General features: G+C 36.2%; 1 protein-coding gene across 1 annotated transcript; it reads left to right on the forward strand.

Moving 5' to 3' along the window:
- The first annotated feature begins 36,603 nt into the window (after nucleotides 1-36,603).
- On the forward strand, nucleotides 36,604-239,120 carry LOC150101176 (uncharacterized). Its single transcript, XM_090402185.1, has 10 exons — nucleotides 36,604-36,927; nucleotides 49,189-49,446; nucleotides 63,433-63,623; nucleotides 84,084-84,243; nucleotides 122,100-122,210; nucleotides 144,035-144,182; nucleotides 167,342-167,434; nucleotides 205,805-205,891; nucleotides 221,280-221,356; nucleotides 234,732-239,120. The coding sequence occupies exons 1-10, from the start codon at nucleotides 36,739-36,741 to the stop codon at nucleotides 239,070-239,072; spliced, it is 5,655 nt and encodes a 1,884-aa protein (XP_090258311.1). The 5' UTR covers nucleotides 36,604-36,738; the 3' UTR covers nucleotides 239,073-239,120.
- Nucleotides 239,121-243,793: the final 4,673 nt, after the last annotated feature.

Here is a 243,793-nt window from a genome sequence, read left to right on the forward strand (position 1 = left end):
CCCCCCACCCCCCCCCCCCCCCACCCCCCCCCCCCCCCACCCCCCCCCCCCCCCACCCCCCCCCCCCCCCACCCCCCCCCCCCCCCACCCCCCCCCCCCCCCACCCCCCCCCAATCCACCTCCTCACCATATTGAAGATAGAAATAGTGAAAAAGGCTACATATCCTTACCATATATTAGTTCTATTTCGCCAAAATTCTCAAATAATATAGCATCCAGACTTCTTTCTCTCCTCTACTTAAACTCTGTTCCTTGTTCAGGTCACCCAAGCAAAAACACAACATCCTGAAATATCCTGGCATTTATCGTATTTGGTGCAGCTGCAACATGCTTTATTTTAGCGAGATCGTAAAATCCATCGAATTATGTCTAGAGGAACATAAAAGAGACGTCACATATGGCTGAACAACAGTAAGTGCTCTATCGAACCACGTCCTGAATTCTGCTGATGCTAATGACAAAAACTCTACCATTCATCCATTTGTATGGGACAAATTGGAAAATATCTTTCAATGCTATGATGAACTGGAAAGAAGAACTGTCGAATCTAAAGAAATAGTCCTCCATTTAGTACATTGCAATGCTGACCTCAGCTATAATCTCTCAGACTGTCATTGTGCTGCTATGACAGTCTGAGAACTTTGAGAGTCATGAACTTTGCTGTTCATGAGACCTTGAATGCATGCACATGCCCGACAATGAAGAGATACACAGAATGGTTTCAAATGTTATTACTTTAATGTATAGATTTTCTCTCACAATGTTTGTTGGTAGTTCTATCGTGCTATGCACCAGAAGAAGGCTTCTGAGAAGATGAAACTAGTTGTGCAGTTTATTTAAATTAAAATAGTGTTTCTATTTTTTATCTCTCAGCTTATAGACATTTAATCTGTTTCAAATATATATACAGGGTGTTCGGGATAAATTTGACAGTTTCGTAAGGAAAAAGAAAATCTTTGTATCTATTAAATTTAATGAATTGACAAAAAAACATTACAGGCAGAGTTAATTACAATACTATCAACAAGATTTACTCAAAATAACCACCATTAGCATCGATCACAGCTTCAATTCTGCTTCGGAACCTCGAACAAGCTGATGCTACAGTCTCCCTGGGAAGGGCCGCAAAAACTGTTTTAATTTTATCCATTAACTGGGCTTTTGTATTACTGGAAGTGCGATTGGTGTCTTTTTCAACTGCGCCCCATACAAAATAATCCATGGGGTTAAGGTCTGGGGAGTTTGGAGGCCAAACATTTGGACTGGTGAAGTCGTAGAAATTTTCAGACAACCATTTTTGACTTTTCCCAGAGGTGTGGCAAGGGGCCGAATCCTGCTGCCATACATACGGCCTACCATTGGCTACCCTTGTTATCCAGGGCTTGACTACAGTTAGCAACTCCACGAACAAAGCCCGAATTCCAATGCCAGGGTTCTTCAACACCTGTTCCTGCAGATTTGCGAGGAATTCTGCTGTACGAACGCAATCAGATCGTCTGCTAGGGATCTTTCTTCTTGCTACATCCTCGTAGTCACCATTGCAAGTCTCTAGTTCATGCCTGATTGTTTTTACTGTATTCAGGGAGCATTGGGCAGCAGTCGTAATATCCTTATTTTGATGGCGGGCACGAATCATCATGATACAAGTTATTCTCTTCCATGATTCAGGTGGGTTCCAGCTATCCATCCTTTCTGACATCTTGTATATGAATGAAGAAGGGTCCAAACTTTTAAATGAAGAGAAGTGTGTGTTAATACATGTAACTTACGGAAAAATATAATTAATTATAAATATGTCAAATTTATCCCGAACACCCTGTATATATATATATATGTAATAATAATAATAAATCTTTTAGCCCATAGTTTACAAACTTTTGTAGATGGAGATCTTATAAAACTGATATACTGTATACTTGCAAGGGGAGTATAGAATAATTAAGTTTACATTATTGCTGTATTCATATCGACAATTTTCTTTCAAATTAATCTACTGTTTCACAGGACTCCAATGTTTCAGATCTTACATTTCAGTCTTCTGACAAGCTTCTAACTGCATCACTCCACCTCAGTCTTGGTCTTTCACTAGCTCTGTTTATGAAACCATGCTGCTTTGGATTACCTCTTCTCTCACAGTTTTCAAATGTTGATGATGTCATTCCTTTCTAATATTTTAGTTTTTGTTATTATTATTTCATGACATCTCCAAGGACTATTGCAGGAGGGTACTCTACTCCACTCTCATACACACACACCTAACCATGTCCCTTGCTACCTCTTACAAATACCCTCAACACCATCACCACCAATAACAGTATTTTTTATCTGTAAATTGCACGTGTTCTGAAGACGGCCGATTTGCCTGTATACAGGTTGAAAAACCTCAGTTTCTGGGAGAAAAAAGCCCTTCTACCTCTGTATGAGATCAGCTAACTGTCATTGTTGCCATCTCTCTTCACTTCCCTAATTTTTCTTGGAACTTTTGTCTGTAATCTCTGGTCTTTGATCAACACTTTTCTCTTCATTTCCATTAGAATACTAGTGTCACATTTGGAATGATGCACCAAAATCCTCTCCAAAAATGCTTGGTGCCATCCAGAAAAGGGCATCCTGGACTTGGGTCATGTTCTCAGTTTTCTTTCTGTTAAGTCTTTTCTATAGCTGTTTTTTCTGGGCATACTGCCTACTGTTATTCCACCACTCTCCTTTAAGTCTGGAAAAACACACAAGCATCTGCTGGGCAACATCATACACAGTATCATGGAATCAAATCTGGAACAAGGTTCCATCCTTCCTTTCTTTCATTCTGATCTACGATGTGGAGCCTATTATAAGAGTTTTTGAGTTAGCCATTCTCTGAGAAGGCCAAAGGTCTCTACCCTTTAGCCTTTCTTAAACTTTTTCATCTGTTTAATCAATGCAGCTCTCAGATCCATAAGTTAAAATTGGTTTGAATACTGTCTTGTTTACTTTGAATATTGAAGTAAAGTGCTAGTTTAGTGCTTTACTCTGTATATATTTATTTTGCTAGCTTCCCACTTTACCAGATTTGTACATTCTGTCATTTATTTTCCAAATTTAATTTACTGTGTTCACTAAAAATTGTACCTAAACAGCTGAAATTGTTGTCTTGTTTTGTAGGTTCTCCATTGAGAATGCAGTTGATGTTTGCCATGTTCCTGCTTAGTTTCATAGTTCTTGTCTTTTGTTGCTGATTTTCATGCAATATGTTTTACTGCATTTATTCTAAATTGAATTTGTTTGGGAGTATAATAATCAGGGCCAGCGGAAGCGGGCATGCGGGCACCACCGCTGGGTTCATGTCCATTTTTAAGAAACAAAATTTTTATCATTAAAACAAAAAAATCTTAGAATGATCAGTATTAAAATAAATATTGGCCGGATACACCGAATAAAAATTTTAAAAAATATATTTCCGCCTCTTTGATCAGCTAGTTGTTTACAATTTTGCAGCGAGAGCAGGCTAAATGCTTGCCTAAAGAATGTTGTGTCTACTGCAGTCTATCTAAAGTGAAATGGCGAACGGTTTTTATGTGCAGAAACGAATTTTCGTACAAAACATTTGTTGCTAGTTAACCAGTCATATGGTACGCATCTCAGTAGGCTACTGACAGTAGCGCAGTGCAGACTATTGTTTCGTATCTGTGTCGTGTTGTGTAATAATTTCTTATGGGTATAAAATAGAAATGGAATCAAAAATTAAAAAAAAGTTATCTGGTGCACAAAATCGTAAGCGTCATGCTGCGAAAGAAGCAGATGTTAAGAAACAAACTGGGGCTCTTAATAAATTTGTTAAAATATTAAAATATTCTGATGCAGATTATAACCAACACGATACATCAGAAATCAGAGTTGAAGAACCGTGTACATTATCCAGTTTGCATAAAAGTACTATTGCAACTATTGAACAAGATAACAAGATGCATGATTTAAGTGAAAAATAGTTAGGAGAAGATTTAGTTGTAGTTGACCATGAAACTAACACATTGTTAGTCTCTGTAAATTTAGAAGATCCTGGTGAATGGGGAAATATTGATGAAAAATTCCGAGTTTTAATTGAAATGAGGTCTGTTCAAAAGAAAATTATAATATATCCCAGAGATACATATGGTCATAAATTTGGTGACACGTATTATAATTGAAAAATGGAAAACGGTGACCTTGTGCCAAGAACATGGCTCATTTATTCCGAAACTTTAAATTCTGTTTTTTGCTTTTGTTGCAAACCTTTCACACCTACCGAATCAAGTAGTCTTGTAGAAGGCTATAAAGATTGGAGAAATATAAGTACAACTTTGCATATACATGAGACTAGTTTAACTCACATGAAAAATTTCTTAAAATGGAAGGAAGTTGATAAAAATTTAAAAAACAAAACTACTATTGATTGAGAGACTGAATGGAAAAGAAACATTAGAACGCTTGATTGAAATTATAAAATTCCATGGTAGCCAAAATTTAACTTTTCGCAGATCATCTGATAAATTATATGAAAGGAATAACGGCAATTTTTTAAAATTAGTTGAATTGTTTGCGAAGTTTAATCCCATTATGGAAAATCATGTTGAAAGGACTACACGAAACAATAGAGTACACTATTTGAGTAAAGACAGTCAAAATGAAATATTGGAAACTAACGCAATCAGGGATACAATTTTATTATCAATTCGAAAATCTAAATATTATTCCATAATTTTAGACTGCACACTTGATGTAAGTAAAACAGAACAAATGACCATTATTATTCGCTTTGTTTCCTGTGACAATGGAATTGTTAAGATCAGGGAAAACTTTTTAGGTTTTGCAGATATATCAGATTCCACAGGAACGATTTATGCGCAACAATAATGGAACAACTGGAAAAATGGAATATTCCCATTGAAGACATGCGAGGTCTAGGGTATGACAATCAGGCAAATATGAAAGGGAAAAAATATGGGCTCCAAAATTTGCTTTTAAACAAAAATCCTCGAGCTTTTTACGTGCCATGTGCTGCTCATACTCTAAATTTAATCATTAACAATTCAGCCTAAGTGAATGCAGATACAATTAGTTTCTTTGCAATTATTCAAGAAATATAAAATTTCTTTTCATTCTCTTACAGACATTGGGCAATCCTTTTAAAGTTCGTAAAATAATTGACATTGAAACAGCCATCAGATACACGATGGGAAAGTAAAATTAATGCAATCTGCCCTCTACAATATCAGTTACGAGAAATTTACGATGCACTTTTTGAAATTTTAAATAATGAAGATTTTAATAAAGAAACTCAGCATGAAGCACAAACATTATGTGCTAAAATAAAGGACTACAAATTTATTTGCTATCTTATAACTGGGCATGATTTACTTAACAGAATAAACCCTGTGATTAAAATGCTTCAAGATAAAAATATGAACATTACACTTGCTTTAGAATCTATCGAAAATTTAAAAATATTCTTACAAGAGTATCGATCAGATACAAATTTTAAAGAAGTTCTAAAACGGCAAAAGAACTGAGTGAAGAGGTGGACGGAGAACAAGAATTTAAAACTGGTACGGAAGTCCAGCAACGCAAGCAGACACGGCAGTTTGATTACAAGCATCTTGATGAAACGTTACAATCGCCAGAAGATAAATTTAGAGTGAGTGTGTTTTATACACTTCTAGACGTTGCAATGTGTTCGTTAATAGAACGTTTTGAACAACTGAAAGATATGATAATTTCAATTTCTTGTATAGATTACTACAAATTAATAACAAAGATTTACGAAAAATTTGTGACAATTTAGAGATTCTCTTTGAAGGACTTCGACAATAAAAAAGTAAATGCAATAGAACTATATGACGAGTTATGTGTGTTTCCCGGGATATTTTTCGGATGGATAATTTAAATATTCAAAACCCTTTCAATATTCTTAATTTTATTGTGTCCAATAATTTATCTTTTCCTAACTTTTCAATTGCTTTAAGAATACTGTTAACCTTAACTGTTAGTGTAGTGAGCGGTGAACGTTCATTTTCCAAGTTGAAATTGATTAAAACCTACTTAAGAACAAGTATGTCACAAAAAAGGCTTGTTAGTTTGGCATTAATAACTATTGAAAATGATATATGTGCGGAATTAGATGTTAAGACCATTATTTCTAATTTTGTGAATATGAAATCAAAAACCTTAAAATTTTAATAAAAAAAATTTCAAGTATATTTATGTAATTTAATTTAGTTTCTGTTATTCTGTAATGATATTATTTTTTGAATACTTATATTAAATGTTCTAATTATCTCTGAATTCTTTTATTATTTTCTCATCTATCTTGAGTTTCTTCTAATTTCCTAAAAGATAGTTCCACTTATAAAAATTATTACAAGTTACTAAGAATTTAGTAACTTGTAAAATGCAAGAATTTTTTAAACTACTTTAGTTCAAATAAATTTTAACTTTAATTAAAATTCATTTTAATTTTGTTAGCGATTCGGGTCGGTGAGATGGCTATAATCCCTGTATCATTATATTCAACGATTAAAGTGAAGTGGCTTTATCAAAATTTGCTTTAACTTTTGAGAATTTTTTGAATATTCGGGTTTTTAATGATTATCCTGCTTTGTCAACACCCGCGGTTCATTACATTTAGCAAACCAACGCGTGGCTGTTCTGTCAAAATTTATTTAAGAAATTTAAATTTTTATTATCGCAAAAGAACCACACAAGCCCGGATCATTACAGGGGCGCTTAGATAGACATTGCATGCGGGTGGCAAAGACCCTAGCGTCGGCTCTGATAATAATCTTCATGAAGAGTTAAGTGGAACATCTCTGATTTTAATATCTGATTTAACCTCCCAACTAGTCATGGTGGATAAAATATATCAACCATCTTAGGCTTCATATCCATGGTATTTCAGTGGTACACTTCTCATCTATGTTTTGAGTGATACAAATTCACATCAGGACAATTAATGCCATTTTGTAATGGGATTGATATAGATGATGAATAAGTAGTGGAGATGGTATTCATCCTTATCTTGTATCTGATTTTATTACAAAGGGAGGTTAACAATCATCATGTGCTAAAGTGTTTAATCCTCTATCATCCTTTTAATCTTATAATAGCTCTTGGTACCCATTCATTTCTTTGAATCATCAAGAAGTTCTTAGTCCATCAGGAGATCTTCACTCTAATTTTCCCTCCATTATTTCCAGAGATGTTTTCTCTGCTGGTCATCTTAATATGTGCCTTGCCATCTTGTACTTTCTAAGGTCTTCTATGAGCACACTTTTGGTTCCCAGTAATTTTAATACCTCTTCATTAGTTTTTTCCTTCTTCTGAGAAATCTTCAGTGCTTGCCTATAGCATCACATCCCAAAGGCTTGCAGTTTCTTGCTTATTGGATTTTGTATACGTTTATGTCTCATATTCATAATTCATTGTTGACCAAACATAAATTTTATTATTCCAGAATGCTTCTTTTGCCCAAGCTATTCTTGATTTCATTTCCATAGCTGTTGTTCCATCTTCTGTAATCATTATTTCTAAACAAATATAAGCCTTTAAATTTTGAATAAATCCTTTTGATACTCTTAAATGTGTGTGTTCTGTTGCTACTTTTTGCTTTCTATTACTTGATTTTAGCTGTATTTAATACTAAGCCATCTTCCTATACCTTCTTCAATTATAACTGCTAGTTTATTAAGCTGGCCCATTTAGACCATAGTCTAAATGGGCCAGCTCTAGTTATGAACTGCTCTTGGTACTTTATCATATGCCTTTTCATATTTACAAAACTTACATTTTGTACAGTTGCTCTCACCTCTATTCTCTCTAAAACTATGGAGAAGGTCATCAGCAACCTACAAACTAATCAATCACCAGCAGTACAGATTCTTCCACTCATAATCTACAGCTGATCTTCTAGCTTTCACTACCCACTTCTGGATTCAAGCCATGGAAAAATTCTGAGAACATTTCAAAAGCATTTGATCATGTTTGGCACAGGGCCTACTTAGCACACTGCCATCCCTGTGGTTTGCCTTCCACAATCTGCAACTGGATTGCCATCTTTCTCGCTAGTCACTCACTACGTGTCATGGTGGATGGTTTCCTCTCTTCAGATTTCCCCCAGTGCTGGAGTACCTAGGATTCTCTACTGGAATGCCCTCTTCTGCCCACTCTCTTCCTCTTGTGTGTAAATGACTTGTTCTCACAGAATTCAAGTCTTATCCATAGCTTTGCTAATGACAGTACATTCCCTGCTTAGAATCCTCAAGATCCACCATGACCATGGCCTGAACTATCTCTGAGCCGTATCCCAATGGGGCAAGGACAACCTTGTAGACTTCAGTGCCACTAAAACTCAGTCCTGTCTGATCTCTTGCAGGAAGAATTCACCTCCCTCCACCTTACCTTCAATAATACTGAGATGTCCAAACAGATTTGATTTCCCTTTTTAGGCTGACCTACACCTCTAATCTTTCCTGGCACAAACACATTTCAACTATAGATTTTGCAGCTGCCAAAAAAGTTGGTGTGCTTTTTCACACAAGACTTTACTTCACACCTTCACAGTTGCTATCTCTAAAATCTCAAATCCACCCAACCATGGAATATTGTTCCCATATTTAGGGTGGTGCACCAAAGTCCTCTCTAAGATTGTTCGATTCTATCCAGAAGAGATCATTCCAGCTAATTAATGATCACTCTCTCTCTCTCTCTCACTTATCCAATTCAGTCCTCTCACAGACATTCACTTTCTGACTTGTGTCTCTTCCACAGATACTTTCCTATTATTTCTCCACTTTCCTCAAAAATCATTAGAACAAGAGCCACTGCTAACTAACACTCTTTTGCAGTCCATCTTGAAACTCACCGAACCAACTTCACTGTCTCCTTTTTTTATCCATCTAATTATGTTTTTTTGAACAGCCTTCTCCCCCAAAGAATACAACTTTCAGCTGTTCATACAAAATGAATGGATTATTTCTTTCTTCTTATCCTCTTGCCCTTACATGTCACTAATCTGCTGTAGGTCTTGGGAGATTTTTGTGTGTGGGTGAGATGTAAAACAAAAATAAAAAAGTTATATCCTTATGCAAGAAGTCGTGACATTTTTTCTATGAGTTCTTGCATTGTTCTTCTATGTCTAAACCTTGAAGTATAAAACTCTGATGAAATTAATGTTCTAGCCACTATAATAGTAAATATGTTGAACTCCAGAGTCTGGCCATTCTACAGCAGTGTTTCCGAAACTGTGTTCCATGAGATGTGAACTTCCGTGCAAAACTCTAAAATTAAAAAGTATTTTTATGTATAATAAATTTTATGTATAAAAAATATAAAATATTTTTATGTATAATTAGGCATAATGCTTTCCAGCATTATATCTAATATTAAAGATATTTGTGATTCGAGGAACATAGAAACACCAATCCCATTAAAATGCAATTAATTTTTACTTTTAAAAATCAGAGTTCATTCTGTTTTGGTATATATGTATATAACTTTTCTTCTTCTTTTGCTTTCAAAAATAATATGCATTTGGCTATTATAAGTGTTCTGTAGTTTTTGGGCTATGTAGTCTTGTAGGTAAAAATGTTTGGGAAATGCTGGTCTATAGCAACCAAATTATCTGTGCCTATTAGAAGTAGCACACTCAGTGTTTAATCTGAGGGGGGGGGGGGGGGTTGAATAGGTGATTTGAGAATACACACTATGCATTGCATAACAACCTATGACTGAGCATCTGCAATGATCGCTAATTCATAAGTAGTATAGAAATAGAAGACACGACAACATAAAAAAAATGAATTTTATTAATTAGGAAAAGATATTTGGAAAATTTTTTAGTGTTTTTTTTTTCCTTTTTCTTTGGGGAGGCATGGCCCCTTCACCTCCCCCCCTCTGGGTGCACCACTGCCTATTTGTCACTTTGTATATATCCTTCAGCCAGCAGGCACTGATTATCTAGTCTGATTAAACCAAACTCGAAGAAACCATCTAGGAATGAATAGCTCAAGTTAGTAGGGTCCAGGTGTGACATTACTTGGATGAGTAGAAAGGCTTACATGTTTGCAGTTCATGTCACTTTATTTAATGATGTTAATTCACAACACAAGAAACTCATCGCAGTGTTAACTAAATTGTAGGTATTTGTGCACTGTGACACTGTTTTTGTGCTCTGAAGATGCTGGATATAATATCAGATAATAAGTGAAATATTAATTATTTTCTTATTATTGCTGTATTGAGAATTAATACCATTAAATAAATTAACAAGTTACTTATTGGGCAGTGCTAAGTGGCAGATGAATTTCATTGCCTCATGTAATAAGAGTACTTCACTTATTGAAATCTTATAGTGGCCAAAAACCATGTTTAAACCGAAAAATAACATGGTTTATTTTTCTCTCATTTCTTCCAGCATAATCTGCTGTATATTGATGAATGTCTTTAGGTGGTAGGTGAATATCATTACTTGGTGCCAAACCACCAGCATGTTCAAGTACATGAAAAAGTTATGTGTTTTTCTAGAACAAGGTTTCTGGGGGTGCTTAAGGGTCAAAGCTGTATAACAGAGGAGACCTCCACATAGCCTTTAAAGGAATGTGGAGAACCGACCAGGGCTTCTGACCTAATGTCCAATCCACACCTTCTCGTGGTGCACCCTGTTGGGTATCCACCTGGATACTGAACGGACGAGGATGGGCTGGCAATTTGGGATTTAGCCGACCAAATTGTATTCTTATTGGCTTAAACCCAAATACAAAATGATGGTACAACATGACAAAATTTCATGCCAGCTGGGGGCGTCACCCGGTTAAACAAGGTCCCTGTTGTTTTTGCCAGGGAACCAGGGCAAACAGCAAAAAGTCAGCTACTGGAACAAATCTGAAAACACACCACAACTCAACATCACCAGAGTTAAAGATTGGTACTATCAACATAAGAAGCCTGAATGGCAAAGAAATAGAGATAGCTGAGGAATTAGATTCTTGTAGAAAGGCTTATATGTTGGTTAAACATGATTGTTAATATTTAAGGAATTGACAGCATACACTAGAAATATAAATTAAATCAACTTTAATATATACTTTCCAATATTTTGGCAATGTCACATTGCCACCTTCATGGGAACTTAAGATAAATTAATACACTGCAGCAAGTTCAAATATGAAAGCCTATTCATGGAATCAGTCTCAGCCCTTAGGAACATGCCAAACCTCAACAAATTTGGATACATGAGACTGCCCCAAATTTGTGAAACATATTTGGGGCCATACATCAGAAGAACTTCAGCCCAAAGGCCAAGAAAACCTAATATAGCCCACCAGGGGGCACCATCAGGACTTTAGGAAAATGGTAGCTTCCTCGCTTTGTTTCTCATTTGCTGTTATGTAGTACTTGCGTGCACGTGACTTTATCTTAAGGTCCCATGAAGATGGCAACGTGATGTTTCCGAAATATTGGAAAGTATATATTAAAGTTGATTTAATTTATATTTCTAGTGTACGCTGTCAATTCCTTAAGTATTAATTATCATGAGGAATTAGATAAGTACCAGACCGACATAATAGGGGTGACTGAAACAAAAAAGACAAAAACTGTTGAGATCTTTCTGAGCAATAAATACAAAATGTTATATTCAGGCAATGACAATCAAGGAAAGGGAGTAGCCATAGTATTCAACTAAATACGAAGCTAATCTTCTTAAATGGCAGGCAGTCTCAAGTAGAGTGATGTGGGCAAATATGAGAATGGGGGAACTGGACAATGAGACTTATTTGTGCCTATGGTCCCACAGAAGGTTCTACTAAGGTAAAAGTGGAGGAATTTTTTAAGGCTTTAGAGAAAGCAACTGACACAATGAAAAAGGAAAATTTCGTCCTTGTTGGGGAATAGGAAATGATTGTCAGACATGCAAAAATATTTTTGGAAAATTTGGAGAAAAGAGCAAAGCTAATAATAATAATGCAAATACTTGTTGCATTTCAGCTCAGGATATGGACTGGTTATTACTCACACCATGTTTCAGCATAAAAATGTGCACAAATTCACATGGAGAGAAGAGGCAAGGAATAAGAAAAGTCTCATTGACTATGTTATTGTTGATAGTGATGTTTTCTCCCCGGTGCAGGACACCAGAGTGTACAGAGGATTTGAAATTGGAAGTGATCACTATTTAGTCTTGAGAAGGATAAAATTAAATTTCATATTGAAAATTCTCGTAGACAGGCTTATACGTTGGTTATGCATTATTAAAACACTTAAGGAATAGAACAACGTAGTTAGGAATATAAATTAAATTAAACTTTAATAAATATTTTCCGATATTTCGGCAATGTCACATTGCCATTTTCTAAAGGAACTTACAAAAAAGTTACGTGCAACGTAGGCACTACAACACAAACTGGGAATGAAAAGATGAAGCTATTGTTCTCCTAATAGTCCTGATGGTGCCCTCTAGTGGGCTAAGTAGATGTTCTTGGCCGTTGGGCTGAAGGTCTGCAGATGTAGGTCTCCCAAATTTGGGGCAGTCGCATACACCCAAATTTGTTGAGGTTTGGAATCAGCCTGAGCCCTGAGAAATTCTCCAAACCTCAACAAATTTGGGTGTATGCGACTGCCCCAAATTTGGGAGACCTACATCTGCAGACCTTCAGCCCAACGGCCAAGAACACCTACATAGCCCGCTAGAGGCCACCATCAGGACTGTTAGGAGAACAATAGCTTCATCTTTTCATTCCCAGTTTCTGTGTTGTAGTGCCTACGTTGCACGTAACTTTTTTGTAAGTTCCTTTAGAAAATGGCAATGTGACATTGCCGAAATATCGGAAAATATTTATTGAAGTTTAATTTAATTTATATTCCTAACTACATTGTTCTATTCCTTAAGTGTTTTAATAATTCATATTGAAAAGAATGACATGTAAGAAAGTTTTAAAGCGAATAAAAGTTGAGTAGCTCTCAGATGTCAACTGTTGACTAAAATACACAAAGATTATTGAAGGAAAAATGAAAGAGTTTGAGAACAGGAACCAAACCTTGGAGATTCAATGTCAAGCCTTGAAGAAAACTGATTGATTCAGCTAGATAGGCATATGGTGAAGTTGTCTGTAAGGATAGAAAAATTAAACTCCATGGTGGACACAGGAAGTTAAAGAGGCAGTGAAAGAAAAGAAGAAAGCATATCAAAAGTTCCTGGCAAATAAGTCAGCTTGTGCTCTTAGAGAATACGGAGACAAATGTAAGAAAGCTAAACACTGTGTAAAAGTGGCTAAACAAAAGTCATGGGAGGACTTTGGTAAGAACATAGAAAATAAATATCAAGAAGGTGGCAAAATATTCTGGAAGTTGTTGAAGAAGCTTAGAAATGGAGGAAAGAGTGCTCAAAAAAGACTTAGAGATGATAAAGGTGACATGAAAACAGGAGAAAAAGAAATGAAACAAGCAGTGATAGCACAGTGGTAAAAAACACTGACCAGGCATGCAGTCAGGAATATATATCCATACTTGAAGTACAAAAAGCCATCAAAGGCTTGAAATGCAAAAAGGCACTAGGAGTAGATGATATTCGACCAGAAATTCTGAAGTATGGTGGTATAAGAGTCTTACAGTGGCTGCACTGCATAGTTCAGAATGACTGGACAGAGGGACGAATTCCCGATGATTGGAGTAGAGCTCTCATAGTACCCATATATAAAAAGGGAAATAAAACTGAACGTGAGAATTACAGAGGTATTTCCCAACTGAGCGTTCCTGGTAAGATATATGCAAGTATACTTGAGAAACGGTTGAGAAGAATTGTGGAAGAACAAGCTGGATTCAGGCCAAATTGAGGCTGTCAGGATCGGATCTTCACTTTACGACAAATAGTCGAGAAAGCATGGGAATATAACAGAGATCTGTATTTAAGTTTTGTCGATTTGGAAAAGGCATATGACAAGGTGCCAAGAGAGATGCTATTCAATACGCTACAGTTATATGGTGTCGTTGGGGCATTATATCAAGCAGTACATAGTCTTTATTTGAGTTGTAAGTCAACAGTTAGAATTGAAGGAAGTACAGGAAGATGGTTTAATGTTAAATCTGGTGTGAGACAAGGATGTACATTATCCTCTCTGTTATTCATTATCTATATGGATCACATTATGAAGGAAAGTGATATTAAACCTGATATCAAAATTGGAGATTTTAATGTCAGCTCTTTGCTTTATGCGGATGATGTTATACTTCTAAATAAATCCGCTACAAGTCTGCAAGATTCCCTGACTAAATTGAATAACTGTTGTAATAAATATGGTATGCAGGTCAGCAATAACAAGACAGAGACAATGAAAATAGGCAGAATCGTAGAAAATGTCAACTGCGTTGTGAATTGAGAACCTGTGGAACAAATAAGACATTTCAGCTATTTAGGCACTATTTTTCACGAAGGTGGTAAATTAAATATGGAAATAGACAACAGAATCAACAAAAGCTGGTATGGTAGGAAGTCAATTGAATAATTCATATGTAATAAGAGAGAAATTAGTCGGAACACTAAATTAGCTGTATACAAGACTTCAAACCAGTTTTACCTTATCTGTGAACGGGGTCAGAAGTAAAACACTTGACCAAAGACTAGAGACCGTAGATATGAGAGTCCTGAGAAAGATTAGAGGCGTGAACAGATGGCATGAATGGCAATATCATATTAAAAATGAGGATATATATATTAGGAAAGAACTTGATATTATCAACATTCAGGAATGCGTTAGCAGAGCTAATCTCAGGTGATATGGTCACCTAAACAATGGGCAAGGAAAGATTAGCAAAACAAGTGTTCTCTGCCAGTTTGGCAGGAAAATGACCCAGAGGAAGACGAAGATATAGGTGGATTGATATTCTAAGTTAAAAAGTGCCTTAGAAGATAGAAATATAAGATCTGATAATGTTGGAGTCTTGACAAGTAACAGGCTGATTTGGAGGAAAATTGTAGATAGGAAGTTAGGAAAGATGTAAATTTTTCATGTAGTACTATCATATCCTATACATCCCTTGAAGGTATATGGCAGGAATTTGATGATGGGTGTCCGAATTCCTTAGCCCAGCGTTTCTCAACCATTCTAATGCGAAGGACCGGTAAAATGCTGAAAACAGTTCTATGGACCACTAAGTTACGGAAGCGTAGCAGGGGGAGTGGGGGGGGGGTCCGCTCCTGGTGACACTTTTTTTGGCGTTTAAGAAATCTTGCCTTACTGTATAAAACAGCAACTGAGTGATGAAATAGACTTCGACAATGTCATCGACGATTTTACGAACAGAAAAGTAACCTTTAGAATATTGGAATTAAAGTTTTACTTCAAAAATAAAAATAGTTTTTTCCCTATACGTCATTTTGACTTTTCGTAATTTTTTTAAAAACCTAAGTAGGAATTACCAACATTTCGGAAAAACTGTGCTATTTAGAACATAATAAATCTAAAAGCATGTTTTGAATACATATGGAAACATAATTAATTAAATTCGAAGTAAACGATTAAAAGTGTATCATCATTGAACAAAGTTTTAATTTTATTTAAACAGATAAATAATATGATCTAATTATGTTACTATTACAGTGGCGTCTGGTTAAAATTTTAACTGGGGTGCTGCATAAAAAAAAAAAAAAAAAAAAAAAAAAAAAAAAAAAAAAAAATTCTAATCAGTAACGAATTTATTAATAAATAAATGTACGTATTAAAAATTTCTTTATTAAAAATGTTTCATCCTCACCACGAACAAATACCAATAATAAAAGTTTCGTATCAATAGCAATGACAAGCGCAAACGAATATCGGTGTATGCTGCTTAAAAACTTCGATTGTACGAAAAATATTTTCAAATTGTTTCTGTGAAATCTCTTTTGGCTGATTATCAGATCGCAGTGCATTTGTTTCGTAACGATAATTGAAAAAATATAATTCTCTTCATATTTTCAACAGTGACACTCATCATAATTCAGCCTTCAATCTATAATAAATAAATAATTATATGTTATTTTAACAAAATAAAATAAGATTTACAGAAAATAGTTCACCACGGACACGCGCAAATAATAAACGTGTGATATCTCACAGAAATAACGAGCGCAGGCATAAAATACACTGCCCAAACGTCAGTGTATCTAATGACGTAACGTGCAACGACAAGCGCAAACGAATATCGGCATTAGATCGCAATGTATTTGTTTCGTGTAACGATAATTGAAAAAATATTATTTTCATATTTTCAACAGTGACACTCGTCATAATTCAGCCTTGTATCTGTAATAAATAAATAATTATATGTTATTTTAACAAAATAAAATAAGATTTACAAAAAAGTTCACCAATAATAAATGTTTCATATCTCACAAAAATAAGCCCGTCTGGTTGGCCGAGTGATTAGCATATCCGCTCTCCAGCCAAAAGGCTGCGGGTTCGAATCCCGCCGTGGGCGTGGATGTTTGTGATTGTATGTGTAAGTACTAGAGGTAGTGCGGCAGATGGCGTTGGTGTTAGGTGATGAAGGTTGGTGGAGCAGTGAGGCGCAGAGTTGTAGAGTAGATGTCCTCCTTCGATGAGTCTGGACTCCCTGGAGGTGTGATGTAATAATAATAAGGCACATAAGCATACTAAAGATACACTGACGTTTGAGCAGTGTGGGAATGACAAGTGCAAATAAATATCGGCGTTAGATCGCAGTGCATTTGTTTCGTAATCTAAAGCATTAATCGAACAATTCCAGTTATTAACTAGTTCAATGTCAAAACATAAACTGTAACCTTTAACATGTACTGCATTTATATAATGTAAGCACTATTATTTATTTATAAACACAAACAAAATTTAATTTTTTCCTCCGGGGTGCTGCAGTGTCGCGGTGCTTATGTATGGGCCGCCACTGTTTACTACTTTTAATGAGAAGGTTGAGCTTCTCGGCACTTGCAGAGTTGCTGGATATCTGGATGAAATTCAGCCGAAAATCGGCACTGACACACGAAGACATTTCTGTATTTTTTTATTTGAAAGAGCAATGAAAATCCTTTCTCACAAAGATAGGTTGTAGAGAACTGCATGAGATTTTCGATGCTTCAGATAATTCGGGAAATTCATTTCTCACTGAAGGGAGATCCAAAATCGAGCCAAGCCAAGATCACGGGATTGCATTTTAAGTCCACTGCCACTAGAAAACTCAGTTAACCGTTCTTTTTTCGATAACGAAAGATCGTTCTCGTGACTGCAAGCCTGAAATGGATCGCGAACCCACAGAAATTTCTTATAAAATATGTTTCAAAATTCCGTTTCGGATTTTTGAGGGGGTCACAAACCCTTTCCAGAAACTCAGAATCAACAAAAATATTTTCCATTAACAAGGATTCCAATGTTGGAAAAGATGCAAATTGTCTGTCTTTTACATAATCCATAAAACTAGTTTTTTCTCAAATGCCTTTATTTTGTCGTAGGCGTCAAGAACAGTTAAAGAATTTCCCTGAAGGGAGATATTTATTTCATTTAATTTCGAAAAATGTCTTAACAATAGGATAGTGTTGATAACCATGCTTCGTCAACAAGGAGGAATGCAAAATCAGAATTACGTTCATTTACAAATGAAACTTCGTGCCTTAATTGAAATAACATTGTTAGGACTTTTCCCCTGGAAAGCCAGTGAATTTCAGAATGAAGCAAAAGTTGTGTATATTCACTGCCCATTTCATTACAGAGTACTGAAAATAACCTGTTATTTAACAGTCGAGCTTGAATAAAATTAACTAGCTTTACAGCGTTATTTAGCACATTTTTAAATTCTGGTGGCAGTCCTTTGGAGGCTAACGCTTCCCTATGTAAGAAACAATGTACCCAATTCATATCCGGAGCTACTTACTTGCCCATAGAAACAACCCCACTATGGCTGCCAGTAAGGGTGCGAGCCCCATCCGAAAAGAAGCCTATTATCACTGGATCCCATTGTGTGTTATGTAATTATTGAGAGTGTGAAAAATGTTTCTTCTCCAGTTGTTTGGGATGGAAAGTTCTACAAAACAATATCACCATGAATGTTGTTTTCATGCACATATCTTACGTAGCATATTAACTGCGTATCACTTGTAACATCAGTACTCTCGTCTATTTGTAATGCTTATTAAGGGCTCTTCTTAACTCTCAATTAACTGGGATTCTACGTCATTAATTCTGCGACCGACTGTCAGTTGAAAGAGGAATCAAATCAATATATTTTAGTAACTTGTTGCAAGACATCGTTTTTACCACATCTTTTATAGCTGAAAGTAGCAAATTTTCCCAGGATAGAATGAGGTGTCCCTGTTTTCACTATGCGCAAACTTAAGAGAGATACGATGCTTCCAGTGCCTTACTATTAATGAAACCCAGGCCGAAACTATATCTTTCCCATGATTTAATGACCCTAAGCGTCGCTGAAAAAATTCAATTGGCTTATTTTTCACATCACAGTGTTTAGTTTCTAAATGTCGGAGTTTCGCAAGTTTCATGCATTCATTCGACAACACTTCATAACACAAAACACATTGAGGTTTCTGTTCACTTTCATCTCTACACCAAGTAAACCCGAATTCCAAATATCAACTGTTATATTTCCTACTGTATTTTTTCTTTGAACTGCTTGTTTCTTCTTTAATAGTATCAGATTTGTTTCATTTGCCCTTCTTTTCAAAGTCCTAGTTGGTAAGCCTCGAACTGTGTAGCTCAGTGGATGTGGTATTTGCACACCACGGCGCTTGACCGCAAAAGGAAGAGTTTGTTTCGAATCTAGTCGTCGACTAGAGGAAATTTTTCTAAGCCTTTTTTCGAACGGTTCCCGAGTTAGTCGATCTCTGGCATGTGCAACTGGGTTTTTTCCTCCCAGAAACTCGGGTTTTTCGTCCCACAAACTCAAGAAAATCGACCGTAGAACCCTCATTATTTCATACACGAAATATATTGTGTTAATGTTAGGGACCACGTGATGGCGGCACTGGTTGAGCAGTCTCTCTTCACTGTGTGCCATTTAATTAGTGATAGCCTTGGGCCAGCTATCTCTGATTGGATGCCAGTGGAGATTGAACTGCCCACTCAGTCTCCAAAAGTTAGATGGGGCTAAACGGCCTTGCCTACTCCCTATACAGGAATTAAAAGGCGTTAGCTGATTTTTTTTATAAGTTCTAAGCCACTTTTCCATTATTAAAAAACGTTTCCGAAAAATATATAATACTGGGGTTAACTCAGGACTCACTTTGTGCAAGTAACACTTAACACTTCTCAAGATATACTGAGCCTTGGTTGAAAGAGGGACACCTTCAATAATAAAAATCAATAAACAACAAGCCATTGGTTGAAATGTGGATAACATGTTCACTTCAAATATGACAAAATAGCAAGGGATGGCAGAAGTAATAAAACTATTATTGTTCACTTCACCCCTCTTTTATTGATGTCATTCTACTGCTGCTGCAAATTTAGTGGCAGAATGACGAATAACAAAAAGGGTGAGGTGAACAACGATATAGTTTTATTGCTCCTGCCTTGGAACATTCTGACTTAAGTCTCCATTTGATTTCAACAATTTTCACTTATTCAATTTTAATTTCTTTAGATAATTAAAAAAAAATATATTTAATTAATTTAAGTCTGCCTGTGGACCACAGGTTGAGAAGCACTGTCTTAGCCGATCCAAAGTACTAATGCTAATATACTCTGTGTTTACAACCTCTTGTGTGTGAAATACACGCCTATGTAGCTCAGTAGAAGTGGCGTTTGCACTCTACAGCGCTTGACCGCACGAAGAAAGGGTTTGGTGGTTCAAATCTAGTCGCCGACTAGAGGAAATTTTTCTAAGCCTTTTTTCGACCGGTTCCCGAGTTAGTCGATCTCTGGCACGGGCAAGCGGGTTTTTCGTCCCGTGAACTCAAGAAAATCGACCGCAGAACCCACATTATTTTCAGACATTAAATATATTGTGTTAAGGTTAGGGAGCACGAGATGGCGGCACATTTGAGCCGTCTCTCTTCACTGTGTACCGCTTAATTAGTGATAGCCTTGGGCCATCTATCTCCGATTGGTACCAGTGGAGATTGAACTGCCCACTCAGTCTCCAAAAGTTAGATAGGGCTAAATGGCCTCGCCTACTCCCGTATACGGGAATAAAAAGGCGTTAGCTGATTTTTTTTTTTTTAATAATACACAAAATGAGTGATATTTTCAGGATTGCATCATGGAAAAACCTAACATTTCTTCATTTGGAGGATACAGCTTTCTAACAGTATTCTGCAGGCTGTTTGCGAGTTATATGAAGGTTCAAAGAATGTTTTTAGGATTCATCAGCTGGTGTATAATCACCCTGTTGCTATTCTGCCTAAAAGTATGGAGAATGCTGTTGAAGCTATGATTTACAGAGAAGTTCAGTGAAATTCTCCATGTCTATCCTAATTTCAACTCAAACAATTGAAATATCAAGCGATGAAAAAGGTCAGACATTCCAAAACCTTGCAGCTTCACTTCATAAATCAATATGTGTGGTCTTGATTCCAACTTCAGCAATGTACTTTTCCATTGCTAGAAAACCATACCTACTTTTCGTTATAGAAATTAATCTTCAGTTTCTTAGAGTGCTGCTCAACTCGGTATACCTAGTTTACATTCCTTCACTATTGTATCACATTTGCTTTACATATTTTCACTCTGATCTATAATATTGATTGGAAAGAAGTAAGTAGATAGACACGATAGTGTGAGGTAATAGTTTGCTCATGAGCACACTGATTACCTTTTTAAGAATATATATCTTGACATCTTTTTCTAGAATTCCTGCTTGATGATGCCATGCATCCACGTAACATGTAGATGATTTATCCTGATATTGCTTTCTTCAAGCACACCTGCACTACCATCACAAACTTATCCCATCTTATTACTGAAAAATTCGCCTCGGTTTGTCATAATTAGTTTTGCCTGTAACTTCATATAAACTCGTAAATAAAAATTTTAAAAAATCTGCTAATACCTTTTATTACCTTATAGGAAGAAGGTGAGACTGTTTTAGCCCTGTTACTTTTGGAGACAGCAGGCTCAATCACCAACAACAGCCAGTCAGAGATAGTTGATCCAAGACTATCACCAGTGTTAAGTGGTAACCAATGAAGAGAATGAAAAACAAGTGCTGTTGTCTCGTTCCTTATCCTAACATCAGTAAACTGCAGCACATGGGGATGGTATAGGGTTGGTGAGATGGATAGGAGGGTGGTTGATGGAGAGAGATCAGCGAGTAGTTTATTCAGGACTGGAGTCGAAAAGAAGGCCTGTTACTATTGGTGTGCTGCAGTGTTCTGTTCTTTGACCACTGCTGTTTAATATTTAATTTGTTTGTTAATTATATGGAAAAGGATTTGAGAGGAACTGTTCATTTATTTGCTGAAGGTGCAAATTTGGGTGGAACAAGAGTAGTAGTAGTAATAATCGTATGATGATACATGGCCGTGAGTCCCCTTTACGGAGAGGTACGGCACATCTCAGTCCCCCCAAATTTATCCGGTCTCCGGAACCGGCATAGCTGACAAATCAGACATATGGCTGGGTCAGTTGTTCCTGGCTGTATTCCGTGTGTGTTCACTGGACCGGTTTGTCTGCTTGCAGGATGAAAACCCCCAGATAAACTGGTGGAAAAAGCCCTGCTGTCCATGCCCAAGACCGGCTAACTTGGCTATGGGTGAGGAAGATCTTGAAGCTCTTTGCAAAGTCGACGGGAATCGAACCCAGGACACTCCTTCCCCAGACATATGGTTGCAAAGCGCACAGCCACTAGGCTGACCGCGCAGACTAGAACAATAGGGAATATGCATGATATCAAAATTTTGCAGGATGATTTGGATAGATTGGCCGTTTGGGATAATGAGAATGGATGTCAGTTTAATGTAGCAAAGTATAAGGTTATGCATTTTCGGGTGAAAAAATTACCAGCAGTATATCACATTGATGGAACTTTACTCCAGGAGTTTGACATAGCCAGAGATTTCAATGTGTTGGTGGATAGTGAATTGAAGTTTAGGAGGCACATAGCAAAAGTGGCTAAATCAACTCATCAGATCACTTGTTATGAAGAATACTTTGACGAGCAGAGATAAGCAAGTTATTGTTCTTCTTTATTGAGCTTTGATAAGACCATATCTTGACTTCTGGGCCCCTGGGTTTTTTCTTGATGGAGGAGATAGAGAGGATTCAGAAGCGAGTGACCAAGATGATCGCTGGTCTATCGAATGAACCTTACGATAACCGGTTGAAGATCTGTGGGTTACAGAAATTGGTTGATAGGTGGAAAAGGGTTATATGATTGAGACATTCAAATTACTGAAGGGTTTACAGGATTAATGGAGAATAAATTTTTCAGAACAGGTCTGGTAATGGGAGAACTTGGGGCCATCCATGGAAACAGCAAGAGTATAGTTAGCAAGGTTGTTAGAACTAGGTTTTTTTCTTGGAGACTGGTGAATGAGTGGAATAAGCTGCCAGAGTTTGTTGTGGGTGCCATGACTGTAAATGAGTTCAAAGCAAAGTATGATTGATACTGTGCGAATGCCGAATAGTTTTTCTTTATATGATGTTTGGAGCCTCCATCGATAAGTCTAAGGACTCCTTGGAGTTGCCCGTAATAATAATAATAATAATGCCAAACTTGCAACAACACAAACACTACCGACGAACTAAACGAAGCTGCGGTATAATAATATTTAGCAAACATAAATTTAAAGTAATACAAATAAACTATAAATTAGAATTTGCGGAAAATATGTGCATTGAAGTTAAAAATAACAAACAAAAGAACTTGATATTAAAAGCAATACACAGACCACCAATTTAAGCACCACAAAATTTCTAGATCAATTAAACAGGTGGCTTTCTACCATGGAGGAAGGCACCTCAAAATATCTGATAATAATGATAATAATAGGTAACATAAATAACAACACAGCACAATACCTAGACTTCCAATCAGCATATAACAAAACCATCCTTACAATCCTTTACACGAGAAGAGGTACTCTAAAATAGAATCACCTCATCCTATATTGACCACATAAATATGATGGGCCCTCCAAACAGCTATACAGCAGTCGTAATAACTGTAAACTGATAGACCATTATCTCAAGTCATCAGTAAATCAGATCACTTGTTATGAAGAATACTTTAACGAGCAGAGATAAGCAAGTGATTGTTCCCCTTTATTGAGCCTTGATAAGACTCCATCTTATTGAGGCTCAATAAAGAAATCAATGCAAAAGTCATACAGTTGCTTACTGAACCAGAAGCCTTAAAATTCACTGAGACTACAAAACAGTATATCATCATAAACAAAACTATAGTAAATGACGAAATCAGAAAAACAAACTGAATGCAGATGGCATCTTCAGATTCTGCTGATGCTCTAAAATACATTCCCAAACTAGACGGAATTCATGGATAATAGACATACAAAGAAACGATGCCCTATGGAAACAACTTAAAAGATCACCTAACAATACAGTTTTACAAGCTGAATAGAAAAGAAAACGGAATATGCTAACAACACAGATTAGAACTGCAAAAATAAACTATTTTATAGAAACAAATTAACAGCTCAGAACGACATAAAGGAAACCGCACCTAACCAATGAAATGCAAAACAACACACAAACCCACTGCTTCGGGAACAAAACAGCTTTGCTTGCGGGCCCAAGTTCCTCAAATAGTTGGAAAACAACTTTAATCAGCACTTCGTGAACTCTGTCCAAAAACTGCAGGAAACATTCACTCCTTACACAAAGAAACATTTTTCACTCACAGTCCATAAGCAACCCAGTCAATGTGGTTCCCCACAGTAAAACAAGAACTGTTACTTGCAATTCATCAAATTAATCCTAACAAAGGACAAGGAATAGACGGAATCAGACCAAACGACATCAAAAAAAAAAAAAAAGCTCTCAACTAACCTATCCCCAGTTATACTAAAACTGTTAAATAAAATAGTCGAAACGAGGCACATACCTGAAACCAAGGTCGTCGCCAGGTGAGATCGTGCCCTGAGGCAAAAAATTAAATATCGATGTGATGGATTATAAGACAAAAATAAATATATAAAATTCTCCAACTGCTAATTTGTTTTGATTACAAGCGAAACATTAATGCAAAACGATTATATAATAATATTATTTTAATGTTTGCTCTACTGGCATATCGCACAATAAAACTGTTCATAATGATGGTGTGTAAAGGATGTGAATAGCTCCTGAACAAATAAGTGATATTCTGAGTAATAATTGATGAGTTTGCATAGTATTTACACAGTATTGTTTACTTTTAGCATTTTAGCGTGTCTGGGTGGTTTTTGTGTGTGTTTTGAGTATTTTAATAGTAAATTAATCCATAAGCTTATCTGTGCACGTGGCTCCCATAAAGAGGAATACAAAGATGGCGTCCCGGTCGCCATATTTGTCTACAAATTTAAAGGATTTGATTCTGTGTACTTTTTGCTAAATGATTGCATTGAGGAGAGCGGTTTGGGGTGTGATTAAACAACGATAGTGGAGTGAATGTGTGCAAAAAAGTGTAAAGAACAAGAATGTGAGGATTTAAAGTGTGAGTGATATCGTTGTTGAAAGTGAGAATCTAGATATCAGTAATATGTGAGGTATGAATGGTGATATTTGCGAAGTAGTACCTGATAGCTGTGAGAGTGGCGTTGAAAGTGAGAATGAAGGTAAACATACAGAACGATTAAAGGAATCATCGGAGAATAAAAATGATGACACTCACGCAATGAGTGAGATCGCTCTATTACGCGGAGCGACACATTTTTTGGGGAAAATCGGCAGCTGGGGCGTTGGCAAAAATGTTTACCAAGCGTACCGACTAATAATCGGCAAAAGTATGATAGAAAAAATAAGGGTATGATAGTGAGTGTAAACAGAATGAAAGAGCGAGTATTGTATGGAGATTCCTTAGTAAGAGGTGTGTTAGTTAAGAGTTTAACGAAATCGTACCAAGGTGGTGCGAACGTTAAGAACGTAAGAGAGTCGATTAGAATGCAAAAGCAATGGGTGAAAGAAATGATAGCGGTAGCACGTACAAATGATTTAAAAGGAAACAAAATGGCTATGAGTGAGGATGTGAAGGAATTGCTTGTGGTAGCAAAAGAGAAGATGGTGAGTCTGTTTCCGCATTATGACAGTGAAGAATATAGAAGGAGGCCATAATTGCTAATAACTTTATGCGTAAATTATGTTTGATGAGTGGTGTGGAATGAGTTCGATGGGCGAAAGGATTTATATATTATGAATTTGGTGTACAGAGACTTGAAAAGGTGTCGAACGTAGTGGAAGTGAATGTGCAGAATCAGGGAAACCAGAGTTATTAAGCGGGGAGGAGTAGATATGCAGACTTTAGGGAGACAGTTGAGTGTGTGAATGGGTGTAATATGCCCAAGCAAGTAGAAAAGACCACGAATCAGAATGGGATAGTCAGTATAAGGCATCAAAATAGGGATGGGAAAAATCGGCTTCTGCAATTCATGTATACTAATGCCACAAGTATTAGGAACAAGAAGGAAGAATTTTTGGCTTGTTTGGCACTTCCAGACCACAGGTTATTGGCATTAGTGAAATATGGCTGTGTCATATTTCAATTCAATATTCAATCCCACTAGCTGTGTCACAGAAGATGACACAGCTAGTGGGATTGAATGTGAGGGGTATGGGGTGTTCAGGAGTGATAGGGAGAACAAAAAGAGAAGTGTTATTGACGATAGCTGATGAGCTACAGCCAAGGTGAATAGAAGTTGAATTGCAGGATAGAGAAAAGAGCACATTTGAGGCTATTTGGTGTGAGAATGAAACTAGCAGAAAAAATTATGCAGTTGGGTGCTGCTATAGACCAGGTGATGGAATAGATGGTGGAGGTAGTATGCGTAAGCAAATAGAAGAAATGATTGGAAGGAGGGTAATTGTTATGGGAGATTTCAACTGTGGTAACATTGATTGGAAGGAGGAGAGGACACATGGGAGGAAGGATTGGATTTTATGCGGTTATTAAGGGATAACTATCTGTGACAGCATGTAATGGAAAATAGTAGGGGTCAGATTGCTTGACCTAGTAATTGCATCTGAGAATTTGGCTGTAATGAATATGACCACGTTGCCACCAATTGGTGAGAGTGATCAAAGGGTCTTGACTTGGGAGGTGGCTAAAGGTGCGGAATTTACAATTAAGACAGGATACATGTGGAATTATCGGGCTGGTAAGTATGACAAGCTTAGGAGTTTGATTGGTTCAGTACCATGGCATGTACAACTGCAAGGGCTAGAAGTTGAAAGTGCATGGAAGGCAGTTAAGAAGTGTTTGCATGAAGCAATGGCTGACTGCATACCTAGAGTCCAAATAATAAATCAAGGAGGAGTTAAATGGATGAATAACACCATTAAGCTTGAGTTGCAAAAAAAGAAACAACTATGGAGGGAATTTAAGGAGAAAGGTGACTATCAGGAACATGAACGGTATAATGTGCAGGCCTGAAGGGTAACGAATGTGGTAAGGAAAGCAAAAAAGGATTATTATTATTATTATTATTATTATTATTATTATTATTACGGGCAACTCCAGGGAGTCATTAGACTCATCGAGGGAGGCCCCAAATCATTTTCATCACAACTATTCGACATTCATACAGTATCTATCATACCTCGCCTTAAACTCATTCACTGTCACAGCATCCACCACAGACTCAGGGAGCGCATTCCACTCATTCACTACTCTAAAAGTAAAGAACCCAGCTCTAACACCTTTACTAACCACACTTTTGCCCAGTTTCCATGGATGTCCCCTAGTCCTCCCACAACCAGCCCTGTTCTCAAAAATATCTTCTGAATTAATTTTATAGAAACCCTTCAGTAATTTGAATGTCTCAATCATATCTCCCCTCCTCCGCCTATCAACCAATTTTTGCAACCCACAAATCCTCAACCTGTTCTCATACGGTTCATTCCACAGACCTGCTATCATCTTGGTCACTCGCCTCTGGATCCTCTCCACCTCCTCCCCATCAAGAAGAAACCTAGGTGACCAAATCTGAGCACAGTAGTCGAGATGAGGTCTTATCAAGGCTCGATACAGAGGAACAATAACCTGCTTGTCTCTGCTTGTCAACGTATTCTTCAGCAACCAAGTGATTTGATGAGCTGATTATAAAAGAACATTGGCCATGCAGGCTAAAGAGAATCCCAAACAGTTTTTTCGATACGTTGCAAGTAAAAGGAAAAATGTATATGGCAGAATGATTTTAAAGAATGCTGATGATAGGGAGGTAACCGAAGCAGATGATGTAGTTGAATTACTGAGTGAGCACTGTGCAGGAATATATCATTCAGGTGGTGACATTGCAGAAATGAATGAACTAATAGATTACACAGGAATTGTGGTGAATAAAGTGGAGATGAGTAGTCTATTGCAAAATACATCTGTGGGATTGGATGGTATACCAGCTCGTGTCGTACGAGAAGCAGCTAAAGAATTGTCAGTACCCTTGACCATTCTGTTTAATTTGAGTCTCGGGTCTGGGTTAGTCCCGAGGGGGTGGAAAGAGGGGAAAATAGTTCCACTGCATAAAGGAGGTTCCAAGACTGCTGTTGTAAATTACCGACCGATTAGCATATCAGGAATCGTTTTCAAGGTCTTGGAGAAATTATCAAGAGAAGGATACAGGATTGGATAGATGAAAATGGGATACACTATGGGGGACAACATGGTTTTGTGAAGGGTAGATCATACCTCAGTCACTTGCTCACGTTTTATAACACAGTGATGGCTGAACTGCATAAGGGTAATGGGTTTACAGTGATTCTACTGGACCTCGCTAAGGCCTTTGACAGAATACCACATTGAACTCTAATCAGTAAACTGGAGTAGATTGGGATGGATATAGGGTTGGCGAGATGGATAGGAGAGTGGTTGAGGGAAAGATACCAGAGAGTGGTTTATTCAGGAATTGAGTTGAAAAGACGGCTTGTGACTAGTGTTGAGGGTTTTGTTCTTGGACCACTACTTTTCAATTTGTTCATTAACGATATAGGAAAGGATCCGAGAGGAAGTGTTCACTTGTTTTCTGATGATGCAAAGTTGGATAGAGCAATAGTCAGTGCACAGGATGTCAAAATTTTGCAAGATGATTTGGATAGTTTGGAGGACTGGGCTAAGGAAATTAGATGTCGATTTAATGTGGCAATGTGTAAGGTTATGCATTTTGGGGTGAAAAGATTAGCAGCAGTATATCACATTGGTGGAACCGTACTCCAGGAGATTGATGATTTACGGATTTGGGAGTGTTGGTGGATAGGGAGTTGAAGTTTAGGGCACACATCGCAAAAGTGGCTAAATCAGATCATCAAATCACTTTGTTGCTTAAAAATACTTTAACAAGCAGAGACAAACAAGTTATTGTTCCTTTGTATCGAGCCTTGATTAGACCCCATCTAGACTACCGTGCCCAGATATGGGCGCCAGGGTTTCTTGATGGGGAGGGGGTGGAGAGGATCCAGAGACGAGTGATCAAGATAATAGCAGGTCTGTGGAATGAACCTTATGAGAACAGATTGAAGATTTGTGGGTTGCAAAAATTGGTTGATAGGCGGAAAATGTGTGATATGATTGAGACATTCAAATTACTGAAGGGTTACTATAAGATTAATCCAGAAGTTATTTTTGAGAATAGGACTGGTGTTGGGAGGACTAGGGGGCATAAATGGAAACTGGGCAATAATGTGGTTAGCAGGGGTGTTAGAGCTAGGTTTTTTACTTGGAGAGTGGTGAATGAGTGGAATACGCTGCCAGAGTCTGTTGTGGGTGCTATGACCGTGAATGAGTTCAAAGCGAGGTAAGACAGATACTGTGTGAATGTCGAATAGTTGTTCTTGACATGAATGTTAGGGCCTCCCTCGATGAATCTGTCGGCTCCTTGGAGTTGCCCGAAATAATAATAATAATAATAATAATAATAAGCTCTTCTAAATTAAAATTGTAAACTATGTTCGCCTCTAACGATATAGTTGCTAGACCAACCAATTTTTCTTCTTTCTTGGGTCGTTGCTGTTCGCAAATAATTTTTAATCAGTTTCAGCTTTAAAAAAATTCTTTCCGTCGCTACGCTAACAGGAATGGTTAGCTAGCGATGGCGCCTACCTCAATATGGCTGAACGAGCGCCCTTATTAAGCCTACGCTGTGAGTTGGTCTGCCTCTGTGCTACACCCTATCGATGGTACTGCCTGAAATACTAAAGACTGCATTAATCACTTCCACACATAAACATGGAAAAAGGAACAAGTTATTACAGACCCATCGCGACATTATCTGTAATCAACGAAATCATGGAGCGCATTGTGTATCGCAAACTCTCCACTTACACTAAAATATTCCAGATCATCCCAAACGCAATATAGTTTTCAAAAAAAATAAAGGAATAATGACACTTCTATAAGATTTCACAGACCTAATAAACGCTGTGTTAGATAAAAACAGATAAGTATTAGTCGTTTTTATTTACCTACCAAAAGTGTTTGACACAGAAACACAAAACCTTGTTGAACAAAGTAACAAAAATCGCAATCAGAAATCGTCTACTCCAGTGATTCAAAGCACACATGAAAAACATAAAGCACATCACAGGTATAGGATCAGCTCAGAGCAAGGAGGGGGGGGTACCGGTAAACTATGGAGTACCTCAAGAGGCTGTTATTCTGTTTAACATACCCACACGATATATATATTCTTTTGACTCTATATATATAGAGTCAAAAGAATCATTGACATACTAACTACCCGTTATTCACAAAATACCTGTCATATTTCCCCTTAAACTCATTCACAGACGAAGCATTCACAACCACTTCTGGGAACGTATTCCACCGATTTACAACTCCAAGCAAAAAATCTAGTCCTAACCCCCATCTTAACCATACTCTTACACAATCTCCATGGATGACCCCTCCTTCTCTCTCCCTTCCTGCACTGGTCTTAAAAAGGTTATCCATATCAATCCTATAAAACCCTTGTAATAATTTATGTGACTCTCTCATATCTCCTCTCCTCCGTCTATCAACTAGTTTATGAAGCCCACAGACCTTCAATCTATCCTCGTAGGAAACATCCCACAGGCCTGCATCAATTTTCGTAACCTGCCTCTGATTCCTCTCCACAATTTCACATCACCAAGAAATCCATGTGACCATATCTTTCCACAGTAGTTCAGATGAGGTCTTATTAATGCTTTTTAAAGTGGGACAATCACTTCGTTATCCCTGTTTGTCAGTGTGTTCCTCAATAACCATGCAATCTGATGTGAAATTTTGGCAACCTTTGCAATATGCCCTCGAAAATTAAGTTCTCTTTCCACAATAACTCCCTAGTCTCATCAACCTCCTGCAGTTCAGTTCCATCAATATAGTAAACAGCATGTGATCTCATCCTTCCGAAGTCCATCACCTTACACTTGGCCACATTAAACTGGCAGCGATTTAGTTTAGCCCAAACCATCAGCCTATTTGAGTCATCCTCCGAGATATCCACCTCATATGAATTAAATATCTGTCTTCCCAGTTTTGCATCATCAGCAAACAAGTGGATATCTCCTTTTAAAGTATTCCCAATATCATTGATGTACAAATAAATAATAGAGGACCAAGCACTGAGTACTAAGGCACACCACTAGTCACCTGCCTTCTGCTGGACTCCGCTAACATAAACCACTCTTTGATATCTATCCACTAGCCACCCTCTAATCCAAATCACTAGTCGTTTCACTGTTTTTCACTTTCCCCAAATCACTGTCTTTTATACTAGATCTGTTGATGTAATTTGATCATGTCTCTGTCATTTTTTATATAATTCTTTGCCTGTGATACCTGAAGAAGTTGAATCATTCAACGAAACTAGTTGTATCTTAATATTAAACCTTGTTGTTTTTTTTTCATTCTCGATATATAGTCATTAAAACTAATTTTTTATTTTTTACACATAAATATATATATTAATATTATGTTCTAGGTAAGACGTGTGTTGAGGCTTAAGTGCTGTGAAGAATTCATGTTATAGATTTAATGGAATATTAACAGCACTGAGAAAAAATTAAAACTAATTTTAATACTTCCAATATTTCGTCTCTGTCACAGAGACATCTTCGGGGATTACAAAAACTTTTTGTAACAACACACACACAAATACAATACGAAGTGAAACTAAAGTCCTGTCTAGGTGGTGTGCCCTCTATGGGCATTTGCAATTGGCCTGGGATGTAAAGAGAGATCTCTGATAATTAAAGTTACCCAAATTTTGGGAAGTTTAATGCAACCGTATTTGTTTAAATTAGGTTGATTCCTGAGTGCAGATTCAAAGAATAGTCTTTCTTTTTTGAATTCACTATGGTGGAACATGGTAGTTTGTTTTCCAGGAGATTCTGTGGGATGTATCCAAAACATGGTCTGCAAGACCAGCTGACCACAATCATGTTTGCAGATGTAAGAACTGTGTTCTTCCAACTGGATGGATGCTGACCTGCCTGTTTTTCCGAAGTAGGCAAGTTTACAGGAACAAGGTACTCTATATACACCAGGTACTGAAAGAGGATGGAGCTGGTTTTTAGTGGTCTTCTGCTTTTGCATTCAGGAATCAATCTAATGTATACAAATACGGTAGCATTAAAATTCCTAAAATTTGGGAAACTTTATTTATCAGAGATCCCTCTTTACATCCCGGGCCACCTGCAAATTGCCATAGAGGCCGCACCACCTGGATAGGACTTTAGTTTCACTTTGTATTGCATTTGTGTGTGTGTTGTTACAAAAAGTTTTTGTAATCCCCGAAGATGTCTCTGTGACGTTGCGAAATATTGGAAGTATTAAAATTGGTTTTAATCCTTTCACAGTGCTGTTAATATTCCATTAAACCTCTAACATGAATTCTAGGTAAGACATAAATATGGTTTGGTTTCTTTCTTTTTCTTTTTCTTTTTTTTTTTTTTGTGCCAGAAAGTCACTCAGGGGTCAGTTTGACAATACTCAGTATCATGCTGTATTATGATGTAATTTCCATTTTCATGCCCATGCATTCACATTAGGTAATGGGTTAATATGTGGGTTGTTAAAGGCTCGGAAACCTTTCCTTATGAGAAAGAGATTTTTCAATGAAACTCTTCCCGAGAGTAGGGTAGGATCCTTAAGATATACAGGAAAACCTCGCTTAACGCGATTAATTAATTAATCGCTTTATGCGAGGTTTAATACACACTTATGCAGCTAAGCGAATGCGATAAACAATAGGAATAATTATAATTCATCCGTCAGTTAGTGTAAATTTGAAAAAAAATTACAGTATAAGCTATATTAGAGAATATAGTCAAAAAAAAAACCAGCCAACGCCTTTTTGTTCCCGTATAGGATGTAGGCTAGGCAGAGGTAGGGGAGAGCAGAAGGGGAGGAAAGGTTCAAAGTGCCGCCACGGGCGGCACTTTGAACCTTTTTGAAATTTTTGCAGTTAATTCTAAAATACAGTCTCGAGAACTCATTTCCAAATATTGTAATACTATTGCTAATTTTCCTCAATTGCTGTAAGTGTTGCTAGTTCTAAGAGGAGTTTTTCTAAATAATAAATTGATTAAGAATTGCCTGTATTACTATAAAATAGACCTATAATGTCATCGACGATTTTGCTTACAAAGAAAAGCAAGAGAAATAATATTTTAGAAAGTTGAAATTAAAGTTTTAATTTAAAAATAAACATAATGTTTTCATTTATTTCCATATACGTCGTTTTGACTTTTTGTAGTATTTTTGGTGTGTATTGAGAGGGGCGCCGAACTCAGAGACCGTCCCGGGCGAAAAAAGCTCTAGCTACACCACTGAGGCTAGGCCGTTTAAGCCCTATCTAACTTTGGAGATGGAGTGGGCAGTTCAATCTCCACTAGTAGCCAATCTGAGATAGCGGGCCCAAGGCTATTACTAATTAAGCGGTAAGCAGTGAAGAGGGGACTCAACAACTTCCGCCTTCTTGTGGTCTCCAACCTAACATAATATATTCAATGTCTGAAATAGTGTGGATTCTACGGTCGATATTCTTGAGTTTATGGGACAAAAAACCCAAGTTTCCTGGATAAAAGAAAAACCCTTACCTGTGTCAGAGATCGACTAACTCGGGAATCGGTCGAAAAAAGCTTTCCTCTAGTCGCCGACTAGATTCGAAAGAGGTCTTTCTTCGCTCTGTCAATCGCCATGGTGTGCAAACGCCACATCCACTGAGCATTAAAGTTAAAAAAAAAAATTAATTGCTTATATTTTTATTTAATGTTAATTAAATATTTAATTAATTTTTATTTAATTTTATTTTATTCAAACATTTGATTGAGTTACTTTTTTACAAAAAAAAATAACTAAAGATATTTGAATCGTGCTTGACTTTTTTCATGTTGTGTTTCAATTTGCGATAGCTGGCAATCGCTTTGTCAAGATTTCGGTGGACTTCGTTCCATATCAGGATCAGCATTAAACAAATTTTCCTTAGCATACTCAATGTGATTGAAAACTAGCTCAAGTTCTTTTGCAGTTAGCTTTCTTAGTAGTATTATTCTCTTGCTGTTCACACACCTTATCTTCTTTTTCTTCATATGCACGCTGTTCCTCTAGTTGAAGGAGATCATTCTCACTTAACTGTTCTGAATGGGAATCAAGTAAGTTTCTCACATCTTCATTATCCACTTCATTAAATCCAAGTTCTTTTCTAGAGGGTGTCCCAAAATTCACGCAAGATTTAAATTTAGCACCATTTGTGAGGTAAAGTGTTGCCAACGAGAAAAAAAAGACAGCGTGACAGCTGACAGTTCAGGGTTATTAAAAATGGAGCGCTAAACGAAAGAACAACGCATTTTCATTGTTGAGCAATATTTTAAAAATAATGAAGATTTGGCAGCTACAGTTCGCAATTTTCGTACAAAATATGGTCGGAATAGTGATTTAACTTCATCAACTGTGAAAAGATTAATTAAAAAATTCAAGGAAACTGGATCAATTAGTGATCTTATACACTCTGGCCGTCCGTCAACAAGTCGTTCAACAGAAAACATCGAAGCAGTTCGTGAGAGTGTTGCTGAGAGTCCAGGAACATCAATTCCGCACCGTGGTCTTGAATTGGGCATTTCGAGAAGCTCTCTACAGCGTATTCTCACGAAAGATTTGCATCTTTATGCTTACAAAGTTCAATTGACTTAAGAACTGAAGCCTTCTGACCACACACAGCGAAGAGAGTTCGTTGAATGGATTATGGATCAACAACAAGTGGAAGTGGATGCTTATTTTTCGAACATCTTCAGCGATGAGGCTCATTTTCATCTTGATGGCTTCGTTAATCGACAAAATTGTCGCATTTGGGGTTCAGAAAATCAACGAGTGATTGTTGAGAAACAAATGCATCCACAACATGTCATTGTTTAATGCGGATTTTGGGCTGGAGGCATCATCGGTCCATTCTTCTTCGAAAATGCGGCTGGTAAGGCAATAACAGTTAATGGTGCTCGCTATCGCGACATCATAATCCAGTTTTTTTTTGTACCTAAATTGCAAGATATGGATGAGGACGACATGTGGTTTCAACAAGACGGTGCCACATGCCATACAGCCCGAGAAACAATTCAATTACTGTATGAGTCATTTCCTGGTCGTGTACTTTCCCGTTTTGGTGATCAGAATTGGTAGCCCAGATCATGTGACTTAACGCCGTTGGACTTTTTTTTTTGAATTTTTTTGAAGTTTTGAAGGTTTATGCCAACAAGCCCATGACCACCCACGCCTTGTAGGAGGAAATTGAGCGCTGTATCAACGTAATTCAGCCACATTTATGCAAAACGGTCATGGAAAATTTCGACAAAAGAGTGCGTTTGTGCCAGCAAAGCCGTGGAGGCCATTTACCCGATATGCTATTCCATGCATAACCCTATACTGTATACTTTATGAATCAATAAGAATTTACATTTTTTAATTAAAAACCTGTGTTTTCTATCAAAATTAGGTTCTTGCGTGAATTTTGGGACACCCTATAATTGTGCTGATTTCTTCAGTAATGTTAGAACTTGTATTTTGCGCACAATAAACTAACATAGGCTTGAGTTTAAAGAAACCTTCTGCATTGCCTCTTAATAAAAGTGTAAGACGATCTTTAGATGCTTTGTATCCTTTGTAAACTGAGATGCTTCAGTTTTACCTAGGAAAGTTTTCGTTGGCATACGCTTCCAAAAGAGACCAATTTCGTCGATGTTCAATATTTGTCGATCGTCATAATCACCCTTTTGAATTATGCTTTGCAATTCTTCAGGAAACTTGCTGCGGAATCTTTATCAGCACTAGCAGATTCCGCAGTTATTCTTACGTTATGCAGTCCAGTTCGATTTTTAAAACGGTCAAACCATCCTTAACTCGCAGCAAAGCTTTCACATTCTTCTTGAAATTTGGTCTCTTTCAATGAGGTAAAACTATTGAGAGCTTTTGCCTGAATATTCCCTGTACTAAGAGGTATTGTTTTTTGGTCATAATTCTCAATTCAGAGTGATTGAAAGCACTCTATCTTGATCATTAAATGGTTTCTATTTTGGGTGATCTCTATGCTTAATGAAGCAACAGCAACTTTTCCTTGTTCTTTGTATTCTTTGCTCTTATTTAAAATAGTCCAAACTGTAGACTCGCTGTATCACAGGTCTCACACAATCGTTGTATTACTAGCGCTACTTTCATGTCTCTAAATGACTTCCAGCTTTTCCTCTCGCTGCAGATTGGCGACAAAAAATTTCGCATAACATAAAAATTCGCGTTAACTGATTAACTATTCGCTTAAAGCGGAAACAGTACATTTTACTGAATCGCGCATATCGACGCGTTAAGCGAGGTTTTCCTGTACAAATATTATTAGTATACATTACTTCGTTTGGGTTTATGGGAAGGAAGAATACGAGGTTAGTACACATTAGCGTCGTTATTGTTGTTAGACTGGTTATCTTACCGTGATAAGAAAAGCAATATAAGCTTTAAGTAAGGTGAACACAAAAAAGGGTAATAAAAGATAAATTATGCAAGACAGGGTCAAATAAAAGTATATTTAAGATATAATGAAAAACAAAAGTAATAATGAGAATTTAGAAAAAAAAATTAAGATGAAGATAAAATAAATGTGAAGAAAAAAAAAAAAATCAGCTAACGCCTTTTTATTCCCGTATACGGGAGTAGGCGATGGGAAATAAAATTGGAATACAAAATAATGATAAAAATGAAATGAGATGTAAAAAAAAAATTATAAAAAAATGAAATAAGATATAAAAATAAACTGTTAACAGTTTATCGGACACGTGGGTTTGATAAGCGTGGATATTTGATTTATATATTGGCTTTCAATTGTTGCCTTGGAATATTCCTAATATTATTATAGTAGTTTTACAGTGCATGAACTTTTTTTTTTTTTATAACTCTTGTTTGTTTTGATATGGGATGAATGTATACATGTAATCGCAAATTATATCAGAGTTAGATTAGTTATTTTAATCACATAATAAAGGTAATTAATATGAGGTTTGCTTGCGACTTCGCGTAATCTTCATTGATATAAGAGGGGCATCTACTGACATATTTTTACTCTTTTGGTTTTCAAGATTAAGCAGTATATTTTAAATTGCCGTAATGGAATGGAACTCTCTTTGTTTACCTAAGAGACCGGTTACTGACAAAATACCTCTACCAAGGCCGGAGGGTTCGTTACCATTAGGTGCTTTACCTTACTGGACGAGAATGCCGTATGATGCAAAAATGCCTCTGCCGTGGGCCCCGAAAGGTGCAGTAACATTGCATTTGCCTCATATTGGTGAAAAGGTAAAATTGTAGTATGTTATTAGTGAAATTACCAACTGCAATTATCCAGAACAACTGCAGTTTGTTCTGGATAATTTTGCCACTGTAAGGTTACAAAGAATGATAAAATTTAGAATTACTAATAAAACTTTGCGTTTCAGCTGAAGCATATCATTCTGAATGAGCTAAACACACACACACACAGAAATTACATTACATTTAAAACACTATGACAGAGTATTACTAGATTGGTCAACCCTTACTCATACTGGACTTGGATTAGGGAGAAAAAAAACCCTGCAACAAAGGTACACCCATGGCCAGATATCAAAATCATATTAATTATTATTATTATTATTATTATTATTATTAAGGCCTCCATGGAGTCAAAAGATTCAACGAGGGAGGTCCCTCCTAGGAAACACAAAGTCTATTATACCACTCCTTAAATGCATTGACCGTTCTCGCTCTCACCACTCCATCAGGCAATGCATTCCATGGTTCAACCACCCGCTATGCAGAAGCCACTCCTCACCCTTCTCACAGTTTCCTTTCGTAACTTCCAGGGATGGCCCCTTGTCATGACTCCTTCCTGCTGTTCAACCAAACGAAAGAACTCCCCAGTGTCAACCCTGTAACCACCTCTCAATCATTAATCATTACAGCAATAGTGGTAGCCTATTAAGTAATTTAAGATGAGGGTTGAGGTTTCACAAATTATGACTAAGATCCTGGCCATCAACATAAAATGAATGTTGATCGCCATGTAACATTAAAAGAAAAGGCTTGAAAAGATGTGAGTTAGCATCTTTTTAAGCTGCAACACAACACAAAACAAGAAGACATTATGAATGTGGTGAAAAAGAACCAAGTCCCAATCCCACATTATAACAGTGTAGGATTGGGACATTGATTTTCAATGGGTAGTTTGTTATCGGGCAGAACATTGCACGATCATCAATTTTCTGAAAAGTACTCTCAAGGGATGTTCAGCCTTTCACGATAGGTCTACAAGTTTACATTATTACTCTTCTTTTAACAATTTGCCTCCAAATTAGTCTGTTACTTGTTAGCACTCCAGTATACTTATTATGTAATATTTTGTCTTTCTTGAGTACTTTTTCCTATCATTCTAGCGTTAAACACATTTACTAACATTCCTCTCCCATTCTGTTTAAGTGGCCACCACACTTCAGATTACTTCAGATTGGATCTGATCACGCATTTTTGAATGCTAATAATGTCAGGTTCCTTCCTAACAATTTCATTTTTCATATGATTCTGCCACTGATTTCATCTGTTTACTCCACTAATTTTTTTCATAGTGCTTATCTGTTGTGGTCTTTAGTTTTTGATCAAGTGCATTATTTCTATCCCTACTCTCAGATATATAAGTTAAAACTGGTTTGAATGCTTGATATATATATATACAATTGTCTATAAGTTTCGCCAGCTTAAGTCTGTCTGGCTTCTTCAGGACAAGAAATGGGTACACTAACATTAAATGCTAAAAAGGAATGCAGTAACGACAGTAAAATTAATGAAAATTGAAATGACGCATGACATTAAGAGCATGGATCGTGGAGACTTAGTCACTGTTTGTAGATTGCACTTTATAGTTTTTCGCAAAATTGAGTTCTGCTATACATAGTGAATTTATTAGGCTTTTCCAAATGTCTTTTAATATCATGCTTTGATTTCTGTTGAGATGGCATGGAGCTGTTGTCCCGATCGATGGAGTGGTTCGAAATCTCAAAACGATGGGCCAATCCTGAGGTGTCTATTCTGTTGTTGTTGACATCTCCTATGTGTTCTTTTTTTCGGATTTTTAGGCTTCGTGATGTTTGGCCTATATAATTCAGTCCACAGGAACATGGGATGTTATATACACCTGCATACTTGTAGAAGGCAATGCTATCCTTCGGAGATCTTAACATGTGTCGTGTAGTTAAAATAGGTTTGAAGGCAACTCTGATGTTGAAAGACTTAATGATTTTTGCTATTTTCAACGAAAATAGCAAACGTATGTCATGAACATACCAGTTGAAGAAGTGATTAAGATCATAGAATATCTCTTTCCAAATGACATTGCTTAGCTTTTCCGCCATTGTCCAAAATCAAACTATTTTAAAGTAAATAACATATTGTATGAACAACTTGATGGCTTAGCCATGGGCAGTCCCCTGTCACCACCATGCGCAGACCTGTTCATGGAAAAACTAGAAGCTGCAATCCTATCCGAAACCATTAGTCTGGTGGAGATATGTGGACGATGTCTTCATCATTTGGAAAGACACAAAAAAAAAAAATGCCTTACACTAGTTGAATGTTTGATGTTGAATGCTATTGCTACTCCTTTCTTTCCTTCATTGTTATTGCCTAAATATAATATTCAATACTTATTATTTAGTAGGTGCTTACCTCTTTTAATCTTCTTCGTCTCAATAGCATTGATTATGCCCAGGTACTTTTCCAGTTCTTCTGCAAGTTTGGTTTCTTTTCCATTGATACTCCTTTTGTTGGTGGTTCCTATGTTCAGTTTTTCTGATGTTTGATTTGTTCTTCTTCATCTTCTTCTAAGTGTTGAGTTGGAGTTTGTTGTAGTTGCTGACTTCTTACTGTTTGTCCTGTTTTCCTGATGAAAACAGTGGAGGGCTTGTTTAACAGGACAATGCCTTGGCTAGTATATATATTTGATTGACCAAGATGGAGGTCCCCTCCATGTTGCCTTTAAGGAATGGAGAGAGCTGACCTACATAATATTTTTGGTTGCTTTTGTAAAGCATTTCAATCTGATTTCATGTTTCTTTTATTTCACGTTTCTTTTATCATGAGTACTAAACTAGAAATAAGCTAACCAACTAAGCTGGTTAGTTTATTTCTAGTTTAGTACTCATGATAAAAGAAACGTGAAATGGTTTCACAGAGCTCTCAATGTCCAATGCCTTTCATTGAGGTATAATTTTTTTTATCAAACATGACAAATGAAATGTGGACATAGATAACTGAATAAGAAAAGCTGGTATAGTGAGTAAATAGCTTACTCAGTTTATCCCAAATACTGAACTAGCATTATATAAGGTAGTGTTGTTCAGACCTCTTTTAACATTTGGATCTGAAAGTGTGGTTAGAAATAAAACATTTAATCAAAGATCATAAACTGATATGAGTTCATGAAAATTAGCATAATGAAGGTAGGGTGTTCAAGCAGTGTAAGGTGCTGATTTAAGGCACCAGTCCTTATTCCTCCGCCACCAAACTTTACTCTGGGCACAATACACTGTAGTATTAAGCGTTCACCAGGCTGCTTCCACACTCTGCCATCAGACTGGAAACAGGTGAACCTTGATTCATTGCTCTATAGTACTGTTTTCCACTGGTCAGTGTCCAGTTCACATGCTCTGTGCACCAGGCCAGACAAACCGCCTTGGTCATTGTTGCAGTGTTCGGCTTGTGTACCGCTGCTCTTCTATGGAAACCCAGTAAATGGAGTTCTTTTTATACAGTATTAGTGCTCACCGTGATGTTACTGGCACTCTGGAACTCATCACAGATTATCTGTGGAGGGAATTTAAAGAAAGGGGTGACCTGCAGGCACACGAACGGTATAAAGTGCAGGCCAGAAAGGTAACGAGTGTGGTAAAAAAAGCAAAAGCGGATTATGAAAGGAAACTAGCTTTGCAAGCAAAAGAGAATCCAAAACAGTTCTTTCAACATGCTGCAAGCAAGAAAAAAACTGTACACGGTAAAATGATTTTAAGGAATGACGATGGTAAGGAGGTCACTGAATCAGTCGATATAGTGGAGTTACTGAGCGCACACTTTGCAAAAGCATATCATCCAGGTAGTGACATTGAAAAAATGAAGGAACCATTAGTTTATATGGAAATAGTGATGAATGAAGCGGAGGTGACTAGTCTATTACAGAACCTTAATGTGAACACATCTGTGGGATTGGATGGTATACCGGCACTGGTCTTGCGTGAAGCGGCTAAAGAATTATCAGTGCCCTTGACCATGTTGTTTAATCTGAGTCTCAGATCTGGCTTAGTCCCGAAGGTGTGGAAAGAGGGGAATATAGTTTCGCTGCATAAAGGAGGATCCAAGACTACGGTTGCAAATTACCGACCGATCAGCATATCAGGAGTCGTTGTCAAGGTCTTAGAGAAAGTAGTCAAGGGCAGGAATGGATTGATGAAAACGAGATACTGTACAGGGGACAGCACGGCTTTGTGAAGGGTAAATCATGCCTCAGTAACTTGCTCAAGTTTTATAACAAGGTGACGGCTGAACTGGATAAGGGAAATGGGTTTATAGTGATACTGCTGGACCTGGCAAAGACGTTTGACAGGATACCACATGGAATACTAATCCGTAAACTACAACATATGGGAATGATATAGGGTTGGTGAGGTGGATAGGTGGTTGGTTGATGGAGAGATATCAAAGAGTAGTTTATTCAGGAGTAGAGTCCAAAAGACGGCCTGTGACTAGTGGTGTGCCACAGGGTTCTGTTCTTGGACCACTGCTGTTTAATCTGTTCATTAACAATATAGGGAAGGATCTAAGTGAACAATTCATTTGTTCGCTGATGATGCAAAGTTGGGTAGGGCAATAGTGAATGCAGAAGATGTCAAAGTCTTGCAGGATGACTTAGATAGATTGGAGTTCTGGGCTAAGGAGAATGGATGTCAATTTAATGTGACAAAATGTAAGGTTATGCATTTTGGGGTGAAAAGATTAGCAGCAGTATACCACATTGGTGGAACTGTACTCCAAGAGATTGATGAGGCCAGGGACTTGGGAGCGTTGGTGGATAGGGAGATGAAGTTTAGGGGGCACATTGCAAAAGTAGCTAAATCAGCTCATCAACTCACTTGGTTGTTGAAAAATACCTTGACGAGCAGAGACAAGCAAGTTATTGTATTTCTGTACCGAGCCTTGATAAGACCTCATCTCGACTACTGTGCCCAGATTTGGTCACCTCGATTCCTTCTTGATGGAGAGGAGGTGGAGAGGATCCAGAGGCGAGTGACTAAGATGATAACAGGTCTATGGAATGAACCATATGAGAACAGGTTGAAGATTTGTGGGTTGCAGAAACTAGTTGATAGGCGGAAAAGGGGAGATATGATTGAGACATTCAAATTGCTAAAGGGATTCTATAGGATTAATTCAGAGGATATTTTTGATATCAGGACTGGTGGTGGGAGAACTAGGGGACACCTATGGAAGTTGGGCAAGAGTGTGGTTAGCAGGGGTGTTAGAGCTGGGTTCTTTACTTTTAGAGTGGTAAATGAGTGGAATAAGCTACCAGAGTCTGTTGTGGGTGCTATGATGGTGAACGAGTTCAAGGCAAGGTATGATAGATACTGTGAGAATGTAATCGCATAGTTGTGTGGACATGATGTTAGGGCCTCCCTCGATGAGTCTAAGGACTCCTGGAGTTGCCCGAAATAATAATAACAATAATAATCTGTGCCAATTGTAGCCAGTTTTTGCATGTCACTCATTTTAACACCTTCCTGTCTCTGTCAGTCATTTTCATCAGCTGCCCTGGGTGTTTTCCTGCACTAGTGATACTAGAACGTCTCCATTTGTTGATCACATTGCCAACCGTTGATTTTGGATGCTCCAGTTTTTGTTATTATTATTCCTGATGCCTCCAAGGAGTCCGAAGATTCATTGCGGGAGGACCCCTACAACTGTCTCAACCACTACACTGAACCTCTACTACGAATTATCTCCATCAACGCCATCTACTTCCTACCTCCACCATCACTACAACTAGTATTTTTGTCTGTAAATTGCGTGTGTTCTGAAGGGCTGATTTGTCTGTATGCAGGATGAAAAACCCCAGTTTCTGGGAGAAAAAAACCCTGCTACCACCGTATGAGATCAGCTAACTCACCTTCGATTGAAATCGTCCAGATAAAGATTCCTCCTGTCGCGACAAGAATTGAACTTAGGCCTATTCCAATCGAAGTGTGCAATTACCATTGTTCTTCCAATTGCGCTAGCAGCAGTTGCACATATGAACATGCCACAAATGTGACAGTCCACGATGACACCTCTCTCAAAGTCACTGAGTTCACATTGTGTTGCCATACCAACTGTATTCAACTGTGATGAAATACTGCTTCTGGTTTTTATATTATTAACAAACCTGGAGTGGTCAACAACTTCAAATAACAGGGGTGTCTGGACAATTATTGATAAATAGTGAATTGACAGTATAATTTAAAGTGTGAGTGTAGGTATTAGATTTGCTGATGCTAAAATGGGTAGAGTATTGTCAGGGAGCTTTGATGTAATGATGTTACAAGAGAGGATTTGCATAGGTTGGTGCTTGGACAGATGAATGGAGGATGTCATTTCAGTGTTGCCACATGACTAAAGTTGTGCTATGACCAGAGAAGATGGAATGAGTTATATTGATAGAACTTCAGATCTCGTTGAGATGTATTGAGGAGGCAGAGAAGAAGGGATCTGAGGGGTATTGGCAGATAGGGAGCTGTAGTTTATGTGGGTAAATAGCAAAAGTTGTAAAGGTCACCTAGAAAATTGTTTCCATAATGCAAAAAACACTGACAAGTAGGAATAAGCAGGTGATATCACCACTGTATAGGCCACATTTTGATTTCTGGATATCACCCAGATATCCAGTGACCAAATCAGGAAGCATTAGAGAGAGTACAGAGGTTAGTGATTAAAACTGTCTTAGGGCTCTGGAATATTGATTATGAAGACAAACTAACAGACCATGTTCTGCATAGTTTTGTGGATAGGGGGAAGAGGTGATGTCATTGAGACATGTAAGTTAGTGAAAGGAGCCTCTCCTATAGATATAGGAGAAATATTGCATAGGATAACAGGTGGCAGGAGAATAACAGGTCGTCCCTGGAAACTGTGTAAATGTCATGTGAGTAAGGAAGTGAAAAGTAGATTTTTGCGTGGTGAGTGATGAATGAGTGGAATACATGGTCATAGTGGGTGGTTAGTTTCCATTACTGAGTGTTTTATGTATGATATAAATTATGCAAAGTATGATATAAATTATGGTCAGTAGCGAGTTCTTGTTATATACTTGGTTTCATTAATACCTTTTCATCTCTAGCTAAACAGTTCGGAAGACATTCATTCAGTGAATTTCTTAGAAATGCACATCTTATAAACAGTCCTAGGGTAGAGAACTAAATGATACAAATATCAGTTAGTTTCCTAGAGAAAGTTTCCTTTATTATTTACATGACACCTCAAAGGAGTCCAAGGACTCATCACGGGAGGGCACCCTACCCTACTCCACTCCACTACACAGATCTGTCTCCCTGCTACACACAACTACCATCAATGTCATCTATTGCCCATCACCACTACCAAAATGGTTATACTATAAATTAAAGATGCTGCCAAGAAGGTATATTCTTGGTTTAGTCCTTTATCCAAGTGTAGGCAAACAAAGTGAATTTACTTCACATCTGGGCTACATGTATATAGAGGCTAATAACTTCACACCAATTGCCTTAGTATCCCATAATGCAATGCACATAACCTTGCAGACATGTATAATGCTTCTTGGCATCTTTAATTTATAGTATAACTAAGTGGAAAAACTTTCAAAATCAATCTCTAATTCAAAGTATTTTAGTAATAAAGTGCAACACCTTTTGACTACTTGTATATGGAAATATGACTTCTGCATTATCTGAACTTTGGAATCACTTCTGGATCTGGTTCCTATTGATTAGACCTCAATAACGGTTGAAACCAGTGAGGGTAGTGGTACTTCGCACAATGCATAGCATTATACATGTCCATAAGGATATGTGCATTATATTATGGGATACCAGGCAATTGATGTGAAGTCATTAGCCTCTATGTACAAGTAGCCCAGTCGTGAAGATGAGCAAACTTTGTTAAAAGATGCCAAGAACATAACTTCTTGGAATCTTTAATTTACTATTGCCAGCAGTATCTTTTGTCTGTACATTGCATTGTGTTCTGACGGCTGCTTGCATGAAAGTCAGTCTCCTGCCCACTATCAAATACGACACACTAACAAAGTTTTTATCATAGCATTAATACAGAAGTAGATCAGTTGCATCTGATTTTTATTGTGCTCAATAAAATATGTAACTTCTCGATTTTTTTTTTTTTTTTTAATTTTAAAAACTTAAATGTCAAGTATTTGCTCACTTTTTTGAAAACCACTATACTTTTCCCAGCCCAGGGTTGCTTAGGCCAATGCAGTTGCTTCTCAGAGGATATGACTCGTGCATTTGCCTCTCAGGCTTAGAGGGAATGTTGATCCTAAGAAAAATAATTTATTTCTATATGCAATTATTACGTATTCATATATATATTACTAAGTTGGCAAACTAACATTTGTAATAAGAAACCAGTTACTACAGTTGAGTCATCTTATCATTACAACAATTTTAATTTCTTCATGCAAACAAAATATAACCCAGTAATTTTAGGATGAATTTCTTCAAGCATTGCTTCTTGCTCTATTCCTTTAATATTGTTTATTCATATTAGTAAATATACACAGTAATCCACTGCTGATTAGCATGCAGCCTGTTTTGTTTCCCTTAGTCTCTTTTTTTTCCCAATCATCCAACTTGATTTGCATTCAGGAGCTACTAGCATTTCTGTGATCATGAATATATTTGAATCCCCCCCATGGTCACCCTCCTGCATAATTACCTTTAGGATAACATTCAGTTTTTTTTTTTTTTCTTTCTTTCTTTCTGTCTCAACAACTATTGTGCTGCTTCCCTATTCATTGTCTTTCCATGTGGCAGATTTTAGTACCATTGACATGGAGACATTTATTTTCATGCCAGTTGTTTTTTTCTCTCTTTCAAACTAATTTACAAACCAAATCTTATTTTCCTTACCCAAACTATGCATTGAGGTATTCACTATCACAGCATCATTGCCACTCCTCTCTGTTGTGCTTTCATCAGTTCTTCATATTCTCTATAGCATCTTCATCTTAACTACAATTGAGTTTCTTGGAATTGACCAGCATATCTTTGGGTTGCAACGATAGAAACATATAAATTACATTTTATAGGATAGATATAGAAGGATAGATAGATGGAATATATACCGTATAGAAGAATTATAGGTTAGACAAGACATATTTGAATACATGACAGTGGGGACAAGAAAAGGATATTTAGCAAGGTGGAGGATGTTTATTTTCTTGGTTACACTATAATAAATTTAGTTTAATCCTTTATCCAAGTGTAAGCAAACAAAGTTTGTGCCTAAAGTATCTTCAGGACTGAGGCAACTCATAGTAAAGGTGGACCAAGCTCTCATCACTCCTTGTCTCAGTATCTCCCATAATGCAAAACACATCTCCTTGCAGACATGTATAAATGCTATGCATTAAAGGAAGGGCCACTACCTAGACTGGTTTTGACCTTTATTGAGGTCTTGTCAGTGGGAGCCAAACCCAGAAGTGGTGATACTAAGGCAGAAGCAATGCAGAGGTCATAGTGAAAAATAAACTTCCAACATTTTTTTTTTGATATTTAGCAAGGACTGTTAGCACTAGATTTTTTTACTTTGAGAGTGGCAGATAAGTGAAACAGATTTTCCTGAGATAGTTTGTAGCACTTTGTCAGTGGATGAGTTTACAGAGATCTATGATACGTATTGTGTGAGTATGGTATGGTTAGTGTAAACCTCTATAGTGGATCTTTTGACTATATCGAGATGCTTTCATCTTATTTCAATAGCTAACATGAAAAATACCCAATCCTTTCTACACATCTAACATCCCTAATCTTAGCATTCAGAGAGAATGCTTCATCATCTTCCACATCAGTCTGTCTCTTTCACTTGCATTTTGCACTTCTTTACACACTCAGCCAATAGGAAAACATGCTTTTGTCTTCTGTCATTCATACTTTTTATTATTGCTTTCCATGAGCTAGTCTGGCTGCTCGTCAATCACTGTTGTAATCTTCTGTTTGTGCTTCCTTCAGTTAGTCCATTTCTATAGAATTTTTTTTTCACTTAGTTACTTGCTAAAAAATTATATTCTTGTTTAATTCTTTATACAAGTGTAAGCAAACAAAGTTTCTTCATGACTAAGTCACTTGTATAATGAGTATATTGAGGCTGCTGACTTCACATCACCTGCCTTAATGACATGTATAATGCTTTGCACAATGCAAAGCACACTTGATTTTGAATGTGGTATCTTTTCTAGATCTAGCTTCCGCCGAACCAATCTCGATAAAGGTTGTAACTGGTCTGGGTGACCATCCCATAATGCATAGCATTATGCATGTGTGAAAGAAAGTGTGCTGTGCATTATGGGATATTAAGACGATGTGAAGTCATCATCCTTTATATGCAAGTATCCTAGTTGTGAAGATTCTTCAGTGCAAACTTTGCATACACTTGGATAAGGATTAAACAAGAACATAATTTCTTGACAGGTATAAATTCACTCAATCCTATACGTTGACATTTCTTTCATATTATTGTGAATATTTTTAATGTTTCTTTCTCTCTACTTTGCACACTACTCATACGTTTCATATATAACTAATATTGACATTCTGCACTCTTCTTTGTCTAATTTTAAAATATATATTACTCATCTTTCACTTTAGAAATATGTTCACATTTACTGTCTACTTCTGTCAAATTTGTCTGTGTTTCCTCAAAGAAAAATATTCAGTGTACAAGATTCAGATAATTTGATCAGGATCAAGCATTTTGATTATGAGAAGCAGCAGCTTTCCTACAAGAGTCATTCAAGTTTATTGTTCTTTGTTGCAATCGACAGCATACAAAAATTTTTTTCATTCTGTTTATGTGTATTTTTGCACTTTCATTAAAATAATAATAATGAACATTAAAAATTGGGAAAAAAATAATTAAAAATTTTAGGACATAGCTTTCAGATCAACTCCTTTTGTTCAGATCTACAGTATGAATTACCAGCAGTGCAAGTATGAAATTTAGCTAACTACATGGGAATTTTGCTAGATTTCACTAACACAAGGAGATGACTACCAAAGCATTAATAAATACTAAATTTCACTGTTTTATAACTAAGGAATCTGGAACAAAAAAAAAAAAAAAACAAGTCTATCTCAGCTCTCCAGTATCTTTAGTACCTAACCAAAGAGTTAGGAAATCCAAAATTCTATTGGATTTCCTAACTCTTTGGTTGCTTTTGGGTTAGGGCTGTTATTGAAGTGCTGTTTTTGTGTTTTTGAAACTATATACAGTAATTTTCCAGTTTATGTATGTTTGAATCACACCCTTCTTCACCACACTTTTACATAACTTCCAGGAATGGTCTGTGGTTCTTCCTCTCACACCTTCTACTCTTTTTATAATCCCCTCTGGATTAATCTGATAAAATCCTCTCACTAACTTAAATGTCTCTATCATACTACCTCTTTTCCTCCTATCCACCAAACTCTGTAATCCACATCTCTTCAACCTCTCTCCATAGCTAGCATTCCAAAATCCCGATATTGTCTTAGTCACTCACCTCTGGACCATCTCCATTGTCTCCACATCACATTGAAAACCAGGTGACCAGATCTGAGCACTAATATTTAACTTTTTTAATCTGAACTGAGCATGTCAAAGCCTCTAGTTGCCTCAGTCATGTACTGCTTAAGATACTTATTTCTTAGAGATTCCACAAACTCTCTCTCCTTGTTCTCATACACTATCTCCTCCTTCCAGTGTCTATATTCCTGCAATTAAAGTCTCCCATCAAGATCACTTTCTTTTTACATGCCCAACTAATTTGCCTAAACATTTCACAATCAGCATTCTCAGCATTCCCTGGCCTATAACAGCATCCTCTCAGATATACAAACCTTATTATTATTATTTGCGACACCTCCAAGGAGTCCAAAGACTCATCGCGGGAAGACACCTACTATACAACACTCCGTCTCCACTACTTATACCTTATTTTGTTTTCTGTACATAATTTTAATAATAATTAAAATGTTTATTATTATTATTTATGTGTAGTATATTAAATAGACTAAGAAATCGTATGTTAAACATTATGTATGGATTTTTATGGTGGTCGTAATGATGAAATGCTTCTCCCCTACTTTAAGTGTATGCGAATGGGCAAATCCTGTTCCATTTATGCAATTTTAGTTATAAGAGGATCTTGTGGATGTATATATTGCATAAGCAGAGGATCGTCTCTCTCTTTTATATATATATATTCCCCTCCCCCATTTTATTATTTATTTATTTATTTATTTATTTTAGCTGATTCGAGATTTTCCTGGAAAAGAGTTTGACCAAACAGATCAGTATCTTCATTTTCCTCCAGGAAAATATGACAGTTTAAATGATCCTTATCTAAGACATTTCTTCCGTAGTACACGTCACTTTAAAAGAATGTATAATCGAGGATTTATTACAATAGATGGTAGAGTGAAATGCACTTTGCGAGAATTCAACCAGTACAGACTTTATTTATACAAAGTGTGGGGTTTGGAAGTTAATCAACTTAGACGTCATAAGGTAATTTGAAAATAGTTATGTATGCAAGAATTTTTATTTCATTTTAGTCTATATTTAGTTTAAGTGATATAAGATGAATGCCAAAATGAAACATTTTGCAATTTCGGGGTTGGTGAATGTGTAGGTTATGATCCACTTTTCCTGCCTTCTTGATTTCATTTTAGTGTGAATGAAATAAATCTATTTATAAAAGTCGACAATCATTTGTTAAATTTTTCTTATTATTATTTCAGCCCTCCAATCAGAAGACATAAGGTCACCTAGGATGGCAATGATATTAATTTCATGAATTATTGCCAGCACTGCAAACAATGTATTCAGTTCCAAATTTATGTTTTGAGAACAAAATTGGAAGCATCCAGTTGACTTGGGACAACCTAAGAAAAATCAGTTTGAAGATAGACTCAATAAATAAATAAACAAAAAAAAAAAAAAAAAATTAGCTTGTAGCAAGCCATATGCTATCGCTACTGAGATCCAACAGAACTAATGTTTGTGAGATATGGCCTCACCTGACATTTAAAACATTAAATTGGTTGACTTTTACTTATTCCCACCCATAATTGCTGAGTGGTTAGCGTATCTGCTCTCCAACCAACAGGTCGCAGGTTCACCACTGTGGGCATGGATGTTTGGATTGTCTTTAGGTGGAAGATGAATTTCATCACCTGGTGTGAGACCACCTCCCCACCTATTGGAGGTCTATGTTCCATGTTTGGTCTCTAGAGCAGGATTTCTGGACAATGTAAAAATAAATAAAAATTACAAAAAATATATTTATAACTAATCTTTTTAACAGTTAATATCATTAAGCTTGATTGGTTACTTGATGCTAATTATCACTTATGTTTTAGTATATTGAAAGAAATATATATCTAGGGATAATAATAAGCTTTTTATTGTTATTATTAGTGAATATTTTGCCTTGATATTCAAGCATTTTTATAGACATGACGTTTAACACGTTCACTGCCACGCTACTTCGGCATTGTCTGTTCCCATACGCCGAGCAATTTCACTTCTTCAAGGTCAATACGGTAATCTTGTTGCCGGCGGTAAGCGTCATATGAGTATACTCGTAGTTGGCTTGTGCAGAGCATATACCATCTATGAGAATGCACAGTTTTGATGCTAGCTCCACAAGCCAAGCATTTTCACTTCTTCAAGGTCAGTACAGTAATCTCGTTGCTGGCAGTAAGTGTCATACGAGTATACTCATAGCTGGCTTGTGTGGCTGGTTTACCAACTACGAGTATACTCGTAGTTGGCAGCGAACGTGTTAAGATATGCATATGAACTCGGTTGGTAGAACAGCATTTGAGTATTTTGGTCAAATTGGAAGAACAGCCAATATCTGTCTGTCTGAATTTAAAAAAAAAAAAAAAAAAAGAAGAAGTCCAATATTTACATTGCAGCTGCTTAATGCTGTTAATACTGACTCAGATCCACTGGGAGAAAACTATTCTGTTTAATAGATGTAAATATACATTTTTGAGACTGTTTTTAGAATCTGCCACTGCTGTATAACATTCTCATAACCTGAATAAATACATATGCCATACTCTGCCAAAAACCTTGGAGACCTTCATCATGAGACCATTGGTGGACTGATCTAGGGTCTCTCAACCACAGAGGGTGCTAGTTAGGACTGGAGTCCTGCCATTTTGAACTCAATCTGTATTTGCCTTCCAGCAGTTATGCCTGCATGCATATCTCATCTCTTTGTATCTGTAAAAATGTCTTGGTGATCCAGATGAAATATTAGTTAGTAGCAACTTGATAAAAAATTAAGATGACTTTATATTGCTGTCTTAGTATTATTACATTAATAATTATGTTTCACAATTAATATTATTATTTACATCAGTTGTTAACAATCTGTCAACAATAAATAACATGCAAGTTTAACAATAAATTATTTATTATTAGGCTAACTGGCTTGTCATTGCCAAGTAACTTGGCTTGTTTGAAACCTAATTAATGCTCTGATAGGACAGGTAATCCTGCCTGTATAGTGTATTCTGGCTATGAATTATACTTGTTTTTTGGTATGAAAATTCTGAGTTTCTGGGAGGTTTGGTTTATAGTTTATTTGGCACAAAAACTACAAAGGTCATACTGTGCCATACTAAAGTTACAACTATACATAAGCAGTTAAAGAAAATTCTAAACATTATGCCTGTACAAACATTAGGTTCCACAAAGCAGCATCTACATAGAAACAAAATTGCTGCAGAGGGCACAGCAACACACAAGGTTAAAGGTTACAGTAGTACAAAAATTGTCAACAATACAAGTTAAATAAACAAAATACATGTACAAGACACCAAGCCAAGGAATGCAGTATCTTTATAACAGATGTTTTTATAGCCATACATAAATAGGTAAAACAGAATTATATACAACATGCATGCATAAAAATAAAATTTGGCAATGTGGTATCTACATATAAACAAAATTACAAGACAGTTACACAAATATACAAGGTATCCTACAGCAGTACATAATTAGTCAAAAAAAATAGTAAATAATATGTATGCACAAAAGATAATCTGGGCAATGCAGTATCTACATATAAAGCATTTAAGGCAGTACATAATTAAATGACAATACAAGTTAATAAACAAATGCATGTACAACACCAAGTCAAGGAATGCAGTATCTACATATAAGATTACAACAAATGTTATTACAGTAATACATAGAGTTAAAGAGGAATTATTCTACGATATATATGCATAAAAATTAAGTTTAGCAGTGTGGTATTTACATATTAACAAAATTACAACAAGGCAACACAAGGCTACAGAAATACATGATTGGTCATGGAAATTAAACTAATGAATAATATATACATTAGTACTCAACTCCTGCACATATACATCACAAAACATTACATATTTTGTAATATATACATACAAAAGTTAGTGAAGCAATACAATATTTACATATAAACAAAATTACAGTCAAATATGTTTGTATAAATTAATTCTTTGTAAAAAATTAAAAACATCATGCAATCTGCCTGATTCTGTCAGCATCTGCCTGAGTGTATATGGTCTGGCCAGGTAGGCAAAAATTTCATTCCTATCTCATGCCAAGTGCTGCACTCTACCAGCATTTTGCATTTTTTGCATTTTTCACACATGGGAGGATCATTAGCTCTCAGTAAATAAGAATGTGCAAGATGATTGTGACCTATGCAGAGCCTAGTGAGAAAACAACTTCCTCTCTTCTCTTTATTTGTTGACTAGAATGCCAATGCTTAATTTCAGGTTTAATGTCATAATATTTGTTTGTTAATGTTTCCTGCCATGATGACTGCCTTTGAGCAATTAGCTTTGATCATATAAACTGTCTGTAATCTGTATATGGTATTGTCAAACAGTACGTGGAGAAAGTTTGAGCTGATTTGGCAGCCTCATTTCCCTTAATTCCAATGTGGCTGGGAATCCAGCACAACTGAACATCATAATTAAGGATTTTTATTTTGTGAAATAGGTGTAACACTTCATAAAGTACTGGATGTGGATTACACATGTGAGAGGAGATAGCCTGTAAAGAGCTCAGTGAGTCTGTATAAATTATACACTTTTGGTAGCAGTGTTCTTTTATATGAACAAGTGCAAGCTGAATGGTATGTAACTCTGCTGTATAATTACTGTAATCAGGTGGGATCTGGTTGGAGATAATAATGTCAGGAAACAGCAGCACAGCCAACAGTTATTAGTTCTTGAACCATCAGTATAGATAGGCAAGAAATCAGAGTGTGCTGCCCTGTGTGCATTAAACAATTGGAGGTAGACAGATGATGGGGTATGAGATTCTGTAGCTGCCAAAGGGAGAGGTTGCAGGATGGTGTGCAAACCTACCATGGAAGGATGCTGTTATGTTTAGTGTAGGCAATGTTGTCAACATTTATACCAAGAGCTTGCATAGTCTCTTTAACACACATACCAAAAGTACATATGGCAGTTCGAAGTGTGTGGTATTGAGATTCCCAGTGCAGAGAAAAGAGACTAGTCCATGTAGGATGATCTAGGAGAGACTTTATCTTTAGGGCATAATTAAGAGACAACTGTTTCCATCGAAGTGATAGAGCTGGTTCATTTGCTTCAACATAAAGACTCTGAGTGGGTGATGTGCAAAAGGCATCAGTTGCTATCTGTATACCCTGATGATGGATGGAATCCAACCATTGCAGGTTACTTTGTGTTGCAGAACCATAAGACTTGAGACCCATAATCCAGCTTTGAACATATAAGTGCATGATAAAGATGAAGCAATGAAGCTCGATCAGCACCCCACTCAGTAGAGGATAGAGGGTGAAGAAGGTTCAACTCTCTCTTGCACTTTTCTCTTAGTTGACGAATGTGTGCTAGAAATGTAAATTTACTGTCAAATATCAGTCCCAAGAACTTGGCTTCTGTAGCTTCTGGAATAATAGTGTGTCCCATTCTTAATTCAGGATCTGGGTGAAGAGTGCGTTTTCGACAGAAGTGTACACAGACACTTTTTTTCTGTTGAAAACCTAAACCCATTACTAAGAGCCCACAGAGAAACATGATCAATTGCCTGCTGAAGTTGTCTTTCAATTATCCTCATGTTACGGGAGTGGCAGTAAATTGTGAAGTCATCAACATATAGAGCATTGTCTACAGTGGGAGGAAGCTGTTCGGTGATCGAGTTAATTTTAACAGTGAAAAGTGTCACACTTAAGACAGAGCCTTGGGGAACACCCTGTTCTTGATGATAGGATTGAGATAGCATATTTCCCACTCTGACTTGGAAAATTCACCTGGAAAGAAAGTTTTAATAAATACAGAAAGGTGTCCTTTAAGACCCAGGTTATAGAGGTCTTTTAATATGCCATATCTCCAAGCTGTGTCATAAGCTTTTTCCATGTCAAAAAAAAAAACTGAAACAAGGTGTTCTTACTTCAGAAGTGCATCTTTTATACAAGTTTCTAAACGAACCAAATGGTCTAAAGTTGAGCGATGTCTATGGAACCCACATTGTATATTGGAGAGAAGATTGTTGCTTTCTAAATACTAGAGAAATCTGGCATTAACCATTTTCTCTAGTATAATAAATTTAGTTTAATCCTTTATCCAAGTGTGTGCAAACAAAGTTTGTGCCTGAAAGTATCTTCAGGACTGGGGCAAGGTGATACAACACCAGGGCAACTCGTTGCAAAGGTGTAGCAAGCTACCAACACTCCTGTCTCAGTATCTCCCATAATGCAAAACACATCTCCTTGATGGCCACTACCCAGACTAGTTTCGACCAGTGGCCATCAAGGAGATGTGTTTTGCATTATGGGAGATACTGAGACAGGAGTGTTGGTAGCTTGCTACACCTTTGCAACGAGTTGCCCTGGTGTTGTATCACCTTGCCCCAGTCCTGAAGATACTTTCAGGCGCAAACTTTGTTTGCACACACTTGGATAAAGGATTAAACTAAATTTATTATACTCTAACCAAGTGAAAAATAAACTTTCAACATTTTCTCTAGTATCTTACAAAGACAGCTAGTCACAGCAATGGGTCGATAATTATTTACTTGTGTTGGATATTTTTCAGGTTTTAGGATAGCAGTGATAATTGACTTATGCTAAGAATTTGGAAACTCTTCCTCTGCAAGTATTCTATTGTATAGCAAGAGAAGGCGATTCATAGAAGATGATGGTAGATGTGTTATCATGGCTAATTGTATGGTTCAAGAACATTGGTCGAAAATTTAGCCTTTGTTTTTCTTGCTGTTCTTTCAGAATTAAAAATTCAGGAGGATATGAAGCTGTTGCTGAGATTCTGGCAAAATTTTCTCCCAGAGTGTCTGCAATGGCTTTGGGATCAGCAATAACTTCCATTATGGTCTAAGGTAGACAAGCAATGTGTTCTCTATCTGCTAAAGAGCATAATAACAAATCTTGCACAGCAAGATTTGTTATTATGCTCTTTACTACCACATAGAGCACAGGTAGTAGAACCACGACAAGCAGTTTGGGCATGTCCATATCTCTGACATTTAAAGAATCTCAGTGGGTTAGGGATGTACATTCTAACAGGACAGCTGAGATACCCTGCTTTTACAGATGTTGGAGGCTTAGGTGTATCAAAGTAAGGATGATGTTCTTGGTTGGAATTAGGCGACCATCCCCACATATCAGGATGTGCCTCACACTTGTCACTCCTTGATCTTTATGTTCGGAACATATCTCCTCATCAGGAACATCAAGGAGATCCTATTCTGATATCACTCCTCTGCAGGAGTTAAGTGTTTTATGAGGTGTTACTGTAATTTCTATTCCACCCATTGTTGTTGCTCTCAGTAGTTTCTCGGAATGTTGCTGACACGTTTCCACAAGGACATCACCAGAACGCATTTACTTAACAGTTTTGGGAGGTCCTGCCAGTCCTCCTAAACCTTTTTGAATAAAGAAGGGTGACATTTTCCTTGTTGGTTTTTCACGTGTAGCATGAATGATTAAAAATGTTGATACATTTATGTTAAAATCATATATCTTTTGTTTCCATATGTTGTATCTATCTATGGTATCAGTACTTGGTTGGGACTTTGTTAGGACCCCTGAAACATTTGAGGATGAAGGATTCCTGCACAAGAAGTTTTTGGTTTAGCGCCAGAGCTCCTCACCCACCATGGAGCCACACATGGATGCCCACTGCCTGTCAAGCAATGTCTGCGCTCAGGAGTGGAATGCCAAGGCTATCCCAGACACTATACCGGAACTACAGCAATCCTAGGATCCCGACCCCGGACCATAGGATGAGAGACTTACTGCAACACCGTTGACCCTTGAAGTAAGCCCGCTAGCCGATTGATCCTGGCTGGGCCATCCAGGACCGCCCATCTTGCCAAAGCAGGGGCCAAAGTAGTGCAAGACTTCCAGGATCCTCTCTTCCCGGATGTCCACGGGTTGCACCGCACGGCAAACACAGCGGCAGGGCGTTGGATCCCAGTGATGGTGGTTTGGAAAAAAGGATAGTGAAAAAGACTCAGGAGAAGTAGAGCGAAGAATATGGGAAGAAAAGCAAAGAAAAAGAGAAAGAACGAAAAGGGCCGGTACCATCATTGCGACACAAACAGGTGCTTCACATGGAGGGGTCGAGGAGGAAAATCCATGCTATCCTCATATGAGACTAGCTAACTTATCTTCAATTGAAAAGCTCTGATAAAGATTTCACTCAAAGGGCACTCTCAAAACCAACTGAACTATGGAGGTTCCAGGAAATAATAATTAGTACTGAAACAATACCAGAAACTGTTCCAAACTGTCATTAAAAATTAACAGTACAGGCATTCCCTGACTTATATAAATTTGGGCTTATACAAATAATCCTGAAAGGGCTGCAAAGAAAAAAAATTCAAGTTATAAAAATTTTTCTTACTGTGCATACGTTATTTGCATGCCACCTAACAGCGGTCATTTGCAAGGTAGGCAGCCGATATGGTGCATGCATGTGCTTTCCTTACTATTGAATGGACATGCTGTGTATTTGTGTTCATACATATTTATAATTTTTACTGTTTATATGCCCTGGAATTATCTTTTAAAAAATTCTATACCAGGGTGTCAAGCTGCATCTTTACAAGTTTTCAACCTTGATTTTTGTCTCGTGGCAAGCATTAAAATTGCATTTATGCACCACTCTTGAATGTGATTTCCATAATGCAATGATTCTGAAATATAACACTTCTTCATGTTGAAAATTTCTGGACCATGTGCTGAAAGAAATTTTTAACATTAGTACAAAGGTGGAGAAAGCAATTAGATGATTGATCTTAATGTCTCATGATCATAAAAGTCCAAAGAGCCAAAGTCTTTTTAACCTGCTAAGAAAAAGCCATTTCTTGCTTTTATGAAGAGAAGAAAGAAGCTGTTGTTCAGTTATCTTGCGATAATTTCAATTGGGAGATTGAATAGCCAAATTAAATATTTTTCTTTCTATTTTTGCATACTATTTATACTTTATTATATTACTTTGTATTAATAATCATACTGAAATATAATTTGGGGTTGTATCCTGTGAATGAAACTCGACAGAAGTAAAAAACATGTTAATGTATAATTCATACACATACTCTAAACATATAAGCAATAGTTATGATTAACAAAAAAGGGTATTAAATCCAACTTGCTTCAAATTCTAATTATGTAAATTTTGTTGAACATAACTCTTACTGAGTTGCAGAGCGTCCATATTAGTGAACAGCTAACTGGGTTAATTTCTTACATAATCATTTAACTAATCACTGTAGTAACTGTCATTCAAATGCAATAATACAGTATAACAATCAGTAATAATTAACAATAACAGTACCAACATATTCAATAGTATATAATGACTTATATTAAGTATCCAAAATACTAAATTGAACATGCCAGATGGAGTTCTGATTTTTCCATCCTTACAGACAACCTAACCAACCACATGCCTCTCTGGCTGAATCAGTCAGGGTTTTCTTCAAGGCTTGTCACTGAATCTGTAAGATTTGGTTCCTTTCTCAAATCTTTTATTTTTTCTTCAATAATCTTTGTGTATTTTAGTCTACAGTTGACATCTGAGAGCTGCTCAACTTTTATTTGCTTTAAAACTTTCTTACATGTTATTCTTTTCAATATGAAATTCAATTTTATCCTTCTCAAGACTAAATAGTGATCACTTCCAATTTCAAATCCTCTGTACACGCTGGTGTCCTGCACCAGGGAGAAAACATCACTATCAACAATAACATAGTCAATGAGACTTTTCTTATTCCTTGCCCTTCTCTCCATGTGAATTTGTGCACATTTTTATGATGGAACATGGTGTTAGTAATAACCAGTCAATGTCCTGAGCAGAAATCCAACAGGTATTTGCCATTATTATTAGTTTTGCTCTTTTCTCCAAATTTTCCCAAAATATTTTTGTATGTCTGACAATCATTTCCTATTCTGCTATTTAGATTGCCAACAAGGACCAACTTTTCCTTTTTCATTGTGTTAGTTGCTTTCTTTAAAGCCTCAAAAATTCCTCCACTTCTACCTTAGTAGAACCTTCTGTGGAACCATAGGCACAAATAAGTCTCGTCGTCCAGTTCCTCATTCTCATAATTGCCCACGTCACTCTACTTGAGACTACCTACCATTCAAGAAGATTAGCTTCGTATTTAGTGTTGAATACCATGGCTACACCTTCTTTTCCTTGGTTGTCATTACCTGAATATAACATTTTGTTTTATTGCTCAGAAAGATCTCACCAGTTTTTGTCTTTTTTGTTTCAGTCATCCCTATTATGTCGATCTGGTACTTATCTAATTCCTCAGCTAGCTCCATTTCTTTGTCATTCAGGCTTCTTATGTTGATAGTACTGATCTTTAACTCTGGTGATCTTGAGTTGGGGTGTGTTTTCAGATTTGTGCCAGTAGCTGACTTTTCCCTGTTCACCCTTTCTGTGGCAAAAACAATGGGGGGGGCCTTGTTTAACCAGGTGACGCCCCAGCCGGCATGAAATTTTGTTGTACCATCATTTTGTATTTTGGTTTAAGCCAATAAGAATACAATTTGTTCGGCTAAATCCCAAATTGCCAGCCCATCCTCGTTCGTTCAATATCCAGGTAGATAACCAACAGGGTGCACCACGAGAAGGTGAGGATTGGCCATTAGGTCAGAAGCCCTGGTTGGTTCTCCACATTCCTTTAAAGGCTGTGTGGAAGTCTCTCAGTTTTACAGCTTTGACCCTTAAGCACCCTGATCACTATTAATTGTTCATATTTTTCTTAAAAATTAGTAATTATATTGAATTATTTTTTATTTGCACTTTACAGTTGTAGTTCCTTTGAACTGTAATAGTGTCATCATATATGTTAACTGCAACTTTGAGACACAAGCTGGTATGCACATGATTTATGACTCATTAATGTAATTCATGTTTTGATAATGGTGTCTCCCTGATGATGCAAACCTAACATTGGATGAAATATATTGGCGTTTTTGAACAAAATTCTGTATATTTTTGTTACATATGTAAGCTCTGAAAGTTATTTAAATAAGGGTGTTTTAGTCTGAAGTTTAAGTTTTCTGCTGCTTTGTGATAGAGGTGAACTGAGAAGGAGGGTGATCATAGGCAGGTTGTACAGATGAAATGATGTAGCATCTAATGGATGGAAGAATTTATAAAATGCTGATGGGCTGCACTTAAATGAGTTCAGAGTTAGGTATCTGGAGAAAGCTTTGTTCACTGAGGGTAGGCAAGTGCATAGTCAGGAAAATTAAAGAAATTAGGACTGATGCAGGTGAATGTGGGAAGGCACCCATCAAGTGATCGAGTGTGTGTGTGAATAAAAAAAAAAACAGTGCAGAATCTAGTTCTCTCAGTAAACAATATTGAATGGGGTTGTCATTTCAGGATGTAAAGGTGGTTGGGGACCTAAGGGAATTCCACAGTTTCTATATACTAATGCCAGAAGTATCAGTAATAAGAGGAAGGAGTTTTTGGTATTAGTGAAACTGGCTAACAGCAAATGGTGTAAGTACAGATAGAATGTGATGAGTTTAGTATTTTCAGCAAGGATAGATTAGACAGGACTAGAGAGTTCATACTGCTGATGATAGCAAATGAATTTCAGCCAACAAAAGTAGAAGTCAGACAGATGACAGTTCTTTTGAGGCATTCTGGTGTAAGATTGAGGCAGGGGATGCTAGGAATAATGTGGAAGGCATGCATCAACAGATTAGTACAATGGGTGTAAGTTAAGTAACTATTATGGGAAAGAATTCAACTTTGGAGACACAGACTGGAAGGAGAGAAGATAGCATGGCATGAAGGAAATAGAATTCCTACACATACTGAGAGATAATCACTTGAAGCAGCATGTGATGGAGGAGACTGTGTGTGAGAGTGTTGGATCTGTTGGCTCTTTCCCCTCTAATTGGGAAAAGTGATCATATGGTAGTGAAACATGTGGAAATTTCAGTTAAGAAGGAGTATGTGTGGAACTACAAAGCAGGTGATTATGACAAGCTTAGGAGGCAGCTTGAAGTAGCCATGGGATAATTCTTGAGGAATAGTCAAGGAATATCTGGATGAAGGAATAGTAGACTGTATACTCAAGGTCAGGAGAATAAATCTAGTTGGAGTTAAATGGATGAGTGGTGTCATTAAGTGTGAGCTGCAAAAAAAGAAAATGTTGTGGAGGGTATATAAGGAGAAAAGTCACCAGTATGCTAAGGAAGGCAGCTTCAGATTATGAGAGGCAATTATCCAAGTAGGCCAAAGGAAATCCCAAAGTTCTTTCTTTATGTGGTAAGTAAGAAGAAGAACAACAACTATGGAAGGCTAATTTTATTGTGTACTGATGGCATAAATGTGACAGAGGCAGATGATATAGTTGAGCTACTGAGTGACCACTGTTCAAGTGTGTATATCATCCACGTTGAGGGCATTCCTGTGGCAGAGGAGACAGGAACTAATGTTAGAACAGAGGTTAATGAATTGGAGGTACTTAGATATTGCAGAATCTCAATGCAAATATAGCTGTGGGATTAGATGGGATAGTAACTCACATTTTATGAGAATATGCACAGGAACTGGTGATGCCTTTGACCAAACTGTTTAAGTCTCAGCTCTTGCATAGTCCCAAGGGAGTGGAAGGAGGGTAAAATAATATATTTGTATAAGGGAGGTTTTAAGACTGCAGTAGCAAATTAAAGACCAATTAGTATCTGAAGAGTGGTAGTAAAAGTTTTAGAAAAGTTGATCAGAACGAGAATTCAGGAATGAGTGAATAAGATTCTGATACGCTGAGGGGCAGCATGGCTTTGTGAAGAGTCAGTCATACCTTAATAATTTACTAACTTTTTATAATAGTGACAGCTGAGTTGGATAAAAGAGAATGGCTGCCTGATGATTCTGCTGGAATTTGCAAAGGCATTAGACAGGATACTTCATGAAATTGTTATGCAAACTGCAACAAATGGGGATGGATAAGAAACTGGTAATATGGATAAAAGAGTGGCTGATGGACAGATAACAAAAAGTAGTATACAGAGGAGCAGAATCCAAGAGATTAGTGGTGTGCTGCAAGGACTTGTGTTTGGACCACTACTGTTTAAGTTGTACATCAGTGATATAAGAAATAATTTGAAGGGAGTTATTCAGTTGTTTACTGGTGATGCAATATTGGGCAAGGTAATAGTTAATCAAGGTGATGTACAGAGCTTGCAAGATGATTTAAGATGCTATGGGCAAAACATAATGGATTTCAATTTAATGTGGATAAAGGATGAAACCAAAAATATAAGTTCTTGTCATCTTTCATTTATTGTATAACCAAGTGAAAATACTTTCAACATCTATCTCTAATCCAGAGTATTTTAGTAATAAGGTGTGACACCTTTTGGCTACTTGTATATGGAAATATGACTTCTGCATTTCTTCAACCTTGGTATCACTTCTGGGTCTGGCTCCCACAGATGAGACCTCTATAAAGGTCAAAACCAGTCTGAGTAGTGGCCTTCCCATAATGCATAGCATTATACATGGCTGTAAGGATATCTACATTGCATTATGGGATACTAAGGAAATCGATGTGAAGTCATTAGCCTCCATATACAAGTAACCCAGTCTTGAAGTGACTTCACGCTCCAACTTTGTTCGCTTACACTTGAATAAAGGATGAAACCAAGAATATAATTTCTTGGTATCTTTAATTTAATGTGGAAAAGTGTGAAGTTATGCATTTTGGGATAAAAAGATTATAAGCTGTATACGTGGAGAGAGAGCCATGCTCCAGGTAATTGATGTAGCCAGGAATTTGAGAGTAGTAGTCAATAGAGAGTTGAAGTTTTAAGGGTATATTGCTAAGGTAGCCAGGGTAGTTAACAGGATTACTTGTTTATTGAAGAACACACTAAAAAGCAGAGATTTTGGAGTTATCGTTCCTCTTCATAAAGCCTCGATAACATGTGGATTACTGTGCTCTGATCTGATCGCTTGGGTTTTTTTGGGAAGAAGTGGTAGAGAGGATCTAGAGGCATATTACCATATCTTCATAAGGAGAATACTCCTTATGAAGATGGATTTGAAGGTACATGGTTGATAGGCGAAAAAGATGGGATATGATAGTAACATTTAAATTACTTAATAGATTTTATAGAATTAATATAGGAGAAATTCTTGAGCACTTGGCTAGAGGGGGAAGGACAGTAGGTCATCCCTGGAAATTGGATAAGAATGTGGTTAGGAAGGATTTGAGGACTAGATTTTTATCTTGGAGAGTGGTGAATAAATGGAATGGGTGACTAGAGGCATTTGTGAGTATTTTGTCTATTAATGGTTTCACGGAGAGGTAAAGCAATAGATTTTGTGTGGATAGTTTGGGTCTCATACAATGAAATTTAGGACTCCATGGAGGTGCCTGTGCAATAATAATTTTAAGTTCTAGGACTAGATTTTTATCTTGGAGAGTGGTGAATAAATGGGATAGGTGACTGTAGTCAGTTGTGAGTGGTTTGTTTATTAATGGTTTCAAGGCGGGATACAATAATTTTGTGTGGATAGTTTGGGTCTCATACGATGAAACTTAGGATGCCATGGAGGTGCCTGTGCAATAATAATTTTAATAATAATTTTAAGTTCCCCTCCAAATTTATTTCTGTTGACTGTTTCTACGGTTCATGATTTCATTTTTAGCTTCGCCTTCAAAATGTTCAAGAAATTGGTTACATTATCAAAACATAATGCAAATTTTAATTTAGAAATAATATTTCTGTTTTTTACAGAAATATGGCCTATTTTCATTTCATATTCCTTGTTTATATATTTGTTATGTCAACTTATCACTTATAGGTACAATTTTGTAACTCTCATCATAAGAAAATTATTTGAAGTACAGCCTTACTTTGAAATTTTATCTTTTTTTTTTGTGTGTTACTTTTTTTTTAAGCAATTGTTATTTAATCCTTGGTGTTAATTTTTAACTTAGATAAAAGCAGAAAAAGAGAGAATTAAAAAAATACATGATAGTGATTGGCCACCAGGAGAATGGCCTGAACCTCCTCCCAAAAAACGACCACCGAGAGATCCAGAGTTACTTCGCCAGCAGGATTTGAAACAGGAATTTAGTGATTTAAAAAGGTACAAAGCTTCCAGAATTCGTAAGTTTTTGGAAATACAGTAATTAGAACTATATCAATTTTTTTTTTTTTTTCAATGTTAATCAGCAGGAAGCTAATGCAAAAATTGTGAAATCTGTTTAATCATGTTAAAAATAATTATTCAGTTTTCCATTATATGTAAGAAAAACATTCCTCATATATGGCCAGCCTGGTTGGCTGAGTGATAGCATCTCTGCTTTTCGACTAGAAGACAGGATTTAAATCTACTGTGGCAGAATTGATGTAAAAGTCTTTTGGTGGCACTTAATTTTTGTTATCCAATGTGAGACCACTACACCCTGGTCAAGGTGGCTGTCTCACACTTTTATTACCTTTTATGTGATAAAAGTCCTAGGAAGGAGAGAGAAACTTGGTGGTGGAATGAAGAAGTCCAAAAGGGGAAAAAAAAGGAAGCATTTGGGACTTGGAGGCAAATAAGAAACAATGAAACCTGGGAAAAATATGAAGAGGAGAGAGGGAAAGCAAAGGTAGAAGTGAGGAAAACAAAAGAGAAAAAATGGAAAAAAATATATGCAGAGATAGAAAAGGAAAGCGGAGAGAAAGTAATATATAGAATAGCAAAGCAGAAAAGCAATGGCACAAATGATTTCAAAAACATCATAATAAAAGATGGAAATGGAGTCATATTAGTAGATGAAAAGCAGGTGAAGGACAGATGGAACGAATATTTTTCAGAGTTGTTGTGGAAGATGCTGGAGAAGCAGGAAAGCATACAGGGGTCAGAGATTGAAGTTATTACAAAGGAAGAGGTAATAGAAGCAATAAGAAAAATGAAAAATAATAAAGCACCAGGACCATCAGAAGTAGTAATAGAAGTGATAAAAGCAGTAGGGGAAGGAGGAGTAGACTGAACCCCATGAACTATTTAATAAAGTTCAGAGAGAAGAAAATATACCGGAGGACTGGAAAAAGAGGTTTTTAGTACTTATTTATAAACAAAAAGGCAACATACTAGACTGTGGAAACTACAGAAGAATAAAACTTATGGAACACCTACTAAAGACATTTGAAAGAATAGTGGATAAGAGATTGAGAGAAATAATGGTTATTAACCAGATAGAGTTTGGTTTCATGAAAGGAAAAAGAACAACAGATGCAATCTATATCATGAGACAACTGCAGGAAAAGTACCTCGAGAAAAATAAAAGGCCTATCCTTATATTTGTGGATCTGGAAAAGGCATATGACAGAATACCAAGGGACCTAATCTACTGGGCCCTCAGAAGGAAGGATGTAACTGAAAAATAAAATTAGTAAGGATTATAAAAGCAACGTATGAAAAAACCAAGAAGGCAGTAGAAATGAGCATTGGAACAACAGAATTTTTCAACATCAAATGGGGCTTGTATGAAGGGTCAACACTGAGCCTGTTTCTATTTATGATTATTTTAGATGCACTCAGTGAAGGAGTAGTCAAAAATACACAGTGGAATATATTATTTGCAGATGACTTGGCTATCACAGGTAAAACTGTAGAAGAGGCCCAAAAGAGTTTTATAGAGTGACAAAATACCTTGGAGGATGCAGGTGTAAAGATAAATACTAAGAAAACTGAAGTGACGATTAGTGAAAGGAAAGGACGTGGGAAGGGGAAATTAGTATAAAGGATAGAGAAGGTGGTATCTTGAAAGAAGTTGACCATTTTAGGTACCTGGGATCAACCATAGAGAGAGAGAGAGAGAGAAAGAAGGCGCACGTAACTTGGCAGTCAGGGAAAGAATTAGAGCAGGTTGGACTAAATGGAGGGAGATGTCAGGAGTGATATGCAACAAAAATGCACCAAAATAAGTAAAAATAAGTATATATAAATCAGCCATTAGACCATCCTTGTTGTACACAGCAAAGACATGGGCAACAAAGAGAACTCAGGAGGAATAGTTGGAAAGAACAGTGACGGAGATGCTAAGATGGGTAAATGGAACATCAAGGAAAGAGCATAGGAGGAACAAAGATATAAGGAATTAGTAATGATGTAATTTTTTTTCATGTAGTACTATCATATCCTGTACATCCCTAGAGGGTACATGGCAGGAATTTGATGATGATGATGATGATGAGATATAAGGAAAGAGATGGGGGTTAGAAAAATTAGCAACAAAGTGAGAGAAAGTAAATTGAGGTGGGCTGGCCATGTATGGAGAAGACCAGTAGACCACCCATTCAGAGAGTCACAACAATGGAAGTGAAGGGTAAGAGAAGCAAATAAGACAAAGGAAAAGATGGTGGGAAAACATCAAAAGGGATATGGAAGAAGTTGAAGTGGAGAGGAGGGATACCCAAGATAGAAATAAATGGAAGAAAATTGTCCATGTGGCAGACCCCAGGACTGTCTGGAACTAAAATGCAGAAAAGAAGAAGATGATGATGTGATAAAAGTCTAATGTACATTTATTCATATGTTAGTACATGCGTTGAGTTAAATAATCCAGAGGCCAAAACTTGCAACTTCTTTATGCCAATTCTGGTCTCCAGTAAGTAGGTGGTGGTCTCACATTTGGGCAGTGACTTTCATTTAGCACCTAATGACATTTACAAACATCAATGCCACAGTCGGATATAGTTGTTGAATGTTTGAATGTAATTATCTAAACATGTGTATTTCATTCACTATCGTTTTTACACAAGGTTTGTAACTAGTACCATTCAGCTCTTTTGTATGTAGCTGGTTGCAGTTGGGCTATTGCAATGTAAGAAGCTTACAAAAAAAAATAGCTGTTGGCTAAATAAATTTAATGTTCATTGGTCTTTTCAAAGAAAGTCTGTTATACTTAGGAACTGTCAGAACTCTTTAAAAATGCATTCTTTCCACCTTCCATGAAAACTGACTGAAATCATTAATAGCATTGTTAGATCCTGAATGGAGAACTTTACAAGTAAATTCTATATTCAGGATTTAACATGATAAATATTACTAATTAAGGAGATATCTGCACATCAGCTAATAATTATGAGAAATTTCTTTATGTTATGTGATAATGCGTAGTCCATATGTACCATATATTGAAATTTATTCCTGTATAACTGAAATGAGAAGCAGAGAATTTTGTGTCAGAATAATAAGAATTATGTAAGGGAATTAAGTTATTTGTAAATCCCACTAAGCTGTCTAGTACATTACGAAATTTCGAGAAAGATTATAAGTAGTAATCTGGAATAATCGTGTATAATCTGTACGAGTCGAGTGTAGCAACGGAGGCTGTACCTACACGGAAAGTGACGTCAGAACGACTATCTGGAATAGGGTCAACTTAACAGATTAGGGAGAGTGTAGGATCACCCAAGGGACATGAACGATGGGGTTCGTGGGTAAAAACCACATCGAATAGAGGGCGCCCGATAGGGTGAATAAAAGACTATGCGCGCGAAATTACGAGGCTTTTTTCTTCTTCAGTTCCTGGATTCCAGTTTTAGGAGGATTGTCGGGGGATTCATTGAGCATGGTGGGTCGACTACAGTGATGACGGACGGCGGGTTCTTTTCTTGAGAATGCTTGAAGATTTTCAAGCAGAGTTGATCGCGATATGATGGCCTATGCAGAATTGAGCCTTAGCAGAATGTCCAATCGAGGAGAGCGGAGAAGATTTCCAGCGGAGCGGTAGACAGCATGCTACAAAACTGGAAATTATTCAAAGAAAAGCGTAGTCGCCAGGTGCAAAGACGGCCGATAACTATATAGTAAGGTAATCCAGATCTACATGAGATGGCGGCATGAAATCTGAAAGGATCTGATAATGTAAAGAATTTCATTCTGTGTTAAAAATCGATTAGAAGAATAAGAAATTTGTGTATACTGTAAACTAAGGACACTAATAGAGAACTTTTAAGTGAGAATTTGATTGAATTAGTTAAGACCACGTGGAACAAAGAAGAATTGTTGATAGGCAGTATTTTGATTGAGAATGGCTAGGCTTGACTGATGAAATTTAGAATTAAGATAGTTATTGATAGAGTATTAATGAAAGTGTTCAATGCGTGTACTGTGAATAACTTGTGAAGGAATTATATCCTAGTAGTGTTATGCTCACACTTAATCTTATCTTTTCGTAATTGAAGGATTTAGCTTACTCGAATTCATTGTTGTGATTTAGTATGAACCTTAACTTAGAGTGAGTTTTGTTCCATTGAGTAATTGAATTTTCTTAACTGTAATTGTTTTGTGATTTTCCAATAAACATGTTTTGTACCTTACACCTGAGTTTATGCCTGATTACGAATTCAAACCACCACTTATGAAATAGAACCTTTTGGCAGGAAGGAATTAGATATTATTGCTTAAGTGAGATTCCGATCGGACTCTAGGTTACAACAACAATACTACAGCACACATGTAGATCATCGAAGAATCACATCTCGAAAAGACAGTCTCCACTGCTATCCAAGTTCCCATCTTCATCCGAACTGCATGCTCACAGGAACGTGCCTCTTCCCATCCTCAGAAAAGGCTTGGCATAGGAACAAACTTCGAATCAAGAGCAAGAGCCCCCTTTTATCTCCTTCAGCTGACATTGGCCCTTCTTCAAATTAAGTCCCCCGATTTACTGGAGTGTTTTTCTCTGCCACCCACGCTATCGTTGAGCTTTTGCGGGAAAACTCCTTCATGTTCGAATCCGCCATCTTGTTACAAGTCACTTTCATAAAAAAAACAACTAATTATAAATTGATCACCAATCCAAGGGTAGAGAAATTTCTATTATACTGTGCCACTCTATCCTTAGATTAGTCTATATAAAATAGCAGGATCAATTCATAGTTAGTTAGCAGTCTCCTCATTCATTCTGGCCAAGGTATTTTATTTTCCACTTGGGATTCCCGCAAGATTCGAATTTTTATGAACAGTGCAATAAAAAGGAATTCAGGCAAACACAATAATTAGATTAACAAAATAAAACATTTAATATAAGCTATATGACACATACATAAATTCTACCTCTAATTTTAAACAATAGAATAAAGTTAAACATTAGGTCAAGTCAATCACATTAGTTCAATCTTCCAAACATTACATACACTTTCTCAGTTTCTGAGTCACAAAATTCCTACACTTAATTAAATACAATAGAACTTCCCATCTGAATGGTTTCCACACAGTTCTCAGCTATGCTATACGCTTAAAGAACACCGCAGGCACTAATTGCTGTAAATATCTCTCAACAATTCTTATTTTCAAATTCTCATTCGCAAAGAATTTCCACAGTTAAAGTTAGGTTAAACATAGCGTAACTAACATTCAATTCTTCATACATTGAAAATGATCAATATGTCAGTGCTTACCAGAAACAGTTCCTAGTACATCAATTACGTTGCGAATAACTTTCAAAATATATTTGTTGCACTTAAGAACACATTTATAAGACTTCTCCGCAGTTATAACTAAAACACTATTAATCACGCTTCACGACTATGGATATCAACTGTAAAGTACTTTGATTATCCTTGTTACCATTCATTAAATAATTAAAGCCCTAAGCAGAACTGCACAGTGAAAACACTGTGCAGTTCTGCTTAGGGCGATTTAGAATTAAGTCGCAATTCTAGATTAACTGGGTTTAATCAGAATTCTTCACTGAACGTCCAGTTTCTTCATATTATCTGATTGCGGCATTAAATTCCTTTAATTATCACTGCTGACTTTACTTTCAGCTAACTATAAAATTCACTTCGTCTTTTTTCGCTTATAATTATTATCCCCTTTAACTTCTGCCCTTGAGAACTTTTTATTTACTTCCACCTCTCTAGTTTATACCCTTGCTTCCTTTCACTTCAAAATTTCCGTTCCAACTCTCTCTTGTTACCTCTATATAATTTTTTTATTATCCTTGTCCTAGCTCACGCTCTGTTCCACTCGCGCTCTCTTCTTCATGCGTCTCCATGACAACAAATAAAATATAATAAAATTGAGCTATTGCATAACTCTAAACTAGAAATAAATAGAGAATATTTACATTTCAATTAATATGCAGTTAAAATTATCAAGTACAAATTCTATAATATTAACATAGTAATAAATAAAATAACTTAATAATATTTAATACAGTATTTTCATTATTAATACATATATCTTTGATTAATTAATTTAATATTAGACAAAATTAAAGTAGTTATATGAATATTTAATTGTAAAATAAGTGATTTACATTAAATAATATTTACAAGTTTTGCCTATGTGATGGAAGATCATGTTGGATTCTGAAACAAATAATAATTACTTCAATCTCTATATAATCAGAATCCAACAATCTCCTTCAGCTGACATTGGCCCTTCTTCAAATTAAGTCCCCCGATTTACTGGAGGGTTTTTCTCTGCCACCCACACTATCGTTGAGCTTTTGCGGGAAAACTCGTAATCTGGTAACCTTCGTGATTTTTGCTAGCCTTAGATCTATTTTCCTAATCCTGTATGAGGATTAGGCAAATAGACCTAAGGCTAGTTACCAGATTTAATACAGCAAAGTGAGTTATTACGTTAATTTAATTAGTATTTTATGTAAAATTTAATTTCCCATGTAAAATCGACATAGAAAAAATTTACTTCTAATTTTTCTCTATATGAGATTTTACACTTGGCTTTGGAGCAATAGCCAGTAGGCCACATACAGACAAAGGGAGTTATTTTACAGGCTCTTGTCCTAAAATATTTTTTGGCAAATATCCCTGATCTTGGCTTCAGCAGTTTTTAGCATTCTTTAGTACAGAAGCATCAGTAGTAGAATAATTTATCCTTAATTAGTATTTACAGAGCATTGTTATCAAACCTTCCTTCGTCCACAAATAGTATTTTCCCAATGATAATAGCTTCAGGAGCTGACGGAACTGATGTCATTATATTTATGGATTTTGTTGGTTTTCTAACCAGTATCTTCAGAGCTAGTCTGTTGCCAAACATGCTCAATTGCTGACAATCTGAAGATACTGATTAGAAAATCAGTTAAACATTAAAAGCTAAATAAATATTTATTTTGTTCCTCTGACGTTGTGGATTAAACTGCAAAATTGCAAATGATATCATATTTAGTTGAAGAATTTAATATGCATGATTACAGAACTCATACTATAATAATATACAGCTAATTCTCTTTTTACATGGCCTTTTTTACACGATTTCAAAATAACACGGTTTAGCAAACAAATAGAAGTAATTCTATTTTTACATGGCATATTTTGATTTTACATAGTTCAAAAAGGGTATTTCGATTATAATTATCATTTCCTAGAATGGTACATATGTACTTAAACTTGAAATTTGAGGAATCCCCTTGATGTTTTAAATATCAGGAATTACTCTACATTACAACATTACAATCGTAATTACAAAAAATGAATTTTTGTAATTGCAATTCCCTGAAATTAAGCTGACAGATGATCCTTTATATTCACTTGCCGTTGGTTCATGGAAGCAGAAGGTGCTATGCTGATTTCTCGAAGTTAAGTTGGTTTGTTACGGGAGGCCCACCTATATAAAGCTGCTTGGAAGGAGTTAAGCTGTTTGCTAAACAATCGTTTCTTGTTTACAAAAAAAAATCACCCTTCAGAATTATTGGAAATTAGTGCTAATTTAGTTCCTTTTAATGAAGAAAATGTTTCACCATTGCAGTATGAACAGGAAGCCAAAGTGTTTTAAGTGATAGAAGTGATTTAATTCCAGTCTCACACAAAAGAATGTGGCTACTGTCAGAAAGTGACAGCAAATAAAATTTAACTAATAACCATATGCATGGGTGTATTTGGGCCTTTTCGAATTTCTGTTTTATTAGTGACACACTATTTTCTTTAAGAAAGATACATATGTATATAGTACTGTAAATAAGTATTTAAAATAAAAAATATTCCAATAAAATTAAATAGAGTTTTATTCAATGATTTTCACGTGTTTTGTTTGAAAATAACTTATTGTTGGTATTGGGTTTTCACTTCTGGAACCATTCTTCTATTTTTTCATATGCACTGTATTCTTTTTACATGTTTTTTTCTGGAACCAATCTACTGTGTAAATGGAGAATTGGGTGTACTCTTTTGTGCTATAGCACAATACGGCTGAAAGAAAACAACCTGAATATTGTCAAGTTTAGCAATGCTTAAAGTAATGGCAGTCGTACCTTCAACTTCACTCCAGGTTATTAACACACTACATTTCCTTTGATTAGTAAGATGTGCACCTTTTTAACATTTGAGTTCAGCAGTAGCAGTATTACTAATATACTACTTGTAGGATTTGAATTGTATCCCTCATTTAAATAACAAGTGGCAATGACTAAATTTAGGTATACACTAATGACATAACTATTATTTTTCAGGAATTATATATAGAAATTATATAATTTCAAGAATTAAAATTATTTGGCTAAATTTGTTTAGCCAAACACACATGAAAAACTCAGCCCACTTTACAGGCAGCATAGAAAACCTCATACTCCAACACACTAACATAATGGTCAGTTTTGATGTCTCCTCTTTATTCACTAATGTCCCACTCAAAGATACCTTAGACCACATCCAAGCCATATTTCCTCCTGATATCTCAACCTCATTTCAGTTCACCATGAACTCGAGCTATTTTCTTTGACAAATGAAATTCTGCGAACAGATGGAGGGGAAAGAACAGCCACGAGTTCTCCACTCTAGCCAACGTTTTCATTTGAAGAAAAAGCCTTAACCTGGTGTTAGTAAGGTGTGCGGTGTCACAGATCCCAAATATTTTAAATTGACTGTAACTTTTTAACAATAACCAATGCGTGGCAGTGAGTCATGCCTCAATATAGCTTCCCCTCCTGTAACCCGCTACTCGATGCCATAGACAACAGGCTGTTGCATGCTAGCAAGTTTAGTGTGCAGAGGTGTAAAGTGTGCTAGGGTCCACCTTACCAAAAGTGTGACTATATTTACTTCCAAAATGTAAGTTGTTTTCATGTATATTCTACAAAAATATAATCGCTGCTGCTGTCTTCTATATTTTTACATACCAACTATAAGCAAATATGTTTTTATAAATATTTAGAGAGTATTTTGAGAATAATATCTTTTTTTTTTACCAGATGAGTTATGAGCAGGAAGAGCAGAGGTTACATCAACTTATAGATGATGCTATGACAGACAAGGAGCCATTTAGCGGAGATGATGATAGTGAAACTGATTTAGAATTATAATATTTTCCGGTGTGCAAGACGCACTTTTTTACCTTAAAAATTCATCTTAAAAATGGGGTGCATCTTATATAATGAAGGTAAAGATTGTTTTCTCTTTTCAAAGTCATACGCACTCCCTTTTATGTTCCAAGATCTTTGTAGGCGGTTAATGGTGCAATAAAATTGATGCGTGACGTTCATGTGACTTCTAGCGCATCATTAACTAAGAACGGGGAGTCCCTATTCAAGTTTCATAATATCTTATCCGAGTAATCAGTTACTGATGTTTATCAGTATTGAGTTGACGCGTTGAGATATTTTGTGTTCAGTTTGATATTTCCCCGGAGATTTTAGTGATGGAAAAAAAACAGGCGACATTCATATACTTCAAGTTACAAATTGCAGGTTGTAAAATATGCGGAAGAACACGGGAATAGGGAAGCTGAAAGACATTTTGGACCTCCGCCTACAGAAAAAATGATTAGAACTTGGCGCGGTCAGAAGGAGATTTTGTACAATTTGCGTAATGAAAAGCACGCGGAACGTGGAAAAATCTGTTACCACCAAAGGGTGCCCTGAAACGGCCATCGATCTCTCAAGTGTGCGAGATATCTTGGTCGAAAATGAATGAACAAACTGTTGTTAAATCTTTCTTGAAATGTGGAATTAGCAATGCTCTTGATGGAAGTGAATATCATTTCTTATATGAAGATGATGATGAAGAACAAGAGGAAGAAGAAGAAAGAGAAGAAATTAATGATGATAGAGAAGAGTCAGATGACAGTGACATGGGTTTTGCAGGTTTCTGAAAGGTCAGTTTGCTATTTAAAATTACCTATTATTTTATCCATTTTTTTTTTTAAATCATACTTTAAAGTTTATTTTTTTTCCAGAAAATTGTATTAAATTTCTTGGGTGCGTCTTATACACCGGAAAATACAGTAATCAGTAACCATGAATCTGATACAGAACAAGACTGTGAAAGAAGAATCCACAGAGAAAATGTAACAGAAGTGGTAAGGTGGGTCTGTGGGACCCCACCTTACCACTTCTGTTACATTTTCCCACCTCACCAGCGCCGGGTTAAACTCTGTTCATCATAAACCCACTATCTGGCTATGCTGTGTCGATTATGTGTTCTCCATTTGGCTCAATAGCTTGGATATGCTCACCATATTTTCTTAATACATCTAAACAGTCAACAACCCAGGATCCAATTTATGTTAGAAAAGGAAAATAACAATAATCTCCCATTCCTAGGCACTCTGATTACATACCAGCCTGATGGTTCCCTGGCATTCTCCATTTACAGACGACCATACAGGTAAATGCATTCACCAGCAGTCCCCCCCCCCAACAATATGGGATCATAAAAAAACCCTATATCAATCAGTTCTGATAACGGTGCCCTAACTACTGAAGTTGACCAAGTTCCACATCTAAGAAATATTAAACTGGCAACCTCCCCCCCCTGCCATCTTCAGAGCAGAAATTACTAAAGATCTATCACCATTCCATATATCTGGGGTTCATCTGAAAAATTGACAAAAATCCTAAGGAAGTGCAACCTTACAATCACTTACAGACCAGATAAAAAAATTGGCATTCCTTATCTGCTCCATGAAAGACCAGCCATATTCCTAGACCTACCAGGTGTCTACTAGGTCCCTTGCAGTTGCAAATGATCCTACTGTCACCAAACAGGCAGGACAGCCAATATCAGAATTTTGAACACAAGGACTACATCTGGTTCCACCATTACTGCCACTCAGGATTTGCCGACACCATGACAGGATACACTGGAAGAAGATCACTCTACTCTATGGCAGCAAATACAAATATGAGAGGCTATTCCTGGAATCTGCCTCATCTCTGAGAAACTTTCCAAATCTCACCAAATTTGAGTTCAGAGACTGCCTCAAATTTGGGAAGCATTCATCCTTATATCTTCAGCCCAATGGCCAAGACCACCCAATCTAGCTCACTAGTGGGTACCATTTAGGACTCTAGGCCTCACTTTGGTTGCCTTTCTTCAGCCTCATTTGTCCATTGTTAATATCTGCTTGCACATATCATTGTTTTTGTAATCTCTAATGATAGCAATGTAACCTTGCCAAAATATAGGAAAGTATTAATTAAAGTTATTATTTCCTGAAAAATAATAGTTATGAGTAACCAATGCATAATCCATCTACTAGGTATACGTTAATACATAAATAAAATCAAAATAAATAAATCCTACTCCAAAAGGAGTAGGCCAAACTCGTTGAGCCTTAACTAACTTTTGGAAATCAGCAGCAGCTGTGCACTATCTTTAGATGCACTGATTTTGAAAACTTCATGACAAAAATACAGTAGACAGCTGCTGCTGCCATCTCTTGGTTACCTAAACCATAACTGGTATTACTGAAATAGTGTGAGTTCTACAGTCAATTTTTCTGAGTTTCCTGGAGAGGAACCCTATTTGCTTATGTGGGAGATTTACTTAGAGACAAATTGAAAAAAAAAAGGCTTAGGAAGAGTTCTTCTAATCAGCATCTGGAATTGAACCTGTAACAGTCTTTTTTCTGGCATTCAAGAATTATGGAATCAGAAACATTGCAGGAAGGTGGCTATGCCACACTAGGAAGGTACCCAAATAAATAAAAGCATACAGCCAACAGCCGGTCTGATTGGCTGAGTGGTTAGCATAAGTGCTCTCCAATCAACTGATTGTTTAGATGGTAGATGAATTTCATTGCCCACTGTGAGATCTCTGGAGACCTGACTGAATTGGCTTGAAAAAAGTTCTCTTTGGACTCTAGAGCAGGATGTCCAAACCAGGTAAAAAATGAATTTTAAAAAAATACAAAAAAAATTTAATTGAAAATAAAACAAACGGTGTGTGTGTGTGGAGTGGAAGGACCAGTGGCAGCCCATACATAACACTGCGACACTGCAGCATCCCCAAGGAAAAAATGAAAAATTTAAATTTTGTTTGTGTTTATAAATAATAACAATGCTTACAACATTATATGAATGCAATACAACATGTTAAAGGTTACAGCTTATGTTTTGACAGTAATTGAATAGTTAATAATTGGAATTGTTCGATTAACACTTTAGATTACGAAACAAATACACTGCGATCTAACGCAGTGTCGATATTATCACGTTCGACCAATTGCAGCCAGACTCACTGATATTCGTTTGCGCTTGTGATTGCACATCACAAGTCATTCCGACATTGCTCATTTGAGCAGTGTATCGTATGCTTGCGCGCATTATTTCTGTGAGATAACGAAACTTTTATTATTATTGGTGCATGTTCGTAGTGAGGGTGAACTATTTTTTGTAAATCTTATTTTATTTTGTTAAAATAACATATAATTATTTATTTATTATAGATACAAGGCTGAATTATGAGGGGTGTCACTGTTGAATATATGAAAAGAATTATATTTTTCAATTATCGTTACACGAAACAAATACGCTGCAATCTAACACAGTGTCAGAATTATCACTTTGGCCAAATGCAGCCATCTTGTCAATATTCGTTTGCACTTGTGATTGCACGTTACAGGTCATTCTGACATTGCTCGTTTGAGCAGTGTATGTATGCTTGCATACGTTATTTCTGTGAGATACGAAACTTATTATTGGTGTTTGTTCATGGTGAGGGTGAAATATTTTTAATAAAGCAATTTTTTAATATGTAAATTTATTTATTAATAAATTTGTTACTGATTAGGAAAAAAAGATTTTTTTTTATTTTGTATATGCAGCACCCCCACTTAAAATTTTCACTGGCCGTCACTGGGAAGGACATAGCTGTTTCAGCTAAGATCTAGCCATTTCTAACTATATAATTAATAGATATATTACACTGATGTGTCTCGTGAAAATTGTAAATAACATTTTGGCTAATTCTCAACAACCCAACCAGATATGGCAGCTCTTACTTAGAGTATGGCTATATTAAAAAAAAAAAATTATCAGCCTATTTTTTTACCCTCTGCAGGGTGAAGGCCTCTCCCATTGCAAGAGATTTTGGGTCTACTACTCCCATGGTGACCCAGTCCATATTGGAAGAAGACAATCACAAGCATCCATGCCTACACGGGATTCGAACCCTCAGTCTCTTGGCTGGAGAGCAGATACACTAACCACTTGGCCAAGCAGGCTGGGCTATATATATATATATATATTTGTTATTAATGAAACTGAAAAAAGAGTAAATATCCACTTTACAATCAACCACTACAGTGTAGAAAGACTTGGGTATTGATTATTATTCATGGTATAAATGTACATCATCATGATCATCATCATCAGTTTCTTAATATGCATCCTCAAGGATTGTATAGGCTACTGTCACAGTAGTCCACAGTATACACCCATTGAGGTGCATATCAGGAAACAAAAGAGTAAATATCCATTTTACAATCAACAAGTGTAGAAAGACTTGGGTATTGATTATTATTCATTGTATAAATGCACATCATCAGTTTCTTAAAATGCATCCTCAAGGATTGTACAGACTACTGTAGTCTGTACAATCTATATAGGGTGTATACTATAGACTCACAGTAGTCTATAGTATACACCCATTGAGGGTGCATATCAGGAAATTGAACATAATGGTGATGATTGTATACCTGGACCACAAATAATAATCAGTACCATGATTAAGTTTACGTTATTCCTAATTTCCTATCAACAATTTTCCTCAAAATTAGTTTATTACTTATTAGCATTCCAATATTGTCATACATAACATTTCAGTCTTCTAAGGCACATCTGACTGATTCCATATTCCACATAGAGCTTGGTTTTCATCTGGGTCGCTTTTCTTGCCATCATATTTGCATCAGATAACTGCTGTTTTGTGCTGACCTTTCCTCCCCTGTTCATTGCCATGCCACTTTAGATTAGTTCTGCTCACACATTCTTGAATGCTAACAATGTCAGGTTCCTTCCTAATATCTTCCTTATTAATATGATTCTGCCATTGATTTCATCTAGCAACTCCCTTAATCTTTCCCAGAACTCTCATATCTGTGGTCTCTAATCTCTGATCAAGTGCTTTCTAAGATCTAACCCAACTCTCAGATCCATAATTTAAAACTGGTTTGAAGACTGTCTTATATATATATTGCTAGTTTAGTGTTTTGGTTCATTTCTCTCTTTCTCTCTCCATACCAGCTTTACTTATTCTACTGTCCATTTCCATATTTAATTTGCCATCTTCACTAAAAACTGAGACCAAATGGCTGAAATTATTTTACTTGCTCTATAGGTTCTCCTTTGAGAATACATCTGATGTTTTCTATGTTTTTACCTGTTTTTACTGTTGATGTTCAGACGAAATTTGTTACAGCTGTTATTCAATTTAATTAAATAAAACTGGAGACTTGCACTAGAGTGGTTAGGAGTACAAAAACATCATCTGCAGAGAGCTAAGTTTGACATTTATGATTCTGATATCAGTTTTGATATCATTTTCATTCATAATGTGATCCATATAAATGATTCATAACTTATTTTAATAGTGTTACAACACCAAACGAATTCAATTATTAAAAAAAGTTTATTAATTAGTTTATATTTCATTGGATTAAGTGAAACAGTTCAAATTGTAATGGATAAATCATCTGAAATCCTATTTTGGCAATGTTGTAAAAAAATATCTATTACAGCTATGTAGGAGTTGATCTTAAAATAATAATCTCTGAAATTTTTGGAAAATTAATGCAGCCATACTTGGTTCAGGTTAGGAGAATGCATAGCCAAGGCTGACTCTAAAAAATAATCCTCCTGATCTTGTAATGACTTCTGTCCCATACTGGATATGGTGTATTCCTGCCATGAAAGGCCAGAGGTAATCCTCATCAAACATGACTTTATGTGGAGCATCTTGATGTTATAAGTTTTGGTAAAGTGGGATCTTGTTTCGAAAGAGAGAGAGGGAGAGGACAGGTTCATGTTTCAGTAGTTCTATTATTCATTTCTTCATCTGTTTCTAATCCAGAAAATTGTAATAACTAATAATACTTCACACAAATATTCACACAGTTTATTCTCCTTATGAATACATATATTATTACAATCTATTAAACAAATAAAGGATTATAGTACTACATGATAAATTTTTGTCATTGCTAATTTTTTGAACCACATTTTTCCAAATCAGTATGTTATCAGGTCTCCAGTTGCCAGATGTTACATTTCACTATTCTAATGCACTACTAACTGCATCACTCCACTTATCTTGGTCTTCCTCAGGGCTCATTTTCCTGCCATCAAACATCTGCTTTGCTAATCTCTTTCCTCTCCATTCTGTTGTGACCACACTTTAGATTAGCTCTGCTCATACATTATTAATGTTAAAAAGTTCCTTCATAATATGCTCATTGTTAATATATTAATGATTCTACTATTAACCATCCAAACAGCCACAGTGTCAGGATATATAAAAAATATAAGCTTTTTATCTTGTTATTTCAGAGGTATCCAGATGTTATTATTAACTTCAGTGTAATTAGTAACATGTAAATACATCAAAGCCAGTTTAGTGGTTAATGCATCAGCTGTTCACTCCCCTAATTTTTCTCAGAATTCTTATATCTTTAGTTCTGGTGTTTGATCATTTTGCTTTATTGCTAACCAACACTCAGATATACTTGTACCACCTTACCTCAGTCCTGAAGATATTTTCAGGTGCAAACTTTGTTTGCTTACATTTGAATAAAGGATTAAACTAAATTTATTAACACTCAGATACATTAGTTAAAAATATTTAACCAAAATATTTAGCATGTTAGGAATTTATTCATCTAGCTTCACACCATACCAGTATTGCTTATTCTGTATTTATTTTCATATTTAATTTGCTCATCTTCACTAAAAAATCATGTCTCAATTGCTGCTAGACTTATTAAATATCCTAAAAATAACATACTAATATTACCTTTGTTATCGTAGTATTATCAGGATATGAGACATAGAAGCAGAGTTGGTTGGTTGGTTGTTTTGGATTTATGATTGAAGAAACTAAAGATATGAGGCCAGCATTATAGCAGTAAACTATGTGAGTTCTTATGGCTGGTTTGCCTGTTTATGCAGGATGAAAAACCCAGTTTCTAGGAGGGAAAAAAATTGCTATCCATGCATGAGACTTGCTAACTCACTTTCAGTTGAAAAGCACTGATAAAAGTTCCTCACATCATGGACAGGATTTGAACCTGGGTCTTTCTAACCAAAGGGCATTGTGGATGCTGACTGAGTCATGGAAGTTTCTTTGAAGCAGTGATGGCAGATGTTATGTCTCATTGCCTTAGCTAAATACTGGAAGATTTGACTGTGATTTCAGCAGGAGGCAAGTTTCCTGCATTTGCAAATATTTAAATATTACGAATTGTAGGCTGAGTGCAAAGCTGGAATGAAAGTGGTCTTAACAATGTCTCCTAAAATTGGTGGTAATTCAGTGCAGCTGTATTTTTCTTGAGGTTCAGGAAATGCTTCTTTGATGATACTGACTGCAAAATATAGTCGGCAAGATTTGTAATGGCTTTTATTATTCTTTAGTTTTTTTGTTTTTTTTTCTATCACGTTGTACATCATTTTAAATTGTGGTTTAAGCCAGTAAGAATATAATTTGGTCGGCTAAATCCCAAATTGCCAGCTCATCCTCATTTGTTCAGTATCCAGGTAGATACCTAACAGGGTGCACCACGATAAGGTGAGGATTGGACATTAAGTCAGAAGCCCTGGTCAGTTCATTGCATTCCTTTAAAGGCTACGAGGTCTCCTCTGTGTTGTACAGCTTTGATTCTTAAGTGCCCCTTTTCATGTAGTGCTATCATATCCTATGACGGTACATGTCAGTAATTTGATGATGGCGATGATAGTTTTTTTTTCTTTTTATCTTGCTGGATGTCACTATAGCAAACTCATATGAATTACAAGAAAAGTTTATTATAGCAAATAGTCTGCTGCGTACTATGGGCAAATTTTTGAGTTGATAAGAGCTGTGGTTGCATTTATACCTTGCATTATGGATAATAAAGAGAGCTTTTCAATTTTTTTTTTTTTTAATTTTTTTAATAAATGTTGCATATAGACAAAGTTTGAAGACACTATGAAATGGACTGCTATCAGATATAGTAAAGATATCTGATTATTTCAGATAAAAATTATTCAGATATTTTCAGATAAAATTGTCTGAAAGAGAATTAAGAACAGCATTAAAGCTGTGTTTTCATTTGGCTGGTTGAATAAATGGATAGCATCTCAGCTGTTGATCCAACAGGTCATAGATTTGAAATCCACTAAAGGGCTTAGATGTTTGTGAATGTCTTTAGGTGGTAGATGAGTCTCAATCAGATGATTAGACTCATTATCTAATATAATGCTGGTATGTAAACCGCATAGACAAATTGGTAGTAAAAAAATGTATATAATTAACACAGCTAGTTTCAAGAAATAATTATGATTCACTTCTTTAGACAATAATAGTAAATAAAACAAAGAGTTAAGCTATAAGCAGATAACAATCACAGTGTTAAATATTTAAAAAAGCCCATTCTGTTGTTATTAGTCTTTTTATATTTATATATGGGGGGATGAAAAGTTCTGATAAAGCAACTGACATAACCACAAGAAAGAATATATTTTAAAACTCTTTAACCCCCATGTTTCATCAAATTGTAATAATTTGTTCTTTTTTTTAAGTTATATAAGGATATGTATCAGAAGGTTAAAGAAATTCAAAGACACAGAGGTGCAGGTCATTATCCAGTTTTTCGTGCTGCAAGAAAAGTCCGCAACTGAGATTCATCAAACTTTCTGTGAGACTATAGGGGACTTTGACCCAGCATATCCCACAGTTGCCAGATGAGTGGCCAAGCTTAAAACTGGGCATCCTGAGACAATAGATGTCCCCAGGTCAGGAAGACCTTCCACAGCGATCACACCTGAAAAACATCGATGCAGTGCATGATCCACAATGACAGACAAATACTAGCCAAAAATATTGCAAAGACTCTGGGGATATCCAGGGAATGAGTTGGGGTCATTATCCACCAACATCTGGATATGCAGAAGCTTTCAGCTAAATGGATCCCCGACATGTGTGAATGCCGACCAAAAGAGAGGATATGTGCTGTCATCTCAAGGAATTTTGGGTCATTTTTAGAAATCAGATTACAAATCAAAGAAGGTCAAAGAAGTTCTGAACCCAAAAGTCAGCAGGGAAGATTCTTACCATTATCTTTGGGATATAGATGGTGTAATCCTTACCAAGTACCTCAAAAAAAGGTGAAACTGTTATCACAGCAGTTTATTCAACAGCTTTGAAGGAAAAATGGCATGGGAAACTGAGCAGAGGCATGTGCTGCTTTTGCTACACATGCCTCTGCTCAGTTTGCCATAGCCCAAGCAAGTTGTGTATGGTCTGTTGGGTTTCATGAGCATGTGTATTGGGCTTTCAGTGTCTGCCTCACTCACCTGGTCTGTTCACCAGACCTGCCCCCATCTGACTATTTCCTATTCCCAAATTTAAAGAAACACTTAAACAAAATTGACCATAAACGATGAAGTCATATCTGAAACTGAGGACTGGTTTGTGCAACAAGAGAAAGACTTTTTTCTCAGAGGATTGCAAATGATGCAGCAGCATTGTAACAAATGTATAACACTTCGTGTGGGAATATGTAGAATAATGTGTAAGTTACATGGTTCTACTTCAATTCCTACATCCCAAATTGTTACAACTTTTCAGCATATTCTTGTGTGTGTGTGTGTGTTATATTATTATAATTCATTTTTACTTAGTGGGAAATATTAATAAAAAGTTTTAATGACTGATACCGAGAGATAAAGAGATGACATGGTATATTTGAAAAGATACTACTAGTTTACTAGTTTCGTTAAATTGATCAACATCATTAGGTATCACAATCAAAGAAATATATAAAAAATTACAGACTTAAAATTGCATTAACAGAACAAGTACAAAAGACAGTAGCGTGTTTGAAAACAAAATGCGAGCTTGAGTTCCAAATAAATGTAGACTACAAGCTGTCACGAGTGCGCCAATACTGAACAGAGGCAATGTGTGCATCAGAGAGATTGAAACTTAGGCTGTTGTTGATATGGAAAGAATCTAGAGAAATTTCTCTAGATTCGACAATCTTTCTCTCGAGCTCATCATAGCACACATGGATTTAGAAGTTTGAGTCCAGTTCACAATGTGTTGGCGGCCTTCGTCTGAGTTAACTGAAAAGAGAACGTGGCTAGAGAGAGCGCTAGCTCTAGTCCTGTTGTAGGAGATATCTCTACAGTGTTCTTCCAAACGTAGAAGGATGGATTTAGCAGTCTGGCCATAGTATGGCTTTCCACAATCACATAAAATCTTGTACACTTGTACACTCCTGGAAACTGAGTTGGAAGATGTTTCTCTTTAGGTTTACTAAGTATTGAACGAAGTTTTGGGAGTGTAGTAAAGCAAGTTCTGAAGTTAAACTTCTTGAGAATTTTTGCCAGTTTTGGTGAAAGAGAGCTGATGTAAGGCAAAGAGATGAAGGCTCTGGGGGAAGAGGGATCTTCAGAAGTAGTTGAGTGACTGGGGGGAAGAAATTTGTCAATTTTATTAGGAGAGAAACCATTATTAATAAAAGTTATACCATATATATATATATATATATATATATATATATATATATATATATATATATGGTATAACAGATTTACTGGGCTGAGAGACATTTTTTAAAAAAAGAGAAAATTTTGGTTTTCAGTCATTTAATCTTTTTTTTTTAAAAAAAAAAAATATATATATATATAAGAGAAGCCTTATAAAGTCAAGGAACTATACAAGCTCATTCAGCATATTCTTTTTTTTATTACAAACACCCATACCACTGTGGGACTGCCATGATCTCTTGGTTGGAGAGTAGGTAAATATATTTAACACTCTGATCATTACCAGCTAAGTGTTAAATAAATAAATAAAATTTTGTACTACCAATTTGTTCTATGTGGTTTACATACCCACATTATATTAGATCATGTTAACTTACCACAGAAGTCATCAAAATGAGAACTCATTTATCTGATATCATCTAATCTAAAGCCTACTGATTGTACTAATGAACTACAGGTTTACAACCATATGTGTTTTGCACGTTAATTTATTTCATACTGAATTTTAATCAGTATACATATTTATAGAAATATAGTGTAATTAAATATAAGGAATACAAATTTTTCCATTATGAAAGGTTAAAATGTAAAGATTTAGGAATATCTAATCTTTTTAAGTGCTGTTTTTAAATTAAAAAATGTAACTTGTTTTCTAGGAACATTCATTATTATAAAGAGAGTGGTGATTACTTTTCCAAAATGAAGAATTTAGAAAATATATATCAACAAGAACATGAACTGTTCCCACAAGATTTTGATTATCATGCTCAAAATGATCACAAACCAATAAAAAGGAAGGGAAAGTTGGAAGAAAAAGTAAGTTATTGTTTATTTTGTTATTAAAATAATCTATCAGTATGAACTTTATTCTGCATAAATGCAGGTGATCAAAATTTAAGTATCCCTGTTTTAAGGCTTTGTCGATGTTTTTTTTTGTGTACACAAATACAACATCAAAACCACCTTCAAACTCCCGACAAAATTAAGACACCTACTCAGTTCTTCCAAAGATCCTCTTCCACACCTAGGACCCCCCCCCCCCCAGGGAGTTTACAAAATACAATGCACATGTAACCTATCATGCATAGGAGAAACAGGGCAAACCATTCCAAGGACGAACACAAATGACGCATTGAATACCCTCCCATTTTGGAAAAACTGACCTTTCAGACCACGCACTCCAGACATACCACAGAATTGGTTGGAAAGGTACCAAGTCCCTACACCACACCAAAACCTGGTTCGAGAGGAAATTTAAAGAAGCACGTGAAATGCCCAAACACAATCCTAATCTGAACAAAAATGACAGTCTAACCATTCCAAGAATGTGGAGGACCCATTTGCAACCATTATAGCAACAACCAGAACAAGCCAAACAAAAATCTCAATACTAGAAGACTAGGTGAAGTTTTTTAACATTCAATAGCAACCTGAACTGTAGAAGTCCAGAAGAAAATTTTAGTATAGCAACCTGAACTGTACAAATCCAGAAGAAAATCTTAGTACGGGAGGACTTTAGCAGTTTATTGTAGTTTATTTTTTTTTTTTAACCACTAGAGGTTAGGCTAAGTAAAAGATCAATTAACAGCTTAAATAATTTACCTTTGTGGTGTGCAAGAGCACACAGCTTGTTTTCATATACACACGTATCTTTCTGATGATGACCTCAATACATGGGTCGAAACATCAATTGTTATTTTATTAATAATTAGTAAAATAATCATTTCAACACGTGTGTTTTGTGTCCCTAAATTCATAAATATGAAAGTTTAAAACTTCACCACCAGTAGCACTGTAACATCATATGCATGAAATTTGCATATCACGCAACTCAGCAGGTGTCAGGAGGGTTTAAAAAGATGGACACGGGATTTTTACCTTCATTCTGATTGTCCGTACCATCCACAGTGATGGCACTAACCTTACCCCAACGTGCTTTGCTCGTGAAGCTGCAATGCTGTTGCTGTACTCCACAAATTTCATCGCCTGAAAAATTTCGATGAGTTCCACTCTTTCTCTCCATGTGCTCTGCGATGAATGATTAGTCGTTTAAAGAAACAGGATCATTGGGAATTAGACTTGGCAGAGGTTGGAAACCAGTCATTTCAGAGGTTTCTACTACTATTGTGGAGCAGCCATGAATAAAGCCAGCCTGGTTGGCCGAGTGGTTAGCATATCTACTCTCCGGCCAAAAGGCTGCGGGTTCAAATCCACCTTGGGCATAGATGTTTGTGACTGTCTGTGAAAATACTAGTAGTGGTGGTCGGCAGTAGATGGCATTGGTGTTGATGAATGAAAGTAGTTGGTGGAATGAGTGGTGGAGATGGAGACGGAGAGTTGTGGAATAGGTGACCTCCCTCAATGAGTCTTTGGACTCCCTGGAGGTGCCATGTAATAATAATAATAATAACAACATTGGTTACTGCAGTGCATGTGCTGTATCAAGACACATGAATGTGCCTTACTATCTGAAAAATTCTATGGAAGATTCTGTGTTTCTACCTATTCAAGATAACCCTGACACAAGAGTTCTGCACACAGAACCTTGAAAGCTGACTGACATTTATTTTTGCATTCCTTTCTTGAATGGAGTTGGATGATTTTGTGGGGATATGAGGCTCGTTTTCACCTGAACGGAGCTGTGAATACCCACAGTTGGTAGGTATGGGCTATGCAAAACCCACACGCAATCCAACAAATTGCTTTTCATTCATCCAAAGTTATCTGGTGCAGGTTTACAGCTTCATTTATCATTGGGCCATTCTTCTTTGATGACATTTGCCAGTTAGGTCCTGTGACCTTCTCAGTTACTGCTGAGAGGTATTGCATTATGATAAACAATTTTGTTGTGCCACAGCAACAGGCATTGCTGTAACTGTGGCACAACAAAATGCATAGCTGAGCTGTGGCTCAGCCATGCGTTTCCCACTTCATGGTCACCTCGTTCACCTGATCTGACCCCATGTTACTTCTGGCTCTCAGGATTTCTCAATAACATGGTTTATCGTGATCGTCTTGTTAACTTGCCAGCACTGAAAGACAGCATGTGTGCAGCATTAATCCTGACCAGCTGCATTCTGTTGTTGAACACACTGTGCAAAGGAATCAGTTTGTGGCATGCTGGGGAGGGCAGCACATTGAACAGTACAGCCTGTGAGTGCATAATGAAAGTGAATAAAAATATGTTATTTATGCTTGTGTCACTTTTCTCCTCACACACAGAAAAATTACTACATCTACATTTGGTACACTATACAGCACCCGCAAGTGGTGAATTTCGGAACTACGTTTTTTCCTCAGATATTGCTTCTGCATGATGCACAGTGTATTCCTGCAAAGTTTTGCAGCATTTGGATCAATGAGTGGAGTTCCACTACACCTTAACCAGGAATACTTTAATTTTGACCACCCTGTATATAAACAGCATGTATAAGTTATGTACTACAATCTTATATAATAGCCTTACATACTAGTCAGATGTATTAGAAAGCATTGTTATTTGCAGTCACTCATGTTAATCCTTTCATGGTATTATTATTATTGTTATTATTACATCCTCCATGGAGCGACAGACTCATTGTGGGAGGTTCATTCAACTGACAACATATTTATCATATAGAATCTTAAAGTCCTAACACTCCTTGCATTAACAACATTCTGATAATGCATTCCAGTCACTGACAATTCTCCATGTAAAAAATCTACTCCTCACACCCTTGTTCACCACACTTTTACATAACTTCCAGGAATGACCTGTGGCTCTTCCCCTCTCACCTTCTACTCTTTTTATAATCCCCTCTGAATTTAATGTGATAAAATCCTCTCACTAACTTAAATGTCTCTATCATATCACCTCTCTTCCTTCTATCCACCAAACTCTGCAATCCACATCTCTTCAAGCTCTCTCCATAGCCAGCATTCCAAACTCCTGATATCGTTTTAGTCACTCATCTTTGGACACTCTCTGATGTCTCCACATCACATTGAAAACCAGGTGACCAAATCTGAGCACAATAGTCCAATTGTAGTCTGACCAGTGCCTTATACAGTGGCATAACCACTTCCTTATCCTTGCATGTTAGAGTACTTCTTATCATAGCAGCACTACGATGTGCAATCTTTGCAACCCTAGCAACATGCTCTCTAAACTTCAGTCTACTCTCAACCATCACTCCCAAATCTCTAATCTCATCCACTTCCTGCAGTACGGCAACATCAGTATAGTATATAGCCTTATATTTCTGCACTCCAAAATGCAACACCTTGCACTTATTGATATTAAAACTACAATCCTACTCTTTTGTCCAAAAAAAAGCATTTAAATCTTCTTGAAGGGATTCAGCTGATGCTGAATCCCTTCAAGAAGATTTAGCATTTATAATTCTTCCCAACTTTGCATCATCAACTAAAGATCCCCAGGCAGTCCACATGATATATCGTTTACAGACAAGTTAAACAGCAGGGGGGCCAAGAACATAACCATGGGGCATGCAACTGGTTACCCTTCTTTTTTTGAGACACTGCTCCATCATACACAACCTTCTGGTATCATTTAGAGAGCCAATCTCTGATCCATCTAACCTAGTATACTGTCTATTCCATCCTCTCTGCAGCTTGTACACCACCTTATCATGTGGTAATCCATCAAATGCTTTTGCAAAATCTAAGAATACCACTGTATATGATTCTCCCTTACACTCATCACCTTATCATAAAATGCACGTAAATTACTAAAACAGGATCTACCCTTTACAAATCCATGCTGACCTTCATAAAGAATGCCATGTCCATCAACCCAGTTTTGTATTCTATTTCTTATCAATCTCTCCAACACCTTGACCACAACTGCAGTTATACAGACTGGCCTATAGTTGGAGACTTCTGTCTTAGAACCATGCTTATGGAGTGGTACTATTTTGCCCTCTTTCCACTCATTAGGAACCCTATCCACTGCAAGACTTTCATTAAATAACCAGGTCAAGGGCATAACCAACTGTGGTGCACATTCCTTAAGCATACTTGATATGTCATCCATTCCTACAGCCTTATTCACATCTAACCGAACCAACATCTGATACACCTTTGTTTCTTTCACTTCCAATTCTCCTAAGACTTGCCTGTCTTCTATATATTGTACCGGATAATTTATACCAGTATGATATATGCTGATAAATGCTTGTTCAATAATTCCACTATATCCTTTACAGCTGTTAGTCTGTTGCTGTGACTATCCACCAGTATTAGTCTGCCATAATTATTCTTCCTCTTGCTTGCCATGTAGCAGAAAAACTCTCATGAGTTAACTTTGACCTGAGCAGCCAATCTCCTCTCATACTGCACCTTTTCTTTCTTTATCATGCTCGTCACCTTTCTTAGCCTGCACCTTATACTCTTAATGGATCTGATCACCACGAACTGCCTTGTACCTCCACCATAACATTTTCTTTTCCAGCACAGCTTGCTTCATTTCTCTGTTCATACATTTCACTCCCACTCTATTTACTCACTTAACCCTCGGTATGCAGTCATACATTCCTTGTCAGATACTGCCTTATGCATTTCCATTCATTGTCAACATCCTTTCTGCTCAGCTCATCTACCCAACGTACTGATGCTAACTGGCTACAGAGCTTCCTATAATCACCTGCTTTATACTTCCACATGTATCCATTTTTGGCAATGACCTTTTCTTGTTTCATCACCTCCCAAACAAGTACCTCATGATCACTCTCACCAACTGGTGTCAGTATCAGTACCTCATTAACAACTACATCTTGTGAAGTTATCACCAAATCCAAAACATTAAAGCCTCTAGTTGCTTCAATGACGTGCTGCTTAAGATACTTATCTCTCAGAAATTCCACAGACTTGCTCTCCTCCTCCTTCCAGTCTATATTCCTGTAATTAAAATCTTCCATCAGGATCACCTTCTTTTTACATGCCCAACTAATTTGCCTAAACATTTCACAATCAGTATTCTCTGCATTTCCTGGCCTATAACAACATCCTATCAGATATACTAACCTGTTTATTTCAACTTCGCACCACACAGATTCAAAATCTGTGCATGCACCATCAACTTCCACACTTTGCAGACACAATTCCTCTGCAATCATTAGCAGCACTCCCCCTTCTCTTTTCATATCCATATCTATCTTTCCGGAAAATTGTATATCCTTCTAATTCTATTCCCATTCACATCCTCCTCTGACAACCAAGTTTCACTTATTCCAATTACTTTTGGGTATACTGTCTCCAATGCCACAAACTCAGCTCTCTTGTTTCGAATACTCCTTACATTTGTGTATAAACATAACAATTGCTGTGTGTGTTTGAGGCCATCCTACCAACACCAACATTCTCTATTATTCTCCAACATCAACATTCTCTATTCATAAAAATTTCCATTTTTACCTGTCTCATTCCATCCTTTTTGCAGCCACATCCTCAACCTCATATCCATCTTCTTCCTGCTCTACAGTCTGTTGATTTGTGCTAGCCTGTTTCACAGGTAGACTCTGATCATTTGCTACATTAACTTTTTGACTCTGTGCCTTCTCAGTAAACAATAGCCTTTCTAAATGCCCAACACCAAACCCATTCAAATGTAATCCATCAGCTTTATGCCATTTGAACTTCCCTTCAAATTCACTCCACAGATTTACAAACTGAATGAACCCTCTTTGCCTCACACAACCTATCTATCTTACTATTCATTATCTCTGCTCTCCTTCTCAATTCATTGTTATCATATCTAGGCAACACGCTTATGACTTTCCCAACAACACTATTCTTCTTTATCTGCTGCAACAACAACTTCCTCAAGTTTCTATCAACATTCTTCTTCTCCCCAACTAAATCATTTGTGCCCACGACTACCGATAATTTTGAAAAAAAAATCAGCTAACGCCTTTTTATTCCCGTAATAGGGAGTAGGTGAGGCTGTTTTAGCCCTATCTAACTTTTGGAGACTCAGTGGGCAGTTCAATCTCCACTGGTACCCAATCAGAGATAGCTAGCCCAAGGCTATCACTAATTAAGCAGTACACAGTGAAGAGAATGGCTCAACAAGTGCTGCCATCTCGTGGTCCTTAACCCTAATACAATATATTTAATCTCTGAAATAGTTCTACGGTCGATTTTCTTGAGTTTATAGGATGAAAAACCCGAATTTCCGGGAGAAAAAATCCACCTGCCCATGCCAGAATTGACTAACTCGGGAAGCAGTTGAAAAAAAGCTTAGAAAAATTTCCTCTAGTCGCCGACTAGACTCGAAACCAAGTCTTCCTTTGTACGGTCAAGTGCTGTGGGGTGCAAATGCCACATCCACTGAGCTACACAAGCTCTCATAGAGAGCCTGTGTAGCTCACTCTACTCACTCCTCTCTCCACTAATTTTGATGCTTGGTATTTCCTTTTCTGGCCTTATAGACCAGCAAACTATGCCAGAACAGAATAAATATATAGTTATTTATTTATTACACAGCTAATATATATATATATATATATTTTTTTTTTTTTTTTAATTTCAAATCAGCATCATTAGAACAAAAAAAAAAAAAAAAAAAAAAAAAAAAAAAAAAAAAAGAAAAGCACAGAATATAGAGTATAGTACAGTCGAGTAACTTTGCAAAGAGTTTTAGAATTGTAATGGACAAAAGAACTAGTAAGGACAAAAGATATTTCAATCATAGCATACCCTCTTTGGTTAGATTTAGGGTAGTCTACAGCCATTTGTCTGAAGGGGATGTGATCTTAAAATAACAGTCACCAAATTTTTTTTTTTAATTAATGCTCCCATTGTTATTGAAGTCTAAGAATGCTTCATCACTGACATTAACTCAAGCATAGTCCCTCAGACTTAAAACAATTTCTAGCACTGGAAGTTTTCTCCATTTAATCCTGTGTGGAAAAGTGCATGATGTGCACTTTACCATTCCTGACTTAATCTAATGTGGGTAACATATCTATCATAATTCTTCAAAGCATCTAGTTCGTATATCTTCTTAGTATGCTGAGTTGCAAGCATAAGGCACATAACATGCCCCTCGATCAGTCCAAAGATGGAATGAATAATGATTGCTAGTTTGTGCAGTTTAAAAGTGCAGTGAAGGTTTTTTATTTATACTTGAGCTGTCTTTTCAGGTGCACTCTCAATATAGGGAATGGAGACAATTATACTAAGCTTGTATGTTTTGGGAAGGAAAGTAGTTTTATTTATTTTTTAGGAGTTGTCCAATGGCTAAAAAATATGATATAGATAATTGAGTTTTGTTGTAAGAACTATGTTAGTGACATCTAGGGTAAGATCATGTTTTTTTGAATTCATTATCGTGATCAAAGCTGTGACTTTTTTTTTTGTTATACTACCTGAGAAGTACCTAAATTAGTAATAATGATGAGCATTGACTGTAGGACATTTGGCTCTCTCTCTCGCCACAGCAAACAACATCATAATAGACTTGCTCACTATAACAGACTACTGAAAAGTCCTGACTGAAGTTTCATAGTCACAATGCTATTACAATGAAAATTCACTATAGCAAATTGTCTCCACATAAAAATGTTATACAACAGCAGTAGCAAGATTATTATAGCTAAAGCTGATAAGGGTAATTCTTACTTCCATAATGTATCAGATAAAATACAATAAAAAAAAATCTTTTAAATGATCATCCAACTTATTATTATGATTATACAGGTATCTCTGTGAAATCAGAAACTCATTGCAGAAGATCAATCATTCACACACTATCATACCTCTTCTTAAATTTATTCACTGATGAAGCATTCATTTGTACAATCTTATACACTCTTACTCATTCTTACACATTCTCTTACAAAAAAAAGAGTGTTGTTAATCTTTAATAACCTATATATTTTAATATCCTTTAATATCCTATATGCTTTTATCATGGCTCTTCTTTTTTTGACTGTCAGCTAGTTTTTGAAGCCCAAAGACCTTAAGTCTGTTCTCATAGGGAGCTTCCATAGACCTGCCATAATCGTTGATTCATCTCTGGTTCCTCTCTACCACTTCTTCATTCCCACAAATCTGGGTGACCAGATCTGCATGTATTAGTCCAGATGTGCTTTATTAAAACCTTATAAAGGGGAACCAATAACTTCTCTATTCCCCCCCCCCCAGTCCCTGGCCTCATCACTTTCCTGCAGTTCAGTTCCATCAATATAGTACACAGCCTGCAATGTCTTCTTCCCAAATTGCATCACCTTACACATGTCTGCATTAAACTGACAGTCATTTACCTTTGCCCCATACTGCTAGTCCATTTAAGTCATCCTGCAGGATGTCTACATTGCCTTCATTTACTGTCACCCTTCCCAATTCTTCTCAGTTTGCATCATCAGCAAACAACTGAATATTTCCTAAATCTCTGATGTACACATTAAACAGAGGACCAAGTACTGGGTCCTGTGTTTACACCACTAGTCATCTGCCTTCTCCTGGACTTAACTCCATAAATCACTGTTTGATGTCTGTCAATAAGCTATCCTGTAATCCAAATCACTAGATTCATATCCATTCTCATTTGCACCAATTTATGCAACAGCGTTTTACATGACATCCTGTCAAATGCCTTTGTAAACTTCAGTAGTATCACTGAGTATCTGTTTTCCTTATCCATCTCCACTGCCTCTTTATTATAAAAAAGTAAGCAAATTATTCAAGTATACAGCGTTTCTACCCAGTTCTGAATTCTGTCTTTTACTAATTTCTTCAGTACCCTAACCACTACTCCTGAGATAGTAATTGGTCTATAATTTTTGCTTCTATCCTGGAGCCCCTTTTATGCTTGGTTATTTTGCTCTCTTTCCACTTCATTGGCACCTTTCCAGTACTGAGGCTTAAATTAAACAGCTTGGTCAGAGGAGCTGATAGTTTTCTTGCACATTCTCGTAACACACAGGCCAATATGCCTTGTAATTCTATGGCACTATTCCTGTCGAGGTTCTGCAGTAGTTTAAACATTCCCATTTGTTCAGTCTCTATTTTCCAGTCAGTCAGTGTCATCACCACTAGATGTACACCTTGCAAAATGATCACTCAGTAATTCAACTTTGGTTTGCTTCTGTTGCCTTTTCATCATAGCACGTTTTAAAGTAAACCTTCCATAGTCATTCCCTCCTTACTTGCCACAGAAATCTTTAGGATTTCTTCTGTCCTCATCTGTTAGCTTTCTCTTATTATTTGCTTTGATTTTCCCTACCATATGGTCACCCTTCTTGCCTGAACCTTATATTGCTCATGGGCATGTTGATTACCTGTTTCTTTATAATCTCTTCACAACCTTTTCTTTCTCTGCATCTCCTGCTTAATGAAGCTGTTCATTCATCTTACTCCTACCTGATTTATCCTTCTGACTCTGGGTATGCAGTCTGATACTACTTTCTTCAAACACCTCTTGACCACCATCCATGCACCACCAACATCTCTCTCTCTCTCTCTCTCTAAATTCTTTCAGCTTGTCATATCACCTGTTTTGTAATTCCACATATATCCCTTCTCAACAAAAAATTCTGCATATCTAACAATTGCAGGTCAAGACTATGTGATTACTTCCTCCCACTCTCCAAGTAGAGACAGCTTATCTAGATTGGTTAATCTTAAGTAACCAATCTAGGTTACTTAAAAGACTAAAATAGAAGACATTTTCCCCACACTCCAAGCAGAGACAGCTTAACTAGATTAGTTACATTTAAGTTCTCTGATGCTATGACCAGCTCTAGCACTCTCAAACATGTGTCCCTTCTAGTACATGCTATCTCAGGTAATTATCTCTCAGCAGCTGTATAAATTCCATTTCCTTCTCTCTCTGTGACCATTTCTCTTTCCAATCTATGTTTCCATAGCTGAAATCCCTAATAATAATTATTCAACCTGCACTCATCATGCTAATTTGCCAATGTATATCTACATTCTCCCCCCCCTCGCTTATACCCCCTGGATGATAGCAGCAACCAATTATATATTTCGTTCTGTTGGCATCTATCTCACAGCAGATAGCCTTAAATGAACTGTCCTCTGCATCCCTATCCTTCTGATGTACTTCTACACTTTTTGGCTCGTTCTTCTGCTATCATTGGCACTCCCCCTCCTCCCCATCCTGTTCCTTCTACCTTCTCTGAAGATACTATATCCTTTGCATTCTATTCCTATGAATGTATCATTCTCAGTGAACCAGGTCTCACTAACGAACTTTTGGCACATCAAGCTAACCAATACCAAAACTTCTTGCTCTTATTTTGAATATATTTGCCATTATTCTACATAAACTACATTACCTCCTTCATCCCACAACATCCTTTACGCCTTGCTAGGTTTAGCATCATGTGATCACTCTGCATTTACTAAGCTGTACATTGCCCGGACCCACACTCACCTCCATCCCCCTAAAACATTCTAGTTTCTATGATTCTGCACTTCCAAACTCTCACTGAACAACTTTCTCCAAATCCATTCAAATGCAAGCTTATATATTCAACCTTATATATTCTACCATATATCCACCATATATATTATATAAATTATATAGCCATCCACCATATATATTATATAAATTCTTACATGAAACTCACCCCACACCATTTCTTCTTTGCAATCTGTGCACTGACTCGTTAGTGATCATCTCTCCATCTCAGGTCGCCTGTTTCGTACCATGGCAATAAATTCACAACTTTTATTTCTCACTCTTCTTTTTTGCATGTACAAGCAACTCTTTCAAATCTTCATGCATACTATGCTTGTTATTTGCTAAATTATTTCTACGCCAAATTAAACATCTCTTTCACCTGTACTCTCTGCATCCTTACTGCATCACTAACACCCTTAATTATGTCCCTAAGAAAAAAAGTATGATTTTATCACACTCTCCTCAAGTTTTTCATTGAATTGCCATACAAAATTTGATCCTTATTCTCATGCTCATACTTTCATAATCTGCCTTTCCTTTTGAAGCTCTCCTTTCTTTTGCTTCTGTGTCATACCATCTGCCAAGTGCATCTCCGGTCTCTCAATCTCATATTTTCTTCTGAGAACTCCCTGGTCATTCCCTTCATTTTCCGCCATTTTATTCTTACTGTCACTCATACCGCTTGCAACATCAACCTCACCAGTCAGATTTTCATGAATTTTGTCTTTCAGCTCGCTGCTATCATTCTTTCTCTCTTCACACTTCTGGCACCTGTTCTTTAAATACTTACAACAAAACTGCTGTCCAGTTTTTGTTCTCCTTCCATAAATCTCTTGTTCTACAAAGTGTATACATTTTGCACACGCTGCAGTGAACAAAATCATGCACATTAAAATTGCCTACCATCATTTTATGCATTGGTGCCATCATGTACACTACAGCATACAATAAAACAAAATAAAAGGTTTACTGTCCGACCACAGATGCGAGAACTCTGGCTGGCATAATGTCAAGAAGAATCAATTCGTGTTGAAGGGGAGAAAGCAATAAGGCAATTATTATTATGTGACACCTCCAGGGAGTCCAAAGATTTATCGAGGGAGAGTGTGGCAACATCATTGAATGATTATTTCCCTTCCAACTACTAACCACGCTCAAACTTGCTTAACTTTTTGCCTGAGCCATTAGTAGTAGAGGCTCTACCAATTGACCAACCTTTACTGGTAAAGGTTGTCGATTGGTAGGCAATGTACGAATTCGTCACCAACACATGAAATCACGTGCTTTATATGTAAAATTTTCCAACTGTTGTACAAGCAAAATAGTTAACTTTAAAAACTAGAATTTTTGTAAAAGAAAAACTAATTTTCCGATGTATAATAATAATCATTCATCCCATAAGAAAAGCATTGATTACTCGATTATCGGAATGGATTCACCTTCTTCTGCCATGCACAGAAGTGTCAAGGGATCTCGCATCTGTGGTCAGACAGTATCACATTATATATTCTGATCCTACTAAAATGCAAAAGAAACCTCTGCAGAACACTCTGGAAAAAAAAAAAAAGCGTTGCACCCATCTGGTTCAAAGAAATTTGAGCCAAGCATAATTTTTTTTAGCCAAAACTTACTATGAATCCTGGATTTATCAGATCCAAAAAATTAACAAATTGAGTGTTACCCATTCATTCTTCCACTATTTGATAAGTATGACAGTTTCACATAAAAATTTTCCAGTTAGTAAAATCACTACCCTCAGTTTTCCCTTACTGGCAGCTCTCCCTATTTTTATAAAAATTCTGTATTAACAAAATTTCTAATATCAGAATTATTTCAAAAATCCTCATCCTCAAGAGATAATTGCATAGCTGTTTATTAATCAACTGCTGCAAGTAACCTTGTTATTAATCCCTAGGCCTAAATATTCCATCTCATCCCTCTTTTGTGTTAGGCTCAATAGCCTGTCACTATTAAGTAATTTGATTTCGTAAAAATCTGATTACTGCTTATGATGGTGCTGTTTATCTGCATTTCAGCTCCACCCTCTGTCAAAAAAGAAACCGAATTTTTCGAAAATGGAAGAAACTAGTGCTGCCACCTGTTGTATCTTTTTGTTGTCGAAAGCAGCAACCTTCATTAGTGTTGTGTCAACTGTTTATGACATTTGTTTCATTAGAAGCCGAGTGATAGTGTGTTGTAACGAACGATCGGAAAATGAGTTTCAAACAGAGAGCTGCGATTGACTTTTGTGTTAAACTTAGTAAAAGTTTTACCAAAATGCATGAAATACTTCAAAAAGCATACAGTGATGAATGCTTATCCTTGTGAGTGGTTTAAGCGATTTCAAAGTGGTCGTGAGATGCTTGAGGATGACAAAAAGCCGGGTCGTCCAAAAACTGGATTGAGAAGTTAACATCCAAACAGTGCATGATTTCATCAAAGAAAACCCGAAATCGTCCATGAGGTTGATTGAAGACGAATTGGGGATTCCAAAATCAACTGTGCACAATGTTTTGACCGAGAGTTTGGGCCTTCGTAAATTGAATTCGTGATTTGTTCCCCACAAGTTGACCTCCGACCAAAAATTGTATCGAATTGAACACTGCAAGAACCTCGTTAAAACCACTCGTAAGGACTCAAACTTCCTTGAAATGATCATTACTATGACGAAATGTGGTGTTTTGAGTATGAGTCTGGAACAGAGTGCTGAGTGGAGACCACCAGAAGAGGGGCATCTGAAAAAAAAAAAAAGTCGCTTGGAGAAGTCAAAAGTAAAGACAATGCTGATTTGTTTCTACTATTCCAAGGGCATTATCCACAAAGAATTTGTTCTGCCTGGCCAAACGATCAATGGTGAGTTTTATCTCAAAGTTTTGAAGCAATTGATAGCGAGAATTCGTCACGTACGGCATGAATATCATGATGCAGGCAGCTGGTCACTTTTGAACGATAATGCACCATCTCATTGTTCGAACATTGTGAGACAGTTTTTGAGCAAAAACCAAGTTTGTGTATTGGATCACTCACCGTATTTACCTGATTTAGCAGCCTGTGACTTCTTTCTCTTCCCCCGACTTCATTTGCCGATGAAGGGAAAGCGATACGACACCATTGAAAACGCTCATGTGGCAGTAACCACAACAGTATCCCAAAAACTGATATTAAAAACTCATTTAACGAATTAATTGACCATGCCAAACTCTGTATCAAAGCTGAGGGAGAGTATATTGATTGAAATAAATGATTTGAATAATTATAATTGGCCTGTGTTTTATTTTCTATCAAAAGTTCGGTTTCTTTTTGGAAAGAGGGTGTACATAAGTAAATTTTGTGTATTCTTTTACCAATTTGTCTATTTTGTGGAAGAAAACGGCCTTCCATACTGCCACTATGAGACTGGTTTTGCTAGCTTGCTTTCACTTGATAAGCCCTGATACAGGTTCTCTCTCTCAGGCTATATTTCTGACCATCAGGCACTGCCATTGCTGAATGAGCTATGTAGGCACTTATCTCCTCCCTGCCTTCCCTTGAACACATTTTTGAATTATTCAGATTTGTTCATTGCTGGATATTCTATATGAAAGGTAAAAAAAATTCTGGCAGTTAGATGGAACTGCAGTGAATCTTCCCTTCTCCCCCTTCCCCCCTCTTTTGCTAATTTCCATAGTCAACTCTCATTATAAGAAACACCATTACAACAGATTTGCTAGCTATAACAAACTGTTGAATGGTCCTGACCAAAGCTCCATAGGTGCATTCATCATCATCACGAATCATGGGCGGCTCACTGCCCGTTGATGCCTGTTTCACTATCTTCTTCCACCTTTCTCAGTGCACAGTGTCGCAGTTTTTGTACACCCATTCCACACCAGTCTTTTATATCATCTATCCATTCTCTGTATGGTTATGGTCTACCTCTTCTGTTTAAACCATCCAAAATACCAAACATAAATGTCTTTATCTTCCGGTCCTCACTCATTCTACAGATGTGTCCAAATAATTGCAGCTTCCGTTTTATAATCTTCTGCATTAGATTCTGTTTTGGTTGTATCTTCTGATGGAGCTCTTCATTGGTGATTTTCTGTACCCATCCTATTCTTAGAATCTTCCTGTAACAAGTTCTTTCAAATGACAAAATTCTTTTTCTTGATTCCTTATTTATTACCCACGTTTCAGATCCTTACAGTACACCGCTGAAGATGCATACTTCCAGTACTCTTAGTTTTGTTTGCAGACTGATCACTTTACTTTTCCAGATGTTATCCATGGCCTTCAGATTTGTTCTTCCCTTTGCAATCCTGATCTTTATTTCTTTTTTACAGTCCAAGTTATATGTCAGTTTACTTCCCAAATATGTGAATTGTTCTACATTTTCTATATCAGTTCCATCCACTTGTATCTTTTGTTTCATGTTCTTCTCACCAAATACCATTGTCTTTGTTTTTTCAAAGTTCATAACAAGTCCAAATCTCTTCCCTTCCTCATTTAACAGTTTCAGTGTTTTTTGTAGTTCTCTTTCGTCTTCTTCAATAATAACAATGTCATCTGCAAATCTCAGACTGTTAATTCTCATTCCGTGTACAGATATTCCTTTTGCATCTTCTTTCATTTTATCCATTGCTCTTTCTAAATGTGCGATGAAAATGCTTGGTGATATTGGGTCTCCCTGTCTAGTACCTCTGCTTGTTTTAAACCATTTCCCCAAATCATCACCTATTTTAACTGCTGCTGCATTCTGGTAAACATCTTTTAATATAGCTATTAGTTTTTTATCGATTCCATAGGATTCCAAAACTGCTAATGTCACTTTCTTGTCAATACTGTCAAATGCTTTCTGAAAGTCAACAAAGCAAGTATATATGTTTTTGTTTTTTCTCCGAGCTTTCTCTGCTATTAACCTCATTGTGAAAATCTGTTGAATTGTAGTTCTATCCTTCCTAAATCCTGCTTGCTCGTCTGCAAGGTATGCTTCCAATTGTGTTCTCAATCTTTTTGTCAATATGATCATCATCACTTTACCAAGATGACTTATCAAGGCAATTGTTCTATAATTTTTACATTCTAGCTTATTTCGCTAGCTTATTTCATTTAACAGTTTCAGTGTTTTTTGTAGTTCTCTTTCGTCTTCTTCAATAATAACAATGTCATCTGCAAATCTCAGACTGTTAATTCTCATTCCGTGTACAGATATTCCTTTGGCATCTTCTTTCATTTTATCCATTGCTCTTTCTAAATGTGCAATGAAAATGCTTGATCTAGCTTATTTCCTTTCTTGTATAATGTTACTAATATTGATTTCACCCACTCCTCTGGCATTTTCCCTTCTTTCCATGCCATATTGCATAGTTGGTGCATTTCTGTAACCATACTTTCACCACCATATTTAATCATTTCTCCAGTAATGTTATCATTACCAGGACTCTTGTTGTGTTTTAGCCGTCCTATTGCTTTTTCTACCTCTCCTCTTAAAATGTCCATATCATGCTCATTACCTGGTGGTGATATCTGCTTCAGTTCTTCAGTGAGTTTCCCAATGCTATCTGAATCTAGTTTTTCTTCATATAACTCACTACAGTATCTTGTCCACCGCTGTACAATTTTTTCTTTATTCATCAATACTTTGCCCTTTTCATCTTTAATTGTGGTCTGTTTTGGTTGTCACTTTCTATTAATGGTTCTGATCATTTTGTATACCTCCCTTGTTTTATGCTCTCCATACTACTGTTCTATATTGTTGCATTGGGCTTCTAACCATTTCATTTTATCCATTCTGACTGCTTTTTTCACCTCATTACACTTTCTTCTATATTGCTCTTCTATTTGTTCTGATGTATCCCTTCTTATCTTCAACATTCTTTTCTTCTGTACTAACTTCAGTGTTTCATGTATAATCTATTTCTTCTTGATCTTCTCTTCTTCTGGTACTGTTTCTTCAACTGCATCTTCTATCGCCTTCATTACTCTTTTCACTCTTAAATTCAAGTTTTTTTCTTTCTCCACACTTTTAAGTTTCTCTGCTAACACTGTTCTGTACTTTCTTCGTATTTCTGCTTCACTTATTCGTGCTGTATCTCTTCTATTCTGATGTTGGGGTTTATATTTCTTTTTCAATTTCATCTTGATGTTTGCAATCACTAAACTATGGTTCGAGTCTATATCCGCTCCTTGAAAAGTTCAACATTGGTGTACTGATGTTATCCATCTTCTTTTAATCATAATCATATCAATCATGTTTTTGGTTTTCCCATCATTTGATCGCCACGTCCATTTTCTACACTCCTTTTGTTGGAATCTTGTGTTACAGATCATCATCTCGTGGTCCACAGCAAATTCTAACAATTTTTCACCTCGTTCATTTCTTTCTCCGAAATCATATTTTCCCCATGACTTTTTCCCAACCATCATTATCTATTCCAGCTTTGGCATTCCAGTCTCCTTCAATAATTAGCACATCTTGCTTTGGTATTGTTTCTATTGTCTCTGTCAGATCTTTGTAGAATAAGTCAATATCCTCATCTGTGCTGTCAGATGTGGGTGCATATATCTGGACTGTTGATATGTTGAATGGCTTTGCCTGAAATCTTGCTACTATGATTCGTTCATTAACTGGTTTTGTAGCCTAACAGTGCCTCTCAAGCTCTTTTGCTGAGAAGGAAGCCAACTCCTGCTTCGTGCATGATGTCATGTCCTGACCATATTACTTCGCATCCATTGATCTCTCCAGATGATGTCCATCTCATCTCTGCCAATCCTAGTATATCCCACCGATATCTCTTCATTTCCTCACGAGGTAGTTCTAATTTCCCTGACATCCAGTGTGTCCGCACACTCCATGTTCCTACTGATAACAGTTCTGTTAGTTTCAATTTCTGTTTCCTTTTGGTATCCCACTTTTCGATCCAATCCCGATCGCTCGATTGGTATCGCGGGCCTTGTTTATCTGGGCGACGCCCGAGCCGGCATGTTGTAGCTGTTGGTTGTATAGGCATCAGATAACAATCGTGTTTTTTCTTTACGGTCAGAGCATCGACACTCATCTGACCGACCCTCCTCCTTTATCCAGGCTTGGGACTGGCATGAGATCCCTAAGGATCCCATGGCGGAGTTATAGGTGCATTGCTAAAAAGGAATTCGGTATAGCAAACTATCTACTATTCCTGTTATCCCTACAAGTTTGCTGCAGTGAGACTGTATATGAAACATGTAGAGAACCAGACTTTCATACATGCACTTCAGTAGCAGGAACTCCATGATATTTGTTTAGTCAGAAAGATCTGGATTCAAATCCCACGTAGGATGTGATCAACCTTTATAATAATTTTTTCACCTGAAAGTTAGTTAGTCACTCAGTCACATTGAAGGTAGCAGGCTTTTTTCTTCTGGAAATTGTTGTTTTCATCCTGCAAACCAGCCAGTAGAGTATATGCTATCAACAGACATAATACAATGGCCTCATAGCCTTAGTGGATTCAGCTATAATGAAACCTAACCAAATTCTTCATGTGAGCCTTTAGTCTGGCTTTACGATATAGATGAATGTATTTGCTGTTTGGCTTCATTAGCTCAGCACATTGGATTCATTTTGAATCTAATGAATCAGCGAGTATTCCAAAATACACTTCAGTATGAAAAAAAGATGATATATAACTGTTTGTCCTTCCCAGACACTTTAGTCATATATCTTTCGAGTGGTTTTTGAGTATCTTTTTCTGTTGATGGAAAGCCAGTATATATTGGAAGTACAGGTGATCCTTATATAACGCAGATGCTAGGTTCCATAGAAATGCCGCTTTATATAAATTGTGTTATGCAAGACTCAGATCACATAGAAAAAGTAGGGTTGTTCCGAAATCGTTTTTTTTTTTTTAAATTAAAAATAATGACATACCCAACAAAAAATATTTTTATTTAATTCAGATAATTCATGTAAGTTAAGAAAACACAAACTATGAAACAAATACATAGTACACATAAATTTTGCAATTTTATAACTTTAAACTTTGGTCGCGCGGTTAGCGAGTGGTTACGCGCTCCGCAACCATATGGCTGGGAAAGGATTGTCCTGCGTTCGATTCCCATTCGATTGCTGACGTCAGGAGCTTTAGTATCTTTCTCAGACATAGCCAAGTTAGCCAGTCTTGGGCATGGACTGCAGGGTTTTTCTCCCCAGTTGGGAGTTTTCCTCCCTCAAGCAGGCACACCTGCCCTGTGAACACATGCCTCTACAGACATAGGATACCTCCAGGAATAAGGAATAACTAACCTATTCCATAGTATTTCTGTTCCGAATGCCTACAGCGTAAAAAGGTATAATAAATTTAGTTTAATCCTTAATCCAAGTGTGAGCAAACAAAGCTTGCACCTGAAAGTATCTTCAGGACTGGGGGGTAAGGTGGTACAACACCAGGACAACTCCTTGCAAAGGTGGAGCAAGCTACCAACACTCCTGTCTCAGTATCTCTCATAATGCAAAACACATCATATGTCTAATGCTATGCATTAAGGGAAGGGCCACTACCCAGACTAGTTTCGACCTTTATTGAGGTCTCTTCAGTGGGAGCCAGGCCCTAGTGGAGATACCAGCCAGAAGCATTAGCAGGTCATTTCTACCTATAAGAGTTGCCAATTGGTGTGCCACCTTTTTAATAAATTACTCTGGATTTAGAGAAAGATGTTGAAAGTTTATTTTTCACTTGGTTAGAATATAATAAATTTAGTTTAATCCTTTATCCAAATGTTAGGAAACAAAGTTTGCACCTGAAAGTATCTTCAGGACTGGGGGGTAAGGTGGTACAACACCAGGACGACTCCTTGCAAAGGTGGAGCAAGCTACCAACACTCCTGTCTCAGTATCTCTCATAATGCAAAACACATCTCCTTGCGGATATGTCTAATGTTATGCATTAAGGGAATATAATCATATTATATTATATTCTAACCAAGTGAAAAATAAACTTTCAACATCTTTCTCTAAATTCAGAGTAATTTATTAAAAAGGTGGTACACCAATTGGCAACTCCTATAGGTAGAAATGACCTGCTAATGCTTCTGGCTGGTATCTCCACTAGGTCCTGGCTCCCACTGAAGAGACCTCAATAAAGGTCGAAACTAGTCTGGGTAGTGGCCCTTCCCTTAATGCATAACATTAGACATATGATGTGTTTTGGATTATGAGAGATACTGAGACAGGAGTGTTGGTAGCTTGCTCCACCTTTGCAAGGAGTCGTCCTGGTGTTGTACCACCTTACCCCCAGTCCTGAAGATACTTTCAGGCGCAAACTTTGTTTGCTCACACTTGGATAAAGGATTAAACTAAATTTATTATATTCTAACCAAGTGAAAAATAAACTTTCAGCGTAAAAAGGTGTAGGTCTACGCTTGAGTGTAAATCAAAAAAACGTAAACTTCATTGCACATATTGCATAAATGTTTTAGACAAAATAAAATAAAGTGCATATTTTAATAATCATCACTTCTTCAAAACTAACATTTCGTAGATGTTCTTTATTTACGAGTGGCCGGATGTCTTCATCACTTGATATCTCTTGGACTTCATTTGTATAATTCTCATTGCATAGTTCGGCTGGTTTAGTTATCAAGAAGTCAGTGATAAGACCTTGCTTACCACTATGCTGCCATTTTTTATTAAGTTCATAATGTACAGCCAAACAAATATCCAATTGTGTTGTGAATTTTACAGAGCGCTCCATTGAGGGATCATTATCTGTAAAATAACTTCCTAACTTTCTTGCCAAGTCGAAACTGAATTCTTTAACGGATTCATCGCAATCAGAATCTTCGGCAGAACTTTCCCCTCCCATTTGGTAGGACGTCATCTATTAATTGTAACAGTTCCTCCTCATTTAAATCTGTTTTGTCTTCAATTAATTCACTAATTTCATTTTCAGCCATATCGCAAAAGCCCTCTAAGTGGCCATTACTATAAAAATGAATTTTTTACATAAAAAAATTACATATTGTATGTAATTCACCAGAAAATAGTGCTCAGCTTGAGATTAACACACTTATGATTTTTAATGGCCCTTCCTGGCAGAAAATGAAGATAATTTTCAATAATAAACACTTGATATGGTAAACAATTGATGTACATACGTGCTAAAGAGTATTTCCACTGATATAAATTCGCTACTTTTAATTACATCCACGAAACCGGGTAGATACAAATTTAACAAAGATAAAATTTGATTTTAAAGTTGCACAGTGAAAAATATATGAAAAGATATACAATTTGTAAATGGTGTTATATCGAAATCACGTTGTATAAGTACCGCATTGAACAAGGGTTACTACAATTTGTAGCCTGAGTTAGACGAGAGTTACCTGTATATACTGGTACTGAAACTTTCATGTTGTCACCCAACCCAACAATAACACATAGGGCCCTACCTGATTATTCTACTGACACTGCTCTTGCCACTGAACTTGATTTTTTTATGCCACACTATTTTTAGCTAGTTGCTAAAATTTTGCTTCTGCAAAATATATAAAATACTGCATTATTTGCTTCCAGTGGCATACAGGATCAAAACAAAAAAGGTATTCTACTTCCCTATATCTGGCTAAAATCACATGGGACAACAGGAGAGACCTTTGTTGCTGTTTATCGATTTTAAATAAACATTTGATTCCGTCAATAGTGAAAAACTTATTGAAATATTAATAAAGAAGAATATAGACTTCGAAATACTAAGATTTAATCGAATTATTTTGGTTTTGTGACCACATTTTTATTAAAACAGACTGTTTTTTAAAACTAAACAAGTACTAAAAAACAAATCCGACAAGTTTCGTTAGTCGTCAGACTAACATCTTCAGGAGTAAAGGTAACTAACAGTTTAAAGCACAAACTATAAGAAATTACGAAAAAAACAAGTTCATTTGTTGGTATTATGTACATCAAAAAAGTTCGTTAAAAAACAGAATAACGGATCTCTACAACCGTTAATATGTATTAACTGATAACAATGCTATTTGATGTCACGTTCTGTGGTTCACTTTCCCTCTTTCCAAGGTCTGAACTGGGTAAATTTTTGATAAATGCTGACCAAACTGGATTTAAAATCAAACCTTGATTTTTGTCGCATTGCATAGGATTTTTATTATATTTGCTGCCTCTTTGAATTTTCTTGTGAAACAGTTTTTATCAATGTAGGACATGTTTGTTCTGTCCCAGAGTACATCATGACCTGTAGAAGTTATGTGAAATGCCAAACCAGACTTATGTTCTCTCTTTTTTTGTACATCCTTTTGATGTTCACTCATGCAGATTTCTCCTGATCTCCCCGTCTGGCCTACGTAGCAGATGCCACAGGAACAGTGAATATTGTAAACTCTTGGTTTTTTCATTGGATGATATGGAGGTTTCGGAGGATGAAGAGATTTTGATATCTTTTCAAGTGGTAGGAAAGTCACTTGTATTTGTAGAAAAGTTTGGCTAATTTATCTGTGACATTCTTGTTATAAGGAAGGGTGACTGCATTCTTGAAGTCTTGTTTATTTAAATTTCTTGTAGGTGCTGTATTGAGAATTTTCTTAATTAATTTAGTTTTGAAACCATTCAGTTGTAAGATCTGTGTTAAGTATTGTATTTCTTCTTTCTGCTTTTCTTCTGTACTAGGGATGCTGTATGCTTTATCCCTTAAAGTTTTTATGAGGCCTATTTTTTGCTTGGGGTGGTGGTGTGAGGTAGCATAAAGGAATCTTCCTGTGTTTGTCAGCTTTCTATAAATGGAAAACAGTAATCTGTTTTTTATTTCATTTATTTCTATAAGGATGTCCAGGAAACAAAGTTTTTTATTTTCTTCTAGTTCCAGAGTAAATTTTATGTTAGGATATAAGTTATTAAGATAGTCTTTAAATGCAGTCAGTTCTAGCACTGTTCCTGGCCAAATGATGAAGATGTCGTCCACATAGCGGAGCCAAATTTTTGGTTTGATGTACCAGTTTTGTAGAGCATTATTTTCAAAATTTTCCATGTAGAGGTTTACTAGAGCTGGTGAGAGGGGTGAACCCATTGCTAGTCCTTTTTGTTCCCAGAGTTTGTCTTGGTAAAGGAAAAACGTGCTTTTTATGCCAAGAGCTGTACAATGTCTGGTAGGAAGAAATTTTCTAGGATGTTTACTGTTTCATTTCTTGGAATCTGTGAAAAGGCTGACCACATCTAAACTCGCTAATATGTCTGAAAGATCGATGTGTATATCTTTTACTTTCTATATGAAGTGTGTGCTGTTCATAATGAACAATGGTGTTTTTCCTATATGTCGTAAAATCAAGTTTGTAAGGTGCTTTGCCAGATTTGAGGTAGGAGAGTCCCTTCCATCTACTATCGGTCATAGTGGTACATCTCGTTTATGAATTTTGGGAACTCCATATATTCTAGGAACTAGTGGGTGTTTTGATTGTAAATTTCTTTTTAGTTCCTCAGACCAATTTGGTATATTCTTGATAAGTTCATTGGTTTTGTTGTGAGTTTGCCAAGTGGGGTCTCTGTCTAATGCTGTGTAGGTGTTGGAATCTTCAAGAAGGCTTTTTATTTTTTCATTATAATCTTCTGAGTTTAAAATCACTGTTGCATTCCCTTTGTCTGATTTGAGTTTATTAAGGGCTGCAAATTCTATTTTTTTTGTTTTTTTGGTGGTAATTTGCAATTTATTAGTAATGCTGTGCTTTGAATGTGGATCAGATCTGCTATATCTCCTGGTACATTTCTTATTCCTTTTTCAATTTGGGCTATGATATCAATTTTCGGGACTTGTCGTGGCATTACAGAGAAACTAAAGCCTTTCATAAGAAGATTTGTTTCATCTCTCGTTAGAACTCTTGAGGAGAGGTTAATTACTACTTTGGAATGATCTAGATGTTTCCTTTGCTTTGCTTTTTCTTTTAGAAGGGAATTGAATTTTTTAATTAGGCTGTGTTTTTTCTTTTCGGACACCATTGTAGCTTTATTGTATGTGATAGTGTCTATGTTATTCCATAGTTCGGACAGAAGTGATGTGGCAAGTTCGTTATGTATATTACATGTATTCTGGTTAATCTTGGACAATTCTGCTCTAGTAGCTGCAATTCTTTCTCTCAATATAGCTAATTCCGTTCTTTTGTATATTCTGTTAGCCTCATTGGATTTGAATGCGCGTTTGATTTTTATGAACTTGGGAATAATTACATTGTCTCTGCAACGTATTAAAAATATCAAATGGTTTATAAAGTTCTGCTTTTTAATGCATAATTTCTCGAAATGTGAAACTTTAGACCAATTAAACTCGCCGTGAGTTTCTCTAATCATATGTTCACTCATCTTTTGATGAGCGAACATCAAAAGGACATACAAAAAAAGAGAGAACATAAGTCTGGTTTGGCATTTCACACAACTTCTACTGGTCATGATGTACTCTGGGACAGAACAAACATGTCCTAGATTGATAAAAACTGTTTCGCAAGAAAATTCAAAGAGGCAGCAAATATGATAAAAATTCCTATGCAATGCAACAGAAATCAAGGTTTGATTTTAAATCAAGTTTGGTCAGCGTTTATCAAAAATTTACCCAGTTTAGACCTCGGACAGAGTGAAAGTGAACCACAGAACGTGACATCAAATAGCATTGTTTCCAGCTAACACGTATTAATGGTTGTATAGATTTTATTCGGTTTTTTAACGAACTTTTTTGATCTTCATAATACCAACAAATGAACTTGTTTTTTTCGTAATTTCTTATAGTTTGTACTTTAAACTGTTAGTTACCTTTACCCCTGAAGATGTTAGTCTGACGACTAATGAAACTTGTCGGATTTGTTTTTTAGTACTTGTTTAGTTTTTAAAAACAGTCTTTTTTAATAAAAATGTGATCATAAAACTGAAATAATTCGATTGAACTTCTTAACCACAAAAACCTCCGCATGATTATACTAAGATTTATTTCAAGCTATTATGAGAATACAAATGCACTAGTTCAGTATATAAATATCACAACTAAAAAACTTAAAATCAAATGAGGAGTTATGCAAGGATACCCACTCTCTCTCTCTCCATGCCTTTTTAACATTTCAACCAGGAACTCATTAAAGAAGCATTGTCATCAGCAAAAGGAGTAAAAGTCAGTGGAAGACTAATCACACATATGATATATGCAGATGATGTAGTAATTATAACAGATAATTACTACATCGGGGTGCTTAAGGGTCAAAGCTGTATAACTGAGAGGAGACCTCCACGTAGCCTTTAAAAGGAATGCGGAGAACCGACCAGGGCTTCTGACCTAATGTCCAATCCTCACCTTCTTGTGGTGTACCCTGTTGGGTATCTACTTGGATACTGAACGAACGAGGATGGGCTGGCAATTTGGGATTTAGCCGACCAAATTGTATTCTTATTGGTTAAACCAAAATAAAAAATGATGGTACAACATGACAAAATTTCATGCCAGCTGGGGCGTCGCCCGGTTAAACAAGGCCCCCCCCCCCATTGTTTTCGCCAGGGAACCAGGGCGAACAGCGAAAAGTCAGCTACTGGAACAAATCTGAAAACAAACTCCAACTCAACATCACCAGAGTTAAAGATCGGTACTATCAATGTAAGAAGCCTGAATGGCAAAGAAATGGAGCTAGCTGAGGATTAGATAAGTACCAGATCGCATAATAGGGGTGACTGAAACAAAAAAGACCAAAACTGGTGAGATATTTCTGAGCAATTAATACAAAATGTTATATTCAGGCAATGACAATCAGATAGCCATAGTATTCAACACAAAATACGAGGCTAATCTTCTTGAATGGCAGTCAGTCTCAAGTAGAGTAATGTGGCCAAATATGAGAATGGGGAACTGGACAATGAGACATTTGTGCCTATGGTCCCACAGAAGGATCTACTAAGGCAGAAGTGGAGGAATTTTTTGAGGCTTTAGAAAAAGCAACTGACACAATGAAAAAGGAAAAGTTGGTCCTTGTTGGTATCTAAATAGCAGAGTAGGAAATTATTGTGAGACATACAAAAATATTTTGGGAAAATTTGGAGAAAAGAGCAAAGCTAATAACAATGGCAAATATCTGTTGCATTTCTGCTCAGGACATGGACTAGTTATTACTAACGCCATGTTCCAACATAAAAATGTGCACAAATTCACATGGAGAGAAGAGGCTAGGAATAAGAAAAGTCTCATTGACTATGTTATTGTTGATAGTGATGTTTTATCCCTGGTGCAGGACACTAGAGTGTACAGAGGATTTGAAATTGGAAGTGATCACTATTTAGTCTTGAGCAGGATAAAATTGAATTTCATATTGAAAAGAATAACATATAAGAAAGTTTTAAAGCGAATAAAAGTGGAGCAGCTCTCAGATGTGAACTGTAGACTAAAATACACAAAGATTATTGAAGAAAAAATGAAAGAGTTTGAGAACAGGAATCAAACCTTGGAGATTCAGTGGCAAACTCTGAAGAAAACATTGATTGATTCTGCCAGAGAGGCATGTAGTGAGGTTGTCTGCAAGGATGAAAAAATCAGAACTCCCTGGTGGACACAGGAAGTTAAAGAGGCAGTGAAGGAAAAGAAGAAAGCATATCAAAAGTTCCTGTGAAATAAGTCAGCTTGTGCTCTTAGAGAATATAGAGACAAATGCAAGAATGCGAAACACTGTGTAAAACTAGCTAAACAAAAGTCATGGGAGGACTTTGGCAAGAATATAGAAAATAAATATCAATAAGGTGGTAAAATATTCTGGAGGTTGTTGAAGAAGCTTAGGAATGGAGGAAAGAGTGCTGTAAAAGGAATTAGAGATGATAAAGGTGACATGAAAACTGGAGAAAAAGATATCCTTGAAGTATGGAGTAATTACTTTGAAAAACTGCTAAATGAAACAAGCAGTGATGACAGCGTAGTGGTAAAAAACACTGACCAGGCATGCAGTCAGGAATACATATCCATACTTGAAGTAGAAAAAGCCATCAAAGGCTTGAAATGTGGAAAGGCAGCTGGAGTAGATGATATTCGACCAGCAATGCTGAAGTATGGTGGTATAAGAGTCTTACAGTGGCTGCACTGCATAGTTCAGAAAGCCTGGACAGAGGGACGAATTCCTGATGATTGGAGTAGAGCTCTCATAGTACCCATATATAAAAAGGGAAATAAAACTGAATGTGAGAATTACAGAGGTATTTCCCTACTGAGTGTTCCTGGCAAGATCTATGCAAGTATACTTGAGAAACGATTGAGAAGAATTGTGGAAGAAAAGCTTGGTGAAGAACAAGCTGGATTCAGGCCAAACAGAGGCTGTCAGGATCAGATCTTCACTTTACGACAAATAGTCGAGAAAGCATGGGAATATAACAAAGATCTGTATTTAGGTTTTGTCGATTTGGAAAAGGCTTATGACAAGGTGCCAAGAGAGAAGCTATTCAATACGCTACAGTTATATGGTGTGAATGGGGCATTATATCAAGCAATACTTCGTCTTTATTTGAGTTGTAAGTCAGCAGTTAGAATTGAAGGAAGTAAAGGATGATGGTTTAATGTTAAATCTGGTGTGAGACAAGGATATACATTATCCCCTCTGTTATTCATTATCTATATGGATCACATTATGAAGGAAAGTGGTATTAAACATGATATCAAAATTGGAGATGTTAATGTCAGCTCTTTGCTTTATGCGGATGATGTTATACTTCTGAATAAATCCGCTACAAGTCTGCAAGATTCTCTGACTAAATTGAATAGCTGTTGTAATAGATATGGTATGAAGGTCAACAATAAAAAGACAAAGACAATGAAAATAGGCAGAATCATTGAAAATGTTAAATGTGTTGTGAATGGAGAACCTGTGGAACAAGTGAAACATTTCAGCTACTTAGGCACGATTTTTACTGAAGATGGTAAACTAAATATAGAAATAGACAACAGAATCAGCAAAGCTGGTATGGTGGGAAGTCATTTGAATAAATTCATATGGAATAAGAGAGAAATTAGTCAGAACACTATTTTAGCTGTAGACAAGACAGTGCCAAGAGAGAAGCTATTCAATACGCTACAGTTATATGGTGTCAATGGGGCATTATATCAAGCAATACTTACAACTCAGCAGTTATGATATAACTGCTGAGTTGTAAGTCAGCAGTTATATCATAACTGATGACTTACAACTCATTATGTAGTTATGATATAATGAGTTATATCATAACTGCATTATATCAGTGTTCTCTGCCAGGTTGGCAGCAAAACGACCCAGTGGAAGTCCAAGATATAGGTGGATTGATACGGTACAAAGTGCCTTAGATGATAGAAATATACGATCCGATAATGTTAGAGTCTTGACAAGTAACAGACTGATCTGGAGGAAAATTGTAGATAGGAAGTTAGTAATGATATAATTTTTTCATGTATTACTATCATATTCTGTACACCCCTTGTGGGTACATGGCAGGAATTTGATGATGATCATGATGATGAATTACTACATCAACTGCATATATGTAATAATTATAACTGATAACAAATCAAATCTCCAATTGCATCTTACAAAATTACAGAAACCTCCAGAAATTATAATATGATTATAAATTCAAGTAAAACAAAGATAATGAAAATCGGAAGCCACCCAGAAGACATACAGATAGCACTTAATCAGGAACTCATAGAACAAGTTTGTTAATGATTTTAATTACCTAGGAGCATACATGACATCAAATTTAAATGACATAGCAACAATAAAACACAGACTCTCTATAGCATGGTCAATGATGAATAAAATTTGGAAAAACAACAAAATTCCTATCCAGTCTGCCTACAGAAACCTGTATCTTAAAGAAGCAGCAGCAGAGAGGAAACTGTTGACTTTTGAATAGAGATGCTTCAAGAAAATAAACAGAACTCATTGGACAGAACATAAGATTAATGCACAAGTGCTGCAAGATTTGAATATCCCTAACTCAACAGTTCTTAACACAGTTAAAAAGCAACAACTTTGTTAGTTTGGCCTCATTGTGCAATTTGAACTTGACAGACTTCCTCACTTGGTATTTGAGGGCACTATGGGTTGTACAAGATCCAGGGGAAGACCAAATTTAACACAGCATGAAGTCCTTAGAAAACTACATTGGACTTTAAAAACTGTTGGCATACGAATGAGCTTGCTTTGAACAGACAAGGGTGGAAAGCTGTTATTCATTAGGGACTCAGCCCATCTTGAGGATGGAAGAGAAGAATATCTAGGATAAGCCTGAAAATATATCCAAAGTACTACATTATATTTATTTACAACACTTTATTAATTTATATTTAGCATCTTATTAGTTATATTTATTTATATATGAAATTATTATATTTACACATCGATCTAGCAGTCTATATCCATTCTCCTGAAGGCTTACACTCCTAGAAGTGTATGAGGTGCCTTGTGTCAGTAATTTCATCTACCACATGGACAAATGGAAAGAATTCTTTAACATCTGTATTGAAGAACATAAGACATGCATATGTATGTTACCATATGCATGTCTTATGTTCTTATGTTATCATAGCAAGTCGGGTCTGGCATGCCATGTGGTGAACACTGTTCAGGTCAGATTAAATGAAAGAAAACTATAGTACTAGAATCTTTTAGTTCTTAAATACTGTTTTTTTTTTAGAGTTAGTATTATCAGAAAAGCACTCTCTATATCTCAGTAAATATGGCTACTTTAATTTAACTGTCATCAGGTAAGGCTGTTATTTCAATAACTATAATCATAATGCTTGTGATATGTTATTGCTAGGATGTGGTAAAGGTAACTTTGCTATGCCATGTATTACAAGATGTTTTATAGGAATGTGTGGTAGACATAATAATACTTTGAAAAAAAAAAAAAACCAGTTTAACATGTTTAAGGGAAATTAGAATTTATTAACACGTTCTGTATATTTTGCTCACTATAATATGAATTGTTATCAGGGGCGAATGCTGGTCTTGAAATTCACGCTTGCTCTTGTTATCATTCAGGGAATGAGAGGTGTGATTGAAATCTGATTAGCGGAATAATGAATTACCGACCATTTAAAACTATATACAGGTAACCCTCGTATAATGCGGATGTTAGGTTCCGCAGAAATGCCACGTTATATAAATCACCTTATGCGAGCCTCAGATCACATAGAAAAAGTAGGGTTATGTTCCGAAATAATTTTTTTTTTAAATTATATAAACAACAATGACATATTTAACAAAAAAATATTTTTATTTAATTCAGGTAATTCATGTAATTTAAGAAAACATATAAACTATGAAACAAATACATAGTATAAAAGTATAAAAATTACAAATTGTACTTAAACTTCATTGCACATAATGCATAAATGTTTTAGGCAAAATAAAATAGTGCATATTTTAATCTTTCATAGCATGAGGATTTGAGGATTGGTTAATAAACACCGGTTTTGTCATGTAATCACCTGATGCATTACTACAAAACAGTAGAGTAATTCTACCTTTGGAAATTTTGAATCCAGGAGCTCCTCTGTAATGACAAGGAAGAACTAGGACAAATTATTGATAACGTTAACAAGATCAGTAATAACAGAGGACTTCAATTCAATCATAGCAAGACAAAAAGTATCGTTCTCAAAGGAAATACAAACAGGGAAGCCTTGAGAAACAAGTGTACCTTAATGGAGAAAGAATTGAGGAAGTCAGCAAGTTTGAGTACCTGGGATCCATTATTAATGTGAAGAATTGCTGTTCAGAAGAGGTCAAAAAAAGGTTAGGAATGGCTAAAACAACAGTCAGAGACCTGTCAATCTGGAAAGATGGATCTATCTCCATGGAAACAAACTTATGGATGTGAGACTTGGAACCCAAAGAAGTCAGATAAGAAAAGAATAACTGCTTTGGAGATGTGGTGTCACAAAAGACTGTTGAGGATATCATATACTGTACAAATGAATGAGTGTTAGAATAGATCAGTTGAACCTTAAAGCTCCTTAAAGATATTGACAGAAGAAAATTAAAATATTTTGGACACATTGAAAGGATGGAAGGAGAACTTATCGTAACAGTAATAGAAAGTAAAGTTCCTGGAAAAAGAGGAAGGGGTAGACCATCGGTGAGATGGATTGATGGGTGGTGTGTGTGGAGTGACTGATCTTCAGAGAGTTGAAGCCTCCAGAAAAGCATATAACAGGGCTACATGGTGAGGCCTGATGTGACACATCACTGAGCATTGGAGTGGTCATGCAGCATCTGTGGATGTGCAGTGAACATATATATACACTCGGGTCTCTTTTTATTTGGATTTGAAGTTATGCGGTGCATAACTTCAAAACTTATGTATAGTACGCCCACAGATACGAGACCTTTCGACACTTCTGTGCATGTCAACAGAAGGAGAATCCATTCCAACGTTTCCCAAACTTTTCCTACAACGGAACATTTCACAAATCCTGAAATTTTCATGGAACACCTTGGTTATTTTGTAATGTATTAATTAATAATTAATTGTTAATCTAGCAGATTTTTTATTATTAATTAATAATTGATTATTAATTAAACATAAACATCATTAAATTAATTTGTGCTGATTTTCATTGACATATCCCATTGTGATCACCAAAAATTTATAATATTATAAGTACTTACGAGTGAAAGTAGATTTTCTCCTGTGTGCTGATAGTTTTCCCCTGCTTTTGTACGTCTTGGAGATTGCTTTGTAGGGTGGAGGTGGATGAATCATTATCTGTTGCATCACAAACACCTTCAATAAGAGATTTCTTAACACCAAAATTAAACAAAGTCCCTTGTCTCTTATTCATATTAAAATTTAAATCTGTAGGCCTATTACTTTTAAAAAATCACGGCACTATGGTTTCAAAACAAGCACTTTCACCCTACAATACGAACTTGTGAAGAAAGTATTCAGTATTACTAGATCTGAGAACCGGATACAGACTACCTTGATCTTCAATTTCAGTGGGAAAATTTTCTTTGTACTTCCTTGCTGATTGGTCACTAACATTTGCAACACAGATGTTATTTCGTTCAGTTTTGAGAACAGAGGATATGCTGCACATTGTTGTAATCAGCTTGCAGGCAATTTTTATGACCGGTCATAAACAGCAGTATTCCCTTTCCCGAATGTTGAAAGCTTTCAATGTATGAAAATTAATGATAATTCATGAATATACTTCCACCTTTAAAAATACACTGCTTGGTCACTAACATTTGTACAGAGATGTTATTTAGACTTTCTGGGTCTGAGCTTTTCGACATATTCACGAATGTTATTCTCCTCGGAATATTTCCACTATAACATATTTATTCATGAAAATTGCTTAGGAAAATAAAATGACAAATTCCAGGAGAACTTCTACGGAACACTTATTCACCTTCCGCGGAACACAGTTTGGTAAACCCTGGGGTAATCAATCCATATTGTGGGATGAGTTGTTTATTATTACATGGCAGAAAATTTACTTCTCTTTTATGATCATTGTAGTTTTTAAAGTGATAACTATTTTATTTGTATAACAGTCGGAAAATTTTACTTATAAAGCACGTGATTTCGCATGTTGACTGATTCCTTTATCGGCGTTGTATATAATGAGCAGCATGTTGCAGCACATTCTAGTGTAACGTAATAATGTGTAAGTAAGGAGTGTTCGTGAAGTTTAATTTTGCGTGTGAGTAAGTGTTTGTCTTTTTATTATCGAAAGTCTAAATTTTGCTAATTGTTATTTTAAAGATTTAATTTGGCCCAATGAGAAAAAAAGCACCGAAGAAAAGCAAATTTTTTGGAAATGAAAATTGCAACTTTAGATTGCTTAGCAAAAGGAGAGGTATCTACGGCGATTGGTAAACATTTTAATTTAGGCAAATCTTACTATAAGAGCAATTAAAAAGAATGAAGTCGCAATAAGAAAATCTGTCATTTCTGGCACAAAACTAAGTGCCAAATTATCATCATACACAAGCGATGCTTTATTAGAAAACACGGAACGAGTGCTCGTAATTTAGATTGAAGAATTAACTCAAACAAGAATTCCTATAATTGGTTATTTAATTAAACAAAAAGCTCTTCAGTTTTATGAACAGATGAAGAAATTGGAGCCATCTACTTCTGCTTCCTAGGCGGATAAAGAATTTTCGGCTAGCAAAGAAGCAACCAAAAATTTTCAAGAGAAGTTAGCCAAAATTATTGAAGATGATGGATATTGTCCCGATCAAGTGTTTAATGCTGATGAAACAGGATTGTTTTGGAAGAAAATGCCTAGTCAGAACTTACATCGCAAAGTCTGAGAAAAAAAGCGAGTGGGTTTAAAGCAAGCAAAGATCGAGTAACGTTGTTACTTTGTAGCAATGCATCAGGAGATCGAATGTTAAAACCCCTCCTAGTAAATCGATCTCAAAGACCATGTGCTCTAAAAGGCAAAGATTTAAAACAGTTGCTGGTACATTGGATGGCTAATACAAAGGCCTGGGTAACAACTGCTGTATTTACTGAATGGTTCCATAATTGCTTTGTACCAGAAGTGGAAACATATATGAAGCAAAAAGTTCTCGATTTTAAAGTTTTATTAATTGTTGACAATGCACCAAGTCATCTGCATTTAGAACATCCAAATGTGCAGGTAATGTTTTTTCCATTCTACTTTTCTACTATTCTACTTTTAAATAATATTACGTTAAGCACACTTTTCGATTTATATTGGATAAACTAGAAAATGAATCATTAACAGTAACTGATGTTTGGAATAAATTTTCTATTTGGGACTGCTTAAATCATGTTGCATCTGCTATCACTGAAATAAGACCACAAACTTTAAATACCTGCTGGAAAGCAGCTTGGTCTGGATGCCAAGTGCAACCATGCAAACATCTACATTATCAGCTGAAATCATTACTTTGTAACGTAATGATTTCAGCGAAATCATTAAAAAAAAGTAACGAAATCATTACTTTGGCATATGAAATTGGTGGAGAAGGTTTTGATACATTTAGACAGAACAATGTAGACGAATTGCTTGTGGATGATGCCTTCAGTGACAATGATATTATTGGATATTGATTAACTTCAGATATCATTGAAGATCCAGAAAATGATAGTGAAGTGGAAGAAAAACCTGTCCTCACTGCAAATATAATTTGAGAAGGTCTTGAACTGTGTAATAAATTGGAAAATCATTTTCTTGTTAATGACACAAATTCTGAACGAGCCTTTAAATTCCAACATGAGCTGAAGGACTATATGTCTGGATATCGCGAGTTGTATAAAAAATTAGTGAAATCATCGTCGTAAAGTTTAATCGTTAATTACATTGCCAGAAGAAAAAAATCAGCACAGAACGAGGGAAGCTAATTCTGTTTGTGAAGAACCATTGCCTTTACCATACAGATCTGATGTGCTGACTATCTCTTCTGGTAATGAAAGTGATTTTACACCAGTTCGCAAACGTTGCCGAATATTGTCTAGTAGCGATGATAATTCTGATGACAAATGTAAAAAAAAAAAAAAAAAAAAGTTACTTTTCAATAAAATTAAATGAATAAAGCTTTGAAACAAACTTAGGCATTCTTATTTTCCTGAATTTTCATCAACTTTTTTATGCGATTTTAGGTTTATTTTAATTCATTGCTTCGGTTTTATGCAGTTTTAGAAAATTATGGAATGTATCCCTAATTTTTCAATGTAAGTTAGGCCTTTTTTGTGCGATATTAGGTTTATTTTAATTCATTGCTTCGGTTTTATGCAGTTTTAGAAAATTATGGAATGTATCCCTAATTTTTCAATGTAAGTTAGGCCTTTTTTGTGCGATATTTTATATGCAGTTTTCTATGGAATGTATCTACTGCATAAAAAGAAACCCGACTGTGTGTGTGTGTGTATGTGTGTGTGTGTGTGTGTGTGTGTGTGTGTGTGTGTGTGTGTGTGTGTGTTTTTCAGAATTCATTTTTACTCGGTTGGAATATTATGAAAAAGCTTTAATGACTGATTCCGAAAGATAAAAAGATGACATGATATATTTGAAAAGATATTACTAGTTTCGTTGAATTGATCAACATCTTCAGGTTCAGGTATCACAATCAAAGAAGTATATAAAGAATTACAGAGACTTAAAATTGTAATAACAGAACAAGTACAAAAAGACAGTAGCGTGTTTGAAAACAAAATGCAAGCTTGAGTTCCAAACAAACGTATACTATGTGCTGTCATGAGTGCACCAGTACTTAACAGAGGCAACGTTTGCATCAGAGAGATTAAAACTCAGGCTGTTGTTGATATGAGAGGAATCTAGAGAAATTTCCCTAGATTCAACAATCTTTCTCTTGAGTTCATCATAGCACACATAGATGTTAGAAGTTTGAGTCCAGTTCACAATGTGTTGGCGGCCTTCATCTAAGTTAGCTGAAAAGAGAATGTTGCTAGAGAGAGCGCTAGCTCTAGTCCTGTTATATGAGATGTCTCGACGATGTTCTTCCAACCGTAGAAGGATGGATTTAGCAGTCTGGCCATAGTATGGCTTTCCACAATCACATAAAATCTTGTACACTCCTGAAAATTGAGTTGGAAGATGTTTCTCTTTAGGTTTGCTAAGTATTGAACAAAGTTTTGGAAGCGTAGTGAAGCAAGTTTTGAAGTTAAACTTCTTGAGAATCTTTGACAGTTTTGGTGAAATAGAGCTGATGTAAGGCAAAGAGATGAAGGCTCTTGGGGAAGAGGGATCTTCAGAAGTAGTTGAGCGACTGGGAGAAGTTTGTTTGGAACTCAAGCTCGCATTTTGTTTTCAAACACGCTACTGTCTTTTTGTACTTGTTCTGTTATTACAATTTTAAGTCTCTGTAATTCTTTATATACTTCTTTGATTGTGATACCTGAAGATGTTGATCAATTCAACGATACTAGTAAACTAGTAGTATCTTTTCAAATATATCATGTCATCTTTTTATCTCTCGGTATCAGTCATTAAAGCTTTTTCATATATATATATATATATATATATATAATACTGAAAAAAAAAACATCATAAGTAAATTATGATTATCTGAGTTTTTAAAAGTAAGCAGATACCAAAGAAACAGGAGACCCCATTAACTGATAAAAAGGAACAGGAGGATGGGTGGGGAAAAGAGTTGTGCATCCTTGTCATTGTGAATCAGTGAATTTTCTCAACCCTTTCGACCAAGAGTTCAGAACATTCACAAAATTTGTTCCAGAACACATGTACCGAACTCCATAGCCCTAGTTTTCATGGAAGGACTGGTGCATATAAGCCAAAGAACAGTGCATCAATTCACCTTGTGTGTGTGGTACATAATTCAGCAGTAGATTAAAAGTCTTAGTATGGAGTGACAAATCTTGCTACATGCTCTTCAAATCATATGTATGTGTTTGGATACAGCTATCAGGTCAATACATGCTGGTAAAAATGTTTATCAGCATGTAATGACCAATCTTCCAAGCCTAATGGTGGCACTAGTTTAATACTACAGGGTGTTCGGGATAAATTTGACATATTTATAATTAATTATATTTTTCCGTAAGTTACATGTATTAACACACACTTCTCTTCATTTAAAAGTTTGGACCCTTCTTCATTCATATACAAGATGTCAGAAAGGATGGATAGCTGGAACCCACCTGAATCATGGAAGAGAATAACTTGTATCATGATGATTTGTGCCCGCCATCAAAATAAGGATATTACGACTGCTGCCCAATGCTCCCTGAATACAGTAAAAACAATCAGGCATGAACTAGAGACTTGCAATGGTGACTATGAGGATGTAGCAAGAAGAAAGATCCCTAGCAGACGATCTGATTGCGTTCGTACAGCAGAATTCCTCACAAATCTGCAGGAACAGGTGTTGCCCTGGCATTGGAATTCGGGCTTTGTTCGTGGAGTTGCTAACTGTAGTCAAGCCCTGGATAACAAGGGTAGCCAATGGTAGGCCGTATGTATGGCAGCAGGATTCGGCCCCTTGCCACACCTCTGGGAAAAGTCAAAAATGGTTGTCTGAAAATTTCTACGACTTCACCAGTCCAAATGTTTGGCCTCCAAACTCCCCAGACCTTAACCCCATGGATTATTTTGTATGGGGCGCAGTTGAAAAAGACACCAATCGCACTTCCAGTAATACAAAAGCCCAGTTAATGGATAAAATTAAAACAGTTTTTGCGGCCCTTCCCAGGGAGACTGTAGCATCAGCTTGTTCGAGGTTCCGAAGCAGGATTGAAGCTGTGATCGATGCTAATGGTGGTTATTTTGAGTAAATCTTGTTGATAGTATTGTAATTAACTCTGCCTGTAATGTTTTTTTGTCAATTCATTAAATTTAATAGATACAAAGAAGATTTTCTTTTTCCTTACGAAACTGTCAAATTTATCCCGAACACCCTGTATAGTGATGCTTCTCTCAGTTTGCACTATTGCCCTTTGTTATGTCATTTGGAAAAAATGAACAATGTTGTGGAGATATTCTCGATAAGTCTATGTTGCCTACTATAGTCATTCTATGAAAATACTTCACTTGAATATGACATGATAATGCTTCATCATACTGCCAAGGCTCGTCTGGTGAAATAGGAGTAACGAGCATAGAGAGGTCAGCACAGTTTTAATCTAACCACTATCAGTTGCCTTCATGAAGAGTTGGAGTATTAGTTGAGGGCAAGATGTCCTCGTGGATCTAGCTTCATTTAGGAACTGATACTGGCATTTTAGTAGAAGAATAGACCAAAATTGCTGTGTTCATTTTTATCAGCATTTATCTGCTCAGGATTGTATGTAATCATGACCAAATGTAGGCCAGCAGTATACTAAAATTTATGAAATTAAGATTTTGTAAAACTCTTAAAGTTGTATAATTTTTGCAACATAGTGTAAGCTATTCGCCGGCCTGGTTGGCTGAGTGATTAGCATGTCCTCTCTCCAGCCAAAAGGCTGTGGGTTCGAATCCCACCATGGGCATGGATGTTTGTTATTGTCTGTGAAAATACTAGTGGTGGTAGTTGACAGTAGATGGCGTTCGTGTAGATGATGAAGGTAGTTGTGGTTGGTGGAGATGGAGAGTTGTAGAGTAGATATCCTCCCTTGATGGGGCTTTGAACCCCCTGGAGGTGTTATGTAATAATATTCCAAGTAGTATTACTGAAATACTAGTTTTGTTTTTTTTTACCTTAATAATTTTGAAAGATATATCTTCTATATTTTACCTTTAGAAATTAATTTCGTTATGTAAATACCAGAAATTGATTTTTATTTCAGACTCTTCAGCAGAAAGTCATTTCATTGCAAAAATGGCTTGAGGAACAATCGAGGCACATTCGTCAAGTGGAAGAAATACAACAGGCCACCATCAATGCAAGAATAAGAAATGTGAGTGATTAAAAAAAAAAAAAACTTAGAAAAAACTTACCATAATTTTTTTTATTTAATGTAAATTTTTATTTTTTATGGCTGTCATCCTTTTTAAATTTTAAAAATATGTAAACTTTATACAGTGTAGGTAGCAAAGCTTATGGAATGGTATTTTATCAGCATTTTGAGTATAACCGTTGAAGTAAATGGATACCAGTTTGCTTATACTGCTGTGCTAACCTGGTTGTAAACTTAGTTAACTTTACGTACTCCACATCCAACAGGCTGTAGGTTTAAATTCTTCCTTGGACATGGGTGGTTATGATTGTCAATAGGTGAGAGATGAATTTTATCTTCCAGTGACTACTTCTTACTAATTGCCAGCCTGAATAGGCTTGCAGAAGTTCGATGTTTGCTCTCTGGATCAGGGTTTCTTAGGTGTGTGTGTGTGTGTGTATTTTATTTTATTTTTCTGTATATATTTGTATAATTAAAACCTTTAGACATTATGATATAGGTTTACAAATTTGTGTGGAAATCACATTTAAAATAAAATAGAAATTAAAAAAAAAATTCACATATATGCTGATTCACCTAGATCAGGGGTGGGAACCTTTTGCACTCGTGCCAAACGTGGCATGCCAATGTTTTTTTTTTTTTTTGGCATGCAACCCAGGGTTCACCTTGAAAAATAATTAAATAAATACATATCCAACATCTTAACCTAAAGGAACTTCAAGAAGTGATGCAAACAGTAACCAAAGTTGTTAATTACATTTCTGCACTTGATTTGAATAAAAGACAATTTTTATTGAATGAGGTGGAAGTGTACAAAGGACTAATCATGTACAACAGTGTTCATTGGCTTAGTCGAGGTCTTGTTCTGAAGCAATTTGTTAAATGCCTGGATGAGATAAATCTCTTTTTTGACTAATCAACAAATGTCTTATAAAGAAATGTATAACATTGTGTGGGTTTGTGAACTGATGTTTTTTGCAGATTTTTGCGAACATTTAAATGACTTTAACCTTAAACTACATGGCTATGGTAAGACTCTTGATGTTATGTTTGATGACATAAAGGCATTTGAAAAGAAACTTGCAGTTTTATAAAAGGGATGTAGACAGTGAGAGATTTAAATATTTTCTAAACCTAAAGAAATACATCAATGATCTCCAAAAGGATGACAAAACAAACAATTTCTTCAGAAGCTATTTTTAAACATCATTGTGTCAACTGTTGAGCAGTTCTCTCTAAGATTTGTTAAGTTCAGAGAATTAGAAGAGACTGAAAAATTCATTAAGTTTCCAGACACAATAAACCTGGATGAATTAAACTTGCAGATGTTTATGTGGATAAATATGGATGATTTTGAAATGCAGGTTATTTTCAAAGCAGCTCAATTTGAAGGCAGAAATTTGTTGACCTCAGAGTTGACTTGGAAAATATTGAAAAGGAGTGATTAGAGACAGGAGTAACAGAGAAAAGTGCAGAAAACGAGGTACTAAGGACTTAGAATACTGTTCCAGAAACTTTTTATGTATTTTATGTATATTTAACAAAACTCTTGCAACAGCATTACTATCCATTTTTGCATCTACATATTCTTGTGAATCATTGTTCTCGGTGATGAACTTTGTTAAGTCTCGTAATTGGAGTAGCCTTATGAAACTAGTGGCACATGCATATCTCTAAAGGTTACAAAATATAAACCTGATATAAATTATCTGTCATCAGTGATGCAGCAGCAGAAGTCTTATTGACTAACATGAATAAAACATCCACTATTTTTCTTTCTCTAGTTTTGATTTGATGTTTTCTGCTAAAAATTTTAAGATTAACTTCTGTTTAATCTGTAATTTTTATGTATTACTCATAAGGGATTAATAATTAATAAAAGAATATCTTTAATTTAAATTTTCTTTTATTGTGCTTTAGTCATGTAAAACGATTATGAGATTGTGCACTGTAACATATTGAAAAACTTGAAAAAATTTGTTGGATTTGATCTTTATAAAAAAACAAAAAAAAATTCAGAATTATTGTTTACTTTTTTGCTGATGTTAAATATTGCATCTATAAATTGTGTGGCTGCATACACTTAAAGGCAAATAAAAAATATCCACAGTATCAACAGGGTAGAAGGACTTTTAAGTAAAAATTCTGTCACTAATTTTTACATTCATTCAATCTTACATGACTTACAATAATCCCTCTTACAATATTCTTTGATTTTACCACTCTTGTGTGAGTTTTTATTATTTTAAAAGGTTCTCCCAATACTTAAAAGACAATAATATATTCCCAAAATTTCGGTTGGTACGTAACAAAATTTCGCATCAAAGATTTCGCCATTTTGGCATGCACACTTAAAAAGGTTGCCCACCCCTGACCTAGACAGTGTATATATATATATATATATATATATATATATATATATATATATATATATATGAAAGAATGATCATTGACTCAGTTAACATATATATTTTTTTAAAAAAGAAAAGAATTCGGCTTGTAACAGCCTTCATCGGGTGATATTATAAAAGAAAGAAAAAAGAAAAAACACTGAAGCTTAAATAAACTATTAACAACATAGAGAGTCTCTATACATAATTGACATTCAAATTGTGGTTGTATTTAAAGCTGTTCTTTCGTTTGTTGTATTGTTGGGAAAGTGCGTGCTAGTAGTATCTCGTGAACGCCAGTACATGATTACAGATGAATGACTATCTGGGAGGTTGTAGCTCAAGTTATTATTTAGATGAACAGGACTGAAGATGATTTCCCTAGATTCCACGATTTTTCTCTCTAGTTCATCATTGCAGCGGAAGATGTTAGTAGATTTTTCCCAGCAGACTGTGTGACTTTGGCTTTCATCATTAGGATTAGCCGAGAAAAGGATATGACTTGATAATGCACTGGCTCGCTATCTCTTGTAAGTAATGTCCCTCATGTGTTCTTCCATATGCAATTCTTTTTTCTTTCTTTTATAATGTCACCTGATGAAGGCTGTTACAAGCCGCAATTAGCCATGTTTTAATATTAAAACCTTTTTACTTAAATCTCGGTTTTAGTCATTCAATTCTTTTTAAAAAAATATATATGTTAACCGAGTCAATGATCATTCTTTCATCTATAACCTTCATGATGAGGCTTCTATTGTTAATAATAAAAGAAACTTCAAAAAAACACTGAAGAGGATTGGACTAAGCATCAACAGGTTAGTCTTCTTGAAACGTTGCAAGTTTCATGTCGTCTTTCCTAAATTTATATCCTTTAAAGAAAATATAACAACAGAACGTGCAAGGAGAATCTATCATAAAGCTAAATTAGACCTACTGTCTGAAAGAATCTCGGATACTAAACAAACTCTTGCTTTTCTTTTCAATAAAAAAATAACTATAGTGGAGAAACTGGAAGAATCTCTAGATAATGAAAGTTGGCATACTTTTAATATAAACTGTGAATCTCAAGCAGCCACAATACAATATAATAACAAAGTAAATCTTATAAGAAAATTTGAAACATTAAAAAGAATACAAAATAATAGGAACTTCTCAAAACCACACATCAATGTTGACAAAGTCGTTATCAACAAATCTTCTTATATACTTTCAGATGAAGAAAAAAGCATCCTTAGTAAAGGTCTAAACTTTATTCCTTCCCCAAAATACCAAAGGAGACACTACTTACTAAAATAGAAAAAGCTACTTCATTTCTCCCTTCACAAGATTCTAAACTTCTACGAATTGAATTAATCTTTATTATCAATAACACAAAACCACCTGCAGATAACATTACTTTAACAGAACGCAAAGCTATTAAAAGTTTAAAAAAAACAACAGAGATATAATTATCCTTCCTGCAGATAAAGGCAATGCAACAGTCATCCTCAACTCTGAAGATTACCAGAATAAAATGCTTGAATTACTATAAAATGATACCTACTCAATACTCGAGAGAGATCCAACTTGTGAACTTCAAAATCATACAAAGAACTTATTAAAAACAACCACTGAATTATCCAGGAACATTCGCTTATCTCTACGCTCTCATCATTCGTTAATTCCTCGCATATTTGGTGTTCCTAAAATCCATAAAGAGAACACCCCACAACGCCCCATTGTAGAAGGCATCAATTCTCCGACGTACAACCTTTCAAAATATCTTATTATTATTATTATTATTATTATTATTATTATTAAACAAGACCTCATGGAGTCAAAGACTCATCTAGGAGGTCCTTTTATCTCACACACATCTCATCATGCCGGGTGTTAAACACATTCAAACTCCTTGCAGACACCACACTCTCAGGCAAGGCATTCCAATCATTCACAACTCTGCACGAAAAAAACCTGCCTCTCACTCCCCTACTCACACCCTCTTTATAAAGTTTCCAGGGATGACCTCTGGTTCTCCCCTGATCTCCCACTATTCTCTGCAGAACTTCTCCACCATTGATCCTATAACAACCCCTTACCAACTTGTAGGTCTCTATCATATCTCCCCTCTTCCTTCTCTCCACTAGACTCTGCAAATTACATCTTTTCAATCTTTCCTCATACTCGACATCCCAGAGGTCAGAAACTACCTTAGTCAGTCGCCTTTGGACCCTTTCCAACATCTCTTCATCCTTCTGAAAACCAGGTGACCAAATCTGGGCACAATAGTCCATGTGTGGCCTAATCAAAGCCTTATACAATGGAACAAGAATCTCCCTACTTCTACACGTCAGTGTCCTCCTCATCATTCCCAGAAGTCTTTGTGTTGTCTTCACAATTTTGGCGATGTGTCCCCTAAATTTTAGATCCTTATCCACTATCACTCCCAGATCTCTTATTTCCTCTACTTCCAACAATATATTCTCACCAAGCATAAATTCTGCATCCCATCTTTGTTTTCCAAATTTTAAAACCTTACATTTTGCAACATTGAACTCACATCCCCATTTGCTTGCCCAATCACTCAATTTATTCAAGTCTTCTTGCAAGGCCACAACATCTTCACTACTCTTTATGGTTCGTCCCAACTTTGCATCATCTGCAAACAACTGAATATCTCCATCCAAATCTTCGCCAATATCATTAATATACAAGTTAAATAGTAATGGCCCTAAAACAGACCCCTGAGGCACTCCACTAGTGACTTTCCTTTTCCTGGATATTGCACCCCCATACACAACTTGTTGATACCTATCAGATCTTGCCAAATACCGCAAAAGTTTTTCAGGCAAATCGCCATCCTTTATCAAGAGCACTACAGAATTTGTTTCACACATCAAGGATATAACAGTTAATGAAGATGAAATCATGGCTAGCTTGGACATAACTTCTTTGTTCACTAATGTCCCAATAGATGAAGTCCTAACATTACTCAAGGACAAGTTATCCAAAAAAATGTTACCCTTGCTTACACATTGCATCAAGTCCAGTTACTTCAGATTTCAAGATACTATATACAAGCAAAATCATGGGCTGGCTATGGGTAATCCTTTATCCCCTGTACTTGCAAATATTTACTTAGAGGATTTTGAAACCAAGGCTATCTCTTCCTTTATTTTAACACCTAAAGTTTGGAAACACTATGTAGATGATGTCTTCATTATTTGGAGCCATGGACATGATTCCCTTATGGTTTTCCTCGAACATCTCAATAGTCAACATCAAAGTATTAAGTTTACTGCTGAGCTTGAAACGAATAATTCCCTGCCTTTTCTTGATGTCAAACTGACCCGCTCTTCTAGTAAACTCAAAATATCGATATATAGAAAGCCCACACATACCAACAGATATCTGCATAGTCAGTCCCATTACTTCCCTCCTTATAAGCTTGGAATAATTTCCACCTTGGGACATAGAGCCCATTCTCTTCTGGATGACCTAAATGAACTTCTTACAGAAATGAACCATCTCAAAACTTCTTTCAAAGTTAATGGATATTCCAAGAGAATCATTGAAAGATTCCTTCTTAATCCTCCTAGACATCACTCAGAAGAAATAAATAGATTCAAAGGCAATATATCTATTCCTTACATAAGTACAGTTTCACATAAATTAGCAAAAGTTCTAAGAAAATACAATATCAGAACTTTGTTCACTCCACTTCCAAAAATCCATTTCTTAATAAGCCACCCAAAACCTTGTCATCATCATCTTAAATATACTGGTGTATATAAAATATTGTGTGATTGTGATATTCCATATTTTGGGCAGACAGACAAATCTATCGGATTGCATATGGAAGAACACGTGTGAGACATTACTTACAAGAGACAGCGAGCCAGTGCATTATCAAGTCATATCCTTTTCTCGGCTAATCCTAATGATGAAAGCCAAAGTCACACAGTCTGGTGGGAAAAAACTACTAACATCTTCTGTTGCAGTGATGAACTAGAGAGAAAAAATTGTGGAATCTAGGGAAATCATCTTCAGTCCTGTTCATCTAAATAATAACTTGAGCTACAACCTCCCAGATAGTCATTCAGCTGTAATCATGTACTGATGTTCACGAGATGCTACTGGCACACACTTTCCCAACAAACGAAAGAACAGCTTTAAATACAACCACAACGTTTTAATGTCAATTATGTATAGAGACTCTCTATGTTGTTCATAGTTTATTTAAGCTTCAGTGTTTTTTCTTTTTTCTTTCTTTTATAATGTCACCTGATGGAGGCTGTTACAAGCTGAAACTAGTCGTGTTTTAATATTAAAACCTTTTTATTTAAATCACGGTTTTAGTCATTCAATTCTTTTTTTAAAAAAAAAATATATATAGATATATATGTGTGTGTGTGTGTGTGTGTGCCCCCAGTACTGTAACCAAACCCCTGAAATATACTGTTATGATGATCCAGTAATATTAAAGGTTGAATTGATTCCTGAGTCTTTGTTACTGAAATTAAAATCAATTTCAGTATTAGAATAATGAAACAGATGAATAATTAAATCATGCAGGCATAACCTGGTCATATAACACATTTGGTTCCAGACCACCATCATGTAGTGACTTTCATCGTATAGTGAATCACTCTCTCTTTTTCACTTTTAGATGCATGTTATAGTTTAATGATGCTTTTAAGCAGTCATATCTGTGCATAAATTATGTGAATAAAGCATTTATATATGCCATTTATGCAAACAAAAACTTGAGAATAATTTTTAGCCAAATAAAAAATATTCTGAATATCTCAACTTAAGGCAGGGGTCTTCAATGCATGGCCTATCAGCCATTTTGAAAAAATAACTACTTAACATTAAAACGCGATTAAATAAAAAATAATTTCAATGAAGCCCACGGGCCGCTAAGCTACACTGTGGTACACCTTCCAACACTATGGCGTCTACGAGTAAAAAGAGTAAATTAAGTGATTCTTGTCGGGTTTTTAATGAAAAGTGGACAGTTTGTACTTTTTTGTGCTGATCGACGATAAGCCAGTGTGTTTAATTTGTAATGAGTCAATGTCAGTATCAAAAGAATACAATATAAAACGACACTATGAGACAAAGCATGCATCCAATTTTGATCACCTTCAGGGCGGCTTCGTGTGGACAAAGTGAACCATCTCCAGATTGATTTAATATGCCAGCAGGGTATGTTTAAAAGGCAGAGGGAAGAAAACGAAACGTGGGTCAAAGTAAGTTATGTAATAACTGAAAAAATTGCTAAAATATCAAAAGCCTTCTTGGATGGTGAGCTTGTGAAAGAGTGTCTCATTGCTGCTGGGGATATTCTGTGCCCAAATAATAAGGAAGTGTTTAAAAAACCGAGTTTGTCTGGGGTAACTGTTCTTTGTCACGTAGCACGACGTGACGAAGAACTTGCCAATGACATTGAAAGAACTTTAAAAAAACAGTCATCCGAATTTATGTCATTTTCACTTGCTTTAGATGAGAGCACAGATGTGAAGGATACAGCACAAGTCGCTATCTTTGTCCATGACATTGATCAACAATTCAGTGTGACAGAAGAACTGCTAGCTCTCACTACCTATGAAGGGAATAACGAAAGGCACTGATATTCTTGAAGCCACCAAGAAAACGCTCCAGTGTTTAGACCTCAGCTTAACCAACCTTGAGGGTATGGTAACTGCTGGCACCCCTCTATGGTGGTAAAGAACGAAGGGTTTGTTTTGTTGCACTGCTACGGAAAGAACTGGAACTAGAAAGTTATTGTGACTGTCGTCAACATTATTAGTGCAAGAGGATTGAATCATCGTCAATTCCAAGAGTTTTTGACCCAAGAGTGCGAAGCTGATCATGGCGATGTGGTTTATTATAGTGATGTGCATTGGTTGAGCAGAGGGAAGGTTCTTAAAAGAGTCTTTGACTTAAGGAGCGAAATACAGCAGTTCATGCAAACCGAGGGGAATTCTGATTGTGGAATTTAATGATCCAGAGTGGATGACAGACTTTGCCTTTGTGACCGACATCTCATTGCATATGAATGACCTAAATATGTGGCTACAATCCAAAGATAAACTGGTGCACACTCTGTTTGATCACATCAAAACTTTTGTGGCCAAGCTTAGACTTTGGGAGGCACAACTCGCAAAAAAGGACTTAACTCATTTTCAGCTTCTTGCTGAGTCCAACTGTTCATCTCTTGATGAATACGCTACAAAATTAGCCATATTGCGAAGTGAATTCGAAGAGAGATTTAGTGATTTTCGTAACCAACAGTCTTCTTTAGATTTATTTTCAATGCCAGGCTCAGTACAAATGGAGTTGCTTGAACTCCAAAACAACTCTTCTTTGAGAGAAAAATTATTCAATGTGCCCTTGCTTACATTTTACAAAGACTACATTTCTGAGGACGCATTCTCTAATCCGGCATGCTTTGAAGATGTGCACCTTTTTAGGAAGCACATACTTATGTGAGCAGTTCTTCTCCAGAATGAAGCATGTGAAGTCCAAGACAAGAACTCAGATTACAGACCAACATCTGGAGAATACTCTGTGCATAGTGACTTCCAACATTGATTCCAACATCGACAAGCTGGTCAAGGAAAAACATTGCCAAGTTGCCCATTGACATTGTAAAAAGTGAATGTTTTCTTCATTAAATTATCTTTTTTCAAGTATTGATTGTATTCACTTATCATGAACCCGATTCCTACCTACGCTCTTAAAGCTGAGTTTGTTTATTTCAATTGGATTTTATGTAGGGTATCAAATGCACAGTGTTCCTTGTGAATCTGGAAAGCATCTTACAATTCTAAATACCACAGTATAGCTTAGTGGCCCATGGGCTTCATTGAAATTTAATGCGGCCTGCACTGTCTGAAAGGTTGAAGACCCCTGAACTTAAGGAAACACACCAAACAGCTTGGTCATCAATCTATACCATTAAAAGTTTTTCCATTTCGACAATAAGATTGTCACATTTATGGATAACTGTAGCATAATTAGTGTAATGCTTTTCACTTCACTCAGAACTTTATCTTTGTTTTTAACAACTGTAATGACAGCAATGCTAGGTAATTTCAGCCTTCTGCCTTTCAGTGGTGTTTGATACACCATTGTCACTAAACTTAATGATTTTAACCTTAGCATGTACGTAATAGGTTTACTCATCTTCTTATTTTCACTGGAGCAACAGCATCCTTAGTTTCTTAATTTGAATTTTATCTATCATTATTAATAATGATAAAATGGATAGTTATAAACAGTTTATAATTCACAGAAAAATGCCAAAACACAAGAGAAAGAAGTAGCAAGCAATAATGTCGTAAACATACAGTTCATGAAACTGTACATTAGTTGTTTCACTAGAGCATCATATTGCTAAAACTGTCGTATTAGTGAACGCATCATCGTATGAATAGGCATAAGTCATAATTGAAAAGCATTGTGTGAGCAAATCGTCTTAAAGCTGGGTATTACTGTATAAAAAATTGAATTTGTATTGAAAGAATTAGATAATTTAATGGTTCCTTAAATTCCACTGAAATGAAATTTTCTTTTTTGAACAAAAACATTACAAAAATAATGATAAAGATCAGTAGAGACAGCCAGTATTAGTATTTGGCTACACAAATACAAAATTATGCAGTACATTAATTAGCAAATTTTACATAAAGTTTTAATAAATGGGTCATCATTAAACTCCTGTCAGATTTTAGAGAAAGACAACTTATACTAGAATATTAATTAAAAACTTTAATTAATACTTCCTGTGTTTTGGTAATGTTACATTACCATCTTCAGGGAACACAAAATAATAATATGTGCACTCAGACATAACACTAAACGAATGTGGCTGAAGAAAACAAATGAAGTCGGTTCTAGAGTGTCCTAAAGGTACCCCCCTAGTGGGCTAAATTGGGTTGTCTTGGCTTTTGGCTGATGATCTTAGAATGCAAGCTTCTCATATTTGGGGCAGTCTCATGCATCAAAATGTTTGGGGAGTTTTTTTAGAGCTGAGGCTGATTCCAGGAATAATCTCTCATATGTTTACTTGTTGCAGTGTAGTAAAGTGGCTTTCTTCCAGCATATTTTGTGGCAGGTGTCCAAAGCATGGTCAGCAAGTCCTGAGTGGCTGTATTGGTGGAACTGGATATAGTCCATATGTCCCTGGCCAACTTCTTTATGGAGACCTATGAAAAAAGCCTTAAACTCAGCTCCACATAAACTGGCCAGATAGCAAACACATCATCTACATAGATTAGCCAAACAGATGATGTGTTTGCTATTTGGCCACATTGCTTGGACATACTCCACAACTTCTTAACACACTTAAACAATCAACACTCCAGGATCCAGTTTACCTTGGAAAAGGAAAACAATAACAATCTCCCTTTCCTAGACATTCTGATTACACGCCATCAGTTCAGATAACTATGCCCTAACTACTGAACTTAACCATATTCGTAACACCTTCGTAGCCAATGGCTACAACCCTAAAAAAGTCCAAAAAATATTAAAACCAGTTACCCACCCCCTCCTTCATAACAGAGATTACTCTAAATCTATCACCATTCTTTAAATCTGGGGTACTTCTGAAAAGCTAACAAAAATTCAAAAAATTATGACCTGACAACTTGTTACAAACCATATAAAACATTGGCAATTCTTATCTGCTGCACCAAAGACCAGCCACTTCCCTTAGACCTACCTGGAGTATACCAGGTAGGTCTAGGGGAGGACCAGGTAGTTGCAAACTGTCCTACTATGGCCAAACAGGCAGGACAGCTAATATCAGGATATCTGAACATAAGGACTATATCCAGTTCCACCAATACAGCCACTCAGGACTTGCTGACCATGCTTTGGACACCCACCACAAAATACACTGGAAGAAAGCCACTTTACTATGCCACAGCAAGTATAAATATGAGAGGTTATTCCTGGAATCAGCCTCAGTTCTAAAAAAACTCTCCAAACCCCAAGAAATTTGGATGCACGAGACTGCCCCAAATATGGGAAGCTTGTGTCCTAAGAACATCAGCCCAACAACAAGACAACCCAATTTAACCCACTAGGGGGCATCTTTAGGACTCTAGGACCAACTTCAGTTGTTTCCTTTAGTGTTAGCGCCTGCGTGCACATCATTATTTTGTGTTCCCTGAAAATGGAATATGTTCCAGAAATACATTGTCTTTCCCTAAAATCTGACAGTTATGTGTTACCAATGTATAAGTTTATCTACAAGAATTATATCTGACTCCTGATATGTACCATCATGGGTATACAGGATACTATTGTAACATTACATTATAGTACTACATGATGACTTATATTATCATAACTTCCTGGTAACAGTTTTACTCACCATTAGGCTGTTAGCACTGCTAACATATAAGTGAGATCTTATATTTAGATCACCAAGGCACTTTTCACTGCACCAGTGTGCCAGATTTTGGTCTCACTCTTTCTTTTTCTTGACATTGTGGCATCAAACATTGTTTTGATATTTCCTCTTTCATTCTTTATAAGTGACCATACCATTCTACTCACACATTTCAGAATGCTAAATATGTCAAGTTCCTTCTTAATATCTTCTTTTTTAATACAATTCTGCAGTTGATACTATCTTCATCCTCCTAATTTTTTTCAGAACTCTCATATACATACTGGTGTCCAAAACATAGGGACAAACACTATTTATGAAGATTACAACCCAAAATTCAGATGAATCAACGTGTGGCAATTTGTATAACTGATGATTTTGAGTAGAAATTGGGTACATATTAAAATTTTTGAATCATGTGCAAAGGGGTCATGTGGTAATACTCAACAGGATAAAAGGCTGTGCCAAGCAATTTGTAATCCTTGTAGAAAGGCTTATATGCTGGTTAAACATGATAACTAAATACTTAAGGAATTGACAGCATACACTAGAAATATACTTAAATCAACTTTAATATATACTTTCCGATATTTCGGCAACGTCATGTTGCCATCTTCATGGGAACTTAAGATAAAGACACGTGCACACAAGTACTACATAACAGCAAATGAGAAAGGAAGCGAGGAAGCTACCATTTTCCTAAAGTCTTGATGGTGCCACCTGGTAGGCTATATTAGGTGTTCTTGGCCTTTGGGCTGAAGTTCTTCTGATATATGTTTCCCAAATTTGGAGCAGTCTCATGTATCCAAATTTGTTGAGGTTTGGCATGTTTCTAAGGGCTGAGGCTGATTCCATGAATAGTCTTTCATATTTGAACTTGCTGTGGTGTATTACTGTAGCTTTCTTCCACCTTATTCTGTGGCGAGTATCCAGAGCATGGTCTGCAAGCCCAGAGTGGCTGTACTGGTGAAATCGGATGTAGTCCTTTTGTTCTGAGATTCTGATATTTGCTGTCCTGCCTGTTTGGCCAAAGTAGGACAATTTACAGCTGCAAGGGACCTGATATACACCTGGTAGATCTAGGGGAAGTGGTTGGTCTTTAGTGGAGTGGATAAGGAATGCTAATTTTATATATCATCTGTAACAAGAGGTCAAGTCATGTTTTTTTAAGATTTTGTTGATTTTTTCCGAGGTGCCTCGGATGTAGGGAATGGTGATGGATTTAGAGTAATCGTTTTTGTGAAGGAGGGAGGGGGGTTGTGTATAACTGGTTTTAGTATTTTTTGGATTTTTTTGGGGGGTGGGGTAGCCATTGGTTGAGAAAGTGTTAAGGATGTGATTTAGTTCAATGGTTAGGGCTTTGTCATTTGAACAGATTAGTTTAGCTCTGTTGAGCAGTGTCTTAATAACTCCATATTGTTGTGAGGGTGGTAGTGGGATTCTTGGTGAATGTATCTGCCTGTATGTGTGGGTTTTCTATAAACTGAGAAAACCAAGGTTCCATCAGGTTGGCGGGTGACTAGTGTGTCTCGGAAGGGGAGGCTATGAGGCTATTGTTTTTCTCTTTTTCCAGGATGTTGGTTGTTTAAGTGTGTTAAGAAGGAGAGGAGTGTATCATAACAGCAAATGAGAAATGAAGCAAGGAAGCTACCAAAGAAAAACACAAAGAAATGGTTATCACCAAAGCAGATAAGGGGAACGCCACTGTGGTACTCAATCATAATGACTACGCAGGTAAGCTTAAAGCTTTACTATTAGATCGAGCTACTTACCTCCCCATTGAATACAATCCCACCAACTCACAAATTAGAAAACTCCATAGACTTCTTAAGAAAGTCACTTCTTGGCCTGTGGAGATTACTAACAGACTAAAACCATATAACTCTAGGACCCCCCCCCCTTATATATGGGCTCCCAAAAATACATAAAGAAAATGTGCCATTACGTCCCATAGTGGATGGCATTGATTCCCCCACTTACAGACTAGCTAAATATTTAGCCAAAGTGCTCCACACTATACTGGCAACACACCATTACACATAAAAAACTCGGCCCACTTCAAAGCCAGTATAGAAAACCTTACATTCCAACATAATGACATAATGGTCAGTTTTGACGTCTCCTCCTTATTCACAGATGTCCCCCCCTCAAAGAAACCTTAAAACTAATCCAAGCTAAATTTCCTCCCGATATCTCAGCCCTGTTTCAGTTCACAATGAACTCAGGCTATTTCGTTTGGGTACAGTTTGGGTTTCGTTTGGGTATTTCGTAAACAGATAGAGGGGACCATTTGCTGTTATATTATGCCATGGGTTCACCACTTTCCCCACCCTTGGCCAACTTCTTTATGGAGACTTTTGAAGAGAAAACCTTAAACTCTGTCCCACAAAACCTACCATATGACTTCGCTATGTTGATGATGTGTTCGCTATTTGGCCACATGGCCCGGATACACTCCTCTCCTTCTTAACATACTTAAACAAACAACCAACTAGAATCAAGTTCACCCTGGAAAAAGAGAAAAACAATAGCCTCATAGCCTCCCCTTCCTAGACACACTAGTCACCTGTAAACTGGTTTTCTATAAACTGGTTTTCTCAGTTTATAGAAAACCCACCCATACAAGCAGATACATTCACCAAGAATCCCACCACCACCCTCACAACAATATGGAGTTATTAAGACACTGCTCAACAGAGCTAAACTAATCTGTTCAAATGACAAAGCCCTAACCATTGAACTAAATCACATCCTTAACACTTTCTCAACAAATGGCTATCCCACCCCAAAAAAAATCCAAAAAATACTAAAACCAGTTATACACAACCCCCCTCCCCCCCTTCACAAAAAAGATTACTCTAAATCCATCACCATTCCCTACATCCTAGGCACCTCGGTAAAAATCAAAAAAATCATAAAAAAACATGATTTGACCTCTTGTTACAGATGATATATAAAATTGGCATCCCTTATCCACTCCACTAAATCCCAACCACTTCCCCTAGACCTACCCGGTGTATACCAGGTCCCTTGCAGCTGTAAATTGTCCTACTTTGGCCAAACAGGCAGGACAGCAAATATCAGAATCTCAGAACAAAAGGACTACATCCGATTTCACCAGTACAGCCACTCTGGGCTTGCAGACCATGCTCTGGATACTTGCCACAGAATAAGGTGGAAGAAAGTCACAGCAATACACCGCAGCTAGTTCAAATATGAAAGACTATTCATGGAATCAGCCTCAGCCCTTAGGAACATGCCAAACCTCAACAAATTTGGATGCATGAGACTGCTCCAAATTTGGGAAACATATATCAGAAGAACTTCAGCCCAAAGGCCAAGAACACCTAATATAGCCCACCAGGGGGGCACCATCAGGACTTTAGGAAAATGGTAGCTTCCTCGCTTCGTTTCTCATTTGCTGTTATGTAGTACTTGCGTGCATGTGTCTTTATCTTAAGTTCCCATGAAGATGGCAACATGACGTTGCCGAAATATCGGAAAGTATATATTAAAGTTGATTTAATTATATTTCTAGTGTACGCTGTGAATTCCTTAAGTATTTAGTTATCAAGCAATTCGTGTTTGAAAAAAAGGAAGCTCTTTTTGTGAAGGAATAAAGTTGCAAATGTGGCAACTTTATTCAAAGTTGCAAAAGTCTTGTAATGTTCAAAAACATCATCTAGATGATTTCACACTGGGAAGAATTATTATAAAGCTTGAAGAAGGCTGCAGAATTACTGATATTGTCAAAGAGTTTGGAATCTCGCATAGTGTTGTATCCAGGCTCTGGCAGTGTTTCAAACCAATGGAATATGTTCCAGACATTTGCTAAGAGGTCATTCTCGTGCTTCCACAGAGCATGAAGTCAGATTTTTGGTTATTACACAAAATGTAATTGACACACCACAGCAGGTCACAAGTTGGTTTAATAGGTACGCAGATATCTTGACAAACTGAGGGCAAGATGTCTGCGACAATTTGGCTTTTATGTCCAAAGGCCTGTAGCCTGCATCCCTTTACCCACAGCTCATTGTAGAGAATGTTTTGAGTGGTGTTGCATCCATAAAAATTGCACAAAACACCAATAGGATAATGCACTCTTTACAGGCGAGTTGTTTTAGTGTTTCCTCCAATTCTAGATGATACTTGATCTTGCATGAAAGTGGTACTGCTTATCATCACGAGAATGTTCTTGAAAGCAATAGATACAGCTGTGCTGGAGGTCATGGTTTGGGGAAATATTATGCTTAATGGATGTACTGAGCTAGAAGTGTGCTGTAAGAAGGGACTATGACTGCTGAATGATATTGCAATGAAGTTCTTCAACTTCATGTTCCGTGGTGCTGTAAGTGAAGAATTCATTTTTATGGGTGGCAATGCCACACTACACCATACACGAGTAGTGGAGATACTTCTGGAGACTGAGGATATTAATCAAATCAAGTGACCAGTACCTCTCCAAATCTCAACCCCCATAGAACATGTTTTGGATGCAATAGGGAGATGCATTGCTGCTTGAAATTCCCTTCCAGAAAACAAAGAAGCCTTTATCCTTGCCCTGAAGGGGGTGGGAGCAGTTTGCCTGAAGAACTTCTGAATCATTTGGTACTAAGCATGGTGCAATGTTGTGAGAGCTGCATTGCAGTTCGGTGTGGACATATTCCATACTGAAATATCTCTCCACATAGTTTTCTGTAAGTACTGTACGTTAATTCTTTAACTACATTCTTAGGGAATTTGTAACTTTTGCAAAAGACACATTGCGGTTTCATTTGTACAAAATTTGTAACACATTTTTTGTCATTTGTACAAAATTTGTAACACATTTTTTGTGTAATATAATTTATTAGCATGCTGGCAATAAATTTATGTCCATATTTGGCTATAGTCATCAATGTTTTCATATGCAGGTAAAAATGTAGTTTTTCCGTTGCTTTTGGACACCAGTGTATTTGGTGTCTAGTCTTTGATCAATATTTTATTTCTAACCTAGCTCTCAGATCCATGAGTTAAAATTGATTTTAACACTGCCTTGAAAACAGTTAATATAAATTTTTCACAAGTTTTTCCATATTATTTATTGCATATAAGGTTTATTCATTGGACTACCCACCATACTACCTTTAATTATTCTGTTACATACTTCATGTTTAATTTGCCATCTTGTGGGCCAGGGGGGGGGATTGCACCTAAATAGCTGAAATGTTTTACTTATTCTCTGCAGGTTTTGCATTCAGGATGTGGTTCAGTTGATGTTTTCAGTCTTCCTGTCTATTTTCTTGGTCTTTGTCTTTTTATTGCTGATTTTCACACCAATATAGGGAATCTTAGAGCCTCCATAGCTCAGTCGGTATAGACGAAGCCCTTTGGTTTGAAAGACCTGGGTTCCATTTCCATCTATGGCCTGAGGAACCTTTATCTGGTCTCTTTCGATGAAAGGTGAGTTAGCTGGTCTCATACGGAGGTACCTGGAAACTCTGGTTTTTCATCCCTCAGAACAGCAAACCAGCCCTGTGAACACACATGGATTACAGTCATGAATACTTACGACAATATGTGAAAGAGATAAGGTCCTCACCACATGTCATTATGCCCGTAGTTAACCATGAGTCACATCATGATAGTCAACCTCCTAGATAGGAGACGACACATGAATAGGGAATCTTACAGACAATACTAGATTTATTTAGGAATATAATATCATCTGCATAAAGTAAAAAACTGAGATTCACGCCTCAATTTTGATATTTGGGTGACTGGTACCATCCTTTGTAATATGATCCATATAGATGATAAACAAGAGTGGAGATAATGTGTATAATTGTTTATACCTGATTTTACGTTAAACCGCCTTCCTGTACCTTCTTCAATTCTAACTGTTGACTTAAATGTGGACTATGTGTTGCTCTGTATAAGGTCCTATTAACACTTTATTAGTGTACTATTTTGCATAGGTTTTCTCTTGCCTTCTCATCATGTTTCTTTTTTCAGATCTACAAAATTAAAATGCAAGCCCTTGATATATTCCTATGGTTTCTCAACTGTTTTCAAGTGAAAATCTGAACATGCATTGTTTGGAATGAATCCAACTTGTTCTCCAAGTTTCTTTTCCACAATTTTTCTTTACCTCTTTTCAAGTATGCTTGCATAAATCTTACCTGAAACACTCAGTATGGAAATTGAGGGGTCTGGAAAGTTCTGCTAAACACCTAGAACAAAATTATATTAAAGCATCTGATATAACCACATGAAAGAACATACTAGTAGCAGAGTTACAAAGGTAACTTATGTTCTTATATTCTTATATCAGTTGCTTAAATATCATTTTTATTCTAGGTGTTTATCAGAACTTTCCAGAACCCCTCCTCGTACTTTGTCATTCTCACATTCAATTTTATTTTCCTTTTTGTATGACTTTTTTATACATTGCAGCCAAGTTAAACTTTTATATTTACCTTCATATTTGAGCTTTTTTTTTCTGGTCGAATATCATCTACTGCTGTCATTCCATATTTTTAATGACTTTTTGGATTTCAAGTATTAAAATGTACTTCTGACTTCATTCTTCTTGAATATTTTTTACCACATTCTATCACTTCTTGTTTCATTGAAGTCTTTCAAAGTAATTATTTCATTTGAAATAATTACTTTGAAATCCATTTGAAATCTTTTTTCTTTTTATCTTCAGTTTTCATTACCTTTATCATTTGTTTCCTTTTAGAGAGCTTTTCCTCCATTTCTAAGTTTTTTTTTTTTTTTAACAGCCTTCTGATTATTTTGCCATCTTCCTGATATTTATTTTCTATGTTCTTTCCATTGTCTTTCCATGATTTTTGTTTAGTTACTTTTACACTTTGCTTTCTCTGTATTCTCTTAGAGCACATGCTGAATTACTAGGAACTTTATATACTCTTTCTTCTTTTATTGACTGCTTTACACCTTGAAATTCATATTCAAAACTCAAAAGTTTGGGTTTTGTTTTTAAACACATTCATTTTTTTCTTACATAATATTTATATATTCTGGCCCAAACTGGATAATAATTATTTTAGTCTTCTTGTGCCTAGAGGTAAAATTGAGAATATTATGTGCTTTGTATGAAATAGAAAACAAAACAAAAAAATTGTGTATATTTTTACACAATTTTTTATTAACAAAAGACATGATTGCCTGCAAATATTTTTTGAAATTTAGTGAGAAGTATGGAATCCTTTTTATATGAAACATAATTATGCTTAATTGGAGTTTCCAAATTATTGTTTCCACTCATGAAAATCAATTGCAGATACTCATCAGACAAGGCTGATCTCTAACAAGATTTTACATATTTCATCTTTCTAAATGTCTTTTTATCCAGATAAATAATGTTAGATATTGAAATTAATCCATGAGCAAATGATTTCAGTTGCATATAGTGATCACTTGGAAGTCATTTAGAGAATTCTTTTAGACACCAAGAAGGGAGTCTGAAATTTGGTATTTGTTTTTTAACATGTCGTTGTATTGCAGATTAATCACTTCCAACTGAAGGTAAGATGAAAGTTCCTCAATAACTTAGTTAAATGATTTTGAGAGATACTTATTTTTTTGATACTTGCATCATGGTCAAAAAAACATTGCCAGAACTGCATTTTGAGGTCACAAATGATCTCTTATGCAAATATGCATTGGAATGGAAATCTTGCTTCTTGTTCGAACTTTTTACATCATGGGAAGCGTACAAAGCAGCTTGACATTACTTGTGTATGAAAAAATATTAACTTGTTGAAATGCTTTTACTGCAATATAAGGTTTGCATTTAAGCACTGTTTCACTGTGCAGTTTAAGATTGAATTCATTGAGATACGTTATTAAGTCTTCAGAAAAAAGCTAATTTCCAAAGCCAATCTATGTTTGAAAGTAGTGGTTAAGGACAGTTATCATTTAGGAAAATTTCAATCGCAGCCCTACGCATAAAAAATTGTGACAAAACTTTATTATTGCTAAGCCATTGGACTGCTGTAGGGCAAATAGAGATATTCTGCTTCCATTTCTGTGACAATTTCACGGAACTAATAATGGCCAAGTCCACAAGACCAAATATAAATTGGCATTGACATTGCTAGTTAGTTCCACGATACATGACATATCTTGTGTAGCATAAACCACAGCTGATTTTATAGATACCTGATTGATTTCTTAAGAGGTGGATGAGGAGGTTTCACTTTTCATACAGAATTATCTTCCTCCCTTCCTACGAATTATTTGGGAGAGTTAGATAGATAGACTCTCTTACGAAAAAAAATCAGAATACATATCCACAGTTGATGAAGGAAAAAACCACTAAATCTAATCAAAGAAGAAAAAAAAGTCACAGTAACCAATTACTACCTAATAAAATAGTCATTAACAAGTCTTCACAAACATTATCTGATTCTGAATTCAGCATCTTTTCACGAGGTTTCAACTTTGAGATATCACTGAGTAATATTCCAAAAGTACTTTGGATAAGTTGCACACTCATTTTGGAAGAACTTGTTTATATGGCCTTCCAAAAATTCATAAAGAAGGTTATCCAGTAAGACCCATCATGAATTGTATTGACTCTCCCACCTATAGAATTGCTAAATTAATGTCACATTTGTTAATTGCCCACCCTGGACAATTGAGATCATTCATCAAGAATTCCACACATTTTCTTGAGAAAATCGAGGATATTCAAATACAAGAGTCAGATTTGTTAGTCAGCTTTGACATTGTTTCCCTCTTTACCAACATTCCATTATCTGACACTGTTAATTTTACTATATGATGACTATCCCTCTTGATATTGCAAAGATTTTTGAATTCGTTATAGAATATTTCAGCTGGAAAAACAAGATTTATAGACAAGTTGAAGGTATGGCCATGGGTACCTTGTTCTCATCCATTCTGAAATATAGAAGATACCTTGTTCTTATCCATTCATCCCCAACCCTCTCATTGGTTTCGTTGTGTTAATGATGTCTTTGCTGTTTGGTACATAAGGTGTCCTCCCCTCCCTCAAGCTTACAACAACAACTTTTTATTATCAAAACATTAATGGAATTTAATGGTTACAACCCTAATCAAATCCAGCAGATAACTGACTCCTGTGTTCCAACACCTCAGGATTCTTCAACAGACTGCAGGCTTCCAATCCTTTATATTTCTGGCATCTCTGAACCAATTGGTAGAATTCTGAAGAAGTATCATCTCATTCCCATATATTTTCCCTATCAACAAAATTTCTCATCTGTTGTCATCTACAGAAGACAAACTGTCACCTCTATCATTAGCTGGTGTTTACCAGATATCTTGTGAATGTAATCCAACATACTTTGGGCAGACTTTTCTTTGGAAAAAATAATTAATGAACATCAGTATTATATTGAATACATGAAACCTCAAAAGTCTGGTCTAGCACAACATAGTATTGACACTAAACACAGTATCCAGTGGGATGAAGCTCGTCTTCTCCATAGAAGTAGGTTTAAATATGAAATATTTAAAAAAAAGCCTTTTCAAAGAAAGATGCAAAGCCCTTTTACATCGGCCAAATCTGAATCGGAACAATTGTCTCTCTCTCTCTCACTCCCAAAAGTTTGGGAGATTCTTATTTTATATAACCATAAAAAATAGTTTTTAATAATATTATTTATTAATATTAATTTCTAGCACATGGCAACAATTTTTAATTGGTAAACCACCGACTGCTCTATGTACTTTGTATTCCTTTCTTTGATTTGCTTGTTTCTATGCGCTGATGATGTACTGTTATTTTCAGTATGAAATATCTGTGCTTTCATTTCATTAAAGTTAATAAATTACATGATAACCACAGTAAAGTAATTGTTTAAAGATTAAATTTCTTTCCTTGTTGTGTATACATTAACTTCAAAATGTTGAAAGTTAACAATTAGTCTTAAAACTCAGTAGTATAAATATATCCTTATAACTCAAAATCCATTATTTCCATTAAATATTAATCACAATTTTAATGTCATTTATTTTGATAAAAAGTATGTCAGATATTTAATTTTAAGATTGCACGAATGTGGAGTGCCTTTCACTACAATCAGAAAGTGTTTGTAGAAAATGAAAAGTTAATTAGAGAAATGGACGAAGATTTGAAGAATAGAAAACAAAAAATGAGAGACTATGTAATTCATCAGCATAGAAGAAATGCCTATGGTAGGTTATATTCAAATTTTCAGTTGAAAACTTATTTCAGATCACTTTTTATATATGATTTTTACAGTAATTGGTATGATAATCATCATCACGAGCCATGGGCACACTGCCTGTTGGTGTCTGATGCCTCCTTCACTATCTTCTTCCACCTTTCTTTTCCAGTGCACAGTGTTGCAGTTTCTGTAACCCCATTCCACACCAGTCCTTTCTGTCATCTATCCATTCTCTGTATGGTCTACCTTTTCGGTTTACACCATCCATAATACCAAACATGAATGTCTTTATCTTCCGATCCTCTCTCATTCTGCAGATATGTCCAAATAATTGCAGCTTCTGTTGTATAATTTTCTGCATTAAATTCTCCTTTGTTTGTATCTTCTGATAGTGCTCTTCATTTGTGATTTTCTGTACCCATCCTTTTCTTAGAATCGTCCTGTAACAAGGAAGATTCTAATGCCATTCTAATTTCAAAATGCCAAAATTTTTTTTCTTGATACCTTATTTATTACCTACATTTCAGATCTATACAGTGCATTGCTAAAGATTCATGTTTCTAATATTCTTAATTTCATTTTTGCAGGCTGATCACTTTACTTTTCCAGATGTTATCCATGGCCTTCAGATTTGTTCTTCCCTTTACAATTCTGATCTTTATTTCTTTTTTACAGTCCAAGTCATATGTCATATTACTTCCCAAATATGGGAATTGTTCTACATTTTCTACATCAATTCCATCCACTTGTATCTTTTGTTTCACGTTCTTCTCATCAAATACTATTGTCATTGTTTTTCCAAGTTCACAAAAAGTCCAAATCTCTTCCCTTCCTCATTTAACAGTTTTAGTGTTTTTTGTAGTTCTCTTTTGTCTTCTTCAATAATAACAATGTCATCTGCAAATCTCAGATTGTTAATTCTCATCCCATGTGCTGATATTCGTTTTGCATCTTCCTTCATTTTGTCTATTGGTCTTTCAATGTACAATGAAAATGCTTGGTGATATTGCACCCCTGCCCCCCTGTCTAATACCTCTGTTTGTTCTAAACCTTTTTCTCAAATCCTCACCTATTCTAACTGCTGCCATTGCATTCTTATAGACATCTTTTAATATGGCTATTCATTTTCTGTAAATTCCATATGATTCTAGCACTGCTAATGTCACTTTCTGGTCGATGCTGTCAAATGCCTTTGAAAATCAACAAAGCAAGTACAGTGGTACCTTGAGATACGAGTTTAATTCATTCCATGACCGAGCTCATAAGTCAAAATGCTCGTATCTCAAATCAATTTTCCCCATTGAAATTAATTAAAATGAGATTAATTTGGACCAGTCCCTCAAAAACCACTCCAATTTTTTTTATAATAATGTATTTATAATGAACAAATATTGTATATAAACAAAATAAAACCAAATACTGTACATACATACATGTAAAAGAGAATCTAAAGAAATAAACAGATGTTGGCGGAGCTGATTAGCATATGGTATTAATTTTTTCTTTCACTTCACTTTTTGCTTAACACGTTCGCGGCCACACTACTTTGGCATAGTCTGTTCCCGTACACCAAGCAATTTCATTTCTTCAAGGTCAGTACGGTAATCTCGTTGCCGGCGGTAAGCGTCATACAAATATACTCGTAGTTGGCTTGTGCAGAGCATATACCATCTATGAGAAAACACAGTTTTGATGCTAGCTCCACAAGCCAAGCATTTTCACTTCTTCGAGGTCAGTACAGTAATCTCGTTGCCGGCGGTAAGCGTCATACGAGTATACTCGTAGCTGGCTTGTGTGGCTGGTTTACCAACTACGAGTATACTCGTAGTTGGCAGCGAACGTGTTAACTTCATTTTCTTCTTCACTAGTTTTTTTTCTTTTTTGCCACGCTTTCGTCACTTTCATCTGCAGGGCGTTTCAATAGAAACCTGTCCAAGGAGCTTTGTTTCTTCCTCCCTTTTAGAATGTTTCTGAAATGAGTTAGGCAAGTGTCATTAAATAGCACTGCTGCACGACCAGTTGCAACTTTTTCAGGGTGTTTCTTTTCAATAAAGTCGAAACCTTTTCCCACATTGCCAACACTTTCTTTATCTCACTTGAAGAGATAACCTCATCTGCCTCTGCGGTTGAACCAGTCTCCTGCAGAACCTCCGTATGTTGCTGCATGTGTAGTTCCGTCAACTCCTCCATTGTCAGTTCCTCGGAATGTGCGGCGACAAGGTCTTCAATGTCTCCCTCATCCACCTCCAGGCCCATGGACTTTCCGAGTGACACAATCTCCTCGATCACTTCCTGTTCAGGTCTAAATCCTTCAAAGTCCCTTTCAGCCGCAGCCACAGCTTTTTCCATGCAGAGGTCAAGGTCTTTTTTTTGTAACACCTTCCAGGCCATATCAATAATTTTGAGGCATATGACAATGTTGTAGTGATCCTTCCAGAACTCTCAAAGGGTGAGGTTTGTGCTCTCCGTAACCTCAAAGCAACTCCTCAACTCCTTCCTTCCGTCAACTCCTCCATTGTCAGTTCCTCAGGATGTGCAGCGACAAGGTCTTCGATGTCTCCTTCATCCACCTCCAGGCCCATGGACTTTCTGAGGGACACAATCTCCTACAGCACTTTCTGTTCAGGTCTAAATCCTTCAAAGTCCCTTTCAGCCACAGCTTTTTCCATGCAGACGTCAAGGTCTTTTTTTTGTAACACCCTGCCAGGCCATATCAATAATTTTGAGGCATATCACAGTGTTGTAGTGATCCTTCCACAACTCTCGAAGGATGAGGTTTGTGCTCTCCATAACCTCAAAGCAGCATCGAAACGTGTTTCGTAAAAAGTTTCTTGAAATTGGAGATCACGTGTTGGTCCATGGGCTGTAGGATATGGGTGGTGTTGGGTGGAAAGTAGAGAACCTTTATAAAGCTGAACTCCTCAAGAATGTCGTCCTCAAGGTTTGGTGGGTGGGCAGGAGCATTGTCAAGGACGAGAAGGGCTTGCAGAGGTAAGTCATTGACCTCGAGGTATTCCTTAACGGCAGGACCAAAGACCAAATTGACCCACTGCACAAAAAACTGCCTGGTGACCCACGCCTTTGGGTTTGCCCTCCACATAACCTGCAGTTTTTCTTTTAAAACCTTGTGTCTTGAAGGCTCTGGGGTTTTCTGAGTGGTATACGAGCAGCGGCTTGATCTTGCAGTCGCCACTCGCATTTGCACACAGTGCGAGGGTCAACCTATCCTTCATGGTTTTGTGACCTGGCATCTTCTTTTCTTCTGCCGTTATGTAAGTTTTGCTTGGCATCTTCTTCCAGAAGAGCCCTGTCGTCACAGTTGAAAACTTGTTGGGGTATGTATCCTTTGGCTTCGATCAATTCAGTAAAGGTTTTTACAAATTCCTCAGCTGCGTTAGAATCAGAGCTCGCTGCCTCACCATGCCTGACAACGGAGTGAATGCCGTTTTGCTCATGTTTGTCTATTATCTCATGCTTTAATTCCATGGATATCACCTTTTTCCTTTTCTCACCACTGTTCTTTACACTCACCTTCTTTGGACTCATAGTTATATGAAAAAAAAATTAGCTAAATAACTGTAAATGCAAAATAAAACACAAAATTAAAACTCAACACGACAGAAATGCTTCTGCGGTGAGGTAAACATGTGAACTGAACGATGCGCAAGACTTGGGAATCTGAGCAGAGTGGTGGTTGTGACATCACCGAAGCAAGCTCGTATCTCAAATTCTGGCTCGTAACTCAAGGCAAAAAAGGACCTAGTGACGGCTCGTATCTCAAAAAACTCGTATGTTGGGGCACTCCTATCTCAAGGTACCACTGTATATATGTTTTTGTGTTTTCTTCTAGCTTTCTCTGCTATTAACCACATTGTAAAAATCTGTTGAATTGTACTTCTATATTTCCTAAATTTTGCTTGCTCGTCTGCAAGGTATACTTCCAGTTGTGTTCTCAATCTTTCTGTCAATGTCATCATCATCACCTTATCAAAGTGACTTATTAAAGCAGTTGTTCTATAATTTTTACACTCTAGCTTGTTTCTTTTCTTGTATAATGTCAGTAATATCAATTTCACCCACTCCTCTGGCATTTTTCCCTCCTTCCATACCATATTACATAGTTGGCACATTTCTGTAATCATACTTTCACCACCATATTTAATCATTTCTCCAGTGATGGTATCATTACTAGGACTCTTCCTTGTTTTAGCTGTCCTGTTGCTTTTTCTACCTCTCCTATTTAAATGTCCATGTCATACTCATTACCTGGTGGTGATATCTGCTTCAGTTCTTCAATCATTTTCCCAACTCTATCTAAATCTAGTTTTTCTTTTTATTGCTCACTACAGAGTCTTGTCCGTTGCTGTACAATTTTATCTTTATTCATCAATACTTTGCCTTTTTCTTCTTTAATTGTGATCTGTTTTGGTTGCCATCTTTTATTAATGGTTCTAATAATTTTGTACACCTCCCTAGTTTTATGCTCTCCATAGTGCTGTTCTGTATTATTGCATTGAGCTTCTAACCATTTCATCTTATCCATTCTGACTGCTTTTTTCACCTCATTACACTTTCTTCTATATTGCTCCTCTATTTGTTCTGATGTATCCCTTCTTATCCTCAACATTCTCCTCTCCTGTACTAACTTCAGTGTTTTCTATCTAATCCACTTCTTGATCTTCTCTTCTTCTGGTACTATTTCTTCAACTGGGTCTTCTATCACCTTCATTACTCCTTTCACTTGTAGATTCGAATTTTTTTTTCTTTTTTCCACACTTTTTAGTTTCTTCTTTTACGCTGTTCTGTACCTTCTTCCTATTTCTGCTTCACTTATTATGTTTGTATCTCTTCGTTTCTGATCATGTGATTTATATTTTCTTTTTAATTTCAACTTGATGTTGCAATCAATAAGCTATGATCCAAATCTATATCCGCTCCCTGGAAAGTTCGACACTGCTGTACTGATGTTATCCATCTTCTTTTAATCATAATCATATTGATCGTGTTCTTGGTTTTCCCATCATTTGATCGTCACATCCATTTTCTACACTCCTTTTGTTGGAATCTTATGTTACAGATCATCTCATGGTTCACAGCAAATTCTAACATTTTTTCACCTTGTTCATTTCTTTCTCCAAAACCATATTTTCCCATGAAGCTTCCCAGTCATAATTTTCTATTCCAACTTTGGCATTCCAATCTCCTTCAATAATTAGTATATCTTTTTTTGGTATTGTTTCTATTGTCTCTGTCAGATCTTTGTAAAATAAATCAATATCCTCATCTGTGCTGTCAGATGTGGGTGCATATTATTATTATGTGACACCTCAAGGGAGTCCAAAGACTCGAGGGAGAGTGTGCCAGCAGCATCGAACGATTGAATCTCTTCCAACTACTAACCGTGCTCAAACTTGCTTAACTTTTTGCACCATTAGTAGCAGAGACTCTACCAATCAACCAACTTTTGTTATCTTTACTATCGATATGTTAAATGGTTTTGCTTGAAATCTTGCTACCATGATTCGTTCATTGACCGGTTTGTAGCTTAACGGTGCCTCTCTAGCTCTTTTGTTAAAAAGGAAGCCAACTCCTGTTTTGTGCTTGATGTCATGCCCTGACCACATGACTTCACATTCATTTATCTCTCCTGATGATGTCCATCGCATCTCCACCAGTCTTAGTATATCATATCGATAGCTCTTCATTTCCTCATGAAGTAATTCTAGTTTTCCTGACATCCAAAGTGTCCTTACATTCCATGTCCATACTGATAATAGTTCTTTTGGTTTCTTTCAGTTTCTGTTTCCTTTCGGTATCCCACTTTTCGATCCAGTTTCGATCGGTATTGTAGACCTTGTTCATCCAGGCGACGTCCAAGCTGGCATGTTTTAACTGTTGATCATGTAGGCATAGGCATCAGATAACAGTTGTGTTTTTTCTTTATGGTCAGATCATCGACACTCATCTGACCAACCCTCCTCCTTTATCCAGGCTGGGACTGGCATGAGACCCCTGTGTCTCATACCAGTTGTTGTCAGAGTTGGTATGATAATGCTGGTAATCAAATTAAAGCTTTTCTGTAATAGCAATTAAGTTGGAAAATTTTATACTGCTGAATCTGCTATCTAAAAAATTCCATCATGTAAGGATTTTTTTATTTATGCTTTTTTTAAAAAAATTTTTGCCAGATCAGTACATTTTTCATAGGTGTTTGGAATATTTTATCATAAATTAGCCTGGAATAATAATAGTTTTAATTGTGGTTATTTAACACGTTTGCTGCCAACTACGAGTATACTCGTAGTTGGTATATGAGCCACACAAGCCAGCTATGAGTAAACTCGTATGACGCTTACCGCCAGCAACGAGGTTACCCGTACTGACCTTGAAGAAGTGAAAATGCTTGGCTTGTGGAGCTAACAGCAAAACTGTGTATACCAATAGATGGAATATGCTCCGCACAAGCCAACTACGAGTATACTCTTATGTCAATTACTGCCCGCAACGAGATTACCATACTTACCTTGAAGAAGTGAAATTGCTTGGCATACAGGAACAAACTATGTTGAAGTAGCGTGGCAGCGAACGTGTTAATTGTTCTTTTGTTGCTGTTGAAATTCAAGTCATGTAGCTGTACTGTGTAATTGAATTGAGGCATTTAAATGTGTTTTCACATGTCTGAAACTGTCTTATATCAAGAATAGTGTAATAATATTTCAGTTTGTTGGTGTTCTCACTTCTTACTGCACTCACACATATTTGAATTTCTTGTTTCTGTAATATATTATCATAAATTTCTCATATATGCATAATTTCTCTTGATCCAGATTCTGTTTAAGAGGTGTACAGGATATCACAAGGATCATTTCAAACGTTTTGCACTGTGTACTCATCTTGTTAAATGAAACATTTATTTAACAAAATACACTTACAGGCATTCAATATAATGTCCATTCTGCCTCATTTCTGCTGCCCAATGTTTGAGCAAGTCATATTCCTGTCTGTCAGCAAAAATATTTTTGTTGATGTGTTTGATAAGTCAAGTCATGCAGAACCTCGTGAATGGAAGAAAACAATTCCCACGAATCTGTTTCTTAGGTTGAGTCTTTCAACCTAAGAAACAGATTGAACTCTGGAGGGCTTGCTTCAGGCCTGTTTGGTGATGGGTGAGGAAGCACTTGCAACCTATACTTTTCCATAGGATTAGATACCTCAGAAGCATGAATGCTGAAAATTCCATTCTTTCTCCAGTTTGAAATCTCATTTTGCAAAGCACACAACATTTTACTCAGAGTTTGCTAACTGAGGGAATGGTAGAGAGTTGCTCTCATATCTTCCCATTGGCCATGCATTATGCACAGAAATTTTGAAATGATCCTTGTGTGATAGTACAATGCATTTAAATGATTATTATTACTAGCTTTCTGTCAGCAGTTTTCTACTAAATTAAAAACTTAATGGCAGGTTTCCGATATTATTATACGGACATCTCCATGATGTGCAAAGCTCTTGCATCAGAGATCTATACTAACCATTATCCATACAGTATCGATTGTATCTTTAAACTCATTTGCTGAAAGAAAAAAAAAAGCACTCACTGCCTCTAGCAACCTATTCACCACTTTCTAAGCAAAGTTCACATCTAGTCCACATGCCATTGCTAACCAAGCTTTTACACACTTCCAGGAATGACCTCTTGTTCTCTCCTATCCCATCACACATTGAAAAATTTCTTTAACATCAACTCCTTTAATGCTTTAATAAAGTGATAACATTGTAAAATCTATTAATATAAGATAAAAGAACATTTCTACAGTAAACGATATAAATATTTCAGTTTGAGACAAACTGAAATATTTATAAACTTAAGCCTCTTTACTTATGGACATGAATATACGAGGGTGGTTCCATAAGTTTCTAGCCCTGACTAACCTTTAGAGGTGATAGAAAGAAAACAACTGTGTCACTTTTTAACATAATCTCTCTTTACTTTTCTATGCCCTTGAAAAAATAGTCTGTACTTTAGTCTGCAAAATGGCCTAAAACTGCATCTTTCACAGCATTCTCATATGCAAATTTTCTTCCTCAAAAGTCTTTCTTCAGTTTCGAGAAGTGGTAGTAGTTGCTGGGTGCTAGATCTGGTCTGTAGGGTGAGTATCCAATCTCCTGGAAGCCACAGGCCTTCACTACTGCCTTTGCAACAGTAGCCTTATGGACTGTAATAGGTTATTTACCATAGACAGTAGGTTTTATTTGACTGGAGTGGATATATGTTGTTCATCATCAATTTGTTAGTAGCTCAAGTTTTGATGGGAGATTGGTAACATAAAGTGGGTTGATAATGTACAACATATAACCTCTCCCAGCCATTCCAATCATACCTTCCCATGGTGTGTCCTATTTCCACAGTCAAGCAACACTGCCTTGTACTGTTTGAGACCTGAGGTTGCTATTGACATGTTTGGTCTCCAGATCCCCTTTCCCTTATATGCAATGCAGTCAACCTACAAGGGCATGTCAAACACACCAGGTAGCCTCCCTCAAGCTAATGAATCTAGCAGCCATTTTTGTGCCAGATTGTACTCAGAGATTGTCTGAGTATAATACAGTCATACCCCGACTTACGCGAATCCAGAGTTACGCGGTTTCATATATGTACGTATTCCCATCCCGCTTCATGCCTCACCACTAGTTGTATCTTTCTGGCGCCAGCTGCATTCGCCAGATTCGCACATGCTGTGAACAAGCACTGACGTGTTTCGCGCAGTCTCATTCATTCACAATTTTTATAGTATACAAACCTTGCGATTGTTTAATGTTATGTTCTTGATAAAAATTTTATCACATAAAAAATAATAATGTCGTCCAAAGGAAGCAAGTTCGATTCTCCTACAGCTAGCAAGAAAAGAAAAACATTGACTTTGGAAACAAAACTCAACATTATTAAGGATTTTGAACGCAGAATGAAAATTTGTGAGCTAGCAAAGAAGTTTGATCTACAGGAATCCACAATAAGAACAATCATAAAAGGAAGGTTTACAGATTTTGGAGGACATAGATTCTAACGAGGAACGAATTGTAGCCACAAGGTAAGGAATAAAAAATCATTAGTTTGCTATGAAGAAATTTTGCGTGACAAGAAAAAGACATTATGCCGTCAGACGAATCTATTAGATTTTATGAAACCATTGACATCGAAATAACTTTCTTTTTTTTATGTACGTAAAACTACAATTATGATGATATTTCTTAAAAAATGTAGGTGTTTTTGTAAACCTTTGGTCCCAATTAACTAATATTTTGTATGTTTGTATGCAAAATTATATCCGAGTTACGTGAATTCGACTTATGCGCTTTTTGTTGGTCCCACCTACCGCATAACTTCGGGGTATGACTGTAGTATGGTGTACACTGTTGACAGTGTACACCATACTATACAACAAACAGAAGACTGGATTCTCTCTGTGGGCGAGGCATGCTTGTGAATCTTTCACCCCACATGGCTTATCACTTCTCTTTAATAAATTTAGTTTAATCCTTTATCCCAGTGAGAGCAAACAAAGTTTGCTCCTGAAAATATTTTCAGAACTGAATATAGTGTTGTACTATTTTACCTGGGTAAGTAGTACAACACCAAGGCAACTCATAGCAAAGGTGGAGCAAGCTACCAACACTCCTATCCCAGTATCTCCCATAATGCAAAACACATCTCCTTGTGGATATGTATACTGTTATGCATTAAGGGATTGGCCACTACCCAGACTAGTTTCGACCTTTATTGAGGTCTCTTCGGTGGGAGCCAGGCCCAGAGTTGGAGATACCAGGCAGAAGCAATAGCAAGGTCATCTTTACCTATAGGAGTTACCAAAAGGTTTGCCACCTTTTTTTTTTTTTTTTTTTTTTTTTTACTGAAGAGACCTCAATAAAGGTCGAAACTAGTCTGGGTAGTGGCCAGTCCCTTAATGCATAACAGTATACATATCCACAAGGAGATGTGTTTTGCATTATGGGAGATACTGGGATAGGAGTGTTGGTAGCTTGCTCCACCTTTGCTACAAGTTGCCTTGGTGTTGTACTACTTACCCAGGTAAGATTAGTACAACACTATATTCAGTCCTGAAAATATTTTCAGGCACAAACTTTGTTTGCTCTCACTGGGATAAAGGATTAAACTAAATTTATTATAGTCTAACCTAGTGAAAAATAAACTTCCAACACTTTAATCAACTCCTTCCCAATTTGCATGGTATCAGTTAGTCGTTTAGAATTATGGCTGAAGCAACTATATGATGCCAGTGTATTATCTGTGGTGTGTGTGTGTGTGTGTGTGTGTGTGTGTGTGTGTGTGTGTGTGTGTGTGTGTGTGTGTGTGTGTGTGTGTGTGTGTGTTCGTGTTCTGTTTGGCCAGTTTGCTTCTTTTGAAGGATGAAAAACTTGAGAAACCTGAGAGGGGAAAAAGGCTCTCACTTCGATATGAAACTAACAATGAGGATTGGAAAAAAAAAAAAAATGCACACTTAGAAAACTGCAAAAAAAATAGCAAAATTCCAACCCCCCCAAAAAAACTACAAAAATTCATTTAAAAAAATACATCAACTTTGGTAGCCTTAACATAAATGATATCCATCACTACATTCACTCATATAAATCCAACCTTTATTTTTTACAGAAACCTCAATCTGTGACCTATACACTACTATCTACTTCATCTTTCTAACACGTAATGGTTCCTTCATACACCTGTTCATTTGTCAGTCCATGGTAAAGTTGGGGAAAAGTATCCCCACTTCTCCATGAAAGTTAGCTGCTTCTGTTTTCATCGGAAAGACATCAGAATTCCAAAGAGCTTGCAAACCAGCAAGTTTTCTAGAGACTTTGATAATATCCCAAGTTGTCAGGTAAAACTTGCATTCCTGCATTGACATCAGCTCTGTATTATCTTTACAATCATTCATATGCATGTGATATTTATTTTGCATCATAGAAAGAAGTCTATATTCCACCTATCCCAAAGAAAGAAAATAAAAGCCAGCCATCAAGCTATTATTTCATTATGCTCACCTCAGTTCTGTTTAAAATAATGGAGATAATCATCAACAATCAACTCTTTCATCACCTGGAAATCCATCAGTTTATCAAATCACAAGTATGCATTCTGCCACTCTCACTCCACTTGCCAATTTCTTCCATCTTTGGATACAAGCTAGGGAAAGGCTTGATGAAACCCATTTGATCACTGACGATTTTGAGGCATTTGATTGGATCTAGCATAATGGCCTATTTGCAAATTTACCATCTTATGGTCACTCATGTTAAAGTTTCTGAAGCAGTTTATTAACTAAATTAAATATTTACATGTTGACATTTCTCCAGCTCAAGCTAGCATTATCTAGACATTAGAAGGATGCACTCTCAACTAAGACAAAGTAAAAAGACCTAAGCAAAGTTATGCAAGGAAGCTGGAGGTAAATCAGATAATCTTGGGTAATTGGGTCACCTGACTACCCATTGGATCCTTCTTTGTCTACAGAAAACCTATCCACACTGGATGTCACATCACCACCCCTCTCAGCAATATCGTGTTTATAGCGCTCAGGACCATTGACTCAGAACACATACTAGTCTCTCTTCAAGAAATCTTTTTAAGCCAGTTTCTTTCCCCTTCACAAAATTAGCAGAAAACTCTCTCCATACCCACACATCTCAAATTCAGGACACAAAAATCCATTGTCATTTGCTACATCCAGGGTATCTCAGAAAAAACGCCATGGGTTTAAAAAGGTACAACCTACAGACCTCCTTCAAGCCATGCGTAAAATTGGTTTCCTTTGTCTGCTCACATTATCCATCTGGAGGAACGCAGAAACCGGTGCTTTTTTTTATAAAGCAGTAGCTGCTTGTATGCATTCTTTGATAACAGGAAAAGTTGAATAAAACAATACTGCATCCATATGTCATGTGTCACTGTTAATAAAGATTCTGGTATATGCAGTACCATTGCATACTGTCCTAAAAAAAAGTACTGACAGAAACTATATCCAATTTGCGCTACAGGCATTCTGAAGTAGGAGACTATGCCATAGATATGAATCATTGGATGATCAATTGGAACATATCCTTCTTTTTATACAGGAGCAGATATAAATTGAAGCAATTATTTCTAGAATCTGCCAGAGCATGTTCACCAAATATTCTGCTGCCTCAGAATTTACCTAAAACATGTTAGTTAGACCATTATCTCGTAACCTTCAGCAAATTTTATCACAAATATATGAGTGTAGATGGTGGCCATTAGGACTGTAGGATCCTGGCTTTCGTACTCCATCTGTGTTTGCTTTTCTGTCTGTCTGCGTGCATATGTGTGTGTGTGTGTAATGCTTAGCTGTATTTCTTTGTGCCCTGAAGATGCCTTGGTGACCAAGGTAGAATATCTGCACAGTAATTTATTAGCTAAATAAATTTATTTGAAGAAAGGTCCATAATTTCTTAACTTATTTTTAAAAAAATATATATAAATATATACATAGACAAAATAAAATTAGTACTTTTTAAATTTGCTAATCTTTCCTATCTCCCAGAAAGAGGATAGATGTAGATCTTTAGATTTGTTTACGTTAGGATAATGAAGTAAGGTTTCCCACATTTCTTTATCGACCTCTTTAGTTATCTTACATTAGCTACTCAGGTGGTACTTTTTTAGAATTGTCTGTTATTGTTTAATTGCCATTCTGTGATCTTGTACTGATGAGCCTATGCTACTTAGGTGAAAATTCTATGTTAATAAAGTTTTTTCCACAAGTTTTCTTCCATTTTTGTAATTCTTTTTATTACGCAGATGATGTTACACTTCTAAATAAATCCAGTACAGTTTACAGGACTAAATTGAATAACTGTTGTAATAAATCTGGTATGAAAATAGCAGTAAAAAGACATTATCATCATCATCATCATCATCATCATAACACTAATTATGGATATAGACCATATTGGTCTGTTCCGGTCTCATTATCCATCCAATATCCATTTTTGAGGTCTACCCTGCCTTCTCTTTCCAATTGGCATATATTTTAATATTAATAGGATATCGGGTGTTGCCATTCAGTTTACATGTTCAATCCATTTTTCTTTATAATTGTTTCATTTTTCTTCTATTGATTTTGTTTTTAGTTCTTTTAAAATGTCTTCCTTCCTTTTTTTGATCTAATAATAATTTGCAGTTCTTCTCATAAATCTCATTTCATTTTTTTTTGTTTTGTTTATTGCCTTAATTTCACTGCCATATAATAATATGGGCATTGCTAAGGTATTGTATATTTTCAAGCTGCTTCTTTTTGTACCATATTTGGGTTGAGTGTTCTATTTATCATACTATAATCTGCAAAAATTTCGAAGTTTTTAATTTTATGTCTTTTTCTCCTTCCTATGATATTTCACATCCAAGATAACTGAAAGTATTTATCTGTTCTATTATTTTATTATTAATAACTATTTTGCTTCTAACTGGAGTTTGTCCACAAAATGCCATTGTTTTAGTTTTATCAATGGAAATTTTCATTCCAAACTGTTCTACTACAATGTTTAAATTATATATTGCTCTTTGTAAATTGTCTTCTTTATCTGATATTATTACTTGATCATCTGCAAATAATAGCATATTTATTTTGTTATTCTGGGAAATTTCTATACCTTGATTGTTTAAGGTATTCCACTGTATTAATATTTCATTGATGTAAATATTGAAAAGTGTTGGAGACAGAGGGCATCCCTATCTCACTTTTTGGTTTATAGATTGTTTTTCAGATAACTTTTCATTTATTTTTATTTCATTATCTTTCTATATATTCAATATTGCATGTAGTAAAATATTAGGTATATTTATTCTTTGTAATATATCAAACAGTATATATCTTTTTACTTTGTCAAATGCTTTTTCGTAATCTATAAACAAACGACGAGTTTCGAAATTAAATTCTCTTCTTTTTTCTATAAATAGTTTTAAACAGAAAGCTGCATCCATTATAGAGCATATCCTTTTCTAAATTCATTTTGACATTCTAATAATATTTTTTCACTGTATATATTTAGTTTTTCTGCTATATATGCATGTATTCAATAAACTAATACCTCTGTAGGTATTAGTTTATTGAAGTATTAGGTATTATTTTATAAATTTTAGTAATCTTTGATGAAATTTTTTTCCAGCAAATTTATACAGTTCGGAGTTTATCCCATCTTCTCCTGCTGATTTGCCATTTTTTATTTTATTTAAGTTGTCCTTTAATTCTTTCATTGTTATAATATCATTTAAGGTATTTTGTAAGTTTCTGGTGTAATTATTTTTGATGCCAGTATTATCCAACACAAAAAAAATATCATAAAAATAAAAAATTACATATATGGGACAATGAAATAATAACAATAATTGAAAATAAAAAGCTGGCTTTTAAAAGATGGTTAAGTAGCAATAAACCAGATGATGAAATTGAATATAAAAAAAGACGAGCAATAGCCAAAAGAGAAACCAGAAAGAGACACAGAGAAAGCTGGGAAAAATTTGTATCATATCTAGAAAATGACATAAAAAAGAAGACCCAATACAAATTTTTCCCAGCTTTCTATGTGTCTCTTTCTGGTTTCTCTTTTGGCTATTGCTCGTCTTTTTTTATATTCAATTTCATCATCTAGTTTATTGCTACTTAACCATCTTTTAAAAGCCAGCTTTTTATTTTCAATTATTGTTTTTATTTCATTGTTCCATATATGTAATTTTTTATTTTTATGATATTTTTTGTGTGTTCCTAGACTTTCATATGCTGTTGATGCGTTAATTTCTTTTATATTATTCCATTCTTTGTCAATGCCTTCATTTTCTTGTATTTTTTCTAAGTAGTTATTAATCCTCTGTTGGTATAAATTTCTTATACTTGAATCATTTAGTAGTCTTACTTTGTAATTAGATTTTTTTTTTCTCTAGTTTGTTTATATTTTTTGTAGCCAGTTTGGTGGAAACCTTAGTTTTGCATATACTGAATAGTGATCTGTGTCAATTTCTAGCCCTCTTATAACTTTAACGTCTAGGAAGAGGTTTGCTGCTTTTTCATTTGCTATAAAGTAGTCTACTATTGATTTTTGTACTCTTGCACACCATGTATATATTAATGTATATTTTTATGTTTGTAAAATGTATTCATTATTTTTAAATTGTTATATATTATATAATCAATGAGTTGCTTTCCATTTTTGTTTAATGTTGGTTCTCCAAATTTTTGTATATTATTGTTAATTTTTTTCATTCCTATTCTGGCATTAAGATCTCCGGCTATAATTATATGGTCTGTTTTATTTAATTTTTCATATATTCCTTGTAACTCTTCATTTTCTTCTTCAGGGGCATACACTCCAACAACTGTTAAATTTTCTTTATTTAATTTTAATTGCACTTCTAATATTCTTTCATTCCAGTATGTATAATGAGTTATTTTTGCTTTAATTGATTTATGGATCCAAATCATTACACCAGCTTTTGCATGTATTTGTTTGTCCACTCCACTATATATGATATTGTAGTTAGCTGTTTCTTTTGTTCCTTTAAGTTTCTTTTTTGTTTCTGTAAGAACTGCAATTTCTGTATTTTTGTCATTTAAAATTTTATGTAATTCTTCTTCTTTATGTGCTATGCTTCTAATGGTCCATGTAGCATATTTCACCATGTTTTTCTTTTTCCAGAATTTCTTAACCTTTTCCAGTTTGCGGTTGTTTCCCATGTTGTCTGTCTGGTTTGGATTTCATTGAGACTTGAAAGTAATATGTGTTTCCCTTTGTCAAGTGACTAGCATGATGATAGGTATCCTAATGGTGGGGCTGCCACTTTAAGACAACCAGGTTTACCTTTCTTAATAGATAATGGAAACTTCAGTTTGAGAGGAAAGAGTCACCTCCTTGCCCTTGAATTGCTTTAATGGCACTGGTGGGGGGGGGGGGGGAGTAAGAAGTAAGAGAGAGTAGAGGGAAAGAAGAGTAGAAGACCAGTCTTCAGATATGATATACCAAGTGTATATTGTACGAAGTAAGATCAGGTCTAGCTTGGGTATCTTGGGTTTGCCATGCCCGTACTCACCAATGTGAGCCCCTGAGAAACAGTAAAAAGTAAGATAAAGCAGTGAAAATAGGCAGACACATTGAAAACACCAGTTGCATCCTGAATAGAGATCCTGTAGAATATGTAAAATATTTAATCTATTTAGGTGCAATTTTTAGTGAAGATGGCAAATTAAATATGGAAATAGTAGAATCAACAAAGCCATTATGGTAGGAAGTCAACTGGATAAATTATATGGAATAAGAGAGAAAGTAATCAAAATACTAAACTATTTGTATGCAAGACACATTGGGTTAGAAATAAAACATTTGATCATAGACTGGAGATGACAGATATGGGAGTTCTTAGAAAAATTAGGGGAGTGAACAGATGGCAAAGATAGCAGTATCATATTAAAAATTAGGATATTTGGAAAGAACACGACTTTATTAACATTCAGGAATGTGTTAGCAGAGCTTGATCTCAGGTGGTAGGGACACTTAAACAGAATGGGGATGATGAAAGGTTAGCAAAACAGGTGTTCATTGCCAGATGGCAGGAAATATACCCACAGGAAGACCAAGTTCTAGGTGGTTTTATACAAAGTATAAAACCACCTAGTTGTAAAAAGTGCCTTAGAAGACAGAAATCTAACATCTGATAAAATTGAGTGTTGACCAAGAACAGATTAATTTTGAGGAAAATTGTCAATAGGAAGATAGTGCCACATGAAAAAGTTACATCATCATATCCTGTACCTCCCTGAGGGTACATGTCAGGAATTTGATGATGATAAATCATATAAAACTTTTAGACATCTCACATTCAAGAAAGCTTTTATCAAAAAATTACTAGCCTTTATGGCACAGCTACTTAGAGAAGCAAAACATTTACACAATAATAATAATAAACACAATAATAAACAGGGGTGCTTTTTTGGGGCATCATATAAAAAACAGCTAAACTCCCAGACTAACAAGATTCAACTTATGAATGAGAAAAAATTAATTAGAAAATTTGAAGCTTTAAAATAAGATAATTTTATATAAGTCATATAAATTCAAAAATCAACAATGTAACAATGGATAAAATTGTAATAAACAAATCCAGTTATAAACTGACAACAGGGGGGGAAAAATCGTAGCGACGGATTGAATTAATTTAAGTGTGTTTACATAAACTACTTAAATAACATTGCAACCAAAAAAGAGAAAGAGCTACATCCTTCTTCTCCCAGAGAGGTTAAACTTTGCATTGGCCCTTATAATAAACACGGCGAGATCACCAAATGGCAGCATCACTCCTGAAAAATGAGAAGTCCTGAGTGGTAATGCTGTAGTCATTCTTGATACAGAGGACTATGGTTATTAAATGGTCCAAGTTGCTTAATATAGATACTAATGAATGAAACTTGAAAGAGATCTTACACGAGAACCTCAAAATTATATCAGTAAACCACTTAAAACAGCAGTGGAATTCACAAGAGAACTATCGTTACTGTCTCTTCATTCACTAAAATTCCTGGTTTATATGGTGGGCCCGAAATACACAAGGAAATCACTCTGCTGTTACTAATTGAAAGTATCAACTCATCTGCCTATAGGTTGTCTAAACATTTATTTAAACTATTATAAGGACTTCATAGGGTTCACCATTGCATATTTTAAGAATGCTGAACTTATATCAGTGGTGTCATGTGCTAATTTCAGTTGGGTGTGCTTTCGTGTGGTTTATGCGATCCATGCTACAAAATTCACATCGATTTGACCATATGATTGCATTTTTATCAATGTATGAAAGTTTTACGAGTACATAGTGCATCAATGTTCATCTTAATTGGTTCAGTGTAATTAATTGTAGGATAACTTTGAATACTTTATCAATTAATTGGAACCAAATCTGCATAGATGGGGGACAATGTGTTTGTTTTAAGATATATTAGAAAACAATAATGAAAGAGAATGCTATATTTGTTTGGTATGTTTGAATTACTCAAAGGTGTAATTTGGAAGAGGAGGACAAGGCTTACCTCCTTCGACTACTACAATTATTCAATCAGCAGAAGCTTTGACAGAAAACAGGACATTCCATAGATCATCAACACTATTTTCCATTGAAAATATGGACAAAAAAAGTTATAAATTATTTATAGAAAATTATATATGAAAAACTTGTCTATATCAGCATCCTAAACACTTCAGTCATACTTCATGCACACAAAACAGATGAAACTCAGAAAACAAAAACAGCAACTCATGACAAAAGACAACATTCAATTAGATTGGTTGACACAATAACCAATCACAGTCACTGATATCTAAGTACTATTGTCTCAATGTATACCCTGTCTCGCCTTCTGGGTGGTTTAGAACCACTGGAACATTAAGAATTTGACTCACTGCAGCATCTGTACGTTTGCTCAGAGGGGTCCGTATTTTGACCACACACCTGGGCTATTAATGCAAAGGTGATGCAATGTTTACACATCAAAAAATGTCCTCTTCATGAAGTATTAGTATATTGTGTTTAATTTTAGGAATAATGTGAAGCCAGTAAACAATTAGGGAGTCTTTAACAGGAATAAATGCAAAAATATAATATCAGTGATATTGCTATGGAAATAGTATTCAGACCTGACCATCTGAATGTAAACCTTAGCTTATCATATTGTTATTAAAGTATAATTTAGCTGTGGTGAAAATGTGACTATTTGCACACACACTCAACAAGTCCAGAATAGTTCGGACTATAGCAATTCTTTTTTAGAATAATGATTGTTACTGTTTTTTCATGTTTTGCATAATCTTTTCTTCTGTGTATATTTGCACCAGATGAAGTCCTCTAGAGCAGAATGAAACTAGTCATGCTAATTAAGCCAAAAGAAGCACTATTTTTTGTGCTTCTTTTGGCTTAATTAGTCATATACAACTCTTATACATAGATCCTTCTGATGAAAAATTTCTATCTGATATATGGACTACAGAGCAAAGTAACTTAATAAAATCCTAAATAAATCCCAATAAAATTCTTATAAATCCCAAAGGAATTTTAAGGTGGATCTATTTATTTGATAAAATCAGTTTTTGTTTTCAGTTACTATTTGAACACGTCACACTTTGCAAGAACCACTTAAACAGTAAATAAGAATTATTTATTTAGTACATTAATTCTTGTGTTGTTTTAGAGTTGATATTCTTAATGTTTCCCTAAACATATTTTTGTTGATAGCGGGAAGAGTGCAGTATTTACCACTGTTCATTATTAGAAATCTTAGCATCTACTCCAGTTACTGTTAGTTTGTTTTAAATTTTCAAGATAACAAGGAAGTAAGTTTAGTAATTTTATTCTAATTGAATGAGATACAGAAGACGAGTCTTATGGTTATATGTGGCCTCACGCTTAATTAGCATAACTCATGGGGATAGCAGGACTAGTTTGTAATAGGGTATACAAACGATTATACGTTCGTTATTCATAACTATTATTTTTCAGGAAATTATGATGTAACCTCACTTAATGCAATTAATTAATCCATCAATTAATGCGCGCTAAGCGAAATTCCGTTAAGTGAATGCAATAAACAATAAGAATAATTATAATTCATCCATCAGTTAACGTAAATCTGAAAAAAAAAATTACAGTGTAATTTACAGTGAAAAATTTATATGAGGATAAAATCATCAAGGTTAATAAAAAATCAGTTGTTAAATTTTTATTTAATGTCTAAACATTTGATGGAGCTACTTTTTTACAAAAAAAATTAAGTAAAGATGTTTGAATCGTGCTCGACTTTTTCATCTTGTCATGCAATATAAAGATTTTGGCAGACCTCGGAGCTTCATTCCATATCAGGATCAGCATCAAACAAAATTTCCTTAGCATGCTCAATGTGATTAAAAACTAGCTGAAGTTCTTTTGCAGTTAGTTTTCTTAGTCGTAACATTATCTTCTTGTTCGCACTCCTTATATTCTTCTTCATATGCATGCTATTCCTCTAGTTGAAGGAGATCATTCTCACTTAATTGTTCTGAATGGGAATCGAGCAAGTTTCTCACATCTTTTTTATCCAGTTCATTAAATCCAAGTTCTTTTCAAATTGTGCTGATTTCTTCAATAATTTTAGATCTTGGATTTTGCACATGATAAACTAACATAGGCTTCATTTCAAAGCCTTTGGTGAAGTGAACTGGTGTTTCAATTTCACACAGTTATGGATGATGTTATTATCCTGGCTGTGTTTTAAAAAGATTAATCAATTCAGTTGTATGGAAATCTTCAGCTTCAACGTACTATAATTTCAGACATTGAATGCGATGGAATCTCCTTGTTTGGTAATTCTGGTTTGAATGGCTTATATGTTGGCTATTCATAACTATAATTTTTCATGAAATTACAACGTATACTACATATTGCTACATATCTGACAGCAATTACACATTGCCGAAATAAAAGTTATTATAATTAATATTTAGTATATGTTGTAATTTCATTAAAAATAATACTTATGTATTTAATGAGGTTTGGATGGGGCTTAAAATAGTTTGTTATAGTAGTTGAGAGTCATCTGTGATATTGTATGTGTACAAATATTCAATGAAGTTTTTGGTTTCTGATTTTATTGTTTTTTATAAATTTACTAGATAGAATAAATGAGAATAGTTTACCACAACTTTTAACTACTCAGATATGTGTAAAATGATTTAATCAATTGATTAAATGGTGAGCAGGGAGTTGAAGTTCAGTTGAAGTTGAAGTTGGAATCAAGCTGATGTCACACACATTAAAAATATGGAAAAGAGTAATTGAAGCAAGGTTACAGCAGGAAACGAAAATTGGTGAGGAGCAGTTTGGATTTATGCCAGGAAGAGGGACAACGGATGCAATATTTGTGCTAAGACGATTGATGGAGAAATATAGAGAGATGCAAGTGGATCTGCACATGGTGTTTATAGATCTGGAAAAGGCATATGACAGAGTGGCCAGGCAGGAGGTATGGAGGTGTATGAGGAAGAAGGGGGTGTCGGGGAGAAGTACGTGAGGTTGGTGAAGGAGATGTATGAGGGAACAGAAACTCAGGTCAGGTCTAGTGTCAGCATGACAGAAGGATTCCCTATTGTCGTAGGGCTACACCAAGGGTCAGCTCTGAGCCCCTACCTCTTTGACCTGGTCATGGATGTACTAGTGGAGGATGTCAAGGAGGCACCATGGAGCATGCTGTTTGCCAATGACATTGTTCTATGCGAATCATCCCGAGAGAAGCTTGAAAATACCCTGGAAGAGTGGAGAAAGGCATTGGAGAAGAGCGGCATGAGAATTAACCGGGTGAAGACTGAATATATGTCAACGGGGAGTGACGAGGATATCGTCATACGACTCCAGGGTGAAAGGCTAATTTCAGGGAAGAAATTCAAGTACCTTGGGTCGGTTGTCGAGAGGAATGGTGACCTGGATGAGGAAATACAGCACCGAATAACATGTGGTTGGATGAATCGGAGGAAGATGAGCAGGGTCCTGTGTGACAAGAGAGTGAGTTGTAAGAGGAAAGGAAAGCTCTATAAGATGGTGGTGAGGCTGGCAATGCTCCATGGTGCGGAGACGTGGCCTATAACCAAGGCACAGGAGAGGAAGATGGAGGTAGTGGAGATGCAGATGTTGAGATGGATGAGTGGTGTGACAAAGAAGGACAGGATAAGGAATGACTACATCAGAGGGACGGTTAAGGTGGGACCAATTGGCAAGAAGATACAAGAAAGTAGGCTGAGGTGGTTTGGACATGTTGAGAAGAAGGGTGAAGAGTATGTTGGTAAACGAGTGGAGTATATGGAGTTGGAGGGAAGGAGAAAAGAGGAAGGCCCAAGCTCAGGTGGAGGGCTAAGATGACAGAGGATCTTAGGGAGAAAGGATGGAGTCCGAAGGATGCTCTGGACCGGAGAACTTGGAAGAGGAAGGTTAAAGATTGGTGCGCCTACCCCGTTTAACATGGGATAAGGCAGAGTGAAAGAAGAAGAAGGGAGTTGAAGTTCAGAGGACATTACAGAAGTGGATAAAATAGTAAAATAGTTCAAAGGATCACCTGGAAGCATACTGGCAATCATTGATATGGAAGTTATTATCCTTCTTTATAAGATTGCCTGGGTTTTTTTAGTAATGTTTAAGTGGTGGTGAGGATTCAGAGCACCCCTTCTGAAGATAAACTGAAGGCTTGTGGATTACAAAGTTCTGGTAAATGGAAAAAGGGAATATGATGGAAACATAAGTTATTAAAGGGGTTTTATAGAGTAGATGTTAAAAAAAATCTTTCAGTACTTGACTTAGTTGCACAGCATCACAGGTAGATCTGGGGAGGTATATGTGAAACTGAAGCATTTTTTGTTCAGAAATTCCTGAGAGATAAAGCCAAGTGATGATGACTTGGCTACTTCCTGAGTTATTTTTACTGCAAAACCTTTAAATAGAGATGTTCATTCAGCGTTTTCTCCTGGAAGTGAATTCATAATGCACATTTCATGGAGATTTAAAGTAGCTTAAGGACTTGTATATGTTACTGTTTAACCTTTACGATATTTTTGATGGAGTGGAAATGCATATGGCAGAATATACAATTACTTTGAGGTGTTAGTTTTCATTAGCATAAAATGCAACTTTTAATTATACATCAAATGACCCAACAGATCCTGCTATACCTGGGAGAGATTTATACTTATTGCAGTAATATTATCTGATAATTAGTTTGGAAATTTTATGCTCATACCTCATAGTCATTCTCTCAGATGAGATGTGTGCAACATATCCACATGAAAATTTAGTTAAATTACTTTATTAATTTTTTTTTACATTTTATGTGATTCTGTCTGTTTTCTGTTTAAAATAATTTGTACAACATGAATAATGTCTCTTTCACCATATAAAATTTGTAAGTTTATAAAATTCTTACATTTTGGTATGCTAGTGCTAATACTGAATGCTAATACTAAATTACTGTATGGAAGTAATTTTATATTAATAAAATCATATTTTTTATATATTGTTATATTTCACTAATTTAAGTAGCATTAAATCTTTCAGAATTCTGACTTGTATAATTTCAGTGCAACTTGAAAATATGAAATGGTTCAGAAAAACCAACCTCATTAAACATTATGAAATGGTACGAAGAAGATTTGCTAAAAAAGCATTTGAAGGTGAGAACTAATTATCATTATTTCATATGTATTTTGTACACTGTGTTCCTAGAAACATTCAGACACAAGTAATGCTGAAAAATGTGTTTGACCACTATCTTGATTCTGAATGTTGGTAAGCACTGAAGGTTGAGAACAAGACTTAGGAATGGCCAAACTAATTGAGGAACTTTTGTATTTGCCAAACACCAGGTGCTTACAATAATTGAGAAGTATCATGTTAATGAAAATCGACATGAAACTAATTAATTTTTAAAGATATGGAGATATTTGAAATATTTTTTAATTCCCAATCCATCCATCTTCAAGGCCCACCTTTTGTAAGTTCCTCTTGCAGCAGCAGCTGCAAGAGGAACTTCCAATTTTCACGATCCTCTGCCACCAAGCGCAGGTGTTTTGGCAGGACTCTCAGACGTGTCCATCCAAGGTTTTGGATATAGTCTAACCAGCGAGTTCTTGGCCTTCCGTGTGGCCTCCCACCCTCTGGCTTGGCAAAGAGGGCCTGCTGGGGGATCCTCTCTTGTGGCATTCTGACCAGGTGCCTGTACTATCGTAACTGTGATCTCTCAACATGAACAAGCAGCAGTTGAATATTAAGGGTTTCCCAAATTGCAGTGCTTCTGACCCTATCGAATCTTTTCAGCCCTGCAACCCCTCGAAGGAACCTCATTTCAGCCGCTTGGATTCGTGTCCGCATTTTTTCAGTCATTGCCCAGCTCTCTTGACCATAGGTGAGGATGGGGACATAGACTGTATTGAAGACAGCCAGCTTTGCCTTCTGGCTTAACTCCCACTTCAATACTACTGAATGGCCAAGCTCCTACAATATTTCTCTTGCTGATCCAATTCGAGTATCTAGCTCTGCATCTCACTTTCCATCACTTGTGAATATGGACCCAAGGTATTTAAACTTCTCCACCTGCTTCAGTGGGACTCTGTTCACATGTAGAGTGCACTGGGATGGTTGTCCTGAGACCACAAATGTTTCCAGTTTGACCACACTGATCTTCATCCTGGCTTCTGCACAAACAGCTACAAACCTATCCAGGGTCTGCTGGAGATTATATGTGGCAGAGCTAAGCAGAATTAGGTCATCTGCAAAAAGCAGACGTCCAATGCTACATCTTCCAATTCTGACACACTCACTGCCGCGGCTGTGCCTATCAATTCAGTCCATAAATATTACAAAAAGGAGGGGTGACAGAACACACCTTTGGTGGAGACCAACGGAGACTGTGATTGGTTCAGACTTTGTGCTGTTTACCCTGACACAAAATTCCAGGCATTCATACAGGGACGTGATGGCAGCTAATAGTTGGTCATCCACTCCATACTCCTGTACTACTTGCCAAAGCCCCGAGGAACCTGGTCATATGCTTTCTCCAAGTCCACAAAATGTGTGGACATTCTTGGCATATTCCCAAGATTTCTCAAAGACTTGCCTTAAAGTGAAGATTTGGTCAGTTGTGCTTCTACCAGGACGAAAGTCACATTGTTCTACTTGGAACTTTGACTCAACTATGCTCCTGCACCTTCTTTCCAAGCACCTTGCATATACTTTCCCAGGCAGGCTGAGCAGAGAGAGAGATGACACAATAGTTGCTGTAATCCCTCTGGTCTCCCTTCTTGAAGACTAGTATTATTATGCCTGTCTGCCACTGCTTTGGTGCTCGCCCAGATATCCAAGCTGCCTGACACACTCAAGTCAGCCAGAGAACACTATCTCGATTTAAGGCTTTTAGCATTCCAAGCTGAATTTCATCATCACCACCAGCAGCCCTGCCCTATTTTAGTGATTTTATTGCTAAATGGACCTCTTCTGTTGTGAGACTAGTCATCACCCTGATTTGCACCTCTTGGATGTCCACAGCTGCCATGCCACCTGGGTTAAGAAGGCTCAAAGTATTCCCTCCATCTGTGGAGAATATCCTTCTCGGTTGTTAAAAGTGCACCATCAGAGGCCTTAATTGCCCTTGCTGTGCACGATTTCCTCGAAGGTGGGTGATGGTCTGCCAAAATATCTTATTTGTATTTGCACAGGATGAGTCTAATCTTTCTCCAAAGGATTCCCAAGCCCTCTTTACTGTCTTTATTGCCTCTGCTTTACTGTCTTTATTGCCTCAACAGCAGCTTTTTGTGCCTCAGTGTACAGGAAATGCATCTCAGGTGACCTGATCCTAAGCCAGGTTAGGTAGGCCTCCTTTTTTGCTCGAACAGTGTTTTGGACCTCTTGGTTCCACCAAGGTGTCCTTTTCTCACTGCCTGTCACCACGCCGAGCCACTTTTTGCCACAGCATGAGAGTGCAGAGGCAGTGACAGCTGTTCTGAACAGCTCCCACTCCTGCTGTGGCAAAAAGCGGCTCGGCATGGCGATGGGCAGTGAGAAAAGGACACCTTGGACACCAAGAGGTCCAAAAAGCTGTTCAGGCAAAAAAGGAGGCCTACCTAACATAGCTTAGAATCAGGTCACATGAGATGCATTTCCAGTACACAGGTGCAAAAAGCTGCTACTGAGGCAGAAAAAGACAGCAAAGCAGAGAGGGCTTGGGAATCCTTTGGAGAAAGATTAGACTCATCCTATGCAAATGCAAACAAGATATTTTGGCAGACCATCACCCACCTTCGAGGAAATTGTGCACAGCAAGAGCAATTAAGTGCTTAGGTCTACCAGCGTTGATGGTAGCATTTAGTTTCTGTAGCCATAGAGTGCAGAGAACAAGGTGGTGGTCAGTTGACAGTTCTGTCCCCGCCTCCTCACACGAAAGTCCAGTACTGAGGAAAATAGGTCTGCTGAGACTATAAAGAAGTCAATCGGAGACCTTTGTCCAAGTGTATCCCTGTACCAGATATACTTATGGATTTCTCGGTGCTGGAAGAAGGTATTCATTATGGACAAGCTGTTTGTACAGCAGAAGTTCAATAATTTCAACCCATTCACATTAAAATTAGGGTCTCCATTCCCTCCAACCACACCCCTCCACGTCTGGTCATCTGTTCCAACACGTGCATTGAAGTCACCCATTAGCAGGACTGGTTCCATGTCTGCCACCCTGTCCAAAGTAGGATTAATTCCCAAAATATCTGCAATTTTTAAAAGACAAATTATAATAGCATTCAAAGTGCTTCTTAATTTCTAATTATTAATCTTGAATACTTTTTCTGCGTTTAGCATTCTTTTTTTTTTTGACAAAAAGATCCTTTCTTTTAGTGCTGCATGGTGATCAGCATTCATTTTAGAAATTATGGACTTTACAACCATGTTATAAATAACTATTTTAATTTCCCAACGCTTCTTAGCCACCTAAACAAACAACACAAACAGTTCACAATTGAGAAAGAAAAACAGAACACACTTCCGTTTCTGGATATACTTGTCACACGTCTTCCTTATCGCAGTCTTTCCTTCACTGTTTACCGGAAACCGACACACACTGGCCAATATATACACATAAACTCCTACCTCCACCACCCAACACAAAAACTAGGTGTCATTAATACTCTAAACAACAGGGCTTTGAAGATCTGCTCCAATGAACAAGCACTGAAAGACGAATTTAAAGTTATCAGTAATACTTTTCTAAAAAAAGGTTACAGCCAATACACTATTAACAAAATTCTCTACAAGACCTCAATAAAAAATAAAGATAAACCATTCCTTACATTAAAGGGACATCAGATAAAATAAACAGAATACTCCAGAAATACAACCTCAAAGCCACATTTAAACCTCCTGCAAAATTAAAAAGCTTACTCAACTCATCCAAAGACCCACTCCCTCTGCTGGCCCACCCTGGAGTATACCGTATTTATTGCACCTGTAATCTATGATATATAGGGGAAACAGGATGCACAATTCCTATCAGACAAAAGAAACATAAACGACACATTAAATATAATAACTATGGTGAAGCTGGCCTTTCTTATCATGCCCTGAGCACTTTACATAGAATTGACTGGAAAAGCACCAGTTGTTTACATCACACCAATACATGGTATGAATGCAAATTTAAGGAAGCCTGTGAGATTCTTATCAACCATCCAATCTGAACTATAATGATGGTCTAAAAATTCCAAGCATATGGAAGGTACATATTCTACCCACAGAACCTTTCTCCCTAAGAGTTAACTATAAACAGGACTGTAGATAATCCAGAATCCTAAATCTGATGTAACAATTGTAATGTTAAAAATAGGACAAAATTGTTACTGTAAGAAAACTATCTATAAGAAAGAATGTTTCTCTCATGTTATCTTAAATGGAATTTAACTTTGATGTAGTTTCTAAATAATTAATTAATTTGTAATTTTATCTGTATTTTTTTTTTCACTAGAGGTCATGCCAGTAAAATAACTGGTGATCAAATCATTGTTTCTTTAGCTTACTGTGTGAAATATAACTCAGCTTGTCCTTGTATATTTGTATATACTCCAGATGATAACCTTAATATGAAGATCCAAATGTCGGGAAATTAAAATAGTTATTAATAACACAGTTGTAAAGTCCATAATTTCTAAAATGAATTTGACAAAAAGATGTTTTTTTGCTTGCTGTCTGCCCATTCTTTTGTAACATTTACATAAACAGTTGAACTATACTTCATATATGTTAATGTTTCTGCCCTCTTTTCATTCAAAATAGACATAAACCTCACAGAATAATGGGCCGTGTTGTGTACTGTTTAATATTTTGTGATGTTTGTCAGTGCCACTTAGGCCTAGTAAACATTATATACATGATTTCTGAAATACAAAGTGGCAGTTTTCTCCAAAAGAGCTGCACTAATTTTTATGAAACTGAAATTGTTTATCAGTTGAATCTCTGTTATTCATTATCTATATGGATCACATTATGAAGGAAAGTGGTATTAAACATGATATCAAAATTGGAGATTTTAATGTCAGCTCTTTGCTTTATGTGGATGATGTTATACTTCTAAATAAATCTGCTACAAGTCTGCAAGATTCTCTGACTAAATTGAATAACTGTTGTAATAAATATGGTATGAAGGTCAGCAATAAGAAGACAAAGACAATGAAAATAGGCAGAATCATTGAAAATATAAACTGTGTTGTGAATGGAGAACCTGTGGAACAAGTAAAACATTTCAGCTACTTAGGCACGATTTTTAGTGAAGATGGTAAATTCAATATAGAAATAGACAACAGAATCAGCAAAGCTGGTATGGTGGGAAGTCAATTGAATAAATTCATATGGAATAAGAGAGAAATTAGTCAGAACACTAAATTAGCTGTATACAAGACAGTGTTCAAACCAGTTTTGACTTATGGATCTGAGAGCTGGGTCAGAAGTAAAACACTTGACCAAAGACTAAAGACCACAGATATGAGAGTCCTGAGAAAGATTAGAGGCATGAACAGATGGCATCAATGGCAATATCATATTAAAAACGAGGATATTAGGAAAGAACTTGGCATTGTCAGCATCCAGGAATGCGTTAGCAGAGCTAATCTCAGGTGGTATGGTCACTTAAACAGAATGGGTGAAGAAAGATTAGCAAAACAAGTGTTCTCTGCCAGGTTGGCAGCAAAACGACCCAGAGGAAGACCAAGATAGAGGTGGATTGATATGGTACAAAGTGCCTTAGACGATAGAAATATAAGATCTGATAATGTTGGAGTCTTGACAAGTAACAGACTGACTTGGAGGAAAATTGTAGATAGGAAGTTAGTAATGATGTAATTTTTTTCATGTAGTACTATCATATCCTGTATACCCCTTGAGGGTACATGGCAGGAATTTGATGATGATGACATTCAACAGAAGTGCAGTTACAATAAAATAGGTTATACAGGGTGTTCGGGATAAATTTGACAGTTTCGTAAGGAAAAAGAAAATCTTCTTTGTATCTATTAAATTTAATGAATTGACAAAAAAACATTACAGGCAGAGTTAATTACAATACTATCAACAAGATTTACTCAAAATAACCACCATTAGCATCGATCACAGCTTCAATTCTGCTTCGGAACCTCGAACAAGCTGATGCTACAGTCTCCCTGGGAAGGGCCGCAAAAACTGTTTTAATTTTATCCATTAACTGGGCTTTTGTATTACTGGAAGTGCGATTGGTGTCTTTTTCAACTGCACCCCATACAAAATAATCCATGGGGTTAAGGTCTGGGGAGTTTGGAGGCCAAACATTTGGACTGGTGAAGTCGTAGAAATTTTCAGACAACCATTTTTGACTTTTCCCAGAGGTGTGGCAAGGGGCCGAATCCTGCTGCCATACATACGGCCTACCATTGGCTACCCTTGTTATCCAGGGCTTGACTACAGTTAGCAACTCCACGAACAAAGCCCGAATTCCAATGCCAGGGTTCTTCAACACCTGTTCCTGCAGATTTGCGAGGAATTCTGCTGTACGAACGCAATCAGATCGTCTGCTAGGGATCTTTCTTCTTGCTACATCCTCGTAGTCACCATTGCAAGTCTCTAGTTCATGCCTGATTGTTTTTACTGTATTCAGGGAGCATTGGGCAGCAGTCGTAATATCCTTATTTTGATGGCGGGCACGAATCATCATGATACAAGTTATTCTCTTCCATGATTCAGGTGGGTTCCAGCTATCCATCCTTTCTGACATCTTGTATATGAATGAAGAAGGGTCCAAACTTTTAAATGAAGAGAAGTGTGTGTTAATACATGTAACTTACGGAAAAATATAATTAATTATAAATATGTCAAATTTATCCCGAACACCCTGTATGTCCAAAAATGTTGTTCATCTAATTAATTTTTGTATTCTTTGTACATATTACACTAGTTCAATTTTTTTTTTTTTTAATATAAATCCTACCCACAAAAGGTGGGTAGATAATCTGTTTCCACTTTTAGAGACCAAATATGATACTTTTTTTGCAGGCCACCACCACCACCTACTCAACCAGACAGTTATAATGAATAAGATGAAGATTTTGTGTTATGTACTTTTAATCAATATTACAACGCTATGATGAATCTTACAAAGGTTCTGTATAATCTAAAATCAACTCTTTATGTAGAAAAATCTAGCCCTCACACCCTTCTTGGCGGGCTTTATTCTCAGTTTCCAAGGATGCCCTCTCGTCCTTTCCCAACCCTCCATAAATTGAAAAATTCCATCAATTGAAATCTTGTATGACCCTTTCAGAAGTTTGCGAGTCTCAATCATATCACCCCCTCTTTCTCCTGTTTGCTAGTGTCTGCAGTCTAAATAGCTTTCATGCTCAATTTGTCAGCCTTGGTTGGCCAACTGAATAGCTTCCTCATTTTTCAAGCAGCAGTTTGTGAGTTCAAGTTTGCCTAGATGTTTGTGAATGTCTTGAGGCAGGATATTTATTTCATCACCTGATGTGAGTCTTCTATTGTGCTTATTGGAGGTCTGAAGTGGTTTTAAAATTTATTTGTTTGGTCTGTCAAGCAGTTTTCAGATTATCAAACTGTTAGCCCAATCATGATACTAAAATGTACTATAGGTGCGATTTTCATAGAAAAATTAACCTGCTATGTCTCTGTCATCCTATGTATTATTTTCTCTGGCTAGTTCTGTCTGTCTTGGGAAAAGTTTCCAGAAGGGGAAATCTGCCACTGGGTCAGCTGATGCCTAGTGGCATCAGCTGACCCAAGAGATGCTAATTTCAACTCTTTATGCAGATGATATTATACTCCTAAATGAATCCTGTACAAGTCCACAGGATTCTGTAACTAATTTGATGAATTACTGTAATAAATTTGGTATAAAAATCAGCAATAAAAAACAAACATGAAGAAAATAGGCAAGAACACTGAAAATATGATCTGCATTCTGAATAGAGAACCTATAAAAGAAGTAAAATATTTCAGCTATTTAGGCAAACATTTTAGTAATGATGGAGGATTTAGTTGGATTTATATAGAAAACCACAGTATCCTTTTTCAAGGACACTGTGTTTAGTTTCTTATATCCTATCCCATTCATGTGCCCTCTCCTATCCAGTAGGTTGACTACCATGATGCGACTCATGGCAGAATAGAGGCATAACAACATGTGGTGAGGACCCTATCTCTTTCACATATTGTCGTAAGTATTCATGACTGTAAATCCATGTGTGTGTGTGTGTGTGTGTGTGTGTGTGTTCATGGGGTCAGTTTGCCTATTTGCCGAGATGAAAAACCCGAGTTTCCAGGGGAAAAATCCTCTGCCTCCGTATGAGATCGGCTAACTCACCTTTAGTAGAAAGAGACCAGATAAAGGTTCCTCACATCATGGATGGGAATCGAACCCAAGTCTTTCCAACCAAAGGGCTTTGTCTATACTGACTGAGCTATGGAGGTTTGGTTTCTTATATAAATATCAGAAATTATTCAAATATTTGATATGATCTTTTTAGTGCATGGCACTTACTTTTATTAGTTAACCAAATATTCAATTTACCTTTTATTTCATATTTTGAATTGCTTGCTGGTACTGCTGATAATAATTATTATTATTATTAAGAGACACCTCCAGGGAGTCAGAGAATCATCGAGGGAGGCCACGTACCATACATACACCAGCTACCATACTTATTCTTGAATTCATTCACACCGCTTTGCACTCACAACATTCAAAGGCAATCCATTCCAACCACGCCCCATCCTCTGAGAAAAAAATCTAGTCCTCAAACCCTTCTTAGTGGCCTTTATTCTCAGTTTTCAAGGATGCCCTCTCGTCCTTTCCCCACCCTCCGTAAATTGAAAAATTCCATCAATTGAAATCCTGTATGACCCTTTTAGAAGTTTGTAAGTCTCAATCATATCACCCCTCTTTCTCCTGTTTGCTAGTGTCTGCAGTCTACAAATTCTCAATCTGTCTTCATAATCAGTATTCCACAATCCTGATATCATTTTTAGCACTCTCCTTTGTACTCTCTCCAATATATCAGAATCACAACAAAAACCAGGAGACCAGACTTGCGCACAATAGTCCAAGTGAGGTCTTATCGAGGCTGTGTAAAGAGGCAAAATAACATCCTTGTCTTTACATGCGAACGTTCGTTTCAGCATTGCAATTATCTTTTGAGTTGTATTTGCAATTTTGCCACATGGCCTCTGAACTTCAACTTCCTATCTATTAAGACTCCAAGATCCCTAGCCTAATCCGACCAATATAATACGACATTGTTATCTAATCATGCCAAAATGAATGACTTTACATTTACTGACACCCATTTTCCCATGCCCACAATTCCAGCCTGTTCAAATCATTCTGCAAGGACTGCATATCAGCAGCATTCCTGATTACCCTACCTATCTTTGCATCATCAGCAAATAACTGTATGTCGCTTGTCAAATCTTTCCCAATATCATTAATGTACAAATTGAATAACAGCGGACCAAGCACTGATCCTTGTGATACACCACTTGTTATTTTTTTATTTATTTTTTATTATTATTTATATCTTTTTATTAATCTTTATACTGGTTATGGGCAGTACTACCCTTACATCATGTCCAGACTTGATATAGGCCTAAGTCTTTACAAGTGTTTTACCCTATGCCTGTTCTAGTTATCATTGTAGTCATTCTCTGGTGGCAACGGCATGCCACCAGTGTGTGCCCTGTAGAGCCCTCAAGGAAAGAACTTTTATATCCTTCTGTGTAAGCCCAAGCTGTTTTAAGTACTTATAACTATCTGCGCTCCATACGCCATGTAAAGAGATGGTAGCGCTGGTGAACCTCAGAGTTACCCAATGCCCTCCCGTATCTTACTAACTAGATCTTGGTTATTTTTATAATAGTTTACTTTATTATTATGGCTATAGGCTAGTGGGTGCCCTGTTCCCACCAGCTGGGCATCAATTACCCAAACGTCACTATCTCTTTTAATCACTAAGTCTGGCTTATGCAAACGCATACGCCATGTAAAGAGATGGTAGTGCTGGTGAACCTCAGAGTTACCCAATGCCCCTCCCATATCTTACTAACTAGATCTTGGTTATTTTTTATAATAGTTTACTTTATTATTATGGCTATAGGCTAGTGGGTACCCTGTTCCCACCACCTGGGCATCAATTACCCAAACGTCACTATCTCTTTTAATCACTAAGTCTGGCTTACACAAACCTGCAGAGGTGCTATAATGTGGTTCCATTGCGGTCTCCCAATCTTTGTTCTTAAAGTGGTTGTTCAGAATGGAGACCACAGCATCATGCCTCCACATGCGGACCTCATGGTGTGGAAGCAACACTGGGCTGGCTGCCACTACTGGCAGCCAGCCCTACAGTTTGAGTCATCACTACCCAATCGAGCTGTACAGGCTTGAGTGGGCAGGGCATTGATCCTCATCCTGATAAGGTCAATATACTCGAACCCAGGGAGGAGTCTGGTGCCATCCCTTACCCAATCATGCTGGGGAGGCACCAGATGTGACTCTTTTAAAGGAGCACCATCTACAGAAGAGTGCAGCAGAGATGCCCATCTCTTGTGTTCTGCAGGTGCTGACTCAGTTAAGGTACCTTGATAATGGGACCAGCTTTTAGCCCACCTAAAGTTTCTTGTATTAATGGGCTATAGAAGGGCTCTCTGCAGATAGGAGAAGAAGATAGTTCTAATTTTGAGATTCTGGACAACCGCAGGCATGGGATCACCCATCTAAGTGATGGAACCCTAAGCCCGCCATCCTTCACCCTTGTGTGGAAATATGCAATATGGGTGTCAGGCAGCAGTCGGAGCCATGATCTCACAGCTGAATGGATAGCCCTGCCCATTCGGGACAGTACCGAGATATATGTCCTACCAAGCACCAACTTGTGGTAAAAGCGAGGTAGGAGATAGCAGGAAAGGAGAAACAGTCTTTGCTGGGGCTTGAGAGGAGCTTTCCTCAAAGAAGCAATCCCAGCTTCTAGGATAGAAGGAACAGAAGACCTTCCCTTTGGGGTGAACATGATACTGAGGTATCTCTCCACTCTTCCAGGATGGTCAAAGCATGCAATGGCCTCTCATGCAGGGAAACTCTATAGTCTCGACCTTCAGCTGTCACGACCAGAGGGCACAAGAGCTAAAGAGCAGAACTTCTCTACATTAATAGAAAGGCTTCAAATAGAGAAAAACTCAACTGCCCAGTCAAGGAGTTCCTGCAATCCTACCTTAGTAGAGGCTATGAGAATAAGATCGTCCACAAAGGCCATAGCATTAAAGGAAGAAGCACCTAGAGAGTAGCCTATATGGCTAGGAAGAGAGTGAAGAAACTCATCTATGACACAGTTAAAGAAAAGCCGAGATAGAGGATCACCTTGGCGAACACCCCCGCACTGCAAGAACAGAAGTTTCATGGGATCCTGTAGTGATAGTGATGGAGCTCCCCAAGTATAGCTCCATAAGGCAACGGTGGGAATCATGGAAGACTGTTGCACTTCTCTCTGATTCCCACCGTTGAGGATATCGTGATTCCACGATAATTGTTACAATCAGATTTGTGTCCTTTTTTTGTAGATGGGGGATAACTATTGCTTTGGTCCAACTTGTGGGCATTTCCTTCTTTCCAGATCATATTATAAAAGTTAAGTAACCTGAGTGAGAATTCAAGTCCTGCATATTTGATAAGTTCCAAGTTTATATTGTATTAATATCTGCTTTTTCTCTAGTTTCATTGCTTAGATCTTTGAGGATTTTATATGCATTAGGTCTTTTGAGCATACAGTCTCTCTCTCTAATTTTGTTACAAAATTGTTCCATCTGTTTCTGTTTATTCTCCTGCATGCTGCTGTTGCTATTGCTTTTTTTTTTCTGCTGTATTTGATTTAGGTTGAGCCAGTTTTTATATGCTTTTTTCTTTTCTTCAATAATGTATTTAATTTCATCATCCCAGTCCTTAAGGCCTCTTTTTCTTTTCCATTTTTTCTTTGTTCCTAAACTTTCTTTTGCAGCTTTTGTCATTATGCTTTTTAGGTTTGACCATTCTACTTCTATGTTTTGATTTTGTTTTATACTTGTCATCCAGTTCTTTATTCTTTTTTGGTACAAGTCTTTAATACTATTTGTCCAAAAGTCTAACTTTGAAGGATTCAAAATTTCTATTATCCTTGTGCTTTTTTGTTGTTTTCCATCTTGGTTCCCATTTTATTTTTCCAATTAAAAAGTAATATGATTCTCTTTCAGATCCTCTGTATACTGTTGTATCTATTATCATTTCTGAAATTTTGATATTGCTGATGATGTAATCAATAATGATTCTTGTGTCTCTTGCTTCTCAGATGTATCTGTGGATGTCTTTATGTTTGAAGGTGTTCATTATTTTAAGGTTATTGCTTATTGTAAAATCTCTTAATCTATTTCCATTTCTATTACAATTAAGTTCTCCAATAGGTCCTATGTTTGGTTTATATGGTTTATTGCCAATTCTTGCATTGAGATCTCCTATTACCAAAATGTGATCCTTAGGATTGGTCTTATTTAATATGTTCTGCAGGTGGGCGTAGAAGTTAGAAGAGTTATTCTTTCATATTCATTCTTTCTTTTATTTGCAGCATATCGATAGAATTCTTGTGGGCTGTCTTTAGCATGCAGAGCCAGTTTCTTTTCATATTCAGACTTTGCTTTCCGTACAACAGTTGTGACTATTCTATCCTGCTGCTTATAACGTTCATAATGGACGTCATCCTTATGCAAACGGTATTCCTTCCATATCGTCATTTTTTTACGAATCTCTTGCTTAATAAGATTACACATCCATTTGACTCCTACTCTATTTCTTCTTCGAACTCTCAGGACACATTCTGATATCGCAGCATTTAAATATTGTTTAAATGCTTCTCATGCACTGTCGATATTCTTTCCATCCAGCAACCAATCCCATTCCACTGAACTTGGTGTACTCTTCAGTTGGTCATAATTTCCTGTTTTTTTGGTTCAGCATGTAACCTTTTCTGAATGGAACATTCATAAACTTATTCACTTCCCAAATGAGTACTGCATGATCACTGTCACCAACTGGAGGCAGAATAGTTAAGCTTTAACTGATATGTCCTCTGACACTATAATCAAATCTAACACTCTTTGACCTCGAGTTCCTTCTGTCACATGCCTCTTGAGGAAGTTGTCCCGCAACAGCTCAATAAATGCATTTCCATTCTTCTCATGAGATTCTACTGTTACCCAATCAATATTTGGATAATTAAAGTCTCCCATTATGATTACTCTTTTCGTGCTCATCTTTTCTATTTGGTGATGCATTTCTTCATGACTAGCAACCTATCCACCAGGTCTGTAACAACACCCCACTATGTAATTTGTCTTGTTAGATTCCACCTCACACCAGATGGCCTCAACCTCACTGCCACATGAAATATTGTTAGTAGTATTACTACAATCATAGGTCTCAACTCTAACTGGATTTAAGTCATTGATATCATAAGCAGCATTCCCCTTCCTCTCCTATCCTCTCTATCCTTCCTAAAAATACTGTACCCATGATATTCAATACCACTTAGTAGGTCTGATTCTGGTAGCCAGGTCTTACTAATACCTACAATCTTAGGTCGCAACATATTGACTAAGGCAACAAACTCTACCCCTTTGTTTCTGACACTCCTAGCATTTGTGTACAGACATAATAATCTACCTGAATGTTCTTTTGTGTACTCTTGTTTGCAATATGCCTGACATGGTTGGACATCTTTCAGATCTCTATTCTTCTCTAATGTCTTGCACATGTAGACATCTTTGCACACATATGATGGTCCGAACAGGATGAAAACAAACCTGAAATCGTTCTTGCCTCATCATTTCCATGACAAAGTCCATTCCCATCATTAACACAGTTATATAACATTGTCGCTCTTACACTCACATTCACACCATTCCAACCTTTATAATTTAGTTTCCCTGACTCTCTGTGTTATAATGTATTGTTATTTTCAGTTCAAAATATTTGTGCTAACTTATTAGTTAGCACAAAGGTAGGATGTACTTGAAGAGAGAGATAGGTTAAGTTGTGATAAAGAGGCAGTACACAAGATGAATATGGTGCTATCACAACCTACAGGTGGTATGAGCAGGATTGGTTATAGACCTAAAAGTGAATTGCTGTTTTTATTCAAACCAGGAGGATCAGAAATAAGGAAGAGTTTCACTTATTGTTGGAATAAGTGAAACATGATTGGATAAGGATGATATCCTGATGTGAATAGAAATGCAAAGGTATGATGTTTTCCATGAGGATAGATGGGGGAGGGGTTTGCTGTTGATGATAGTAGGTTATATCTGTACAAAGTGGAGATGTGAGATGTAAATAGTTGCAGTGGTTTTGAGTCAGTATGGTGTGAAGTGGAGGTTGACAGGAAGAGAGATTTAGTCAGATACTGCTATGATATTATACTCCTAAATTAATCCTGGGAACGTGGAGGGTGGTGATGGAGAAATGTGTAAACAAATTTGGTTAGTGAACCAGGGAAGGTTGATTATTATGGGTGTGATTTTAATTATGCCAGTATAGATTGGAATGAAGAGAAATCATTTGGGAATAAGAAACTGAATTTCTTGAAAGATGACTCTTTTAGGCAGTATGTAAAGGAGGGCACACAAGGATCAAGAGTTTTAGATCTGATAATTTCATCAGAGGATGTGATTGTCAGTGGGGTTTTGCACCTCTCTCCAGTTGGTGAGAGTAATCACCTAGGTTGTGGCTAGCCATATGAAGACTTATGTGAGGGAAGGATACGTGTAGAATTACAAGGCTGGTGATTATGAAAAGCTTAGAAGACAGCTTGGAGCTATAGCATGGAATGAGGTGTTAAGCCAGAATGAGATAGATATGTGTGAACTGACCAAAAGATATTTAACTACATTGATGTGTGAATGTATTCCAAAGGTCAAAAGACTGAATAAAGGGATTAAGCATGAAATTTGGAAGAAGAGGTTTCTGTGGAGGCTGCACACAAGATGAATAATGGTACCAATCAATTGCATGAGGAGTATAAAGAGCATGAAAGAAAGGTGACTCAGTTGGTGAGAAACAACAAAACTACAGTATGAGCAGAAATTAGCAAATCAGTTCAGTAAAAACCCTAGAGAGTTTTTAAGACATGTAGCGAGGAGAAGGAAAAATGATATTGGTAAAGATATCTACTGCAAATGGACATCGTTGAGTATCCAGTGAATAATTTATAAGGATCTTTCATCCTCATTAGAGTGAAATCATGACAAACCAAAGTGTAGAGAACATAGGAGAGGATGGCTTAATTGTTAGTGAACAAGAGGTATATGAGGAAATAAATAAACTTGATGTCAACGAGGTGATAGGAGTTGATGACATATCACCACGTGTCTTAAGGGAATGTTCTATGGAATTGGCAGTAGCATTGGCATGCCTGTTTAATAGGAGTTTTACAACAGCACAGGTTCCAAGAGAGTGGAAAGAAGATAAAATTGTTCCACTGCATAAAGGTGGTGATAAGGCTGTAGCAACAAATTATAGGCCAATCTGTATATCTGGAGTTGTGGTTAAGCTACTGGATAGATTGGTGGAAACAAGGACGTAGAAATGCATTTATAACAGCAGAATTCTCTGTGGTTGTCAACATCGGTTTGTTAAAGGGAGATCAGGAGACAAGGACCTGAAATTCAGGGGCCACATTGCACAAGTCGTGAAGTCATCACATTGGATAAGGGCAATGATGCAGAGGACCTTGACGTGTAGAAATAAAGAGGTTACGATTCCACCGTATAAGGTCTTGATCAAGCCTCATAGGGATTATTGTGCACTAATTTGGTCACTGGGTTTTCATGGTGATGAGGATATGTTAGAGTCCAAATAAGATTGACAAAGGTGATAAATGGTCTTTTGAATGTGGAGTATGAAGACAGATTGAAAAAAATGTAAATTGCAAAGCCTCGTGAATTGGAGGAGGTGGGGATGTGATTGAGACATATAAGTTAGTCAGGGGTTGCTATCAGGTTAACATGGGAGAAATTTTTCATAGAATGGATACTGTATAAGGAGGGTGTGATCAAAGGAGTGAAGAGCAGGTTCTTTGCATGGAACGCATTGCCTGAATGTGTTGTAAATCTAGATACATTGAGGCATGGCTAACTGAGCTTTGTGTGTGATAGTGTGTACCTTCCATGATGAGTCTCTGACTCCATGGAGATCAGATGCTAATAATAATTACTATTATTATTAAAGTTATTTACTGCATTTTTATTGTGTTTCTCTCAATTACTATGCACAGGTTCCATTAAATTAAGAATCGTTATCCTTCACAGGAAAAACTTAACTAAAGTAAGGCAGGTATCAGTTTTATAAGGTAAACTTCGTTCTTGGATTGCTTTCTTAAAAAGTGCCATATTACAAAAGTTATTCCTCCATTTGCTAGATTTAATGAGACCATTAATCACTTGGAGCTTAGGAAATTTATACTTGCACAGGCTTTGCTGTGGTATGGAACCAACTTCCAGTTTTAACCAATTAAAAAATTGCATCTAATATACCATCTACTTCTGACCTTGAATGAGTGATTTCTTCTCCTCTGAATGCCAGAGTAATGGATGTTGTTCTTCATGTCTAAACAAGCAAAACTCTTTAGAGAGGCATTGATACAGCTGAAGCAAAAATATGATTTGCTATATTAAAAACAGGAGAGATGGGTATACCCAAACTACCCTTCCTAGTTGGTCCCTCCCCTCAAAATATTGGGCCTACTTCCAGTAGACTAACGTGATTGGTGAAGCTTGTCAGGGCCAATCACCTGTTAGGTGGATTTTTTTTTTTTTTGCTGATTATGAAAGGAATAAGAGACAGAAAGATCATGCAGTGCAACCTCCATTCCTTTTTCCCTCAAAGAGAAGTCATGAATCCTGTTGGTAAAAGCCTACACAGAAGCTCACAAACTAAAGTAGGAAGAGATAGACACTCAAAACATCAGCTTTGGAGATTCCTACTTATCTTATATATGCAGCAGCTGCACATGTTATAACAGACTTAGTACTGAGTAGGGAAATTATTGATACTATTATCTTTGGCAAATTTATACAGCCATACTTGTTGAGGTTTGGAGTATGTTTCAAGGCTTCTGTTGATTCCAGGAACAACCTCTCTGACTTATATAAAAGTTTTTCTGCAGACTTTTGTTTTTTTTCAATCAATCCTTTGTGTAGGGGCATCTAAAGCATGGTCTGCTAGATATGACTTGCCATAGCGATAGTGCCGGATGTATTCTTTATGTTCACTGAGGCAGATGTCTACAGTTCTTCCTCTCTGTCCATTGTAAGCATAATCACACAAACAGGGCACTTCATAGACCCCTGGATGTGATAAAGGAGAGATTCTGTCCTTGGGTGAACAGAATCTTGTGTTGTACATTACAATTCTTCAAACTAATCCCATTGTTATACCTGATTGTAGTTGTCTCACGTACTGTGACAAACTGTTTTTGTCTCTGAAGATGCTATATAGAATACTAGCAACATATCAGCAATAAGTTAATAAATAATTATTTTCTTATCAGTCTGTGCTAAAAGAGTGTTCAGCCAAACTGGCTATTCCTTTGACTAGGCTGTTTTATATGAGTCTCAGAACAGGGAAGATTCCTCAGGAATGGAAAGAATGTATGGTAATTCCATTGCATAAGGGTGGTGCAAAGACTGATGTATCCAACTATCGACCAATTAGCATCTCGGGAGTGGTGGTGAAGATTTTTGAAAAATTGGTTAGGGCTCACATTCAGAAATGGGTTGACAGTGAATCTCTACTTTACAATGAGCAACATAGTCCGCACAATTAGCCGATTGGCTATGCGTTTTGCAACCATATGCCTGGGAAAGGAGTGTCCTGGGTTCGATTCTTGTCACCGACATGAGGAGCTTAAGGATCTTTCTCAGACTTAGCTGAGTTAGCTGGTCTTGGGCGTAGACAGCAGGGTTTTTCTCCCCAGTTTATCTGGGCTTTTTTTTTTTTTCCTCCTGCAAGCAGGCAAACCTGCCCCATGAACACACACGGATTATAGCGAGGAATACTTAAGACCCAGCCATAGGCCTGATTCATCAGCTATGCTGGTCCTGAGCCTGGATAAAATTAGGGGGGGATTGAGATTGTGCCATACTTCCCTGTAAAAGGGACCTCAGACCGTTATATCATCATACAAATAAAGCCACTAGAGGGCTACATAGTGTGTAGTGTTTGTGGAGAGCTCCTGAACAGATACGTATCATTTTGAGTAATAATTGGTGAATTTGCATAGTATTTACATAAAATTGTTTACTTTTCGTAAGTTAGTTTGATAGATACGATTATCGTACACATAGCCCCCATAAAGAAGAATACAACAAAGATGGTGTTCAGGTCGCCATCTTTGTCAAAAAATTTTAATTTAAAGGATTTGATTCAGTGTACCATTTGCGAAATGTACGCATTGAGGAGAGCGGTTGGAGTCTGGTTAAACAACGATAGTGGAGTGAATGTGTGCAGAAAGTGTAAAGAATGTGAGGATTTAAAGAGTGTTTCAGGTCATGAGAGTGATATCGTTGTTGAAAGTGAGAATCTAGAAAATAGTGATATTTGCGAGGTAGTACCAGATAGCTGTGAGAGTGGCGTTGAAAGTGAGAATGAAGGTAAACATACAGGACGAATGAATGAATTATCAGAGAATAAAAATGATGAGACTGATGCAATGAGTGAGATCGCTCGATTATGCGGAGTGATACACAGGGCAAATCGGCAGCTGGAGCATTGGCAAAAATGTTTACCGAGCTTAGCAACTGATAAACGGCAAAAGTATGATAGAAAAAATTATGATAGTGAGTGTAAACAAAATGAAAAAGCGAGTGTTGTATGCAGATTCCTTAGTAAGATGTGTGTTAGTTGAGAGTTTAACAAAATCATACCAACCTGGTGTGAACGTTAAGGATGTAAGCGAATCATTTAGAATGCAAAAGCAGAGGGTGAAAGAATTGATATTGGTAGCAGGTACAAATGATTTGAAAGAAGACAAAATGTCTATGAGTGAGGATGTGAAGGAATTGCTTGAGGTAACAAAAGAGAAGAGTTAGAGAGTTAGGATGGTGAGGCTGTTGCCATGGTATGACGATGAAGAGTATAGAAGGAGGGCCATAATTGCAAATGACTTTATGCATGAATTATGCAGGATGAGTGGTGTGGAATTTGTGGATGTGTGGAGTAAGTTCGATGGGCAAAAGGATTTATATAAGATGGATGGTATACATTTGAATGGATGTGGTGTACGGAGACTTGAAAAGGTGTTGTCGAATGTAGTGGAAGTGGATGTGCAGAATCAGGGAAACCTAGAGTTATTAAGGGGGGAGGGGAAGTAGATATGCAGACTTTAGGGAGACAGTTGAGTGTATGAATGTGTGTAATATTCCCAAGCAAGTATGAATGACTACAAATCAGAATGGGATAGTTAGTATAAGGCATCAAAATATGGATGGGATAAATGGGCTTCTGCAATTCTACTAATACCAGAAGTATTAGGAACAAGAAGGAAGAATTTTTGGCCTTGGTTGGCACTTCCAGGCCACAGTTTATTGGCATTAGTGAAACATGGCTGACAGAAGATGATATAGCTAGTGGGATTGAATGTGAGTGGCATGGTGTGTTCAGGAGTGACAGGGAGAATAAAATGGAGGGAGGAGTGTTATGGAGTGCTGTAGCTGATGAGCTACAGCCAAGGAGAATAGAAGTGGAACTGCAGGATAGAGAAAAGAGCACATTTGAGGCTATTTGGTATGAGATTGAAACTAGCAGAACAAAATATACAGTTGGGTGCTGCTATAGACCAGGTGATGGAATACATGGTGGAGATAGTATGCATAAGCAAATAGAAGAAATGAGTGGAAGGAGGGTAAATATTATGGGTGATTTCAATTGGTAACATTGATTGGAAGGAGGAGAGGACACATGGGAGGAAGGAATTGGATTTTATGCGATTATTAAGGGATAACTATCTGCAACAGCATGTAATGGAAAATACTAGGGGTCAGAGAGTGCTTGACCTAGTAATTGCATCTGAGAATTTGGCTGTAACGAATATGACCATGTTGCCACCAATTGGTGAAAGTGATCATAGGGTCTTGACTTAGGAGGTGACTAAATGTGTAGAATTTACAATTAAGACAGGGTACATGTGGTATTATCGGGGTGGTAAGTATAACAAGCTTAGGAGTTTGATTGGTTCAGTGCTATGGCATGTAAAACTGCAAGGGCTAGATGTTGATAGTGCACGGGAGGCGATTAGAAAGTGTTTGCATGAGGCAATGGCTGACTGTATACCTAGAGTCCGAATAATAAATCAAGTAGGGGTTAAATGGATGAATAACACCATTAAGCTTGAGCTGCAAAAAAAGAAACAACTATGGAGGGAAATTAAGGAGAAAGGTGACCGCAGGCACATGAACAATATAAAGCGCAGGCCAGAAGGGTAACGAGTGTGGTAAGAAAAGCAAAAACGGATTATGAAAGAACATTAGAAATGCAGGCTAAAGAGAATCCCAAACAGTTTTATCGATATGTTGCAAGTGAAAGAAAAAATGTATATGGCAGAATGATTTTAAAGAATGCCGATGGTAGGGAGGTAACCGAATCAGTTGATATAGTTGAATTACTGAGCGATCACTTTGCAAGAATATATCATCCAGGTGGTGACATTGCAGGAATGAATGAACTAATAGATTATACGGGAATTGTGGAATGAAGTGGAGGTGAGTAGTCTATTACAAAACCTCAATGTCAATACATCTGTGGGATTGGATGGTATACCAGCTCGTGTCGTAAGTGAAGCAGATAAAGAATTGTCAGTGCCCTTGACCATTTTGTTTAATTTGAGTCATTTAATTTGAGTCGGGACTAACCCAGACCCGAGTTAAACTCGGGTCTGGGTTAGTCCCGAGGGGGTGGAAAGAGGGGAAAATAGTTCCACTGCATAAAGGAGGTTCCAAGACTGCTGTTGTAAATTACCGACTGATTAGCATATCAGGAATCGTTTTCAAGGTCTTGGAGAAATTAGTCCAGAGAAAAATACAGGATTGGATAGATGAAAATGGGATACTGTATGGGGGACAACATGGTTTTGTGAATGATAGATCATGCCTCAGTCACCTGCTCACGTTTTATAACACAGTGACGGCTGAACTGGATAAGAGTAATGGGTTTACTGTGATTCTACTGGACCTCGCTAAGGTCTTTGACAGAATACCACATGGAATTCTAATCAGTAAACTGCAGCATATGGGGATGGATATAGGGTTGGTGAGATGGATAGGAGGGTGGTTGATGGAAAGATATCACAGAGTTATTTATTCAGGAGTAGAGTCCAAATGACAGCCTGTGACTAGTGGTGTGCCGCAGGGTTCTGTTCTTGGACCACTACTTTTCAATTTGTTCATTAACGATATAGGAAAGGATCTGAGAGGAAGTGTTCACTTGTTTGCTGATGATGCAAAGTTGGGTAGAGCAATAGTGAGTGCACAGGATGTCAAAATTTTGCAAGTTGATTTGGATAGTTTGGAGGACTGGGCTAAGGAAAATAGATGTTGATTTAATGTGGCAAAGATAAGGTTATGCATTTTGAGGTGAAAAGATTAGCAGCAGTATATCACATTGGTGGAACCGTACTCCAGGAGATTGATGATTTACGGATTTGGGAGTGTTGGTGGATAGGGAGTTGAAGTTTAGGGCACACATCGCAAAAGTGGCTAAATCAGATCATCAAATCACTTTGTTGCTTAAAAATACTTTAACAAGCAGAGACAAACAAGTTATTGTTCCTTTGTATCGAGTCTTGATAAGACCCCATCTAAACTACTGTGCCCAGATATGGGCGCCAGGGTTTCTTCTTGATGGGGAGGAGGTGGAGAGGATCCAGAGACGAGTGACCAAAATGATAGCAGATCTATGGAATGAACCTTATGAGAACAGGTTGAAGATTCGTGGGTTGCAAAAATTGGTTGATAGGCAGAAAAGGGGTGATACGATTGAGACATTCAAATTACTGAAGGGTTTCTATAAGATTAATTCAGAAGATATTTTTGAGAATAGGACTGATGGTCGGAGGATTAGGGGCCATACCTGGAAGCTGGGCAAGAATGTGGTTAGCAAGGGTGTTAGAGCTAGGTTTTTTACTTGGAGAGTGGTGAATGAGTGGAATAAGCTTCCAGAGTCTGTTGTGGGTGCTATGACTGTGAATGAGTTCAAGGCGAGGTATGATAGATACTGTGTGAATGTCGAATAGTTGTTCTTGACATGATGTTAGGGCCTCCCTCGATGAGTCTGTCGACTCTTTGGAGTTGCCTAAAATAATAATAATAATAATAATTAATAAATAAATAAAAAAATGAGCAACATGAATTTACTATGGGAAGGTCATATTTTAGCAACTTGCTCACATTCTATAATAATGTTACTATTATTATTATTATTATTATTATTATTATTACGGGCAACTCCAGGGAGTCATTAGACTCATCGAGGGAGGCCCCAAATCATTTTCATCACAACTATTCGACATTTTGCGGATGATGCAAAGTTGGGTAGGGCAATAGTGAATGCAGATGACGTCAAAATTTTGCAGGATGATTTGGATAGATTGGAGGTCTGGGCTAGGGAGAATGGATGTCAATTTAATGTGGCAAAATGTAAGGTTATGCATTTTGGGGTGAAAAGATGGGAGGCAGTTTACTGCATTGGTGGAACCGTGCTCCAGGAAATTGATGAGGCACGAGATTTACCATTGAACTAGATAAAGGGAATGGATACACCATGATACTTTTCGATTTTGCTAAGGCTTTTGACAGAATTCAGCATCATAGACTGTCGCGTAAATTTGAGAATATTGGTTTTGATTTTAGAATATTAGAGTGGATAAGAGGATGGCTGGCTGATAGATATCAAAAAGTGCTATATGGGGGATATGAGTCTGCAAGATTTAAGGTAACCAGTGGTGCGTAGCACAATAATAGTCCTTGGTCCACTCTTATTCAATCTATACATTAATGATATTGTGAAGGATTTGACAAGCGATATACAATTAATTGCTGATGATGCAAAGATAAATAGGGTAATCAGGAATGCTGCTGAATATGCAGTCCTGCAGAATGATTTGAATAAGCTGGAATTGTGGGCATGGGAAAATGGATGTCAGTTCAATGGCAATAAATGTAAAATCATGGACTTCGGTGTGATTAGATATCCAATGTTGTATTATATTGGTGGGATTATGCTTTTGAAGAAACTGATGAGGCCGAGGATTTTGGAGTGTTAGTAGATAGGAAGTTGAAGTTCAGGAGCCATGTAGCAAAGATTGCAAATACAACTCAAAAGATAATTGCAATGCTGAAATAAATGTTCACATGTAAAGATAAGGATGTCATTTTGCCTCTTTACAAGGCCTTGATAAGACCTCACTTGGACTACTGTGTGCAGGTTTGATTTCTGATTTCCATTGTGATTCTGATATATTGGAGAGAGTACAAAGGAGAGTGTTAAAAATGATATCGGGATTATGGAATACTGATTATGAAGACAAATTGAGAATTTGTAGACTGCAGACACTAGCAAACAGGAGAAAGAGGGGTGATATGATTGAGACTTACAAACTTTGGAAAGAGTCATACAGGATTTCTATTGATGGAATTTTTCAATTTATAGAGGGTGGGTGGGAAAGGGCAAGAGGGCATCCTTGGAAGCTGAGAATGAATGCTGCTAAGAAGGGGGTGAGGGCTAGATTTTTCTCTTATAGGGTGATGCATGATTTTAATGGATTGCTATTGGATGTTGTGAGCACAAGCAGTGTGAATGAATTCAAATGAATTCAAAAATAAGTATGATAGTTGGTGCATGTAGTATGTGGCCTTCCTCAATGAGTCCCTGACTCCCTGGAGGTCTCTCTTAATAATAATAATGTGGTCTCAATACCAAAAACCTTTCACAGAACTACTAAACCACAGAAACTTACGTTTGCATTGTAGTGGATTCATTTAGACATAATAACATCATCTGCATAAAGCAAAGAACTGAGATTAACATCTCCAATTTTGATATCAAGTTAAATACCAATTTCCTTCATAATGTAATCCATTTAGAAGATGAATAACAGTGGAGATAATGTGCACTCTTGTCTCACATGTGATTTAACACAAAACTCTCTTCCTGCATCTTCTTCAGTTTTAACTGCTGACTTACAACTCAAAAATAGGCTATGTACTGCAATGTAATGTCCCATTTACATCATATAACTATAGTGGTTTGGATAATCTTTATCCTGGCACCTTGTCATATGCCATCTCCGGATCTAAAAAACTTAAATGCAGATCCTTGTCATATTCCCGTGATTTCTGAACTATTTGTCGTAAAGTGAAAATTTGATCATGACAACTCTGTCTATTTTGAGCCCAGTTTAATCTTTTCCAAGCTTCCCTTCCACAATTTTTCATAGCCATTTCTCAAGTATCTTGCATAAATCTTACTTAGAACACTCGCTGGGGAAATTTCTCTGTAATTCTCATGTTCAGTTTTATTCTCTCCTTTTTTTTTTTTTTAAGATAAACCACAAAAATCTCTCAAAGTAATTACTCCAGACATCTAGAATATCTTCAATTATTATGTCATTTTTATCATCGCTGATTATTTTTCAATACTCTTTTCTCCATTTGTGTTTCAATAGTCCACAGTATATTTTTTTTGCCACCTTTCTGATATATATATATATATATATATATATATACAGGGTGTTGGGGATAAATTTGACAGTTTCGTAAGGAAAAAGAAAATCTTCTTTGTATCTATTAAATTTAATGAATTGACAAAAAAACATTACAGGCAGAGTTAATTACAATACTATCAACAAGATTTACTCAAAATAACCACCATTAGCATCGATCACAGCTTCAATTCTGCTTCGGAACCTCGAACAAGCTGATGCTACAGTCTCCCTGGGAAGGGCCGCAAAAACTGTTTTAATTTTATCCATTAACTGGGCTTTTGTATTACTGGAAGTGCGATTGGTGTCTTTTTCAACTGCGCCCCATACAAAATAATCCATGGGGTTAAGGTCTGGGGAGTTTGGAGGCCAAACATTTGGACTGGTGAAGTCGTAGGAATTTTCAGACAACCATTTTTGACTTTTCCCAGAGGTGTGGCAAGGGGCCGAATCCTGCTGCCATACATACGGCCTACCATTGGCTACCCTTGTTATCCAGGGCTTGACTACAGTTAGCAACTCCACGAACAAAGCCCGAATTCCAATGCCAGGGTTCTTCAACACCTGTTCCTGCAGATTTGCGAGGAATTCTGCTGTACGAACGCAATCAGATCGTCTGCTAGGGATCTTTCTTCTTGCTACATCCTCGTAGTCACCATTGCAAGTCTCTAGTTCATGCCTGATTGTTTTTACTGTATTCAGGGAGCATTGGGCAGCAGTCGTAATATCCTTATTTTGATGGCGGGCACGAATCATCATGATACAAGTTATTCTCTTCCATGATTCAGGTGGGTTCCAGCTATCCATCCTTTCTGACATCTTGTATATGAATGAAGAAGGGTCCAAACTTTTAAATGAAGAGAAGTGTGTGTTAATACATGTAACTTACGGAAAAATATAATTAATTATAAATATGTCAAATTTATCCCGAACACCCTGTATATATATATATATTTTTTTTTTTTTTGTGTTCCTATTCAAGTCTTTCCATGACTTCTTTTTAGCTAGTTTTAGGCATTGCTTAACTTTCTTACATATTTCTCTATCTTCTCTCAGAGAAAAAGCTGATTTGCTTGCCATTAACTTTCGACTGCCTATTTACCTCCTGAATCCCTCATGATTTTTCTATCCTTGCAGATAACTTCACTATATGTATTTCTGACTTAATCAGTCATTGATTGATTTTAGTGATTGATTCAGTGATTGATTTTAAAGAATGCCGATGGTAGGGAGGTAACTGAATCAGTTGAGATAGTTGAGTTACTGAGTGAGCACTTTTCAAAAGTATATCATCCAGGTGGTGACATTGCAGAAACGAATAAACCAGTAGATTATACGGGAATTGTGGTTAATGAAGTGGAGGTGAGTAGTCTATTGCATAACCTCAATGTCAATACATCTGTGGGATTGGATGGTATACCAGCTCGTGTTGTACGAGAAGCAGCTAAAGAATTGTCAGTACCCTTGACCATTTTGTTTAATTTGAGTCTCGGGTCTGGGTTAGTCCCAAGCGGGTGGAAAGAGGAGAAAATAGTTCCACTGCATAAAGGTGGTTCCATGACTGCTGTTGTAAATTACCGACCGATTAGCATATCAGGAATCATTGTCAAGGTCTTAGAGAAAATAGTCAAGAGGAAAATACAAGATTGGATAGAAGAAAATAGGATACTGTATTGGGGACAGCATGGTTTTGTGAAGGGTAGGTCATGCCTCAGTAACTTGCTCACGTATTATAACACAGTGACGGCTGAACTGGATAAGGGTAATGGGTTTACGGTGATTCTACTGGACCTTGCCAAGGCCTTTGACAGGATTCCACATGGAATTCTAATCAGTAAATTGCAGCATATGGGAATGGACATAGGGTTGGTGAGATGGATAGGAGGGTGGTTGACGGAGAGATATCAGAGAGTGGTTTACTCGGGAGTAGAGTCCACAAGACGGCCTGTGACTAGTGGTGTGCCACAAGGATCTGTTCTTGGACCACTGCTGTTTAATTTGTTCATAAATGATATAGGAAATGATCTCAGAGGAACAGTTCATTTGTTTGCGGATGATGCGAAGTTGGGTAGGGCAATAGTGAATGCAGATGACATCAAAATTTTGCAGGATGATTTGGATAGATTGGAGGTCTGGGCTAAGGAGAATGGATGTCAGTTTAATGTGGCAAAATGTAAGGTTATGCATTTTGGGGTGAAAAGATTGGCGGCAGTTTACTGCATTGGTGGAACCCTGCTCCAGGAAATTGATGAGGCACGAGATTTAGGAGTGTTGGTAGATAAGGAATTGAAATTTAGGGGACACATTGCAAAAGTGACCAAAACAGCTCATCAAATCACTTGGTTGCTGAAGAATACGTTGACAAGCAGAGACAAGCAGGTTATTGTTCCTCTCTATCGAGCCTTGATAAGACCCCATCTAGACTACTGTGCTCAGATTTGGTCACCTAGGTTTCTTCTTGATGGGGAGGAGGTGGAGAGGATCCAGAGGCGAGTGACCAAGATGATAGCAGGTCTGTGGAATGAACCGTATGAGAACAGGTTGAGGATTTGTGGGTTGCAAAAATTGGTTGATAGGCGGAGGAGGGGAGATATGATTGAGACATTCAAATTACTGAAGGGTTTCTATAAAATTAATTCAGAAGATATTTTTGAGAACAGGGCTGGTTGTGGGAGGACTAGGGGACATCCATGGAAACTGGGCAAAAGTGTGGTTAGTAAAGGTGTTAGAGCTGGGTTCTTTACTTTTAGAGTAGTGAATGAGTGGAATGCGCTCCCTGAGTCTGTGGTGGATGCTGTGACAGTGAATGAGTTTAAGGCGAGGTATGACAGATACTGTATGAATGTCAAATAGTTGTGATGAATATGATTTGGGGCCTCCCTCGATGAGTCTAATGACTCCCTGGAGTTGCCCGTAATAATAGTAATAGTAATAATAATAATCTGTTCCTCAAGGTTTGCCCCTGAATATCCAAGGTTTGGTTCTTGTTTTCAAACTCTTTCATTTTTTTCTTGAATAATATTTGTGTATATAGTTCACCTCTGAAAGCTGCTAAACTTTGATTCTTTTTAAAACTTTCTTAATATACTTGTTTAAGTTAAGGGATATTACATCCCATATAGTTTCTTAGCCGAATAAGAAACTCAAAGAGTTTCATGCCGAATATAGTAGAAACTATATAAACTTCGGCTATTCCAAGCGTAAGCAAATAACTGGATACTGCAGCACTGATCCCAAAGGGTAGTGCAAGCTGGGGCAACTCGTGGTAGAAGTGGAGCAAGCTCCGATCACTATTCTTGATATTTGCCCATAATGTGAACTTAGCTCCTAGGAACTGTATTTTTGTTCACATTATGAGAGAAGGTCACTACCCAGACCGGTTTCGACCTTTATTGAGGTCTCATCAGTGAGTAGCCAGACGTAGTTAATATCAAGTTTGTAGCGAACAAAACTTGTACCACTTCTACGAGTATTGCCGTGAGGTGCTCTAATAAATTATTAGATATGTGAAGAGCCAAAGGCTTCAATTCGGCAACATATAACTTGTTTAAGTTAAGGGATATTACATCCCATATAGTTTCTTAGCCGAATAAGAAACTCAAAGAGTTTCATGCCGAATATAGTAGAAACTATATAAAGTTCGGCGATTCCAAGCGTAAGCAAATACCTGGATACTGCAGCACTGATCCCAAAGGGTAGTGCAAGCCACGAGTTGCCCCAGCTTGCACTACCCTTGCACTACTCAAGCCTTGTCATGTAAACCACACAGAATATATGGAGCACCAAAAATTCACAATATACCCCTTTTAATACTTAATTAACACCGCTATGTACGGTTGTTGATAATATGAACATTCCTATATACAAATTTCTAAATACTTGGCTAAATCATTCCCTTTACAGGTATTTCTTCCTACTTTGTAAAAAAAAAAAACTCTGTTGACTTAAAAAGTATATTAAATAACCATGTTCTGAAAAATTCAGACATAATGATTAGCTTTGATAGTAAGTCACTATTTACTAATGTACCATTAACTAAGACCCTTGATTTGATAAAGTCCGATTTTCCTCCAAGATATATTCGAATTATTCAATTTACAGCACATGCTGGTTATTTCGCATGGAATGGAAAAATATGCAAATAACTGGATGAGAACAGCCATTGGTTTAACTCCCCCCCCCATTTGGCTAATTTCTACATAGAACATTTAGAGAACCAAGCACTCAACATGGCCACTCTCGAATCACTAGTTTGTATGCACTATATAGATGATGTGTTTGCAATTTGGCAGATATTTGGAAGATATTTGTACAAACAGTCGCTTGCTATCATCCAGCACAACAGTAATCATATACTTTTTTTAGCCAATGGTTATAAATCCTCAGGGGGAAAATAAATGCTAAATACTCTCCTCAAATCTCATCCCTTCCCTAATTACACAAGAACATAACAAAACTATTATGCCCAAATTATACCACATGTTCAGAGCACATCAGAAAAGATATGCAGAGTGCTTCAAAAATATCAGCTCCACACCACATTAAACTATATATCAAACTGGCAACCTTCATCTGTTCACCTAATAACAGATTCCTTTATCACATCCAGGAGTATATAAAAAAAAAATCAGTACCTGCTATTAACTAATTGTTGCTGTTTGCATAGTGTGACAAATTGTGCTCTGAAAATGCTGGGTATAAAAACCAGCAAAATATCAGCAGCTAAATAGTGTTTTATTTATTTTCTTATTAGTGCCTTGTACTGTGAATTAAACCATTATAAAAATAAATAAAGAAATAAATAAAAACATGAACTGCTAACACATAAGCCTTTCTGCTCATCTAAGGCCATTAGGTCAGAAGTTCTAGTTAGTTCTTTACATTCCTTAACAGGGGTGTAGTCCTAAAAGAAATAGTGCCAGGGGCTCTACCTTGGAAACAAAAATCCAGTTATGAAGTGCAGCATTATTATTATTATTATTGTGACGGTCACATGGCAGAGTGATGGACGTGGCTCTGAGAGGAGAAGAAGGCTTGTGGTACGGCCTACGAGATGAGAGAGATTGTGTGGTTAAGGCCCTGCCCAAGTGGGTGGGATAATCTGGCAGACTAACAGAGAATAACAAAAAATAACAGTGGGCAAAGGATTACCCTAAACACATGGTTAATCCCAGAACCCAGACAGTACCGTACATAAAAAAAAATTATTATTATTATTATTATGCAAAATTACACCATGCCATTATGTAATTCTTTCATTGTTTTCATTGGAATAATTTTAATCATCTAGCAGCCTGCATTGATGGTCATTTAGGTGTTACTTAAATTAAAATTAAAATTATAAATAATACACTATTAACATTCAGGCCTACCTTGTCAAAATAATTTCCAAATTTCCCTGCTCTCATCTTTCTTCTCTGCTACATGTCGCGATTGTTGATCTTCAGCTGAGCGGTGATGCACTAGCCAAAACTTGATGTAAGGAAGTGCATTCTATGCGGAAAGTGATGGTCCATTAAGCTTGATAAATATCGCAGCAGAAACATTTTTCATTAAGAGTTTTGTGCGTAACTTTGTAATTATAACATTCATAGCACTAAATCCTTGGTCACACTCAGCCGTGCTGCATAACTGCATTTGACAAAGGGGTCAAAGCAACTGGTATCTTCTTCCCTCCTTCGTCGAAATACTCTCGAAATCCATTTAAAATGGATCACACATTTTCAAGGCGGAATCTTGTGCACATTCTTCTAATATTTTCTTCGCCACATCGTAAATTTTCTTTTTCATCATCAAGCCATGTGTCAGGATTTAAAATTTCAAAGTCGGTCAACATTCGGTTATAACTTTCAGTTTCATGATTGCCATATTTACTTTTTTGATGTGATGCAATAGTGGTAAAGCAATATCTTTCAAGATTATTAATAATGCTTCTAAGGAATTGAAGTCTATCAATACTTATTATTCTTTTATTATTTGTCAAAGAGATCCCAAGATAATTCATGCTCTCTGATGCTTTCTCGGCTTCCGTTTCCTTTTGTTCTGGCTTTTCCTTCAGTGATCCTATATACCGAATTGTTCTTTTGATCAATTTGTCTGCACGACTTACTGTGCAAGGTCTCTCTTCAAGCTGCAGAGACAAGTTTTTCAGTTCTTCCAAAACATCATGCATTATTGCTGAGTCCTTCAGGAACTCGATAGACTCCATCAGTACAGTAACGAGAGTATGAAGTGCCTGTGGCAAGTGTCTAACTTGCACCCCCTAACCCAAAAATTTTGAAAAATTTAAATGTAACAAGTTAAATTTTACTAAATGCAATATGTTAAATACTTACTATTAACTCCATCAAAATGAGTTGCAGTGTGTTGTAGAATTTGTGTGTCTAAAGCGGCATATTGCCGAAATTTAAAAATACAATATAAAATAGTGGACTTTTATATCTATTTATTTATTTTTATTTTTTACAATTTTTTATGCTTTGCGCCCTAAACCTAGTTGCATCACGCCCTCGTTACTGCACTGGACTCCATTAGTGATTGTTTCAGCATTTTAATTTGCAAGAGTAATTAAGTCAAGAAATGTAATTTCATCTTTGCCATGTATGAAAGTTTTAATATAGACTATTAAAGCAGACTGCTTGCCTAATATTGTTGACTCATCTGTTGAAATGGAAATTTTATGATCAGCACCTGTAAGTTCTGATATCAGTCTCTTTTTAAATTCTGATGCAATATGTTTGATTATTTCGGCTGCACTGTAACGTGAATGAAGAGTTATCCCAACATCAAGTCCGTTTTTCTTTTCCATTTCAATTAAATCTTCATGGTCACCGAATGGTCGATCATTCTTAACCAAATGATAAGCAGTGTTAAAAAATTTTTCTGTTGCACGGATATGATGCTCTTTTTGTTGTAATGTTAACTTTCTGAGATTTTTTAGACTCGGCTAAAATTGACTCACATTTTTTGTGTGCTATAGATACCTGACGGGCAGAAATTTTAGTTCTTAGGGATTTCAATTGCTGAGTTTTTCTGTACCATTAAATGTAATTGTGCAATTCACCCATTCGTTACTGAGAAATAACCCCCGAGTTTTGTGAAGTCCTAAGTACCCTACTGATGAACAATCACTACAACCTAAATATCCATTCTTTGCTATGAGCCACTTATGTTTGTCCTTGCGTTTAAGCCACTGTTGCTCCCATACTACCCGGCATTCTACATTTATAGAATTAGTGTCAATTGCATTACCTGCATGTTCTTTATGTCCTGTGATAGCTGAAGATATACTCGTAACATTGCACAAATTATCTTGCATTTCCGGTTTTTCTGAAAGCATCGAAGAAGGAACAGGCTCGGACTCATTGCTCTTAATTTTCAGCAGAAAATTTACATCGTATTCCGAACTCGTACTGGAATTTTCATTCTTCGTTTTGAGAAGTAATTAGTTAATTTATTTTCATTGGTTCTCTTCATATTGTTGATACACTATGATGCACTATTACACTTTTCTTCTTAAAATACCTTCTCCAACACCCTATAGCAAACTATAGCGAGGACACAGAGCACACTACACGTTTTAACTTGTCAGGTCCATTGAACTTGTTAGGGGTGTAGGGATGACAAACTACCAACTGCAATGTAGCATTGGGTGGGGGTGCAATATTGGCAGTTTTCTTTGGTTTTGAAACTGCGAAACCGAACATAGATGCAAGTCATTGCCTTGTTTTCTGAAACGAAAATGACAAGAGCGGCAAGCTCCAATTTTTTTGACCAAAAGCTGGAAATGCATTATAAGTCTCATTATTATAATTCTTATAATTTATTATAATGAATTTAAAAATTTTGATAGTTTTAAAAAAGTATCAAAAGTACCAATGCGCACCCTGGCCCGACTACACCCCTGTTCCTTAAAGGACCACATAGTTTTTTCCCAGTTATCTAGCTTTGACCCTTAAGTGAGACTCCCTGTATATGACCTTACCATCTTATATTAGTAACACATGCATTACTGAATGAAAATGTAATGATAATTATTAATATCATTCTGCCGTTGTGACACATGTATGCGATGTCTAGTCTTTGGTTAGTTAGCTGTTTAGCTGTTAGTTAGTTAACTTATTCACTCTCAAGTGAATAAGTTAAAAATTGCTTTAAACATGTGTATGCAGGAAGAGATTTAGTGTTTTGACTCATTTCTATCGTATATAGAAATTTATTCACCTGACTTCCTGCCTACTAGCTTTGTTTATTCTGTTACCTGTTTCCAAATTATATTTAGCACCTTCACTAAACATTGTACCCAAATAGCTGAAACATTTTGTTTTCTACCTCTTCATTGAGAATGCAGTTCATGCTTTTCATATTCTTACCCATTTTCATTTGTTTTTGTCTTTTTTTTTGTATTGCTGATTTTCGTACCAGACTTTGTAATAGCAATAATTTGGTTTAATTAGTCCAGAAGACTTGTTCTGGGTTTATTTGGAAGTATGCTATTATCTGCGTACAGTAAAGATCAAATATTTCAGATTTCAGTATCTTGTTTAATACTGCCTTCTTACATGTGATTCATATAGCTGATGATTAGTAGGAGTGGTGATATCTCTTTAAATTCTAGCTGCTGATTTCCAGATTAAATATAGGCAATGTATATTGCTCTGTATAATGTCCAATTTACACCATGTAATTGTAACATTCATGTAATAACATGACAATATACAAAAGTTTCACAACATTCGCAGCAGAATACAATACAGTCCATTTTTGTCAACCTCCAAAACAAGCAGGATTCAGAAAAATTACAGCACTATTGATTACATATATATGTAATAAGACAAGTAGTTGAGAAGGCAAATGAATACAAAAAAATCCTTAGGTCTAGCATTGATTTTGAAAGGCATTTGATTCAATCTCAACATTAACTATTTTAGAAGTCCTTAAAAATCAAGAAATTGAAAAAACTTACATTGATATATTTAATCATATATATAAAAATTAAACTGTATCTTTAAAATCAGGAAGAGATATGAAATTTTTTTTTAAAAAAAGGGAGTTAGACAGGGGCATGCTATTTCACCTAAATTATTAACAGCAGCCCTAGAAGAAATTTTTACAAACTTGGACTGGAAAAATAGAGGAATTATGGTAAATGAGAAAGAACTAAATTATTTATGATTTGCTGATGATATTGTTCATTTAGGAAACTCTGCAGAAGAGCTTCAACAAGTGATCACTGAATTGAATGCAGAAAGTAAAAAGAAAGGATTAAATATAAACAAGAAAAACCAATGTATAATAAATACATTACCAGAAAAGTGAGTACAAATGAAACACCAGGAAATTGATATTGTAACCTCCTATGTTTACCTAGGACAAAAGATCACAGTAGCAGGTGACTGTAAAGAAGAAATTTTATGTAGAATTCAATTTGGTTGGATAGCCTTTGGTAAACACTGTGATGTATTTAAAGAAAGCATCCAATTTTCTGCCTTAAAAGAAAAATATTCGACATTTGTATACTTCCAGTCATGACATCTGGAAGTGAAACATGGACTTTTACTAAAAAATTGACCAACAAGTTGAGGATTACCCAGAGCAAAATGGAAAAAATCATTACTTCATATTACCATTCTAGATAGAAAGCACACACTACTTAGATCAGAACTCATGCTAGGGTGACAAATGTTATAGCCATTAAAAGATCTAAATGGCAATGCGCAGGTCATACTGCAAGAAGTGACACTTCAACACTCAAAAAAGTTGATATCAGAATGGTATCCAAGAGATGGAAAGAGAGTTACAGGAAGACCAAAGAGATGGTGGGAGAATGAGATTAAGAGATGGTGAAGATCTTCATCCAGCAATAAACAGAAAATGGCTGATGATGATGATGAATTGTAACATTTTGAACAATTTTTGAACTTCGCACTTAAAAGAATTGTCTCGTGAATACCTGTTATGTTGTAGATGCAATGTAATACCTTGTGGAATCTATGCCAAACCACATGTGCTGTAATTCGTTCTAACCTTGATTCTTTTCCTTGATTGTCATTGTCAAACAATGACAATCAAGGAAAAGGAGTAGCCATAGTATTCGACACTAAATACGAGACTAATCTTCTTGAATGGCAGGCAGTCTCAAGTAGAGTGATGTGGGCAAATATGAGAATGGGGAACTAGACAATGAGACTTATTTGTGCCTATGGTCCCACAGAAGGTTCTACTAGAAGTGGAGGAATTTTTTGAGGCTTTAGAGAAAGCGACTGATACAATGAAAAAGGAAAAGTTGGTCCTTGTTGGGGATCTAAATAGCAGAGTAGGAAATGATTTTCAGACATACAAAAATATTTTGGGAAAATTTGGAGAAAAGAGCAAAGCTAATAATAATGGCAAATACCTTTTGGATTTCTGGTCAAGACATGGACTAGTTATTACTAACACCATGTTCCAACATGAAAATGTGCACAAATTCACATGGAGAGAAGAGGCAAGGAATAAGAAAAGTCTCATTGACTATGTTATTGTTGATAGTAATGTTTTCTCCCTGGTGCAGGACACCAGAGTGTACAGAGGATTTGAAATTGGAAGTGATCACTATTTAATCTTGAGCAGGATAAAATTGAATTTCATTTTGAAAAGAAGAACACGTAAGAAAGTTTTAAAGCGAATAAAAGTTGAGCAGCTCTCAGATGTGAACTATAGACTAAAATACACAAAGATTATTGAAGAAAAAATGAAAGAGTTTGAGAACAGGAATCAAACCTTGGAGATTCAGTGGCAAACTCTGAAGAAAACATTGATTGATTCTGCCAGAGAGGCATGTGGTGAGGCTGTCTGCAAGGATAGAAAAATCAGAACTCCATGGTGGACACAGGAAGTTAAGGAGGCAGTGAAAGAAAAGAAGAAAGCATATCAAAAGTTCCTGGCAAATAAGTCAGCTTGTGCTCTTAGAGAATACAGAGACGTGTAAGAAAGCCAAACACTGTGTAAAACTAGCTAAACAGAAGTCATGGGAAGACTTTGGTAAGAACATAGAAAATAAATATCAAGAAGGTGGCAAGATATTCTGGAGGTTGTTGAAGAAGCTCAGAAATGGAGGAAAGAGTGTTGTAAATGAAATTAGAGATAATAAAGGTGACATGAAAACTGGAGAAAAAGATATCCTTGAAGTATGGAGTAATTACTTTGAAAAATTGCTAAATGAAACAAGCAGTGATAGCACAGTGGTAAAAGAACACTCATGGCATACAGTCAGGAATACATATCCATAATTGAAGTAGAAAAAGCCATCAAAGGCTTGAAATGTAGAAAGTCAGCTGGAGTAGATGATATTCGACCAGAAATGCTGAAGTATGGAGGTATAAAAGTCTTACAGTGGTTGCATTGCATAGTTCAGAACTCCTGGACAGGGGGAAGAATTCCCAATGATTGGAGTAGAGCTCTCATAATACCCGTATATAAAAATGGAAATAAAACTGAATGTAAGAATTACAGAGGTATGTCTCTAGTGAGTGTTCCTGGTAAAATTTATGCAAATATACTTGAGAAACGGTTGAGAAGAATTGTGGAAGAAAAGGTTCGTGAAGAACAAGCTGGATTCGGGCCAAATAGAGGCTGTTAGGATCAGATCTTCACTTTACGACAAATAGTTGAGAAATCATGGGAATATAACAAAGATCTATATTTAAGTTTTGTCGATCTGGAAAAGGCATATGACAAGGTGCCAAGAGAGAAGCTATTCAGTATGCTACAGTTATATGGTGTCAATGGGGCATTATATCAAGCAATACTTAGTCTTTATTTGAGTTGTAAGTCAGCAGTTAGAATTGAAGCAAGTACAGGAAGATGGTTTAATGTTAAATCTGGTGTCAGACAAGGATGTACATTGTCCTCTCTGTTATTCATTATCTATGTGGATCACATTATGAAGGAAAGTGGTATTAAACCCGATATCAAAATTAGAGATGTTAATGTCAGCTCTTTGCTTTATGCAGGTGATGTTATACTTCTAAATAAATCCACTACAGTCTGCAAGATTCCCTGACAAAATTGAGTAGCTGTTGTAATAGATATGGAATGAAGGTCAGTAATAACAAGACAAAGACATTGAAAATGTCAACTGCGTTGTGAATGGAGAACCTGTGGAACAAGTAAAGCATTTCAACTACTTAGGCACGATTTTTAGTGAAGATGGTAAATTAAATATGGAAATAGACAACAGAATCAACAAAGCTGGTATGGTGGGAAGTCAATTGAATAAATTCATATGGAATAAGAAAGAAATTAGTCAAAACTAAATTAGCTGTATACAAGACAGTGTTCAAACCAGTTTTAACTTATGGATCTGAGAGCTGGGTCAGAATGGCATCAGTGGCAATATCATATTAAAACCGAGGATATTAGGAAAGAACTTGACATTGTCAGCATCCAGGAATGCGTTAGCAGCTAATTTCGGGTGGTATGGTCACTTAAACAGAATGGGCAAGGAAAGATCAGCAAAAACAAGTGTTCTCTGCCAGGTTGGCAGGAAAATGACCCATAAGAAGACCAAGATATAGGTGGATTGATATAGTAAAAATTACCTTACACGATAGAAATATAAAATCTGATAATGTTGGAGTCTTGACGAGTAACAGACTGATTTGTAGGAAAATTGTAGAAAGTAAGTTAGTAATGATGTAAATTTTTCATGTAGTACTATCATATCCTGTGAGGGTACTTGGCAGGAATTTGATGATGATTGAGGATTTATCATGGTTTGTTTAAAAAGCTGATAGCTCTGCATTAATCTCACTTCAGAGTAGTCACTTCTAAGGAAAACCTGCTCTTTATTTTGTCTTTGCAACCATTATATTAATTTGCTCCATATCAGCATAGTCACATGCATCACCACATGTTCTAGGCAGCTATTTAAGAATGCTGCTGATCAGTAAACGTCAATAGTGTTGATCAGAATGGGAATAACAAAAACAAAAGATCTTTGGAATTTGATAAATAGCTTATTGTGTATGGCTGTCATGCTGAAGCCATGATAATGACAACAGCAGAGTTGATTGGTTTCTCAAAAGGTGAGATATTACAGGTGTTTAGTCGATGTAAAAAAATCCATATTGCTTGTCTACGAGGCATAACTATGGTCCTAGGACAATCTGTCAGGTACAAGATCGTATTTTCTGAGAAGGGTTGTGTTGTACAGACAAATGTGTGCAGCAATTGACCGAAGCATTTACTGAAGGCTGTTCCCGACCCATATCTCACCGAACTATGCACTGGGAATTGAAGAGGATCGGTATTAGAAGTTGCATGCCTATACAGAAACCTCTGATTTCTGCAAAGGTTTTAATTCAGTGGCTGGTACATGCAGAAGATAGTTTGTTTCGGTATACTTAACTATTCCTCTCTCCCTCTGTTGCAGCAGGAAAGAGAGGGCTGTAGTAATCAAATATGAAAGAAAAGTGAAGTGCCTCCCCCTACACACACACACACACACACACACACACACACACACACACCTTACATTTCATTTTCTTTAGGACTTGACAGAATAGTATTATTGACATACAGTCCCGAGAGTATTAAAATTATGCTATTTTCAAATAAAGCAGGTCAGGTAATAAATTTAAATTGATTTACATGCAAATATTTTCATGTTTTTTTTTTTAAATTTAGAATAATCATTTCATTCTGAACTTTGTTCATTTTTAGAGGAGTCAGCTGTAAAGCTGTATGATTCTTTGTGGAACTTAGTAGATTCTGTAAAGGATACTGATTCATTTTTGAGTAGTGACAGAAGTAAGTTTAAATTATCAGAAATTGAAAAGTAAAATATTTATATATATAAGTTACTGATTAAACATGTTTACAAAAACCATTGAAATATCTCTTCAATTTTGTAAAAATGAGTTATTTCAAATCATGTTACTTTTGTTAATGCATTCATGCCAAGTAGGAACAAGTCATCATCTTATGTTCTGCTTGCTCATAGAATGGACAATTGTCTTGTTCTTTAAGAAGTTATGAAGATATAGCATCTGTCATGAACTAAATCCATGTTATGATGTTTGTAATGATTCGAAAGGGATAAGGCCTTGTTGATCCTTGCATTTCAAAACTTTTTCACCGGAAATATTGTACATAACAGAATATTTTTGGAAAGGAATGTTGTTTTTTGGAGATCATAAAAGGTTTAAAAGTGTCTACATTGATATGTAAGAGGTTCTGAGATTCTAAAAGAGAGATTGCATGGAAGAGAGAGGGAGACTTTATATCAGACATCTGTGATGGCCGTGCTTTCAAGCTTTAGCACTTTATGACAATTCTTTTTTGAGTAGCCTGTTTTTACTGAATTGGTTAAAGAAAATAATTTTTTCCCTTCATTTTATTAGAACAGTCTTTTAGGACATGCATAGTCCTATTTTACATTGATGTAATGATTCAAAACTTGTGCCATGAATTATGGAGTAAGCTGGCATGATGATTTCTACAAGTATGATGAGTTCCTTTCTGTAGACCAGTGGTTCTCAACCCTTTTTCCACTTGTGTGCCCCTTTTAAACCCATTTCTATAAATTGTACCCCTTGTTTTTAAAATAGCTGCTTTTAAATACTGACATTTATTGTTCCATAACTAACGTTTTGCATTTTGTTTACTTTACTTATTTTTCCACCATTATTGATTATTTTTCGTGTACCCCTGAATGGGCAGCACGTAACTCCAGGGGTGCGTGTACCACCGGTTGGGAATGCTCTAGACATCCATTGATGCATCACTGTTTAATTCCTACTGATTAAAACATGCAGAAAGGAGAGTTGTCTCAATGGTGAACTTTATTTTTATATGGAGACTCTTTAGAAAACATTCAAAATTGTTTAGATCATCCAGCCTTGGTTTCAAATTGGCTTGTGATAAAGCTTTTTTTTTTTTTTCATGTATAAGTTTAACTAGTGGTGATAACAGAAAACGTAGGACCATATTTGGATATTTTGTCTTTCCATTTGAAGAGGGAGGGCCATTGCTTAAAGAAATTTGTAGTTTCTAGGTGGAAAAGCTCTTCTAAAGAAATGTTATCTTCGGTTGTACATTTATAAATAATATTATTCCAAGCTAGTTAAATATCATTTAATTAGCTTGGAGACATTTTTTTCTGTGTCGGGTCCATACATGAGAGGTTGGTTGGTCGACCTATAGTATGTTTGTACCATGCATAGAAGATATTTGGGAAAGGAGAAACTTGTTCACATTAGATTTGAAGGCCTGTTCATTGTATTCCTTTGGGGAAACATATGGGAGAGGAGGCTGCTCCAGAGTACAGCAGCAGCAGTAAGAAAGAAGGAGAAAGAAAAGAAACTTGTTCTATCAGTATGGAGTTGGGTGGTAGTTGCACATGTTTATGTGGATTTGGTAGAGAGCAGGGGGTGGTATTTGATAGTTCTGATGAATATTTACCATGGAAATATTTATAGAAAGCAAATACAGTAGATACTGACTGCCTGTGCAAGAGTGGTTTGTATGAGTTGGTAAGAGATGTCATTAATCAGTCTAATTGCTCTCTTCTGTATTGCTCTGAGTATTTTTAAAGAGCCAGGCACCTTCTCCCAGATGTGCAAACAGTATTTGGTGGATGAATGGATTTGTACAGATTAATAGATGTTTTATGTTTTTGGAGGTAAAATTAATGCCTTGAACCTAATTTTTTGGATGTTGAGGAGGCAGTGGTCGTAATGTTGTTTTTGCCAAGAGAGTCTTGATGTCAAGATAATTCCAAGCAAAGAGAGAGATTCATCTTGCTTATAGATTTAGGTGTGTCAAAGCTAAGGCTGTGAGAATATGGTTTTATTTTATGGGAAATAAGACAGAACTGTGTTTTTCAGCTGTTGAAATTGACTCGGTTATCTGAGCTCCTTTGAAGAAGGGTTTGGAGCAGAGGTTGTTGCTCTGTGAGTTGTGGTAGTTTGTTTAGTGCAGGGTTTTGCTGAGTGAAGAGGAGGAATGTAGTGTAATGTCATCAGCAAAACTGTATTAGATTGAACAACTGGAACAGGTCATTGATGTATAGAAGAAAGATGGTTGATGAGCGGACAGAACCTTTTGGAACCCCCTAGCAGAACAGTCCACCATCACACACAATATGCATCCAGTGAGAAAATTGGCAAGTCAGTTGCAGAAGTCATGAGACAGACTTAATAATGGGAGTTTACTTAATAGGCCCAATCAAAAGACTTCATATCTAGTGCAACCGCTTGGGATTCATCCAACTTTTTTATGGTACTTATCCAAAGGTAAGTGGTATAGGTGTGCAGATCCCTTATTGAACAGCATTGACAGAATCCACACTGGTGGTTGTTTTTTAGTTGAGTAATTTCAAGATAGCATAGGAGTTGGGTGTTGCTATATCTCTTGCAATAGTTTGGTGGTATGCATTTATCATTGGGAATAGGTTGGACATGGGCTAATTTCTAGGGTGTTGGGTAGATTCCAGTGGAGTAAGAGAGAATAAAGAGGTGACATAGAATAGGAGTCAACTCTTTATTTGGCTACATCACTGGATGTAATACCATTTACAGTGGCACTTTATAAAACCCTAAACTCTTCTAGAGGAGTGATATCGAAATGGGATCTCCTTGATATTTTGGATGAAGATATGTTTTTTTTTTTTTTTTTTTTTTTTTTATTGTGCAAAGACATCAATGGTCATACTGCACCAGGACACAGGTCACAGCAGTACATGTGGTAAATGGTTTGTAGGACAATCACAAACATCCATGCCCTTGGTGGGATTCAAATCTGCAGCCTCTTGGCTGGAGAGTGAATACACTAACCATTTTGCCAACCAGGCCAACTAAAATATTGTTCAGAGTTTAAAGATCAGGGAGTGATAGGTATGAGGCTCACCCTGATGACTAGAGATGATCACCTAGTTCTGACCAGAAACATGATCCATACTTTTGATATACTTAAGGCTCCGACATCTGTAAAAGCAGGGTATCTCAACTGTCGTGTTGGGCTCTACACCCTTAATCTGTTGAGATGCTTTAAATGTCAGAAGTATGGACATGCCCAAAATGCCTGTTGTAGTTCTACTATCCATGCCTGATGTGGAGTGAAGAACATGATAATAAATCTTGCTCCTCAAACAAAGTTAATTTTTAGTTGTAGGTGTAGGTTTCTGTGGTTTAGATCAGTTCATAAGAAAGATTCCGGTAATTGGACCATATGTTTATTAAGGTAAATAACAATAAAAAATTAAAAAAAAAAACGACAAGTTTCGTAAGCCGTTTCACTTACATCTTCAGGTGTCAAAGGTAACTAAAAGTTTAAACACAAGAAATGAGAAATTACTCAAAATAGTTGATTCTATGCAGTTGTGGTCGTCTAACTGTTCATGAAATTAAATATTCGAATGCAGATTGAATGCAGTGCCAAGTTTGAACAATGCTGGATGCTGTCACGTTCACATTGTCCGAGGTCTGACTCAGGTATATTTTTTATCAATGCTGACCAAACTTGGTGTAGAATTAGGCCTTGGTTTTTGTTACATTGCATTGGAATTCTAAGCATGTTTGCAGCTTCTTTAAATTTTCTTATGTAACAGTTTTTTTCAATGTTTATTCAACCTTTAGACAAAGATCTCACCTGGCGAGCTCACAATAAAACCAATGATCTAGTTAAAAAGATACCCAATTGGACTAAAGAACTAAAAAGAACTCAACAATCAAAACACCCATTAGTTCCAAGAATATATGGTGTACCAAAAATACACAAGATAGGTATTCCTTTAAGACCGATAGTGGATAGAAGAGACTCTCCGACCTCGAATTTGGCAAAACATCTCACCAACACGATTTTACCACACATAGGAAAAACAACATCTTTTATTAAGAACAGTGCACATTTTATTGAGAAGGTAAAAGATATATGCATAGGACCTTCAGACATCTTAGCAAGTTTGAATGTAATCAACCTGTTTACAAATGTTCCCAGAAATGAAACAGTGAAGCTCCTTGAAGACCTTTTTCCTCCGGACATCGTAGAACTTTATAAACATTGCATGGAGAAAAGAGCAAAGCTAATAATAATGGCAAATATCTGTTGGATTTCTGCTCAGGACATGGACTGGTTATTACTAACACCATGTTCCAACATAAAAATGTGCACAAATTCACATGGAGAGAAGAGGCAAGGAATAAGAAAAGTCTCATTGACTATGTTATTGTTGATAGTGATGTTCTCTCCCTGGTGCAGGACACCAGAGTGTACACAGGATTTGAAATTGGAAGTGATCACTATTTAGTCTTGAGCAGGATAAAATTGAATTTCATATTGAAAAGAAGAACATGTAAGAAAGTTTTAAAGCAAATAAAAGTTGAGCAGCTCTCAGATGTGACCTGTAGACTAAAATACACAAAGATTATTGAAGAAAAAATGAAAGAGTTTGAGAACAGGAATCAAACCTTGGAGATTCAGTGGCAAACTCTGAAGAAAACATTGATTGATTCTGCCAGAGAGGCATGTGGTGAGGTTGTCTTCAAGAATAGAAAAATCAGAACTCCCTGGTGGACATAGGAAGTTAAAGAGGCAGTGAAGGAAAAGAAGAAAGCATATCAAAAGTTTCTTTGAAATAAGTCAGCTTGTGCTCTTAGAGAATACAGAGACAAATGCAAGAATGCTATACACTATGTAAAACTAGCTAAACAAAAGTCATGGGAGGGCTTTGGCAAGAATATAGAAAATAAATATCAAGAAGGTGGCAAAATATTCTGGAGGTTGTTGAAGAAGCTTATTAATGGAGGAAAGAGTGCTGTAAAAGGAGTTAGAAATGATAAAGGTGACATGAAAACGGAAGAAAAAGATATCCTTGAAGTATGGAGTAATTACTTTGAAAAACTGCTAAATGAAACAAGCAATGATGACAGCACAGTGGTAAAAAACACTGACCAGGCATGCAGTCAGGAATCCATACTTGAAGTAGAAAAAGCCATCAAAAGTTTGAAATGTGGAAAGGCAGCAGGAGTAGATGATATTCGACCAGAAATGCTGAAGTATGGTGGTATAAGAGTCTTACAGTGGCTGCACTGCATAGTTCAGAAAGCCTGGACAGAGGGACGAATTCCTGATGATTGGAGTAGAGCTCTCAGAGTACCCATATATAAAAAGGGAAATAAAACTGAATGTGAGAATTACAGAGGTATTTCCCTGCTGAGTGTTCCTGGCAAGATCTATGCAAGCATACTTGAGAAACGGTTGACAAGAATTGTGGAAGAAAAGCTTGGTGAAGAAGAAGCTGGATTCAGGCCAAATACAGGCTGTCAGGATCAGATCTTCACTTTACGACAAATAGTCGAGAAAGCATGGGAATATAACAAAGGTCTGTATTTAAGTTTTGTCGATTTGGAAAAGGCATATGACAAGGTGCCAAGAGAGAAGCTATTCAATATGCTGCAGTTATATGGTGTGAATGGGGCATTATATCAAGCAATACTTAGTCTTTATTTGAGTTGTAAGTCAGCAGTTAGAATTGAAGGAAGTACAGGAAGATGGTTTAATGTTAAATCTGGTGTGAGACAAGAATGTACATTATCCCCTCTGTTATTCATTATCTATATGGATCACATTATGAAGGAAAGTGGTATTAAACCTGATATCAAAATTGGAGATGTTAATGTCAGCTCTTTGCTTTATGCGGATGATGTTATACTTCTAAATAAATCTGCTACAAGTCTGCAAGATTCTCTGACTAAATTGAGTAGCTGTTGTAATAGATATGGTATGAAAGTCAGCAAAAAAAAGACAAAGACAATGAAAATAGGCAGAATCATTGAAAATGTCAACTGTATTGTGAATGGAGAACCTGTGGAACAAGTAAAACATTTCAGCTACTTAGGCACGATTTTTAGTGAAGATGGTAAATTCAATATAGAAATAGACAACAGAATCAGCAAAGCTGGTATGGTGGGAAGTCAATTGAATAAATTCATATGGAATAAGGGAGAAATTAGTCGGAACACTAAATTAGCTGTATACAAGACAGTGTTCAAACCAGTTTTAACTTATGCATCTGAGAGGTGGGTCAGAAGTAAAACACTTGACCAAAGACTAGAGACTGCAGATATGAGAGTCCTGAGAAAGATTATAGGCATGAACAGATGGCATCAATGGCAGTATCATATTAAAAATGAGGATATTAGGAAAGAACTTGATATTGTCAACATCCAGGAATGCGTTAGCAGAGCTAATCTCAGGTGGTATGGCACTTAAACAGAATGGGCGAAGAAAGATTCGCAAAACAAGTGTTCTCTGCCAGGTTGGCAGCAAAACGACCCAGAGGAAGACCAAGATATAGGTGGATTGATATGGTACCTTAGATGATAGAAATATAAAAACTGATAATGTTGGAGTCTTGACAAGTAATAGACTGATTTGCAGGAATATTGTAAATAGGAAGTTAATAATGATGTAATTTTTTTCATGTAGTACTATCATATCCTGTACACCCCTTGAGGGTACATGGCAGGAATTTGATGATGATGCATAAAAAATACTTTTTTCATGTATCAAAACAAATTTTGGAAACAAAAAGATGGACTGGCTATGGACTCCCCCGCCCCCTCTCCCCAGCTTTAGCTAACCTGTATATGGAACACTTTGAAAATAATGCTTTAAACGATTATCATAAAAATACGAAAATTTGGCTACGCTATATAGACGATATTTTCATCATATGGCCAGGAACAACAGAACTAACTGCTTTCAAAGATTACCTGAATAATATACACAACAACATACCATTTACTTTGGAACAAGAAGAACATAAAAAACTTCCCTTTCTTGATATCCTAATAGAAGTCAATGAAAAAGATAATAAATTATCCTTCTCCATCTGTAGAAAACCCACCAACACAGGAAGATTTCTTAATGCAGCCTCACACCACTACCTCTCGCAAAAAATACGTTTAATTAAAACCTTGAGGGACAGAGCTTATAATATTTCCAGTACAGAAAAACAGAGAAATGAAGAATTTCAGTATTTAACACAGATCCTCAAAAAAAAATTGTTATGTACCTAAGACAATAAAAAGAATCCTCAACACACCTCCTACAAGCATCTCATAAAAGAAAGATTTCAAGAATGCAATCATGCTTCCATACACATCAAGAATGTTACAGACAAAATGGCCAAATTACTAAACAAACATAACATCAAAGTTGCTTTTCTACCTCTTGAAAAAATTTCAAGATTTCTACATCCCCCAAAACCTCCACATCATCCTTTAAAAAAAACCAGGTGTTTATAAAATTCATTGTTCCTGTGGCATCTGCTACATAGGCCAGACGGGAAGATCAGGTGAAATTCGCATGAACGAATACCAAAAAAATGTGCAAAAAAGAAGAGAACACACATCAGGCCTAGCATACCATACAACTCCCACCAGCCATAACGTACTCTGCCAAAAAACAAATATATCTTACATTGAAAAAAATTGTTACATAAGAAAATTTAAAGAAACTGCAAACATGCTTAGAATTCCAATGCAATGCAACAAAAACCAGGAACTAATTCTACACCAAGTTTGGTCAGCATTGATAAAAAATATACCCAAGTCAGACCTCGGACAATGTGAACAACAGAATGTGATAGCATCAGGCATTGTTCAACTTAGCATTGCGCTGAATCAGCATGTGGATATTTAATTTAATGAACAGTTAGACAGCCACAACTGCATAGAATGAACTATTTTGAGTAATTTCTAATTTCTTGTGTTTAAACTTTTAGTTACTTTTGACCCCTGAAGATGTAAGTCAACATCTTCAGGGGTCAAAATGACTTACGGAACTTGTCAAGTTTTTTATTTTTATTTTTTATTGTTATTTACCTTAATAAACATGTGATCCAATTACTGGAATCTTTCTTATGAAAGTTAATTTTGTCGTCTGTCAGGGAGGTCATCTGGCTTACTCCTGTTCATGTCAGAAGTGGAAGAATGAAGAAGAAATTCAAAAGATTAAAACAGAAAAAAATAGGTCATAACAGGATGCGAAAGGAAGTTAGTTACCACCACACCTGTCCAGAAATCCTCTTATGCTGAGAAGGTGGCAGTCAAGAATTCAGTAGCATCTACCTGATAATTTCATCATACTTGAGCTTTATGATTGTGAGTGTTTCTATGTGGAGTGCATCAGTTGAATGACCTATGGTCTCACTCCAGAAACAACTCCAAAAATGGTCTCATTCAGTGAGAATGAGACCATTCTTGTAAAAAAAAAAAATTATACAAGAATATCACTTAAAGGTAAACCACAGATACTCCACAGAAAAAAAATATATATATACCTCGGTATCTACTGAAAGTAAATTAAACTTATCAAATGATCCTGACACAACAGATAATGTACTGAGCATTTCCAGCAGAAGAGATGGAAACTGGCCTTCCATACTTCCCAAAATCAATTGATAAAGATAAACCCACAACGTCTTGCAAATCAACAAGTCTACAAGCCAAAAGAATAGAAAAATTTTTACAATTTGAACTGTTGTAGGTTTCACCAGATTATTGATTACATCAAGATTCTGCTGCAGAAACACAAGCTTTTCTTTAGAAAACGTATTTAAAATCCAGTGAGACCCGACCTTAAAGAATTTCACAGCTGTTGGTGAGGACAGAATGGCAGATGGTCCTGTCCTGTTCATGGCAGAATAGTTATCCTAGTGGGCAGTCATATACCCCTTTCCATCATGTCCAGCCTAATACTACTATAGAAGCAGTAGCGATTTGCCTATCCATTGGATTCTTATTACAGTATAGTATGTTCAGTACTATACTGTAGGGTTATGAGTTAAATCTTATTATTATTATTATTACGTGATACCTTCAGCGAGTCTAAAGATTCATCGAGGGAGAGCACCTGCTCTACGGCTCTCTGTCTCCACCAACTATAACGAACCACAACTACACCAACATCATCTGCTGCCCATCCCCACCACCACTAGTATTTTCACAGACAATCACAAACATCCATGCCTAAGCGGAATTCAAACCTGCAGCCTTTTGGCTCCAGAGCGGATACACTAACTACTCGGCCAACCAAGCCGGCAGCTACATTACAACTGTCTCAGTCCATACTTCTCTCATGGATGACTTTAATGGACATAACACTAGATGAGGTTGTATCATTGAGCAAATAATTGACAGTCATTCCTTTTCCTTCTTAATAATGGAGGCAATACCTTCTTCCACCTACCTACCCACTTGTATTCTGCAATAGATCTCACAGTCTTCTCCTCTACTCTTTTTCACTGCTTATGTGGAATGTCGAAGAGAACCTCTATGGAAGCAATCATTTTGTTTGCATTATGTGTTCACAGGAAGCATGTTCTACACAAATGCCTATGTGGAAAATCGGTCAGGCTAACTGAAGCACTTTTTCCCATCTTGCAAAATTTAATGCTGAAGCAGCCAGTCAGACACCTATAAGTGAAGCTGTGAAGTATGTAATAAATTGTATTGTCCAGGCAGCAACAGCTGCAGTTCCAAAAACATTATCTTGATTTCCACTGTATCCAAAGCCTTGGTGGAATCCTGAGTGCCAAGCAGCCAGAACAAATCAAATCTAATATCTTTTAAATGTGCTAAGGCCAAAGCTTGCTATGTGAGATGTCAGAGCTAAAAGCAATCTAGGATCCAGTTTACATCATCAATTAATCAAACAAGCAGTGCAAAAATTGTATATGATAAAATATGGAAAATGAACATAATGGATGTGTTTTGCTGATCCCAAAGCTATTGCAGAACACTTGGGGAGAAAATTTTGCTTGTATTTCAGCAACAACGTTATATCCTCAAGAATTTTTAATATTGAAAGAGCAACAAGAGAAACAGCTGCTAACCTTTTCTACCAATGGGATAGAGTCATACAGTCAGCCATTTGTAAGGGAGGAACTGAAAAGAGCTCTTTTGCTATCTTGCCACAGTGCATTAGGCTCTGATGACATCCATTATGAGATGATTAATCATCTTCTATGGATTAATTCCTCTTACTGTAAAACAGAATACTTAGATAGGAAAAGTTTTCAGATTTTTGGCATAAGTCAATTGTCATTAGCATTCCTAAACTAGGAAAGAATCCAACACAAGCAATCAATTATCAAATCTATCACCGTGACCAGCTGTCTTTGGATGATATTGGAGAAATTTTTAATGCCAGACTTCTCTGGTATTTAGAAATCAACAGCCTTCTTTCTAATACACAATGTGACTTTTTGTAGACATTGTTCAACATTGGACTTCTTGATCAGTGTAGTGCTTGAGTTTCAGTGTTCTTTGACATGGAAAACATGACAACCTGGAGATATGGCATATTAAAAGACCTCTGTAACCTTAGGTCTCAGAGGGTACCTTCCTTTATTTATTGAAACTTTTTATCTAGCTGGTTCTTCCAAGTCTTAGTGGAAAGTATACACTTTCTCATCCATATCATCATATGGATGATATGGATGAGAAAACTGCCAAAGTTAACTCAGTCACTGAACTTTCCCACTTTAGGCAGGGCTCTATACATCTAGCAGAAAAGTAATGAGGTTTTTTTTGTTTTTTTTTATCGCAACAATTGGAAAAAGCACTGTCAAACTGACTATTACGTAGTATGTTAAAGTGATTCCCTCTTTTTCCGTCAGTACCAATTTCTTGTTGATTGGGTAAATACCTGTGGAGTTAGTGTATTTTTAGTAAGCATACGTGTGCGTTCTGGTGTGTTCATCACAAAAATGGAGAAGCGAAATCTTGAACAATGTTGGGAGGCTTAGTATCACACACACACATCCCTTTGGTATGCATGTTAAAGAGTTTATGAACGCTATTGGCATGAATGTTGACATTGCCTACACCAGACATAAACAGCTTTCCACCATGGCCAGTTTTCATTTCGTCCTGTAACTTCTCATTGTGCCATCTAAGGAAGTCTCACACTCTTATCATCTGTCTACATGCAAGTCATTAACACACACAGAGCAGAACACTCTGATTATCTTCCAATCTATACTAACAGTTCAAAATTTGAGACATCTGTTAGTTTTGCTGCTGCATTTCCTGACTTTATTATATCTAATATCCTAGATTGTTGCAGTAACTATACATCAGAGTTACATATCATTCACCTTACACTTGTGCACATAAAAGAAAACTGCTACCAAAAGTGTATCCCATATTGGACGCATTGGACGTGGAAGATGGATACATAGTAGTACACTTCGACTTTTCAAAGGCTTTTGATAGATTACTGCATGATAAGTTGATAGACAAATTAGACAGATTAGTGCATTGAATTGGAGATGGGCTGTTTGATAGATATCAACAAGTTGTGTATGAGGGAGCAATATCCCAGAAAAGAAAAGTCACTAGTGGTGTGCCTGAGGGGTCTGTTTTAGGGCCATTGCTGTTTAACCAGTATGCTAATGATATTGGGGAAGATGTGAATGGGGATATACAGTTGTTTGCAGATGATGAAGTTGGGACCAACTATGAGGAGTAGAGCAGATGTTGTGACCTTACAAGAAGACTTGAATTGACTGAGTGAATGGGCATGGAAGTAGGGATGCCAGTTCACTATTGCAATGATGAACTGGCAGATTCTCTGCAGAGAATTTGAATGTGTTGAAGGCACCGTATGATGAGCTGTGTGTGTGTGTGTGTGAGATAAAAGGGATCTCCTAGATGAGTCTGTGATTCCATGGGGTCTTAGGATACTAATAATATATACAGGCATGTAACAAATCATTATGTGCACATTCTAGAGAACCATGTTAGAAAGAAAAAAATTTGCTTTTCAGCTATATATCCAGAGAAATTCTATAATTGTTTGTTTTAAATTTAAGATATAGGTAATTATATTTCATTCTACATTAATCAGATATGAACTCTTTGCATATGATAGGTATGTCTGTGAGAAAGAATATTCATGAATGTAAATAGATTTCTTACAAATATATATTCCATAATTTATTGTTGTAATAGTATGGGTGTTCAATAAATTACACTTCTAGGGAATGAATTGTATGTCATCATATAAACTAGTTTTACATGTGCAAATTTATGAAGGGCTTCATTTTGAGAAAAAAAAATAATCGGAGAGCAATTTATTTTGCAAAACATAACAAACCAGTAATAAATAGTTTATTTATATATATATATATATATATATTTACTAAAGTAAAGGGCCAAAAGGCTTCATTTCAGTGATGCAAAATTATATAAATCAAGTGGATATTGAATCCAGCATTATTTCAAAGCCAAATGCAGAAACTATGAACGTTTCATACGAAATTTGACCAGAGAGCTTACTGGAATACTCTCGCCAGCATTTACAAGATGCCCTAGTGTGGACCTTATAGGAGACATGAATGCTTCCTAAACATCCATATATTTTTCTTCTGTTGGTTCATTTTGATAAGGTTTCACTGGCCTGACAGCTGTTTCGAACTGGTTAGTTTTGCCCAGAGACCAGGCAGAAACCTTAAGAGAGCAAAAGATCTTGAAGTGTCGGAGAAATGTATTTAGTATATATCATTAATATATATATATATATATATATATATATTATTGTTATTATAATTCATTTTACTTGGTGGGAAATATTATTAAAAAGTTTTAATAATATTCGGTATCAGTCATTAAAACTTTTTAATAATATATATATACTAGGGGGGGATCTGCCTGATGCCTATGGCACCCAACCCCCGAGTTCTGGACTGGTAGGCCGGTTTCCCTTGAATTCTGATGAATCGAATTTTGAAGACTCGACACTCAGGGTAGCCCCTGAGTTTCAAAAAGTTTCAAATAACTTGACAACAAATGTGACATAAAAACGTTACAAAAAAGGCTTATCGTTTTATATTATAGAGTAGATATATATAGAAAGTTTTTTACCTTGGGTATACTATACCCAAGGTAAAAAAACTTTCTATATGTTAAAGATACTAAGAAATTTCATAGACTGGGTTTTAATCCTATTTTCCCAAGTAAGCAAACAAGCAAGTAAGCTAAGTTTGCACCTGAAGCATTTTCAGGTCTGAGGCAACTCATGGTAAAGGTGGCATAAGCTCTGATCACTTGCCTTAGTATCTCCCATAATGCAAAGCACATCTCCTTGCGAACATATTTAATGTTATGCATTAAGGGATGGGCCACTAACCAGACCAGTTTAATCCTTTATTTAGGTGTCGTTAGTGGGAGATGTGCTTTGCATTATGGAAGATACTAAGGCAAGTGATCAGAGCTTATGCCACCTTTACCATGAGTTGTCTCAGACCTGAAAATACTGCAGGTGAAAACTTAGCTTGCTTGCTTACTTGGGAAAATAAGATTAAAACCAAGTTTATAAAATTTTTTCGTATCTTTAACGTATAGTATCCCAAGGTAAAAAACTTTCTACATCTTTCTCTCATCCTGAGATTTTTATTTAATAAGGTCAAACCACCTTGTAGCAACTCGTATAGGTAAATATAAGTTCTGCGTTACTTCAACCTTGGTATCACCACCTCAGGGTCTGGCTCCCACTGATGTGCTTTTGTGCAGAAGTTCCCACTTCTATCTTAGTAGAACCTTCTGTGGGACCATGGGCACAAATAAGTCTCATTGTCCAGTTCCCCATTCTGATATTTGCCCACATCACTCTACTTGAAATTGCCTACCATTCAAGAAGATTAGCCTTGTATTTAGTGTTGAATACTATGGCTACTCCTTTTCCTTGATTGTCATTACCTGAATATAACATTTTGTATTTATTGCTTAGAAAGATCTCACCAGTTTTGTCTTTTTTTTTTTGTTTCATTCATCCCTATTATGGCAATTTGGTACTTATCCAATTCCTCAGCTAGTTCCATTTCTATGCCATTCAGGCTTCTTATGTTTATAGTACTGATTTTGAACTCTGATGATATTGAGTTGGTATGTTTTAGGATTTGTTCCAGTAGCTGACTTTTCGCTGTTTGCCCTGTTCCCTGGCAAAAACAACAGGTCCCTTGTTTAACTGGACGACGCCCAAGCAGAACCAAAAGGTTTGAGTTGTTTTGTAATGTCTGGCAGCCAGGAGTATACTTTTTTTAAGTAAGTTTTTTTAACTTGCATTTTTGTGGGATCATGCTCTAGTGGGGTGTAGGTAACACAATCTCGGAGTATAATATTCATTTTTCGATTATATTCCATGGCATTATCCTTATTTGCTCTGTGGCAGCACTCACAAATCAACCAAATTTAAATAAATACGGTTGCATAAAACTTCCCAAAGTTTGGGAAACATTAATTATCAGAGCACTTTATATCCTAGGACACCTACAAATACTCATAGAGGGCACACCACCTAGATAAAACTTTAATCACTCACATGTTTCACTTAGTATTGTGCTTTATTTGAGTGTGTGTTACAAGAGTTATTTGTAATCCCTGAAGATCTCTCAGTGACTGAGATGAAATATTGAAAGTATTTCCATTAAACCTCCAATATGATGTCCTCCCAGCACTTCAGCCTTAACACACAAATTTTATTACTGAAGTTTTATCTCAAATGGTTGTTGACTCCATAAATCATGTATAATGAGTGCTCTTGACCATTTAATTTCACTGAATGAAAAGCTCCACTTGCTCACATAGGAGGATGCAGAACCTCTAACCAATTGATGCTGTTTGGAAAAGACCTCCAGAAAGGATATGATTCAGCAACTCTAAGCAAAAAAAAAAAAAATTAAAACCCAAGAAAGCAAAGTGCATGATCAGTTCAACAGCAGTTCTGCATATTCAGTAAATATTCTTGACCTGTCTCCTAACATTATTTTGCAACTTCATTTACTTTCTTGAATCCAAATATTATAGAGTAAGTGTTTTTACTGCTTGCTTTGCTTTTATGTGTCCCCCCCCCCCCCAAAAAAAAATTATGGATTTCCTATCCAGTTGCATTGCTTTGTTTACATCAGCAAATAAAAAAAAAACATTAAAAAAAACCTTGTGCCCTTAAATTAAATAAAAACCCTTAAATTCAGATTTTTTACTACAGAAACGTAAATAACTATCTCTCTCCTATTTCTACCTTTTTAAAATTTAATAATTAAAGTTTTCAAATTTTTGAGTTGCACACACACATATTGGTTTCTGTTGTTATGAGAATGAAAGTAAAATTTCAGTCTTAATTTCCCTAGGTCTTGCTAAAGAAGAAAAAGAGTTTTCTTTAAGACCTTCAAGCAGTAAAATACTTAGAAGATTATCTAGGGAAAATGTAAGATAGGATTATCTTGATATGTTTTACTGGTTTCTTCATTGTTCTTTTTTTTATTTTTTTATACATTGCATAAACTATATGCAACTTTTAAAATACAGTGATTATAAACTGACTTCTGAAGTTCAAAAAAAATTTTTTTTGTCTCGATCAACAGATTTGCCTTGTTGATCGAGTAAATAAGATTCCACTATCTCAGTTTTTCAACCAACAAACTCAGTTCACTTCTCACTATAGCTTGGATGTTGGTGTATTTTTAGGTAGCTTGATTGTGTTGATGGTTCATCCACTGTGAGATCTGTCATCCTCTTTCAGGCCTCTTACTGGAGGCCTGAAGTGGCTTGAAATATACCATGTTTGGTATCTGGAGTAAGGTTATGGAATTGTCTGACTTTTAGCCCACCTAGAGTACACAGCGTAAGATAGGATTATACCTTTTTGTTGGTGAGATTCATATAAAAAATACTCTGCAACTACTTTCATTTTGAAAACTCATTCTTTTAGATAGATACTTTTGATCGTGCAGTTGAATTATGCCTATTGCAGTGTTCCTGTGCTAGGCATAATACATAAATGAAATATATGTAAATAAAAAGTATTTGCTGATGTTTTCTGTTGACATATATTATGAACATTTCAGAATACACAAATGAGAGAGGTAGTCTTAAAAATATATGAAATGCTTATTTTTCATAATTTATTTCTTGTATCAACACTGCATTGGTGTTATAACATTCCAAATGTATCTCAGTCCTTATTCATGCAAGAGGCAAAGTGGTGGATAATGTTGACGATTGCAGAATGTCACATACTAACTGATATTTATCAGCAGATAGTTTACCCTGTATGAGGGGAAGCTATCTGCTGATTTTTACTTATTTACAATAAATTAGCATTATGAATAGTAAAAGCAAGAGTAGGTTGATGCTATCATGAGCAGTTTGGCTGGCTGGCAGTCATTACTGCTGCCATAGACAGAGCATATGTGAAAATGAGGAATATTGATGAAGATTTCACATTTTATGTGAAACTTCAATCACCCACATTTGCCTTCATTGTAATAAGAAGGTGATAACAACACAGTTAGTTCTGGTGATGCATATTTTGAAACTATTAGTCATGGAGATGTTTTGAAATACCGTACAGTACAATATGAATACCATACAGAGTTAAACTACAGTCAGAATTTTTTATTATTATTTTTTTATTTTATTTTAAAGTGAATCCCACCCACTAAAGGCATTTAAGCCTATAATAATCACTAGTATTGATACCATAGATAGGTTAAAACAAATTTTGCTGCACAAGCTGTCATGCAGAATAATCAGCTCCACGTTCAAGATTTATAGACAGGTGTTCCTGTTTGACAGGAGATCTTTTTAGATCTCCTGTCAAATAATAAAAAAAACAATAGGATGACCTTTTTAGGTCATCCTATTGTTCTGTTCTAACTCGAGTGAACTGGATATGATGGTAATACATATTGATCTTATTCACATACTATTGTAGATCTGTACATACTATTGATTTCATTTACATAATGAACTTAGATCCCTAGTGAAGATAATCATTTGGAATCTAGAATGTGGTTCAACTTAAACAGTGCTTTTTTTTTTTATGTTTATGTATATTTTAATCCTTCCCACACATGAGAGGTCTCAAGACATAAGAACAGTGCAAGTGGTGAGGTTGGGCAGATTTGAGATTTATAAAGTGTCAGGAGTTAAGAAAAGTATTGTTTAGAATGAAAAAGAATACCAAGGTTTTTGGATGCTAAAGAAGCATTGGTCATGATATGTTTGTGCTTGAATAGGCTAGATGTGAAAGTCAATCCTGAGAGAGAGAGAAAACTGATCCTGATGGGCAAGAAAATATTGTCAAAAAGTGAGGGAGAATGAAGTATAATCTTTCTTTTGAGAAACAAGGCAGGATCGCATATTTTGTAGCATTAAAACTCACCAGATTATCTTCACTTCACTTGAGAATAACAAGCAAATCAGTGTTTAAGGCATTGGTTATGGAAGATTTTGTCTGAATCACCTCAGCATTACAAGGTTTTGTAAATGAAAACAAGGAAGCGAGAATACTATCATCAGCAAAGCTGTCAATAGGATAGCTTTGCTGTTGATAGTATTCCTGATTCCTTGTCTTCATTTACAAAACCTTGTAATGCTGAGGTGATTCAGATTGGATGTCAGAAAAAGATTGATGTATAGGAGGGTAAGTGAAAGCAAAGCCCTGGGTACTCCAATATTGATTGAGAAATATGATGACAGGAATCTCCACCATGACCACAATGAATGACTGGAGAGGAAGATGGCAATCCTCTCACAAAGGGTAGGAGGAATACCATATGATGGTAGCTTGGTAAGAATGCCGTAATGCCAGACTCAATCAAATGCCTTGTCAGTATCAAGAGTGACCACTTGAATTTCTCCACACTTTTCCATGACCAGTGTCCAAAATGTGGGTAAGGTTGGCTAGAAAACTGCTGTGAAGCAAGAATGGTGTAATCCACATTGATGATCACTAAGTAATTAACAAGTCTCCAAGTAGTGAAGCAGTTAACTGTTGATGATCTTTCCATTGTTTTTAGGAGAACTGAAGTTGGAGCAATAGGATGATAGTTTAGTAGTTGACTTTTCTCATTTTTTGAGAACAGACTGGATACAAGGTGGATGTTAGTTCTGGAGTACAAGCTTTTAGTACAGTCGGTGGAATACCATCAAGGTAAGGAGACTTGTTAGTATCGAGATTATTGAGTATTTTTCTGAAGTCCTTCTAACTGAAGTTTTTTTCTTCTTTGGGGAAAAGGCTGATGTCATGATATCTGTATTATCTTTAGGAGATGTTGCTATTGTACATTAGGATGTGAGTGAGAGATGGAAACATGGAAGGGCAGAAGTTGCATCCCCCACAGTTTGGCAAGGGACTTGGAACTCCAATGGCTTGACTGCCATTTGAGCAGGAGGCAAGCTTAGTGCATTTAGCCCTTATAAAATCTGCTTTGGATTTATTGATGATTTTTGTTATCTGATTATTGCAATTGTTGATGAACAGAAATCTAATAATCAGACTATGAAAATAAGGCACAGAAATCTCAAATGCCATCCCAATTGGCACTATTGTAGCACCATAGAATATGAGGCTGATTTTGATTTGGCGAAAGATAATCTGCAGAAAAGGAAATAGAGATAAGGCTATGATCAGACTTTCCAAGAGGAGAGCTAACATTAGGCTGTATGTGATTGATTTTCAGACTTGAATAAGTGTCAGTAAAATGATCACTTTTAACCACTAATATTTTTAATATGATTCTCTCATTAATGCCATCTGTTTGCTTTACTGATTTTTTTTTCAACTTTCATATCTGTGCTTGATTACTACTTTTTATTTTTTTACCAAGTTCTTAGATCCGTAAAATTAAAGTTTTGTATGCTGCAATCTTAATGTTTTGACTAATTTCATTCTTATTCCATATGAATTTATTCAGCTGGTTTCCTACCATACCATCTTTACTTAGTCTATTTTCATATTTAATCTCCAGTCTTCATTAAAAATTGTGTCAAAAAAAAAGGAAAAAAAAAGAGAAAAGTATGAAAATACATAATTTTCTCTGAAGTATGATTTTTAAATACTAAATTTATTAAGGACACCACATGAATAAATGAGTTGAGTTTGATGTTTCATATTTTGATATCAGGTATAATGCGATCCATATAAGTGATGAATAGCAGTAGAGTTAGTGTGCGTTCTTTGTTTCATACCTGGTTTTACATCAAATCATTGTCCTGTATTTTCTTCAGTACCAACTATGGACTTAAAACTTAAATATAGGCTATATATTGCTCTGTACAGTATTCTATTTATGCCACATAACTACAGTGGTTTCAATAGCTCTTCTCATGCCATTTCCAGATCTACAAAACTTAAATACCTTTTATATTTGTTATATTCTCATGCTTTTTTTTTTTTCACTATTTATCTTAAAGTAAAATTCTTCTCCTTATAACTGATATTCCACCTAAACCTAGCTTGTTCTTCAGTTTTTCTTCAGCATTTTTTCATAGTCTCCCTTCTTATTGGCTTGCATAAATCTTACCTGGAACTTTTAGTTTGGAAATTTCTCTGTAATTCTCACATGGTCTTGTTTCTATAAGAGGTTCACTATGACATTTACTCTAGTCATCTGGAATTTAACCTCTTACCATGTTATCTACTTAAAAACTGTAGACCTCCATATTTGAGAATTTCTGCTCAAAAATCATCCCCTGACTGCTTTTCCACATTTCATGTTTTTGATAACTTGTTTCTTTGTCACGTGTCTCTTTTAACAATTTTTCAGAGTAATTACACCAGACATCAGGAATATTCTTATCTTCAGTTTTCATATAACCTCCGACTTGTTTTACATTATTCTTTCCTCCATTTCCAAGGTATTCCCCCCCCCCCCCCAAATAGCATTCAGAAACATTTTTGCTACCTTCATGATATTTATCTTCTATATTCTTCCCACGACTTTTCTTTAGCCACTTTTGAACTCAGGTTTCTCTATATCTCTAAGATTCCATGCTACTTACTTAGTCATGCTACTTATGTAATCATGGAAATCAATTTTAGATTGATTTCCATGATTACCTTTTTAATTTCTTGAATCTGTCACTCACATCATTTATGAATATACTCAGAAATATTCATATAACAAAAACTCATGGAGATAAAATCTATTAGATGATAGTGAGCCAAGTTGATCTGTTTTTATGCCAAATAATAAATGTCAGGAATCTGCCATAAAGTTCTGATTTTTCTATCATTGCAAACAACCTGCAACACAATATGGTGATATTGTGTCGTGATGGGAGGAATCTTTATATGGACTTTTTCAATTGAAGGCGAGTTAGCCAATCTCATACAGAGGTAGCAGGGTTTTTTCTCCCAGAAACTCGGGTTTTTCATCCCGCATACTGACAAATTGGCCCTTCAAAATACACAATTGGTGCTGATGTGGCTGATTGTAGTAGAGGTTCGGTAGTGGTGGAGACGGAGAATTGTGCAGCGGGTGTCCTCCCGCGATGAGTCTTCAGAGTCCTTGGAGGCATCACGGATAATAATAATAATAATATGCTCTTCTGGCTGAATCTGTGATTTTTCCATTATGTCTTGAAGGTTAGGTTTTCTTTTTTTCAAGCTCTCTCATTTTTTCTGTAATTATATTTGTGTATTTGTCTGGATATTGCCTCTGAAAGCTGCTTCTCTTTGATTCTTTTAAAAACTTTCATACATATATTTATTTTCATTGTGATACGCATTTGTATCCTGCTCAGCACTGATCAGTGATTACTTCCTATTTAAAATCTGCCTTCTTGATATAAATCCTGAAGTAGTGTGGAATGATCACTTTCAACAATAACATAAGTTCATAAGAATTCTTATTTCTAGGTAAACTATTATTCTGCTTTGTTCTTCGATGACTCAAAAAACATGTCTACTTCTTTTTTTACTAGAGCCTTTTGTGGGACCACAGGCACAAATATGTTGCATTGTATAATTTTTCATTTTGAAATTTGCCCACATCACTCTTTGAAATTGCCTACCATCCAAGAGTTTATATTCCTCTTTTGAATTGAATGCTATAGATATTCCTTCCTTCTCCTGATAGACGAATGGGTAAGCTAACCATGAGTGGTTAGCTTACCCATTCTTCAACCAATAGGATGCGGGTTCATATCCTGCTGCGGGCTGCTGTAACCTTTGATATGTCGCAATATGACTTTTGCTGTCCTCGTGCCATTAAAACCATAAATCACAACTACAGGTATCCCTTGCTTAACGCGGGATTTGATTACCACAGCAAAATTAATTGCAACAATCCCTTTATATATGCAGCAAGAGCGCGTTTTAATTAATACGCCTTTAAATTTACCACGCAAAAACATGATCCTTGAGGAGTTTCCTTGGGTTATGCAAAGCCTATTTGAAGATTGATTTAAGTCTTATTTTTGTCGTCTGGCAGTTGAAGCTTATTGCAAGAGAAATAACTTAGCTTTCAAAGCTCTTTTGCTTTTAGATAACGCACCCGGTCATCCAAATTCTCTTAATGATCTATGTGATAATGTGGAAGTTTTATTTTTTTCACCAAATACGGCATTATTGCTACTTTCAAAAGCAGTAAAAACAACAACAGGAGAAAATGCGGTTACGCTCCAAGAATTTGGGAAAAAAATTAACATTAAACACGCAATTAAAAACATTCATGACTTGGAGCAAGTGTCTTCTAGCTGCATGGGAGCTGTTTGGAGACCTTTTGTTGGAAGTTCATTTTACACTTGGTTAGACTATAATAAATTTAGTTTAATCCTTTATCCAAGTGTAAGCAAAGTTTGTGCCTGAAAATATCTTCAGGACTGAGGTAAGGTGGTACATCCCTTGGCAACTCCTAGCAAAGGTGGACCAAGCTCTCATCACTCCTTGTCTCAGTATCTCCCATAATGCAAAACACATCTCCTTGTGGACATGTATACTGGAAAGGTGTAAAATTTTATATATATATATATGGTTGATAATATATAATCTGTATGAATTTATTTTTGATTGTGTTTACTCCTCTATGATCTTATATTCTTTCCTTAAATCTAGACTTACGTTGTATTATTTTTATTTTACTTGTTATTTCTTCAACTCTAAAATTTTGTCCTATACAAATCTTACAGACTCTACCCTTATTATTACCTCTAACCCTTGGCTGCTATTAGTGTATTGCCCACGTGTGCAAACTCTATAGATAAAGGAAATGCCTCTGGCTAGAGCCAATTCCTTTGTTAGAATACTAGTGTTAACCCTGGTTCAAATTTTGTAAAATTTATTTGTTTACGCTGTGCCACCAAAATTCTATAGATAAGAGAAATTTCTTTATCTAAGAGCAAACACCTGGTATGGCACACGAACCTGTATCCTTTCCTTCTCTATTTCTAACCACAATAATCAAATATATTCTTATTTCGCACTGTAGTCATGAGTATTCCCAATATATTTACGCATAGGTTCTCTTTATGAGCGGTGCATTGAGATTAGTGATCAGGCAAGTTATTTGGTTGACAAGACAAATTTTATTCATTACTAATAAAGCAAGATACAATTATTTTATAGACACTAATGTTGGTATGAAAGGTAAATAAGTAACTCGACATAACATGGACATTCTAGTTCCCTTACAACATGAAATATTATCAAATACTATTAAAATGGGATGTCCTTCTAAATACTTAACACTCCTAGATTATTTTCACACAATTGTTTGTTCAAGAACTACCCGACAATGACAAACTAAAATATTTCACACTGCACTTTTCCAAGTGCATTGACTCAGATCAATCATTCCCTATTCATGGTTCAACTCCTAAAGTCCTACAACACTTCATAAATCACAATTCAAATTAGTCCTTTTTACCGTCACAATCTAACTTTCTTTGTATACAAAAATTGAAAAGTTCTTACTTTGCCGAGGTGTCGGGATCTCACTGACTTATACTTGCGATCATCAATTGGAATTATACGGCTCGCATTTTTTTCATCTGGTCCCTTTTCGACGAGGTTACCTGGTTGATACGTTCCTTAGGTTCTTGCATCTGGAAGGTTGATATGCGAATACGATTCGTTGCCTACGATGTTCACAAAGCACTGCTGCTGATGTTGGTCCACGAGGTTCTACATTTTCCTTCTCGGCCTACGCTAACCTTTTGCTATGCAGAGACCTATAAGCTACTTGGCCACATAGCTCCTCTCATTCATCTCATCCCGACCTCACTGGAACGACTGGAACAGATAAAAGGCAAAAGCCAAAAAGCAAAAGACTCGTTTTTATGTCATAAAAAACTATATACCCCATCGATGAGCTTCACATGGCACCTAATTTCCTCTCCACTCCGTTCCGACACTTCTTGTTCTCATCCACAGGAGACCCCCCCCCCCCCCCATGCAATGTAGACCTTTGCGTATGTGATGGCCTCAGGTCATGCTTTAATCTTCTTATCTTGTCTGAAATTTTAGCCTGTTTGCATACTAATGCATACTTCACCCATTCCTAAATTGCTTCCCCCCTGTTTTTTTCACATACGACATTTGATAAAACAATATTCAGAAAATTTCAAATCAAGGATGTTATTATCATTTCATTTACATTCAATTTCCTTTAATTAATATATAAGTATTACATCGAGAATTTAGATACTTGTTAAATCTGAATGAAAGGTAATACATTATAAATTCTTTTTCATTCAAGATTTAACAAAGGGCCACTACCCAGACCAGTTGTCGAAACCGGTCTGGGTAGTTTACACCTCCTACTGATGAGACCTCAATAAAAGAGGTCTCGTCAGTGGGAGGCAGACCCAGAGTGGTGATACTAAAGCAGAAGCAATGGAGAGAATTATTTCTCTCCATATTTACCTATACAAGTTGCCAACCGGTGTACCACCTTATTATTAAATTACTCTGGATTCCGAGAAAGATGTTGGAAGTTTATTTTGCACTTGTGTTATATTTTTTTTTAGTGGCTCACCACCATTGTTATCTATCGCCATGTGCGCCATTTTATGTCGTTGCTCTTCCTATAATATTTTACTTCCTTTACCTTATGATTTCAACCTCTCTACTTTAACTACAGGACTTACAAAATTTTCTTGACTCTAATATCTGTATCACTTCTTATGTGTTCATTCTATAAGGAAAGCAAATTCTATATCTCTGGCCGATTCCTAAATTTACTCACGTGCATACCCTGACTGTTAAAGGTTATTCCTTGCTATAAGAAATGAATCCTCTAATTTATGTCTGGGGCCGTCTCCTCTTCAGATATTAACAAATTTATTTTTTAATGCTGCGCCAGCCAATATCTTAGAATAGAGGGGACTCTTATTCAGGGAGACTTTTCCAGACCTTTGGTGCACATAGGAGAATAAATTTAGTGCTTATACTCATAAATCAAATGCTCTACTATGACTAAGTAAATTCTGGTTTGCAGTCGTAACCTCTATAAAAACATGTTATACCTTTCTTTCAATTCCTCCCCCTCCTCCGCTATGGTTCGAATTAATGAGTGGTAGTTTTGGTTCATATCACAGGCATAAAAGAAAAAACATATTTATTGGAATCTAAAGACATAATATACACTTAGACCAATCTCACTTTCAATTAGTTCAATGACATGCTAAATCAGACCTTTTCAAACTGATTAATACTCTAATACATAAACAATAAATCCTTCTCTTAAGTTAAAGACTAAACACACATAATATACACATTATACACTTCTAATCTATATTCTACCTACTATGTTTGTCTTGCATATTAAACTAGTCACAGTCATCTATAATCATTCCTAACAATTTGTCTTATGGACATTAGCCACTGCTAAACAATCGCTTAAAGTTCTTAAATACTGTCTACACTCATTACACACTACAACTAACTTTTCCTTTTTCCTACTGGATAGTTATACAACAAAATCTGTACATTACCATTTCTTGGGGTAGGGTCTCCAGGTCCGTCAGAACTGTCCTTCTTTGTTTGAATTACCTTTCGAATCTGCCCTAAGCCTGCGTCCACATGGTGGGTCCTTATGGTCCTCAGTTTCCCTCGTCTGTTCTCGATCTTTTTCGGGCCATCCCCAATTCTAGCTGCCGGTTAATAATATATGTATGTGATAGTATTCCGTCGGTACTTTCAGCAAAGGAGCAAAGACAGATATGCCGACATCTCACGCTTTTGTACCGGCGGAAATTCTGACATCGAAGGGAAAGGCGCACCCTCCGATATCGAACTATCGCCATGAAACACCATCAGGAACCACCGGTCCACGAGAGAAGTCAAATCATCATCCAGGAAAACAGGCGAAAAAAGCCCTGAGAAAGGGGTACAAACTCTTTTTATCCTCCATTCACTTCCTCCCTTTTTCCACCCTCTTACTAGTTGCGATAGCACCCTCTTTCTACTTTCTGCGATCTTTTCCCGCCCGCTACTTTCATCAACCACGGCAACTTCGGCACATTGCGAGATCATAGCAGTGTCTTCCGGGAACCGAATGTGCATCGCTTTCCTAAACTGCCAATGCCTCAGGCCCACCCATGACCTTTGGACTATTGTTTACATCTGATTTACCCATTCATTGTATACATGACGCATTTCATATAATACTAATTTATACATGAAGTTCTTTACATGGTATTACAATTCTACTAAAAGGAGGTAATTCTATTTCCATTTACAGTTAGTACTTTAGTTCTTCTGCTCCAGTACAAGTTTTTTCTCTCAGCTGATTTTTTCTGACTTGTTAAATCCTGAATGAATTATTTCTTTAATAAAGTTCTTCATTCAGGATGTAACACTTGGTTAGGCTATAATAAATTTAGTTTAATCCTTTATCCAAGTGTAAGCAAACAAAGTTTGCGCCTGAATATATCTTCAGGACTGAGGTAAGGTAATACATCCCTTGGCAACTCGTAGCAAAGGTGGACCAAGCTGCCATCACTCCTTGTCTCAGTATCTCCCATAATGCAAAGCACATCTCCTTGTGGACATATATACTGCATGTATACCTTAAGGGAAGGTCCACTACCCGGACCGGTTTTGTCCTGTATTGAGGTCTTGTCAGTGGGAGGCAGACCCAGAGTGGTGATACTAAGGCAGAAGCAATGGAGAGGTACACCAGTTGGCAACTGTATAGGTAAATATGACCTCTCCATTGCTTCTGCCATAGTATCACCACTCTGGGTAGTGGCCCTTCCCTTAATGCATAACAGTATACATGTCCACAAGGAGATGTGCTTTGCATTATGGGAGATACTGAGACAAGGAGTGATGAGAGCTCGGTTCACCTTTGCTACGAGTTGCCAAGGGATGTACCACCTTACCTCAGTCCTGAAGACGTTTCAGTCGCAAACTTTGTTTGCTTACACTTGGATAAAGGATTAAACTAAATTTATTATAGAGAAACCTTTTGCCAGAATGTGCTTATGACTTAGGTGGTTTTCAAAATCCTGTGAACAATATGGTTGAAGAAATCGTTGCAATTGGTAAAAACCTTGGTGTTAATGCAGAATATGTTAAAGAATTATTGGATTCAAATTCAGAAGATTTCGGTGACAATGATCTTTGTGAAATTGATCAACAATGCGCATATGAAGACAACGAACAAATGGAATGTGATGATGAGGTTCCAAAGGAGATAACAATCAAAGAACTGGATGGAATATTTTGCATTTTAGAATCTCTTAAGCAGCAAGTAATGCTGCTTAAGAGATTCTATGGATCCGGATGTTAAATGAAGAATGCTTGTTTGCAGATGTCATTTTTATAACTTTTGATAAAAAGATTGCAGTAACTAATATAGGTACAAGCATTTATTAAACATTTACTTTGCATTCATTTTTTATCTTTCCTAAAAGAGTACCATATATGAAACGAATTATTAATAAAGTAATCGATCATAGATGAATTGTAATTTTTACCATTGATTATTATATTTGATATACGCGGTAACATCGAGGGATTAATTAATTGCATTAATCAAGGGATACCTGTATTGCATTTTGATGATGAAATAGTTATTTATTTAGAAATATCTCACCTTGCTTTTGTCATCTTCATCAGTTATATCAGGCTCTCAGGACTCCAGTATCATCACATTTTATATTTCAGTCTTCTAGGATATCTACCTGCATCAAATCTTTAGCTAGATCTGATCTTCCACTCTGGCATCAAACACCTGTTTTCTTAACCTTTCCTCTCCCATTCTGTTATTATTATTATTTTTTTTTAATATGATTCCCCTCATGTAAGGTGGTAAGCCTGTAGTACATTTTAGTACTGTGAGTGAGCTGTGGATTTTTGTTATTCTATTTTATTAATTTTTATATTTTTTTTGTATTTTTTAATTTATTTTTACATAGTGTGTAAAAATAAATAAAATAAAAATAGTACATTATTAGTATACTATAAACTCCTAGACATTTTAATAATCATCATCCTTGATATACACCATCATAGGCCGTACAAGATACTAGTAGTACTACCTGAAACATTATTTATATTATTACTAATTTTTGTTGATAATTTTCCTTCAAGTTAGTGTGGTATCTGTCAGGACTAGAATATTGTCAGATCTTGTATTTCGGTCTTCTAAGCCACTATTAACTTAATCAATCCACCTAGATCTTGATCTTCTTCTGGGTCTTTTTTCTGCCATCAAACAACATTCTGTTGGGAGAGGAAAGCATAAGTGATCATAGTGTGATTAGCTCTTTTCATACATTTTTGGATGCTAACAATGCCAAGTTCCTTCCTAATATCTATATTTTTAATATTCTGCCATTGATACCATCCTCACTCCCATGGTTTTTTCCATAACTCTCAGTGACAGATCTGTAAACAGCTCATGAAGAAGCCTTCATTCTTATCTTTGATTAACTGTTTTATTTCTAACTCGTCTCTCAGATGTATGAGTTAATATTGGTTTGGATGCAACTAGTTTAGTGTTTTAGCTAATTTCTCTTATTGCATATAAATTTATTCATTTGACTCCTAACCATACCACCTTCACTTATTCTGTTATCAATTTCCATGTTTAATTTGCCATCTTTGCTAAAAATTGTGCCTAAATAGATGAAGTATTTTACTTGTTTTATAGGTTCTTGATTCAGGATACAGTTCAATCGTTCATGTTCCTGCATTTGTCCTTTTGAATTGCTGATTTTAACACCAAATTTGTTACAGCAGTTATTCAATTTAGTTAAGGAATCCTGTAGACTGATACTGAATTTATTAAGAATATAACATCATCCCAATAAAGTAATCACTGTGATTAATACCTCCAGTATCAGGTTTAATGTCATTTTCCATCATTATGTGATCCATATAGATGATGAATAACAGTGGTGATAATGTGCACCCATCTCATTCCTGATTTTATATCATACCATCTTCCTGTATCTCCTTCCATTCCAACTGGTTACTTACAATTTACACATATTGAATATGCATTGATCAATATAACATCCTTTTACACCATTATATCATATTTGTAAACAGTTTTTCTCTTGGTGCTTTCATATGCCTGTTTCAGATCTACAACAAAATACAGATCCTTGTTGTATTCCTATGATTTTTCAGTTATTTTTCTTAAATTGAAAATCTGATTCTCAATCCTTGTTTTGGCCTGAAGTTATCCTTTACAAGATATAGCATAAAAATAAAAGCAGCAAGCCAATAACTATTCATGGTAACTTTCATCTTTATCATGAGATTTTTAATGATTGTAAAGATTAAATATACATTTTATGATAAATGTTTACCATTATCGCTTAAGTAATTTGTTTTCCAGGAGACTGTTAATGAAACACCCACTATTATACCACAGTTCCATAAAGAAATCATTCCTGATGATGAACTTGAAGAAAATATAATAGGCAGAGAAGAGACAGTTGTCAGAAAAAGAAAACATGAAGAAGACATGATCTATGAATCGAAGGTTGCAACTGATGAGATTGCATCAAAAGAATTTCTTCCTGAAGCTAAGATGACAGATCTGCAAACAACACGTGAAGAAGCCATTTCTTCACTCTTATCTAGTCAGACAGATGCTGCTTTGGATATTATGTCTATAGGCAGTTCAACAGTTGAAAGTGTAATTTTATCTGCATTAGAAGAAACTGATAGGAAACACATTCTTTCTCATTTATATATTTCTAAAGGTGAAATTGAAAAAAAAAAAATCAGCAGAGGAGAACAGGCAGTTGTCAGAAAAAGAGATCATAAAGAAGACATAATCTATGAATCCAAGATTGCAGCTGATGAGATCGGATCAAAAGAATTTCTTCCTCAAGCTAAGATGACAGATCTGCAAACAGCACGTGAAGAAGCCATTTCTTCACTCTTATCTAGTCAGACAGATACTGCTTTGGATATTATGTCTGTAGCCAGTTCAACAGTTGAAAGTGTAATTTTATCTGCTTTAGAAAAAATTGATAGTCAAAATATTTCTTCTTTACCACTTGAGAGCACTAAATTGGTTTATAAATCAATCATTCCATCATCTGCTATTTCAGCAAAACAAAAATTTGAACAAGAAGAGCCTTCTAAGATGATAACTTTCATACCCAAAGTTGAAGGTCATCTTAGTGCTAAGGAAGAGAAATCTAAGGAGACATACAGATTACAGAAAACTGGTCAACAGAAGGAGAGTGAAGAAATTATTCCTTTAGCAGTATTTTCCAGAAGAAATGGTGGCTCAATGGAGAGTAAATTGGCAACAGATGTTGCCAGTTTATCAGTTGAAAATGTAATTTCATCTGCTTTGGAAGAACTCGATAGTATGACTAAACTTCATCCTTTACTATCTGAAGGTACTGACTTAGTTTCTGAAACAATCAGCCCCGGGGTTCAGAAAGAACATGATGATAAAAAGATTAGTGTAAACAGTTTTTTTCCTTTGAGGAAGGTTGAAGAAATCAGGTCCGAAAAAGAACTTGAAGATCACATGATCAGTGAACTTCCATACGAACATCAGGAAAATGAATTAAGAAAGCTATTTAAATATGAGCTACATGATGAAGATCATCTGGATAAAATTGCAAAATATTTATATGAAAGGACACTATCAGCTGTAATAAAAGAAGATCAAGTGCATAGTACTGAAAAGCAGATGATAATTGAAAAAATTTCTAATGCAAGAGAAACTTCCACTCCTGATGATGACAGAAATATCATGATGCAAGAAGATTCTTCTGTGAATATGAATGAAGGTGATACTTGCACCGAGACAGATAGAACAGTACCTGAACAGCAGTATAAAACAGAAACAAGAGATGATAATGAAAATTATTTTAGTTATAACAAGGAAAATAGAATAACAGCAGATGCAGAAATTTTAACACAGATTGAATCCATTCTTGGTGATAATGATAGTAATTTAGAAAGGCCTCCTGAAGAAGAAAATGAATTTAAAGAAGAGATGATTGTTAAACCTAGTATGCCAGTTAAAGAAATCATGTCTAAAATAGTAGAAGAAAAATTTGATCACATGACCAGCAAACTTACAAAAGAACTTCAAGAAACTGAATTGGAGAATTTTTTTAAAGATGAGCAACAAGATGGAAATGCATCTGAGGAATACAGTATGAGAGATCATCTGGGTAAAACTGCAAAATATTTACATGACAGAACACTGTCAACTGTGATTAAAGAAGAAAGAGATGAACCACTTAGTATTGAAAGTCTAAATGAAAATGAGATGATTGAAAAAATTTCTAGTCCTAGAGAAACACCCATCCCTGAGAATGGTCATAAAAATATCAGTGTAGTTCAAGATTCTTCTGTGAATATGACTGAAGGATATCCTTTCACTGCTATACAGTTAGTTTCTTCTGATACAGTGCCTGAAGTGCAGCAGTATAAAAGAGAAACAAAAGATGATGCAAATTATTTTGGTTATGACAAGGAAAATGGAATAACAACAGATGCAGAAACTTTTCAAACAGAATTCATTTCAGATGGTACAGATAGTAAATGTGGTGTTCAGAAAGATAAAAAAAAAACACTGTATGAAACTTATGACACAGAATATGTCGAGGAAGAACAGGGTAATAAATTATATCAAACAGAACCGCAGATGCTACCTTTTGTCAAAATAATCCAGGAACTACTTGATATCATAGATAAAGATGAGCACATTGAAAAATTACACAAACATGACCAAATGTTCTTTCACAGTGATTTTCCTTCATATGAAGTTGCTGAAGATAAATCTTCAGCAACTTCATATGGAGTTTCTTCTGCTATCAATCAGTTAAGTGATATAATTAGTAGTGCTATGCAAGAAATAGAAAATGAAAGTATTTCCAGTTTAGAAGAAAGTTTTGTAATATACTCAGACCAGTTAAGATATGATGTCCATGATGATGATACTTTCTTTGATGAGACAAAACCTGAATCAGAAAGCAGAGATGAAGAAAAAAATAGCATAATTAGTAAATCAAAATCTTATATGAAAACTGAAGATAAACTAGATATGTTTGAAGATCAAATGATGCATGGACAAAGATTCAGTACTCTGAAAGAGCAAAGTGAGAAAGAAAATGCTGATTTCTCTGTCATTCTTGAACATATATCAGAACTGAATCTGCATAAAAATCAGATGATAGAAAAGGATCATAATAATGTTAAGCAAGATGGAGTGGAGAAAATGGAGATTAAAGGAAATGAAATGGTTGCTGATGAGATAAGGAGAGATGTAGATCAGCATAACAAAGAAATCTTTGAAATTTTAACAAATATTATGCCAGAGGAGACTGAATTTACAAAAGGGAAATATGTGCTTAAAGAGGATATAAATGAAGATCTTTTAACAAAAATTGGCTCTACATTTGAAACAGAGAGAAAAGAGCAAATTTTGAACGCAAAGAGTGAGATAAATGGACAGGCAGGGCTGAAAGAAAGAGAGGAGCAAGAGATTACAGAAATTTGTGAATATTCAAAAGAGCAGAAAGGGCTACTTGTGCCAGCTAAAGTATTTGATTTAGACGTTAGCACTTCATCCAGTAATGTAGCACTTGATTTAAATGACCCATTCTGCCATAAAGAAAAAGTGGAACAAGCAGTTACAGAAATTCTTGAAAGTTCAAAACAGGAAAAAGAGACGCTCATCACAGCAACTAAAATATTTGAATTAGATGATAGCGCTGTATCTAGCATTGCAACATTTGATTTAAGTGATTCATCCTCCTATGTGACAGCACAAGATCGCCACAGTGATACTACTGCTGTAGATGCTAATATTCAGAAAAATATATCAGAACATGGAAAATCAAAACTTTCATTTGCTATCAATCAGTTAAGTGATATAATTAGTAGTGCTATGCAAGAAATAGAAAATGAAAGCATTTCCAGTGAAGAAGAAAGTTCTGTAATATACTCAGACCAGTTAACATATGATGTCCATGATGATGACATTTGTATGTTAACTGAACAAAATGAAACGGAATTCCCTGATGATTCTAAAGAACAATCGATAACAGGAGCTCAGAGAATTGAAGATTTTAGCAGAAATGAACGTAATGAAAATGTTTTAATAGATAGTTCAACAGTTCAATTATTGTCTGAATTTAACAGAGATATGCAGAATCCACAAGATATAGGTGAGCATGCTTATGATGATAAAACCCTTCATTTACTATTTCAATGCAAAGACGATACTTCATCAGACTGGGTTGCTGACACTTTTCATAAGAATAAGATTTGTCCACAGAAGGTTAAACAATTTGAAGACAACCAGAAAATAGGTGCTACAGTTGATAAGGCTGTTTATTCTTCTAGTGAAATGCAAAGTAAAGATTACAAAAATTTTCCTGACAAAAATGTAAAACAAGATGAAACTGAAGTATCTAAAAAAGATATATCAGATACATCTATTAGTTCAAGAAAGGAGGCAATGGAGCAGGTTGTTTCTGAACTTAAAGTAAATACAGATGAAGCATTTTCAAGAGCTTCTTTCCATATTGCAGAGGATGTGATATCAGATGCATTAGAAGAACTAGCAGCTGAAGAAAGGACAGAAACAGAAAATGTTGAATTTCATTATGGAACCACAGCATTAGAAGAATTAACTGATTTTATAATATTAAATGCTCTCAGAGAGGTTGAAGAAGAAATAGATGAAAATTTGTAAGAATGCTAGAGAAAACATAAGGGGTATGAATAAAAATGCTTGTAATTATATAGTGTGCTTTTGAATAAAATAAACAATCTAACAAAAAAAAAATATTGCTGTTATACAGAAAATAACCAATTAAAACTAAGTCTCTGTTCATCATCACCAAATTGTGATATGTATTCTCAAGCGGTCAGCAGGATAGCAAAATTCTCGTATCTGTGTTCCCCAGTCTTTATTCAATTGTTTTATTCTAATCCAGCTCTCAGATAGTTAAAATTTGCTTAAACACCTTATGTATTCTAATTTCTTTCTTATTCCATATAAATTTTTTTAATGTTAGAAGTTTTTCCCCACTTGGTTAGACTATAATAAATTTAGTTTAATCCTTTATCCAAATGTAAGCAAACAAAGTTTGCGCCTGAAGTATCTTCAGGACTGAGGCAACTCGTGGTAAAGGTGGACCAAGCTCTCATCACTCCTTGTCTCAGTATCTCCCATACAGACATGTATAATGCTATTCGTTAAGGGAAGGGCCACTATCCAGACCGGTTTCAACCTTTATTGAGGTCTCGTCAGTGGGAGCCAGACCCAGAAGTGGTGATACTAAGGCAGAAGTAAGTCATATTTACCTATATGAGTTGCCAAAAGGTGTACCACCTTATTATTAAATTACTCTGGATTTAGAGAAAGATGTTGAAAGTTTTTTCCACTTGGTTAGACTCAGTGGTGGGCTATGGAAATTTTAACAAAGGACTTGCATCATCAAGCAAAAAAAAAAAAAAAAAAGCCGTATTTCACACGAAAACTTTTATTAATACAGCTTGTGTGCAAATTCCAATCAAAAAGTATGAGAGGACAATTAACCTCTAAAGGCTATCGTTTTTAAACAAATATTTCGTGATCTAAACATGAAATATTTGGCACACAATCAACTGTGTTAATTTATCTCACATAAGAAAAACATTTTTTAACTATCAAAATACAATAACAATGAAATCTTTTATAAAACATTTGATTGGCTACTGGTTTTACCATACGATTGGCTACCAGAAGGGAGAAGGGTAAAGATAGCGCATGCGCTTATTTTATTTTCAAACTTGGGTGCATTTGTTATAGAGGATAGAGGAGCTGAAACAATAATTCCAAATAATCTATACACTGCCGAATAGACTAATTTTTGTTAGGTTACCGTCTGAGTTTGTCGCTTAATATGTTTCAAAAAAAATAAAAAGTAAACAAGAAGAATAAGAGGCTCGCAAATTTGAGAAAAATTTAACAAAGGGCTCGCGCAAGCCCCTTATAGCTCACCACTGGTTAGACTATAATAAATTTAGTTTAATCCTTTATCCAAGTGTAAGCAAACAAAGTATCTTCAGGACTGAGGCAACTCGTCTTCACTAATAATTGAGCCTAAATAGCTGAAATATTTTAGTTCTACAGTGTTTCCCATAATATCTTCATGCTGGTTCAGGACACAGTACAGAGGATTTGAAATTGGAAGTGATCATTTAATTAAGTACAATAAAACTGAATAGTGCATTGAAAAGAACAGTGTAAAAAAAAAAAAAAAAATTCTGAAAAGAATTAAAGTTAATCAGCTTTTACAGGCATACTGTAGACTCAACTATACAAATATTATTGAAGAAAAAATGAAGCTGTGTGAAAACCTTGGAGTCTTAGTGACAAACTCTGAAGAACGTTGATCAATTCAGCTAGGGAGGCATGTGGTGAAGTTGTCTACAAGGATAGAAAAATAAGAACACCATAGTGGACACAAGGAGTTAAAGAACCAGTCCTAGAAAAGAATAAAGCATACCAAAAGTTCTTGGCAAATAAGTCGGCAGATTCCCTAAAAGAATACAGAGGAAAATGTAAGAGAACTAATCTATGTGTGAAATTTGTTTAGAACTAATCTAAACAAATGCCATGGGAAGACTGGTTAGAATATAGAAGGTAAATATCAGGAAGGTAACAAAATGTTCTGGAGGCTATTGAAAAAGCTTAAAAATGGAGGGAAAAGTAATGTAAAAGGACTCAAAGATGATAAAAGTAACATGAAAATAAGGATATCTTAGATGTTTTTGGAGTAAACCGATATGTAAACCAAGTACATATCAATACTTGAGGTACAAAAAGCTGTCAAAAACTTGAAATGCAGAAAGGCAGCTAGAATAGATGATATTTCACCAGAAATGTTCAAATAAGGAGGGATAAAAGTTTTGTAGTGACTACACTGCAATACATGTCTCTGAATTCTCTTCACCACCTCACGATCTCAGAAAAACCCAAGTGACTAAATCTGTGCAAGTAATCAAGCTGTTTTTTAATGGACTGATGAAGGTCAAATTCCAGGTGAGTGGACTGGAGCTCTTGTAATGCCCATCTATAATAAAGGAAATAAACCTGAATGCGAGAATTACTAAGGAATTTCTCTACTAAGTGTTCCAGTTAAGATTTAGGCAAACATACTTGAAAAAAGGCTGAGAAAAATTGGAAGAGAAACTGGGAGAACAACAACAAGCTGGGAATTTATGTGAATATGACAAGGGTCTATACTTCAGTTTTATAGATCTGGAAAAGACATATGATAAGGTACCCAGGGAAAAGCTTTTCAAACCACTACAGTTATATGGAGTAAATGGAACATTACAGGGTGATACATTACTATATTTAAGTTGTAAGTCAGCAGTTAAAATTGAAAGAAATGCAGCGATTGTTTCATGTAAAATCATGTTTAAGACAAGGATGCACATTATCTCCACTCTTATTTATCATCTATATGGATCACATTATAAAAGAAAATGGCATTAAACCTGATATTAAAATTTGAGATATCAAACTTAGTTTGTGATGTTATACTCCTAAACACATCCATTGTGAGTCTCCAGGATTCTCTAACTAAATTGAATAACAGCTTTAACAAATTTGGTATGAAAATCAACAATAAAAAGACTAAAACTTTGGAAATATGCAGGAACATAGAAAACTTCAGCTGCATTCAGAATGGAGAGCCTATTAAACATGTAACATATTTCAGCTATTTAGATATACAATTTTTAGCAAAGATGGGAAATTGCTTATTCGGTTGTCTATTGGTATGGTGGGGAGCCAGTTCAATAAATTTATTTGGAATAAGAGAGAAATTAGCCAAAACACTAAACTTGCAGTATACAAGACAGCGTTCAAACCAATTTTAAGTTATGGATTGGAGAGTTTGGTTAGAAATAAAACACTTGATTGAAGATTAGAGACCACATACATAGGGTTCTTAAAAAAATTAGAGGCCTGAACAGATGGCATCAATAGCAGAATCATATTAAAAATGAAGATATTAGTATAGACAAGGAATTTGACATTGTTTGCATTCAAGAATGTGCAAGCAGGGCTAATTTAAGGTGACATGGCCATTAAATAGAATGAAAGAGGAAAGATGAGCAAAACAGGTGTTTGATGCCAAGATTGCAGGGGAAGACCAGGTGGTCTGGATGGATTGATTCAGAAGAATGAAATGGTAAAAATGACAATATCGGAGTGCTGACAAGTAAGTCTAATTTGGAGGAAATTTGTTGGTAGAAGATTAATAATAATGTAAAGTTAATCATTTAGTGCTGTCATAATAGCCTGAATTGTACCTTGAGGGTACATATCAGGAATTGATGATGACGAGGTTTCCCATTTAGAATGCAGCTTATTTCTTAGTGATCCTACCTATTTTTACAGTCTTTGTCTTTTTATTTGCTGATTTTCATATAAAATTTGTTACAGCAGTGTAGTGACAGAATCCTGCTGACTTGTGCTTCAATTTATTTAAGAGATTAACATCATCTGCCTAAAGCGAAAAACCCAAGTTACATTGTCTCCAATTTTGATCTCAAACTAATGCTACTTACCTTTCTAATGTGATCCATATAAATGATGAATAAGTCTTACCACCCTTGATTCTAACTGCTGACTACAATTCAGATATTCAAATTGAAATGTATTAAGACTGAAGTGGTACAAATTATAACATATTAGAATAGTGATGCATTTTTAGCAACAAGTGATAGTGGAAAATAGAAAAAAATACTATATATATGTTAAGGAAAAGACATATGATAACAAGAAAAGGAAATATAACTATACAGTTTTTGTAACCAACGGCCATATTGGTTACTAGAAAAATTAAACTAGGCAATACAGTCACTACAAATCAAATGACCTTATCTGTAAGGACTCACATAAAAGGTCATAATTAAACATAATATATAAGTTACAGTGATCTCTTATAATATACATTTAAAATAAAAGTCAACATTATTTTGTTACATGAGGTGAGTCTTTCAATCTTTTTCTGAAAGCATATTCTGAGATTACTGACTTTATTTCATTTGGCAGCAGCTGCTTGCTGCTAGGTTCGTTAAATGATTCATGTGAAAGTTTTCTTTGCCTTGGGAACTATAAGTGAGTTCTGGCCATAGCATTAAACCACAGTCTACATTCATATTTATGAATTTAGGAATACAAAACACGTGTCGAAATGATTATTTTACTTATTATTAATAAAATAACACTTGACGTTTCGACCCCTGTATTGAGGTCATCATCAGAAAGATACTTGTGTATAGGAAACCAAGCAGCATGCTCTTGCACTCTGTAAAGGTAAATTAAATCTATGCTGTTAATTGATCTTTTTCTTAGCCTGACCTCTAGTGATAACTAATAATTAAAGAATTGACAGCGTGCACTAGAAACGC

Source organism: Typopeltis vanoorti, chromosome 12, assembly GCF_054136105.1.
Source record: "Typopeltis vanoorti isolate ZY-2024b chromosome 12, IOZ_Tvanoo_1.0, whole genome shotgun sequence".
NCBI classification, from domain to species: domain Eukaryota; kingdom Metazoa; phylum Arthropoda; class Arachnida; order Uropygi; family Thelyphonidae; genus Typopeltis; species Typopeltis vanoorti.

What these genes read in the sequence shown, in the direction of transcription:
- LOC150101176 (XM_090402185.1), top strand. Translation starts at nt 36,739, where the DNA reads ATGGAATGGAACTCTCTTTGTTTACCTAAGAGACCGGTTACTGACAAA. An exon ending in ATCAACTTAGACGTCATAAG is followed by an intron (nt 49,447 to 63,432) that starts GTAATTTGAAAA and finishes TTTTTAACTTAG; the next exon opens with ATAAAAGCAGAAAAAGAGAG. An exon ending in TCAATGCAAGAATAAGAAAT is followed by an intron (nt 122,211 to 144,034) that starts GTGAGTGATTAA and finishes TTTAATTTTAAG; the next exon opens with ATTGCACGAATGTGGAGTGC.